The 251,688-nt window shown below is 50.5% G+C and overlaps 4 protein-coding genes across 16 annotated transcripts in view; all 4 read right to left on the bottom strand.

The window, feature by feature from the left end:
• Positions 1–24,422, bottom strand: part of TNRC6A (trinucleotide repeat containing adaptor 6A) — a 48,175-nt gene extending 23,753 nt beyond the window's left edge. For 3 of the 7 annotated variants that reach the window (XM_051631712.1, XM_051631710.1, XM_051631708.1), the window contains exons 1-6: positions 24,240–24,422; positions 23,700–23,747; positions 20,794–20,829; positions 13,275–13,365; positions 10,876–10,897; positions 2,504–2,839 (exon numbers count right to left, since the gene is read on the bottom strand). In XM_051631712.1, the coding sequence (XP_051487672.1) occupies positions 2,504–2,839; positions 10,876–10,897; positions 13,275–13,365; positions 20,794–20,829; positions 23,700–23,747; positions 24,240–24,244 (538 nt within the window). In that variant the 5' untranslated portion in view covers positions 24,245–24,422. Of the gene's footprint in view, positions 1–2,503; positions 2,840–10,875; positions 10,898–13,274; positions 13,366–20,793; positions 20,830–23,699; positions 23,792–24,239 lie in introns of those variants that run through there. The other 4 variants (XM_051631713.1, XM_051631709.1, XM_051631711.1 and 1 more) reach the window with 4 other exon arrangements.
• Positions 24,423–60,921: 36,499 nt separating this feature from the next.
• Positions 60,922–90,096, bottom strand: RBBP6 (RB binding protein 6, ubiquitin ligase). 6 transcript variants are annotated; one of them, XM_051631800.1, is made up of 18 exons: positions 89,499–90,096; positions 83,652–83,751; positions 81,741–81,779; positions 81,042–81,078; positions 76,383–76,427; positions 73,928–74,016; positions 73,716–73,812; positions 72,802–72,941; positions 71,754–71,926; positions 70,923–71,026; positions 70,133–70,494; positions 69,126–69,141; positions 68,967–69,045; positions 68,819–68,876; positions 67,332–67,694; positions 66,878–66,979; positions 63,708–65,453; positions 60,922–62,919 (listed from the first exon to the last, which is right to left on the bottom strand). In XM_051631800.1, exons 1-18 carry the CDS (start codon positions 89,662–89,664, stop codon positions 61,347–61,349), a joined length of 5,289 nt encoding a protein of 1,762 aa, XP_051487760.1. In that variant the 5' UTR covers positions 89,665–90,096; the 3' UTR covers positions 60,922–61,346. The 6 variants fall into 6 exon arrangements, with proteins under 6 accessions (XP_051487760.1, XP_051487758.1, XP_051487756.1 ...); XM_051631798.1 differs by having other exon boundaries at positions 69,126–69,144; XM_051631796.1 differs by having other exon boundaries at positions 69,126–69,222.
• A 19,829-nt stretch (positions 90,097–109,925) lies between these two features.
• Positions 109,926–134,359, bottom strand: CACNG3 (calcium voltage-gated channel auxiliary subunit gamma 3). The gene is made up of 4 exons (XM_051632208.1): positions 133,989–134,359; positions 113,992–114,075; positions 112,148–112,288; positions 109,926–111,018 (listed from the first exon to the last, which is right to left on the bottom strand). The coding sequence occupies exons 1-4, from the start codon at positions 134,197–134,199 to the stop codon at positions 110,507–110,509; spliced, it is 948 nt and encodes a 315-aa protein (XP_051488168.1). The 5' UTR covers positions 134,200–134,359; the 3' UTR covers positions 109,926–110,506.
• A 5,106-nt stretch (positions 134,360–139,465) lies between these two features.
• On the bottom strand, positions 139,466–239,854 carry PRKCB (protein kinase C beta). 2 transcript variants are annotated; one of them, XM_051632207.1, is made up of 17 exons: positions 239,611–239,852; positions 239,398–239,429; positions 197,375–197,457; positions 188,595–188,706; positions 187,333–187,461; positions 178,376–178,532; positions 177,857–177,991; positions 176,749–176,845; positions 173,022–173,168; positions 169,121–169,294; positions 166,351–166,442; positions 165,574–165,636; positions 164,435–164,573; positions 161,469–161,549; positions 161,104–161,211; positions 155,762–155,902; positions 139,466–143,041 (listed from the first exon to the last, which is right to left on the bottom strand). In XM_051632207.1, the coding sequence occupies exons 1-17, from the start codon at positions 239,778–239,780 to the stop codon at positions 142,889–142,891; spliced, it is 2,013 nt and encodes a 670-aa protein (XP_051488167.1). In that variant the 5' UTR covers positions 239,781–239,852; the 3' UTR covers positions 139,466–142,888. The 2 variants fall into 2 exon arrangements, with proteins under 2 accessions (XP_051488167.1, XP_051488166.1); XM_051632206.1 differs by lacking the exon at positions 139,466–143,041 and adding an exon at positions 146,416–147,790 and having other exon boundaries at positions 239,611–239,854.
• Between the last annotated feature and the right edge of the window lie 11,834 nt (positions 239,855–251,688).

Raw genomic sequence — 251,688 nt, forward strand, 5'->3', positions numbered from 1 at the left:
TTTGACAAAGCACCCACCAAGCAGCTATAACCCCACCCCGAGGTCTGTCAGGGAATGGCAGGTAAAACTGGAACCATTACCATACCAGCAGTTTTGACTGCAACATTTCAAGCTACAGTTTTTCTTTCAGCCCTAAAAAAATAGATCAATCCCAACATCCACTAAATAGTGCTTTGAAACAGCCAAGAACTTAAATCGTCAAAGATGTTCTGTTAACCCAATGGCCTCTATATGGATATTCTTCCAATAGGAAGGGATCTACAGTCAAACTTCCTAAGATTTCTCATTTCAGAGGTAACGAGTACCTAGAAGCTGCAGTTGGAGACAGAAAGAGGAACCAGGGAGAGTGAATGAATTAAGACAGAGAGGCTAACGATACCACTACTTCTTTTCAGATACCAAGGTGTCAAAAGACAGTAAGTCCATTAAGTCACTCTTGCAAGCTGCTGGGCTATTGCCACCTCCACATTACCCCACAGGCAATTCATCAGACCAGACTTTGAATCAGTTACAAAAATTCAGCGTGGAAAAATTATTTTCTTTCACATTCTCGTCTTAACTACATTTCTCAAAGAACATGACAACACACCCAAACTAGACATTACCCCCGGTTATTTGAGAGGAAGGAGATTTCTCAGGCATAGAGGTACTCGGGCCCCAAGCAAGGAGACCCTGGCTGCCCATCCCCACGTGTGGGCTCTGGCTGGGACATGGGAAGGCCATGAGCACAGCACACACTGGGCAGGGACTCAGCAGGATGCTACAGACAACACACACATTTTCTTCAAGACGGGAAAGGGATTTGGTCAAATTTTCTCACACCTAAAGGCTTCCAGAACCTTTTAGTTACCAACTGGACATATTGAGATATTATTCAAATAATTAACACATTATCCAAACCACAGAACTCCCAGGAAAGCAGCTGGCTCAGGCACTCAGGCCAGCCCCATGGCTGCACCGTGTGGGGCACCCCAACACCTCCAGCCGAGGGGTTCTCCAGCTACACCAGCCCAGTACCAGGAAGAATGAAGTAACAAATGGAAACCAAACTAGTTAAATATTGGGTGGGCATTCACAATCAGGAAATGAAGGGCAGTATCCTCAAAAAACCCTCTGGACACAGTGAGAAGGTTTAACAGGTTCTATAGACAGTAATACTTCTTAGATGAGTTTACACGTGGATTTTATCAAAATCACTACTTGCTGCCATCCAATTAGCCCAGCAGAGGATATAAGCTGGAGAAAAAGTTTCATCTTAGAAGCAAGTATATGAAATGTGACATCAAACCTGACTATAGACAGGAAGAAAATTATACAGGTGAAGTGAAAGATAGAACTGCTTAAAAATAGCTTCTTGGAATGGTAAAGAGTTCTATCAATATGTTACAAAATAATACTGGAAAGTAGTATCAGAAACACTCCTCATGGGGGATATGGATAAACTGCTTCCAATGCTTTGATTGTTTACTTTCATTTTAAATACTGCTTAATCAGAACAGCTCAAAATTTAAATAAAACTTGAAATATCAAGGCTATTTTCCAGAAACCTTCTCTGTAAAGTCTGTGCTGGGAGTCACATCCTTTGCTATGTAGCATACACTACTTTTGAGAAACACTAGGAATTCAGTAAAGTTTCAGAAGAAACTACCTGCAGTACATCATCACTATGTGCACATTAAAAAATATGTCCAACATATTGTTAGGATACACCAATACCAAACTCCTGTGAAAATCCAGATCCCTGCAAAGAAAGTTACTTTTTTCCAGCCAAAAATAGACTAAAAAAAAATTCCCTGAACTGCACGCTAGTACGTCCACTGAACAGCAAGTTATGCACATGTAACTGGTAAGTGTACTACTCTTAAAAAGACACTTGAAGAGAATGCATAACAAGCCAAAATAATACAGGATAATTACAATTAAATAGTAATAAAGGTAAAGGTCGATCCATTTTGTAAGACAACCAGGCTTCAGGTAAATTAACACAAAAACTCTGACCTAACAACAAAAATCAATTCTGATATTCTGAACAATCTGTACCCCAGCTGTAGCTCTAGACGGGAGGAAAAAAATATCTTGACATGCTGTTCAGAATGCTCTGGGAACTGCCCATCAGGCCCCTCCTTGAGAGACCAATATATCAAAACTGGATGCAAAAAACATGCTTCAGAGCATGACCATGCTTGGATCACTTGTAAGGATGAAGACTGGAAATTCAGAACACAGCAGTGGTCACACTGGCTCCACTATCTGTTCAAACAAGGTATGTCTACTGTAAACCACTGGCAGCAACGAGCAACTAAGATGTCTTAAGTTTCAGTATGAAACTTGCACAAAGATGGCTGAAACCATCCCATAATATTTAGCTACAACACATGAAAATATCTCATCACACTACAGCTTACATTTCAAGTTCAAATAATATTAGCTCAAGTATCTCACTGATAACTGGATTTAAACTATTGGATTTGAGTTAAAGGAAAAGAAGGTACATCCCCCTCACCTGGCTGTTTTTTGCTGCTGTTCGGCACTTCTCCGTCGGTCACTGGCTGGTTATTTGTGACAGTGCTGCCTCCTGACTGGCCGTTTAATACTTTAGGAGTAGATCCCAGGTTTGCAGCTATACCAGGTAACTGCTGACCTCGTTTCAGAAGCTGTTTCTGTTCCTGGTGTCGGAATCGTGGTGGTACTTCACGAGGAGGGTATCGAGGCAAGGTCTGCTGCTGCTGACTGTTGGCTGTGGCCCGCTTGGCATTATTATTAGTGCTGGTTACTGTGGAAGTGCCGTTAGAGGTGACAGGCTGAGGCTGGCTTACACTTGTCTTTGTTTGTTCTGGCACTACCCCCACCCCCAAAAAAAAGAAAGTTGGACAAAGTTATTCATCAGAACAGCAACTTAAAAAAATGAAGACTAAGTCAATATTCTTAGATGTGCTTATATATTCTGTAACTGCAGCATTTTTTCTGATCAAGTTGCGACTCGTTCCCCATTAAAAGCTCTATTACCCCGTCATCACACGGCTCGAGTGGCACAAACTTATCTCAGTTAAAGTATGCTACTACTAACATTCTTTCCATAGCTTTTTCTGACAATCAGCACTATGCCAGTTTACTTTGGCATTTGAACTTTATTAAAAAAATATTTAAGTACCAAAAAAGATATCTTACTCCAATGGGAAACGGAAGCGTTAGGCACAGAAAGCTGCGATGGTCTCGCACAAGGACATACAGAACACATCGTTTAGACTTGCCTGCTTTATCAGCCCTAACATCCAAAGGGGAACACATGGGCATGAACACACGGATGCCTGCAAGCCAGCCTGTTGCCAGCAGGAAAAGCTGATAGCACAGGAACGCTGTGCACAGCTGGGCAGGATGGTGCTGGCATTGATAAAATGCCAAATGCGCCAACTGCAACTCCACATTATCTCTTGGTTTTGCCAGCACGGCCACTTCAAGGCATGATGAAGGGCAAATAATTTGCAGAGGTCAACTGCGAATGAACACACCAAACTTGGATGTTGAATAAAGGAAAATCCACAACATCCTCAACCCAACACCACTGCAAATAGGACAAATGCCAAGGCAGTAGGAACAGGGGTGTCCAGGTGGAGGTAACTGGTCGGTGAACCAGGCTCAACAGAGAGTAAGGAATACTGAGAGCTGGTGCTGCTGCCATTCATGCCAACCATTGCAACAGGTCAGCTGTACTTCCAACCCCTTACACCACTAATATGCTAATGTACTTTTTACATTTCCTGGATGAGATATCCATAAAACGTGTTTACATTTACTGTGGAACTTGCCAGGATAACTCAAGACCCAATAGTGACCTCCCTCACCACTGACCTACCTAAGGGTTAAGTCACCATCTCTACTCAGAGCTCCACTACATGTAACTGGCAGTTCGAGAAGTTACTGAAAGGGGTTTAATATGTGCAGCATTCCTGCTGCTAACAGCAAGGGTACTGCTTGGTAGCACAACTCCCCTGGCAACAAACATCTGAAGAGGCTCCTACTGGCTTCAGGTCCCTGCTTCCTCAGCAACACAACCCTTCAGGTCTGGGCAGCCAACAGGGAAAAGGGACCAGGTGAAGGACTCACCAACACAATGTTTCACTGAGAGGGAAGAGTTCAGGATGCAGCTCCATGAAACTGCTTCAATGGCATGTCTATGGTGCTGACAGACCCTGGCAGAGAAGGGAACCTGTCTGCTGGGGATGAGGGAAACCGGGGCAGGCCCTGCTGCTGGGGACCAGCATGGCCTCTCACTCAGCTCCACCAGCTGAGGCAGTACCCCAGGACAAGTCAGGTTTTAGTTACTATATGCCTGCATTTATTTTCAAGAACAGTTTTTTGCACACTGGCAGCATCTAAACACATGACTTGTGGGTTAAGAGCAGCACCTTTACACCTCTTCCCTGCTGTGTGCCAGCTAACAATTCCCTGGCATGTCAGCAGCAGCAATACTGACATTACAAGACTCAAAATGTCATTTTCTGGGGCTTTACATTTTTGTTTTGTTTAGTTAAAAGACCATTTTATCATTCAGTTTCAGGAACACGTAATATAAACAAAAAAATGAAAACAAACTCCTCAAACTTTTGCTTCTAGAATCAGTTTAAAAACTCTCAATGCTACCTATAATGATAATTTTTTTTAATTTCTACTGTAATACACAGTTATGTATTTTTAAAAACACAAACATGAAGGCCTACAGAATAAAGCGCCACCTAAGAATCAGCAGCTGAGCTGTGTTTTAATGGAATATTATCTTGAGGCTCCTTAAGAAAAGTAGAAAAGGAGAGCTCCTTGTTCCACAGGTGGGCAGGGAGGCCTCTGGCAGTAGCTGGGGGGGGAGCAGAGCCCACCTCTGGCCACCCCCAGCTACCGAGCTCAACCAGAGCTCTATTTCACAGCTGACTGGAGAAGGACAGAACTAGGGAGAGGAACGGCCCAGACATAAGTCAATTTAATGGACAGAGCATGGGGAATAGAAGGTATTCAAAAGCTATTACAGAAATTGGCAAGTTGATAAAAAAAAATCACCCACGTCGTATCAGATTCCATCAACTGAAGATGTTACCCATGCTAAAAAAGGAGGTAACTCAGAGCAGACTCCTTGCACAATGTTTTGATGCATACAATGTGACAATAGATTATAATCAAAACTGAATTCCACAGAAAACAAAACTATTTCCGTTTATTCCTTTTCAAATTTCCTGGTTTAAAAAGAATTAAAATAACGGAAAATGACTCAGTCTTTGGGGGGATGTTTTAGCAAATCGCCAAGAATCAGTTAACAAATTAATGCCTAAGCACTTAGAACTGTTCTGTGGTCTAGGTACTGCAACAAGCTTTGAAATAAAAATTATCCACATACCACAATCTAAAAACTACTGCCCAAATCTTGACCTTCTGATTTATCAATATGCCTCCTGCTGCAACTGGTTCACACCAAATACTCTTTACAGTTTAAAGCTCAGTTCAGCCTACACCTAAGCTGTGCTGACAGTGATACACAGAACACAACCCTTCTTGCAGCCAGGGTGTCATTATCAAGCCACAAAGCAGTTGTTCAGCAATGGCACCACGCAGGGACACACACAGATCCTTCAGTCTGTTGCACCCTGTATTTAAGCTTTCTCTTTTTTTTACTGACAGCTGAAGTGGAAAGTACACCTCGCTAGAAGAGATCTTTAATCCAACACAGAACACTCCATAACATGGTCAACGAGATTCACTTTTCCTGCACTACTGCTTCCATCCACGTACGATTGCTACTCTCAGATCAGTACAAACATTTTTGTATGACACTTCATAAGACATCCAGAGCAGCAGTAGCATGCTTAGGGCAGCACTGCAAGGCAGCAACATTCATACTTTAATTTCCTAAATAAAGCTACTTAAAGACAAAGTGCATTTTATCACAGAATCCAATGGACTCACAGGCAATTGAATCACTTTCGACTATTAAAAAAGCCAACAAGTAAACAAGCTCCTCTCTGCCAGGCAAGCCCCTTAGCTATGACATGAACAAGGCTTCACAAACAGCTTAAGAAAATTATATTTCTCATATATTCTATGCATTCATTTCCATAGCAAATATGGAAAGTCCTTCTACTATGATCAGCAAACTAAATAGCAATCTACCAGATAATAGGCTAATCCTAAAGAACATACAGAGTTTACATTTGTATGCTAATTTCAAACTGAAATGAATCTGAAGTGCAACAGAATTTCCTTGCTTTTGCTTCCCTAAGTACCACAGAACAAGTTTTAAGCTATACAATTTACCCGGTCCAACACTTTTGGGTCCACAACTTCTCAGAAAACTAAATAACACATTAATATTCCAATATGGCTACTATAAATTCCAACGTCCCTTAATTATTATCTTAACATTTTAAATTGTTATAAAACAAGTTGCTTGCTTAATAGAAGTTTGTTCTGCACATCAGTATTTTATTTTGAATCATATTAAGGCAGAAAATTAATATTTACAGTCTTACAGTCTATCACAATTAATTTACTTGACTAGCACTAGCAAGTTTACAGAAACGAATATTAAAAATGACAGATTTTCATAAAAAACAAACCTGCTGAAAACCCACAAAGCAGGGGATGGTGAAGTTACAGTTTACAGAGAGATTCCAAAGAAAGGCGCTTCCAACTTGTGTTGCTTTCCCACTCTGCAGATTTCATTAGAAAATGGAGGAGAAGCATGGTGTCATTTTACTGCTCCAGGAGCTGCCTGCCAACTCCTCCTGGAGCAGGGGCCCAGGGACTTCAGCTCCCTCTCCAATAAAAAAATGGCAGCTGTTTGAATAACTTTAATGCAGATGGAAAACAGTTTCTCACTCGCACAAAATCAGCGTACAAAGATCAAATCGTCTACTAAACCACACAAAGAACAGCACCAAGCTGTCATGTAAATGTTTCTTCTTGCTGCTGCTGAAGCTGACCGCTTAAAAATGTATTGTGCTGCTCCCTGCCTGCGTGTCGTGCCCCAAAGAGTTGTCAGTGCTGGAATGCTGAAGGGCAAACAGAGGAAGTCTGGCTTTCAAGCTGACACACGTAAGATGTAGTGCTAGAATTTTCGTTGTGGAAAAATGGCCGCAGCTGTAAGCTCAGCTAGCTGATCTGGAAAATATCTAACTGTTTGCCAATTCATTAACCCCTGCAGGTCCACACAAAGGTAAGCTGTGTGCCATTCCTGGGCAACTTTCAGAGCCAGCACTTCTTGCTCTGCTCATTTTGGCAATTTGCTTTCAAGATTGAAAAGCTAACATAACAGTTTTTCCAATCAGGAAAAGCACAGTTAGGCAAGTGAAAAAAGAAACACAACAAAACACAGAAGAGTTAGTGTATTCACGCAGTTTTGCTTCGCAGAGAAGAAAACGAGTAAGAAGTTTCCAAGGTGGGAAATATGAGTCAAAGATTTCAATTCCACACCCAGCTATTTTTAAAGGCACTTTCCATTTCAGTGGTTGATTCAAAGTTTATTCTGTTCTACAATAAAAGTAGTACTTTGTGCCTCTACCTTCTTCGGAGCAAGGGGAATTCAGAACTGAAGACCGACAGATGTTTTCAGCTCTAGCTTGTGCAGTTTTGTAAAGCACAAAAGCACTGGGAACAACTGACACTGGCACCAACACCAACATCACTGTTCACATTTCATAAATTACGTCACAAGGGTTTTATGCACATACATTAGAGCATGTGCAAAAAGGTATTTCATCTCACAGTGAAGTCTCATTCTGCAGAACTGCGCCCCAATTACTGACATGAGCACATACAGAAGAGCTCAAACACTCTGAAATCACATTTACTTTGGAGCTTGGCTTGTCATTTCCTACTCATGGCCACTGCAGTTTGCAAAAGTCTGTTTTTAGGGGAAATTCAGGGTAAATGCATCGATTTGCCTGTCTTTAATAGAACTGACATTAAACACAGAAAAAGTATGTATTCTGCCAAGCTGGAAGGAATACCACAACAACTGACAATTCTCCAGTATTCTCAACAAATAAGGACTTGCAAATTATACTTTTATTTCCTAAAATACCTGGCACAAGAGCACTTGGAGGGCACTTGTCGAAGTACAAATACGCCAGCTGCTGCACAAAGAGAGAAACCTTCTACTTTGCAACTAAATAATTAATTCATCTCAAACTCCCATGAACTGCCTCTTCCCTTTTTTAACAAAACCAGATGTATAAAACTAGACAGGTTAGAATATCTGAAATCCACAGGAATGACACACATGCATTTTTAATGGCAATACTAGAGTATTAAAGTGTTACTTGTACCAGAAACACTTATATTAGCACCATCTTCACAATTTTCATTCCTGGTCCTGATCAGGAAAAGCAAATCAGCACTATTAGCCCCCTGAAAAGGCAGTCTTACAATTTCACACAGACACTGGTAGCTACTTCAGCAGAACAGCAGTTTCTACCGTAGCTCATACAACATTTTGGAGCCATCTGAACAACGCTTAAAAAGAAGAAATGACCTCTCTATACACTGTAACCTCCCTCACCACTTAACCAGCTACTTTTCTGAAAGAAGAAACATAATTCTGAATTATTTAGAGATCCTATACTCTTGTATTTTATCTTCAGCTCATGCACAGAATAAATTATTTAAGACATTAACGTGATGGAAACTTGGAAACTAATGAAACATTAATTTGCATCCTGAATACAAGCAGGCAAAACTGTTGAAACAATGAAAGAGCTATGTGCAACACAAGCAACAAATTTTGTTCCTGTGGCAAATGCTGCAACAAGTTGTGGATCTGAATCCCATGACTGTCCTTTAGAAGGTGCCAGCTGGCGTGTCTTTGACAACTCCCAATTCCTGCTAAACTTCCTGAAATATCATTTTAATAATAACGTAACACTGAAGCTGGAACGTTATGCTTCCATCAGTAAACATTAGGCCTCCAAGAAGAAAATAAAAAAATAAATTATAAAAATTGTAAGAAAAGTATTTACTCTGTCCTTCCAAAGCAAGGTATTTTCTTTCAGTTTGAAGAGTACCAGCAGGCAGCCCACTGAGCAGAACTACTGCTCCTGTCTTCATGCTTTTTTCAGCCTTTAGCCTTTGCAGCCTAGTCCCTGATGTGACACATGGATGCCAGTGCAGCATAAGGACGTAGGTCAAATGTTCATTCAAAATGGGTATTATTTACAGCAAAATGCTTTAGCATTCTCCTTCTTCACTATATTTTCAGATACATTTTATTATTTCAGATAAAACCATTTTCACAATTCTTTAAATCTGGTATATTGTCTTAGGAGCCTTACAGCAGGAATAGACAGAAGAAAACAAAAGCTTAGCCTGTACTTTAAATGCAATTCCATGCACTGCTTGAAAAAGGGTGCTTTAAAAAACAAGTGAGGAGTATTTATTAACTCTATTACTCTTCCAGCACTTTTGTGAAGTACCCAGTCCTGCACTGAAAGACAAACAGAACTCCCAACTGATTGCAGTGACCAGAGTTAGGCTGGGGAGGCCAGGGCCTCCTGTCAGTCCAGTGAGCCCCCTGGCCAGTTCTCTACACAGGCTGTCAGCTTCCATGGCAGGCATGGGCACAAAACCTCCTGCAGCCACCCGGCCCTGCAGCTCCCCCTGCCCCCACCCTGACCCTGTGTGCCCAACCCCAGCCTCTGGGGAGCACAGGGGAGAGACACCCCCCCAGGACACAGGGCCAGGCTGTGCCGCTCCCCCCGCACAGCATCACCACACACCAACACCTCAGCATCCAACTCACTCTACTATTTTTTTTCCACTGAAACACACACAGCAAAGTCCACACTGCACTAAATGGACACAAAGGTGTCCCCCAACACTGGCACTGCAGCCCTTGGCAGAAGAACTGGCACGTGTTTTCTGCAGAGAACCTGCCTCTCCCATCCCAACCACATGCCAACGAGGATGCTCCTTCCAACACACCCCTCAGCACTGGACACTTCCATTTGTTTCTCTGCCTCTTCTCAAGCACAGTATGTCCTCTACCATTTTACTACCTTCATGCCAGAACAGCATTTCAAACACGTTTTGATTCTTCCAAGAGTAATTGCATCTCTGCTAAGCAGGGCTTCTCAGCTCCAGCTTCTACCACTGCTCAAGTATTAAATTAAACCAAATGTTCCCAGAAAACAGGGATTCAGCAAGCACTCCACATGATAATTTATGCAATTATTATCCACTTCCCAACTAACAGGTCATGTGCTAGAATTAAGAAGAAAGTGAAAAGAATCTTTTTTTCCCCTTCATGGAAGCCAGCTGGAATGGAGATCTGCATAAACCCAGTCAGAGTACCTACAGTGTTCCCAGCCTGCCCCTGGACACTGGAATTACAGCTTTTAGACACCAACATCTCCATCACTTCGTCAGGATGAACCCTCCACAGGCAACAGTTAAAACCAGATGTGCCCATTACTCGTCTATCAAGAGTTCCCTACCCCAGCTGCACTTAAGAGTATTTGGAAATTAAATCTCAACAGATCCATTATGTGGATCTATCCAGACATGGTCATACCGGAAGTGCTGGAGTGTTTGTACACTTGTCAAACACGGGGAAAAAGGCAAATAGAGAAAAGAACCCAAGGCATTATGTATATGCCTGGTGCTGTGTGAGTAACTAAGAATGGAAAATAGGAAAAACAGAAGGCTCCAATCCCTGGAATAAACCCTAAGCCATTACTCTTCTAGTCTTCTGTGGTCACTGTTTGAAAAAAGTGCAACTGAAGTTTGAAGGATCCCATATTTCAGTTTGAGAAGATTGTTCAGGTGACCTGTTTGATTCAACATCTTTTAAAATGCAGAAATAATATACAGAATAGAAATAACTCTAAAGTAACTTACCTTTGATTTTTTGTTCAATGGCCTAGAACAAGAAAAAAGAAGTGTCAGCGATTTGTGCAGATAAGAGAAAACCCACATGTGCACCTGCCACTCCATAAAGTAACATTAGCTGTTGACTTTCCTCTTTTAAAAATGTTTTAAAGTTATTTAATTATCTACTTCAGAGGTGCCTCTTTAACCAACCCAGGCCTGTTATTCCTCATGCCTAGAAAGCTGTTTAAATGTTATAGAAGACAAAACTAATTTGAAAGATAGCTACATCAAACAGACTGAATTAAACTTGCAAATTAAGATGTTTGAAGTGAGTTAAAACTGTGCCTGGGAGCAAGGAACCTCCCTGACTTTTATTGCTGAATCCAGCAGGGCAAGAGGGAGGGACCTAGAAATTTAAAGGAAGTGAGAAAGTAAATTTAAAAGCTTTAAGCCTTTTATTTCCAAGATTCAAGTGGTTACACCTGTGATACAGCCAAGGTGAGAAATCCATCAGAATAAAAATTTATCACAGGATAAAAAAGGGGAGAGAAACATTTATTGTATGGAAACAGACCTTAATTGTGTGGTTTTAACCATAAAACAGTGAAGCTGACTTCATAAAGGACCTCTCAAAAGAAAAAATCAGTTCTTTGTAACTGAAACTTGAGTTTTCATAATCAGGACTTTTTAAATGCACTGTTGTCAAAGCAAGATTATATTAATTTTATATGGTCATTTTGGTTGCTGTATATAACCCAATTCAATTAGGATACTGCATATACTCATAGCATGCAATAAATCTGCAATAATGCTTAAGCTATGATTGTCTAGAATTCAAATCATGAGGAGAAGGAAAAAACTGTGTGTGAATGAAAGAAAAATGTATTGATTCACTGATTTGATGCACAACTTGGGTTCAGACATCAGCACTGTCAGGGCTGACTACTGAAACCTCACTAATGACTCTGCAGTGCTGTGGCCTCCCTTCCCTTCAGGAAATCAGGAGGATACGAACAGAAAACTTACACTGTCCAGCAGTTCAAAATGCAGCCTCTTGCACCTACGAAAGCCTGAGTGTTGGCTTTTCCGTTTTTTATTTATGGTCTTAGAGATTGCTAAAAATAGCTGAAGAGTGCAAAATCTCTTCTGAAGGAAATCCGTTCTGATGCACCAGCCACTGGAATTATGAAAGCACAAATCAAGCCAACAGCTTGTGGAGTATATTGCTCTGACTACCCGTGGCACCCTAAGAAATCACTGAAGAGAAAGGGCTGCAGGACAAGGCTACTTCCTGCAAAACTTTTATTTTTAGGCAATGGTCTGGTCACTTCCAAAAAAATATTCATGCTTTTATTTCTTCTACAAACTTCACTCTCAAACATGGCTCTTCAGACTCCTCAAAATAGTAAATTTTCAAGGAGTCAGCTAAGAATCACTCGTTTAGAAGACTCAAATTCTACATGTAAACAAATTTCTTTCCCATTACAATTTTTTACTAAAAAAATAATTCAAAGAGGAAAATTATAAATTTAAAATTGAGGTCCAAAAATTATTATGCAGCTTGGCTGTCAGCTACTGCCAAGAACCTCTCAGTCTGAAAGAAAAGCAAACACCTCTCTCCTCAGACCACTCCTCCAGCACTATTTCATTCAGCTTTGTTGCAAGATTAGACATACTTGATTTTGCACAGATGCACAATGAACACTTTTATTTAGGCCAGGAAACAAGAAGAGGTGACTACTGATTTTTTTTTAACTATATGTATCTAATATTAATTAGTGGAAAAAAGACAAACTGTTAAACAGGTTCACTTTGCTACTGCCAGTTAGCACACAAGCCTGAAATGGACATGTTTTTAAAAAGATTTACAAGCTCCTCTCACCCATAGGGTCAACATTTAGAATCAATGGCCATCACTAATATCTTGACAGGAAACAGGAATTCTCAAGTGTTGACAAGCATTTCTGATGTTTCCATCCCAGAACACCTCTGCTGCCAAGATTTTAATTTGTATCCACCTTCCCTAATGCAAATCATGTTATGACATGTATATTTCCATACTAAAGGGTAAGAAGATAATTGAAGTAAGGATACAGCTGGAAGACATTGTTTTAAAAAAAAACTGGTAGTTTTATTCTACTAATAAGTGTATTAACACTGAGGAAGTTTTCAAACTTGAAACCATTTCAGCTGACAATCAGGAAAAAGAATGGTCATCTCAGAAAAACATTTCACCTCTGAAAAAACTGCACACAAAGCCAATTCAGATGTCTGGTACCACTGAGTAACTGGCAGTACATTTAAAGCTTAAACCATTCAATTAACAAGAAAATACTTCTGAATGACAGAAGCTAAAGGAATCTTTAGTAGTGATGAAAGATAAGTACCCACTAGCACAGGGGTTTATTTTTTAATGTTCGCTCTACCTTTTTTTGAGCAGCTTCCTTCTTCTTCTTGTCTTCTTTTCTCTTTTTCCTTTCTTCCATCAACTGTTCTTCCTCTTCTTGCACTAAATCCCTGAACCACACAGTTTGTAATTAACTCTCCCAAAATACAATCTGTACACACTTAGATTCATTTTAGAACAATTATTTCACAATGACCCAAAAGGAACTGGGGAATTTTACTTCTAATTGGATAATATTTCTATAGGGACTATGAACTTCCACTGCAAGTCACAAGTGACAAAACTTTAAAGGCAGATGCAGTGTCAAGCTACAGGGAAGATTTTTTTTATTTCCAAAACTTCAATGAAGGCTTAGAAATTTCATTCAAGAAGCAGCACGAATTCAGGTATTATTTAACCTTTACCTGCTACTGTGAATTCTTATGCCCCTGAGCTCTCTCCCCACACCTCACCAGTGTCCCATACACTGTGCTCTGACCCAGTGTGACTGCACCCAGGCATTGGGTCCCCCCACAGCTACCTCACCGATCTCAAACACCACCCCTGCCAAGACACAACCAGCACCCACACATCTCCCTGCCTGAGCACTGAGCCAATTCAGCTGGCTGTGTATCTGCATGAGACAAAGGGCACTTGAACTACAGGAACATGAGCTGAAGGGCACGGTCAAGGCAGGGCTTTCGATAGCAGAGCAAATTCAGAGCACATTAAAGGAGTGACAGAAACGTAACTTGGCAAACATGGAAACAAAACCTGTTACATTAATTTAGGCTAAAACAGAAGGCTCAGCAAAACACCACTTTCCAGATTATGCTATATTATCTTTTAAAAAGAGACTTCAGTAAAGGCAGGCCAAAACAGAAAACATGGAGAGTATAAAAAGCAGGAAGAACTGAAGACATGCAAGCACACTTGCAAGCTATCAGGGCCAGCAGGAACTAATATCTCATACAAATTTAATGATAACAAAAATAAGTTTTTCTTTAAGGCCATGCTTGGAGAGATGACAATGAGAACTCAGCACAAACACGACGGACAGAAGAAACTGTGGTAACTGGCAGACAAAAAAGCATTTGGGCTTATGATGCAAAAAGCTCGTGACAATATGGAATGTGCAGCTGAAGATCCGTTAGCTGTTTCATACATGAGAATAAAAACAACTGCTCACAGAAAGAAGGACTCTGAAGTCTAGGAGGCAACAATACTGCTGAATATAAAAATTAAACAGTGGCCTCAGTTTGCTTTTGTTAGCACATTAAGAGGAGAGGGAGCCTACTGATATTCCGTTAGTTCAAAATTTGAGATCCAGAGAATAAAGTATTTCTGAGTACCAGAAAACCTACTTGAAAGCCTCTTCTTTGCTATTTCAGGGTCAAGAATGTTTCTCAGTTCAAAAGCTTGGAAGCAATTGGCCCACAAGCCCTGACCACAGTCAGGTGGACGAGATTAAAAAAATAGGTGGAAAATATTTTTCCAGACCTCTTTCAGAGTGTGTATCTAGGTCACACCACACACCCCTCTGATGTTCTGAATCCTGCCACCAGCTCCACCACACACCTACCCTCTCGCAGGGCAAACCACGTCCTCCTTCAGACAAGTCCTAATTTTTATGACACTTGGAATGGGATGTGGGAACAAATTCCATGCATCTTGAGTAAGTAAAGGAAGAAGACCCCAAATTTACTCTTTCAATAACCTTCAGATATTAGTGCAAGTCCTCTGAGTTAACGTTCTCTGTGTAACTGGGGCTCTCCCAAACCTGAACACACTTTCTGTGCCACCAACTGAAGTGACAAGAGGTGCCTGTGTTCTGAGCTGCTGTGCAGAGCTCTGGGCAGCACAACTGATCAGTCACACAGCTAGTCACTGCTGAAAAATTAAAAAAAGGCAAAAAAACAAACCCGAGAAACAACTGATGGAAGGGAATTTACACCCGTTGGTGACGAGTGCCCTTGTCTGGTGTCTACCTCTGAAGTTCAGCTTTGAATGTGAAAAGCCCTGTTTTCATCTTTATCATGCTTTCACATACTCAGCAAGGCAGAACAGGAGATAGTTTATTACACTGTAACTTTGAATGTATAAAAATCTCCTTTAAAAAAGTTACTCTCAAATGAGGGCAGGATGACACATGACTGCACATACTCACATTAACAAAAATAACATAACCTGGTTATACAAAACTTTGGTGGGGGGACAGGAGCTAACAATGTCAATCAGAGGCAGCCAATACAGGGTTTACTTCTGCCTAGAAACACTGGACTCCTTTTTCACCCCAAACTACCTACAAACCTCCAGTTTCATAAAAGAAAAGAAGCAATGCCAACAGAATACAGTAAAACACAAGACACTCCTGAAGTATTAAAACTTGCCTTACTTATATAGACATACAAATACTCTGTTAATTCTATTTTTAACACAGCTCAAGTCCCATTCAAAATGAGTGCAGGCATTGTGGTTTTAAAAATTTCTTTTTTTTTTTAATCTACATGCGATTCCCAGTTCCCAGTTGCCCAGTTCCACTGTGGCAAAGTCATATAACCTCCTTGCTTTTTAATTAGGCAAAACAGCATCTTAGGCACCTGCCTCTCACTGTAGGTGGTGCCACTGTAAGTAATACTATAGAGCAGCTCATCAGGTCTGTCTCTTATCCAGCAGCTTATCCTGTTTTGCATTCCAGATTATACTGCCATTCCCTTGGAAGAGGCGAGTCCCATATCACTGCTGCCCTTCTGAGTTCTACCTTTAAACTTTCAAACTAGTCTTCTGTCTCCTTCCAAGACTGTTCAGCAAGATGTTGGAAACTGTTCTCCTCCCAGTAGAGACCGTGCCATAATAACAGTACTTATAGTTAAATTTTGAAGTCTGTGGCCACTTGGTTATTATTAATACTAGTTTCAAAACCAATATTCCAATACTGAAAAATTTCAAGTATTATTAATATTAGTTTCAAACAAAAGGAGCTATGGTAGTAGATTCACCGAGATCCAAGAAAGGCAGTCCTATTCCCACTGTCCTCTTACATACACATAAATACTAATTCAGATTTGCCCATTAATTCATCACAGCCTAAAGGAGAACTCCTGAATTTCCATCTCTGACAGCTGAAAGCTCACGCTTCCTTTATTCTCTCTAACACATTAATATACGACCCTCTCAACAGACAGCAAAAGAGAGGATTTATGTATCAGATTCCAGTACCCATTAGAACATACAACAAACAAGCTTCATTTTTAGTGCTACTCCTTGAGAAACAGAAGTGTTAGGGAGTATTTCCCATTTATCATCTTAGACTTTAATAGCTACCTACTCCTGCTAAGTGCTCGGCACTCTTTGCCACTCTGCGTACAAACTACCCGTAGCTTCACGTTACTTTACAGCACAAAACAAGAAACAATGTGGGATCCCAGCCTCATAGACATGAGACAAAGCCAAAAAATGAACAACTTTTCCTGCTGGGCTTTTCCCTACATCTGGGCAGACTGACTCCATGGACCTCTTGTGGCACAGGTGCTGGTGGCAGCAGGCCTGGTCTGTCAGTGGCCAAACAAAAAGCAGTGACTGAGAGCTGTGATTCAGAACGTGAACATTTAACCAGACTTCTACTATTTCCCCTATCAGCCATCCAGCTTTCACTAAAACACACGTACAGGGAATTTCCTTTTCCTCCCATATAATTGGATTAGCTTGCTCAAGGTTAAATGGTCTTAGCAGAAATGCAAACCCTATTGTTCAATTTAGATCAACTGAAAATAAAATATCCACATCACAGAATTCACGTGAGACTGGAGCTAAGGCCTTCAGCTGAAATAGCTTAACTTGAAAGGTGCTTTATTTTCAAGTGAGACCAAATGAACATGGATCTTGATCTCAGGATACTGCATGTTTGATGACGCTGAGAATATATAAATAGAAGCTGCTATTATCTGCATAATTTTTAATAGACTGTCAGATACACCTTACCATTATTTACGTTAAATTGTTTGTCTCTATTTTTGTGTACCTCAACAGAACTCTTATTTATATAAGGGGAAACAAACCAAACAAACTACCAAAATTATTTACTCAATAAAGCCATTTAAATAAAAAACAAACAAACAACAAACAGCTAAAAAACCCTGTACTTTTTAATCTAGGACAGGTATCACTTGGGCAAGACAAAGTGCCCTGTGATTGTCTGATTTTTGATATGAAGTCTTTCACTTCGTTTACTATCACAATCAATGCCATTAAATGAAGTGCAGCTACGTTCTCACTCTTACAGTTAGCATTCATTACTGCCTCTGTCATGAGTTTTGATAGTGCTAATTTTATTTTTGTATGGCTTGATGTATTCGGCTTGTCAACTGGAAAAAAGCTGTAACACCCAAAACGTAAATGTTTCAGGTAGTATTTACATCAAATAATATCTTATTTATTACTTTAATTATTGAAAAAGTTCTATTAATCTGTAATTTCAAAAGCTCCAGCTTGGCATTGTAAAAATAACTGGGCTGAAATAGATGTATTTAACCCCCACTCTTATATTTCAGAAGAGGAGAATCAAGTACATCCATATTTTCCCTGGAAGACACACTGAGGATGCAATAATTACTGTTTGTGCAGCACGCTGTCTTTGCTGTTACAATACACAAATGGGAAACACGTTATGCCACAGCAAAATTACAATTCCAGTCACCTCACTGAGGAAATTATGGTTACAAGAAGAATTCTGACACAAATTAAGAGCTAGGACACAGCACTACGTTATTACGGTTTTGAGCTCAGTATTTATCCCTGAGTGGAAGTGTACACTACTTGCACACAGCAAATTTTACAGCAAAATAAAGCAGGTCACCCTTCACTGTTACAGCCAGCCCCTGGTGTCCACCAGGCCTGGGCTCCCTGCACCACAGAACTGTATCCCTCAGGTTGGCTCTGAGGGCCAGCACTGACAGCGACAAGTGCCCCTCCTCCAAGGGGCTGAATGCCACCAGAGGCACAGGGCCAGGTGTGCCAGGCAGACACATCCCCAGCCCCTCTCCAGCCCATGAGGTGACACTGCCCCACAAGATGGTGCTAGCACATTCTAAAGACACTGCTTCCAGCCCAGCAAATGCTTCCAGAAGCCTTGAGGCTGGGCAGGGATTCTCCCAGTGGCATGGCACGTCGGCCTTCCCTTGGAGCACTTCCCACAGTGCAGCCCGTGCTGGGGCCGTGGGCGTCCTTGCTTGGCCAGCCACGCTGAGCACCCTGAGCAACCAAGCACGCCATGGGTCCCAGCCACCCCGGGCAGGGGGGGCCTGGAGAAGGTGCTGGACAAAGCAGGCAGTTAAACACCAGCCAGCCTCTTACAACCTCCACATCACTAGCTGATGAAGAAAAGTTATTTATTTATCCATCTGTTTCCCAGAAGGACGTGCATCATTTAGCACCTGGACTGACAGCAGGGCGACACTGATCCCATGGCTGCTGCTGACCCCCAACCATCGACTTCTGCCTCTACTATTAATGGATTTTTACCTTCTACCCATTTACTACTTAAACATAAAAGTAAGAAATGGATTGTGAAACCACCCTACAATTTTCAGTGAAAAATATATAAAATAAATTTTGGGAAAAATAAACCTTTCCACCATCTGCTTTTCTTCTAGTTATAAATTAACTTGCAATGCTACAGGTGGAACACTGCCAGGTAACTACATTTAAGTATCTGGAATTGAAAGACCTTTTAACATTCTGCAGACAGAAACATATATGCACATACACCCTATGGATCCAACCCATGAGACTCTACGCAGTCACTCAAACATCCTGCTGAGACTTTACATTTTGGTATTTTTTCTGTATTCTGACCTACGAGCTCTGTAATCTTTAAATTTTTTTGAAAGTATGCAATTACATATAGGTGTCAATAAAAAAAAAAACCTCAGTTTCTATTAAAAAAGCTAGTTTTTCTACTAAAGTATCATTACACAAGAATCAATCATAAAATGTGTATTTTGATTAAAAATGGATCCTCTGATTCCTTTAATTACACTTCCCACAGAGTCCCATACCTCGCCAAAAAGAACACTCACCCTTCAAGTTTATGGGACAGAAACAAGTACTTAAGTTAACAAAAAGAAAAAACATCAAAAAAACAACTCCAAAAAAACCCACCAGTGCCTTAAATGGAAATTCTCTGGCAACTAAAACGACTCAGCATATTACACAGGAGCAAAAAAAGCCTCAGGCACCGATAACAAAACAAACCCACTTATTTACAGATGTCATGTGTGTGTTAATTCTTTCCAGCTATTAACCTATAGAAGACGTGCTGCCAAGCTAAAAATTGAAACAATTACTTCAGTGAATAATTAATTAGTAAACGTGTGTCAGCTACTTTCTTTTTTTGCTTTTAAATACCTCAGTCTTTAAATTATCACCCTCAGAGTGAAGTGAGAGAATTCTAGCTACCATGTCTACCACTACCAATCACTTGGAATACACTCATCTTTCCCATCATCCTAGTACAGATGCTTGAGGAACAGAACTATGTTCCAAAGTACAGGCACTATAAATATGCCATAGTTCTGGAATAATATTTATATTTGTTTTGCCCTGAAGTTTTGTCTGAGATGCTCACTGCCACACAAGCATACAAAAGACAAATCTCTCTCCCAAGAAGTTTATCATCTGAACACACAAGCCTTCAGTAGCTGCAATAAACAACCCCTATCTTCACTTAACAAATGGGGAAACAAAGAAAATAGATTAAACTGCTTCTCCCTAATCACGCTGGTCATGCAGGATATCTGTAACAGATGCACAAACTCAAAGGATTGCCAAGTCCAGCATCTTCACCAGCAGACTGCCCCTAGACTGCCTCAGTCCCACTACAGCAAAGTCAGGACTCACACTACTGCTCCTTGGGTTTGCTGCAAGACTAGAAAAACATAAGGTAAATGCAAGTTACCTTATCTGGATAACCTGACAATTACACACGACCTGAAAGTGTGTGTAGAGGAGAAAGGAATGCATAATTCTGCCTGTCTCTAAAGGTCTTGAAAACCATGAACAAAATGCTGCCACTTTGCAATAAACCCTTCCAGTTTGATAGCAGAAATCTTCCCATAATACGTTTATAAGGAACTGCCCCCACCCAAATCCAACAGAAAACCAAGTGCTGAAACACCAACAGAAGCGGCTCCATTTCTCAGTCTCCCTGTGTCTCTGTCATTGAGCCACTTCTTTTTTTTTTTCCTACAGCAAATAAGGTAAGTCTCGTGGAAATACAGTGCTTATCCTAACATGGAAGAGTAAAAAAATAATAATTAAATTGTATAGTGACTTAGTAGAACACATGGATGAAATCTAGAGGTAAATATGATTTTAGGCAAAAAAGTTTGCTCTTCAAAAACACAGACAGTCTGCAAGCAATGCAGATGAAATCTCTGGAGTAGAAGCACAGGTGAATGAAAGCAACGTGTGAGCCTTCCCTACAATGTGCATGCTCCTGAAGTGAGAGTCAAACTCCTGTGTTCCAAAAAAGCAATGACAAGCGTATTTTAGATATTTACCTTCTCTCAGTTCCACATAAATGAGGCAGGAAAGCCCTGTTCACCAAACAAAATTAAGAAGTTATTAAATCAGAAGAACTAAATGGTGATTTTTACTGCTCCTGATTTCAACCTAATTTGAGTCTGACATTTCTGCAGTTAGTCATGGGCAGGCTGACCAGGTGACATTTACTTCTGACATTATGCCACAATACAGGGTGCAATGGCTTCACTTGCATTACTGTCACAAATCAGGCACTACACTTGTTTTTGAGACCAGGAACACTTGCGCAGGAGTAAGCATAGGTGCATTTTGAAGAGCACACAGGTCAAATGAAGAGTCTTTTTAAAAAGGCCAAACAAGCCAAATTGTTAATCCTGAATTTAAAACAGTAACCACTCCACCTGGAAAAGCTGAAACATTTTTCCCATCACAAATCCACAGCCCAGGCCAATATTCACAGTAGGATATTTGCCACTCATCAATTTATAAGCCTAAACTCCAAAGGTGCCTTCAGATAGACATGAAACAATATCAATATCCCAGAGACTTTACAGTCTATTTATATACTGTGTGATTTTAGATTAGGGAAAACTGTAGCATAGATCTATTTGCCTTTCCCAGGAAAAGATATTTGCTCTTTTACAATTTGACTAGGTCACTGCAAATTTAATAAGACTGTAAATAATGACATTAGAGAAAGAGCGAGGGCTATCTGTTGAGTTCTACAACAGTAAAACAATTAATCAGGCATGGCACAGTTTTATCAGGCTATGTGCTCACATGATGAAAACTCCCTCACTAACACAAACCAGTTAAAATACATGTTTCTGAAAACAACTGGTATAATAATAGTAGAATCATAGAACAGTTTGGGTTGGAAGGGACCTTAAAGATTATCTAGTTACACTCCCCTGCATGGGCAGGGACACCTCCCAGTAGCCCAGGTTGCTCCAAGCCCCATCCAACCTGCCCTTCAACACTGCCAGGGATGGGGCAGCCACAGCTTCTCTGGGCAACCTGTTCCACTGTCTCACCACTCTCACATGAAAGAATTTCCTCCTCATGTCTCACCTAAATCTCCCCTCTTCCTGTTTTAATCCATTCCCCTTCATCCCATCCCTCCCTGCCCTTGTCCCAAGCCCCTCCCCAGCTTTCCTGGAGCCCCTTCAGGCACTGGAAGGTGCTCTCAGGTCTCCCTGGAGCCTTCTCTTCTCCAGGCTGAACACCCCAACTCTCCCAGCCTGTCTCCGGAGCAGAGCTGCTCCAGCCCTCCCATCATCTTTGTGGTCTCCTCTGGACATTCTCCATGAGGTCCACATCCTTCTTATGTTGGGGGCTCCAAAATTGGACACAATGCTCCAGGTGGGCTCACGACAGCCAAGTAAAGGGGGAGAAAGTTCACTCAAAAGCAGTTCTGAATCTTTTAAATGAACAGAACAGATACCTCTGTGTCAGAAAACAGAGACCCCCTCTGTATCAGAACCTCCTCAGTGCCCCTTGCTCTGTCCCCAGGCTCCAGCTCTACAGTTCACTTTCACTTCGTGTCACTCTCTGCCACGCCTGCCAGCGTGGCCAGAGGGCCATAAACGTGGGGAGATCTACTGACTTACTCGGACTTGCACCAGAATATTGCTTTGAACTTAGCACTCTGTCCACCTAAATGACATGGTTCTGGCACCAGGTCTGCACTGAGTCAGCACTTGCCACAGAATGACAAGGATTTAATTTTTCTTTTTTTTCCCCCAGCACTTTGGCACCTTTTGGGGACAGAGGTGTAATTTGAAAAAATTCTCATTCTCCAAAATAGGCCCATTTAAACAATGACCTTGACACTGGATTGAAAAGCAATATGCTCATCTGAAAAGATTCCATGTATTTCAACAGCAAAACGGGGAAAAAACTGTTTAACTGCTTAAGCATGTTACCAAAAAAAGGAAGACACACACACTGACACTGGGGGAAAGCCAAGCAGTTTTCACAGTATAATCATAAATCAACTTGGAAGTTAGAGCCTGATTAGGCATGGTAAATAAGAAAAAATGCAAGATACCAGAAACTCATATTCTATCAGTTACACCCAAGGTTTCTGCACATTTCAAACAGCTCTAGTAGAAGTCCACTTAAAAGTTTGCTACTAAAAGTCCCTTCAAGAAAGTAGGACAAAAGCTGAAAACAAGAATGGACACAACAGAAAGAGGCAGGTATTTGCTAGAAAAACACCAACCTAAAGATAAACAGTGTGGAAGGAATAACTTCTAAAACACAGAAGTGATGTGAGGTACTGGCACAGAATTCTCAACATCACTCTTAATTCTCTGCTCTTGAGCTAAGTAATGTAAAAAAGGAACCACCCATTCTACAAAATTCTCAAATAAAGCCCACACATGAGAGAGAAAATCACTGGCTTCAGCTCCTCTGGGAAAAAGTGGCAAAAACCTAATAGTTACATGGCAACATTAACATTTATTTGGGTTCAAAGCAAGCTCCATGCCAAAACCAACTATTTATTGCCTCCTAAAAATACTTGCCTGAACTGTACAGGAAAATCACAAACAAACCCTTCATTATTATTATTTTTTTTAATTTATTGTTTATTGTTAGGTACTACAGCCTAGGACAGAAAACTAAGTTATTTTTCCCTTCAAAGACCCACCCTACTAAAGAAACCCTATTATAGAACCTGATGTTGTTATTCTGCAAATGAAACCATGCTAAAAAGGTGTTTACACTACAGAATTAACTAAAATTGCAGAGATTCCTCTATGCAACAGAGCAGCACGTTTTCAAATTCAAGGTTGTTTTTTTTTTTTAATCCTTACAATTAACATGAGATTAAAGCTCCAGATAAAGCCCACAACGATTTCTTAGCCCAAGGCCAACTCTTGCTCTGAACTGTAAGAGGGAATTTAAATGAGTATCTTACCTGCTTAGTTTTCTTTCAACTTCTTTGGTAGCTTTAGCTTCCAATTCTCTGGAACAGAAAGCAGTGGTGGTTTCCATGTCAACAGGAATGCAGCACAAAGCAAAAGATCACGGGGGATGGTGGCCGGGGCCGAGCTCCGTGCGCGGCGCGGCGGGGGGAGAGCGGAGCCCGCCGAGGAGCCGCGGGGCTGTGTCCCCAGGCCAGGCCGGCCCCGAGCGCGGCCCCCGCCGCCATCCCCGCTGCGGCCCCAGCCCCGGCCCGCCCCGGCTGCCGGGCCGAACAATACCGAGCGCGGGAGGGCAAAGCTCAGCTCCGCCGCAAAGCACCGCCCGGGGCCAGCGCCGGGGCAGCCCCCCCGGGCACCGCTCCGCGGGGAGCCCGCCCGGCCCCCGCCGGGGCACCCCCGGCCCCCCCGCCCGGCAGGGCCGCCCCGGGGCTCCCCCGCCGCCCGCCCCTCCCCCGCCCGCGGCGGCCGGACCCCCTGGCGCCAGGGCTCGGCGCGCCCGCCCTCCCGCCGCCCCGCCCCGCCCCGCCCGCTACCTCATGTATGTAAAGTGCTCGGAGTCCGTCCCGGCGTGGCTGCGGCCCGGGCCCGGCGCTGGCGCGGCGGCTCTAGGCGGCCTGGGCCCGGCACTGCGGAGCGGGAGGGCCCGGCAGCTGCAGCTGCAGCACCGCCGCCATTTCCTGCCTCCCAGCCCTCCGCTCCGGCCCCGCCGCACAGGAAGGGGAACCCTGCCCGGGGCGGCACTTCCGGGGCGCCGCGCGCCCCGACATGGCGCCGCAGCAACCGCCCTAGCAACGCGGGGGGGCCGGGCGGCCGGCCTGGCGCGGGGGCCGAGCCGGGGGGGCCGAGCCGGAGGGGCCGAGCCGGACGGGCCGAGCCGGGGGGGGCCGAGCCGCCCCGCCAGGCCCCGGCAGCAGCCCCGGCCCCAGCCCCCTCCGCGGGCAGGGGGCTCCGGGCGGTGACGGGCGCCGGCCTTGCCCCGCGGGTGCTGTGACCGCCGGCCTGGCCACCGCGTCCGCACGGAGCGCGGCGCCGCCGCTCCTGCTCGTCCCGAAACACACGCAGTTCCAGGCGCTGCCCGTGAAGGATCCCGCAGGGAGGCCCGTGGCGTCCCGAGCGCGGCGGGACGGGCCGCGGGCACCACACGCGTTTGCACGTGGGGCGGCTGCTGCTGCTCCGCGCAGCTCTGCTCGGGACATCGGGGCGTCAGCGCCTGCTGGGACCGGCGGAAAAGAGGCGCTCATGTCTAAGGAGCCGTCCCAGAGGAAGACCGGCCCTTATCCCTCCACGGGCTTTATTAGGTTGAGGGAGGGAGCACCTGCAGACGGAGCTGTAGTGGGATTTGGGGGAACATAAAGCTTACTCTCAAAAGTGCACAGAGATATTCTCACTTCAAACACGTAAAATGAAGAGCAAATAATGTATGAGCCATGCTCTGTCTTACCGTGTTTCACTTTGTAAAAATATCCCAGAAATTAATTTAGAAAAGTCAAACCAGTCCAACGACTGACAGGGAATAGTGGGAAACAATTAAGAACAATAATGTAAAGAAAGAAAAAAGCTGAGAGCAGACAAAAATCCACAGTAAAATTTTCAAGTGTTATTATGGGCATCAATACAACACAGCAGCTTGCAGTGCTGCTTGTAAACTCCGGAGGTGGTTAAACATACCTGCCTTGGAAACAGTCTGGCTGATTTCTGCTTCCAGGATAAAACCTGAAAGGGGCAGGTGAGCCCTGTCAGCAAACAGGACAGCAGCAGGGAAGGGGCTCCTGCTTGGAGCCTGAGGAGGAGCCATGGGGATGCACCCTGCTTGTGGCTGCATCTCTGCAAGACAACCTCACAGACACTTCTTCACCCACCTGAGCTCTGGGTACCTGCTCCCTGGGGGGCAGGTGGGTTTGGTGCCCAGCAAAGCTGCCAGGGGGTGGCTCCTGCCGGTGCCACACGGCTGCTCTGCCAGGGAATGGCTGATACTGCATGTGCCTGCAGACTGCCCAGGAATTTGGTTTTCCCAACCCCTTTCCACCGTTCCTGTGAAATTAAGCACCACCCCGGCTGATGGGAGCTACTGAGCAAGTATTTTTGCTGGCATAGGGAAATCCTTGCCCCCTCTTTGCATCCAGCTTCCCCATTATCACGAACACCAGCCCAGTTTCTGTTGGCCTTTATTATTCTGATTAGTGCTAATGAAAAAACGATGCTGTTTTATTGACCTGTGAAATAAATGGAAGCCCTGGACAAAAGCACAGTTGTCTCTGGAAATCTGCTGCAGCATCAACTGCCTTTCTGCCAGCAGGAATGAAGTGTTTCTCAGCTGAAGAAGATCCTGCATTATTAAAGATGAGCAGTTGTGACAAGGCGATGTGTCCAGTAAGGACATGCTTGTCTTCCTCTTAGAGGGTCAGTGCACATCTGTAAAGTGATCGCATTATTTTTTATGTACTCAAAAGGATAATGACAATTGGAAACCAGTTTCTCAGCTTCTATTAACAACTGGGAGGTTAGTTTTGGCCTGGTTTGTTTTTCTTTGTGTGGGAAGGTTTGGACTGTCATGTCAGAGGGTGTAACTGAAAGCTGGTGTTCCCTGCTCAGCTCCTCTGGCTGGGGGGCTCAGCAGCCCTGTCCAGTCTGACACCAGCAGTGCTGCCATGTCTGCCCTCAGCTGGGGTGGCTGATAAAGCCATGATTACTCCTGCTGTGTCATTTTTTAACTGTCCTATGCCACTGCCAATAAAATTCACAGTCAAGGTCTGTGGCTTTCTCAGTTGTTTTGGACTGGTCTCTGGTTGTATTTGTGCACATGCTGCTGGTGTGGAGGCCACAGCAGCCACTGCTTCCATTCAGCCTTGTGAATACCCAGCTGGTCATTCACTGCCAGCAGAGCTGCTGCATTGACTAACCCCCTGCCACTTCTCCTCACATCTCTTCGCATCAACACCACGATCCCACCACTTTCACCCTCACAGGTAACACTTCCTTTCAGCTCCACAGGTCTGAACAACAAGGCAATCCCATTAGGTCCCCTCCAGCACATGTCCAGTGTCAACCATCCCCTCCTGTCTTTACCTTTAATACATATTTTGTTGACCATACGGTTATTTGGGGACCAAGGTCTGGGTCACCTTCTCTCCTGCTTGCTACATGTTTTTAGTTCATTCTTTGTCATTTTACTCTTGTGTTCACTGAAGCTTGGACCTCTGCACTTCTTTGCTAGGGTCCTAGTTTCTGATTCTGCCAGCAAAGGGACAACAAATAACACCTCTGCACTTGAAAAGAGGTAAGTATCCCCTGAGCTGGGGGCAGCTCGCAGCTGAAGGGCAGAGAAATCCTGAACACCCATCTAGGGAATGTCAGCACTTCTCTTCCTCGTGGGCTCACCTTGGGAGCCACCACCTTCCCAAGCAGGGAGGTGTGCCCTGGGTACCACAGACGGGAGGAATCTGGCTAATGATGCCAGCAATGCCTCCTCCACGGCCCATCCCTGCTCCCCTTAGGAAGGCCAAATGTTCTTCTGCACTGCAGCACAGCCATGGGCACCACCCAGCACCACCCAGGCTCACGCCCTGGGCACCTTCCACTGTGGTAGAAGATTACTCAGGAGATGTTTGCCTGCTGCAGACTTGCATCCATCCCACCTCCCGTTCCCCAGAGGGATGCAGGACCCTTCCCACCCCAGCCGGTGCCTCCCTGAGGTGCAGCTCCACATCCTGCCCGGGTTGGGTGGTGCTGGGCTGTGTCACACAGGGTCACAGCACCAGCCTGGCGTGCAGCCGAGTGCCTCCAAAGCATCACGGTCATACCTGAAATGGGAGATGATGGCAACAGCTACTCAAGGGCAAACGCCCTGCCCCGCAGCTGCCAAGGATGGATCTTTGCTGTTACACTTTCACCACTCTGCAAACATGCCCTTCTGGGCAGTGATCCCCAAATATCTTTTCCCAGCAGCCACCACTTGCACCCTGCCAGCCTGGCACACACACGGGTCCTCCCATCCTCCGTTCCCCATTAACTTTTTCATTAGGATTTTCATGTAATCAGAGCGAGAGAATAAACTGCAGGAGACAGAGAAATGCACCGACTAAAACCAGTTAAGAACGAGCTGGCACCATTTCAGCATTTCCCATCCCCTCCACCCTTCCCTTTATCTGCAGTTTGCTGTCAAGGCTCCACACAAAACGAGGTGGGGAGCAGACATGTTCGAGAAGACTTTCTGCTCCACATCTGGGGAAAAGACAGCACGGGGCTGTTTGTGAGGCAACAAGAGCAGAGCGGGCCTGGGGAGGTGGAGGAGCCACCCTCAGGAGCCCTTTGCCTCTTGTTCCATTCAGCATCATTACACGGAATGGAGACGCTGTCAGGAGCAAAACAGATTGTTTTCAAAATTGCACTTGACTTAAATAATCTAAACGAGCTGATGTGACACACAAGGGGAAACAGTCTCCTCGTTAACACAGAGGCTCTGTGTGTCACTCTGCGAGGAAGCTCCTTGTTCATTTAGATACTTTGATACTGGATGCATTTCTAGAGCTATTTAGAAACAGCTCAGCCGATGGCAAAAGGTGACAATTTGAAGGTACTGAACAGGCAGGGCTTGCTGGTAAAAACACTGCCTGCCCAGGAGTCCCTCAGTTAAGTCAACCAAACTGTTTATGTTAGTGAGGAACGTTTGGGCCTCTGTAGGGTCTGTAATTAGGAGGAAAAAAACCCACAAATGACAGAGCTGGAAGTTGATAACAGAGAGCACTCGGCTTCCTTTCCAAACAGACCTGGAAGACAACGAGAAAAATCATACACTGAGGCTGCTGCTGACACAGTCGGTGCCTGTTCCACAGGCTGCAGCAGCAAACGAGCGTCAGATCCGTGCTCAGGAGGAGAAAATTCCCTGCCTTGCCTCCGGGCTCCCAGCACCTTCCCAGCATTATCGCCGTCACACAGAGCGATCCGAGCAGGGGAGGGCAGGCACTTGGGGTTATTAAATGAGAATTTAATCCTACCCTTTCAATCAGCAAAAAAATATAAAAGAGAAAGGATTTCCCAGTGTTTTTTAAAGCTAGTCCGACTTGCTTTCCCTGATCTGTGTCTGGGAAGGCTGCCAACTGCAAAATGGGATCGCTGAGCCTGGATTTCACTCCGCATCCAGGCGGTTGTGCCCCCAGCCCCGCGCTGCAGCGGGGGCTGCAGCCCCTCGCCCGCCCTGCCCTGCCCTGCCCCCCGCGGGAACCCGCACGGGTGGGCTCCCTGTGTCCTACCCCGTTTGCCAGCTCCTCCCCTCAGCAGAGCTCAGGTGTTGGCGAGCACAGCTGGGTCCGAATGGCCCGTGGAGGCTGCTCAGAGTTTTCCCGGCTCCGGAGGGTCCCCTCAAACCGGCCCCAGCCCCCGTGCCCCCCGGGCACCCCCCGCTGCTGCCGCTGGCTCAGCCCGTCTGCCCGCGCCGATCCTGCCGGGTCCCGCCGCGCCGCGGGCTCTGTCACAGGCAGGGCTCTTGTTGGCTTGTTTCTAGGTTTGTGCTAAATAAAAAGACAGTTTCAGAAAGTCCTGGGGCGCTGTTCGGAGGGCCCACAGAGCTACAAACCCACCGTCCTTCCTCACCACCAGCAAGAAGACGTGGACGACGTGTGCAGGGAAAAGTGCCTCCCCCCTTCTCTGCTGCACCCCCAGCAGCTCTGAGCCTCCTGCCAGGGTTAATCCCGGTGGGTGAATTGACAGAGAGACACGAGCCAGTTCTCCAGAGACACCAACAGAGCCAGAGGAGGGAGGACAGGAGCGACAGGAGCTCCGGAGCAGCCCCCGACCCGGGGGACGCAGGAGGCTGCGCTGCCAGGGGCAGGACACGGGGCTGTGCCCACCACGGGCAGCTGTCCCCTCACCCCGGGGACACACACCCTGCCTGGGCAGCTGCTGCTCTTTGTGCATGTTTGTCCTGTCCTCCGTTGTGTTTCACAGGAATAAGCCTCTTCGTGATCAATGCTTATTGATTGTCTAACTCAACAATTGCCCCTTCTCAACACAGTACCAGATTAACAGAAGATTTCACCTATTTCTTTTGCAATTCTCTCTGACAATACCCCAAATTATTTCTGCTCTGCTATGGACTGTTTCTTTTTGTGCCAGCAATATTGTCTGATTTAGGCTTCAGAAAGCGATTAATCTGCTGAACTTCCTAATTACAGAGAGTTAAATGGGGCCAGGACACACATTATTGAGCAGCACCATAGACCACAGCATGAGCTCTGGCACTTGTTACCTCCTGGGACTCTCTCCAGGAGGGAAGTGTCCTCAGGCAAAGTCACCTCAGTGCTGCAGGGAGGCACATCCAGTGGCTGCATCTGCCATCACCTCTCTGTGCCACTCTGGAGTCCTGCAGTCCTGTTTCTCCCAGCTGGGCGTGGTCCTACTCAACAACAGTTCATACACACACAATGCACCTCAAGTGGTTAATGTTGGCCAAGGTCACAGCATGTACTGAAAAAAAAAAAAAAAAAAAAATCCCAAAATGTGACTTAAATGAAGAGTTACTATATAGCTTATTTTGTTGGCTATCTCATAAAATAACTTTCTCCAGTCACCTTTCCAAGCAAGAGAGATACAAATAAGTTGAAGCTTTAGGAAAAGTGACTTTAACCCTCAGGTCTGTGCAAAATCTAGACCCTGGTCCTACTGAACCGGGTTTGCTTCTTTCCATCTGCACAAACCCAGAGTGGCTTTTCCCACCTCTTGGTGACATTAGTTGAGGCTTAAGCACAGCAGCTGTTTTTGACCATCACATGAAAGGCAAGAGTTTTCATTGTGCTTTTGAATGCCAGCTCGTTCCTTGCCTGGTCAGAGAATTGAGCCCCCTGCTGTCCCGCCCCCTGCCTGGGAGGGAGCCAGGGGGATGGGACAGGGAGGACCAGCACACACCCTGCCCCTCAATCGTTTGTACATGGGGCTGGATGTTGTGCAGTTTCCTAAGCTGGGAGGTAGGAAACACATCCAGGCCGACACTGTGACTCCAGCAAAATGTATCACGGGAACTGTGATGCTACAGTGGTTTATATCTCACCATAATGGTGCAGTAAATTACTTAGAAGTCTGTCTGAGGTTTAGCAAGATGAAAGGTCTTTCCTGTGAGACCTCTGAGGCCAATAGCCTGGTGCCCACTTCCAGCTGCAGCGCTGCTCAGCACCAGCCAGGCTGCAGATGATGAGGCCCAAGGCTGAAAATACCCTGTCCCACCTGCTGCCCACCTTCCAGCAGCAGCTCAGCACAAGCTCTGGGCAGACACAGTGACCTGTTTCCCAGTAGCTGATCTAGCATTTTCATTTGCAATCAAGAAACTAAGCCCAAATGCTTGGCAGGTTTGAATATTGTACTTCATAGATCAGGCATATGCAAATCTCCTCACTCCCTCCTGGGCAGGAGAGATGTTTTGCTCCAGGCATCCAATGCATTAAAAAGCTGCTTCATGCCACTGATGTTGTGCACATCAGCTGAGCGCACAAGTTGTCTGGAGATTAGTTTTCAAAGAACACTGATTTAAAAGTCTTGATTATTTAAATGGCTCCTAAACACACCTGAAAATGTGGGTGTTTGGTATATCCACATATTACTCCAGGACAGCAGAGCTCCACAGCATAAAACAGACTCCAGAGCTGTTCTGTTAACAGAGGACAGAGGGGATGTCTGCTGCTCTGGACCAATCCTGACATCTCTGCCTTTTCAGTTTCCAGATGTGCATTAATCTAATTTATTCCACATCTGTGTTGACTTGACAAAAATTGCAGGGTCTGTCCCAAGTATTTAACTATTTTTTGTCTATTTTCATTTACCTCTCTTACAAAAGGCTTAACTTTTTCCACTTGGGCTCTTTTCAAGTAAGCTGCTCTTGTTTTTCCCTGGCAGCCCACGTGCAGTGCTTCAGCTGTGCCCAGTGCTCCTGGATACTCCTCTGGGTGCTCCCAGGGCTGGAATCCTTCCTCCTCCTCCTCCTGCTGGAGGATGAACTCCCCACAGCCACCATCATGGGACTGGCTGCTCAGCTCCTGCTGCCTTCCAAGGACACCCTTATCAGAGAACAGGCTGCTCTGGAGATATTTTGTTTCTGGACAAGGCTAAGATGTGTGGCTTCTGCTTCTGCCCGTAGCAAAGCCTTCCCTGTTCTCCAGTCATCCTCTCCTTTTTCCTCCTGCTTCACTTCCTGCTCTGAGGGCTCACAGGGAGGCCCTGGGGGACCTCAGCAATGACACACCAGTACCCTCTTCTGTGTCCCCCTTTGGTGTCCCCTCCTGGCTGCCTCTCTGCACCCTGTGCAAGGTCCTCCAAGGAACAGGTCGACCAGAGCCAAAGACCACATTGCCTAGAAACCAAGGTCTCCACTAAATCTGCATCAATGCACCAAATCACAGAATTACCTTGGTTGGAAAAGAAATTCAAGATCACAGAGTCCAACCGTGAACCTGAAAAGTCCTTAACTAAACCATATCCCTAAGTACTACGTCTATATGACTTCTAAATCTCTCCAGGGATGGCGACTCCACCACTGCCCTGGGCAGCCTGTTCCAACACCCAATAACCCTTTTGGTGAAGAAATTCTTCCTAACATCCCATCTAAACCTCCCCCATATGCATCTGCATAATTCTGCATGTATCTTTCCACACTTAAGCAGGTGTGTAACATCATGACTTGTTCTAAGCCTTGAACTCCCCTAGAAACAAGGATCCTGCAATGAGCGGATCACACCCTGCAGCAGGCTGGCTCCAGCCCTGCGTCCCTCGGCAGCGGCAGGAGGGAGGCAGCAGTTGGCTGGTGGCAGGATCCTGGCTCCTCTGTCACTCTCAGCAGCTTTTTTTCCCCTGCCCAGGGGCAGGACTCTCAGCTCCTGGGCTTTGCAGTTCAACAAATCCAGCTGCAGCTGAACCTCTTGGACAAGATGAGCTGAAAATGACGCGCCTGCCCGTGAAAGAACATTTCGGCTACGCCGAGGTAGTGGGAGCCAGAAAGAAAATGTCTCCCCCCCGCCTGCTCCTGCCTGCCCGGCACCCTCAGTGGGTGCAGCCCCGTTTTCGCCGGCCCGTAGCGGGGGGAGCTGCGGCTGCGGGGCCAGCCCCGAGCGGCGGCTGCTGCTGGGCTGGGGGAGGAGGAAAGCCAAGAAACAAAGTGTTCTCGCCCGGATCAAATCACATATACTTCTGACCAGCTATTTCTCCAATAAAACAAAGGCTGCTTTGAAATGGATGCCTGGCCTGGCTGGCTGCCAGCGCCGAGCAGGAGACAAAGGCTGGGAATACAAATGCGGCGCTGGAAGCGGCGAGCCAAGGATGCCTCTGCGGCTGGGAGAGCGCGTTGCCATGGAGACTCGGCGGCCAAACCGGGGAAGAGAGGGCCGGGACTGGGATGGACTGGGAGCCACCGGAGCCCAGCTGACCCCCCACAGCCGGTGGGACCCGGGGGCCAGGACCAGTGCTGGCTCCTCTTTGTGCCCCTGGCCAGGACCTGGGCTGTCCTGGTGGGTGAGGACAGAGAAGAGGCATCTCAGAAAACAGAAAGGTAGAAACTCAGAGGTTCTTGTACAGCAGCTGAGCATCAGGCTGGCCCCACAGGGTGCCCTCTCATGGCCCTTGTCTGCTCTGCATGGACCAAGGGACCAGGCAGGAGAGAAGGTTGAATTGCCTTTGAACAGATCAGTCATAAAAGATCAACAGCAGCTCTCACCTGGGCAGAGCAAAGCAGACTCTCAGCTTAGAGGAAAAGTGATTTCTCCAAACTCCATGCAGCTATCTGGGTGTAAAGCAGAGCAGGAAGGCTGCCACCTGCCCCCAGCAGGGGCTGTCCAAAGGAGAGAGCCTTGGGATGGGGAAGGGCAAGGGCAGGTCAGGCAGGAGCAGGACCATCCTCCAGGGAAGCCTGATCTTGAAATGCTAGACTGTGGGTGGAAAAGCTAAGGGAAACAGCAGGTGAGTCCTGAACCCCCTGAGGATTGTGACAAACTCTGAGTTTTATACATTCAGATAATGAGAAAGGCAGGTTTTAGTCTCTGCTGCAGCATGGGGTAGGTGTTTATTAGCTCTCTCCATTGCTCACAGCTGCACAAACACACCCTTTTTAGATACTCAGACACCACCAGAAGTGAAGAGGCAGCATCCTTATGGACTGCTCAGGGCAGAGCTTCCCAAGGGTAAGGGCTCATAAAGCAGAATGTGTGGGAAGGTGAGAGAGGGGGGAGAGCTCCTGTGCATCACCCAGGGCCAGACCCCCCTTTACTGGGGAGGACAGAATGGACCCTTTCACCAGTGATAACTTGGAAGTGAATTGGAAAAAAAACTCCTGTGCACTTCTCATAAATCCTGCAGCCCTCATCAGCTTCACAGAGCAAGGAAGGGAGCGGGAAACAAACCATCAGTTTTTAAGCAATGGGAGGCACTCAGGTGCTGCCATGAGGAGAGCTTTATAAATAGCTGGAAAGACAGATTAGACAGAACAGAGCACATTGTCAGCACACAACAAATAATAAACGAAGGATAAGAACCCCCGGGGAGGCACTTTTCTAATAAATGACATTTTGATCTATAGCTTTAACAACTCGTCCCAAGCCATCACGTACTGAATTAGGAAAAGGAAACCCGTTACCTGCCCTGTCAGTCCTGAAGAGGGTCAGGAAGGCATAAATACAGCTGCGTGGAAGGTAATGAAGACATTTACTGCACTTGCAGAGTGCCCATTCTACCAGAATTCCTTGTCAGCTTTACCTCTGATAAAAATCACCAGCTAGTTTGTTGTTTTCAAACCGAGGGGGAGCCGGCGCAGCCCGGACCCCGCTCCCCCTGCCTCTGCCACAGGGGCTGGAACAAGAGCAAAAGCAGCCAGAGCATCTTCACAGTTTAAGTGTAATTAACTCCTTCTGGCAGGTTGAAATCTCGAGGCAGGTGTTTCTCCATTTAAATCAAGTCCACGCTGGAGACCTGCTGAAAGGCACCGTGGCTTCCAGGGGGCTGTGATAACCCAGGGTGTGGTTGCAAGGGCTCCGAAGGCCAAAGAGCCCTGTCCCCACTCCATGGATTAGCAAACACCTTCTCCCAGCCCTCTCAATAGCAGCCTGTGATCAACCATCGCTGGGACTCATTTATTCATGTATAGCAACCAAAACTTGGTTTATCTTATTTTAATTAAAGCTAGAAAAGTCAGTAGCCTTCAATTTTTCTCATTGCTTTGCAGAGGGGAAAAAGAGGCAGGAGAAGAAAGTGACAGGATGGAAAGAAAGGCGTTTGAAATAAACATGTGCCGGGGCTGTTGGCTCTTTTCTTAAAAGAAATAATTATGCTTCAAAATCTCCTTCCCCTATTCAGAGGGCTGCCTGTTTCCACACTAATGCTATTTGCATGCGCCATCTCCTCCTACCCTTCAATAACATAAACCTGCATCATTTTTTATTCACTCAGTGTTCAGGTTCATTTACATATCATATATACATATATTTAACACTGAGTTCGCCTTTTTTTTTTTTTTTTAACCAGGAAATAGATTTCCCTTCTAACGTAACAGCAGCTCAGAACGGCTGGCTGGGAAGAGAACATTACTTACTTTTGTGGCAGTGAGACGCTCAGCCCCCGTTTGCTGGGAGGCAGGAGCCGGGCTCAAGGCGCAGGGCAGGGACGGGCAGGGATATGCAAGGAGGGAAAAGGACCTCGGGACCTGCCGCGGGCTGGGGGAGCGCTCCAGGCTTCCACTCAAGTATTTGCTGTGGTTTGACAGCTCTACCATTATTAATAGCTTGATGCAATTAACGTGATTGCTGTTAACGCTTCTTACTAATTGTCGGGTTTGTTGCGGGCGGGGTGGGGGGAGGTTGGGCCCTGCCCTGCGGGGCTGAGCATCTGCCCCCGAGAGCCCTCCTGGGCTGACCCGGCCCGGCTGCAGTCCCGGGGACTCGGGGGGGGCTTAGGCCGGTGCCTCTTGTCCCTGCACGGGCTGAGGGAGGCGAGGGCAGCTCAGGCGGGCCCTCAGGGGAGCCCAGCTGGAGCAGGTATGTGTGCCAACAGATCCGGGGTGGTGAGGAGGGGGCTCACCGACATGGGACCCCAAGAACCCAAAGGCTGAGCCTGGCAGGCAGCCCCGGAGTCAGGCATCTCCCCTGGGATCAGCCAGCTCTGACGTTTCCAAGCAGGCTCTGACTACCAGCCATGACCCCAGGAACGAGGGGAGGCAATGGGAGACAAACCCACCAGGCTCCTGCAGAAAACCAGGGAGCAAGTCCATATGGCAGTGCCAGCAGTGGGTGCCATGCCCAGAGCATGGTGGCATAGCTGAAAGCCCCTTTCTCTGTCCTGCCCAGGCTTTGCTTCCAGACCATCCTGGTCTGGCCAGGACAAGAACCACGAGCACCTTTGAGAGTGTGCCTGTGGTGCTCAGATAGAAAACCAAACACCTAGCAGTGATCTGTCCCTTAGGTGCAGCACATTGGGAGCAAAAGATGATGATTCACATAGGTAGGTGTAAGACCTATGGAAAATAAACAGTATTAAAGGCAATTTGAAAGATAAGACATGAATGAGAAAGGGATAAATCAAAGAGTTGGTCACAGAGAAGAGACTCAGATCCCCCTTCCTCATTTTCTACATTACTAGAAAAAACAGTGAACTGATATCAGACAAATGAGCCCTCTGGACCCAGTTTTTCAAGTTAATGAGCTCCCCTTGCAGCTCTTTCCCAGAATGGAGATTCCCAGCACCTACCCTTTGCTACTGCCTCTAATGAGCAGAGCCCTCATCTATCTCAATACCTGCAGCAGAGGTGGTTCCCGGCTGAAGCTCAGGATTTACACACTCCCCTTGGCATGAGCAGGGCAAGGGGGAGGGGTTGGGACGACCTTGCCCTCACCCAGCTGCACTGGCAGGGCTGGCTGCCGCCTCCCTGCCTCCCCCCAGGCTGGCAGCACCAACCTGCAGCTGAATCGGTGCGTTTGCCAGCTTCAAAATAATCTCTTGTTTCAGGAGGAAATTGCTTTTCCTGCCCCCAGGAGCCTCTTTGCTGTCTTCACTGGGAGATTTCAAATGGACTTCAGTGTATTACTAAGATTCTCCCATCCCAGTTGCCCTTTGCAAGCTGTGAGCTGAGTGAGGAGCTGGAGGTGCAGGACGGGGCTCCAGCACTCACCTCGCTCTCCTACTGTTCTGCTTAAATTAACAGGGATTATTTTTATTTTTTATTTTTTTTTAAATTGAAGACTAATTTTATCTTGGGAATAGATCATTAAATTACAGAATACTAACGCAAATTTACAGCATCTGGAGAGGAGGCAGGGAAAGGGACAGAGGGAGCATTTTTTTTGTTTGTTTTTGTTTTGTTTTTTCCCCCTTCTTTTTCCCGGCCCCGCTGGCAGTGGCCGCAGCCGGAGGGAGCGGAGCTGCCGTGTCTGAGCCCTGGAGCTGGGAGAGGAGATGGACACATCCCTGGGGGCTTGGAGGACGGGACCAGCAACCCTCAGCCCATGGAGAAACAACGGGGGATGGAGCTGCCACCCTGCAGACCCTGAGAAAGGCAGCAGTGGGGGACAAGACCCCTCCATCCTCTCGTGCCATCCTCATCCTCCCCTGCGGGACCTTTGCCTCCCCGGCCGCTGCTGCCTGCGCCGGGAGCTGCCTCGCCCCACGCTGCGCCCATCACCCTCCCCGGGCCTGCCCGGCAGGGGCCATCGTCCTGGCAACGGCGCTGGCTGGAGCTGCAGCGCATCACCGGGTTGCTGAGGAACAGCGGTTGCACTTGACTGCCGTATTTTTCCAGTCGAACTCAATTTCTTTGGAACGCTGAGGCTCAATAGATCTGGGCGTGTGGAAACGAGGAGCTGCGGTTCGGGGAGGGGAGGCTGGGGAGCGTTATGTCTGGGGGGCTTGGAGTGAGGAAATGCAGATTTCTTTATTGCTTTGATCATACATAATTCAAATATTCAAACTACTCTGGAATTCATTGAATTATACATGAATTGCACAGGCAGCATTTTTGTAACTCCTGAAAGGTATTAATATTTTCTTTCCCCTTCTCCGTTCAAAACCTTGTTTAACCTTGAGCATTTTTTATAGCTTTTAGAAATCCAAATCAGTGGCATCCCAAATCACCTTGAGAACAGCATCCACTCCAGCTGGGAGTACCACCGAATTAATGAGTGGTTTGGTGACCAGGGTTTGCCTTTGGCTGTAAGTTAAGGTACTTAATGTACAAAGAGCTACTTACAGAGTGTTCAGGGTCACTCTAGCACAGTGTGAAAGCCCCCCTGAGCTTTTCCTCCCCCAGAGTGCTCTAGCACCAGTCAGGGCTGCTCTCCGGGGTGCTCCCAACCCACTGTTGGGTTTGTTATAGGACACAAAGCTGGTGGATCTCTGGTCACACAGAGGCTGAGCCCCTGGCCCGCCAGTGAGGTCAGAGAGAAGACCCCAACCCAGAGGAGGTTCTCTCCTAGACAGTGACCCCAAAAGCAAACTCCCCTGGAGCCAGAGCTGGGTAAACACCTTCCCTCCCAGGCTGGGCTGCGAGCATGCCCTGTTGTTTCCATCAGACCCAACACCAAACCTCCCAGCAAGGATGCAGCCAGGCAGTGCCTCTGTGCCATGCAGGATCCTCGTTTCCAGGGAGAACATTTTCCAGCCCCGAGATCTCTGGGAAGCAAGCTAGAGCCTGGAAGAGAAGCAGGGATAGACACAGCTCCGTTTGCAGTCTCTCCCTAGTTAGCTCACTCTTCATTATCCTTCTCTACCCTTTTAATTTCTCTCTAAACTCAACCAGCTATTGCTGTTAAAACGGAAATAATTAATTGGAACAAAATTGCCACTGTAGGAGAAAAGAATGATTAAACCCATCCAGCGGACAATGGGACAATCATAGCCTAAGCATCTAATTACAGGGTTAGAGAGTGTGGATGCAGGGATAATAATGGAGCCTTTTGTAAACCGGGGCTGGATGAGCTGGGAGGAGGGGCTGCGCTTGACTTCACTCCAGGTTGGTGCATGATTCCTGGAGTAAAGATACAAACGCAAGAATTAGAGATCATTAGGGAGCGAATACCCACAAAGGTCTGCTGGAGAAACAAGAGCAGCGGGAAGCACAAACACCTCCGGGGACAGCTCTGCATCTGCTGAACGCATGGGAGCTGCTGAAGGTGTGAGCCACTGGGATGCCCGGGGAGATACATCTCTGAGACACTACTTTGTAGGAGGACAACTAATGGCTTGTTTAACTGAGGACATTACCAAAGCACATTGCACACATGTGTGCATACCTGTATCCCTGTACAGACGGTCTAAGTGCTACCACCAGGAGTCACCGCCAGGAGGTCCAGATGGAGCCCAGCAGCCCAGGAAGCCCACAGGGCCTGTACCAGAAGGCATGCTGTCCCCAAAACCCAGAGTGGCACAAACCCCCACAGTGGCACAGCTGGAGGGGTCCCATCCAGGGGAATGGGAGGAAGGGTTACCATGGGACTGCCATGGATTTATGGACAGGGAACAAACAGAGCGGCAAAAGAAGGGAGCAGGAATATCCGCCATACCTCTTAGGTGGTGGGATGCACGAGTCCTGGCTTGTGGGAACAGCCCAGCCCTGTGCTCCTTCCGACATCCTACGTTTTACAGCTCTGTGCTGAACCTGGTGCATGGCATCAGCTGAGGAGGGGAGGTCACCTCCTCCCATCCCAGCCACACCCTGGAGTGGTGGAAAGTTCAACAGCCACCTGGCTGGCCTGAAGCACATGCCACCAACCCACCAACAAACTCGAGATGGTCCAAGTGGCAGGAGACAGAAAGAAAAATCCTTTGTTTGAGGCTGCTGTGCCCTGCCAGGCTCCCCTGGGAGCTCAGTGACCAGTGTGCCACCCCACCTGCACCCCTTCCTGCCCTCCCCACTCACATCAAAACACATTTAGCAGCCAATCAGGGACCTGTGACTTCCCTTAATAAAGACATTTTTCATCTCCTCAGTCTCCATGAGAGCGAGTTTAAAGCGGTGTGAAATTGCAAACGGTCACGGTGGGCTAGTGGTGGAGGCTTCCCCAGGTATCCCAGCAAATGGAGCTCCAGCTGCCCAAAGCACATAAATCTTGACCAACTCTGAGTCACTTTGAGTAATAGTCCATTTTCTGATTTAATTTTGACTGTGACTGGAGCTTCTAAAGGAATTTTCAGCCATGGGCTTGTCTCAAGGGGTGGGGGGGGGCAATCCAAAGAACTAAGTGTAGAAAAAAGGAGGCTCCTCCCTGGCTCATGGCTGAACCCCTGGGGCAGGACTGGCTGAGGAAGGCTTCACTTCATGCTGAGCTCCCCAGTGCCTCCAGGCAGAGCTGGGGAGGGGACGGGGAATAATCTTCCCCACGACCCGAGCACCGTGCTGTGACACGGGTCAGGGCGCACACGTCCGCCCGAAGTCAGCCCAGGTCCCCCAGCCTTCTCGCAGGCTTCCCGCAGCCCCTGCCCGGTGCGGTGGCTGCAGCGTGGGGACCAGCGCTGGCAGCTTTCGGTGGCACCGGGCGAGCCCAGTACCCCGCAGCCACACGCGGGACGTGCTGCCCGCGGAGCAGCCCTTTCCTGGCCCGCAGAAACCGCCTGCACCGTCCGCGGGGCTCGGCCCGGCTCCGTGCGGGATCACACAGTTTTGCCAGAACAACAAACCCTGCCCCGGGGGCTTCGCTGCCCCCTTGAGCCCCGCGCGGGGCTGAGGAGCCGAGCCCGGCACCGGCTGAGCCGCGGCTGCCGCAGCCGGGCAGCGCCCCGGGACCCCCGCAGCCCCCGCGCCGGGACCCCGGGGCAGCCCCGGCAGCACGGAAGCCCGGCCCGGCCCAGCCGAGCAGCGCAGCCAGCCCGGGGCTCTGCCCACGGAGCCGGGGGGCCGAGCAGCCCCCTCCCAGAGGCTCCCAGAGGGGTCGGTGGGGCTCCAGAAGAGCCAGGACCAACCCTCTGCCAGTTCCTGCCAGCCCCACCAAAGGATAAACTTGATGGGAAAATTGCAACTCGAGATCTTGAAGCATCACTATGAGGGCAGGAAAATACCCTAACGTGACTGTGTGACTGCCACGGCTAAGGCACGTGAGAAAGCAAGGGAACAAACCCCCCCAGCCCCTCACAATCAAACTTGTGACAAAAAGAAAAAACAAACAGCTGGAGTAAAAGCAGTGCACACACAGCCCAGCAGCAACCACGTGGGAAGGAAAAGCAGCTGCCTTACTGTTCAAAGTCTTCTGGCACCAGAGGGTGGAAGGTCTCTTCGTGGCACTTAAAGGACAGTGACTTTTCTTTGACCTTTATGGAAACAAAAGACAGAAGAGGTGTCAGCTCTGCTGTGCTGCCCAGAGAGGCAGAACATGAGGCTCCAGCTGCCCCGGCCCCACGGGACGCCCGGCGCTTCCCACAGGTTTGGTGATGCTGGGCTGGGAAGCATGGCCTTCCCAGGTCCCGGTGGCACAGCAAGGGGCACTGCGGGCTGCCAGGGAGCCTGATGCCTGGATGCTGTGCAAACACACATGACAAGCTGGGGAGGCTGCTGCTTTTGTTAAAAATCTGGGTTTGTGTGAGTATTTTCACACCGCAGCAAATTTGCAAACGCTTCGTCCGCTCTTCACACTGTGCAAAATGGCAACAGCTCATCAGGACACCAGCATGTCACCTGGGACAGGTCGAAGCCACTTTACGATCCCAAGCCCTGCAGGTGCTGGAGGACAGCGGCATGGGAACACCCTCAGCACGGTTTAGATCCTGTACTTTGGGCTTGTAAAAGTAAAATAAAAAGGAGTTACAGGAATGACTTCACCGACATGCTTGTTAAGAAGTTCATTGAGTGCAGACGAGTCTCTGGGACTTACTCCAAGTGTAATTCACCATCACAGTGCTAAAGGTGAGGGCAGCATGATGCTGGGCTCTGAGCCAGCACAGGGAGTGGGATCCTGACTGCCCTGATTCCCACCAGGCCCCTCTGTCCCGTTCAGCATCTCTGTGCTCATCCTGCCAGCACCAAGGGTTCACCAGTCCCCAGGGGTGGAGGCTGCTGGCAGCCGAGCACATCCCAGGTGGAACAGCAGCCAGGACAGGCTGGCAGTGCCCATCCCCTCCTGGACCAACTGCCCAGTGCCCATGGCCAGGGCAGCTCCCTGGTCTCTCCCCTGCTGCCTCGTGACTCCCTGGCACACAAAGTGCAGTGTGTGGAATTGTATTTTCCCCCTGAATGCTCTGGAAGAGAAGGAACGAGACTGAGCCCAGGCTGTGGGTTTTGCTGCCTGCTCTGTGAGCCAGCCACCTCCATCCAAGAGCAAACACCCCAGCAGAACAGGCTTGCAACTACAATATATACAGCCTAATTAATCACATCACTCATGAAAATATATTGGTATAATTAATAACACAAGGCATCTATATTGGCCTCTGTGGCGCAGCAAATTATGAGGCAGTAATACTTGGATGTGTTGACCTGGGTTTCATACATAATCCATCAAACCGTTCCCACCAGATCGGGCCTCCAGAGACATGAAAAATGCAAAAATGATAATTAAACAAAAGCAAGATGGACAGCAATGGTGACACATCAATCATTCCCAATATTGCAGGGAAGGGATGGGACACCCTTATTTTGTCCAGCCCATTCTTATACTTTTCTCTGTGCAAGTTTTGGTATTTTAATAGGCCTGGAAGGGAATCTGTTGTGGTTCGTTATGTGTATGAGCAGATTATGGCTGGGTGAGGGAATGAATATTGCAGGAGCAGCAGGGCAGAGAGGCTACAGCTTCCCACAAGGATTCAGGGAATGGGCAGCACAAAGGGGCAGAGCAATCTTTAAAGCCAAAGGAGAGAGAGACCAGCTCAGGGAGAGAAGGGAAAGCAAGGTGCTGGGTTACAGGAAGAAGGAGCTGGACAGAGATATATCTGTGCAGCAGCTCAAGGTGCTCCCCAAGCGTGACCAGGAGAGGAGGAACCATGTGCCAAATTGCAGATGCTGTGCTGCAGAACACACCTGCTTCTGCCCTGAGTTCCCACCTGCAACCACAGCTTACCACAACAGGCTTCCAGAGCTGAATGCAGCTTCTTTGGAGAGGCCCTCAGACACATTTCATTGGCTTTATATTTCATTACTGTTATCAGTTCTTGAAAGACAAATGTGTGTTTTGAGGGAACCCTTTGATGAGGTTATTGGATAAGGTATGAAGGAGGTAACTGGCTGTGAAGTGAATCTGGATTTAGTATCCCATTGGTGAGATTATCTTTGGCAGTGCTAAGTAAAAAGTTTGCAGAAAATAGACAAAATATTTTCAATTAAAAAGGCAATTCTCCTGTCAAAATGAAACAAAAAATCATGACCTTGCTTAATTAAACTATGACAACACAGAGGTCTGCATTTGCTACATGGACAGCTAGTGCACAGTCCCCCAGAAGCTACACCTGGGTTTGGAAGGGCTCCCATCAAGGGTTCACCTACTAAATGAGTTTAATCATGTCTGTCCTTAGTCACCTTTGTTCAAGGCCTCATTTGGAGGCCATTTAAAGGGGATTACAGAAAATCTCCTCTCTTTGCTCCCTTACAATAGTGATTAACTCTCAGGACTCTCAAGGCTTTTCCATATTGATGGAAAGAAACAAAATGAACTCCCAACCACAGAACCCAGTGCCTCCACCATGAACCAGGACTCAAAGGCAGGGCTGAAGATCTGAGGCTCAGAGAAATGCCAGTGTGGTTACAATAAAGGACAGGGGGTGAGATCCCACTCCAGCCCTGCCTGGCCCCTGCATCCAGCCCTGACTCGTGTTCAGGGAGTGTTTGGACAGTGCCTGGCTGCCCCCTGAAAGGGCCACCACGGTGACACCCTCTTCCCTTAACTGCCTGCTCGGCCCTGGGCTGCCTGTTCGAGCAGCTCTGCCAGCGTGGGGCTGTGCATGCGTGGAACTCGCTCTTGCTGGAGAGCAGAAAAGAAGCAAACGTTTTAAAACGAACAAACAATAAACAGGAAGACATGCAGAAATACCTGACTGCAGGTACTCCAAAAGCCATCAAACACTGAATTACCCAGAGGAAAGCGTTCCACTGGAGATGCAAGTGGTGCTTTTCCAACAAGTGGGAAGTTCTGCAGAGGAATCCTTTCCCTGAGCAGGGACTCGGCTCCCCAGCGGCTCCCACGGGCGTGCCGGGCACTGAGCAGATACTTTCCTAACACAAACCAATTCCAAACAACGCATAGCCAAATGTTCAGAAGCAAACCAGGTACTCAGAAAGCCAGGACAGGGACACTCCGGGGCGTTTCAAAGAGGCCGTTGTGCTTCCCCGCCCCCGGCAGCACGTGTCGGTGTTTGCCGCTGCCCCCCCAGCCCGTGCCCGCCGCAACCGCTCCTGCCGTGCAGAGCCAGCCCGGTGCTGCCGGCAGCCCGGGGCTCTCCTTCCTCCTGCCTTCAACCAGCGAAATCCCGATGACACAACCCCCTTTCTAGCACTCTTTGCAGAGCCGCTGTCACCGCCCGTGCTTGTGCCCTCGCCCCCCGCCCAGCTCAGCGTGTGCCGACCCCCGCAGCAGCTGCCGGCCCTGCCTCCGGCCAGCGGGATGTGCGGGGCTGCCCGCGGCCCGGCGCGCAGGAGGGACCCTTCTCTGGAAAGCTCAACAGTCTTTAATGCAGCGTTTGGGTTAATTTGAAAGGTTACTCACCCGTCAGCGCGCGGGATCTCTCCGGGAGCGCTCCTGCAGCGAGTGCAGCAACCCTGCTGGGGAAGAGCTGGGCAGAGAAACCCTCTGATCGGAGCACACGGGCTCCTGCTTCCTTTGCCTGCACATGGGGAGCAGCATTCGGAGCATCCTGCTGTCCTGCAGCCAGACCCCACCGGGCTGGGAGAAAACACTCCTGGCCTTCATTGCCCTCCCAGGGAGGGACACTGACCTTGCCTCGGCTGGGCCCTGGTGGGAACCAGCGCGGGGGGCACGGCGCGGGGCAGGGCCGGCATGGTGGGGGGCTCGGGGACAGTGTCCTGGGCTGGTCCCAGGGTGCAGCTGCAGCAGCTCTGCCTGCACTAGCCCCTGCCCTCACACAGCCCCCTGCACCACTTGGCCAGGGCAGCAGCACCCACCCGGGCCGGCGCTCGAGCCGCTTCTCTGACTCGGGTGACGGCTCCGGTTGCGGATGCAGCAGCTACTGAGACAAGCCCTCGGTGCATTCGGTGTTAAATAACTAAGGTTAATTTGATTTGATGCACCACTTCATTACCATAAACAGCTCACAGTATGTCAGGCCTCTGTAATTACAGTTCCCTACAGCCAGCATCTTGTTCATTTTCTGTCATTGCTGGGGCTTCCCTGTGATCCCCTCACAGCAAGCACTTCTGCCAGAACTTCCCCAACAGTAATTAGGTGTCATTTATTCTGTAGCTGACAGTTACACTGATTTACAAAAACAGGGGTAAGGATACTGCATTTACTTTTCATTACCATCCCATTTGCCTCTGATGATTGGGATGAGGCTGCGTGTGCCCGAGGGCAGACAGGGGGGCTTTCATTTCCCCAAGCACTATGGTCCTGGGGACCATCCTGCCATCCCTTGCTGGTGGCCCAAGGACCCTTGGCCATGGGGCCCTTCCTCTCCTGGCTAATTTGGATGTGGGAGGGTGCTGCTGATCTGCCCTCCAAAACAGGGTGTTCCTTCCTTGTCTCAAACTTAATTACACCCTCATACTGGAGGTGGCTGCCATTGATTTTGTTTGACAAATTACTCTGGTGTCTTCCTCATTTGCAGCTCCCAAAGCCCAACCACACTGGCCCAGCCCGCAGCCAGAGCCAAGCAAATCCCACAGCACCAGGTGGTTAAACCACCACGAGCTGCAGCAGGTTCTGTTCAGCTCCCACCAACAGCACAGAAACATTTAAACAAAACCTGCCAGGACTCTGGGTAGAGGTGCAGATGCCAGGAGCTACCTGACCCCATGGTGGCAAAGGTCAGAAACCCTAATGAGAACTCAGCAGCCCTTCCCTGGGCAAGTAAAGCTACTCCCAGGGCCAGCACTGGAAGGTGCTACACAGCATGCAATGGGAATACCCAGTCAAGAAGAGGAACACCCAGTAAACGACAAGAACACCCATTATGCCACATGAGTACCCAATACACAAGCAGAAGACCCAGCAGATAAGAGGAGCAACCCAGGGGAGTCCTGTCCCCCATTCCCAGGCTGCAGGCCAGGTTCCAGCTGCCTGGGACAGCCAGTGGTGACCAAGGACCTGTGCCCAGTGGCCTGGCTGCAGCAGGGGGTCCTGTGAAGCAGCCCCCAGTCTGGCCACCCACCACAGCTGCCCTGCACTCTGCCCAGCCACGGGCTCCATCCTTCCCCATGGAGCTGCAGGGGAATGTTCTGTGGTGGGATGCTCCATGTGCAGCTCCCTGCTCACCGGGGAGAAAACACCAAGCTCACCTGGCACCAGGCTTGGTTGTCTTTTCTGGTGTTTTTAATTGAAATATCCACAGAGCTGAACTGATGGCGTTTCGCTGACTGTGGAATTAGCAGGGCACTAGACTGTAGCAATGTAAAATATATATTGTTAAAAGCCACTTAAGACTTTCTCTGGAAGGGTTTACTGAACCTTTGCACAAGAGCCCAAGGGACAGCCCTTTATTACCTCTGCGACCAGGTCAATTACTCTAGAACTGAGCAAATTATTTATAAGGTGGTCAGCCTATTAAAACATTAACACATCCATCACTTCGCTGCTGAGCTGGCTCCTGTCCTTATCGCACTGCACTGGGCTTGGGAATTTACTTGGATTTCATTTGGTTCAAAGCTATGTATACAACAACCAAAAAAACAGCCCACAGCTCTTACTTCCACAGAACTCAAGCCTAATTCCTCCAAACTAATTTAAACGATATTTCATTTTGCTTTTTGTCTTTGTTCCTGTTGCCTTGTTGCGTGGTCTAAACAAAGGCACAAATAGCAGCTCTTTAGTTTGCAGAGATACTTCAGCACATAAAAAAATCAAATTTAGCTGTTACCCTCAGAATCTCTACCTGCCCTTTAAGTGGAAGTGCTTGCAGTGGGAATGCATGGTGAACCAGCTGACTGCTCCTTTGAAAGTGATAAAGCAGCAAATCTTGAGAACAAACGGGCTGTTCCAGCTGTGGGCACCCAGTGGTTACCATGCAGCAAGGAGAGGCAGATAGTGCTTCTCAGAGAGAGGGGCATTATTCCTGTCAAGACTGAGAAAAGATGGAGAACATACAAGGGATAGGAATTAGTGTCTTAATCTACTGCGTTTACACTCTTCCCTTTTAAAAATGCCTTTTGGCTGGTCATTCTCCTGCAGCTGATATTTTATTGTCACCTCTTTTATGACATTTCCAGATACTTACTAAATCAAGACGGAGAGCTCTGCTGTTTGTTGGGGAACCAGGAGACCAGGTGGAGCAGATGGGGGTGTGGGAGATGAGAGGCTGTATCCTGTCACATCCTGGCTGGCCAGGAGTGGGTGCCCCAGCTCTGGGGGTCCTCTAATGGGACCATGGATGAGCTTCACCCTTGTGGGTTTAAGTCCATTCCTACAGCATGTGGCACTGCACCTCAGGAAGAAATGTATCTCTGGGTTTTAATCTGGCACAAGAGAATGCTGGACATAAATCTGTATGTGCAGAAGTGTGCAGAAAGCCCACAGAGAGCATTGCACACACTGTGCCCAGGCTGGGCTCTAGAAACTGGGGCCTTTCAGGACTGGGGCTGGAGTGAACAGTCGGCTGAGCTCTGCCTGTGCTGGGCACCAGCAATCCCCAGTGAGCCAGGCATCAGGTGCCTGCAGAGCTCTGCCCCTGGACACAGCTTGTCACATGTATTTCACAAGTGCTCAAGGTTTTTCTGTGCTGGGTCCTTCCAAGTCTGGGCTGTCCTGAGCAATAAAGCCTCAAGGAAACACCCACCCCAGGGCAGCCCTGTGAGCCCAGCCTCACTGGGGAGTGGGCACAACCCCATGGCAGCAGCAGGAGCCAAGTGCTGGAGAGCAAGAGCTGGACCCAGCAAGAGCAGCCTTTGCTGTGGTGGGATTCAGCTGCCTAGCAAGAGCCCTACACTCAAAAACCCTTTTAAATTAAAAAACATCTGAACACAATGTCACACATCCTCTCTACTTGCAGGGCCAGTGGCAGCAGCCCTGTAGCCCTCGCAGCAAGCACAGCCAGGGTTATTTCCCCAAACCTTCAGTTTGGAAGCTGGTCACACCCCCAGTACCAGCAGGCAGCGCCAGGGCCCGTGCAGCTGAAGGGAATCAATTTTCCTCATTACTTATCTCCTATCGTACCACAGGGGAACGTTCACATGAGCAGATTTTGATGGGAGCAGAATTGCTTGCCACTAAACTATTATGGAGCCAATTAAATGGAATAAAAATACAGGGTCTGAGCAAACTGCTATGGGGAGAGCTGGAGAAGTGAGCCAGGGGACAGAGCAGCAGGGCCCGGGTCACTTGTTTATTTCAGTGCTGCTCACGGGGACAGCTGCAAGCCAAAAAAAATCTGCACAGACAGCAGAGAAAAATTATTCTCAAGCAGCGGCGCCACAGCAGCCGCTTCCTCGCACTCGGATGGAAGAAGAGGGAGGCTGGGGAGAGCCAGCAAACGTAAGAAAGGGGCAGGGTGGACACTCGTGCCAAATAAATCTTGCAGAGCTCATTTCCCCAGATGGCAAATCCCAACTACAAACACAAGCCTGTATTTACCGAAGCCGCCGCCTCACATTCCAGGCGAGCACAAGGGAGCCGGCGCGGGACCCTGGGTGATTGGCAGCTGCATTCAGCAGCCCCCTGAAATCCCTTTTTTGTTGTTTCTGCAAGCATCTTTAAGGATGTCTCGGAAACATACGGCTTCCTTCAGCAGCACAAAGGGGCTCAGCATCGCCCAGGAATGCCGGGTATTAAACACGGGATCACGGCAGTGACGGTGGCACACCAGAACAGCAAGTCACATTCAGCGCCAGCTCAAAAGAGCTTTTGTAGATAATTAGTTAAAGAACAAACAAAATATAATAAAATTGTAACCTATGCTTAACAGTACGGCGGGTTTTGGAGAGCTGTGGTCTGTGCACCAGCTCAGCCCATCATCTGCCCAGCACCCAAGCCAGCTCATGACTCCTTCCTGTTTCCCTGTGGCAATGCACGGGGAACAAAAGCTGGTGCTGGGGCAGGGCAGGAATTCCTCAGCACCCCGCAGTGCCTGCAGGCAGCTGCCCCCGGCTGGGCAGGGCTGCAGCCACACCAGACACCCACACCCAGCCCTCCTTTCCCATCATCTCCAGGGAGATGGCAATGGACCTGCATCCTAATGGACCTGCATCCTAATGCTGGGCAGCCAGTATTGCCTGTGCATGCAGCTCCCTGTGGCCCCCTCCAGCTGGGGGCTGTGCTGGCACTGGTGCTCCAGTATTGTGGATTCAGTCCCCGATCCTGAACCAGTGGCCCCACCCCTGGCAGGACATGACCCAGGAGCACCGAGGCATTGATTGAGTGCTGAACTAAAACCAGTGTTGTCCGAGAGCCACCACTTCATGACCGGCAAAGGATCACCAGCGTGGCAAGCGCCCAGCACCAACCGCCCCTTTGACATGGGAGGAGGGAAGCAGCCCCCCTGAACCCACCCCACTCAGGACACAGCATGTTTTGAAAGCCAGCGTGGAGGCAGTGAAAGCTGGGGGGCCATGGGGCACCTTTGTGGAGCATCGCCAGGGAGGCGGCGGGACACGCCAGGCGGGAGGACGGAGATGCCGGCACGTGGTGGCGAGACCACGCACACCCCGACACAGGACCCTGCCCCACACAGGACCCCCGGCCACCACTGCCACCGAGCGAGGCTGCAGGGGGTGCCCCGCACGCTAATGAGCGGTGCCACCAGAGCCCCACCAATTAACTGCTGGAAGTCTCTGCTCACTCAGCCAGGGCCGCGGTGCCAGGCCGGCCCGCAGCGCTTCGCCGCACACAGATCCCCACGGCCACTGCTCTCCGGGCGGCAGGTACAGCTCAGCCACACAGGGCAGGTGAAGGCAGCAGGCAGACCTGCTTATATTTTTGTATCTACATTTTCTTTTTCTTTTAGCATTTTGGGTCACACGCTGTTGCCAGCGTCGGCTGCACCGTCACGTGCCGGGGTCAGGCCCCACGTGACGAGCAAACCTGATGAGATGCCACTACAACCCATTTCGCCTCCACCCTAAAAAAAACTTAGTTGTAAAAAACCCCCATTTATAACACGCTAATGAAATAATTTCTGAAGTAGGCTTCTAACCTTTAGAACCAAATAATTTTGGCGGGGGGCTGGGAGGGGGCGGGAGAGCGAGAGATGGGAACAAAATGCCAAGACTTCGGTGAATATTTAATGCACCCGTGGCGCTCCCCGCCAGCTCCCGCGCCGGGCGTAGCGCCAGCCCCATTTGCATCCTCGCCTTTGTTAATAATGAAATCGATGCCTCCGTTGCTGTTCGGCGCTCGTGGCCCTGCCAGGCTGGGGTCTGTCACAGGGGATGCGGAGGCAGCGTCGCCCACCCAGCGCTCACCGTCCCTGCCCGGGCAAAGCCCAGGGCTGGTCCCACAGCCCAGCGGCACCGGGTGCTCCCCACCCTTCCACCCCTGCAGAAACCATAAAATATACACATCTATATAAAAATGCATATATATATATACTTATATATATATAAAAGTATATTTTTTCTAGACAGAATTCGCAGCTGGAAGCTTCAGAAAGCTTGTTCCAGCCATATTAAGTGCAGAATTCTGCATTATTTGAATTTTTCTTCATTTCAAGCAGAAAGGAACAAGGCACCTACATTTCTGCAATTCCAGAAACTAACACCCTGGACTGACCAGAGCTGCTTCAGCACCTGTGGGACCAGAGGGGGCTGCCCATGTGATGGCAACAGTTGTGACATCCCTGTCACAGAGGGGCAGAACTCAGGGACCACGACAGTCCAGGGCCAGACCCAGCACAGGGGAACGGGGAATTTGGTGAAAGGACCCGGCTACAAACCAGCCACAGCCTGCTGGCACCCACAGCTGAAATGAGATCTATTTCTGCAGGTGCACAGAAACACAAGTCAGATCCATAAATGAGGAAACCTTGGCCCTGCAGGGAGGATTTGGGCACAGCCCCCAGCGTGTGCCGGCGGGGACACTGCGGCTGCCACGGCATGGCCGGGATGCTGGTCCCTGGAAGCTCTCCTTAATTCACAATTAGTTTAACTAATTGGGCAACAGCTCCAGAGTAATTCACTTGATTCCCCCAAACCATTAATTATTCTGCATTCAGGACAAACATGTGCTGCAGTTTGCTGGCAGCTTCATTGGCTTTCCTGGCACACAGCAGCCGCTGGAAGCAGGAGCTTGCGGCTGTGCCGGGCTCTAAAGAGCCAGGGGGAGGGAGCACCCGATTGGCCACACACTGCAGGAAAGGGGGAAAAAAAAGAAAAATCCAAATCCAATTTGATTTCATATTGAATCAGCTGCATGTGTAGCACAGAACTGGTGGTTCCTGTGCTGGGTGGCTGCAGCTCCTGCTCCTGGCACAGGAACGCCGGCTGTGCCAGCACCTCCCTGAGCATGAGGAGCTGGTCCCTCCTTCCCATTGGTGGGATGATGGTTGATTTGGCGTGTGCCACTGCCATGCCTGGCACCTGCTGCTGGTCCCTGGGCATCACGAGGGCTTTGGGCTGGTGCAAGAGGCATCGGCTCAGCTGATGCAGAGGGGATCAACGACGGCACTGTCCTGCTCCATTAGGGCCAAAAGGGTTGGAAAAGCCCCAGGATCGAGCAATCTGCAGCTCCTGGCACCCATGGGCCAGTTTGGTGGTGCAAACTGTCAGCCTTGGGACCTGGCAGCAGGGCAAGAGGCTGTCACCCTTCATCCAGTGGTGGGACCCTCCCTGAGATACTGGTGTCACTGAATGGGTGACCTGAGGCCATGGCTCCCAACTCAGAGGAGCTTGCTCAGGGTCAGGCTGTTCCTATCCCCATACTGTCACCTCCCTGCCTAGCTCCAGCCACCAGTGCACGGAGAAAACTCAGCCCTGGTGTGCAGCCTTCGCCTGGGCAGCCGTGCTGGCCCTGGGCTGCACCCTCTGCCCTGCCCCAGCTGCTCTGCCAGCTGCGCAGAGCCAGACAGCACCGGGACACCCACTCTGCAGGCAGCCAAGGGCAGGGCAGGCAGCGGGGCAGGCAGGGGTGATGCCTGCCCAGCCCTGCCCGCACGCGGTGGGCAGCTCTCCGGCAGCACCATTCCCAAAAGGCGAAGGTGGCAGGGCAGAGATGATGGCAGGACGCGGCAGAGCAGGGCAGGGCGGGCACGCGGTGGCAGGGGCAGGTGGGGATGTGTCACCTACCTGCTCTGCTGGCTGGAGGGGAGGAGCGCGGCGCGGGGGGGATCCCGCCTGCTCGGCCGGCGCTGCCCCCGCAGGAGCCAACCCGGGCGGCCGCGGGCACCGGCTCATCCGAGGCGGCGAATGGGAGCAGCCGGCTGAGCACCCGGCATTTTCAGGAGCTTTTCTTCCCTCTTGGCAGAGACGAAGGAGCGCCCGGGCTTCATCTGTCACTCCAGAGCAGCCACTCCGAGCGGTAGGCGCCGTGTTATGTCCTTGAGACACAGACCGATGCCATCTGGGCAAAATGCCACGAGATCCCTGGAGACCGGGGAGGATCGCGCTGCCTCCCACAGCCGCGCCATCCACAGGCATTAACTGCTTTGTGGCTGGGGCCACGGGGGGTGTGTGAGGGCACAGCTGGGGGGAAGCCAGGGTGCTAAGGTCCCACGGGCATCCCTCCAGTGAGGACAGCGGCAGGACACGGAGCACTGATGCTCCTCGAGGCTATGGGATGCAGATGCTTGGAGGGCTCCATCGCTGCCGGCAGGGCTGGTGGATGCTGTGCCCTGGGGGCTTCCTGGTTCTCCCCCTGGTCGACCAGGCACACAGGACTGCTCGAGCCCCTCTTCCCCATGGGCAGTGGCCACAGGACCACCATGGAGGGGAAGTCATCCAGGGGAGATGTGCACCAGTCATGTGGTCACAGGGGAACCTACACCCCAAAGCCTCCTCTTGGTAGCTCACTGGCTGGTGAGAGCACATGTTTGACCTGGCCAGAACCTGGCAAGGTGAGACAAATATTTTCTGTCCAACGCCACACATTTTCGGGTGTCTGTGCCACGGGAGGGCACCTTTGCTTCCAGCATCTCAGGCTGGGGATGGGCTGGGGTCACACCCGAGCTGGCTGCAGCCAGCACAGGGCACCAGGCCAAACCACTGCACCCTGCCAATCCAGGCCCTAGGAGAAACAGCAATGCTGATGGAAGGGATTTTACCAGATCTCCCTAAACTAGAAGTGTTTAGAAGCCAAACAGTTCTGCACTTACTCTCAGGAATGGCACTTGAGGCAGGAGGTTTCCTTTCTCTTGCTCACCACCTTAGGTCCCAACATGACTTGCTCAGACAGAGACAGAGGTAGGAGCGTGTTGCAGGGACGGGGACACACACCCTCCAGGCACCTGGGGGCTGCTGGGGGACCAGGTGGCACCAGCACAGAGATGCTGGGCACAGAGTCTCCCCTCTCCTGTCCCATGCTCCCCCTGCCCCGGGGCAGGGCCCCCTCCCTTTGCCCTGGACACAGGGAGGATTTGCTGCAGCCTGGGGAAGAACCCCTGCATACAATTAACACCTACATCCAGTTAATTACTGGTAACAATGTATTTCTCTGTCCGATACAGGCTTCTAGCAAAGGTTTTGCTGAGGACAGCAAAGCAAAATGCTTTGTTTCCATTAGTTTTTTTAAACCAAAACAGCCTAATTTGTCTTAACATGACACCAAAAGCCAGAGAAACGTTCCTCAGCTCCAGCCTGTGCTCACTAACAATATCTTTGCAGTCACATACCAAGGAGATTCAATTATCTGGCAGAACATGTCCCAAAGGCATTTAGATAATTGCAAACATAAGTACGAAATCTGCCGCTAATTATTAAAGAAATACCAAATAAGGAGACCAAATGATAGAAAAGTCATGTTACTGGGTGCAAAAACCATTCACACATGCTGGAAGGGACGCTGCTGTCCCAGGGACTTGTCTCTGCCCTGCTGGGAAAGCCCAAACGCTGCAGAGCTGGGGAAAGGCAGCGCCCAGCCCCTCAGCCAGCAGCAGGGCGCAGGGGGACTGTGGGGGCCAGGGGGCTGCGAGGGGCAGCAACACTTACTGCCAGAGGGCAAGTCAGGCCACTCTCTTCCTGCACAAAACCAGCTGAGCTGAGCAAACAGTAAAAATGATCTGAGGAGCAACATGGGGGGAGATGGGACAGGGGTCCCCAGCACCACAGTCTGAAACACATCTTTGGGTGAACCCCCACTCCAGGCAGCCCCAGCAAAGAGATCTTCCACTCACTGAGCATCATGGCAGGGTTTATCTCCACTTACACTTCAGTTTACTTTGTATTTCCTTTATAACCACATGCTCAAGATTTTGTGAAGCAAGAGCTCCCGAGGGAAGACACAGACCTGGGAGCCCAGCACAGGTGCTGCCTCCCTCCCCTTCCCAGTCTCCTTCTGCACGGGGGAATGTGGAGGCAAGCCCCGTGTTCCTGGTACTTGTGCTGACACCTCAGCCACTGCCCCATAATAACAGCAGTTACACTGAATATAGGTCACAAATGGACTTTGTTGAATATTCAGCAGCTTGAGTCAGAAAACAGGCACAAATTGATGGGTTTTCCTATCTCCTCCTGAATTAGCTGCAGATTTCCTTCCCACACACCAGCAGCAATAGCAGAAGCACATGGGACCCTCATCAGACAGCATAAAAACATACAGCAGAGCTTCAGCATGTCCCACCAGGGGTGATCCTGCCTGGGGAGGGAAACACGGAATCACAGAATTGTCACAGTTGGTAAAGACCTCTAAGATCACCACCTCCAACCATCAACCCCCACGCCCCCCAAAACCAAACCAAACCAAACCAAACAAGCCCACTAGGGCATTTGGAAGCAGCTCAAAGGTCCCATTTCACCCTTTCCACGAGGAGAGCCATCCTGGAGCACAGAGCTGTGCTCCTAGCTGGGGAAGGAGCAGGAGCACAAGCAAGGATGCTCCACGTGCCACTGAGCTGAGGGGCTTGGAAGGACGCCCATGTTTGAGGGCTCCTAAAGGGAAAGCAGCTTCTCTGTGACAGCACTTTGGCAAAACCAGTGCTATTTAAATACAACAGTTACTTCAGTCAAAGTAAATAATAATTAAGTAAACCCAATTAAAATTAGCAGCTCTCCAAAATATTCTCAGAAGTGTCTGAGTGTTTGCTGCTCTCTGGGGGAGCACAAGCTGGTTTTGGAGCTGAAGGACTCAGTGCCCAGGGGATGTGGCCAGTGACTGCCAAGCACTGGGGCTGTGACAGGGTGCATAGGTGGGGCTGGGAGCTGCAGGGGGCCTGGATGGGACAGGCCTGGATGGGATGGGCTGGGGGTGCCTCTGCGTCTCCCCACCTCCGGGTTGCTGCTGGTCAGCCTGACCCAGCTCCCAAGCACAGTTTGCTCCTGATCTTCAGGGTCAAGGTCACAAACTGTTAGCACAGGCAGCTGAGCAGCTCTGGGGGCACAGCCCCCCCAGCACCCTGTTCCAGGGACCCCCAGCCCAAGAGGTCCTCCTCCAGCCCTTACCCTGGGAGGAACCTGAACCCATCCACAGACAGACCCATGGGTTTCCACCTCTGGGGGAGCTCAGGGCTGTGGGGCAGGGGATGCTGCAGGAGCAGGCAGGGCCAGGAGGCACCTGGTGCCCAGCAGGATGTGTGTCAAACTGAACATAATTTTATCTCCATAGTGACTGTTTTTCCACCGTGTCCTCATTTCCACACTGTCTAAGGAAACTGTTTAAGAAGCAACACTGTTCTCTGCAACACTGCTCCATTTGCTCAGGCACCCTTTTATCAAAAAGGCTCTCTTCCTTCATCAGCATAATAATGTTAGAGAAAATTAAATCAAGCTCTTTCTGAAAATACCCTTACAAAGCCCAGGCATGCTGGAGAGGTGCCAAGGTGCTTCCTGAGCTGCACTGGGCTCAGGGCTGGGGGCAGAAAGCCTCTGCCTTTTTGGTGTCTGCTCTGGTTCTCAGCCGGCAGGACACTGCTGGGGGCTGCTGGGGTGGCAGGGGGGGATGCCAGGGACACCTGCAGGCAGCTCCACATTCCTGTGCAGACATCCCGATGCGTCTGTGCTGATGGCAACGCCGGAAAGAACAAAACCAAAAGCGCGCCCTGCAGCAGAGCCAAGGACACGGGGCAGGGCTGGCTCGTGCAGCTGGGGCCACCGGGGCCACCAGGGGCAGGGCCGAGCCCCCAGCAGCAGCCAGACCCCTCGCACCCCTGCAAAGGCAGATCCTGTTCAACCCTTGCCTTTACCAATGCACAGCCAGCGAGCACCACAAAGAATTGTTTGCAGCTGTCATTAGCTGAAAACAAGGCAAATCTGCATATGCTTAATCTTAATTAGGCAGCCCTGGCAAGGAGCCCTCGCTCGTTGCTACCAAACAACCATTTTGCTCACAAAAGGGTGACAAAAGCCCAGCCATGAGCACACACACACAAATCATGGATGGAAAAACCTTCTGCAAAAGCCTTGCCCCGCCCCATCCCACAGAGGGTGATGGGGTAGGGGACAGGTCAGAGCTGCCCCTTTGGCCCCCCCAGCCCAGATAGGATGCACGATAGCAGAGCTGGTATAAACTAAAGCTGAGGAATTTCACTACCAAATGCATCACTGATATTCAGCTCTCATTTGCCTCTTGCAGGAGTGGGAGCTGAGGGACCTTCGGGAGGCATTTCCTTGAAGGGGACTTGTGGGGGACCCTCCTGGGCAGGCTCTTCTGCAGTGCAGTTATGGGGTCAGGGCTGTGAACCTGTGAGTGAAGCCCTCGGTGCCTGGGGAAGGACATGGGGACACAGGCTCAGCCATGAGCACATTCGGCCCCTTGTGCCTGGGGGTGACACCAGCCCCAGCCATGGTGGGTCTGGAAAGGTGCTGTTGTCCTGCATGGGCCATGGACCTGAGACCATCTGCAAGGTCTTGTGGTTCACCTGGTCCCTGCCCAGCAGCACCACACACCTGCCCAGGCCAGGCACTGCCAGCTCACGTGTGGCACACACCGAGCCAGGGAGGAGTGAAGCCCTCTGAGCCCACGTGCAAAGTGCCACCCTGAGCTGGTGCCCCACACCCACGAGCTCTTACCTGGGCACTGGCAGCCCAGTGAACTGAGGCCCCAGCAGCACCCTGGGAAGGGAGATGCTCACCCACAGAAGCAGCGAGCCCTCCAGGGGGACTGAAGACATTGGCACATGGCACCTGGGTAAAAAGATGTAAAGTCAGACCAGGAATTGGAATCACTTTTGCTGCAAAGAAATACCACACTGATGGGAAACAAAGATGATGCCCCAGAGCAGCCCTGGGGAGGATCTCCCCCAGACCCACAGGAGGGATCAAGCACCTCCACCCCCCAGTGCTAGTTTGCCTCTCCGGTCCCTGCCTGTGGGAAGGGGGTGCTGGTGTCCCCTTGAGGCAGCCAGGTTGGAGCAAACCAGTTCTCCACTGGTTTGTCTGGGTTTGGTTTTGCACTGGGGAAGACTGAAGACTGCTGGAGAAGTGGCGTAACACCAGGGGTGGGCTGCAGATAAAGGCTTGGAGATCCACCAAATACTGGGCACAAAAAGCTCAACGGGGTAGAGTTTGGACAAAAGCAAGTTGGTTATTTTATGAGCTGGTGCCTCCAGAGAAGCGCCTGCTCTGGCTTTGCTGTGCTGGAGTTGATGCTTTATCATTTTACAGCACATTCTGTGCAGAGGGGAATTACAATAAGGCTGGGAATCGTCAAAACATTTCACTTTTAATTGAAATTGACTCCTAGATTATACATTAGGGAGGCTAAATGAAAGACATCACACCCAAGCAAACTCCTCTCCCTGCTGGCTTTGGGCAAACAGCAAACGTGCCAGCTCACCAGGCAGCACCGCCGGGCGCAGACGACACGACACAACCTCCTGAACAGCTTCACTTCAGCAAAAAGCACAGAGGTTTGAGTGCCTAAAGCAGAAACCTCCCGGTGCTTTAAATAACTATAATTAACATATTCAACACGAGCAGTGTCAAAAGCCAAGAAGCGTCGGGTAACGAGGGGCCCACAGCTCCCCCTCTTTGGCATCCAGAGAGAGAGAAATCCATCTGCAGACATTTAAAACATTAAATATATTTTGGAAGAGACAACGGCTGCTGTAAGATTTGATGCTGCCCTCATGTGCAATCTGTTTTCTAGCTAGGGAGGAGGAGATGAAGGTAAGTGCAGGTTGAGGTGCAAGGGCAGGTTGCGGGGGCAGCAGCCTGGCGGCAAGGACTGCGGCTGCACCGAGATAAGAGGTGTTATCTTCAGAAAGGGTCTCCTAACAGATTATATTTACCAATAATTTGAGCACACCTATGGGTGTTTCAGGCAGAGGATGGTCTGGACAATAGGAATAGATACAGGAAATAGAAAATAAGATGTAAAATTTATAACTGGAAGCAAGGAGTGCGTCCGTTCTGAAGCTACGGGCTCATGTGGATTCAGCACCTGCCCCTCTCAGAGCAGTGTGGGAATGGGAAAGTCTGAGCTGTTTCTCCTGCTGTTAATGTATTTGATTCTCTGATATGATCACAACACATTTAATCAATATTGTTTCTGAAAATTATGTTGGGAAAAAAAAAATTGAAACCTAGCTCAGCAATATTTTTTCCAGGTCTGTAAAAATAATGTGAAGCCCTGGCTTAGATTCCAGTTGAAATGTAAATTGCAACAATAATCCTAACTGAATCGTTTGCAAAGCAAGGCTTACATAAAAATAAGGATCTTCCACACATGCTCCACAAGGAGCACTCAGGGGCTGCCCCTGCCCAGGCAGATTAGAGCAGCATTCACAAAGCTGTGGAGGTTTCTGTTGTTCCTTCACAGAGGAATCCTGCAACCCCATGAATTGCTCACACAATGCAAACACATGGCTCTAAATGGGGCTAAATAACTTAGAAATTAATCAGGAAATGCAAAAAGATCGAAAATTTCCCAAACACAGAACTGTTTGCAATTTTTAGCTTGGGTTCAAAACCACTACCTTGTTCCAGGGAGTTTTCCAGCTCCAGGGCCTGACTGCAGGGAACTTCAGCAGAGCATTTCATTTGTGAGCGTGGGTAGAGCTGCTCCAGCAGGGTGGGTCAGGGCTGTGGCTGGCCTCTGGCTGGACAGGCCACATCAGTGGGCCATGAGCAGTGTGACAGGGTGGCCCTGTGGATTTTGCACCCCCACTTCCTCCACAGGGCCTGTGAGGCCCCAGAAACAAGCCATGGTGGAGGGGTCAAGGCTGCCATGTCCCCACCAGCCCCTCCGTTAGGGGCTGGGACAAGAGCTTTGCCCCAGGATCACCCTTCTTCATGGCCCCATGTGCTCCATTGCCTTGGTGCCAGCCCAGACGTCCTGGGAGCTGGTGCCCTCCCATCTGGAGCCCAGCTTCCCTGTACAAGCCCTGGATTCATAATCCTGGAACTAGAGAGGTAAATCTGTCCTCTGACTGGTCAGGGGCTTTTTTTTTCAATGAGTTATTACTCATCAATCCCAGGCAGGAGTCCAGCTCCACTCCTCTGCATGAGCACTGACCCCACAGCTGGCACAGCCCCAGGAGCTCCCACCCACCTAGCGCTGCTCCCTTTCTAATTAGGGAGCTTCCTTCCCTGGCCATGCCCTCCCCCAGTACCTCACCCAGTATCTCCCTGCCCAGAGGGACTCCTGAAAGCTCCAAACCTTGATTAGCTCTTCCTTTTAATTAGTCTCATTCAGAGGTGTTGCCTTCTTCAACCTTGGGCTGCCTTTGATTCCTTCTCCTGACCTGTTAACGCAGGGGCAGCTGCTGCCTCCCCCTGTGACGGGCTGGTGCCCACCAGGAGGTGACCCTGCCCCAGGGACCATGAGCCATCACACCCCTGAGCTGCCTCCTCACCAGCCCCACATCCTGCTCCACCCAGCTCTGCACATGGAATGGCTTGACAAGCACTAGATCCCTGCAGGAGCCGTGCTGAGTGGATGGCTAAGCTCACAATACGGTTATTTTAAATTAAAATTCTTACTGCAGAACCCAGTTCCAGGGCAACGATGCAAAAGGCAAATCTCAGCTGATCCCATGACAATATGAACCCCAGCTTCTAAAACATGAGCTCCTCAGCCTGCCAGGCAAGAGTACCAGAACAATCTGGAAACAGCTCCTTCAGAAGCTGAGCCTCCTGCTGGGCACCAGTTCAGCCAGGAACTGGAAAAGAAAGCTCAGTAACAAAGGCAGCCTTGGCTGATCCCAGGCTGCATCGGGAATTGACCTCCACCTCCCTCCCTCCACAAACACCATTTGATGGAAGATGGATTAGCTGCACTCCAGGTGTCTTCAGCTCAATACACCTGGAAAAAAGTAATGGTAAGGAATGTGCAGAATAAACTGAACTCACAGGAGACTGACACAGCATCAGCAATGCTGCTGTAGTGCTCGCAAGAAGTTTAACTGAGCACTAAGACAGGCTAAGACTACAGCTTTTCCAGCACAAGGTCATATAAAAATACACAATTTTGCCTCACCACCACGGGCACAGACCATGTAGAGCTGAACAACAGCCATCAATGCCACCTTTAAAAATAAATAAACTTCCTCTTCTGCCAAACCAATCTGCTGACCCAACATTTAATGGAAGGGTCAGTTCTCCATCATGTGGTACCACCAGATGAAAATACTAACAATAAAGGTTCTATTTAAAAAACACAAACATCTTGGAGACCAGCATCGGTGAGAGAAAACGTAGATTACAGGGCCCCTTAAAGTAGATGTGTAAATGTTTGCTGGCAACCACAACAGCTTTCTAAACAATCCAGAACAACATTGAAATGTGACAGCTTACTAAGCAACATTTTAAAACAGTTAGTAGCAGCTGTTAATAGTGGCTGTATTTTGGGGCCATATGCTACCTTTTACAATATAAAAACAAGTCCCCTTGGCACACAAACAAAACACACCTCTTGCCAGCACGTCCCCACACTGCATCCATTTAGAAGACTTAAAAGTCCTACCAGCCTTTTCAAAACCAAACCCATTGAGATGCTGTTTTTCACACACTGGCTACCAGCAAGCCTTTCCAGGTAGCTTTTGTCCACCACCCCTCTTTTTCTGCTGATGTTATCACTGGAAATCTCATCACATTGGTTAGTTTACTGAAAACTTTTTTATTGTAATCAAAAAGTGACATAACAGGGCTGTAATGTATTCTGCAAATCATTCTGCTGATATTTTATAACTGATACCAGCTCCTTTTGCCAGGCAATTAAAAAAAATCCAAATGTGAAAACTTTCACAGTACAGTAAACTCCACCCAAACTAATTCATGGTGGTTAAAAATAAGATGCCCCAGCAAAACCTTTCATGTTACATGGTCACAACTCACAATTCTGTACAAAATGTTCACTTTTATAAAGCTCTGATGTAAAAATCAAATAACCAAGCAGCAATATTTTAAGTGCAGCACAGGGTCTTTCATGTCATTATTTACAACGCTTGAAATTCGTTTACATTTTAACAAAATTTAATACAGATGACTTAGGAATTAAGTCATTTTTTTATCATCTGTCATTCTATGTAGGGACAGATTTCACTTTTTGGTCATCTTTCTCTTTATCTTTGCTCTTCTTCGACTTTTTCTTCTTGTGTTTGTGTTTTTGGCTCTTTTCCAATTCTGTCTCGTTTCCCGCGTGTTTCTTATGCTTCTTGTGTTTCTTATGCTTCTTGTGCTTCTTCTTCTCCTTTTTCTTTTTCTTTTTCTTGCTGTCTTGACTCTCTCCTGAGCTGGCACTGCTGCTGTGGCTGCGAGTCTGGCTCTCCGAGGGGCTCTGGCTGCGGCTGCGGCTAACGCTGGGGCTGCTTTGGCTCTGGCTTCTGCTCGCTTCAGGCTGCTCAGCTGCAGCAGGTGCTGCTGGTTCCTCTTTCACCTTATCAACAACAGCCTTTTCTTTCACTTCCTTTGGATTTTTTCCTGCAGCTTCCTCATCTTTTGCAGATACATTACTCTCACTGTCACTTTCATTGTAGTCTGGTACAAAGGCAGCCTCATCAGTCTCTCGCGTGAGATCAGAGGAGAGCCGTGAGGAGCTGCTCACCTGAGGTTTAGGCTTGACGAGGCTTTTATCGTTCTGCCCCGTCACATTCTCCTTCTCAGCTTTTACCTCTGGTGATTCTTGTTTCACAGGTGGTTTATTAACAGCTGGCTCTTTCTCTTTATTGACCTTTACTTCTGGTACAGGCTTCTCTTTCTCTTTTCCTGGGTTTTTCTCTGGAGGTTTGTGTTCCTCCACCGCCCACTTGGCCTCATGAGCAGCTTTGTGCTCAGCCGGCTTGCGCTCCCGCGAGGGGCTGTGGCTGCTCCTCTTGGCATCTCCAGCGCCCTTCTTGGGCAGCTCCGCTCGCTCCTCCCTTGGCTTGCTCTTCTGGACTGATGTGGATTCTCTGGGTCGAGAAGGGGACTCTTTCCTCCTGGCTAATTCGCTCTTTTCATCTCTGCGCTTGGAACTAGAATGATCTCTGCTGCCATCATGGTCAGATTTTTTCTCTCTGTTTGGAGTAAAGTCTTTAGCAGTGGATCCACGGCCAGTGTCATGTTTCTCTGAAGATCTGCTGTCTTTGGAAGACTGAGAAATGTTTTTTCCATTTCCTTGCTCAGTTGCACGTTCTGAGTGGTCTTTTTCTGGCTGAACACTGTTCTTTCTCTTCTCAGAAGTGTCCTTGTCTGACAAAGAATGATCCCGGTCTTTGGTTTTTCCTTTTTCATTTGACATAGAACTTTTTGAACTTTTAGTGTCATGCTGGGAGCTTTCATAACTTGCCTCTTTTGTCATTTTCTGTGTTTTCTCCAAAGGCTCTGTCTCTTTTTCATTGTGTTTTATGGGGTTCGGTGGCTTAGCACTCACATTTTTTATAACACTGGCAGGTTTTCCTATGTTTGTGGGCACCTGGGTAGATTTAATGTCTTCCTCTTCAGACTCAAAGTCATCTTTATCCCACTTTGACTGAGGGACCTGGATCATAATAATGACATCTTCAGCAGGGGCTGTATTATCGTTATTATACTCCTCCATGGTCTTAATGACAGTCCGCTTTGTATCTGGCTTTTCTTCAGTCTTTCTAATGGGGCTTCCTCCAGTAGAGCTGGTGCTAAAGAGAAAAATGGGTACATTAATAACACCGCCAACCTTCCTATCATTCTAGAACATGGCTTTTGTTTCAACTCTAAACCTTCAGCATTTTTCAAAAGATGTTCAATTAAGGGAACAGACAAGAGAAAGGATGAATCCACAAGCTAAGATCATGAGCAATCAATTCATTTAGTATCTTGCTACTATACATTTAATTAACAAAGACACAAGATTATCAGATGGGTGACTGTCTGATCTGGTAATTCCTTCATGTCCTATTTCTACCAACGGCAGATAAATTAGACACATGTTCTTCATTTCACAGGTAAGCAAGCTATTATGGAGAGGCATATACAACCAAAGCTTTATCTAGTGTGGTTCTTTAGAAAAATATGTCTTAAAAACTTTTTTTAAATATCAAGACACCACCCTAAGTCTCCAGCCATGTCTTAAATGCTTTGAGTCCTGCTTCTATAGACACTGAAATGGAAGCAGTAACTTGTCACACATGTCACACAACAGAATATAGAAGAGAGAATAAATAAATGAGCAAGAAGAGGGGGCAAAAAAAGTCCCTAGAGTCACACACCTCAGCAATGAATTAACCTTATCAGCTTTCTGTGCCGGACAGACTGCTTGTTTTCTCTAACAAAACTTGATTTTGATCCAAGTACAGTTTAACAGGAAAGATCACAGATCATTCACTCATTTAGCACAGATTAGCTGTTGCTTTCATCATAGAGAATTTTATGGGTTCTTTTGAGAGAGAGGATGAAAGCAAGAATATGAAAAGAAATGATGAGGTACCTGGTATAATCTACAAGAGTTGAACTAGATCCATCGGCTGCTGCTACTTTTCTTCTCGCTTTTCCCTTTGCTTTTTCTTGTTTAACTTTGCTACTGCTTGGCTCAGGTTTCTCAACAGGTTCTTTTGCAGGTGGCACATTTTCTCCACTCACAATCTTTTTCCCAGTTTCTCGGTTGAGTTTAATCTTTTTTGCAGGGTTGTTAAGAAAACCAGCTTTATCCTTCTCTGGTGTTCTCTCTCCTTTTTCCCCATCAGGTTCAGTCTTCCCCTTTGGCGATGGTTTTGATTCAGCAGTTTCTGGTTTAGAGGCCTTTGTGGCAGTGGCTTCATGTTCTTTGTCAACCTTTTCATCTGCTTTTCTTTTTCTTTTTTCAGGCTTTGCATCAGGTTTGCCTTTTTCAGCAGGTTTTTTAGCCTTGTCCTCTTTGTTGGAGGGCTTCTCTGACTTGGTTTCTTTTGGATGGTCTTTCTTTGCCTTTTCCTCCTTGGTTGGTCTAGTTTCTGGGTGATCTTTTGTTGCTTTTGGGTGAACTTTCCGTGGGGTACCAAGAGCCTTCTCATCCTTCTGAGAGGAAGATATTTTAACACTCTCTGTCTTTGGCAACTCCTCCTTCACTTTTTTCACAGGAGGTTCTGCTCGAGGAGATTTTTCTCGATCAGTTTCTGCCTTCTCTTGGGAAGCTTTTGCTGGTTTTGCTGTACTATCTTTCTTGGGGGGAACGGCCACTTCAACTTTCCGCTTTGTCTTGTCAGCTTTTGCTTTTGGCTTCTCCTTCTCTTTTTTCTCCTTTTCTGACACTGGTTTGAAAGCAATAGAATCTGCTTCCATTGGCTCGTCTCTCACAGGGGTGGCATCATCTCTGCTTGGTAGCATGAACAAAGAGTCTGTTTTAACATCTTCTGCTGCACCTGGTTCTCTTGGTTTTCTTGCACCTTCTAGCAACTCTGCACTGGGAAATCCTTCGTTCTCATCCCCTTTTCTTCTCTTCCGGTGTTTTTTGTGTTTATTGCCTTTTCCATCGCCCAGTGGATTTTCCACCTCCTTCTCTTTTGATTTTGTAGGATCCTTGATGGCATGGCTCTCTCTTCCAGAAGGTTTTTCAGGGTAATTTCCAGCTATGTTACGATTTCTGTGGCTCTGCCCACCAGGATAATCCTCCCTGCGTCCCCGAGCATACGGTGAATTTTCTCGTCGGGTCCCAGGTGGACCAAACCTATCTGGGGAAAAGTTCTCTCTTGTTACTGGAGGCCGAGGCTGAGCACCAACAGCGTAGCCTTTGTAGAACTTCTCGTACCATTCCCTGTAGTTCCTCTCCCATTCTCTGTATCTCTCCTTTTCAAAGGGATCTCTGAAGTCAACAGATCTGCCGTAATAAGCTTTCATGTCGTACGGTGGAACTTCTCTGAACCTGTTAAAATATTCCCTTTCCGCCTCCCCCTGGGGTACAGTCCGTTTAGTGGGAGACTGGCCTCTGAAGACTGGCGACCGTGACCGGGAGTGGTACCTTCGGTAGGGGGGTGATCTCGACCTTGACCGGTGATAACCATGAGACCGTGACCTAGAGCGGTAGTTGCGGCTCTTCCCTTTGCCTCTTCTGGGATAGGGCGGCGACCGCGAGTAGGAGCGGGAGTGGGAGCGGCTAAAGGAGCGGGAGTAGGAGCGAGAGCGGGAAGAACCTGATCGTGACTTGGAGTAGGTGTAGGAGCTTCTGGAGTAGGACGACGCGCTATAGGGAGACTTGGACCTTAAAACACAAACACAACATACAAAAAATATATAAATGAAGTTAATTCAAAACAGCCACTCTCCCCAATTTTTTCCTCCCAAATTTATTTGTTTTTTGCTTTTTTTTTTTTTCCATCTGCTTATGTCAAAGCTTCTGTCAGCTGCTGACATAGCTACTGCAAACTGAAGAACTCCATAACATGTACAAGTTTCTGCTTACAAGACAGACCAGCTGCTGCTTTGTTAGTTCAAATACATACAGGAAGAGTAAGTCTATTTCCACTCACTTCTATCACATGAGCTACCGCAGCTACTGACTGATTTCAGGTGGTGTATACTGGCCTCTACTGGTACCCGAACATGGACATTTTCCACTACTCCACAACTACTACATGCAGTGCAAATCGTTTTTGTTGCAGTAGGACGCAAAAAGAACAAGTCTCAATGGCTACAGAGCAGCACCAGACAGCAAGAAAACATGATTCAGCCTGAAGACAGTAAAGCTCAGTTTCAAAATGCCAGCGTTGTCTACTTCACTACTTACTTATTTGGAGACTTGTACAGGACACAAAATCCCTGTACTGCAATCTTACATACAGGACTATTGAATCAACACTTGTAGCCTGACATCCTGCATTGCACACACCTCTAGCTCTCAGCAAGGGGAGTGACCACACTGCAAGAAAAAGCTTATCTACACACTTCTAAACTCACTTCTATGAGTCAATGACATTACTCCAGGAAAGATGCTACAGCATTAGTAACACAGAGCTATTCAGATTCCTGCCTCAGTGATTCTTTTTTATATAAAGCATCAGCTAGAGTTTTTTTCTTCGCAAGTCTGTCTTCTATTATCTTTTAGATAACAATTTCACTTTTTTCTGTATATGTTCATTAGCATCACTCCTCCTCTCAAAGTCCTTCACCAATGTAAAATTTCATTACAAGTTTGATCATTTAATTCCTAAGAAAAAATTAACAATATCAACAAAATACTAGTGAAAGCCACCGGTTTGCAGTCCAGGATAAAAATATCTTTATGTATCCACATGAGATACACAACAGAGGGAATGAGGACAATTTCTCTTCCATATCTCCTCCAAAGTGCTTTGAGGCAATGGCTACAGTCAGAATAGGGATGCAGAAAATCCAGCAACTAAGCCTGTTCGGTTCCTGGCCTCCTCAGGGCTGTCAGGAGGTGAGGGATGTCACTGCAGAGACACTTCAGTAACAGAGACACCTGCTACTTAACAACTGCTGCAAACTGTAACTATCAGTCAACCGTAATCTCTGCCACATTTAAGCTAGTGACCTACATATGACACTGCTATCACTGCTAATCCCTGGAATCATCCAATCCATCTAACAATAGAGGTGGAGTGGAACTCCTCCTGATTCCTCTAGACAATCTGCTTCTCCGTTACGGACACGTAAAGCAGTTACCTGGAAAACGAACGCCTACGCTCCTTTTGAATCTTTTTATATTCCATCAATTCCTTAGCAAAATCATTTGTAAACTCATCAAGTTTGGACTTTTTCTTTTCCCTGTTAAAATAAGTTTGACCTTTATTACAATTATAGTTTGACCTTTATTACAAAAAGACATCAAGAAACAAACATGGCCAATATGAGAAAATGTATACTGCATGCAAATGGTGAACATCCTATTTTAGCAAAAACAATTAAGAATTCCTACAAGCTCTAGGTAAAGTTTTAGAATTACATTTGTCTTGTTTTAGCTTTGCACGTTTACCATCCGCAACGAAAAACTACATTGGAAAAAAAACACTATGTCATTTTTGCTTATGTCAGATGCACTTTAGCGTCACCGCAGCCCGATGCGCCACCGAAACACAAACATCAACACCACCACAACTGCTCCCAGCCAAATACTTACTCCTCTTTCAGTCTCCGCTGCTCTCTGTAAAACTCCTCCCTAGATAAGGGAGGTGCTTGTGTCGTTGGGATGGTATTTGAATGAGCCGCTGGTACTGCTGCTGGTACCCAAGCTGATGACATGTTTGCAGGAGCTGGGGGGTATCCTGGAGGGGGGACAGGGTACCCAGCAGATGGAGGCTGACCAGGTGGAAACTGAGGAGGAAACTGTGGTGGTGGTACCCCCGGAGGAAGAGGAAGTGCGTGGGGTGGTGGAGGATACAGGGGAGGTGGAGGCACAGGCACAAAGACTGGTGCTGAGGCTGGTAGTGTTGGGGCCTGAGTCCTTTGGGCACGATCACTATGTGGGCGTCCTCGATTTGAGCTAATAAAGAAACCCAAAAACAGGTGTCACTGTTTGTCATGCCCTGCCTGGATTTTAAAGAGGAAAGCGAATGAAGCAGGGCCACAGTGAGGATTGCTTTTGTTCTCAGCTCACTTTTCTCTCTGCTTTTTGTTCATTTGAGACTACTCCCATTTCTTGATCCTCCTACTTGCCCTCCACATCCTCACCCCCAGCAGTTCCCTCAGTCTTCTCTCCTTCTATTGGTGGCTCTGGATGGAGGCTGCCCGTGCTTAAGAGACTCCCACCTTCCATGTGCCAAGTGCTCACTGCTTCTCTGCCCCTTCCTGACACTTCCACCCTGCAAAGTGCAGCAGATACTGGCCAACCCTCCTCTAGAGCTTCCTTTCACTTCTCCCACATACACCTCCTATGCTGCTGCCTTATGATGATGTCTTTGGCCTGGTCTTGTTCCTAAATTGTTATTTTCTTGCTTACTGAGTTTGAGATTTTAGATAATCTGGGGTCTGGATCCTGGTTTTTGTTTTGATTAAGATTTTAGAAACACAATGTACCCTTACAATCTATAACAAACATATACAAAAGGAAGAATTAACTTGGCACGGCAGTATTAGGTAAGCCAGGCTCCTCTCTCTGCAATGGAGAGAAAGCAGCCTGGCTGAGATAACTCAATTGCAGAAACTGAAGTTGACATAAAGTAACAGCGTTGACTTTTCCAATCACTTGCTGAATCAGTATCAACTAAGATGTTAAAACAAGTATGTTGAAGGCTGATTTCTATTAGGAAATAAATTTCTTCAGCCCTACTCAGCCAGTAATCAAAAGGGTGGCTTCCCATCTGATCTTTTAATTATATTTAATTTCATATGTAAATTATCGTTTCCTCAAAAAGTGTTAATTTTTTCCAGAGTCCTCTATTCAGTTATGTACTGGAGTTTTATTTTAAATAATCTTATCGCAAGCACAGATGTCCCTTTTAAAACTAATTCAAATTGAGCCATTTAAATACTCATTATCACTTGTATTCTCTACAACTATCTATACATTCTTATTTCATTAGAAATCAGCTCTTACATACGTTATGTGTTACAGCCTTATTTTACAGGTTACAATCAGTAATATAGAGAGTTTCTGAGAACACTTACAGTTCCCAGCCTGGTCTGCCTCCTGCTGAGCGAATGGCACCAGCTCTCATTGGGTGACCTTGTGGAGTGGGGAGAGGAAAAAAAAATGACACATTCAGTTGATCTAAAGGTAATTTTTTAGAAGAAATTCTAAGTTGTAGTTACTTACCAGTTGTGGGTATTGATTGTCCTTGAGGGCCCAGAAGACTCGGTAATGCTGGTTGTCTCAGTACAGGTACCTGATAGCCCTTGGGAATAAATGCAAACAGTTAGAAAATATGCTCTGCTAAAACACAGCAATTGTTGCCTATATTGAAATAAAACTTACCTTCTCTTCCAACAAACTGCTGATCGACAGAGGGGAAGATTTAGACAGTTCAGCAGCAGAAACCAGAGCAGCGGGAGGTAAAAGAGTATCAGCATCACTACAATGAAAAACCACACTTTTACATTACAAACACTGCTTTTAAGTACTACTTGGAATATGAAGGCCCAGGTAGGAAAAGACTGACTACTGTAAATGGAACAAAAATACTAAAAATAGTTTTCATGAGATTGGCAAAAGTGAAGTCAGCCAATCCCAAGTGAAGCACTGCTGAGCAGTCAGTCTGGCCTGGCACTGCCACAGGCAGCTAGCTGCACATCAATGGGTTAGAACATACAACCCACAAAACGAATCTCAGTTTTGGAAGATTCAAGAGCTGATCAAAGGACAGGAGCCCAAAGCAACAGCACAGATTTGTAATGTAATTTCATGTGTCTTAACTGGGTTGCAAACTTCAGACTTTCATGTTTGTAAATACTTCAAACTTACTGTTTTTCTACATTTATTATGTGTCACTGACAACACTGTACTACTGAGGATGACACTAACTTTCCTAATATTGATGATAGAAACGCTGTAGAACAAAGTAATGTGAAAACACCAGGACAGTTTTGCCAACACTGATGCTTTTACACTTTTCACGAAAGTATTTCCTCAGCACTAAAGAGAAATTAACGCACTCAAGATGGTCTGACATAACTAAACGGTTACTTTAGGAATTGCCAGGCACTTAAAATCCTGGAAAAAAAAGTTCCTCTTTCAGGGTAAAGCTGTGCTGAATGACTGATAGAGGAACCAAACAAGAAACACTTCTGAGGAAATTCCTGCATGAGACACACATCCAGCTTATCAAAGTGTCCCCATTCCAAGTAAGAACAAAAACCAGAACTTCTGAAATTATCTGGAACTGTCACTAATGAGACATAAATTGCTAGCTCAGAAGCTCAAGAAGAATCTAACTTCAGCATTTGGTGTCTCCTATATTCATGCTGATCTACAGATCCACTTACCGAAAAGGTCCATCTGGCTTTTCACCACGCAAAGACAGGGACACTGCTGGAGGGAGATCAGAGACAATGACAGAAGACGGATTTACTGGCAGCCCAGGTGACGGACCAGGGCCCAAGGATGACAAAGCAGCAGAACGAGAGGCCAGAGAAGCTAATGGGATCATTATTGGATCCTGCTGCCTGGAAATGGCTGGCCGGAGCAGAGGCTGGAGGTTGCGTGTGATGGTTTGTCTCATGAGGGGTGGTGGAGGTGGAGGTGGAGGTGGTGGTGGCGGCTGCTGCTGCTGCTGCTGCTGTTGCTGCTGAACCTGCTTACGTAGCCTTTTTGTGTAGCCAGTTTCATTTTTGAAGTTGTTCACAGCCTAGAGGAAAAAAAAATTAGAAAAAGGTAATATGAAACTTCACTAGATCCACAAAGAAAAGCCTCCACAGAGCAAAATTACTTGTGCATTCCTGTAAATACTAATACTCCTAAAATAAATCAACATATAGATATGAACACATCACATTAAACATTTAAACAAATAATTGGTAACTCAAGCATTTAAAGTACTTCAGTGTTAAGACCAAATCTGAAAGTGAGGCAATCATATTAAACAAAAGCAGGACCTGATTTTGCTGGACTGTCTTTAAGTTGCAAAGCTTTTGTAAGAACAGATAATGTATTTGAAAGTAAATTTAACCTTCTGCAACTTAGCCCTGCTTAAGGAGATGTAAATTAGTATTTTCTTCCCTTTCAGCTTTTTACAAATAGACTTTTCTTACAAATAGTTTATGTAAGTCATGTTACCTGACGTAGGAACTTGTTGGCAATTAATGCATCTGGAGAAACATCTGTCTGATGACAAGTTGGGCAGGTATGCTCTTCAGACTCCAGCAAGGCTGTTCTAATACCTGTGAATAATTAGAATAGTTCAAATAGTTTTCAGCCAAACTAGGTAACTGTTCTGTGTTCTAATCAATTAAAAAACATGTATATGATTGATGGGTAAGTATGGTCTTGAATGGAGAGCAGGAAGCTATAAAAGTTTGTTAAATGTAAAAACAGCAAGTAACTATCCAGCGGTGCTACTTCAGCATTGTAACATTTAAACGTGAGGAGTGGGCTGTGTTTTGATGTTTCCACTGGTCTTTTTTCTTCTATCTAGCACAGAGACAGGTCACCAATCTCAAGGTTAATGAATAAAACATCTCAAAAAACCATCAGCCGTTCTGAAGATTTTAACCAGCTCCCCTGTGAAGAAGAATGTGGATTAAATGCCTACCTGTCTGTGGCTGACCACAGACGTCACCAGAGCTGGATACGTATTGCTGTATGAGAGAAAGGGCTGTGGACCAACTAAATGAATTTAATATCTAATATCCTCAGCACCTGCACAATTCTGCATTTTTCTCATACTCATCCTTCTGCACGTAAAGAGGATTTAACAAGATATGTAAGAAAGGAAAAAAGCTTTCTTCCTTTTTGCATTTTCCTTAACATGAGAAGAGTAACTTATTATTCAAGATACATTTGAGTATTAAAGAGAAGGGTTACAAAGCAATGCTGTTGTCCTCTGTTTCTGCATTCAGAAGATCAGATTTGACATTCTGAATTAACAAACATGCGACCAACACTTACATTCATCACAGTAACTGTTTCCACAGCACGGAATGACAACTGCATCAGTCATTATATCTTTACAAATCAGACATAACAACTCATCTGGAATAGGATCATCTTCTTCAGAGGAGGAGGATGGCTCCTCAGGTAAGAAGGGAGGTTTTTCCTTCTTTCCTATAGCATAAGCTTCCCTGGAGGGGAGTGGGGAAGGAAAAAGAAAAAAGTTAAAGATGCATAAAGGAAAACATTTCCAAGGTTTGGATTTTATTAAAGGAAGAAAATAGATGGAATTCTTCTCACTTCACATTAGCATTCTAAAATGTAGGCATTTAAACAACTTTTATACAGTCACACCACCAGAAGGAGGGGGAACAATTTTCCTTCGGCAAAATTATCCCATTCACTGGATCAACTAAGAAATTAGCTCAGACGAGATAAAAAAAATAAAATTGAAAGGTAGAAATCAGGTGAAATTAATCCCACCTCTCCTTTGCCAGAGGGTAAATGTAAATTGAAGGCTCAGGATAAAATTAGTCTTCAAGTAATTACATTTTGTAAATGAAAGTAGTCTATGTAACAGCTTCTACAAGAGAAGATGCATGGCAGAAATACAGAAGAGCCAGCAAGTGCCTTTCAAAACAGCTGCTGTTCTCAGCACACAGTATTTTCTTAGTCTACAGCAAAAGGAAAACTTCAATCTGCTTCACACATGAGATTCGATAGAAGTCAGAGGGGGAGGAAATCTCAGTCCAACAGCTATTTGTTACATTTTGAAAGAAGTCTTTGAAATCTAAAACACAAGCAAAATGAGCTTTCAAAGAGAAAGACTCCAATTTCAAACACTATTAAAACGTTTTGAAGCAGATTCTCAGCATACCACAAGTTTAATCAACTTCCAAGTGGCACAAGGGGTAGGACCATCCTATTTTAATGTTAGAAAGCATCACAGACTTTAAGGTTAAGATACAGTGACAGTTCTTCCTCCCCTGTAACTGCAGATGCTGGCCAGCCTGGCTGTGTTGCCACTGATGTTCCCCCTGGTCAATGTGACTGGCTCTGCACTTACGCGTCAATAGTTGGTATCGCGTATTTCCCCGTGTTGGTCAGCATCGCACCCTTGGTGTTGGGATCCTTCACCTCCATCATGAAACTCCTTGGAATTCCCGTGCTCTTTTTAATTCTGGGAACAGACTCAAAATTTTTGTCCTGTTAAGAAAAGAAATACAGACATATCTCATCCTGAGACCCACACTTAGTATTTCCATGATTATTTTAAGCAGCAAAGGCCTCTCCTTCTGCCCAGTGGTCAGGGTTGCCGAAATACTTCTTTCCCTGAATAAATATAGCCAGGCTGTTTCAAAGGCTTGAGCACTTTCTAGAACTCAGCCAACAACCTTTGGCTTAACTTCAGGTTCCTTATGGCTGAAACTTCCCTCAGCTCACCATCCACTTGGAGGACACAAACCCGCTCCTCCTCCAAGGCACAATTCAGAGCTTATTTGGTGCTTTCCATCAGTCCCTGAGGACTTGTATTCACCATCAGTATATGGAGACTGAACTCACACCTCATACACAGACACCCAGTGACAATGTGCAACAGCATAGATACTCCAGCAGAGACTTGTGTCATTGAACAGGCAAATATTTAAAAGATGGGGGTTAACAGAAACAATGTTTTATACAAAATACGAAAACCTGTGGACTGTCATTAAAAAGGGTTAAAAGCAGAGAAAATTTGCCAATAATACTGAAATATATCTGAACACATAGGAAAACTCACAGAGAAACATCTATAAGCATATTTAATGTCTCTGACCTAGAAAAAAAAATACTTTAATTCCAGGTTTCCCTTGAATTTTGAAACGTTCTGCAACATATATCATAAAACTTTTGTATTTCACCCAAAGAGAAATAATTCATAATATGAATATTCATGTGTTTGTTACAAAAAACCTAACACCAGAAACCCCCCCATCTTACCCCATTTGTTGGGCAGTTCTTTATATAGTGGCCAGGTTTTCCACAACGAAAGCAGGTGTATGAGGGAGGAGGTGGGCCCAAGGGTTTCTTCATGTAACTGCAAGTTTTTAAGGAAAAAAAAAGTGTGCATGGGTCTCTCTTGCTAAAACAAACAATCTCTACATTTTTTTCTGTAATCTTCAAAGAACAGATTTTAAATTATCAACACTTACTTGATTGGATCATATTCATGGCCAGACTGTGTCATCATAGCTTTTATTTTATCTTCTTCGGAAGCATTGGCTTCAGCCAGATTGGCAGTCTGTTTAACAGGTAATTATTTGACACACACATTAGAAACACATTTAAGCACACACAGCCAAAGACAACACCACTCATCCAATCCTGTAAAGAGCAGCACAACGCTAGCTGAGTGCATGAAAACAGCTGCTTATATAAAATAAGTTTGTCCTGAAGATGTTCTGGGGAGTCCTTATGCCATTACATGATGTTTATGTGCCTGTCAACCTACTTGAGAAGAGCATTCTTGGGCACTCAAACCTTAGGCTCTGTTTGTACCTTACATAAAGACTTGTGTAACCAATCCAATTTTCTTTCAAGTGGACAGAAGCTACGTGTAGAAAAAATTACAATATCCAGTATTTTAAAACTGATTCAACTCCAGACTATTTGAAGGAGAAGACAGCCACTCTGCTTTTAATTGAGAAAGATGTATGTGAGTATCATTATTTACACTTTGCAGCATTAAAAGGACACACAACTTAAGAGCTGGGGCAGCTGGTTTTGCTTGCTGAAATACAGCTTCTGCCACAGAAGCTCTGAAAGGAATCAAGCTTTTTATAACCCCTCAGCAAGAGAAGAGATTCTTCTCAGCAACCGTTTGACCATCATGTGCTGTAGGCAGTCCAAACTGCATCTCCACCAAACTTCTTCATTTTAAGTGATTTAACTACAGTGAGAAAATTAACAGTATTTTCCAGTTGACTGTGTCCTTTTAACATACAAATTGCAACATAAACCTTATGCAGAACTAATCTTCAAATTATTGAAGCCAGCTGATTTTTTTAAAGTAGCATTTGTTAAAATATTTTTATTACACACTAGTCCAGATACAAGCAGGGTCTAAGGGAGTGACTGTACATTATTTGGACCTTCAAGCACCTATCATTCAGATCAAACACTCATTTTTGTTTTTATATGCATTCATTCACAAAAGCAACCAACTAGTTTCAACATTTTATTAAATGGTTGTTTCATATACAGTTTTTTCTTAACAGCAACATAATCCGGATCACCATCTATGAAATAATTTCCATGAACATTTACAGAAAACTTTACAGATACTTGACTAATTTGTTTGAACCCAAACGGTTTACAAAACACATCCAAAAACCACGAAACATTAGTAGGAATAGACCAAAATTCAAATATGGCATTTAATACATAGTAATAAACCAGAAAACTGTTAACACATTGCCTCCATGCTAAGCCAGCCTGCACTAAAGAGGTTAGAGTACGTCACAGTTTTGAGCTGCTTTATGTTATGATGTTCCTGCATTTTCTGAAATACTTCAGTTTTCTTGAAAGGTTCAATGTTTACACCACTTGGACAGTTTTCACATGTTAAGAGTAAAACTTCACATCAATTACAGAACCAAGGACATGTTTAGGGACAGCACTAATGGAGACCAATTTCTTTTTGTGGCTACCTTCCAAACTTTTTTTTCTAATTTTTATTTTCCAAATGTACACTATTTAATTTCTGCAGTGAGAGAGGGAAGAAGTTTTCAGTGGGAATATTTCTCTTTCTAGAAAATAAACTCCAGCCTTTATTTTCAGAAGAAAGAAAGAACTAGCTACTCTGCATTGTGTCCTGCTTTCTCTCATCTTTCTAATTTTAAAGCCTAGGAATTTCACTGGCTGGCACTGTGCCCTTCCACAAAGTGCAATCACTAGTGCTTTCCCAGACAAAGTTACACATGGTCGAGCAAAAAATGCAAGCAGTTCCATAGCAAAACATGGCATTACAACAGTTTCAGAAGGTCACAGCTGCTAATATGCCACACAAACACATTGGTATATTCCTATGAACAATTAGGTACATTTACACAATTTACAGTCTGTGTTCAAACAAATTAGGCTGTGTTATCCACTGCATATATACTACAATTTATGAAACTGTGCAGCATTCAAGGAGTGGATCTGTAACTATAATGACTAGAAACTCAAAAATAGCCATGCAATTGTCCACGGTACAGAAACGCTTCTATTTTGGCTGTTGCGCCCCCCTGAAATGTCCGTAACTTACAGCCAATTAAATTCTTCTGTAAAAACTGTTAGTTTCCAACGCAAAAATTAACAAAACGTATGAAAAACGGTAAAGAGCTTCTGAAGTGCTTCTTCTTTGTGTCTTGAAGATGAGTAACACTGCAACATTATGTTGAGGCTGATAAGGTACTCCCCTTCTATCTTCCCAAACTGGGAACTACTCTTTACAGGATAGTATCCAAATATACACACTTTTGAAGTCAAAATGAATACTTTAAATTATTAAAAATTTAAGTTTTGTTCAAATTACAACAGTTATTCAGCTATAGATCACAGTATAAGATTTAAAAATACGAAGTAAAGAGTTTTAAAAAATATTTGACAAGAATATATATATACCTTAGTAAGCTGGGCCAGAGAAATAGATGCAGAAGAGTCATCAATCTGTTCACAAAAAATTAAACACATATTCAAGTTCTACAATCAAAACATAGCAATAGTTAACCTCTACTGTAGTCTGAAAGTCTGCACTATATGCTCAGAGTGTCACTGAAAGAGGCATTTTCAACCTCATGTAATTTGTATTTGATCAAAACAGTGACAGCTTAAGAGAGCCTATGGGGTTAATGAGAAGAGACTAATATAATCAAACCTGCTTGATATCAACTTATTGCTCCAGAGTAGCTCAGAGGAACCCCTGTCAAATGCTCACAACTCTTCAAAAGCTGAAGGGGCAAGGAAGCTTTCAACATTCGGCTAACAGAGAATTTCAGAAATACATATTTATTTGAGAGGGAAGCATCACAACAGGAAACTGATCTACAAACTACACTGAAAGTAAATCAGTTAATGCCTCATCTTTTATAAATGCAGATGGTTTTGCTTTTATGAACACAGTATTTGCCTGTTAAAATAAAGCACAGGCATATCAGAACTCTGACCCGCCTGTCACTAAGTTTAGAAATGCCAACTTGCCATATCCCACAAAAACCAAATGAAAACACCAATGCAAAACATCAGCCACAAAGTAACTTCCTCTAGGAAAAACAAACAAACAAACAACCTGCTTAAGTTATTGGAATAAAGGTGTTTACCATGACAGAGCAGCCTACAAAAGTTGAGAAAACTCATTTCTTGTATTTCATTAGCCTACAGGCCATACTATAGAAACTAGCAAAATTTGGGAAGTGTGAGAACTTAATATTTTCCTTGCTATCAGACCAATTTTGATGATGATGAAAACATGGATTCAGAATACATCTCTTAACTTTTTTCTCCATTGCAACCACCCTCCCAGCTACCTACTGAACACCTCACAAGAATGAAGTCCTCAGGCCCCAGTTAGCAATGCACTACGGGGTTCACTGAAAACTTGTACTCAAGGTGCAGCTTTTCCATAAGTAAAAAGAGTAACTCTTGTTCCTTTTCCAGTACATGGAATTATACTATGTGCAGGCAGCAGTAAATTTTACACCATTAAAACATTTTCAGAAAGACATTCGAATCACTTCTTATGTCTTAAGTTGCTCAAAAATGTAGCATAAAACTTCCCAATGCAAACGGAACAGCTCTCTCTTCAAGAGGTCACTCAATTGACCAGAAGAGATATTAAAACCATTCCCTGGAGAAAGCTCCTGTCCTTTATTACCTAACATAGTGAAAGAACTCAAGGGAGCAGTTTTAGCAGACTCTGGGGGGAAAAAATACCTGCAGAAGAGGATTCTTCACTCCAGTTAATCATTCTTTCCCTATATATTTTGGAAAGCACATACAACATTACTGTATTACTAAGAAGTTATTGAAAATGTGCCTTTGGAGAGGAACACCTAGATCTGGAAAAATAGATCTTCTTTCCATTGAAAGTCTTACCACAAGATTCAACTTTCCTTGTTTTCAGAACACTTTGAAACCTAGTTCTGTTAAAAAGCAAACCTGATCCAAGGGTTTTGAAGCTTCATGCTCCACATGCCACCTTGCTTTACATGTGGAAAAACAGGCCTGTGTTCGCTCTTGGCAGGCACAACCACGACTGCTCTGTGGTTTTTCAGAAGCAAACAAAGAATCAGGAAAGCTCTCTACTGGAGTCTAGCATTAAACAGTTCAGTACTGACCAGTAACTGAAACATAACAGTTCATAAACTATTAATTAGTTCTCGTATTTTTTTAGGAAGCAGTTATTACATGGCTTGCAGGCAACAGCCTAATTTCTTGAAGGAGATGAGAGCACTCCTTTCTAGTGAAGTTATCAAAAGCAGCAGATAACTAATGTACTGTTTTAGTACAACTGCCATCTTCCAATGATCCTTGTGTCTTTTTGTTTCCTTTAAATTTCTACTTAAGTATTTCCTGTCAGGCCCTAAAATCAATCACATAGGAACAATGTCTGCATGAAACTTGTATACAACCCTAAGATAATGGTGCAGAAGAATGAAAAGAAAAGCCACCAACCCCCGCCCGAAAACTACAATTGACAGTCAATGAATTAACTCCCATTTCATGCAGAAGACTAAACAGAAATGAACATCAAGTGGGAAGGAGGAGAGAAAATAGGACAAAAAGGCTAATCTTACTGCTTAGTGCTACATTTAAATTACAGTGGTTTCCTAAACCCCCCAATATCTTGGCTAAACTAAAAATCCAGCCAAGAAGGCCAACAGTTATGCTTGATGGTGCTAAAACAATGGGCATGACTGCATTTCTGCAGCCTTGAAGGAAGGACAAATCCCAACTAGAGATCCTTCTGTGTCACTGATGTAGTATCATTTAACAGAAAGGAACCACTTCCTTTGCTTTGGCTGTCTTAAGAACAGGACAGCAGGACAAATTTGGAAGCGAGGAATGACAATTAACCTAAAAGCAAGACAATGAGAAGTATTCAAAATACAGTATTTTGTGCATCCTCTAAAGAGTAAATAAGTAATTTTAAGTTTGCTGTTGTATTCTCCAACAACAGTTAGATAGCCTTCCAGTGAATTATTCCTACCTCACTAAGATCCAGGCTCTGCTTTGAAATACATAGAGAACTACAAATATTAAGAAAACAAAATAACCCTCCCCCCCCCTTTAGATTGAGACTTGAGCTATTAAGAACAAAGCTCAAAGTGTCTCCAACACCATCAGCACCTGAGGCTGCAGTGCTTTCACAGTGAGATGGGACCTGTAGAGCCAGGCAAGGCTTCCACCCTCCCTATGCTACCCACAACCCAGACCAGGCACAGGCAGAGCAAACTATGCTTTTGCTTTGCCTTTCATTTACTGTAACTAGTTCTATCTAACACTAAGTCTTCCATCCCATTCCAGGATTTTTCCTTTTATTCTTTTTAGACATCTATGTTAGCTCATAGTAAGATGCTACTTAGAAATGTAATACAGACATGCCAGGGAACACACGAGGCTAAAAGAATGTTAACTTTATTTATGAACATGTGACTTGTGTTTATACACATGCTAGTAAACAAAAATAACTGTTTTCAAGAAATAAAAACCCATCTGAATTAGGTCAAATACTATAAACGTGGTTTACAGCAATGCATTACATTAACTACTCGGGTCACTGGGCCAGTTAAACTAACTCCAACTCCCAACGAGAGGCAATGATGTCCAAAAAGGAATTTGAACCAATCAGTGATAAAATTAACGGATGTCAGATTCAGACTTGGTGGTTTTAGACCTACACATAGAAGTTTTCAATTTTAAGCTGACGGCAGACCATTCCATGGGAACCAGAGGCTGCATTCTTCATAGAACACAGACCCAGAGTTCTTGAATTTCTAGATTAAGTTATCCTAACAGCTTATTAAGTGATCACATCCAATGATCCAGGGTTAGTGTAATGCCTCACACCAGTCTACTGAAGAAAAAGCAGTTATACTTAAAATAAAGATGAAAAATAAAAAACACCAAATAGTAACTTTTATACCGTAAGGACTATTTGAAATGCGCAGTTACATAGAGCATTCAACCCAAGTGGCAAATCAAAACCTGAAGAAAAATGCTGTCCCTTTTCCAAACGTCAGTTCAAAGTGGTGGTATACTAAAGAAAGGCTGAACCTTTGGGAAACTCAAGCAGCATCCAACCCTGAAGTTACCCAGATCCAAAAATGTACTGCAGGCAGAAGAAAAATAAGTGTTTTACCCACAAATGCACCAGGCTCTACTAACCTTGTGCCAAAATTTGTATACTGGGTTTTACGTGTTTTTCATTTGCAGACAAACTATTAAACTAAACTGCTTCAGCAGATAAAGTGGGAAGATCAAATGCAGAACTTTAGAATACCACTTTGTGTAGCAACGACAGTTAAAAGTCACAGCAATCTACTAAAAACATTTATGTACTCAGAGGGGCCGAAACAGTATCACTTCAATTATACAGTTTTTGGAACAAATACCCAAGTATTTAAGGACGTGGAAAGGAGTCATTTAGCTGCACAGAACAGTCCTCAAAACACACGGGATATGTTGGTTTTGGTATTTGTTTGAACCCCAAGTCAAAAGCAAGAAACAGTACCAAGTTTAACAACAGTGGTTTCTCAGTGGTTTTTGATAACATTTTCAAAAACCACTAGGCAAAAAAAAGTATTTAAAAACAAAAGCTAAGTGATACAATGTGAAAATGGCAAAAAATACACTCCAAACAATTTTTATTGCAAGAAACAAAAAGCACACAACAACCTATACAAACATACATATCACTAGCTATAGACAGACAGATGTAGAACATGGCACCATGTTCAATTGTGCAAACCTTGAACCTACGTGATCTAAAAATGATCATACATTATCTGTACAACACGAAGTCATACAGGAAATACTCTAGCATATTCAATATGAAATACAATGCATTACTAGGCACAAATACCGATATTCACATTAGAACTGTGCAAAGGATGCCATTAATTAGTTTTTACTATGCTGAATCAAATACATTGTATTTACAACATATACTATATTTTAATGGAAAATATATTAAGTTAATGATTGGAAAATTAATAAAAGGCTACATCGTTTAGAATTAAGTGCAGTGTGTAGAAAAAAGTGTGAGATTGTGTTTTTACATACTGCTTTGGATGTTCCACTCACTGGCTCAGTTCGACTTCTAGAAGGAGAAATAAAGGTGATCAGAATTTAAAATAAAGCACGTGTACCCAACATAATGCAGCGAAAACAGATGATAAACCCTCAACATCAAAACACAGTGATCTGGTAGTTTAGCAAACGCAGAGTTCTATCCACATACATAAACTGTTCTCTCTTGGTACATTCAATGCAACTGAAAAAACCCCAAAATCACTTTTCTACTTTGTCACAAATTACTCTTAAGACTTACAGATATAGAACACAACAGTGCAAAAGGAAGTCCTCGGGTATTTTGTCTCTTGTATGTAAGTATCAAAATAGTAAGTCTGTACTACCATTTTCTGATCTTTAACAATCAACCACCTAAGTATGAAGGCAGCTTAAGCCAAGCTGTATGACTTTAGTATTACAAATAGGTACCAGACACAGCACCTTAATTTCTAAGGAAGAACAGTGATAGTCTAGACACTTTGAAGTGCAAGTTTATTTAAGTGAAAAAAAATCACTTATCGGACAGAAGTACAACATAAAAATGTCAGCAGCACAGTCTTTAGAATGGTGTTTCTTTGTGGAAGCCCAAGCACTGTGTTCAGACATCTACTATATTTGGGCATGAAAGTGCCAAAATACTGAATGTGTTACATATGCTATATTGACTAAAAATAGTAGTAGAAATGTCACCTGAAAGCAGTTTCTAGGGTTTTGTGCGATTTAGGAGTCCTGTGACAAAAAAAAAGGTCTTAATTGCCAGAATTTGCTTTAAGATAATCTTGAAAATGCTACAGTATTTTAGGAAATATTTTTTACATTTGAAAACTTGCTGAGATTCCACATACTCATTGATCTGTATCTGCATGCTGCTCCTCATGAATCAGACATGCCACCACTGATATAGTTAACAAACAATTCACACATCATCCAAAGTGTCCCATAAGCAGAGGCAATTCAAGAGCTGCTATGGAATTCACTTACAAAGAAAAACGCTTCTTCTTCCTGCCACTGCTAGAGCAATACCAGGCACACAATTACAGCCCCACACCTCCTGAAGATGAGGATGTACAAGGAAATACCTTAGATTACCACATAATGGCTTCTTCATACAACTACCTTGATGAACACACTACAAGGCAGGCAATGCCTTTCTGAAGTCCTCTCCATCATTAACCCATACACTCATCACTCCCAAACATTAAACACTCTGCCAGTTATTTCTGCAATGTTTCCAGCTGAAGGAATAGAAAGCTGATCTGCCTGCTTTGTTTTCACGTTAGAACTGCAGTGCTTTCCTTATCCACACATATAGGTAGGTATTCATTGATCTTTGATGCCAGCACCATGTATCCTCTCACTTTAGGGCAGCATTACAATAGCAGGAGAGGGGCCATCCAACTAGAAACAGAGGATATGCTGACCAGACAGCATGAAGCAAATATATTTAAATTAACCCTCAAAAAGGGCCATGTTTATAAGCACAACACTGTGGTATCCAGAATTACTAGACAGTGCTTGAAAGCCCTGCAACAAGTACTGCAGTCACATGGCCAAAATTTACATGCAGAGCCACCTAAATTCAGCTCTTCTTGCTTCCAAATGCTTCATGGGTACCAGGATGCTGATGTACTGTTTGTTCGAGACACACCATAACTCAGCTGTGTATTTATTGAGAACTAGCATTAGAAAGACACGGCAAAACCACCAGTCAGTAATACCTGATAACTGTGGTAGAGAAGCATATCTTTAAGAAGGCTGGAAAACATGGCTATTTAAATAATGCTAATGCAGCTGATACAGAACTAGTCTGTATGAATAAATAAATTATGGCAATAATCCTATAGTCAGGATTGCATCTGAACAGCTGTAACTTAAATCAACAACCTGATGCTCAATCAAATTAAAACCTGGAGCAGAGGTATCAGCTTTGGGTAAAAACAGAAAAATAACCAGTAACATTAGATAATGTGCTAAACTGCTTAATCAGTTTCCAGATTGGAAAGGATTAACTGCTCCTTCATCGTACTCTCACAAAAGGCAATATACTTTATACGCTTGTCAAGTTCTCTTGCCTGAAACAGACATTATCTTTAACAAACTAACAAGAATCAGTTACGAAACTTCTTGTCTGCATGGTTGACCAGCTGGCAGCCTTTATGCAAAATCCCCAAATTTGGGCTGTAAAAATACCTGCCATATCCTGCCCCCTCTACCCCAAATGCAAGAAATAACCAGACACTGAAAACCAGACTCTCCTGAGATGAGAACATTTACACTACAAAGTGTATCTGTCTTTACAGACACATGGAATCTCTCCACACAGAGGACACAGAATCTACAACTTGGGTCTCAAAAATCAACTCCAAGAAAAACCCAACAAAATAACTTTAAAGTTACCACTGCTGGAGTTTTAACCCCCTGTCCCAAGCAGCCTAAATATTTAAGTTTATCTTGGGACAAAACCATAAAATCTACCCCATTACAACAAAAATTAACAGCAGCTTCAGACAGAATCTGAATGCCTCTGCAAACTAGCAACAATAAAAAAAGTTATCACACTGAGACCCCTCAGGAAAAATGCAATGCTTTATGGGTACTTACATAACATATGTTTTGCTGGTAGCTTTAACTCCCCCAATAGGTATCCTCCTGACAATTACCGACGAGTTCTTCGGAATCAGGGCACTGTCATCTGTGTATTCTGAAAACAACATAAATACAGAAAAAAATAAGTCAATTCATAATAATGCTTTTTAATATGTAATTACATAGAACTTAAGATAATGCCTTTGCAGATCGTGTGTGTATATATATGTATTATATGTAACACTACACTTTTCTCAACACACTAATGGTGCATTTCAAGAAATCTTCAAGTTTGAAAATCAAATGCAAACAACAAAATCTTTCTTTTTTAAAAAAATTTGAATGCCAATAACAATATGGTCTCAAAGGTCACTAAAGAAGGGTCTGCTAATGCATGAGGTTCTTTCCTAATCAAGCTGAATTGCTTTTGCTTGTTAGGCTACAAAGCTAATAGAGAAAAACAAACCACAGCCAAATCTCCCCTGCACAAACCAGATTCTGAAGTCTGCCCAGCAAGGCCTGCAACACAACAGGCACTTGGCTACAGACTGAAAACTCTGACATGGCTTTCAGAGCTGTTAACACCATTCACCAAGGCTGCTGGTGCTCAGGGCTGGCAGGACACAGCAGAGAGCCTGCTGCCATCTCTGCCTATTGCTGGAGCTTAATCCCTCAAGAACCATGCTGCTCAGTGCCTTACGTTTACATGGAAACGAAACTGGCAGTGGTACAATCTGGATCACAGAAACTGTGGGTGTTTTCTGAGTTTGTTTTCATAAGTAGGGCAGAATTGGCTCAAACTAAAGTGGTAGCTCCTCTCTTAAGCTAATCATCTCGTTTGAATTAACCAAAGGGCAATGAATTATTTCCATCACTTTTCCACACAGAAGAGAGAATCAAAATTACCTCTGAAGAAATCCTTGAAAAGCTTTTTGAAAGCCATGCGTGCCTGAAGCTGCCCCTGGTTTGCCTTGGCTTACACACCATCAGAGCAGGGAAGCTATCTCACCTTTTATATAAGGCCCAAACAAAAAAAAAACAACACACCTACCTGAGACACTTAGACTGAGTAAGCTTAAAATGCAAAGATCTCTCCATGAGAACCTGTTTGGTTTTTTTTTTGCATTGTGCTTTCACAAGCTGGATATTACTAAATATTTTAAAGCACTATTAGCAGCCATTCCCTGTAATCTACCTACTGCTTTAAATATTAAAAGCCATTACCTTTGCAGACCAAAACAGAACGATGATGTGAAAACCAAAGATAGTGTGTATCTAGTCAAGCTCCACCAGGGTGGTTTTGCCCAGTGAACACACACAAAATACCACTATTTCACTATTTAAGCTCCATTTTTCAGTATATTATTGCTACATCTCTTAGATCAAAACACACCTACCAGAAGACATAGTTTCAACCATGAAATTAAAATTTTACTTCTATTACCAAATTACAAAATGCCTTTTCAGAAAACTGAGGAATCATTTAGCTGAAACTAACTCCTGATCTTCTCAGAGAACTGAACAGCAAGCCTCCTCTGGACTTTAGAGTAGCTTCAAGGTGTCAGAGAAACAATGAAAACAAACTTTAACGGAAGTGGTATCACAGAAATCAATCCCTAGAGCTCTCTTCTCACAACAAAAATCTAACCTTTTTACACAGCCATCTTTCCAGAAAGGCCTGGGTTGGATTTGAGGGAGAAGTACTGAGGTGCAGGCAAACACTAGGTGATCAGGGCAGCTGTAGTTCTATAAGCCCAAAGCAGCTGTTTCTACCTGCCTGATAGACAGCATATTGAGATGTGGTGCTGAGTGACATGGCTGAGTGGTGGACTTGGGAGTGCTGGATTAATGGTTGGACTCAATGAGTTTAAAGGTCTTTTCCAACCAAAACAATTCTATTCTATCTGGTCCAGATCACAAATCACTGGACTGAGACCTCAAGAGATACAGAATGAGCAACAGCGGATCCAGAGGAAGGCAGCAGTTTGTTCTGCCTGTGCCAAACTGAGGATTGGGGTAGTTCTGCAGAAGATGACAAGTGGCAACACCTTTCCTAGAACCAGACTGCATTTACAAGGCCAGCAACCAATGCATTTATTCATGAGTTCTGCAAGCCTGCAGAGGTCAGTTTGAACATGCACAACACATGTATGAAGCTCTTTTAGTATCTTGTGACAGCTCACTGAGCATTAGAAGAGAAGCATTAACACCTGACCAGCCCCTGCTTTTGTGTATACGTGTACAGACAGATGCTTGTTTTCAGCTGGCTTGTGAAGCGCACAGTGAAGAGAGCTCCAGCCACCTTAAAAGTCAAATCAGTACACATTTAAATCAGTCAGCTGAAAAATAACAATAGCTTGGTGAAGTAAAGGCTTTATTTGTGTAGGAACTTATCAGGGCACCTATTTGTACTTGGTACTTGAAGCATCCCACTAGCTCGGTCACCATGTCAGAGAATTTGTGGAATAGTGTTTACCTACAGCAGGGCACACTGCTGAGCTAGTTCAGCCCTGTCGAGTTACTGATATTTACATGTATCGGATGCCAGCTTAGACTGAGCTCTCAGACCAAACGGGATCTCTCAGCAGGAACCTGTTCCTCATGGTCAGCAGAGACCTGGCAGCTACCAGGATCTGCAAAACAATGTCACTGTCTCATCCCATGACTGTGCATCTGCACAGTGAGCAGTGCCATGATGCTCATGAAGGCGACTTTTCACATTTGTCCAAAGAGAGCTCCAATAGAAACACTCAAAAAAGCTGGAGGTAACAACAATGTTGATTGCTCCTCCCTTAGAGCACAGAACTATTTATGGCCAGTGATGGACAGAAAGCAGCTACTCAGCTTTTAGCAAATCTAACCTGTGATTAAAACAATTATTGCATTAGCTCAGAAAGCTTGCAAAAGCAAAGGAAGACATTATATTAAAGTCAAGAGCAGAAGAGACATAACAGCCTAAAACTTGCTGCATCTATCCTACAATAAAATAGTGTGCTTGGAAGAGTCAAGAGGAAATATTTCAAGAAATTAACAGGGACAATTTAAGCAAAAGATACTCTGACTGCTGCCTCACACTGATTTTGGAACCTTAGACAACTGCAATAGTGCTCACAGCCTTCTTCATGAAAAAAAGTCCAAAAAGCTCAGGTCAGGCCCTGAAGTTTATATTGCTTCATAGTTAATGCACAATTTTAGGCTCCCATGTTAAAATAACATGTAACTCTGAAAACCTGCTAGTTCTAATGATTTGTCACGTTATAAACAAGTTTCTCAAAAGTGTTCCTACTTTATGGACTGCTTTAATCCACCATTTTGAGTCTGACAGCACTGCAAGAACATCTTAGCACCATCTAGAGAAGCATTTTCACCCAGATAACAACAGTACACTAGCTCATCAGACCACAAGCCATCAGAAGGCAAGTCTGTATGGAACTACAAAAACAAGCCTCTCTTAGGCTGAGATACCTTGCTAACCGTCTGTTATGCTGCTGGGGCAAGAATCTGCAGAGTAACTCTGAAGAACACATCTTCCCCTAGTACTTAAAAATACACTTTCTCATTAAGTTATTTTTGTTTTTAAACTCTGTTCTAGCCAACACCGCTGGCACACTGTGACAAATCAATCACCTGTGTAGCTGGCACTGGAAGCACTGCCTTGAAACATATTAAGAGTCTGGAATATGATTTCTGGATTATCAGATTCCACCAAAATTGGTGACTCCTGGTCTAGTTTATTCCTTTATCTTCTGAAGGTGAGCTTAAGCATCTACATTTGATTAATAGAAACTGAAATTCGTGGTTGTGCGTAAGAGCAAAAATTTGGCACAGATATATATTGCACCACAATGTATTCTCTGCCTTGCTCTGAAAGCCACTGGGGGATTTTCACACTTGCGTATGGAAAACACCTTTACAAAAACTTCAGTAAGCATCTGTGCCACTAATACAATACTTTATACTCATTTTACTAAGGACAAAGTGCAACACAACCTGCCTAAAGGAGAATCTTGTTGCTGCTGAACCAGAGTGATGCTCTTTGAAAGATGATTCCTTCTTAAACTTCAGCTTTAGGCAACACGACAACTAAGAACCTAGAGAGGCAGATGCTTTTTCTTCACTGGACACTGTGCAGGAAACCAAAGCAACGCACTCTACAACACACTAGAACTAACTGTTAGCATAACACTCACCAGGGTATTGTATTTATGAGTGTATTTTTTCTTCTAAAAACTTTGCTTCTGTTCCTCACCTGCTACGACAGAATCCATGTGTTTGGCCTATTTCAAAACATTTTTTCTTCTGGTGATAACAACTGTGCTCCATTGCAGTTTATAACCACCCAACAATCTGGTTTTAAGGCTCAGTTTTACACAGACCCAACTAGGACAGGAGTGATGCCAGCCAGCTGCCAGCACTTGTGAAGCCAAAAGCACATGTGCAGCTGAAGATCAAATTTAGACTATTCAGCAGCAAAGCCCCTACAGCAAATTAAACATCTTTTCATTAACTTTTGGTATTTTTTTTCAATACTACTAAAAAAAAGCAAGTATTCTAAAATGTATCTGCCCCTCAACATGTCAAGCAATTGAATGGCATAGCTTAGACCCCTAACATTGCACTGGGAAGTCTCTTCACAAACATCCTTCTAAAAATAGCTTTAATATCTGTGGACAAACAGGGAGCTTTAGACCCAACCACTTTCAAGGTGAGGGCTGAAGCTCCATTTAATGCAGTGCACATATTCTTCTGCTTAAGTTGTAACACATGAAACAGGAAGACGAAAAAAACCCCACTAGTACCCATTTTAAAGAAAAGACTGTTCTAAGTGTGTCACAGAACCACAGGAAAAAAAACAATGTTTAAGAAATGAAAACACTTCACAATTCATGTCTGAGAAGTCAGGTGCCATAGTCTTTAATTCCATTCAAACTTATCAAGATGGCAGATTACCAAACTGAAACATCACACTAAGAAATACAAAACCATTATTGTCTGAGAATCAACCAGTTATTAGATTTAAGAGAACTTACCAGTTCTCTAAGAACATTTATTTCATATATTCACCATACATGCCATGAAACTTCATTACTGACATAACTGAGACACAGCACCATGAAAAAAAAAAAAAAGGTGCGAAATGAATGATAAAATGATGCTCAACAGCATCAGAATGACAGTATCTTTGGTGTATAAGTTACATTAACAAGAAATTCCAAACTATAATTTAAATACAGAGAACAGTCATGTGCAGGATGGCTTTAAAGGGTCTGCACAAAAATGTTGCTAGTGAGCAGTTTCTGCAACGGGCACAAAACCAGTTTCCAATGAATGGGGTAAAGTTAGGAGACAAAATTAAGTCACCAAAGCCACTTTTTTTTTTCATTGAATTAGCTATCTGTTCTATTTCTACCACTTTCAGCTTTTTCCAACAGATTTAAAAGAAATCTGGCAAGCTTGTTATTGTAAGATATCCTCCCATATTTCCCTATCGTTTTACCTAGAATTTCAGGAAACCTACACTTTTGTATGCACTGTATGTCGCACATCAACTCCGAATTCTTCTCCATCTAGCTCCACGACTAGAACACAGATCCATCAGAACAGCCACTGCAGAAGAGCAGCTCTGCGAGGCCCCCCACACCAGTCATAGCTACCGACCACAGACGAACCGCATTATCGCCTCCCACCACGCTTAATCCCCGGCGTCGCTTGCCCCCTCGGTCCCCCCGTACGCCGAGATGGGCCCGGGGCTGACTCACGCTACATGGGGACAAGCCACAAAGGGCAGGCCGCGCTGGGGCGGTCTGCGAGGCCGCCAGCCCGGGCGCTCCCCCGAGCCCCGCGCCCGCCGCCCCCACGCACCTTCTTTGGTCTGGGCGTTGGTGATCTGCAGGTCGCAGTCGGCCGCCTTCAGCTTCTCCCGGCCCATGATCTGTCGCTTTAAGTCGCACAGGGAGATGTGGAGGCCGTCGAAGGTGACCGTATCATAGTTGAGCTTGGAGGAGAACTTGTAGTGGACGCACGACATGGTCGGGCCCAGGCGGTGCCTGCTCCGCGACGGCGTCAGCGGCGGCCTCCGCGCCGGGCAGGGCCCGCAGCGGCGCGGGGAAGGGCCCGCCGAGGGGCCGAGCACGCAGCGCGGGCTGAGCTCGAGCGGGCGGCGCTCAGAGGCCGCGGCGCTCCGCCATGGGCAGGCCCCGCGGCCTCAGGCAGAGTCGGCTGGCGGAGGCCTCAGGGCTCCATCGCTGCCAGGCCCCGGCCCCCGCCCCCGCAACGACTCCGGCCCGCGGCCCTCAACGCTCCAACGGGGCCGCGGCGGCGCCCGCCCGGCTCCTCCTCGCAGCCCGGACGGACGGGGAGAGGCCCCGCGGCCCGGCTCGGCCTCCGCTGCCGCCGCACACGGCGCCGGCCCCGCCGCTCGCGATGGCCGCCCCCGCCCCAGCGCCGCGCCGAGGGGTTTCCCGGCCGCCAACCGCACGGGCCAGCGCGAGCGCCGCACTGCGCAGGCGCAGCGGCACACCGCGCCCGCGCCCCACGTGACCCTGCGCATTACGGCAAACGGCCCGTGTCACGTGGGCACGGCGGCCCCGCCCAGCTGTGCCAACCGCGCGCGCCCTCTGGCGGAGAGTCCCGCATCACCCGGGGTCCTGCTGCCCCGCATCACCCGGGGTCCTGCTGCCCCGCACCGCCCGGGGTCCTGCTGCCCCGCATCACCCGGGGTGTCCCTGCTACCCCGCATCACCCGGGGTCCCTGCTGCCCCGCACTGCCCGGGGTGTCCCTGCTGCCCCGCACCGCCCGGGGTCCCTGCTGCCCCGCATCACCCGGGGTGTCCCTGCTGCCCCGCACCGCCCGGGGTCCCTGCTGCCCCGCACTGCCCGGGCTGTCCCTGCTGCCCCGCACCGCCCGGGGTCCCTGCTGCCCCGCACTGCCCGGGCTGTCCCTGCTGCCCCGCATCACCCGGGGTCCCTGCTGCCCCGCACCGCCCGGGCTGTCCCTGCTGCCCCGCATCACCCGCTGTCCCTGCTGCCCCGCACCGCCCGGGGTGTCCCTGCTGCCCCGCACCGCCCGGGCTGTCCCTGCTGCCCCGCATCACCCGCTGTCCCTGCTGCCCCGCACCGCCCGGGGTGTCCCTGCTGCCCCGCACCGCCCGGGCTGTCCCTGCTGCCCCGCATCACCCGCTGTCCCTGCTGCTCCGCACCGCCCGGGGTGTCCCTGCGGCTGCTGCCCCCCGCGTTACCCCCCGGCTGTCCCCACCGGTGCCAGCGGGTTTGCCGCGCCGCGAGCCGGGCACAGAAGCGAGTGACAGCCCCGTCGGTGCCTGCAGCCCAACACACCCCGGGGAAACACGAGGGGCTGGGTCTCCAGAGCGGTCACAACGACCGGGAGCCGATTGCAGGCGGACTGGGTATTTTGTCACTGTCAAAGGGAAGGATAGTTGGTCCGGACTAGAGATGAGAAAGAAATTAGTGAGAACAGGGAAGAGAACTTGGGGAGCGGGAATAAGGAAATTAAATGCTGGGTGTCGACAGCAAAATAAACCACATGAGGACAGAAAAATAATTACCATCTTTTAGCTTTCATTTTGCAGGCAATGACTGAAACTTAAAATATCTATTAATGTTGCATTATGCAGATTATTGCTTTTTAGTAAAGGAGCTATTTGTTACTGCCACAATTGTATGATGCACACTTTCTTTTCAGTCATCTAAGTTTTTTAGAAGATCAGGTAATTCATACAATGTAAGTTTCTGTATTAATCCTAATTTTTCCTTTACCAGTTACTTACCTACTAATACACTTCAGGCAATTACACAATTAAAATTAGTCACCTTATTGTGAATTTCAAATTCTTTTTAATGTCACGATGGCCCCCCCAATTGTTTCACAGTATGTACTGGTTGCACGTTCAGCCCATTCATTCTCATTTACAGAAGACAATCTTTCCCTTTAAAGATATTTCTTTTCTAGTCTTCTGGCTGCAAGTCTGCACGGAGAAACCTCCTGGCTGGCAGCTGGTGCAGTGCTACCGGGACAAATCCGTCCAAAGACCAGCACACTTCTAAAGAAAATATAGTGAAGACTAACAGGCTTGGTAAAAACAAACAAACAAACAAACAAACAAACAAACAAACCCAACACTTCTCAGCAGAAGTTTTAGGCTGAGAAACCTCTGGTGTCTGAACCCAGCAGTTAACATGGAGGGATTTCATCCACTCGGGGGAATAAGGAGCTGCGTGGGCAACGGGCTGTCAGGTGGGGGGGGGGGTCTCCAAACTACACAGGCTCTGCAGAAAACAGTTTGTCTCCTTTAGGGAGGGGGGAGGAGATTGTCTTCGGTTTAACTCTCAGCAATTAGAGGACATCAGCATGCCCAGATGTCCGTGTTTTAAGCAGCTTCCACACCAGCCCGGGCTGTGCCCGCGACCACCGCCCGGCCCCGGCCCCCCGGGGCTGCGGCTGCTGCTGGCAGGCAGAGGACACCCGGGCTGGGACCGACCTCCCTTCTCCATAAACCTCAGAGCAAACGTGTCTCAGCAGCGTTTGTGCCAGCTCAGCACATCGTGTCCTGTCCTAAAGCGGTGGCAATGACTCCTGGAGCCTCAGGACCTGCGCACAGCCAGGGGACAAGCTATCCCGGGTGGCCTTCACCCCTCCCAGCCCTTCACAGCCCTGCCCAAGGTGAATGCCCTTCCAGGGTTCAGCAGAATCTGCTGGGTTGCTCCCTCAAGCATTTCATCCCAAGTGTCCTGGCCTGGCAGTGACCTGCAGCTTGAGCTGTGGAGCTGGTGCTGCTCACGTGGACTGAACAGGACCAAGGATGCTCCGGAGCAGCCACGCTGCAAGACTGGGGGGAGTAGCCTTTGCCAGGAGGGTGGTGAGAGCAGCTAAAGCTGCCAGTCTGCACCCAGAGGAGGATGTGTGACCAGACCCTGACTCTGGGAATACTGCCCTGTCTGTACTAATACAAATTTGACTTCCACGAAAGGCTTGATCTACCTGTTAAACGACGCTTGCCACACTCAACAGAAATGCTCACCAGCAATTAGCTTGCTGTTGCAGCATATAAGGAAGTACTCTCAATTACCCATATTCATTACTTTAAAAACCAAATCAGGAACCTCCTAGGGAGGCAAGGAAATACCCCTTGGCTTCCTGAGACCTGGGTTGGGTTCTGAAAGTTTTTCAAAAAAGAAGAGCAGGTTAAGGCTTGGTGTTTGCTGCACACCTGCTGGCATCAAGACTATTTGTGTAGCTTTGAGTTACTTCTGTAACTGTTAACTCTTTTGCTTCCAAATGCATTCAGCAGTCAATTGTTCTCCAAGTTCTGCAAAACAACCTAAAATGTAAGTTACCCCAGTTTTGACGCCACTATTTTAGGTCATACTCATATATTAGTTAAAAAAACAGCAATAAAAAGAAACTATTTGCTTTAAAATGTAGTTTCAGTACTTCACCATGACAGATTGTTAGGAGCTGTGTAGGGAACTTTAATTCATTTACCACTTTATTGATTCAGAAGCAGCTTATTTCCATACAGCTCTGCTGTGCTGGACTGGACACTTTGTGCTGGGAGAAGCTGCCTGTGCTGCTTTCATTCTGAAATTCGGGGGGCTGCCTGAGACAGAATTGCTCCTGAATGTTTGCAAAGTACCTGCTGAACAACTGAAAGGTACAAAAGAAAAGAAAAAAACCCTAAAAACCAGAAAGGACAAATTATTTCTAATAGCTCCACCCTAACAGCAGGTTGGCACAGGGGGCAGGTATGGATCTGCTCTTCAGCAGCAAAGACTTCCTTTTTTCCTTTTCCTTTCCTATTCCCTTTCCCTTTCCTTTCCAGACTTTACCTGGGAGCTCTGTGCAAGAGAAGAGGACCTGGCACTGCCACAAGCACCCAGGAGCCATCCAAGAGCCCAGATCACTGCCCCAGAGCTGCTGGCCCACCTGGCCAGTTTTGCTGGAATATCCACATTGCTCCATAAGTCACAGCTCCACAGCCCAGTGTCAGCAGTCCAGCTTCTGAGGAGGCACAGCTGCTCTGAGCAAGCCATGGTTAAAGCTAAGCTTTAATTAAGAATGACAAAGTCATTAATACACTTAAAAACCCAAACCAAAGTGAACACCAAAACTCCAATTCTTGTCTGCTCCTGCTCTCTTTTCCTGCCCTCCTCCACGCTCCATCTATGTACCTCAAACACACCATTCCTCACCACCACATCACATCAGCTTATTATCATTGATAAATTGTTACATTTTGAGCAAAATGATAAAATCTTGGAGCCTAGAGGGTGGTAAATGAAGGCATCTAATTAAACAAGAGTAATACCATGCAAACGTCTGCACTTCTGCACTGCTGAGTGAAGAAAGGACCCAGAGTACCAGCATCTGCACACAGCCTTTAGGCACATTAGAGTAGAATCATCCTGGTTGGAAGGGACCTTGAAGATCATCAAGTCCAACCATAACCTAAATCCCCCTACCACAATTTAATTTACCAGTTCAGTGCTTAAATCATATCACTAAGCACTATATCTACATTTCTTTTAAATACTTCCAGGGATGGTGACTCCACCACCTCCCTGGGCAGCCTGTATCTTTACCACTGTAAACAGAAGGAACTTTATCAGATGGAGACCTAAGCTAACCAGAACACATCCTCTTGTTTTTAATACATCTCCTGTGCCATTGTTCTGATTCAGGACTGAAAAATGGTGTGAAATGTGCCGGTCTGAGAGCCCTGCTGGGGAACTGGGAATCCTGTAGTTTTTCTCAGAACAATACAGAATAATTATGGAATGAAGTAGAATTCTCCTTTTCTGTGTCTTGCCAACATCACTAATTGAACCCTACTGCTGAGAGAGTGAAGAAGGAGCTGGCTGTGACACTTGTAACTATGCCTGGGAAATGACCACAAGCTCCTTTTACCTCACAGCTGCCCAGCAGCTGGCCCAGCCTGGCCACTGTCTACTGGTTTGAGCTCAGAGTAGTTAGCCAGATGTGGGACCTGGTTTTGCTAAAGCTCCTGGGAGCCTTCTCATCCACCAGGACCTGCCTGCCCTGCCCCAAGCTGCCCAGTTACTTTTTGATTAAAAAAAATCCATGACAGCTGCAGGACAATCCCTTACAGATTGAGATCCGTCTGACTCATTGGTAACTGCCAGGGCTGCACCAGCAGCCAGCAGGTGTGTCAGCAGAGCAGGAGCCCCTCACCCAGCCCAGCATGGAGCCCCTCACCCGGCTGCCAGTGCTGGGATGATGGATCAGCCTCCTCCATCACCACACTCCCATTGCTCTGCTGATCTATGGCCTCTGGGGTGGCACTGGCTGGGACAAATGGGCTCGGGGGCCCAAGTAAGGTGATATTTATTATTTTAAATGCTAATAAATATTGCAAATATGTGTGAGGAAGTGTTCTGCAATTTATAAAGTTGAGGAACTGCAATTTATGTTCTGCAATTTATGAAGTGAAAGGGAGAAGAAATAATTAACATGCAAAGGAGAGGAACCTAATGATCCTAAGTTACTGAACAGCAGTTTGATTTCACAGGGCCATCTTTGCTCTTTTTGGCAATGCCTCATGTATTTCCCAAGATTCACGAGAGATTTAACTCTCCACAGAGATCTGGAACTGTTCATGCTGATCACCAAAAATGCTCAGATGTTTTGGGATCACTTGTCCCTACAACTCCTTTGCAATGGAGCATGTGAATGAAAAAGTGCAAATCCTCTGCTGAAATGTGGCCTCCCAGGCAGAGGGGAAGAGCAGATGCCCAGTTCTGCTCACATGGGCAGCCCCCACTCAAGACCCCTCTGCAACAGAAGCTGGTACTGGAGCACATGGGTGCTACCAAAACAGCCAGGAAAGCATCATCATGGGCCAGGCCTCTTCCTGACTGACCTGCTTATTGGGATTGTTACATGTTTGTGCTTTTCATCTGTAAATTGCTCCTCAAACATTAATTAAGCCTTGAAGTGCAGCAGAAGACAGGAAAGTCCAGAACTGCTGAGAGGCACGGCTGTAAGATGACAGAGCCAGGCAGCTTCAGAGGGTTCCCAGCTCTGCCTCATGCCTCCCTCAGCCTGTCAACTGGGGCATCCTTGGTCAGGAATTCACACAGATCTCTGAATGTATGACCCTTTGTACTGCAGAAAAGAAAACTGACCTTATCAACTAGTCAGAAGTAAGATGAGAGCCAATTCCTCAGCAGGGGCTTGTCACTACCACAAAGTGAGTCAAGAGAGGTATCACAGGACAAACAATTCTTCCCAAAGTGGACAGTACTGTAGAGTAAAAGTGACGTTTTCTGTAATAATCAGAGCTAATTTACCCAAGAAGTCACAAAAGCCAAATAAAGAACTTCCTCATTAAGTTTCCCCCTAGCCCACCCGCCCTGGGCCCCCTGCTGCTCACTGAAAGCACACAAGACTCTCAGTCCCAGCACCATGCACCCCACGATGGAGCCTGTCCTGTTGGGAAGCTTAAAGCAAGATCTAGAAGTCTTCACTTCCCTGGGAGTGTTGAAGGGCAGGTGGGATGGGACTTGGAGCAACCTGGGCTGCTGGAAGGTGGCTCTGCCCAGGCAGGGGGGTTGGAACTCGGGACTTTCAGATCCTTTCCAAAGCAAATGTTTCTATGATTCTATGAGGTTTTCCTTTGATCTTAACCCAAAACAATGCCATGAGATGAACCTGCCTCTGGATCTGGCAGCAAAGCAGAGGGCTCAGTCTGAAGGCAGCACAGCAGCACTGCTGCTGAGGCCAGCAGAGCTCAGCCCACCCAACAGCTCGTTGCACCCCGAATTGCAGGTGCAAAGGGATCACACTGCTGTCAGGGAACTCTCTCCTTCCTCCAGGGAATCTACAGGGTCTGGGGAGACATCAGATTGTTAATCTCACCATCACCCACACTGCTCAGCTCCCCCTCTGAATCCCATCCCTGCTCTCAAGTGGAGAGCACCAGGGGTGACCTTGCTGCTTAATGAATTATTCTGCTCAGTGAAAGAAAAGACAGAAACTAACTCGCCGTTGCCACCTCGTGCGAGAAGGAGCCCGATGCCTCTCAGCAAGAGCAGCAGCATGGAACGGCTCCAGGCAGAAGCACAGGAAGTTGAATGCTGGACCTTCAGGCTCCTCCAGGTGAGCAGGACAGACCTGTTGTGTTCAGGTGGTGACTCAGGACTCTCCATTTCAGTCAAAGGTTCCAGGCTGCCCTGATGCTGGGAACAGGGACAGGCGAAGGTGGTGGCAGTTCAACAGCAATTATGAAGTAATGGAAAAAACCCCTCAGTTCAGAGCCTGCACTCACGAGCAGGGCTTTTGCACGGGCAGGGTCACCTCCCCACCCAGCTGAGATCACAGGCGGAGTCACTGGAGGAAGGATGGAGCTGTCTCCCACCATGCTGGCGCTCAGCACCAGCTGGGCTGGCACTCCTGCCTGTGCTGGGGCACGTGGCAGCTCTCCCCATCACCTCATTTCTGCTGCCATCGCAGCAGTCCCGGGCAACTGACCAGAGCCAAGCTTGCAGAGTACCTGGCATGTCCTGGGGGAGACTGTGTCCGCCCAGCTCCTGCTGCTGCCAGGGGCCTGGCTGGCAGGAGGGGAGCAGGGCAGCGTCACCGAGGGCAGCCTGGTGCTACCCGAGCAGATAAACGTACTCCAGATGCTGCTCGGCAAAGCGCCGTCAGGAGGCTCCAGAGCCAGGCGGGCCCTGGGGCACACGAAGCGGAGCCCCCGGTCCCCGCGGGCCGCCCGGTCCCCGCCTGCCGCTAGAGGTCACGGCAGCACCGGGAGAGGCGGCGGCCCCGGGGCCGGGCGGGGGAGCGTGGGTTCACGGGGCTGCGGGCTCGCCAGGGACTCGGGGGAGCAGCATCCAGCAAAGCGCCGTTCCCAGCGGCAGAAGCCCCCAGGCTCCGGGTGGGACTCTGTTGCTGGGTGACCCGCGGGAATTCTGCTTCCCGGAGCGCCGCGTCCCTCCTCAGGCTCCTGCGGGGCCCGGGCGGTGCGGCGGGGCCAGCGCTGCTCCCTGCGAGCGGCTGCGGGGCGGTCACTGCTGGGCAGGGGGCTGCTGCCTGCCAGGGGTGGCTGCTCCTGTTAGGAGGGCAGGAAACCGTCCCTCGGAAACACGCAGTCACATCCAGCAGTAAAACCAACGCTGGTTAGTGCACAGGGCAGCCCCACGCGTGGCCGTGCCCAGTGCCCTCGTTCAGCGTGTAGGGACCACGAGTCCCACGAGCACGGGGCAGCCCTGGCTCTGCTGCGGCCTCGGAGTCCTCTGCACGCAGAGCAACCCAGGGTTCCACAGCTAAATCCAGCCACAATCCGCCCACCAGGGACCCTGCAGCTTCTGCCCTGGTACCACCACGCTCCTCTTGGGCTCTGCAGTGGGAGCACAAACAGTGGATCCCCTCCAGTGCTCATCAGCCCCTCCTGCTCCCGAGACCTCATCTCAAACCTTTCTTGGCTCCCCTCACCTCTGCCCTCTGTTAAGCCTCTTGGCCACATCCACCCACACACATCAAAGCAACACCAGCTTTCCTCCAAGTTCCTAGGTTCATAATACATTTTAAATCAGAGTTAATTAGAGGGATCAAAGGCCTCTTCTCTCTATCCTCTCAAGCCCTCCTTTCCCAGCCCTGGCTGACAGTGCACAGCAGCTATCACAAGACACAGACACCAAGTCACAGGAGATGGAGAGCCAAAATGGAGCATGTTTCTTCTGCAAACTCCCTGCTTGGCTGCACTAATCACCCAGGAGACAGTGCTGAGTTTGTGGAACTGGCTGGTGATGGGGCTGTGGTGGTTGACTTTATCCCTTGGATGCTGCTTTTGAGTCATTTTAGCTCTGAGTCACCAGCAGCTGTTAATCCTGTAGTGCTCACAGCCCCATCCAGCTCTTTCTGCACAGGTCCTGCTGCCTCTGCACTTGCACTTCAGAACAGGGATCAAATGTGTGAGTTGAGGTCATGTGGGAGCACTCCAGGACATGCTGCTATGTCACTTGTGTCACCTTGTGGAGTCAGAGCTCCTGGCTGCTCCTGGCCCCTCCTGTCCTGTGTGCTGGGGGGCTTCTTCCCCCCAGAACTGCTGCCTGTGTGAGCTGACCCTGTGGGTGATCCCTGCCTGTCTCTGCCCCCTCAGGCCTCAAGGCTCCTCTCCCCCCCAAACCCAGAACCCCACCACATGGACCCACGAGCCTCCTCTGCAACCCCTCAGCAAGGACGAGCTGAAGCCAAGCAGTATTTGTATCTTTCATTTTAAAACCTTCTACACATCCTTTAGTAAACTGTTCCCAGATTAATTTCACCCTTTGTTAAAATGCACACCTTAATTCCAGCTTAAATCTGTCTCAGCTGAACAACTTGTTAGACCATCCATTATCAACAATTTCCACAAACAGGGAAAGCAGAGACCACGATCAAGTGATTTATTCACCCCCACTTTGAGAGGACACACTGGCTCACCTCTTTCATCTCTTGCTGTGGCAAACATTCAGACCTCGAGCAGGTCTCATAGCTCCTGCCAGGACTCTGCAGTTTCCTGACACCTTGTTGGGAGCACAGACACCCGCACTGGTTGCAGAATGTTACTGGTCATGCTGGTGCTGCACAGAGATTACAAGCTCCCTGTGGATTCGCTAGGAATCACACCGGCTGCAGCTCCCTCTAGGATCACATGCAGCTGATTCCTGCCCTGTGCCCTAGAGCCCTTCACAGAGCCACAGCTTCCCAGGACATGATCCCTGAACTCAGCCCCTCTCCTGGCCCCCACACCCTCCCCTGCACAGCCCACCCGGCGAGGCAGCCCCTGCCTTGCACCCCACTTGGGTGTAGGGAACACGGACCCCTGGGAAATGCTCTTTGGTTCCCTCTTTAAATTTGTTTTCTTTTTGGTACCTGCAGTTACAGGTGAAGCCTCTGCTGGTTCCAGGAGAAGCAGTTCACTTTCCAACCTTGCCTGAGACCCAGTGGTAGGAGAAAAGGCTAAAGGCTACATCCTCTGCTGCAGGGAGGCATATCTGAGCACAGGACCCTGCCCACCTGTGCTCCCCTCAGCCCCTGCCCCTGGCAGCAGGATCAGCAGCCAGTGACACTGCTCTGCCCATCCCCAGCCTTTCCCACAAGGCTGGAGGCTGGAAAATCCTTTGCTGAGGCTGCCCTGCAACAGGCTCCTGGGAGCTCAGCTGGGCTGCATTGGCCTCACCCATTTCTCAGGGATGGTTTTCTCCTATGTCACTCTCTGCAATCCAGGGAGGGGAAGCCACATTTGTATGCAGAGTTAAAGAGCCACAGGGCAATTAAATCGAATCCTAATTATTGTCTATCACATATTAGCAATGTCTACCATGCTGATATTAGTTGCTAACAAGACGATAAGACATACAAGGCAGTCGTGATGGAGCAAGTGTTTGCTTGCTTGGGAGCAATATCTGGAAGCAAGAGCGTCTGGAGTAGGATACAGAAATTGCTGCTGACAGGGATATCTGGGAGCTATTGCCTGGCCTAGGAGCACCAGAGTTTGGCATAAACTTTCAGCCTTCCTAGGACTGGAGCTCAAAGCAGGCTGAGATTTCCAGTTCTCAGGCTTGAGTTCCTCAAGAAACAGGAACATTTGTAAGGTCATGCTGTGAGCAACTACAGCCTGGTTATGTTGGAGTTGTGCACAGGCTTTGCTGCCTGTCCCAGGGTGTTTGAGTGTCTCTTGTTGCATTTATGGTAAGTTCTGTCAAAGAAGCCAATGCCTGGCTGGTTCCCAGGCTGCAGCTCCCTATGCCTTGTCCAGAGCCACTCTCACAAGCTGACACAGAGATGTTTCTCCAGACAGTGACAGGGAGGTGGCAGGATGGACATGGAGCAGGAGACAAAGCTCTTTGTCTCAGTGCCATCATGCCTGTCACTTGTTGTAATGACCTTCCGCTCTGCCAGGCTGGTATCACAACTAAACTGCCTCTGGTGGCCGTGGGATGGGCCAGGATGTCCAGCTTCCTGAGCACTGGGGCTGCTGTTCTGGTCCAGCAGGGTCGCTTCCAAGCTCGGCACAGATGCTCTGCCAGGTGCTGGGCTGCCAGAAAGTGGGGAAGAAGAAGAACTGTTTCCTGCACCCTGCCACAGCCAGTGTGTTGAACACCTGACATCAGATGGGGAAACCAAGCAGATCAAAGCTGAGGCAGCTGGAACAGCCTCTGTGGATAAATGCATCACTTTGGAGAGTCACTCCAGGACAAAATGAGCCCAGGCAGCTGTGAAATCCACCCAAACAAGTCTTGAAAGGGCCTGTGGGAACAGGGAGCTGTTGACTTTGCAAGGACACCTTCCTGAGGAGATGGGCTTGGCAGCTGCTCAGTGCCCTGGGCAGCAGGCAGCCCTGGGGCTGGGGGAAGAGGGAGGGCATGGGAGGAAGAAGGGCAGGGGCTCCTCCGATCAGCCTCCCAGGACCTGCATTTCCACTTCACTCAGCCCAGGCCCCTCCTGCCCGAGCTGTAAGAGGCTGCCTGGAGGAGCTGCCTCCAGCAAGCCCTGTTCACCTGCAACAATGATGATTTAATATCAGTTTCCTTTCAATGAGACAATTTTGTCCCTGGGGTTATTTATCTGTCTATTGAAAAAAAAAAAAAAAGCAAAAAAGCCCCGTGTGAATCAGAGAGTCTGCACTACAAACCCGTGATAAATTACATTTGTACATATGCTAAATGACATTTACCAATAAATTTATGCAGATTTTTCCTATAATCCTTCTCCCCCATCAAAAGTAGTAATACTTTCTCTAATGCAAATGCACTGCTAGAGCCTCACCACATCAGACAGGACCTGTGCTGAATTGTTAAGAATTCTAAATGATAATCTTCATTGTGCTCACGAATAATCATTCCCTCAGATGACTGTTTAACCATGCTGTGGAAGAGCCTGACTGCTCACGCCTGAGTCTCCTCCAAGGTGCGACTGCTCCAGCTGCCCAGGTCCATCAACTCTGACCAACCCTGCAATCAGATTTCAAGCTCATTTCCCTCCTTGCTTCGTGTGTTACTCGTGTAGCATAAGATGCGACGGGCTCTGCCACGCGTGGCGCAGGAGCCGGGCAGCGCGCTCCCTGCTGCGGCAGAGCCTGCACACACCTGTCCCTCCAGCCAGCCGTGGCTGCAGCCCCCACACCAAAACCTTCCCTCACAAACCTCATCCAGTCTGGGAGGCTCCATGCAGGCCTCATCATGGGATCACTCATTAATTACAAATGGGAGGGTCCAACACCTGGCTCAAACCATAACCATGGCGTGTGTCCGTGTCCTTGACCTAAACTTCTGACTTTTTCTGAAGCTCCAGCAGCTCCTTCCTCAGCTTCATGTGTTCATCAGTTGGGTTACAAGGAAAGGCTTCTGCCTCTGGTCTCTTCTCAGAGCTGCTTTTCTGGAGAGGGCAGGAGAAAGCAGGTGGGAAGTTTGGGGACCTGGACAAGGTCTGGAGGCTTGGTGACATCTCAGACATCCAGGGCGAAAGCAATGGTCAGCAGGTCAGACAGCCCAGAGATGTCCATGAACTTGCAGGATGCCACACTGCAGGTGTAAAGCCCTTTGTCACTCCTTATCAGGAGGGTTTATATTTGTAATAATTGACAAAAATTATTACGTCTTGAGCAGTGATGATCTAAGCCAATGACCAGCCTGCCACTTTGTGGCTCGGCAGGAAAAGCTGTATTGCAAGGCTTTGGCTCTTGTGGTGTTTAGCACTTGTGTTCCCAGAGCACTCCTGCCCTGGGAAGTGGGATGGGCATCCAGAGGGCCTCAGTCAAGCCCAGGCAAGGGGCAGCACAAAGTCTTCTGCTGCCCAAATCAGCAGTGGGGAGCTGAGGGCAGCAGTGTTCCCACCACTGCAGCTGCAGGAGGGGATGCTGAAGGACCTGGCTGGGTCATGGCAGCAGTGCCTGCTGCACCCCAGGGGACACAGAGTGGCCACAGCCTGGTCAGAGGGCACTTGCTTCCTCTTTCCTTCCTATGCTAAGAAAAACTGCCCTAAAGGCATCTTCGGAAGCCCAGCAGCCTGGGCTGCAGAGCAAACCCGCTGCTCCAAGTCTGTTCCCATTTGTAGCAGAACTGTGACTTCTGCCTTCCTTGATGTCTAAAAGGACCACACCTTATAAAATGCATTTCAGCCTGCCTTTTAGGATGTTTAACCAGTGCCAAAGGTGATCCTGCATTCCCAGGCAGAGTGCACTGAGAGGCTGAGTTTGGGCTGTGAGACACTTGAAGACCTCTCAATAGCAAGGCAAGAAGTTCTCACAGGGTTGCTATGATCAGGGAGGTTAAAAGGCACTTGAACCCTGAGGTGAGCCTCTGGGATGCACTCTGAGAGTGATTTATAGCTTCTCCACTCACCCCGAGCCAGCCTGTATCCCTTCTTCTGCTTCTAGTTATTTTTCTTCTTATCACTGTGCAAGAAATCTGAAGAGGATTTAAAATCCAGACTCCTGCTCCAAACTTTCCTGCTGCAGGGCGAACCACAAAGGACTGGTGGGCTTAAGGGCTGTGATTTTACAACTTGCCAAATCAGGAGATGTTTCCATGTTACCTGTTCTGCAAGATAAGGTCCTACCTGCCATTATTGGAGGAAAAATAAACTCGGAAATGTGCAAAAACCCCAGGAGTGATACCTAACCCCAAATCCCTGGGGCTGCCAGGTGCTGGGACCGAGACTGGAGCTTTGCAGCTGGAGTGGGACAGGTTGGGGCTGTTCCGGTGATGAGGACAGGGGATGTCACCAGAGTTGTGACAAAAACAGGGGACGTGACCCGGGCCAGAGCCACGGCCACACAGGACAGGAGGAAGGTGCTGCCTTTGCAGCCCTGCCCAGGCAGGAAGGGCTCCGGCAGCAATACAAAGTAATTAACTGGCTACACGTTGGTGACAAGGGGAGGGCAATGAGACTAATTAGGAACAAAACCTACCTGCTTTGAGTTCCAGGCTGCCATTAAAAAAGAAAAGGTTAAAAAAAAAAATTAGCCTGATGTTTTAAATATTTGCTGTTTACTTGGACGTTAGAGAACACTCGTTAGCCTTCTCAGTTATTTTTGCTGCTTTACTGCCTGGTTAATTGGCTCGAAATTCTCTGAGAAGATATCGGGTGTACTTAAGGAGTCTCTGAAAAGCCCGGCTCGGCTCCCCGGGGGAGCAGCTGCCTCATCCGTCCCGGGGGGCGATGCTGCTGTTCCCTGTGCCCGGCGACCTCTCGGATTTCATGGGCTGAAGGGAATCCTTCACCTGCTGCCCAGCGCTTGCTCCCCCGTCCGCAGGCAGCCCCAGCCCCCGCCCCGCCCCGCCGGCAGCTGCCCCGGACCCTCCCGGGCCGCCCCCTCGGGCCACCCCGGCTCCTCACCCCGGCGGCTGCCTCGTCCTGCGAACAGGCTGTGAGGCTGGGAACTGCCCGCCAGCGAGTCTATGTATTATTTCTTCAGAATGTATACAGGAGCATCGGGATCTCCTGCCAAGTTTCGTTACTACACGGGGTCTGTTTTTAAGGCTGAGCGGGGCTGCCGGGCTGGCCCGTCGCTGCTGGCCCGCCCGTTCCCCCGTGCTGGCAGCAGGTGCCCGCCGGGCGTGCAAGGACCTGCAGGGCTTGCACACCGAGCAGCGGCCCGGGCAGCACCCAAGTGTTGTGCTCCCTCAGGGAATGGGTCACAGGCACCCACACCCCCAGCCTTGACAAGGAGCACGTGAGGCTTTAAAGGCTCATTGGAGAATTTACTGTTGCTTTTAACTGGTGGAAATGGTTGAGCCTAATTACAGAGCTCCGAGGGAATTATCGCAAGCCTGTTCGCCGGGCAGGGATGGCTGGAGTCACCGGGACACAGCCAGGGATTACAGGATAAAAACCACTTTCACGTTTAAAACTGATGCCCTCGATATGGAAGAAGAACATTTCCAGGTTGCAGTTGGTGCTGCAGTGTGGGAAGGGCTCTGCTCCTCCGTCCTGCAGGGGTTGCCCCGTGCACAGGGGGCTGGGAGCACAGAGCCTTGTTTGCCTTTACCCCAACCTGCAGAGCCCACAGGCGCCCGGATCTGGGGCAGGAAACCAGCCGAGTGCTCCCATCTCTGCTCAGAAGGCAGTGGGATGCCTTTTTTCCGCCGTGCTTTCTTTCCCCCCCCCCCGGCCCCCTCGCTTTTCTTTCTTCAAATCTTCCTTTGAAAACAGAACTTCCTGCAGTTTGAAATGGACAATCAGGCTGCTCTGGCAGCTGCAGCCCCAGAGCTTCAGCTCTTGGCAGGAGGATCAGAACTACAAAACTATTTCTTTGAGGCAAATTATGCATTCATCTAGCTCATTTGAAACAAAATATGATTTGCAATTTTACTTTCCATAATGAGCTCCTGCTATTATACCGTTTCTATAATGGCTGGTTTCATTGGAACAGATTGTTGGTGCACATGGTTTACAAAACATTTTCAATGCAAGCCCCGTTTTTTCTTATTTTAAATAGCAACAGCTGCTAAGCATGATAATTATTGTATTTTATCAAAATAAACTTACCGAGTTGCTTCTTAATGCTAGCCATTGCATTTTTCCAATGGACCTACAGATTATTAAAGAAGCTGAAACTTTAGTTCTCCAAACAGAGTGGCAGCACAGGCGTGGATGTGGCACCTGAAGGATCAGGGCAGGCAGGAGCCAAGTGCTCCCCTGGGAATGGCACAGCCTTCACTGCCTGGTCCCCATGTGCCTCTGCTGTCCCCTGCTCTGCACTAACGGGCCAGCAGGACAGGACCTCCCCTGCAGACTGCAGACACAGGACCTGCCACCCCTGCCAGGGCTTTCCAGCACTGTCCCCATGCTGGCTTTGCCCCACCTCACCAGGTGCTTGGTCCCACATCCCAGCCCACTGCTAACTCTTGTCCTTGATGTGTCCACCAAGCAGCAGCCACTGCCACCTCTCCCATTGCAGCCAACAGTGCCAGCACAGGCATCTGTCATCACAGGAGGTGGCACCTTGTCACCTTTTGCTGTAGACCTGTGCCGCACATCCCCTGCAAATGGCCAGCTCCATACCCACACCTGCTGAGGCTGCTCAGGTCCAGATCCACCACCACAGGGCTCCAGATCCTCAGGTTCCTTCTAGAGATGTTACATCCCCTGGGGAATTTGTCCCCAGGGCAGAGGGGGACGTGCCCACTCATCCCTCAGCAGGTGGGTCTCCAGGCAAGGGGACACACGGGGCTGGTGGTGGCTGCCTGTGCAGGGTCTGGCTCTCCCACGTGCAGCAGCCGTCACCGCCCCAGCCAAGCATGGCACAGGAGACAGCCAATGCTGGGAGAGTGGTGGGAATGCTAATGAGGCTGGAAGGAATGAGAGGCACTAAGGAAACCAAAGAGGATGGAAAGAAAGTTGTTTAATAGCAGACCCACAACCCACTGCAAATGGGTAAGGAGAGAGCAGAAAGGTGCCCCCTGGGGAGGAGGTTCCTGTGAGCCAGGACACCAAGTCTTCCACGTACTTCAGTTACTGGTAAATTGGATCCTCCTTTCATTTAGGCACAATCTGTGCAAATCAGATCATCTCTACTATATATAATGCAAATTTCTGTCCTTCCTCACTCCTACAGTTCAGTCTGTGGCTATGAGAACTAGCAAGAATTAATTCCTAATTGCACTTACCTGCATCACTTGTTCCCACGGCATTCCCCGGGTATCCCTCAGGAAGCACCAGGGGAGTTCTCCCACCTCCAGGGCAGCTCTAGAGATGCAGCCCCCATCCCCTGCCCTCTAGAACACCCCCCAGCTCCCAATGACCTTCCCTAAAGCGACTCAGGTTTTTCTCCTCCAGTGACTGGAGCGAGGTTAATGACAGAGGGACCAGAGTTTATTAGCAAAGAGACTTTACTGTGCAGGCAGGTGAAGTCCTATTTGTTGAAAATTTTCTGGGAAACTTTAAAGAGGTGGGTTAGTGGCTGTGGTCAGCCAAAGATTTATGAGTGCACAGACACTCATGGAGAACAATAATGATGCTGGAGAAGCTATTCCAGCCCCTGAATGATAGGCTGCCCTTTAAAGCATCTCAGCATTTGGATTTAGATGACATATAGTAACGGCACCACAGAAGCCATTACTGTCCATCAAGTAAATAATAAACATGTGATATAAATTGCTTGGACTTACCCAGGCTTTCAGGAGCTATTGCAAACTGTAAAACTACCCCAACAAATCAAAGCAGGAAAGGGCAAAGGACAAAGTCAAGAAAGGAGCAGCCAAAGAAGCAGCTGCTCTGCAGGAGCTCAGAGCTTCCGTTGCAGCAAACTAGGGTGAAGTTTGTCCATTTATCCTGAGGTAGGCTTGGTCCTGGGGAAAAAAGGATGAAAAAGAAAAGCTACCTGCTGCAGCCATGACCAAGCTGACATCTCCCCTCTGCACTCTTTGTGGAAGTGCCAGCATCTGCAGGCAGTTGGACGTTGGGCTTCTGCCTGTTACAGCACCAACACAGGCACTAAAACTGTGGCACCTGGACCCTTCACTGCTACCCTGGGCTGTGCTGCCCACGATGGAGGTGGCTACAGACACCAGAATACAGATCTGTGCCCTGCCTGGCCCTCGCTCGTGGGCCAGTGTGGGATGGCACGGCTGGTGTTGGGAATGGCACCGGGAGCCACGTGGTGACAGTGGCTCTCATACTGTTTATTGAGGTCTACCAGAAAGAAAACAAGGTAATGGGGCATTTGCTGACTCAATTCCTTGAATTTAAACAAATCTTTTTAATCTTCCTCTCCGAAGGATTAGAAAGGTCAGGAAATAGGCAGAATGTGCACTTTCAGGTATTGAAATTAAACTTGTTAAGAAATCCATATTGATTTGCACTTCTCTGAAAAATATTGAAGCCTCCAGATTTAGCCTGGGTATTGATTTTCTCTTCCAGGGGAAAGACATTGGCATGAAGGAAAGATATTATACGTGGCAGTAAACACCTTCAATCACTGCCCACCCGCTCTCCCTCCACAGACCAGTCCCAGCCCTGCAACATGAGGGGTTCAGGCTGCAGCTGCCCTGGGGTCACGGGGCTGCCAGGCCCCAGCCTCTGCTGCCCCCACAAAACTGCCTCAGGGGAGGTTCAGACTGGAGACAAGGAAGCGTTTCTGTACTGGAGGGTGGGGAGGTGGTGGGTGCCCTAAGCCTGGCAGATTTGAAGAGGCATTTGGATAATGCCTTTAACTTCTGGTCAGCCCTGAAGTGGATAGGCAGTGGGACTAGGTGACCACTGTAGATATAATTAATTTCTATTCTTTCTATTCAGTCTGCACAGGCAGCCCAGCTCCAAAGGCCCCATGGCTGCAGCAGCTCTGTGGGTTTTCTCCCCACTCCCCTGCCCAGCACCAGAGCTGCTTCCCAGCACCATTCCTGCAAGGAGCTGGCTGCAGGAGTGAGACCAGTTATGAAGGCTGGAATCAAAGGGCAGTGGGTCTAATGGAGCAGTGGCAGGAGTTACACTGCCTTAAAACAAACAATCCAAGGTCATAAATTCAGTCTCAATTAAGAGCAAACCGTCTGGTGTCCGGCTCCCTGGTACCTGCCTGCCTTGTGGCACCCAGCACGGCGCCAGCACACAGCCTGGGGCACCTCCTGCTTCTTTTCAATTACTTAGGGGATAACTTGGTTAACTTCAGAAAATCAATCCTCTCTTTGAAATGAGGGAAAATCCTTTCCCAACTAATCTCCTGCCTCACTGGCCCTCAAGAAAAACACTGGTACCACAAATTGCCCCAAATGTGGCTTTAATGACACCCCAAGGCACTAAGTGTCCCACATGTGCACAGGACGTGTCAGAGCAGCATCTGGCCCCTGACAAAGGATGCTTCAGTTTGCTGCCACAATGGCAAGAAAGGTATCATGAGGGCATTGGAGATTCAACTCTGAAAAAAAATTTACATCTTTCTTTTAAGCCACAAAGTGTGTGTGTGTGTATAAAATCTAGAGGTTGGTGATGCTCTGGGCAGTGTTGGAGCAGCTAGAGCAAAGCTCCTACCATGACACCACAACCCCCCCAGAGCAAGGCTCCTGCCCATGGCACCATAACCCTGCCAGGGTGGGCACAGCTGCAGCCAACACTGCCAGCACGGTGGGATGGTAAAGGAAGGTCTGAGTGTGGCTTTCACCATCAGAGGCTCTAATGAGCTGCTTAAAAGTGCTGCTCCTTGGGCATCCATCCCGGCAGCCAGCCCATCAGAGTTCCACCTCCAAGCATCTCTCCTTCCCCTCAGCCTGGCTGGGAACTGCTGGTCCCATGCCAGGATCCCACTGCTCGGGCAGAGCGGAGGGTGGGGGGCTCTGGCTGAGCCCACAGCCCTCCCTGGCAAGATTGTAGGGATTTAATTTCAGATCAAGTCAGAGCTCTGGGGTGCGTTGCCACGTAACTCAAGCAAACCCCATGTCTGCTCAGAGGTGGTTCTGGCAGGACCCAGGCCCTAGGGAAAGGGGCAGTGGGAGGGAGCAGGGCAGGAGCTGGCACCCACACGCCAGGGAAGACTGAACAGTTTGCCCTGTACTTGACACTGCTGGTCCTTTTGCCACTTTGCTTTTAAATACTTCCCCAAGATCAGAGTGCTACACTGCCTCCACAATTTTTAATACATGCAATCAGCAATTAAGAGGCCTAATTAGCATCTGAATTGGTCTTCCCATGCAAACTCCCTTTGCAATAGTAGCAAATAAATGGAAAGAGAGATGAAGAGCCTGGATACAGCTGAAGGCAGCCCTGGCAGAAGGGACTGGCCAAGGGCAGCCATGCACACCCACCTCACCCCCTGCACCCCTCAGGGTAGGGGAGCAGGGTCAGGGCCATGGGGGGCTGCTCCTCCAGATCCCCTGCAGCCAGGGAGCTCCAACCTTGGCACCCTGCAGCAGAGGTCAAAGCTGCCATCAAACTCCAGTGGGACAGGGCCTGCAGCAGGCTCAGTGCCACCTCCTCAGCCAAGTCACCTCCTTAGCAAACTGGATGATTTTATTGTTATTTTCTCACTGCTCTCCCAGCATTACAGAATCACACACCACCCGCACGCAGCCCGCGGCCTGGCCACCAGCCCAGCTTCAGAACCACCAGCTCAAGCATTGCCTCCTTGGTTGTGCCCAGTGATTTGTGACTGGGCGTGCATTAATTTTAGGGAATTAATTAATTTTCTTGCAACGTTAGAGGTTAATTAAACACTGGCTAACTGGTACCAGTCATTGGAGGAATTCTGCTCCCGAGTCCTTTCATGGCCTGAATGCACCAAAGGAAGAAAAAAGGAAAGGAAGAAGGAAAGAAAGAAGCCCTTTCAAGACCACAGAAAATTGCAAAAGGATGTTTCTTCCAACCTGACATGACAAAATTGAATTCCAAGCTATTTAATGCATGCACGAAATGCCACGGAGAAACCCAGCCCGAGCACTCCATCCACCACAAGAGGGAAAGGGGGTTGGTAACACCAGCACTGGCTATGGCCCCAACTCAGCGCTTCAAACGCCAGATTTCCAGGCAATTTCGCTTAAATGTAACTACCAGGTTAAGGATTCTCACAGACAGGGCTATGGCCAGCACTTCCATGGGACATACAGCTACGGGAACACTGTGGTTATGATCAACATTAATGATGGAGACCTCGAGAAGCCACCGTCAGGCGGTGATGGAAGCCCCGCTCAGTCCACAGGGCACCATGGCCAGGGTCCCATCCCGGAGCAGCCCCCAGCCATGCCAAGGGTCCCGATCCCACTGTGGGCCCTGGCCTGACCAGTGGCATTTTGGGGGTGACAAACCAGCCTCACGGGTAGGGGCACCGGGAGCCATCTGGCTTTGTCTATAAAAATGGGATTTCACGGGTTACACCGTCACGAGGATGATGTCATGCAGCCCCCAACACACCCCTGCCCCCTCAGACCGGCGTGGTTCGTCTGTTGGCCGGGTTGTTGTGCAAAGACTCCTTGAACTCTTTGGGGATGGAGTTATGGACCTGTAAAAAACCGTGGTCCCGCTCCGAGTTGAGCAGCGTCCCCATGGTGACCTTGGAGGGATCCCTGGAGAGGGTGAACATGGAGATGTCGGTGGAGGGGATGGTGCTGAACCCCTTGCTGACGGGCGACAGGTCCCGGGAGCGGGGCTCGGTGGAGCGGGAGCTGGACCGCCGGCGGAAGCGGTACCTGTACGGGGGGAGGCGGGTGAAGGCCGATCTCTTCAGCAGCTCTGAGTGGGACTTGGCACGGATCTGACGGTGCTTCTCGATGTACATGTGCACGGCAATCACCCCCACCATCTCGGCAATGATGAAGGACAAGGCTCCGAAGTAGAAGGACCAGCCGTAGGAGTAGCTCTTCTTGGAGTCGCTCTGCCCCGGGTCCCCCGCGTTGGCCGAGATGTAGACTATAATCCCGATGATGTTGCTGAGACCTGCAGGGGAGGAGAGGGAGAGGAAGAGGGGCTCACTTGGGCAGCAGGAGAGGGACAGGGAACAGCAGCACCCCAGTCCCCTCCTAGCATGAGGGGCTAGGCCCTTCTGCCACCAAGACCCATGGAGAGAGTGCCAGGGGCCACGGCTGCATCCCCACGGAGCACCAACCTACCCACCAGCACCAAACCCCTCACAGACCCCAGCTGCTGTCCCAGCACACAACTACACCCACACGCTCCCAGTTCATGTCTATTGAAAAGGCAGGAAAGATTTTGTTCAGAAAAGGGACATTTCTAGAGCTGGTTTTGCTTTGTTGAGCAGCTCACTAAGCAACCAACTGCAGAAGCCCAGCCAGGGGCCAAGGCCAGAGCAGGGATCAATAGGGATCCCTCTGGCATGAATCCCTGCTTGCCGCAGCCCTGGGAGCACAGGGAAGTGGGAATGGCTCAAACTATTTTCATTTCTGGTGGAGCCTGGAGGCTTTATTGAGAATCTGGGCTGGTTTTGCACTACCAGCAGCTCCACGGGGCTGGGGAGCAGCTGATGTATTCCTGGGTTTACTTAATGAATCGATTATGTTCTTTCTGTTGTTTTCTCATCTGCACCAGCAGCTCCTGCCAGCCAAAGGAGGAAGAGCAATTTGTCTCTTTGTGGGTAGAAGGAAAAAAAAAAAAAAAAAAAAAGCACCCTACAAAATGGAGCAGCTCCTTGAGACAAAGACATTGTCATACGACAATCAGTGGAAGTGCTGGGCAACAGTGCTCAGAGAAGTAAGTAATCCAGGGGGAACGGCCTCAAGAGCGATTTTCCTTGCAGGGCTGTGGCAGCCCCTCTGCCTGCTTCCCAGTCCTCCCTGGCCCCACAGCCCACTGCTCGGCAGTGACGCAGGGCAGAGCCCCCAAAACCTGCCTGAGGTGAACACTAAACATGCTGCCTACTACACTGACCACTTGCCAGAAACCTCTCCTGGCTTTTTGCTGCAATGAGGATTTTTCCACCAGGTCAGGACAGCTCCCAAACCCCAGAATCCCTGTGTGCCCAGAAGGAACCACAACCCATCTCCAGCTCCCCAGTGTCCTCCCCACCAGGAGATCCACCCTGCTCCCAGCCCCGCCAGGCAGCTCCTACCTGCAGAGACGAAGAAGATGCCGGCACTGAGGATGACGTTGTGTTTGCTCTTGTAGAACTCACTGGCTGCCACGCACAGGCCCCCGAAGAAGAGCAGCCCCACGCTGAGGATGGGGAAGATGCTGGATGCTCTCACTGCACCTGCAGGACAGGGAGGGGAGAGGGTGAGCCCCCAGCATCACTGCTGCTGCTGGGGCTGCCAGCACCTCCCCACAACAGGAGGGAGTGCTGCCCTGAAGGGTGCAGGAGACCCAGCACAGGTCCCTCTTCATCCTCTGCCTATCCCTGAGCTGCTCTGCTCCAAGTTTGCCCTGCAGCCCAGCATCAGCCCTGCAAACCCTGAGATTCAGGGTCACAAAACCAGCTTAAACCCTGAATCTCTTATTTTTTTCCTGCTAGGCTATTTCAAGGAATTCTTTCCTGCAGCCTCACCACACAGGCAGCACCACTAATTTGCCTTCCCATTACCAACTACACCACCCTGGGTTTAAGCTAGGGGCGAGGCTCTGGAGCCTGGGGACTGCAGATCCCCACACCCCACCAGGCTGGCAGGGAGTGATGCTGCAACCCTGAGGGTCAGGAACCCATCCCTCAGGTCCCTAAGCTATCCCGCCTGCTTCACGAGTCAGGAGTTACAAACTAACACAGCCAAAATTCAACAAAAAGTTGTTTTCTGACGTAGGGAAGGAAGATCACCAAAATGGACAGAAAGCCCAAGACCCCAAGGCCAGCAGGTGTGATGCTGTTACCCTGGCTGGGCTCCAGCCACACAGGGATTAGCTCTGCAGGGCCCATCTCTGCACGCTCAGGAGTCACTGGTCCAATGATACACAAAGAAGGGGCTTTTCTATATGGTCTATCAGAAGTTCAGCTTCTAAAACAAGAGTGAGGAGTAATAAATGCCACGAATCACTACCTGCTGCACTGAAAATACTCTGTGCCTGGGTTTGGGCTCTCATCCCTCTATCAGGGCCTTTACTGAAAGCATGGAAATACAGCAAAACCCCATTAAAATGCCATTTTGGGGGCTTTAAAATAGACTTTTTATTTAAAGTGTGGGAGGGGGTGGGAGAATAACTTAAATGCTAATCTATTAAAATTGCAAACAGATTCCATTAAACACTATTTATGAAGTGCTCATTGTGTTCATTGAAAATCCATGATGAAATCCATGTGAAAAATAACCACTAAGATGCAAGAAGCACTGAGCAAGGTTAATAGCACCTCACTCCATCCAAACAGCAGGGGCAGTTGCAGAGGTCACCACACCTGGATGGATGTCCTGATCCAACAAGAGGCAGCCCATGGTCAACAGGTTGTCCAGGGAAGCTGTGGCTGCCCCGTCCTTGGAAGTGTTAAAGGGCAGGTTGGATGGGGCTTGGAACAACCTGGTCTGGTGGGAGGTGTCCCTGCCCATAGCAGGGGGAGTGGGACCAGATGATCTTCAAGGTCCCTGCCAACCCAAACCCGTCTGGGATTCTATAACAGAGAGACTGGCTCCAAACCAGCACCCCCGTGGTTCCACACCAGGGACCTGTGGGGTCCTGGTCACCAGCCACCCTTGTGGCATGACGAGCTGCACAGCAGCTGCTGGGACCAGCCACAGGGACAGCAAGTGCCAAAAGCACCATTAATGCTGCTCCTGTGGCCTGATGGGGCCAAGGAACCCGGGGGTCACTACTGCTGATTGGGGACCCTGGGGGCTGTGATCCACCAGCCTCCTGCCAGCAGTGGGGGGGATCTGCTGGATGAAGAACAGGGGGATGGAGAGGGGGTGCCAGCACAGTGTGGGGTTCCCCGGGGAGCGTGTGCAGCTCCAACGTGCTCCAGGAAAGCAAACTCACGGAGGAGATACTCGGCTGTGTCTTGCTCGTAATCTGCATCCTCGGGGAAGTGATCGATTTTCTTGCAGACTCCTCGGAAGGTTCCTGGGGAGACACAAGCCAGGAAAACCTCAGACCCCTCTGTGCTGGCAGGAGTGCTGCCAGACATGCTGCTGGAAATGCTGCTCGGAGCAGCACCCAGAAGCTGCTTGGGCACAGGGCTGCCAGTGACCCCACACACTGCCTGTGGTCCCTGGGGATGGTCTCCAGCTGCTCCTGCATCCTCCAAGCACCGCCGGTCCCCTCTGGTGGGGCTGCACAACTGTATCCCAAACTAAGCACGGCCACACACGAGCACCCAGTGCCATGGCTGAGCATGGCAGCTGAGTCTGGCATGGGCAGGAGTGTCACCTACCCGAGGGTCCTGCCATCCCACTTTTCCCTCCTGCTTGTGGGTCTCCTCACCACTTGGGAGCGGTGCTGAGCAGCTCCAACACCGTGGGCACTGGCAAGGCTGCCTGGCAGGCCTGGGGAAGGAGGCAAATGCTCTGGCAGCTGCTGGCCTCCCACCTAGCATTTTGGGGAAAAAAAGGCTCTTTTTTTCCCCCTGTGGCCTTCCCCCCCAACTCCTGCCTCCAAAGCAAAACAAACACATTTAGACTTTAAACGCCCGCCTGTTTGCTTCGGATTTCTCCTGGCTGCCCTTTCAGGCTCAGCTCTCTCCGTGCCAGAGCCCTGCAACTGTGCCACGAGAGGGAAGAGCCAAGGACGAGGCAGGGGCTGTAAAGGGGACTCAGTTACACGTTGCCAGACGTGGATGTGGAGTGAGGCAGCACAGCTGTGTCCGTGGAAGGGGAAATTTATGGCACAGCCTGGGGAAGGGTCTGGCTGTGAACAGGCTCTCACATCTCCTGCTCATCCATCCAACAACCCCAGCAGCCTGGTCCATGTGCCACTACAGTACAGGCAAAGAGAATAAAAAAATATCCTGGCTCTGCCCAGTTGCATTTATGGATTTGTAGTGATGGATGCAGCCTGTCACCTCCTGTGGATGCTGCGGGTCTGCTCCTCCTGGCAGCACACGGAGCCACCAAGCACCTCCTGCCACGGCATGGGATGGGAACACCTCTGACTGCAGGATCCTCCAAAGCCAGCAGCAAACCCCAATGCAACAGTATGCACAGTGCTTCCAGTGTTGTCCTTGATGTTACACATGGGGAAACTGAGGCACAGAGTGGGACTCCTGTGGAGTGGCAAGGGGCAGGGTGAGGTGGCAGGAGTTCCTGCAGCGCCTCCCTGTGGGAAGGGCAGCCCCTCACAACACCAGTGCTGGAGAACGTTGGCTCTCTTCCCTCTCCCAAGGGACCAAAAAGGATGTGTCACCAGGGGACAGGGCTCAAGGCTGGAGAAGCCAACCCGTGGGGTGTCCCGCATGCTGCCAGCCTGTGCTCTGGCTACAGGCTTGGGGGAGCTGAGCATCGTGACAGGCATCAATTAGAGCCTGGAGATGAAGCTCTGGAGGTGGCAAGCTGTCATGCAAGCAGGAGACACCGCATCTGAGGGAGCACCGCCTGCTCCCGTTGCTTTGGGAACTGCGGGTGAAGGGGAGGCTGAGAACGGCTGCCACAAGCAGGGATGGGGAGGCAGCAGGCCCGGTGGGGACAGCAGCTGCACAGCACAGCCCCCTCCTCCTCCACTCAGCTTTCAGGTTTGCACCCACATCTCTGAGCTTTACCCTGCACGTGCCAGCAGGGCTCTGCCCCCCCTTATTTTCCCCTGTGCTCTCCAGGCATCAGGCATGTGCTGAAAGAGCAGGACACTGCCAACCCCCAGCACCCTAAAACACCCAAAATGCCCTGACAGATCCCAAAGGACTCAGAACTGGATGCACTCAGCTCCCTGGACCTGTCCAGCCTCTCACTGTGTGGGGCTGTCACTGCTGGGGGTCTCCATCTCCAGCCAGTCTCCAATTGCCTCGGTCCTTGTGCTGCCTCAGAGCCTCCAGACCTGCTCTGGTGGGACAGACCTGCCCTCCTCAGTGTGTAGTCCCTGCAGAGCTGCTGTCAGCACAGGCCACCCACCGCCTGCAGGACTTGGCACCGTGGCAGAGCAGGAACATCTCCCTCCTCCTGCTTCAGGGAGGGTCACGGGGCCAGTGTTCATCATCCGACCAGCAAGAGGAAACTTTCCCTTGGCACCAGGTGGGAATGGAGTTTAGAGGCTGAGTCAGACCATAAGCACAGCATGCAAACGAGAATACTAATTTTCTTGGATTAGATCTCTTTGAAGATCTCAGAGGCTCCTTGTGCTGTTGAGCCCCCACCAAAACCCATGGCTGGCACCCCTCTGCCCCGAGCAGAACCCTGGGACCTTGCTTCTGTTGTACACAGATGAATCTGCGTCTGTGAGGGATGAGGGCAAGTCTTGGAGCAGGAGGCACCTGCAAGCTCAGAGGATGCCAACACCCCAAAAAATAAAAATCAACTGACTCTCAGGGCAGGAGCAGAGCCTTTGCTCAGCATTGCTGCTGCAGGACCCAGCATCATCTCCCTCCTGCTGCCCGTGGCAGAGGGAAATGCTGGGCAGCCCAAACGGCAGGACCGAGCCAGGAGCAGCCCCGGCCGAGCACCCGGAGGGGAAGGCACGGCAGCACCGCGCATATTCACAGGTTACTCCGCTGCTGCAGGGGCACAGGGGCCCTGCAGGCAGAAGGGCTCCAGCTGCCCAGTGCCAGGGGACAAGGACAACCTGCACACGCCCCGGTGGGGCCAGGGGCTGCACGGCGGCACAGCCGGGGCTCACCGCGCTGCTCGTTTGTAGGTGGCTTAGCAAAATCCACCCCCCCGCCCAAGTCAAAGGCAGCCCCAGCCCGAGGGAGACAGGCAGGGCAGCACCACCGCCTCCCCAGCCCCACTACCCAGCTCTACCACATCTATTTCACACTCTGACATTTATTTTGGCTCCTTTACTCCCTCTGTTCATTAACCGATGCTTGTCGCCATGGCGACCACTGAGTCACCCGACACACAACTTCCCAGGCTCCAAACAAATACCATAACAAGGCTTAAATCACAAAGAGCCCCCCCTGACCTCCAAAACACTCCCTGGGGATGGAGAGCCCTGCCTGAGGAGCCACAGCTGAAGAGGGCTGTGGGGAAGGAGAGGGCTCCTGGCTCTGGCTGGGGCTCATGCTCCCAGCAGCCTGGTGCCCAGAGCCTGCACAGCACATCCTGAGCCCCCATCCCTGTCCCCTGCTGCTGGCAGGTACAACTCTGGGCTTCTCCCTCCTGGCTTTACCACTGGGCCCTGCTAAAGGCACTGTTACAACATCACAGGCATAACGGAAGCAGGTTTTGTGCTCACTCCAGAGCCTCCCTCTCCTGCCCACGTTTCCTGGGGCTAGGGGCAGAGGCGGTGCTGATCACCTGCCCCGTGCCACCCCAGGCCACGGCTGTGAGATCCAGGGACGTCCCCATCCCCATGGCTGCCACAGTCTGGCTCCTCTCCTTGTCAGGAGGAAGGGCAGAGCTCCTGCCAGGCTGCTAGGGGACACTGGCTTGGGTGCCCCCCAGCCCGCGGGTGCCAGGAGTCCCAGCACCAGCAGCACCACACAGGCAGCGTGCGCTGCCGCTCTGGTCAATCTGGGTAATTTTCTCTCCCTGTTAGTGTGAATCCCAATTAGCCAACTTAACTTAGTGCTATACTTCCCTACCCAGAGCCCAGCACAGCTCTTCCCCAAAGGAGCATCCTCAGTGCTCACCCGCAGCTGACGCTGCTGCCAGGAGCAGGGAGCTCAGGGACAGCGACAGGGCAGCAGGAAGCCTGTGCCGTGCCCTGGGAAGAGAGGCACAGCCTCTGAAGTCCAGCAAGTCACCAATAGATCAGAAACATCAAACAGCGTAAGTCCAACCGGGAAGCTGAACCATGCCCTCCGCTGAGGACATCACAGCTGGGCAGGACAAACATGTCCTTCAAACACTGCCCATGCAGCACAGCACCTGCCAGGCTGGGCTACACCTCCACTGTGGAGCTGAGCATTGATTCTCTCCCAGCCCTCCCACGGCTGCAGCCCCTGCACCTTCCACATCAACCACAGAGCCACCCTGGTGCAGAGGAGTGGCTGGAGGAGCCCAACCAGGAGCTAAGCCATTGGAACCCCACAGTAAGCCTCTCCCAGGCCCTCCTGCCTTGGCTGGGGCAGGGTTAGCAGGGGTGAGCCCAGCTCTGCCATCAGTTTGGTGCCACCTGCCTCCTTGTCCTTCACAGCTGCCACAAACCCTTGGCTGGCAGCAGAGCAGCATCCATCTGTGCTCTGCACTATTCCAGCAAGCTTTGGTTCAAGCTCCCAGTGTAATGGTCCCACTTTAATCCAGGGGTACCCCAAGCATTCCCAGGCACACAGGGAAGCCCTCTCCAGTTGGCAAACTATCCCAGGAATTTTCCACATGTGAGCACTGAGTGTGGCAACAGGATCACCAGCCTGCAGGGTGTCCCTGCCCGCTGGGTGCAGCCAACCCTGCCTCTCAGGTAACATTGGATTGAACGTGGAAGAGGAGAACACGTACAGCACATTTTGCATTCACTGGTCTAGTAAAGGCATCCCCTCCCTCCTGTGGGGCTGGTTTTCATTTCTTGCTCTACTTCATCTTTTGATCCTTCCCCTCCCCACCAGCTCAGAGCACCACGAGCTGCACGTTAGATAAGGAGAGGAACATCAGGCCCTGCCTGGCCCTGTCCCCGGGCAGCCCCACAGGGACAACACCTCGTTCCACCAGCCTTCTGTCGCTGCTGCGTTAGGTCATTTATATTTTGATGTACAGACTCTGCACTGCACTTATTGGAGAATGCAAAGGCAATTAATTGATTTCATCTCAGGTCTTTTTCCTCTCAAAGCCCTTTTCCCCAGGGAGGGCTGGCAGGGGAGGGGGGATTGTGAGGGAAGTACGAGTCTCGTGATGGTGAAAATACAGCGAAGAGTATCAATCCTAACCCAGAGAGCCAGAAGACTAAAGAGCTCTGGTTATGGCTTTAAAATCTAATTTCTTTTCATCCAGTGGAACAGTTTTCCAGGGACTATTCTGGTTGTTAGTGCTCAGTGAGCAAACTAAGAGCCAGGCTGGGGAAGATGAGCTAACTCTGTTCCTAAATGAGAACAAAATCCCCCTCTCCCCTTGTTGGTTGGCTCAGCCAGGAGAAGTCCTGGGGCAAGGTCACATCTCAGCCCTCAGCTGTCTGCACCTTCCAATAAATTCAAGTGAGTTATCTTCTCAGTTGTGGTTTACAGTAATGGCCTTCCTACAGATACCTCATCACACCAAAGCTGTTTGGAGGAAGTGGTTGGGTAATTATGGTTTAAGTTCTCTGAAAATTATTATTTGTTGGAGAATCAGAGGTCCAAGCTCAGCTGCAAGTGCTGGGGCAGGAGCCTGCAGCACATCCTCAGGCTCTGCACTCCCTTGAGGAACAAGAGCAAGGTACCTAAATATCTCCAAGGAATTAAAACTTCAGGGCTCATCTTTTTTTACCTCCCACCCACCTCCCAGATGCTTGGAGAGATGCAAAGAAATTAATGCTTATTCCTTCCCTTCCCCAGCTTCATGCTCTGCAAGGAATCCTGAGGCTCTTTGCACTAGATCCCTGCTGTGGGACTGCAAAGCTTCAGGGTCACAGGTCCACAGGAGATGCAGCCACCACCTGGAGACCAGCAGCCACCACATGGGGCTCAGTCCAGCACTGACACTGAGCAGCTCTGTCCTGTGTCCCCAGGAAGAGCTGCTGGGGTCCCCTCACCCCCAGCATCTTGCCCACCTCCCACACCTCAAAACCTCTGACACAGCCTGGTTTCAAAGACAACACGAGCAGCTCAGAACCACTCCAGGGAAGGCCATTGGGGATGGCTATGGCCACCCCAGCCCCACGGCATGGAGCGACCCGGCTGGAAGAGCTGCTCCAGCTGAGGATGCTGCTCAGTGTGGCAGCCTCGGGAAGGAGCTGCTCCTTCCCAAAGCAGGGGAAATCTCGGGTGATTGGTCAGATGAGTGACCTGTCCTCACCATCAAATCACTTCTGGGACTCCCCAGCCCAAAACCTGTCCCACTTTACACACACACACCTGTCTGCTCAAACTCCACTGGAGAGCAGCTACATTAAGGCAAATCCTGTGCCTCGGTTTAAGCCCCCCTGCTCCATGTTCCTCTCTCTATCCCAGCTCTCTCCAAGTCAGGATGGATGTTGGGCTCCCCACTGCCAGCTAGTGAGATGAAACCTCCTCCCCAGCTCCAAGTTCCCCCCCCAGCACATCCCAACGCCACGGCAGCCCCACCCCAGCTCCAGCTCTCCTTCACACCCTCTCCCCCTCTCTGCGGCGGTGGTTTGTGTCTGAGCAGAGTCACCTACACAGATATGCCTTTTCTGAAGGATTTTTTTTCCTGTTGTAGAAAAAATAAAACCCAACCAGTGGAAAAAACCCAAGTCAAGTGACAGGAGGCAGCAGGGAGGAGGCGGCAGTGGCGGGCCCCGGGTGCCGGTGCGGCGGGACGGCGCAGCCAGCGCTCAGCCGGGCTGCACAGAGCGGGGCAGGAGCCCAGCCCCCGTGCAGCACAGAGCCCGGGGGGCTTGGGGTGCAGTGCCCAGCTTCATGCTGCTGGGCTGGGCATCCCCACGGGGGCACACCAGGGCAGCCGTGGGCACAGCCAGGGGGACCGGGAGCTTCTGCCAGTTTTAGCCCCTGAGACGCCGGCGATCGGCAGCGGCGCAGAGACCTGGCTCCCTCAGCAGCGCTGGAAGGGAAGAGGGAGAAAAAAAAATAATAAAGAAATCTACATTTTGACAGTGACTCATCATCTTCCATTCTGGAATCTGTGGGGTTGTTGCAACCTACACAAGGCAGTTCAGAAAAGCAAAACAATTCTGAATAATAGAGGAGGAAAAAAGTTTGAAAATGATGGGTAATTTCTAGCACCGCTTCAAGGGTTTAGCTTTGCTTTTCTCATTATAAAAGTGATCAGGCAATGCAGGGGAGCTGCCTCCCAGGGTCTATTCCTGCACTCCCCTGGGTTTCCTTCCTCCTTCCATATTGGTGGAGCTCATGAATGGGAAATGCCCTATCACAAACCTGGCTGTCAGGAAGTTGCTGGGCTTTTCTGGCTGGCCAGGATAGGGTAGGAAGGCAGAGGGAGCTGCAGCCAGCGTGGGAGCCCAGGGTGGCCAACACACTGCTGTCCCCTCCATGGCAGCCACACAATGGGCAGCCAGCCACTGACATCAGGAACCTTTGGATCAGGCTGGGGAGGAGAGCACTCATCAGCATGTCTAAGGAAATCGTCTCATGTTTTATCTTCAACAGTGAATAAACATTGATTTTTATTTTAAAAGGTAATTGACATTCCTATGATAGCAAAATGAGTGCTGGAGCAGCCAAAAGCAGTGTAAATAAGCCCTGTGCTAGAAATTAATGAGCTTCACTGATTGAGTTTATCCATTTAAATTAATGCAATTCTAGCAATTAAAAAAAATCTTTTGTCTGTTTTCCTGCTTAGAAACATTGATGGCAGGAGATGGGGCAGGAGTAGGAGCCCTAGCTCCAGCCAAGCAGCTCCATGCCCGAGAGGCTGGGACCTCTCCCTGTGCAGATGCAGCCAGGACAGGATCCCACTCTCCTTCCTTCAACGAACATTTTAGGTTCACTTGGGTTAACAGATGAGCTTCTGGGCAGGGTTTGCTTCCAACCTCCTCTGTGGCTGTCAGTGATGGGGGCAGCCAGCTCAGCCCCAGGAGGTTCCTGGGTCACAAAGCATTTTACCAACAGGATGTGGGGAGAGTGGGGCTGCCCCCATCTCCCAGACACCCACTCCATGGCAGTCAGGGATGTGTTTGAGAGTAAAGATTACTGCTTTTTATGCCTTCAGTAAGCTGTCCTTCATGATAATTTCTGCCTGCCTTACAATGTCTCCTCATTTAACTTGTCAATATTCATGCCCTTTCTCTTACTTGAACACAACTTCCATGCATCCAACAATGTCTTTTTTCCCCCCTCTGCTCTTTCACAGTCATGGCTTTTTTAATTTTCTTTGCTCCTGGTGTCCCTCTAGCCTGGCTCCATCATGTCTGCAACCATCGTACCCCATCAACACACTCTGGTCACTGAATAACCTTGGCTAAATCAAGACTTGTGTCCCTTGCTGCTTGGCTCCTCCAAACAGCACCACTCGCAGTGCCTACAGCTCCCATGGCTGTCACACCTCAGGGCATCCTGCAGCCTCTGGGATAACCGAGCACAATCCATCCTCTGCCCCCGTGGCCATCCCAGCACAGCACTGGGTCTCGTGTCACAAACCTGCAGACACCTGCACAGCACCAGGAGGGGAAGAGCAAAACTCATCCCAAAAGCAAGAGCTGCACTTCCTTCAGCTGCCTGGGCATCCCAGGCAGGAGCTGGGATCACGAACAGAAGGATCAGGACTGATCTGTTTGTCAGGGGGAGTTTGACTCACACAGTATTTCTGAGCTCTACAGAGATCCAGGTGAAAATTGATGGAAAAAACCTGCCCAGAAGGGATCAGGTGGGCAAAAACAAGGGTCAAAAGTGTAAAAACCTGGGATCCCCTCGTTGAAGAAGTTGCCAGTAATTCAGACAAAGATAATCCCGGACTGGTTTGCGTTGGAAGGGACGTTACATATCACCCAGTTTCAACTCCTCTGCCATGGGCAGGGACACCTCCCACTAGACCAGGCTGCTCCAAACCCCATCCAACCTGGCCTTGAACACTTCCAGGGATGGGGCAGCCACAACCCTGGATACAAGGTGCTCTGGTGTCTACTTCAAAGCCTGAGCTCTGCCAGAGGCTGGATCCTACCAGAGGCTGCTTAAGCACCTATTTAGAATAAGCAGGAAAGCTGCAGTATGATGGGAAGCTGGAGGTTTCACTTCACCAGTATTAAAACGTCCTCTGAATATCTAAAAACCCGTAAATGACAATTTCATAGCTCTGAAGCACGGCCTCTCATGCAGGGCAGTGCTATTTTAGACTCTGTGTTGACAGCTGAAGGGGAATGGATCACAGAATTAAAAACTAGTTGCTGCTCAAGTCCAAGCAATCATCACTTGATTACACTTCTTATGGGCAAACAGAGGCAAGTCCAAGGCACCAGCACACATTCTTTGTGCTCTGGAAGGTAAATCCACAGAGCAGAAAACAATTATAAGCCAAAACAGTTAGAAGAATGGATTTAAGCAGAAAAGCATGACTGTGAAGAGAGAATTATTTGAGTAGCTTACCCCAAAACTCCCAACAGTGACAGGAGTTTGCATCAGTTTAAAAACTGCCTGGCTAACATGTAAACAGCCATAAAAATAAAACCATGCCCAACGAAAAGAAGAAAGAAGATATTCATAACTGAATATAAATCAGCAATCAGAAATTGTAGAGCACTGATAAAGGACACAAACAAACAGTGGAAAAACCATCAAAACATCTTTCCCCAGTGCATTAGGATGAACAACAAGAACAGAAAGGAGCAATGCTATCGCCTGCTTCCAAACACAACCGGCAGCAGCATTAGTCACAGGACCCAGAAATGTTAAATAACTGTTATTACAACTGCGACATTTCACATTCAGCATCTTCTCATCCAGAGCTGAGACGCGCTGAAGGAGCCGGCGGAGCCACGAGCAGCGCTGCCGAGCGCCCGGGAGGGGCTGCCGCGCCAGGGGGACACGGAACAGGCCACGGACACAGAGTTATGAGGCCGCCAGTCACCACATTTGCTTTGGTGTCACCGAGGGCAGAGCGTGGGAGCGCCGGGAGCTCAGGGCCGGCCCGGGAGGTGAGCGGGGACAAGGGACGTGCTGGCCCAGAGAGCTGACCCGGCAGCCGGGAACAACAGCAGCGAAGTTTTAGTCACTGTTTCAAAGTGAAGTAACTGCTCAGATTGGTTACAAATACCAGGGCCCATTTTCCAAGGGCATTGCTAACAAAACCAGGGAGGGTTCAGAGCAGAGCGCGCAGCAAGGAGCCCGAGGGCCGGCGAGCCAACCCCCCGTGCCCCGCGCAGCCCGAGCTCGCCCTGCGCTGCCGAAGCCCAACTGCACTGGGGGCTGCAAAAAGCAAACCGTGTTCCAAAGAAGCCCCACGGTGCAGAATATCAAGGCTAAAAATATGTAAATTGCCACGGAAAGCGCTGTCAGAGCTTCAGCAAGCCTAGCAAGTTGCCAAAAGGCAATTTCAAATTTCTGAGCTTGCTGCGTGAGGCATTAAAAAGGTCACTATTTCTGAAATAAGGATCTTTACAAATAAACACATTTGCTGAGGACTCAGTGAGTCACATCAGAGCACAGCACAGAGCATTTCCACCCTAATGCTTTTGACAGGCCACGAGCAGGGCGATCTTTTCATGTTTACAGTTCATCAATAGTTTTTACAGCTGCACAGTCAATCTTTAAAGCACACTTAGCCTGGGAGGAGGCTGGGAAGGCTGTTTTCCTTGCAAAAGTGATATGAAGGTTTTTTTCTTCCTCTTTTATAGCATTGATTTGAAGGTAAGTACTTGAACTTCAAAAACAGGATTGCCATTCAAGCACCTACCTCACATATATATATATATAAATTTGTCTCATCTTGCTAACGATATAAATATTTGAAGTTCTCAGCTGATGTGCTAAAAGGGACTCAATCCATCAAAGCCTGTTTATTCCAGGCAATTCAGTGGACATCAAGATGCATGTTTGCTGGGGTACAAAGAAGGGAAGAGAGGCCCAGGGAGCCCCTTGCAGTGCCCCAAATGGGGAAAGAGATACTCAAGAGCAGCACCACAGTTTCACTCGTGGCTTTTCTTGGGAGAACAAGAAGGGACTATCCCATCCCCTGAGCATTAGGTGAGGACATTGCTGGTGAACAAGTGAGTGACACCAATCTTGCCTTCCCACTCCAGGAAACAGAAGATGCCAACCTACGCCCTGGTAAGCTTTCCAGAAATTCAGAGCAACTTCCACAGCACTTGCTTGGCCCCGCTGCCTTTGGAGGACTTTGGCATTGGAAGCACCTCCCTGCTGCTGGATGGGCCGTGTGCTGCCAGCCCAGGTGTGGGTAGGATGATGCATTCCATCCATAATCCATGATTTGGGGATATCACAGCACTAAGAGACCCCAACACACTGCAACCAGTTTTCCCAGGCCCATGAAACACTCTCCCATCCAGGGGCAGCAGCTGGGATTTCTCTCTGTCAGGCGCTCCCTTTCCTGCCCAGCTCCAGCACCACCAGATCAGCGTTTGGATAACCTCAGGGCAGACACCAGGACAGTGCTGCCAGCTGCTGCTCACACCATTACCTAGGCCAGAAACCAGCCTTATCATCCCCCAGCTTCCCACATCTGACTCAAAGCACAGAACACTTTCCTAGTGTATCCCTGGAGCTCCGAACCAAGCCCAGCTCCCACTCAGCTCTGCCCTTCCAGGAGGCAGCAGCAGCCAAATGGAGACATGAAGAGAGAAGATATGGAACATGTACAAGAGCCCAAAATGGATGTGCAAGCAGAGAGCTACACAGCTTATGCCAGTGCTTCCCATCTCCTCCCTAGTTTGCATTTAAGCACCCAGAGGAGCTCATCCTGCTGCTGCTGAGGCCAGGCACTGTTTTGGCATGGGCTCACAGACAGCAGGGTCCCATGGCAGAGCATGAGGAGCTCGAGGGGTTGTGCCTGCCAGGGACAGGAGATTCCCCTCCCCGGACAGGTGGTGACACACCTGCCAGCACGGGCTGCCTGTGCTGCCCTGGCTCTGCCTCCCCTCACACCTACCTGGGGCTGTTCCCACCAGTCTGTTCCTCAGGCTCAGCAGCCACAGCTCTGTCCCCAGCACGGCCCAGACTATCCCACACGTTCCTGCAGGCGATCAGAGCCCCTTTTACTGGCTCTGCCCAGGTGCTGCCTGGCAGCTCCTCCCGGGCCATCAGCACCCTGGGCGCACACCTGCCCCTCTGGGGGTGAGGAGGGCTGCAGGGTGGGGCAGCCCCAGGTGTGTGGGGTTACCAACATTCCATAGAATCATCTCATTGTTTTGGTGGGAAAAGCCCTTTCAGATCACCAAATCCAAACAGATCTCACATCCAGGCTGCAGCTTTCCTAGGAAAGGCAAGGTCCTTCTTGTCCTCCCGTTGGAGGGAAGGCTGAAGTCTAATGCACAGAACACACCTCCACCCTTGGCTGAAGCCTGCTAAGGGATGCCAAGAAATTCTCCAGGCATGGGGAGAAGGAGCCTGGGGAGCTGTGAGAGGCTTCCAAACCTTCTGCCATCCGAGGACCCCCTACCCTGCTGCCTGCCTAGGTCCCCATTCCCTGGATCCCCGTTCCCCATTGCCTGGCCCACCCCGCGGCGGGGCCGGGCGGCTGCTGCAGCAGCGGGAGGCTGGCGGGGCCGAGCGGGGCTGCCACGGCAAATGGAGGAGCTGGCAGGGACGCTGCACAGCCTGGCAGGAGCCACCGCCCGGGCTGGCGGCGACGGCAGCGCCGCAGCTGCTGCAGGGGCAGGGAAAGTCGGCGTGAGGTGGCATCTCCCTCAGGGAGGGACACGGACCTTTCCCGGCGGACAAGCAGCCGCGGGTCGGGAGGCAGCCCAGGGGGAAGGCAGCCCCGGGCTCTCCCGGCCCCTGCAGTTGCTCGTGGGATGACGTTGTATGATGCAATGATGGTGCTGCTGCATCACAGCACTCTGAGAGCTGCAGGAACAAGTCTTGAACAGCCTGGCGAGCATCAAGCAGCCTGTTCCCAGGGTCTGGTCAGGAGGGAGCTCAGCCAGGACAGAAGGGCTGTCCCAAGGTCCAGGGCTGGTTGTGTAGGACCCAGCACAAGCCAACACTGATTTTTTAAGTGAAAACCAGGAACTCTGATTTTAGTCACCTGGTGACCTCTTTGGGGATCACTTTCCCTCCCCTTGTGATTCCTGTGATTAAAAGCAATGGTACAATTTAGAGACAACTACCAAATCATCAATGAAACTGTGAAAGTGACCGTTCATGAAGCACAAACACAAATGTCACCCTCGAATGCCACCTTCTGTCACTGCTTTCCAATCTCCAAGTCCCACAGTTCTCTTGCCAAAGCCAACACCCCACAGGCTCCCAGTGGCCCCCAGAAAAGCTGATGGGGTCACACAGTCCCCTCTGCCCCCTGCCCTGGGGCTCCTGTCCCAGCCCAATTCCCCTTCAGTACAAACCACTGAGCAAAAATCAAATGCATGAAGCCCCTGGTGAGGGAGGTGGGAAGGCAGGAGAAGGGCTGCTCCTGCTCCCACACCTGCCCAGTGCCTTCCCTTACTGTTTCTTTATGACTGTGTTCATCTCTGTATGATACAACACAACAATAACCTGACGTAGGAATGGCCAAGTCATCCTCTGCAGTCTGACAGCACCAGGTTTGTCAATAGATTGTGGTGTCAGAAGATAAGAAACAGGCAATATCTGAGAAATCATCACAGCATCACCTGTCCAGCAGCCACAGCCATTGCTCCTGCCTCTGCCATGATGACTATGAAAACCTTGATATTTTGAAGCCTGTCAAATGCAGCCACTCACCCGGTGTGCAGGTGATCTTTGCAAGGGTTGGGGAGACAAGCAAAGCCCAGATGTCCCACCACACGATTCCAAAGGGATAAAATCCTGCTTTGGGCAAGCACGCTGCATGGTCCAGGTTGGCTGTGCCAGTGGCCAGGAAAGGGTCTACACCCTGTGGACCAGCAATAACAGCACTGGGTGCCTTGCCAGGAGCTGTGTAAGAGATGAACACTAATGAATCCACCCAACCCTGCATTGTAAAATGCAAAACCACTTGTGCAGAGAGAAGAGAGGTGATTTACCAAAGGCCCTGTAACTCTCGGTGGCAGAGCCAAGCACCTCTCCCTGCTCCCTGGCAGCTCTCAGCAAACCTCATCCACTGGCACCTCCCTGACAGCCCACACCAGCACCCACCCCCCTGCGGATGGGGAAGAGAAGGATCCAGCATCAATCCATGGGGCATCCTCCCCCAAACCACAGCCATGCTGCCAGCCTCAGCACCAGGGCCTGCAGCCTTCGTTAGCCCTCCCTAATTATTTACAGCCATAATGGAGATAGTGACCTTGCATGGGAAAAAAACCACTTGAGCCTCATTCAGATTCAGCCTTCCACCTCTATTGAACAGCGACGGCTCCTGAGATGACAGGCTCTGCACCACGCCTATGCAGCAGTGAAATGCCTGTTTCTGAGCTGTTCCCAGCACACGTTGTTCTCCTCACGTGCTGCTCACAGGAGCTGTGGGCACTTGCTCTCTACACCACCCCACAGGATGGCATTTGTGTCCAGATAAATGCTGCAGCATCCCGGGAGAGTAAACCCTGCCCCCCCCTGCTCACAGCAGAGCTGGTGGCAGCCAGCTGAAGCACAGCTCATCTCCGGACACCTTCCCAGCAGCAGGGATATTCCTCCTGCCTGGATGTGCAGCCCCTGGCTGGCAGTGGCCAGGGCCAACCTCTGTCCAGAAGGATTTTCATGCCTCTTGGCATTTGGCCACACCACAGGAATGTGGGTCTGGAGCAGACCAGGGTCCAGCCAGCCTAATAATTTCCATCACTATTGGAGGACAGTGATTAATGCTTATTCGATCCATCCTCCACCAAGCCGAGGTTCAGGGATTTCCCAAGTCAGAGGTTACACCTGGGCATGGCAGGTGACACCCTGCAGAGCCCCCTGCTTGAGGCATCGGTTTGATCCTGTTCTGACCTCCCCTCAGTGCTGTCCTGGTGCAGAGGCCTCTCAGGGGGTTGGGGAGGAAAGGTGCTGTTACATCTCCAACATGGTAATCACATCAGACAGTAAATGTTCCCTCTTCATCTTCACCCATCATCTCAGATGCCTCCACTGTCTGCTTTCCATCACACAAGTTAACCAGATGCCTCCTCACTCTCACATGAAGAGCAAATGATGCACCCCCTGCCCCCCCTGGCTCAGCCCCCCAGACCTCCCACACTGTCAGAGACCTGTCCTGCCTCCCCCTTGACCACCCCCAGTCCACACTGATGGTTCCCATCTGCACAGTCCCTCTCCACATGGCTGTCACCCAAGGGCTCTCCTTGCCAAGGGATGGGAACTGGCAAACGTCCCCAGGACAGAGTGGTGGCAGCAGCGTGGTGACACGGGGGTGGGGGCCATGCTGGGGCTGCAGCAGCTCCTGCCAGGGAGGTCAGCGTGGCTGCACACGGAGACACCAGCACTGGCAGCACCGCGGCGCTGGCCGGGAGCGCGGTGGAGAAGTGTCCAGTGGCAAGACGGGCTGCTGATGAGGATCTATTACAGACACCACCAGACAGGGGAACAGGACGAGCAGCTCCTTAAATACTGACTGATAATGAGTAGTGAGAAAAAGTGCTCTATCATGGATGATTGCAATCTCAGGGACATTTGCTTGGCGCTTTTAAAAATTAAAGATAATAACTTTCTAACAGAAACAATATTGCTGTCACCTTGGGGAAATTCTCTGCTTGGCCTCACTCAGAAGGACTGAGAGGAGCTGAGAGCTGGTAGCTGTCCAGGGGCAGCTGCTTCCAGCCCGATTTAACGCCTTCAGTGCAAGTCTGCTCAGCAGAGCCTAAAGCAACCACTGTCAAAAGCAACTGGTGGGAAAATGCAATGGCAGAAGCAGGATTGCTGCGGAGGAGCAAGGACAGAGCACTTCCCTGGCACCCCGGGGGAGGAATAGAAGATTGCAATTAAAACAATTAAAAATCAAGGCTTTTGATATTGGAAATAGCAGTTAGGACATGCATGTGTCTGATAAGAGAAGAGGAGAGAATTTAATGGGATCAGTTAAAGCAAATCTGCAACCAAAAGGTCTAAGCAAAACCAGGTGGGATTCTTCAGGCATGTCAGAAGAAAGGAGCTTTGCTGCTGAGGTAAATCACTGCTGGATCATGACAGTGCAGCTGTCAGTCATGAAGCAGAAGTGACACAATTATTTATTAATCAGATACTTCTGTTCTTGGAGACAAACAGGTCCTGTATTCCACCTGGACTTGGGGAGGATGCAAACCAGCAACTATTAAATGTAAACATGCAACTGTTAGAACTGTTAGAGAAACACCTCCCAAGAGAGACCAGAGAATAGGCTGAGAACTTTTCTGAAGATCTATAATGGATTTTTATACATCTTGGCATTCTGTTGAATTTCTAGAAGCCAGGAAAAGCTGGGTCAGTGTTTAGCCAGCCTGTGCCAGGAGTGATGAGCAGTGGTGGGAACTAGGGAGAAACCAGGGATATGATGAATGACAAAAAGCCCTGTGGGAAAAAAAAAAAGAGTTATCCAACTTCATAAATTTTTCTTGATATGGTTACAAATTCAGTTGATAAAGGAAATCAGTAACATAATATATTTAGAGTTCCAAGGGGTATTTGATTTAGCTCTCCAGACAAAGGAGAAGACCAGTATTAGGCAGAGTCAACAGTGCTTTTTTAACAGAACTGGAAGGTGGATTGCAGAGGTTGTACCTGGTGTTCCAGTGGGATACTTCTATACAGAATCTCCTGTTACTGGGATGGTGTTGAACTATAACAATGTCCTAAGGAAAACATGAAGTAATTGTGGGTAAAAGAGGCAAACAGCAGAGATTTTTTTCATGTTTAAAGGAAGTTTGAGGGGTTTACTTCCCTTCCCAGTGCAAGAGCTGGCCTAGGGACATGGCAGATTCACCCTCAGCTGAAGCCTCCAGGACTGATCATCTCTCTAGAATGCACCAGGAGCCAAGCAGAAATGGGAGGTCAGGTGTAGAAATGGCCCAGCAGAGTCCTGCACGATGCAGGGGTCAGGCCACAATAGCAGGTTTTAATCTAGACAGGATCTCCCTCAGAAGAAAACAGAGCAAAGCTCTCCAGGTTTGGTAGGGAGGAATTGCCAGGTTGCCAAAGGCTTCATGGCGGCTGCTGCGGGGGACACCAGAGGGGATCCCCAGAGGGAGGCAGGCAGAGTGATGCTCACAGTCCTCCAGAAACAATGGAGCACTTAGTTCTGGTGAGGGAAATTAAGGAGTAAAGGAAAAGTACCACATCGCCTTATAATGTGATATTTCAAGCAGCCTTGGCCAAATCCTCCTGCTACTTCTGCCTGTTTCAGCTCCGTCAGTCCCAATCTATACTACGCAGCAGGGGGACGAGGAGGCTCCCTGCCTCTAATGATGCTGAATTTAATTAAGTTCACTGAAAACTAAAGTTCTTTTACTTGCCTAAAAACAACAGAAGCCTCAGCAGCTATTTCTCAATTTCAGCTTTCTCCCTGAAGTGCCACGCATTTCCCTCTATATTAACAAGGAAATCACAGAGGAAAACAACTGATGAGAAACAGCCACGGGGGACACGCATGGACAAACGCTGGTCACGTTCCAGCGGGAGTACCAGAAGATACCTCCTAAGCATTCTCATGTGGTAAAAGTGACAAGTAGAATCCAAACGCCGCAATTTCAAACAGGGGCTATCCCAGCCCAGCAGCCTGGGAACGCCTGCCTGGGCTCCAGAAATTGAGTCAACCGCTAATTTCTGTTTTCCAGCGTGGGTGTCTCTACCTAGGGTCTGCGGCGGCTTCATTCAAGATTTATCCGCTCTCCGACGGGCGCTCCCGCGGTGCTCAGCCCTACGCAGGCGCGGTGCCTGCGCCACGGCGGCTGGAGGAGCATCTGCGGCTGAGCGAGCACCCGGCGCCCGCCTCGGGCATCTTAATCACCTGCCACGCACACCCGGCCAGGCCAGCGACCGGAGCTCGCCGCTTAATTCCCCTCTTGTTACACATTATAAACCCCGTTAGCGGCAGAAAGTTCAGGGCCAAAGCCCTTCCCCAGCGGCAGAAGCATCGCTCAGGGCTAAAAGCATCTTCTGCACCACGGGAGAGCCGGCCCCCTCGACTGACCGTGTCCATCCCCGCTGCAGGATGATGAAGTTCCCGCTGCAGGATGATGAAGTGCTAACCTTTGTCTGTTTTTCAAGCCAGATACAACGCGTGCACAGAAATTAGAGACAGAGTGAGGAATCTGACAGGACCTGCTGCGTGTAACAGTCCTGGGGGCAGGGGCTCAGACCAGCTGAGGGAAGCTCAGCCCCTTGCTGCAGCACTGTCCTTCCCCAGCTGGAACGTGCCTGAGCTCAGCACAGCACGGCTGGGGGGAAGTTTTCCCTTCCCAGCATCGCAGCAGCAGCTAACAGCCTGTGAGACTCCAGCACATTTCTCCAGCTAAATTCAGGAGAGTGATGAGCAGCACCTCCACGTCCCCCAGCACTGCCATGTCCCACCAGCACCACTGCAGCCCCACATGCTCACCCCGAGCACTGGCTGGGACCCCCCGTGCCTGGCTGCCCACCCCCAGCCCCCACTTCCCACCTGTGCTCTCACACACACGAGGGACGACGGAGCCCGTGCCCAGCGCAAGGCCTCGATTGTGCCACGGCCCGAGTGGCACCAGTGCAGCACTGTGAGCCACCCAGCTCCCACCCCAGCAGCTGTGGAAGCACCAGCCCAGGGGGAGAACATGCACCAGTGGGTGAAGAGCCCCTGTTGCTCCCAGTGTGTGTGATTCAGCCCTGAGCTCTAGCATGGCGCCGTTAACTCCTTTCCTCAATGTGCGTGCCCAGGAGACCAGGGCCTCACCAGCTCCTTCCCGAGCAGTGATTTATCGCAGTGAGGGGAACATAAAACATTCACTGAAACAAAAATACAGTCAGCAAACCCAAGAATTTTGGTAATCACTCATGCCTCCAGTGATCCCATCTTTCAGAGCCCTGGCTGCTGCCTCCTCGGCTCCCTTGGCCCAAGAAGGGAGACAGATTACCCCAAATTATTTATTATGGAATTATAGCATGATCCAAACCCTTCTTGAATTGGTAAGAAAGCTCTGACTGACTTCACTGGGTTTAGGACCAAGCACCAGGAGCAGACAGGGCATTTCTGCATCTGTGGCCATGACTCACCGAGAACTTTCCAATGTGTAGGGAGCAGCGTGGCCACCGTGGCTCACTTATCCCACTGTCAGAAGCATTGCTCCAGGGCTGGGGGAGCCTGACATCCCTGGGGTCTTGCAGGACAGTGGGGCAGGTCTCCCCCCAAGCACACAGGACACCAACTGCTGCTGCTACTTATAAAAGTTATGGTCCAGTGTGGTTCCATCTGCCATTTTTTAGTGCGCAGGTACCAGCGCCTGACTCCATTCAAGCTCGCATTTAAACACAGCCTGTTGTTGCTCATATAAATCTCAACCAGTAGCTTTGGGTCAAAATTGCCCCCGAAGTGTGGCCTGCACAGCAGGAGGGCAGCAGCTGCCGTGGCCTCTCCAGCCGGGCACTGCTGCAGGAGAGAAGCACCGGGGCGAAGCAGTGAGGCTGGGCAGGAGAGAGCTCAGCCATGGGCAGCCCAGCCCGGCCGCGGGGCACAGACCCCCGAGGGACAAAGAAGGGACAGGCTGGCACTGGTGGAGGGGTTCGGCTATAAAAACGTCGGGTTTCCAGGTGACAGGGACGCTGTGTCTGCGGGGCCTCGGAGAGGAGGAGGGACTGGGGGGCTCTGCTCGCCGAGCACTTCACATTAAAACAGCCCCTGGGGCCGGGAGAGGGACCTGTGGCCTCTCAGCCACCGCGTTCCCGGCAGTGGGCACGGCGCTGCCGGATGGACGCTCAACGCGGCTGCCCACGGACCGCGCCGGTCCCCGGGCACGGGGGGGATCCCAGCACCCCGCGGCCGCCCCCGGGGCCTGGCTCCACCCGGACCCCGCGTCCTGCGAGCAGGAGCCACCCGCCAAGTTTCCCCCTCGCCCGCGTTCCCGGGGATGAGGGCGGCAGCCGGGAGAACCCGGCCGGAGAGATGCTCCGCTCTCCGGCCGCCGGTGCCGGGGCTCGCCGGGGGCCCGGCGCTGGGGTTGGGGGTCCCAGGGTGTCCCTGCCCTCCCCCGAACTTTTGGGCAGGGTCTCCCCAGGGCTCGGGAGGGTGGGCGACGGGTCGCCCCGCCGGGACTGTCGGTACCTTCCAGGCAGCACGTCCTCCAGAGCCCCGAGTGGGTCATCACCTCCTCGTTCTTGCGGCTCGTGTCGTTGTCGTTCGTGGACTTAGTCCTGCACACGCCGCGCGAGTAGAGCCAGTAATCGGTGCCCACGGCGATGGTCATCAGGCTGAAGGCTGCGAAGGCTCCCACCGTGGTGATGAGCATCTGGACGCCTCTGTCACACATCCTCATGCTGCTTCATCCTACGGCGGCGGCTCGCAGGGGAAGGGCCGGCGCCGCCGCCCGGCGCTGCGCTCCGCGCCCGGCGCCTCATGCCCCCGCGGCCCGCGGCGAGCCGGGCTCCCGCGGCGGGGCTGCGCGGGGTCGCCCACCCCCCGGGCGCCCGGCCGGCATGGCCCGAGCGGCGGAGCGGGGCGCGGGGCGCGGAGCGGCTCCGCCGTGCGCCCGCGGCGGGAGCGCGGAGCCTCTCCCGGCGCCTCCCCCGCGCAGCCCGGCCAAGGCAGCGGCGGGGGGCGGCGGGGGCGGGGGGCAGCGGGGGGCGGGCCGCCGGGAAACCGCCCCTCGACCGGCCGGCGGCGGGGGCACCGCCCGGGGATGGGTACCGGGACGGGGAGGGGGCGGGGAGACCATCTTTGGGGGCCGGCACCGGGGAGGGGACTGGACCCGGTGGGGGCTGAGGACCCGGAGGGCGAGCCCGCCCCGGGATGCCGAAAGGGACGGCCCTGGGGAGCGGGAGGGGAAGGGGACCGTGACTGCTAAGGGGGACCAGGACCGGGGGGTGGACTCCCAACCCAGGGTGCTGGGACCGGCTCTGGGCGGGGGAGCCGATCCCGGGGTACTGACAGGTAACCCAGCCCCTGGTCCGGGCAGCTCGGTTTCCCACTCCTCCCTCCCCCGATCCCGACCGTGGAGATATTGCCCCGGTATCGGCCGCCGGGCACCGCCCCAGCCCAGGGCACCCGCAGAGCCCGGGGGGCTCAGCCCCAGCGGCACGGGGGGATGCCCGGCACCTGCCCAGCCTGAGCCAAGTGCTGCGAGACCGAAGCCAAGGCCGGGGCCAGCAGGCAGCCGCTGCACTTTGGCGTATTTTCCACACCATGCTCCCGAAGTGCTTGCCACCCGTTAAAACCCTCATTCTTTCCCTCTCTGCGCCTCTCTGCTGTCTCCTCATCGCTCTCAAGTATTTTTGCAGCCAGTTGGATAAGCTTATGACTCATGCGACCTTTCAAATAAGCCCAATAATATACCCACCTCTTAAATTAATAGTCTTTTAAGGGCCATGGGCGAGCCAGGAAAGCATATGATTTACCTGGTAGCATGTGCTTCCACAGTTCTCATTTGTATGCACTCACATGTAAACGCTAGTTATTTACTTCCAAAATGCAAGCAGCAAATTACGATGCCTACAAAAAAATCGGGTACTGAGAAATTAAGAAGTGTGAAAATTAAGTAGCTTCCTCAACCTTAAATCACCCTCTCTGTGCACACTCACTAGGCGGGCAGGCAGACTGCAGGGCCCGGCGTTTCCCCCCCCGACCGCTCCGCACGCAGCGCCCGCTGCACCGTGGATCCCCCGGGTCATTCCCCTGCTTCATTCCAGGCTCTTTGCCTCGTTTTCTGCCGCGGTGCTGAGCTGAGCCTGGAGGCAGGGGCAGCCTGCCCAGGTTCTCCCACCTGCACAGCACCAATTCCTGCTTTTCCAGTGATTCCACCTGGAGACCTGCGGTGCTCAGCACTCGCTGATGAGGGTGAGGATGGAGTCTCAGGGACTATGGTCAGAAGCATCCAGCCAAGCCAAATCACAAGGCTTTTTCCCTTCAAAAGGCTTCCTTTCAAGAGCGGTTATAGGTGGCCAGTTGGTGTGACTGGTGTTGGCAGCGGCACACGACAGGCACAGGTCACACCTTGGTGTCACAGGCTGGACACCAGGGTGAGCCCCGCACAGGGCTGCACCAGGATGCTTTTCTTGAGGGATCTGGTGGGTACCTCACGGGCACAGACCCGGTGCTGCCCTGGGACAGCTGCCTCAGCTGTGGGGTCAGGCTCCCCAGCCCTGCCACCCCCGGCTCCCAGCGCCTGCCAGCGGCGCCCTGCCCGGCCCCCGCCCTGGGGGGAGGCAGCAAAGAGATCTCACACCTACAGGGAAGGGGCTGCAAATTGCGTTGAGTGGGGGATTTTGCAGCCTTAATTGTGTTATTTTAACATAGTGTGTGTAGGTGTGTGCAGAGTGCACATGTACCGTTTCCTTGGCTTTTAACAAAGCAAGCTCAAACCAAATCAAAGTCCATGTGGGATCGTGTTGGCCCTTCTAGGGGTTGGTGGCACCTCTCGACAAACCCTGCACCCTTCTTAAGTGTTACAGGACTGAGTCTGAAGCTCTGCCAAGAGCAGCTGCCCCAGAGGACATGCAAGGGGTTCACAGAGCTTGGCAGCCAAGAAGAATTTGGGGACCTTGCCATGGCACTGTGCAGCTCAGACTCTGCAGAGCAGCAGGCTCTGGTGATGACAGCTCAGTGCCCAACCCCACGCAGATTGGGCTGCTCCAGCCCTGTCACCCCTTGCTGTTCACTGCCTTACCCATCACCATCTACCTGCTCACAGATCTGGGCCTTTCCAAGGTCAGCAAAGTGGAAACAAATACCAGAATCCAGTTTATGCTGCAAAGATCACACAACTTGTGCAAAAAACATCTGTCCCTGCAGGCAAAAATGTCCTAAACCGAGATCTGTTAGGCTTTGTCCTTTCAAATCCAGGGATGAAAGCTCTGCTGCATTTAAATTGGCAAAGTGACAGAAAGGAAGTAGTCAGAAATAATCCCTAGCTGGATTAGGTTTTTTTCCTTGAAGGAACAGGGACTCTGAGACAAGGCGAGTTTAGGTCATTAGGAACGCAGTGAGATGCTGAGCTCCAGCCTTGCCTGGTCCTCCATATCCCTGCTCCTGGGAGCTGCAAGGGGATAAGGACTCCAGAGCCTCCAGCACATGTTCATCCTTCCCCACTCCTACGGGGGGACTATTTATATCTGTACACACTCAGGCAGTGCTGGTTGCAATCCACTGGCTCCAACAGGACTCCAGTGGTGAGGCTGGTGTGGCCTGCAGTGATGTGCCACTGAGTTCAGGGAGGTTCTCCTAGATGTGACATGAGTGAGCAATTCCACACATGCCACCAGCCCAAGTTTGTGTGGCACAAGTTGGCTCACTCAGTGTGAGCTTGTGTGGTTGCCTACCAGCTCTGCAGCTCCTCACTGGACTTCTGGCAGTCTAGGAGCAATAAAAACAGCAGGGGAAAGAAACAAGAATCCATTTGTGTCCAGCCTCTTTACACTGGGAAGATGTGCAGGGAGTGCAGGAGAGGCCATGCAGAGGCCAGCATGCAGCCCCTCCGGACCCCCAGTGGGTGGGCTCCAGCCACCAGGCTCTGCCCTGGCTGCTGCTTCCCCTGCAGCCACAGCCCCTCCCCACCTCTGCACTCTTTTTTTTTCCTCCATACCTTGGGCAGACAAAACAAGTCCAGGAGAGGGAAAGGAGATGACAGGGGACAGCAAACATCATGCCAGTGCCACAGGGTTCCCCCAGCTCTGAGGATACAGGCCAGTTCAGCAGCTCCCCATCTCAGCAGCCATGCTGGGGACATCCCAGTCCCAATACCAGTGAGAAGATGAGGGGATCCCTTCTCCTAGGTCAAAGACCAGCCTCTACATAGAGCATTTTGGCATGGGACAGGAGGGAAAGAAGGAAGAGTATCAAAGGGATTCTATAAGGCAGGGGTACCACAGAAGTAATAAAAGAACAAATAGCAGGAGATTAAAAGATACTTTGTAATCCACGTCCTGGGGGACCATGCTGAGCCACCATAAAAGGTTTGCTGCTGCTCCGACCCACCACAATTTAATTGATTTGATTTAAATCCTTTGAAGAAGAAGTGGATAACAAATAATGAGGCAAACAGGATTGTAATGCAAATAAAAGAGATGAAAGATGGCTTCAGGGAGATGGCTCTGAAGGTCAGAGCCTAATGCAAAGCTGCTCTGGTCACTCTTTCCAACATTAATGAGCCTGTGTTCCTCCCGATGCCTTTGATGGATGGAAGGACAGCTCGGGAGGCAAATGCAGTGCTGATGTGTGGCCTTCTCCTCGCTCCAAGTGGATCATCCCTGTGCAGCACTGGGGAGGATTTTACCTGGCATCCTGTAGGGACTCGGGTTTTTGCTGCCCCTGTTACACTGGGTAAGCAGACTTCTTAATCGGGTTTTTCCAGGTACTCCGATGGAGACTCTTAACTTCAGCATTAATTAACTACACTATCAAAAGCTGAGTCATTTGTCACAATGGTTTTGTCATTAGCTCCCATAATTAAGGAAAGTGTCACAAAACCAAACGTTTCATTTACACAAGCCAGCATAACTGGAGCTCAGCAGCATTTCCGATGGGCTGGGAATGTCAGCAGAGCTGGGGTGGGGCTCAACCAGCCGCCCCAAAGCCCTGCACTGGGGCTGTGAGACACCTTCTGGGTACAGCCCTGCAGCCCACCCTGCTCCGTGTCCAGGGGCTGGGGGGACAGCAGAGAGGGTGGCCAGGAGAGGTGCCGGGGGTACATGGGCCGTGATGGGGCCAGTCAAGCCCTGCAGTTTTCATACCCCCACATGCATTGGGGTGGTCCCTATGGCCCCCATCCACCCCAGGTAGGAGAGAGGAGGACATCTCCTTACTGAAGGCTGAAGTCCCCAAAGGAGAAGGAAACACCCTTCCTCACATGCTCTCACAAGGGCACACCCTGAAAAAGCAAATTTCCTCGATGGAAAAAAGCAGGTCTGTGCTGTGCAAGTGAGCAGGAAAGCTGCAGAATGTCAGGAGCAGTTTGCAGCCTCAGCAGCATGTACAGATGCTGGGGGATTCACAGATCCTCAACTGTCCTGCCCTCTGACCCCCAGAGCCTGCTGCCCCCAGAGCCTGCTGCCCCCAGACCCTCACTGCCATGGCAATGCCTGCAGAGGTTTGACTCAGCAGCCCCCAGCCCAGCCAGCTCACCTCACCTCCACAGCCATGCATGAGCTAGGAATCAGTGGTCATGGGGTGCTAGGAAGAGCACCTGCAATATTGTTAACTCATCTTAATTAGCAAGTCACCAAAGATATAAACAACCTGCACCTTACACAGCCCCCCCCCACCCCCCCCATTGGTCTATATATATCTTTAAGTGTCTCCAGCCCAGGGCTGTGTCCAGGCAGGCTCCATTTGCTAATACTCTCTAGCTGTGCAAATATGCATCTTTTTTTATACAGCAAATGTGCAACACCCCAGTATTTGCTGCTGTAGCTCAGCAGTGCCCCTCTGGGCAACCACACAGGTGGCCACCAGAGCCAGGTGCCAATGGCCAGGGACCCTGTGCATGCCCAGCCCCCCAGCTCTGCCCCCACACACTCCCAGAGTGTCGCTGGCAAAGGAAGTCAAGCTCTCAGGGTTTCTTTAAAATTATATATATATTTTTTTTTTTTTTTTCATACATGCAGCAAATAGAATAAAGAGTATATGTCCATCTAGAAGGAGGTTTTTATGAGAATCTTTTGACAACACATAGCAGGTAGTCTAGGATGTAGAAAAGTCATCAAATACTTGCAGGTGAAATCAAATTCACAAACACAAACTGTTTAACAATAAACATTTTCATTTCCCCCCTTTGTTTTAATTGCCTCTTTGAACCTGATCAGAAATAAACAGCTTGGATGACACGTCTACGTATGGAGCAAGGTGCTTGTTGCTTCTTCTGCTCTTGCAGACCCAGTGGCTCACCTGCTTCTGCAAAAGCAGAGAAGCTGCAGCACTTGTTGGCAGGAATCAGTTCCACCCTCCAGACGTGAGCGCGGCCCTTCGAACGGCTACATCCCCACACTCTGCACTAGAAATGATGCTAGCTCTGTGCTTGTTAGAGCTCCTGGGATCCACACACACCACAGCACGTCTGCTGCTCAGAGTGCTCGCTCATCGTCCCATCTTTTGAGACTACCTAGATGGGTTGGCTGCTAGGCAAAACTGCATGGATTAAATGGATCAATAACTCCTCTGGTGATGGCTCTCTTATCAAGAGAAGGCTGCTCAGATGTCCAGCCAGAAGAGACAGCAGCAGGTCCCCATTGCCAGGGGTGAATGCCATGGCACAGGGCAGTGCCCACACTCTGCCTGGGGAGTAGGGATGTTCAGGAGCCTGGGCACAGACTCACCCTGAACTGCTGAATGGGACTGACTGTATCCAGCAGAGCCCCAAGCAGCTGTGGGACAGCAGAGTTGAAGCAGATTAAGGTTCCCAATCCCCCCTTGCTAGCCTCTAGCCTTACAGCCTCAGCAGAATCTTGCAGACCACCAGGATCAGGGAATCCACACAATCACGGAGTGGTTTGGGTTCAAGGACACGCTTCTGCCTCGCCTGCTGCTCGCTCCCACTGCCCCCTTGTCCCCTGGCACTGCTCTGCTGTACACCCAGGTACTGTTTCGCCAGGCTTTCTCCATGCATCAGAGCACCCAGGGGCTGGATCCTCTCTGCATCTTCCTGGAGCTCTGCCTTCCCCATCCAATAGTGAAGATTAAATCATCACATTACAGCAAACAGTGAGTCAACCACTGTCACTCTGCCCTTCCTTGCAAGAGTTGGTACAAATCACCATGTCTGTGCAGGGCCAGGTGCATCCCATTTCACATTTCTCTACAGAAGAAACAGGTCATCTGGAAATAAACATGAAGTAAGAGTTTGGCAAGTAGCACAATGGACAACATCAGAAATACTCAAGGTACGAGCCCTGCAAGCAGGACTGAGCCTTTGCTAAGCTCTCCCTGGAGCTTGGATCTCAACCTTGCAGATCCTGAAGATGCCACCCAAGCTCTGGGGCTGCCGGCTCGCCCGGTGGTTCCGCAGCGCCTGCTCCATGTGGAAGTGTCACCCCAACATACACAAAGTCCCAAACAGGAACAACATCATCCCCCCCTCCCCACAGCCCCTGTGCCCGGCCACAGCCCCGGGTGCCCTCAGCACGGGGAACCTCACAGCAGCATCCTGGAGAGACCCGGGGAGCAGCTTCAGGGCTGAAAATATGGAAATTAAAAACATTCATCACTGAAGTAATACTAGTTCTGCAGCAACGGGTTTGGAAGTTACAGTAATGTACATGCTCTGAACATCAACTGTGGTCTGCAGAGGATGGCGAGACGTCTTCTGAAACATGTGCTGGAGTTACAAGAACCCTCACAAAAACCAGCCCCTGTGCGAGGCTGCCCTGGGCTTCGTCTGATGCAGTGTCTCATAAACCCTCTCCTCAATCTGGCACAATTTGCAGTTTTTCTGGGTTTTGTTGGGTTTCCCCCAGCCTGGGTCAGTACCCAGGCCATGGCCTCCTGGCTCACATCCCCCCGCAATGGAAAAATCAGGGTGAGGACACTGGCCACCCACTCCAGGCAGGTGGGACATCAGCTTTAGCTTCTAGCAGCCTTTTTTTTCCTCAATGAATCATTACAAGAAGAAAATAATTTCAAAAGGTAGAGCTTGATGTTTATAAAAGATCTACAAACCAGAATTTTCTTTATAGGATTCCTGGTGATCCATAAAATCCCACCCCCCTTTTCCCCTGGTAGCCATGGAGCAATGGGTATTTACAGCAGAACCAGGAGTGGGGCGGAAAAACACACACACAGGGGTTTGTTGCAAACCAGCCAAACTGGTGTGTGCTGAGAAAGGAATCCCAGCCTCTGGCTCTGAGGATGCTCAGGCTCGGGGCTCATCCTACTGCAAACCCAGGGGTGAGACAGAGTTGGCACCTGGCTGCCCTGCCCTCCCCTGCCTGCCCCTGTCCTCCTGGCACGGCTCTGCCTCACTAACAGCTGCTGGAATTGCCTCTTCTGATTCCATGCTTTTTGAAATGATGCCAAAGGTCCTGGGTTGCTGGATATAACCCCCAGGAATTTTGGTTGAAACCAGGTAAATTGAGATGCCTGTGACATTCATAGGGTTTGAGCCTTGAAGATAATAGCAGAGGGTGTAAAGTAGAAAAGTTACCGTTATAAATAGCCCTCAGTGCAGCCCGTTCATAGCGGGCATATTTCCAGTTGGTAAATTGTAAACCGAGAATATAAATGTGTTTTGTTTTGGTAGAATATTAATATCCTTTACAGAGCTGTTAAATTTCGACAGTGCCTGTGAAAAAACAGGAGAAAGATTTATGAGAGTGCTGACAGAGTGTATCAAAACTGCAAACTGTTCCAGATGTTTTTAAAAAAAAATAAAATCCCACCTTTCCCTTAGAAAAAGATTTGCTCTGGTTTACAAGAACTGGCATGGAATTGGTTTGGAGTCCTGATGCCCGAGTGCAGGAAAGGCCTAATGGCAAGGGGCAGGCTGGTGGGGCAGGGGTGGCTTGGGAGAGCTGGGCTGACAGTATGTACAATGCCTTTAAAAATAGATGTCTATAAGCAGACTTTTCCACACTGATCAAATGTACCCATGTCTTGAACAAAAGGCTCCTCTAAGACAAGCTCACAGTCATCGCAAGCTTCAGCACAACGGTTTAAGATATCAACCATGCTTAGCATTCAACAGACACGATTTGAGAGTAGCTAGGGTCACTGGGATCTCAGCATCCGGTTTCAAAAATTACAAAGACTGTAGCAATTTGGTATAATTCTGTTTTAAAACTCTATTAGTCACCACCAACTATAGCTCCTAGAAGTATTACTGACCATTAACTCAGACCCCAGACATCTCCAGCTAGGGAAACCAAGCCAGCGAGTGACACAGACATAGAAAGGCCTCCTAAAAGAAGCGGTCGGCGTGTTTCGCGTGAGGGATGTGTCTGCTACTCCCGGAAGACTAGTGTGGTATGTACAGGGCGTCTGGAGCGTCGGGCTGCGAGGAGAGGGCGGCGGCTGCGCCGCCACTACACGTTAATGACAAACTCGGGGTTAGTGTAGGAGAATCCAGCAAACTCGTTCTGGTCCAAGTTCATGATGAAGAGTTTGTCTGTGGGCGTGAGCTCCACTGGCTGCCGGGTGAACTCTTTGTCGAAGTTGGAAGTGTCTCGTTTGTCCTTCTGTTGAAGGGAAAGCACAGAGTTAAATGTGGGTCATGGGGGAGCACAAGCCAGCCAGCCAGCAAAAGGGGCAGCACCAGCTGCGTGGCTGGGAGGGCTCTGCTGTCCCCAGGGGAGTTCTGCTGTCCCCAGGGGAGTTCTGCCGTCCCCGGGGCTCCGTGCCCAGCACTCAAGATCTCCACACCAGCTCTGGAAGCCGCTGCTGATGACTACAAACCCAGCCAGGTTGTGGGACCCCCTGCACAATAGAAGCAACCACCCACCAAGGCAAAAACACAAGATCACCAGTTTAGCACCTTGAAACAGACAACCAGACAGGAAAGGGAGATAGAGGGAGCACGGGGTGCTGGGGAGGGCTGCGGCACTGCCAGGCAGAGCATCCCTCCTCTCCTGGCTGCTGCAAGAGAGAGCAACCAAGCATGCAAAACCATCACTGCAAACAGTCGTCACACACGAGGAAAGAGCCTGGAGGAAGCAACATGCCTCAAAAGGGAAGTAAACAGTCAATAAGATTTCAAAATTTTTACAAAATAATCAGCTCTAAGAGCTCCTTTTGCTTTAAGCTTGATTTTTTAAAATTATGCTATGATATGGTATTGACCAACGTGGTGTTTTATTGATGTGAGGATGTGATTTGCTCCAGGGTTGCATATAGAATATATACAGTAGTTCAAACCTTTAAAGAATGAAAATTCCACATATGCAACCTTTTATAATTTTAATTGCATAACAACAACTTTGCAGCTACATCCAAGCCAAACAAGGAGAAAAAAAGAAGAAAGTTATTGTCCTGATTATCACAGGTAACCTGCTCCAAGCCCCACAGAGCCCTTGAGTTCCAAGAAGCTGGAGCACAGCCATTCCCAGCCCTACCCCACCATTTCCAACTACCCAAAAAGACTGTGCCCCAGAGGGGGGAAGTGTGGAAGAACCACAGGGTCCACCCCAGGGCCAGACAAGCCTCTTGGCAGAGTATGGCATTTTTTCCACCACTTTCTGTGGTGTCACTGGGAGGAGCAGCCTCCCCTGTGTCCCAGCTGGAGATGACCTTCCACTGATGTGACCCTGTCATACATGGTGCCCTGCAGAAACCTGCAGAATGGTCTTTTTAGAGATTCTGCCTTTGAATCAAGACCCCATGGTACCAGGAGCTGTGCCTGGGCTCTGCTACAGCCCTGGGGGGTATCTGCTGGGTCCCCTGCCAACTGTGCCATCACCATGCACAGTTGGGACCATGGGGGGGCTGGTCTGTGCCCCTCCCCTGCTCCTACCCTCCCTGCACCCAGCAGCACCTTTGGTCCTGCCAGCTGCCCCTGCCCAGGGATGTTGGGCAGAGCCAGTGGCACCTTCACACCTTGGAGTGTGGCTGGAATGCGACCAAGAGCCAGGTCAGTCCTGTCCTCCTGTCCCCCTGTCCCCCCAGGTGGGAGCACGCCACGGTGTAGCTGGATCTGGGGATGAGCCCCAGTGCCAGTGGTGGACCAGGAGCTCCACTTGCTGCAGGAAGGATCCTGTTGGGATCGCTTCAGCCCTGGGAGAGAAGACCAGAGGGAAAGAGGCGAGGACAACTGAGAGGAAATGAGGCAGAAAGAAAAATGGGTCTGGAGCTCAAGGAGTGAGAGAAAGGCGGTAGAAGAGCCAGGATGTGGCTTTGACCTGCTGGTGCCTGAGGTCCCAGCCTGTCCCCAAGCTGGGTCTTTGCTTTCAGACAAGTGACACTCAGGAGATGGCACAGTCCCTGCAGGGCTCCTTCCCCAGCACAGAGAAGAAAGAAGAGGCAGATTTGGGGGCACAGAGCAGGAGTGGGGAAGCAACCGACTTCAGATGCAGAGTTCTGCAGACAAAGGGTGAAGCAGTTGAAAGGCAAGTGTGAGCCCACCTCGATGGATGGCAGCGCGTCCCCGGGGACGGGCGGAGGAGCTGCCCTTCGCTGACAGAGGCCGTTTTGACGAGCTTGCACAAGGCTCTTCTGCAGCCCCAGCATGGGCAGAAGGAAGGAACCAATGCTGGCACCAGGCTCCTGCCCTGCTCCCAAAGGGATGCGGAGCCAACTAAATGGTTCCCAAAGGCCACATCCACCAAACAGCGTCCTACTGAGCCAGGAGTTTCTCCAGAGCAGGAATGTTGCGGCGTGCTGCAAAGAGGAATGAAACGCCCACATTTTCTGCTGGTGTAAATTACCACCACAGTTCCCAGCCCTTTGGAGTGGCCTCTGCAGATGGCACCAGAGACGACAAGTGCTCAGCCTGGTCAGCAAAACCTCCTGCTGCTTTTCAGCTGCAGAAAGCTCTGGCAAAAGCTGTAATGTGCCTGGAGGGGCTCAGGAAAGCCCACCCACCCCCGCACAGTGTCCTTCAGCAGCTCCCCCCTCTGGGGCTGAGCAGAAGAAGGCAGCACTGGGGGGGCTCCAGGTGGAGTGTGGCCAAGGGGGGTTTGTTGATTCCTTACCTTGAATTTTGTCTGAAATTTGTGGCAATTTGGCCTCTGTCAAAGATGACGAATAGCCTGGGAGCAGGCAGGGAACGTGGACCTGGTAAACAGAGAGAGGGGAAGGCAGAGGCAATTCAAGGCTAAATATTTCTCCAGCAAAAAGCTAATGGAGTCTGGGAGGTGACGAGGGCCAGGGGCGGGAAGTCTGGACAGAGCAGAAATTGTCCCAGGACAGCCACCACCCCATGGCACAGCTCTGCTACGGGCGCTGGGCGCAGCCGGTGCCTTTCAGGTCAGGCCTGCAGGGTTCAGGGCCGCAGCGATTCAGCAGAAACGATTTCCAAGCAGAGAAGGGAGATTCTGCACGCACTCAGGAGGGAGGTTAATAGGCACGTGTAATCCCTCTGTAGCTGAAACGGGGGATGGCTTTCAGCAATCCTCCAGCGGGAGCGAGCGGGCAGGGCGCTGAGTCACCGGCACACGCGGCGTCTTCCCTCCGCAGCCTCCAGAGACGGGAAGCGCATCCCGCAGTCCTCTCCGTGCAGGATGCTTGAGGAGATCCCCAAGCAGTGGAGCTCTGCTCGTCTCGGAACACCGCCCTGACACCCTGAACTGTCCATCCTCCAAGGGACAGGGGAGAGAAGCTCCTTTCCTCATCCACCCTGGAGCAGCACAGGCTGATGCAGAGATACCCTGGTGTTTGCTCCCTGCTGGGAAGATGGTTCCAGCTGCTTCCACACTGGAAGGTCCTGTTACCTCGGTCTGGGGACAAATGCTGCAGAGGATGAAGAGGCCACGGCTACATCATGGTGTGGGCTGTCGCCTGCACTGCTGCCTGCTTGCTCTCCTGGACAGCTCCAAGCTGGTGCAGCCCCAACTCTCAGCACTCCTGGCACCTCTGAGCCCAGAGCTGTAGAAACTCATTATTGCCAAACACATGCAGGTTTCTTTTGACATTATTTCTCACTTTTTATTTTATAATCAGTATTGGGAAAAAATAAAATAAAATTGGCACATTACAACTTAAAAGCAGACACAGTGACAGCCCACGAACATCGGCAGAATAGTATAAAAGAAGCTGCATGATTGTTATTGTTTTGAGAGAATTTCATTCTTCCTGATTTGTTTTCTTTGATGCCAGAAACAAAACTTAGGCCATTTAAATATCTAGTGGCATTTTTTTAAAGTAGGATTATTAGTTGAAACAAATTTCTTTACAAGCTTCATATCAGAATTCACAATACTGTTCAAAGTTAAATAGCATCCCGTTTGTGTTAATACCATTATTTGACACATTTAAAGCGCAGGTAACAAACTCCATCAGCTGCTTTGGCATTTGAAAAAGAAAGAAAGGTTTTGCTAGGAGAACCGATGTTGCGTGGTATTTACTAGGGTGACCATGGATTCAAAAGCACCTGCAACAGCACTGTCAAATTTCCCATTTACAGCTGGATATGTTTCTTTTGATTTACAAAACGCTGCTTAGAAACTGCACAATCAGGAGAAATCTTTGCAAACAGATCTGGCTTCCGCAGCCGCTTCTCCCCCAGCGCAGAGAACCGTGCCTGCCCACAGCCACGTAGGCAGGAGTCCACTGTGGGAAGGGCTCCTTTAGTGGCATCTCTGGGCAGGACAGAGCTGAGAAGGAGCCAGAATTGGCATCTCAGCTCTCTGGAGCAACTGCTCAGCTTTGGGGGAGCCGTGTGGCTCAGCCTGCGGCCCCCGCTCTGCGGGTGCCAGCTTAGCCCCGGGCAAGGCTGTGTGAGAAACATTGACTTGCCAGCAAGAGGGCTAAATATTAAAATTTTGTGATCATATTAAAAGACTAAGAAGAGAGAAGAGTGAGAATCGAAGCACATGCTGAAGAGATTTCTCCTGATTGTCAAGGCTCACACCTCTCCACTTGCTCTCTGTCAGCCAACAAAGAGTTTTCATTTTCTCCAAATAAAGTGTCGTAACATTGGCAGCACTTAGTGCCCATCACCCCATCCTTCAGGCAGGCCCCAAATAATGTGAAGACACTTCTGTCTTTAAAATATGGTCACTCTAGTAGTTGGACTAAAGAAAAACCATGAATGCAAGTTTTGCAATGGACAATGTCACCACCACAGCAGTTGAGACTGCATGACAGAGATGCTGGAGTGAGATCTACACAGCTACTTAGCTCTTGGCTTCAAGATTAAAAAACTCAGAGTTAACAAAGGAAAATCCTTCAAATTCTGACTGGTCAATGTTCCTGATGACTTCCTGGTCAGGAGGTGTTAAGACGGGTGGATGGCGAGTGAAAAACCGGTCGAAGTTTTCAGCATTGCGGCCACACTATGAGAGGGGAAGAAAAGAACGGCTGGTGGGTGGGGGGAGAAGCAGGGGCTGCAGCCACAGCCCCCGTCCCAGCCTCACCACCCAGCCAGTGGCAGAAAAGAAAAAGGTGCAAACCACACGTGAGCTGTGTCAGTCGCAAGGCAATGATGTCCCCTCATGGCACAGCCCGGACTGGCCCAACCCTCTGGCTGCGCCGTGGCAAGTAACTGCAGGGAGGGATGAGATGGGAGTGCAATTACTTGCTGTCGCTCCCTGCCTGCACCCTTTGCCTTCTCTCTGGCTACACCACACACACGGTGCCTTCTTCTGGAAGACGCTACCCACTCAGCCATCCCTCCATCCCTGGGAGCACGGCATTTTTTGCCACGCCTGGACTGCTCAGAAGCTTCTCACCTTCTGCAGAGCTCTCCTGAAGTGCTGCTAGCCAGGTGCCTAATGCAGGCAGCTGTGCCTGGGAATTTACAGGGCTGCTCCATCCCTTCCTGACATGACCATCAGACCCTGATGGTCCAGTCCACACTGGTGTTGGGGGTGCTGCTCAGCCAAGGCAGGTGGGAACTGGGGTACCAGGATGCTCCTGGCCACCAGTTTCTGGCCATGTGGCAGCTGGGCTCTCCACAGGACATCCCTGCAGCTTTCCACTGCAGCTGGGCCAGGCTGGCTATCCCCAAAACCCTGCTCCCAGCAGAGTGCTTCCCTTTTGCCCCTGAAGGCAGCTAAGGACAACCCCTGTGCTCAGAGGCAGAGCTCTCTGCAGCCAGCAAAGCCAGATGAGAGAAGAAACCAAAAGCTCTGGGGCCTGGGTGAGCACCAGCCTGGCTGGAAAGCACCTGGCCCTGGCCGGAGCAGGTCAGCATCCATCACTGCCCGGGACAGGAGCCCTGGGCAGCAGTGGAGGATCTGGCTGTGCTGCAGCCTCTGCAGCCAGCAGGGAGCTCAGGAGCAGAGAGACCAGCCAAATGCCTTATTTAATTTTCCTAGCAATCAAAACAAGGGTCCTGTAACTTCCTGTGCTGCAAGTCATGATTTAATATCATAATAACAGCAGCAGCTAATAACAGGTGGATACTGGGGCACTGCAGCAGCTACAAATTGTGCTCAATTACTGTCTATCACACATGTCATGTCCCGATGAACTGCACAGAAGGACTCTGCTCTAACAGCTGGTGATCTCTGCCTCCTCTTGGAGCCATCACACAACTGGGGCTCTCCTGGCTCTCTGAAGAGATGCTGAAGCCAGCACCTCTCTGTCCCTCAGCCCTCTCCTACTTTCCCACAGAGAACATATACTTCAAGTGCTGGGACAATTTTTCCTGGTGTTTAATTTGCTAAGGAAACAGATTTACATTTTTAATGAATGTCAGACTGAATAAAATATTTTAAACAAATACATGTAAATGTCAACATTTCCCAGTTCCTTCCTCTGCCACAGAGGTTTCAGGGGTAACAACATGACCATCCATCAGCCTCCGACAGCACCTTCCTTTGGCAGCTCTTCTATGTTCCTGTAGCACCAAGACAGACACTTATACCCCACACTCCAACAAAAGCTCCATGGGCACTATGTGAGTGGATTTAACTCCAGCTGCACTCTGAACACCAGCCTGTGCAGCCCCTGAGCCCATCTTTCCACACCACCGCACCTCTCCTGTTTTGTAAGGCCATGTCATAACCTACAGCCCATTTCTAGTCTGGATTTGTCAAGCTTCTGCTCCCAAATGCATCCATGAGCTTCACACGGTTCCTCACTCAGCACTCAAACCTCCTCAGAGACCTCAGGGGTGGCTTTTCCCTCCTGCATCTGCTCTGGGCTGCCGTGGTCAACACAACTCCTGCTCCTGGCCCCACAGCTGAGCCCAGGCAACCTCCAGAGCAGATGCTGCTCTTGGTGGGGTGGGTTGCAACGTGGTTAACTCTTTTTCAAATATTTAGATACAAAAAATGAGTTGATGCCACCCAGGGAAAGAGTTAGGGGGGAAGAGAAAAAAAAAAAAAAAAAGCAACAGAAACCCCCCTAAAGCAAACATGCAAACACAGTGTGAACCAGTGAACCAGGAGGGTCCTGAAGATGAGGGCTTCTCAAAATGAGCCTGAGAAGCCTCTTCATGCAGCCTGTGAAGAGCATCGTGCTGCTGCAGCAGACCCAGCCCCAGCTGCCCCCAACCACCTCCCACCCTGGTGCTGGTGACCTCATGCTCCTCCTGGAATTTCTGTTTGAAAGCTCTCATTTCAAGCACAGAGACCCAAATGGAAAATGGCCTCTCCAAGGAAAGGATAAGGGTCCCAGCACCAGAAAACACAAGAGCCCAGGTCAAATCAACACGATGGAGGATGAAGGCACAAGCCCAGTGAGCAGGCAGCCACACAGCTCCTTGGCTACTCTGTTAAAAGCCCAACTTCTTGTACCTCCTGCTGCACGGCCCCATTCCCAGGCAATCCTCTGTATCTTTTCTTCTCTTCAAGCATCTTATTCCCAAGTGCAGTGGATGGCAGCACATTATCTGGGCTGTGCCCAGCTCTGGGGCAGGTGGCTCTTGGCATGACGTGAAGAACTGGCCAAACATGGACCTTCTGGTCACCTTCCCCTTCCAGCTGCTCCAGCTGTAACTGTGCTGCTCACCTGCAGCTCATGCCTGGTCTCAGCCGCTGTCTCTGCTGAGGCTGGGAGCAGTTGGGAAGCACCATCCCAGCCATGACTTGGGCCAGAGGAGGGGCCAGCCCAGCCCCCAGACCCCTGGGGCTGCTCAGACTGGGCACAACATCAGCAGAGTCCTTGAAGGAAGGCAGATATCCCTGTCCAGAGCAGCAGGACAGCAGGGAGGCTCAGAGATGTCCTGACAAACAGCGAGGTTATCTCCAGATGAGCTGATAATTCCCACCAAAAGGAATTCCAAAAAGAGCTGCCACAGCTCCAGTTGGTTTGGGCAGAGCTGGTGGCTGCTCCAGAGCATGCAAACCAGTACAGCTTTAGAGTCTTGCCAAGTATGTTTCAGGTGTTTGACAAATCAGCATCGGCCAAACGCCTTCCTGAAATCCATCGGATAAACATCAAAATAGAAAAGAAATTCCCAGAAATGGAGTTCCACAAAGCCTGGAAGCTAAAGTCATGAAACAAAGAGAGAGGGGCTTTTCTGGGCCATGTTGTCACTCATCTTCCCCTTCGGTGCTGAGACAAAACAATCTATGAGGAAGATTACCAGGCAAGTCTGCGGGGCATGAGGTTATCGGTGCCGCAGCGCAGGGCTTACCTGCTCCTCAGCTGCTCACCTGCAGACTCTATCAGCTCCCAATCCACAGGGGAAGCTCTGAAGATATACCTGTCATTGCCTATTAGCTTCATGAGCCCTCAGTGGAGACACGCAAGGCAGCTCATGTGAAGGGTCTGACAGCACTGGATGCCTTTTTGCTATAAAGAAATGTGCTGTCTTCAAAAAAGATAATTCAAACAAAAGCAACCCCATCATAAACATTTCAAAACTAATCCGTGTGAAACACTTCCAGTTGTTGGGAGAGAAAGTACAAATAGGTTTTTAATATGTATATTGGCAAGGAATAATTTTCACCATAATGCAATAAGGCAGGAATATGTGGATAGAACATTTTAAAAATTGCATCTACCCACAGTATTTCATACCCAGCTTTGGGAAGTTGGCAGACTTTCTGTTCAGATCGGGGGAACATGGTGGATTTTGTTCCAGTGGCCAAGGCCCAACTGCTGGAGCTCCAGACACAAGGTCTGGCCCACGTGGGGATCAGAGAGAGCAGGAAGGGTCCATGCTGCTCTGGACTGCCCACATTTGTTATCTGCAGGAGCATCATCTTTAATGCTTCTGAAATTAAGTTCCTCTTTAAAGGACAGGAGACATGCTGTATGAATTTTTACATTTATCTAAAATTTATCTATCCACGTTGTGAAAAATCTGCCTCATTTTGGTACTATATTAATGTACAGACTCTGCTCCATCCTGAAAGAAGAAAGGAGGAGGGTGGGAATTTATCTTACATAAATCCCCAACGTGTCCTCTCTAATATTTATAGCCAGCACAGAATGTTTTTTTTTTCAAGCTGCAGAAATAAAACTGTCAGCTTAGAAGATAGCCTTTTTATTTTATCAGTTTCCAGCTTGATTTCCAGCAGAGACAAAAGGCATAATAAAATATTTTCCATTGATCCCTGAGATGCAGTCAAAGATCACAAGAAGCCAAGGACAGCTGCTGTGCTGCGGCAAAGCCCTGGCCCCAGCACCAAGGAGAAGTGGGGAGCTGGGAACATTCTCCATTTCCTAGTTCTTTTGGCCCAAACCCGTGGTACAGCCACAACCCCTTGGGCAAGTCTGACCTTCCTGGTGCTGCTCAGGGTCAGAACCTGGCTCCTTGCCACCCGAGGGAGCAGAGCTCTCACACTTTTGGCAACAAATGCACTGTCTTTAGGGGAGTTTGGCTGGCAGGATGACCCTGGGGCCATGCCAAGGGCCCTTCACACTGGTTGGGGGAATGATGGTGCTTTTTGTTCATAACTGTCTGGCTCTTGATCCCAGAGCCCAGCTTGGGATGCTCCAGCCTTCATCCTTGCTGCAGGCAAAGGCTGGCAGCGTTTGCTGCAAGGGTTTTCTGAAGCAGGACCCTGGCTTTCACCTTTCTCCTGTGAACAAAGCCAAGTTTCTGCCCAATATACTGAAAGCATTGGCTGAATAATCAGAGGGGAATCTCAGACAACGTCTTTACAGGACCCTGAGGCTACCAGAGAAAATCCTTACTTGACTACAAGAGGAGATGTTTAACCTTAACACACGCGGCCGCCTCCCCACGGCACGCTCCTGCCCGCTGCTGGCCTCCTCAATCCTTAAATCTCATCTAATTAGGAAATTACTCATGCAAACATCCAAACTCACCTCGTAAAGACTGAAAATAAGGCTACAAAAATGCACACGCAGAGGAACCGGAGCTTTTTTATGAAGCCAGGTCTATAAATGGCATTTCAATGTTCATTAATTCAAAACAGTAAGAGGAAAATTAATTTATGCAATTAAAATTATTAGATTAAAAGCAATTTTATTAAACCACTGTCCTGTTGTGAGCAAGCCTGTGCTCTGCCGCGTGGTTTCAATGCTTTTCAAAATGAGGAGACTTTTCAAATCACCAGGCTTTATGTAGAGTAAAGGAGTCATTAGATACCAAAAACAATAATTATCTCAATGAGAGACAGAGAAAGCAGGCAAGTGTAAATACACCCCCCGGGGTAAACGCAGACCCACAAAAGGAATTGTTATGCACAAGCCAAAGCACGGAGCAGCCAAGCACAGCCCCATGTCAAACCCGAGGAGTTTCTGCACACCAAAGACAGCCCAGACCCTGATCTGTCTTGTTGCTGTCTCACTGATAAAGGTTAATCAAGCACAAAGCAACACATAAGCTCTTGGGAATGTATTTCCAGCTCTGGGTGTGTAGCACCCGAGACAGACATGGCTGAAGTGTCCATTTTCCTGCAGGGTACAATGATGCCGGTTCCTGGGGAGCCCTTCCTGGCAGCAGCTGCTGGGAAGGCAGGGAGAGTTCTCACTCCCTGCCTGCAGAGTGGTTACAAAACCACAGAGATGTGGCCAGAAATGGATGGGTGCTACAGAAGAGAACAACAGCACAGCTGCTTGTGCAGAGGCCAGCAGGAGCTGCCCCCCGGGGAGGGGAGCAGGGGCAGGATGGGAGGGGTCCCCCCAGCTGCTGGGGAGCAGGACCACCACAGCACCCACAGGAGCAGGGTTTTGTGCCTGAGCAGTGAGCAAATGTGGATTATCCACACCTTCTGATAAGCAGAATTTGTGGACATGAAGCTAAAGATGATTGGGGCTCTGCTCAGCCCTGACCTGTGCTTCGGGGGCTCAGGCAGGAGGCCGGGCTGGAGCATGGGAAGGTCATGGGCATCTCTGGGCAGGCACCAAACCCACATCTATGTGTTATTCTGTATTTTGAAACTTTGGCTTGCAGATAATCAGAGAATAACAGAATGGGTTGGAAGGGACTTCTGAAGGTCATCTAGTCCAACCCCCCTGCAGCAAGCAGGGACATCTTCCACTAGACCAGACTGCATCCAACTTGGCCTTGAATGTTTCCGGGGGCATCCACCACGTCTCTGGGCAACCTGGGCCAATGTCTCACCACCCTCAGCATTAAAAATTTCTTCCTTATATCTGGTCTAAATCTACCCTCTTTTATAGAATCACAGAATAATCTCTTTAGAGACAGAATGATCACAGACAATGTCTGTAACCTTATCTCTATAGAAGCTATTTTTTTTGTTTGTTTGTTTTTAAATTAAAAACCCCAAAGCTTAAGGTAAAGACCTGGGCCCAAATTCCTGCTCCAGCAAGCACTCCAGCCCTGTGTGCATGGCTGCAGGGGGAAGCTATAAGCAATGTCTTTCCTGATGACCCAGCCCAGCACACGGTGAAGGTGCCCAGAGCTGGATTTCCATTTCTGTGCTGCTCTGATGTGCACTCGCAGCTGGCAGGAGAGGAGCAGCCTTTTCCAGCACAGATGCACTGCTGCTGAAATATCAGCTATCAGCAGGCACCTGAGTTGCCTTAATCCCACCTAAATCCTAAATCTCCTGTGCCCACCTTCTACTAATCTTCCAGTTTTATCAAATGGAGAATGTTCCCCAGTGCCAGCCATCAGGAGAGACGCGACAGACGGCCGCTTGCTGTCCCCTCCTGAGGTCTGGCATCACGAGGATTTTCAACATTTCAACAACGAAACAACATTTAAAAAGCAGGACAAAAAAAGTGCATTTTTAAAACATAAGACCAGCAAGAAGCACTTTTGACATAATTCAGTTGTTTCTGACCGTAAAACAGCAAACCACAAGCCAAGGCACAGAGCACCACGGGGGTCTGCTCAAGAAGAAAGTGCAGAGCAGGGACACAGCAACAGCTCCATCAGTGAGTGAACACCCAGGTGGGAACAGCTGGAGTTATGGATTGAGGAGAGATGGGCTCTGGCAGAGCCAGTCCCATCCTAGCCCACCCATGCCCAGAGCTCTCAGCCCACCCATGTCTCTCAGCACCCTCAACAAAAAGGTCTGATCAACCCTACGCCAACAGCTCCTGGTGTGCACAAACAGCCCCAAAGTCTCTTGCGCTGTTATACTTGGACATCAAGGTTAACACCTTCCCAGTAACGCCCTTCCTACACGGTCTCATGGCTTGAGGAAACCATTCCTTCCAAGGGGAAGGAAACCAGGCAGCAATTCCCATCTCTGTTACTGCATCATCCCCTGCTCACCAGCAACCTGGGTCCCACATTTCTGAGACCCATGGGAAAACAGGGCAAATCATTCATACTTGATCAGTCAAGGAAGGAGCAGGAGGAGGGAAAAGGCTGCTAGAGCAGAGAGGCATTTAGAGGGAGGAGAGCTACAGGAGCCAGCACCCTGCACCAGAGGGACTCCTGCTCCGTGTTTTCCCTGTAAGCAGAGTTTTTCCAAGCCTTCCACTGCTTCACCTTGGAAAGAAACTGTGGAGTGCAACAAAGCTCCAGTGCCCCTTGGAACAGACCGTGGTGCTGAGCTAGGGGTTGAGAGAAAGCTTAGTTTAAAAAAAAAAAACAAACACAAAAGAACCCAAAACAAAACCTAACAAAAACAAGAGAGGTGTTTAGCTTAAGAAAACGGGAGGAAAAAACCCAACAAACCCGTGGGATAACAGATAGACAACAAGGCAACACAGTAACTCTCTGAGCTAAATGTGGTGGTTCTACCCTTGCGAGTCAGAGCGGGACAAGGTGGCCGAGAGGTCTTCCCAGCAGCGTCTGACCCGGCCACGTCTGAGGAGCAGATTTGGAAGCAGAGAGTGAAATGGCTCCTCCAGGCCGAAGGCAGGGCTGGCAGCAACCGCACGTGTGGGGGAGAGACGCTGCAAGAGGGACCTGGTGCATGGGGGAGCAGGAGGGACACGGCTCGGGCAGCCACACTTACAGCCTTTGGCTTGAAGGGAGGTTGGATCTCCTTGCGCTCCAGCTTGTCCCAGTCGATGTAGCGGAAGAAGGCGTGTTCCTTGATGTCCCGCTCCCCCTCTGGGCCGCAGCCCAGGCGCTTGGCAGGGTGCTTGGTCATCAGCTTGGGGAGAGGAAGAGAAGAGACAGTCACTCACAGAATCTCCAGCTGCTTCCCAAAGCGCCCACTCTGAGGAGTCCCCAAGGGTGCTGTGATGCCTGGCTGGGACATCAACCCGCAGCAGTGCCTGACTCCATCAGGGGATCCTGTCTCCTCTCCTGGTGTTTGATGCCCAAAGCAGAGGAGAGAGGGAGAAGCTTGAGCATCTCCAGGGACAGGGAAGGCTGACAACAACCACAGAATAAGCACATTGCAAGTACAGGAGCCTTGGGTGGGATGAGCACATCCCCTTTTCCTCTGGGAACAAAATTGGGTCACCAAGACACAGCACCAGGGTGGTGGCAGAGCTCCCACCCTGGCACAGCTCACCAGCCAGCTGCAATGGGGGCAGCAGGACACCTGGTGAGCTGCTCAGCAGCCCCTTTGCTTGGGAGCAAACTTCTCAGCAGCTGCGTAATTCATTTTTAAAGACCACTGCCCAATCAAGGTGAACAACCTGCCCTCAAAAACTTTCATTTGCCTTAGAAGCTGAACCCCTGCTTCTCTGGAGCTGCAGCAGCATGGACAGGAGGCACATTTCTAATGAAAGAGCCAAATTAGAGAAAAGAGTGCAATCAGTTAATTTATGCTCTTTATCATCTCAGCTTCTCCTCTTCAGTATCTCAGTAACAAAAGTGAAAAGGGCCAGGGGAATAAAGGGCTGCACAAACATTAATATCCCAGGGGCATTGTTTGAGCTGTGTTTAGAGATCAGATGGGGATTCCTGAGATTTTTAAGAAGCTGATAAGCACGGAGAATATGAGCCAAACACCTGCAACAAAAGGCTGACTTTATTAAAAGCAGGGCAGTTAAACCTGAGCCCAGAGCTGTGCAGAGGTTGCAGTGAGCCTGGCTCTGTGTCCTGGGGCTGTGGGCCTGCAAGAGCTGCTCCCCATGGGCTAGAGAGGCAGGTCACGGGGGTGCCTGGTGGGTTCAGCTGAACAAGAGGATCTCTGCTTCTCCTTGGCAGGCTCAGGATAGCATCCTGACAATTCAATCAGGTCCCATTTAGCTGTACTAAAGCAGGAGAATAAAAAGCATCCTGTGACTCAACAAGATTTTCCTAAAGCAAGTCCCGACAGCAGTCCCAGAGCCTGGAATGTGCTAATAAACTGATCTAGTATTTGGCTGTCGCCTCAAGGAGCTTAGCTTGCTTCCAGCAAACACAAAAGCAAATCTGCTCGTGGGTCTTTCTGTTAAGTGCTGATCCTGAGCACATGGACACCTCTCCAGCTCTAAACGCCAGAGATCATGGGGCAAGGAGGGCGAGCCGGGCTGTGTCGGCAGGACCTGTGCCTCCTTCAGCATAAAGGCTCATGGATGCCTGTGCATAAAATCCACCCATGAAAGCTCTGGATGCTGCAGCTGGACAGATGTGTGGTCCCTCATCTGCAGAGGTGGTGTTAGCAGGGCCTGGGCTGCAGCCCCAGAGGCCCCGAAGGTCAGCAGTGTGGGTGGGCAGGCACTTGCTGCATCCCGCTCCGCTTCCCGGCCTCGCTCCCTCCCGGGGGTGAGCAAAGCTGCTGGGGCTGCAACAGGGCTGAGGCTCCCTCTGAGCAGACCCTCCCCTGTGGGTCCCTGCTCTCCTCCCAACACCCACTGAACACACACTGTCCTGCTGCCACCTCACACCTTCCACGTCCAGTCCCTGAGGAGCTTCTCCAGCCAGAGCCCAGGTTCTTCCCTGCTGCTTTGTGCTGGTTCACACCCCCTGCCCCCTCACTGAGTGCCGTGGGTAAACCCCAGCTTCCTTTGAATCATAGAACTATTCAGGTTGGAAAAGCCCCTTGGGGTCACCGAGTCCAACCCTCATCCCTGCTCTACAAAGTTCTCCCCTAAACCATCTCCACCAACACCACATCCAAACGACCCCTAAACACCTCCAGGGATGGTGACTCCACCACCTCCCTGGGCAGCCTGTTCCAGTGTCTAACCACTACTTCTGTGAAAATTTTTTTCCTAGTGTGCAGTCTAAACTTGCCCTGTTGCAGCTTGAAGCCATTCCCTCTTGTTCCATCACTAATTACCTGTGAGAAGAGACCAGCACCAACCTCTCTACAATGACCTTTCAGGTAGTTGTAGAGACTGATGAGGTCTTCCATCAGCCTCCTCTTCCCCAAACACTCCCAGAACATTTCCTGTGTTCCTTTGAGGAACACAGACACCAAACTCAGAGCAGCTCAGCCTATTCATGAATCATGAGAGATTTTCTACTTCATGTACCTGCCTGTGAAGCTGAACAGAGCTTGTACCACAGGGCAGTTACTCAGTACTTTCAATACATGCAGCCAGACATTATATTTTCTTGTTTTTCTATTGTGCTTTTATGCATGTGAGCATGAAGGCACCATCTGTTATTGACATATAGGGCCCCATAAACATGCAGATTGATTCTTCTGGCTTACACAGGATAATAATTTAGCTTTGTTTGTATTAAACAGGAACAAGGTGATTTAATCCCCACACTAACACAGTGAAAACCCTTCAGGTTTCTGCAGGTAAGCAAGGATGCTTTACACCACATCACCTGTAATGGTGTGTCTGATGTTTGAAGTCCAAATCTGGACTCACCATCCTGGCTCCATCCCAGCCCCAGCCTGGTGTTCCAGGTGGAGCCAGAGGCAGGAAACCCCTCAGCACTCACCACCCATGGCCCCAAAACCTTCCCCCCTCCCAGGCACCCCTTTTCCCACCCACTCTCCAGGGCCTGGGGGGCTGTGGTGCAGCGACGATCTGCTCTTCTCAGGCAGCATCATCAGTGCAAACACCACTCGTGATACCTGGAAAAGCTACTGTGGAAAATTTGCCATTTAATGCCTTTTCTACCAGGCTGAGATGGAGGAGGGAGCTCATATTTGGAGGCAATCTGCTCACCTGGAAAGGGCTGCTTTGCTCCAGGACAGTCAAGCCCCTCCAGATGGGATGGGAAGTGGCTGGTGGCTGGTGCCAGTGCCCGTGTGCTCACACACACTGCTCCACGGCTCTGCCACGGGAGCCTGGCTCCTGAGGAGCACAGCAGAGCTCCAGAGAGCAAAGCCAAGCTACCTGCACCACGGAGAGAGCAGCTCCGACATCTGCCTTCAGACAAAAATCCCGAGCTGACAGCAGAGGAGGGAAATGCTCCGTTTGATCTGCTAATTGATGCTGACTGGCGAGTCAAGGAGCTGTGTTCTGTTAACTCTCCAGTTTGCTTCCCAGCCAGCTTTCTCTGATTAACGCTTGTTTCTTGGCTTAAGCCAATACAAGGCTTTCAGGATCAAATGCTTCTCATCTCGGGGCTGTGCAGCCGTGACTGGCACCCGCAGGCCAGGGAGAAACTGCGTGGGAGCAGCAGAACCGCTCTGGAGAGCGTGGCGGTGAAATTCAAACCCCTCACATCTGGGAGCAGAGGCTCCTCCAAGGGCTTGTTCTCTGGACTGAGTTTGTGCCCCCTGGGAAGACCCACATGAACCAAGGCAGGCAGCAGGGCTGTGGTGCCCCCACGAGACATTTCTCACTGTATTCCTGGGGAAAACATAAATACTTTGTTTCCAGCTCACTGACAGTTCTGAAATACCGCAGGGATGTTTAATTAAACTTTCTGCTGTGGCAGTTTGGTGGCAGCAAAGAATGTCACGCGTTTTTGTGCACTTCCCTGAAACACCAGTTGTACAAAGGCAACCACCACTTCACTGCAAAAAAAACCAGACGTGGATTTATCAAGAACCAAGCCCTCCCTGCGTGGCTAAATGTCCTCCCATGCATCCTCACATTTCCAAAAGTGAGAAAAGCCATCACAGCTACACCCAGCAGACGTTTCAGTCACGGTCCCTTCTCGTCTATTTCCAGCATTCACATTTTGACTGATGCAGCAGCAAACAGCGCCAGCACTGAGCTGTGTCCCTGTCCCTGCCTCCGCTCCCTCACAAGCGCTGGGGGATAACCATGTTCAGCACCACCAAGCATCTTCCCCCCCTCCTGCCCAGCCAGAAACACAGAGGACTTTCCCCTTTTGTCCCAATGAAAACAACAAGAGGAATGAGAGGATGAGAAGGTTGTGGAAATTCCCCCTTCCATTGCCTGTGTGTTTCTGAAGCAAGGACTCCATTTCACCATGTTCTGCTTCTTTCAGTGCCACGTGGCCCAGGGAGCATCCCCTCCCTGTGCTGGCAGGAACACCAGCAGCATCTCTTTCCCATGGGACATGGGAATACTCCTCTTTAACACCAGCTCTGAATCCTGGCAAGGCTGGGAAGAGGCTTTGAAATGCCGCCGTGGGAGCGCTGAGCGCAAGATGTGTCATTTGTAGATAGAAACACTATTTTGAGATACAGAACATTTAGATATTTTAAATATTAACTATTAAAAGCAAACAGTTTTAAGTTCCTACACAAACACATATTTATAGCACTGTTTGACACTGGGGGGCTGAGAGGAGGCTCAGCCCCAAGCAATAACCATATTGCCTGCCTTTATCCACCACAACCCAAATGAATTCAGAATGCATTTGAGTCTTGCCCAGCCCACTGAGAGCTCAGGACACTGGGCAGTGTCGAGCTTCACAGCAAATTATCATAATGCAAATCCTGCCCTGACTGGAGAGAAACACAAACCAGCACTGGATTCAGCTGTCCCCGAGGGGCGACTCATCAGAGCACTATGGAAACCTCTGCAGGCTGAAGGCCTTGTGCCTGATCTTAGGAAAATTATTTAGAAATCACATTTATTTTTTCTAGGCATCCTTCTTTTCAGGCAAAGATACATAAACCTCCCCAGTCATAACATAGTGGGAGGAGGGTCTCTGAGCAGATGCCCTCAGGTCCCACATCCCAGCCAATGCTTCTGTCACCTCCTGACCCTCACCTGACCAAAGACCAGCCACCTCCCAACTCTCACCTGTGCTCCTGGGCAGTGCAGTGTGAGGGAGTGTGAGGCAGAGGAAGGGTTGAGACATTATTTCTAGTTGGTTTGAGTACATATATGTGAAGTAGCACAAGTTGTGGTTCTAGCAGCAGAGAGCAGCAGAGCAGGACTGGGCTTTCTCAGATGCCCCTCGCACAGGGAGTGCCTGCAGGGATCAGGGTGAGGGGGGCAAAGAGAAGCTGGGCCCCATGTGTGCAGTGCCAGAGATGCATGGACAACACAGCCACCTCTCCCCCTCCCAGATGGGATGGGCAGCTCTTACCCCTTTGCAGATTGCCACGGCCTCCTTAGACATGGACTTGGGGTAGGCTACGTTGTGCTCCATGATGGATTGGAAGAGCTCGTCTTCATCTTCCCCCTCAAAGGGAGCCTGGAGCAAAGCAAACGGAGGTTCAGTGGCATTCCTGGCTCTTGGCACTTCCCTTTGCTGCTGGGATCCTCAGGCACTGAACCAGCCCTGCACTGACTCGAGCCTCAGGATCCCAGTCCCTGGAGATGCATCCACGGCTTCATCTCCAGTGCTGAGGAGCTGCCCCCGCTGTGCAGCCACAGAACGAATCTCACCTCAGCACATGCTCACAGGGGAATTTAACACAATCCCACAGGAATAAATTAAAATTCAATTACCTGACCAGCTAACATTTCATAGAGCAGGACTCCAAATGCCCACCAATCCACGGACTTCCCATAGGGCTGATACGCAATTATCTGGAAACAAACAGCAGGATTACAGTCCTGTTTTTAACCTGTTGGCACCATGCAAACTCATTTCAAGCTGTAGTTGGGTCAAAAGGATGAGGTTATTTACTGAGACACCAGTTCCTGAATGGTGGGAAACTGCAATTGTAAACTGAACACAACAGGCAAAAGGCTCAGTACTTTTAAAAAATCAGCAGCCCTCAAATGTGCACTAAGTATTAGAAAAGAACCCAGAATATTGACTGTGATTTGACACAGATTCACTCTAATTTAGACAAGACTTTGGCATATTTGTTGTGCTCTTGCAGTCTTGTCCCATCCAGGTGTGTTGGAGCATGAGCACCAGCTGTGCTTCCTTACCCAGATGCTCCTTGGGATTTTTCTCCCTGCTGGCTTCAGAGCAGTAGGTCTGAACAGCCAAGGCAGAGCTTGTCCCTCTGTGCCCTTCAGCACAGACCCACAGCACACGGGCAGTCTAAACCCTCTGCACTCCAGTTTGATTTCCAGGATTTATTGCAGAACATCCCTCACAAAATAACCTGATACACGACGGCCCTGACCTGAGCAGTGTGGCTGGTTTGGAGTCAGGATGTAACCTGGGGGTTGTTTTGCTCCCACAGGCACCTCACACTCTGCTGTGGCTGCTGGGTGGTGCTGCTGGGCACCATGTCAGCACTGGGGCTTTGACAGGCCTTGGGCTCTGCCATCTGTTACTGCACACACAACTATGCAATCTATTCATCCTGATTATGGAATTCTATTCTGCAAAGATTCCTATACTTGAGTGCAAATGCAAATGGTGTGCTAATCACTGGAGAAGGCACACAGCCTCCCTGCCCCTGGGGTCTGCTCCTGCCCCTGCTCCCAGCACAGCTCCAGCCCCGGGCACTGCCTGCCACCTCCAGAGTCCTTGTGCTCAGCTGCCCCATCCCTGCAAAAGGCCCCCCCAGTGTGCAATGGGATGCAAGCTGGAGGCACATCAAGATGCAGCTCAGCTGCATGAGCAGAGACAAGTTTCATCCTGCAAAAGCATCAGCACTGAGCCATGACAGAGAACAAGGCCAACACTGATCTCCTCTTCTGTCCTGCTCCTGGTCCAGCCGTGTCCAAACACAACCCTGACAGTGTCTTGTGGTCAGGCCTGACCCCTTCCACTGAGATCAAACATCGAGTTTCAGCTCTAAAGTTCCTTGACCAAGTGCACTTGAATTTCCTCCCACTTCTTCGTAAGATGATTTATGAGTGCTCTGGGAAATTTAGGTGTGAACTGTTCACACCATAAAGGCCTTTAAAAGAAAATAGTACTCAGAAGAAATCCTTGTAGAAAAGCTGTCTCTGTGAATTGAAGTCACGGACTGCACGTCAGGGAAGGTCAAAACACAGTGGCTGAAGAACAGGTTTTGTTCAGAGGCAATGACACACGTGGGGCCATTTGCACTCAGTGGCTGTCACCTCGGCAGGCAGAGCTGTACCTTGGAACAGAAAAAGCCCTTAAAATGGGTCAAGCAAATCGCAGGACTTGTTTACCCTGAAGACACATTGGTTTGAGAACACAGCAGCTTCCTGGTGAGGGAGGCACAGTCCAGCAGAAGGGCCCTGAAGCAGAGACCCCTGCTGGGAGCCCGTCTGGAACCCCCCAGCCCCACACACCCCCTCGGCTGGGTACCAAGTCGGGATGTTTGTAGCCACTCTTTTGAGACCCACTGCTAGCAGGCTTCAGTGCCATTCCTGGGTAGTGATTTGCATCCTAGTTTCCCATTTTCTCTTTTTCTTTTGGAACAACAACAACAACAACAAATTAAAAAGAAAATAGAGCAAGGAAAAGAAAATAAGAATTTAAGTGATAATGCTCAGGCAAATACCAAAAGAACTGGTCATCTGTCCTCCTTTGAAAGAGTATTAATCATACACAGCAACTGAGCTCTGTACCAACAGAACACCAATATTCATCTTGATAGAATGAGGATGTGTAATACACATTGGAATGAGTAATTAAAAACCTCTCTGGCTGCAGCAAAACACAATGTAATTTAGCACACAAGCACATCTAACCATGTCCTAGCAAAGAGAACCTCTTTCTCTAAAATATTTAAACAAATAAATATTAATCTCATCGCTGAAAATTCAGAAGAGTGAGAAGATTTTAGAGGAATACTTTCATGCTAAAGGAATAGGCCTTTGGGAATAATTACGTACCTGAATTTCACAAGTCTGACATTAAATTGCACCCATCTAGCACTTCATGTAAGTGTCATATATGACTCTATCACATAAGCAATAACCAAAGGCAAAGCAATTTTGGAGTGATGTAGAGCTGTAGATAGGGAGCCTCTCCTCACCAGGCACCCCGCCCTGCACTGCAAGCAGCAAGCTGGAGAGATCTAAAGCTTTCCACTTCACATGGAAATATTACCCACTGCTAATTCATTTTTCTCCACTGGTCATGTTGTGCTGGAAGTGGCTGTCACAGCAGCGAGGGGCAAAGCTAAGCTCCTGGGCTCATCTTTTCCAGGAGCAAGGAAATGTTTGAGGAGCAGCCCTGGGTGGGCTGGAGGGTGCCAAGGACAGGACAGGCATGGGAATGCCAGCGGCACAGAGGTGGGAAAAACTCCCAGGGAAAAAAAAAACACTGCAGGGAGACCAGCAAGGAGGATTTTCTGCACTTGAGGCAGAAGCAGGGCACACAGCCAGGGAGGTAGACCCAGCATTGCTGTGCCCTTAAAGGCAGCTGAAGCCTTTGGAGGACGGGCAGTGCTGAAGGGATGAACCTTCCAGGCTGACAGTGAATCCACTGGTGTCCTGTTTGCCTCAGAACGCTGCTCAAAGCAAGGTCATCCCATCAGGCCTGCTGCTGAAATACACCCGGAGCATCCTCAGCCCCTCGGCAGCCCTACCTCAGGTGCAATGTAGTCAGGAGTGCCACAGAAGGTCTTGGTGGTCACCCCATCCCAGATGTTCTCCTTGCACATGCCGAAGTCTGCGATCTTTATGTGCCCCTCGCTATCCAGCATCACGTTGTCCAGCTTCAGGTCTCTACAGAAAGAAAGCAAAACCACACGTGAAGTTACCCAGCAGACACATGTTTCCTGACTCCAGGGACTCTCTGGAGAGCGGGCTCTGGCTTTGTCTCACAGCCAGGCTCTTCACAGGATGTTTGGGGAAACAAATAACACGAAGTCAGAGGTCGGTCAGGATGAAGTGGTTAGCTCACTTTTAACCCACCTTGCTGGACAAATCACTTTTAGCTGTACATCAGAAAACACTCTGCTCGAGCAAGGACACAGATTTAACGGATAAATTTTTGTGCCTGTGCAAATCCAAGTGTACTTCAATGTCCCCAGCAATGAAGAAGCACCGACCCAGCACAGGCTCCTGCATCACCTAAGCTACGATCCCCATGGAAATACAAATGAACCATGACTCTGATCCTCATCCACAGGTAACAGCATCTGGCGCTCATTGGGATGCTCCGCTCTACCTGGGGCTCTGGGGACACTCCTGAGCAGGGAAGAGCAGCGGGACACTCATTCAAGTGCTGAAGCAACAGCCTCAGAGCCTGGTCCAGCGGGTGGCAGTGGCTGGATGCTGGGATCATGTTGTGAATGGAAAAGAAGTGCTTGTGTCTGAACCAGAAGCGACAGACTCGCTCTGCTGATCCTGGGATGAGCTGCCCAGAAGCACTCTGGTGTTAGTGGTGAGAAGACAGTGCCCTGCAGCAAAACACGTGGCTCAGAACTGGTCCATGCTGCCAAGGAGCATTTGTGTCATGTGGAGAGAAACACATGAAACAGAGGTGAGAGAGGAACCACAGCTGCTTTCTTAGAAAATGAGGACAAAGACAAGAGCCTTCTCCAAACCCAGCAACACTATGGGGCTCCCTGTGGGGTGTGTGTCCAAGGGGCAGCAGCAGAGACCCCAGCCTGTCCCCACAGGGCAGAGCCACAGTGACCTGCTGAGCATCACACTGTCACACTGCTCCACATGGGGCTGGGGCTCCTGGGGGACACAGGGAAGGAGGAACTCGCTCACCTACCGATAAATGATGCCTTTGCTCTGCAGGAAGAAGAGGCCAATGGCTATTTCTGCTGCATAGAATCTGAAACAGAAGGTTTAAAAGGAAGACAGATAATTAAAGGAGATGAATCAAAATGGAAACCTTTCAAATCCAGTCACACCAAAGGAAACGCTCTGGGCTTACATGACCACAGGAAAAAGACAGCCACAGCATAACCGTACCAGACAGGGATCACAGGAGCATGACACAACCCACCCTGTGCCCGGGCAGGGATGTGATGGGGTCTCTGTGGGCTGGCAGGGGCTGTCACTGCTCGTTACCCAAATTCTCGTTAAGCGAGAGCTGGGATGTGTGGCTGTTGGTTCCTGTGTGCCTGAAACATGGTCTGAGAATTATCTGCCACCTCGGGGAGGCCGAGGAGATAACACGCAGCACCACCGCTTCCCTTGAAGAACATTCTGGGTCTCACAGGACTTGGCCAGAATGCAAAACATCAGGTCAGACCCACTCATGCTCAGTCTCCCAGGAAGCCTCCAAACCTCCCAGCCTGGTGCTTTTTTATTTACCTACCAACAAGAGCAATGTACCCCAAGGATGAGCTGGAGGCACCAGCATCCTCAGCACCAGGCAGAGACTCCTCCCACATCTTCCATTTCCTGCTGGTGTGCCTTTCCCCTCCCTTTCTGCCCAGGGCTTGCACCACAAAAGCTTGTGGCTTGGACTCTATTTCCAGCTGTATGACACGGGTATCAAATATCTACCCTGAAAGTGCCAAACGAGGGCTGCTGAACTTACACAGCATGTGGCTCTTTAAACCTCCCAACCTGCTGGATCTGGTACATTAAGTCCCCACCATTCACGTATTCCATCACAAAATACAAGCGATCCTAAAGAGAAAAAGAGCAGACTTATTAGAACAGGGAATCTGCAGGGATCAGAAATAAGGACCAGGGCGACCAGCAGCTCCAGTCTGTATTCTCTGGGGCAATACATTTACCATCATTACCCTCCCCAAGGGGCGCAGGTGGAGCTCCTACTCACATGTCCATATGAACACATATGCCCATATTCATATGTCCATACAACAGACGTACCAGGTTGTGCAACACTGCCAAAACTACCAACCTAAATCATTGCAGGACATTTCCCTGGGAGGGAGAAGCAACTGCTCTGAACCACCAGAGTGGGACACAACCTGCATCTGAGTGGGTTTTCCCTACCAGCAAACACCTGTGCTCTGACCTCTGCATGTGCCAGTTATGGATGAGAACAGCAAAGGGAGCTATAAAACCAGGCTTAAGACACTCTTCTTACAATGAGCAACTTCCTACAGCCTTCAAAAACCAGCCATGGGGTCTTGATGTGCAGAAGCCCCCCAGCCCTGGACCACCCAAGGGAAGACACGGAGGCTGGAGCACTGCCAGAGCTGCCAGCTCACAATATTTCCCATTCTTCATTTCCTCCTTAAACAAATCTTGCCATCCTTTTAAGGCAGTTAGGAGAAGGAGCCCCTAAGGTATGCACATGTGAGCATCACCTTAATAAGGGCTACGGAGGGGTAATCAGCTCCTCCACCCCAGTGGTGCACAGCACACCCTGACAACAGGCTGGCCTCAAAAGGGATCAATTCCAGTACCTTTGGGCAATCAGGCTCCATAAAAGATGTGGCAGGGATGGGATAGAGGAGAGATTTTGGCTTATCAGATGACTGGGAATTTCGGAGCATTCCCCTCTGTAAATGCCTGCCTCTGCCAAGGCATCCCTCCAGCTGGGCAGCAGGGCCTGGGGCAGGCAATGTCACCTTCAGCAGTCACTGCCACGCTGGCCACCCTGTGACAGTGGCAGGAAAGCACAGCAACACTGTGCTGGTTTGCAGCTGCTGCCTAAATATATTGATCAGCTTCAAGAAGGAAGAATATTAAAAAGATGGTCTCTTGAAACAGCCAGCTGAGCTCTAAAAGTAGGATTTGAGCTTTCCTCATTTGGGTGGAGAAGAGAACGCTGGTGCTTCACAGAAAAAAAATCCTGAATAAAGGCAGCAGATGGCTGGCCAGCCTCCAGGCTGGGAGAGGGATGGGGATGCAGAGCTGTCCTGGCTCTTCTCTATGGCAGGAAGAGATGGAGTCTGTCCAAGCCTGGAGCATCCCAACTCACTGAGCACAGCAAGGTACAGATCTGTAAATACCCCCTGTGGAGACTGGCATGGGGCTGGTAAAACATCTCCACTTCCTTGGGCAGCTAAGGGGCTCCTTACAGTGCTCCTCTACTAACGCACCCTTGCTGGGTCCTCCTCCTGCCTGGCTCCCCACCACCAACCAGAGAACAAAAGTCCAAGCTAGGACAGAGGCCAAGTCCCCTGTCCACCCATTCTGGATCATGTTCCAGTGCTGCTGCTGTGCCCTTCACTGCTGAGCCCCAGTGGGACAGGAGATCATCAGTGAAGGCACAGCTCACCCGGGGACACCCAGTAACACCAAGCTCACCCCCCTGCCAGAAGCCCAGCCTCTGACCAAGGACCTCTTTGGTGCAGAGCACCCCAAGATCCACCAGCTGGAGTAGTGCAGGGCCTCTTGTCCTTCAGTCCCAGGCAGGAGCTCCCTTCTTGCTCATCCTCACGTTCTCCACAAACCGCAGATTTTGGGCTTTGCTCTGTCCCTCCAGTCACTGAACCAGCAGCCCCACCTGAGCACGGTGCTCTGGACTGTGCTCCCAGGAGTCCAAGTGCTTTGTGCCAGCATTTGATAATACACCGTGCTATACATTTTAATTACATTACAAATACGATTACTATTAAGCTACTATAGGTCTGCCAGGAATAATCCTGCGCTGACTCACTTCAGATGCCGGAGAGATGCCGTGTGGAATAGCTTCTCCTGCCACATTTTGATTACTGTGCTGCAAAGCCAGTCCACAGGCTTTAAATACACTGAATGTTTGGTAAATGAAATTTCTGGGATAATATTAAAATGTAATCCTCCTGGATAGCATTGTCGTCCTTCTAAAGGACTCTGCTGATTCCCTCTCCCCACTCCCGCTGACACGTACCTGGACATTTTCATGCAGAGGTTGCTGGATGCTGGGGCAGAGATTGCTTTAAAGGCCCCATCCCACTCCCCCAACTCCCTCTCCCTATTTTGATTTGTACAAACTGAATTTCCTGTGGTTTGTATTAGGTTTCACCCTCAGGTTTTTGATCACAAGGATGAATCCTGAGAAAAAGCGCAGCACTTTGCTGTCAAATCCTAAGGGACATGATGGGCCAGGGGGCACCGAGGGGCTGGGAAATGACGTCCAAGGCCAACAACAGCTCCCTGGTGAAAAACCTCAGGGCTGTAGGTATTGTATGTGACCACCTCCAGTTTCACACACACACGGTCTGGTCATGGAGGCACTTGTGCAAGCAAATGGGACAAGTTGTGAGGATGCCAAGGGCAAAAACAGGGCTGCTTTATTTTTAAGTGTTTATCCAGAAAATAAATGTGAATAAAAGCCAAAATATGTTTTAGAGAAGCTAAAATAGGTGACCAGGGCACCCTGCAGCCCTCCAAAGGGCACCAGCACTTACCATTGTCTGGAAGCAGGAGTGGAGCTGGGTCAGGAACGGAGGCTTCCCAGAGAGGGCCAGGACACGTTTCTCAACCATGGTGCATTCTACATCATCGTCCTGGATAACCACATCCTTCTTCAAGATCTTGACAGCATAGAGCTCGTCCGTGCCCTTCCTCTCTGCCAGCATCACCTGCACGAGGGAGACACAGCAGGATAAAGGAAAACAGGGATCTGCAATGCTTCTAGCTTGGCATGGGCAAAAGTTAAAAATAACAGCTTGCTTATAGTCCTGTGGTTCCCCTGTAACTCTGAAAAGATATTCAGATACCACATGACACAGAAAGCTACCAGTGGTATTATCAAAATTATTTAGGAACCCAAAGTCTAACAAGTAACAGATCTACTTCCTCACCACCTCATCATCTTGAGGAACCCAGTCCAAGGCTGATGTCTGAGCCACCAAAGAATCCATCCAACCTCCCATTTGAAACCAGTGTCACACATCTGCGGATTATTTATTACAAGGATTGGAATGTGCTGCTGCTGGTGGTGCCCACTTCCCTCATTAATCCCACCAGCCTCAGTGAGGATCCCTGAACCGTTCCACCACGCTCCACCAGCGCAAGCTCTTCAGGCTGCTGGCAAAATAAACAGGCTGAAACCACGCTTTGCCTCCCATTTTCCCTCCTCGCACTCTCTCATCACTTTACATCCGAGCACTCAGTGGAAATAAATTGCTTTCCATTTGAAAGAGTCTGCAGAAATCCTCCAGTCACATCAGGAGCAGGAGTTCGGATGGTTTGAAAATAAATTACGAGAAGTCAACATCAATAGGGTGGAACTGAAATGCACTTCAGACTCCAGCAGACTGGCAGAGGAAACACAAGCAGGTCTCACAGAAGACTTCTGAGACACGAAGGGCAGCAGAATTAACCCTCCTGTCAGCCCCAGGCAGATGACATGGGGCTGGAACTCCCCACTGCAATGTGCTCGGCTGCCCCTAAAGCCCCGAGCCCCCTGGGGCAGAGCCTGGACCAGGGCCCAGCAGCCCCTTGAAGGGCTGGGGACAGGGCAGAGTGGTGTGCCAGCCGTGGGGCAGCAAGGCAGAGGACACAGCCTGAGGACAAGGGCAGGGATGGCACTTTTGACCATGGGTGGCTGTGGCTGGTCCCTGTGCTGGGCTGCAGTGCTGGACAGCCTGGCTGTCCCTGACACTCTGCTGGTCGGGATGAGCTGGGAAAGGCACCAGACCCCTCAGTGCTGAGTGGTGTGGAGATCCACTGACACTGACAATTTCATCAGCAGGGCCTGGGCTTCAGCAAAAGCCAGTAAAGAAAAAGATTGTGACCCTCTGCACACACAGAGATTCAGCCCTGGGCACGTGCCCAGTAGCTCGGTAAGGCCTGACCAGAGGGGGCACAACATGCATGGTGCTGGAGGAGGGAGTGGGCACCCAAACCTCCCCGTGTGCCCAGGAGCCTCTGCACAACTCGGCAAGTCTGAGACCACATTTCTGCTCCAGTGCTCCACACTACCAGCCCTTCTGCCACGTTTCACACCCAGAGCATTTTACAGCTTGAAGATTATCATAGGACATGGAAATGGGCTCCCACTGCACTCTCATCCAGAGCTGCAGAGGCAAAAGAATCAGCCCTGCTTGGAAAAACAGCATAAAACCCCCAGAAAAGACTGGCAGCTTGATAGCACAGCAGAGTGATCAGCTGCAAAAATACAAGCAAGCCACATAATTTCACTTCCCTCTATTTATATTACAGAGAAGCACACCCAGGGTGGGCTGTGCCAAGTGCTGCCTGCTCCAGCCAGGAACGTCTCCCTCCCCTGCCAGCCCAGCCCTGGCTCTGGTGCAGCTCCCGGGGCTCCCATGTACCCAGACCAGGGTGGGTGGCAGCAGGGGAGCCCAGGAGACCCGAAAGCACCAAGGAGGACCAAGGGTGACCCTGTGTCCTGGGGCTGGACATGCTGAGCTGGGATCACACACACCCAAGTCCCTGCCCCTGAGCTATTTCCCAAACCAGAGCCCTTCTCCATCCCTCTGTGAGGACCTCCAGCTGCCAGCTCACTCTGGAAAGTAAACGGCATAATTCTGTTTATTTACATTTTTTTTTTTCTCATAAAAAAGCCAATATTTAACTTGATTTATTCCTGTAATATCGAGTATTTCTTTGGGAATGCTCCAGCATAACTGGAGATATCCTGACGCTGAATGTAGAGAAAGCAAGTTCATTAAACTGCATCGAGGTACCGATCCTGGACAGCTGGAGTGGTGGAGAGAGAAAAATCCTTAGCAGCAAACCTGAGCTACTGGTGCCAAAGGGTTAATGAGATTCACTGAAACATGGACCAGCAGCAGGGCTGGGTGGAGGAGGCTGCAGCCCAGGCCAAGCAGGCAGTGCCAGCCCTGGAGAGGGACATCGCTGCCACCAACACAACCGGCGGCTCCGCACGCCAAGGGCAGGACCCACCCCCACAACACAGATCCACGCTCCTCTGCTCCTCCGAGACACGTGGCACCTCAGGCATGGCACAGATCCACGCTCCTCTGTCCCTCTGAAACACCCAGCACCCCCGAGCCAGCACAGACTGGGCAGGCCCATCGCGGTGTTCCCGCGCCGCGGGACGTTGGCGAGAGGGGCTGTGGCAAGACACAGGCACACGTGAGGGTGAGGCTGCATCGCACCAGAGAAACCAACGTGCTGTTTTAATAAGCCCTAATTAGCATATTTATAACATTCTGTTCCAGGGAACAGTTTCTGTCACACATTCCCTTATATAAGCCGTGATGCCGACTGAAGAGTTTGCTAATGTTTCTCAAATTAAAAGAAAGAAGGGGGGGGGCGAAAACCACAACTACACTGGTTCCAGATGCCAGGCACAGACTTCAGAAGGGATTAATTAGCTGTTGGGAGGGAGAGAAAAGGGAGCAAAATCAATGTGGAGTCCAGGATGTGTATATGTGAGTGAGTGAGAGCATCTCAGGCTGTCCTGCTCCCCTGAGCTGCCAACCCCCAGCAAAAAGGGAAACCACCAAGCACTGGGCAGCCCCCTCCCCACAGCACCACTGCCAGGGCACCACAGGCTGATGCCAGGGACCAGCAGGGACTCCCTGTTCTCCTCCTGTCCAGATGTTTCAGTGGATCTCTAAGCTCTTCACCTCCAGAAAGGAAGTAAACATCCATTCCCAGAGAGGCTGGGACCTCCCCGAGCTCAAACACCAGCGACAAAAGGCTGGAGGAGGGACAAGGGACCAGCTGGGAGAGGTGGGTTTGCCCCTTGGCTCAGCAGGTGACGGGTGAGCACCTCTTTCATGGCATCCCCTGCTTGCCTCTGCCACTGACCTGAGAGCTGTGCCTGAAAGCAGAGCAATAGTCCCTGCAATTAAGGCAATTCATTAATCAGACTGGCATCAAGCCATCACCAAAAGCAGCAACACCCAGAGCAGCCCAACCTCCTGCCTGAGAAGCCACCTGAGGACTGGCATTTCCAATGGAAATCATGACAAAGATGGCAAGACCCCAAGAAAATGAAGGCTCCAGGTCACATAATTACTAGAAGAATGAAATTCTGTTACCACTCATGTCTGGAAAGTTAATTAAAATGCTCATGTATATTTGTAATTATTAGAGGGAAAAAAGGCCAAATAAAAGAAGAGCTTTAAAGACACATCCTGCTTCCTAAAAATGTGTCTGATTTTTGTGACACCTCAGGTCTTCACCACTGTGACACAGCAGTCCCACAGTCCCCAGGGGAAACAACAAACTGGGCTCCCATTACCGTGACACCAGTGCTCCCAGCAGGGCAAGGACAGGTCATGCTGGAGTGGCCATGTGGCCACAGCTCAGAGATGCCAGGAACATGGGTGTTAAACACAAAGTGCACAGGGACATGGAGTACCAGACCTTCCCAAAGCTTCCTTTTCCCAACACCATCAGGAAATTGAAATCCGAAAGTTTCATTCGATCTCTGCTCCCGTTGTTGTCGAATTTGGAAATGGCATTTGTTGTCTTCTCATCTGCAGCCTTGGACCCGGTTCCAATCTTGGCTCTCTGCAAAGATGGAGAGGGAATAGGGGGAAAAGAGAAAAATTTCCTGAGAACAGTGTGGAGAAAGGTGAGTATAAAACCAGGGAGTGCTCCTGAAATCCCTGCTCTTTTCCAGGTCAAACCCTACCTTGGAATCTTCTCCACAAGCATGACAGGGACAGCACCAAGGAGGGCAATGGGGACATTACGAGCCTCAACACATAGCACTGCTTGGCTGGTTCCTAGTTGATCCCTGTGAGAGCAACTGGGAACCACATCTGCCCATGACCCCTGTCCCCACAGCCAGTGGGACAGGGCAGCCAGCACTGAGTCATCCCAAGTATAGGACAGAGCCTTAAACAAGCTTATTTTTCCTGCAAGCTGGCACCTGTCACACCTCACCAGAAAAGGATGGCTGAACATAATTAAGGTAAAACACAGGACTTTTCATCCAGCTTCACCTTGGTCACTATCTGATACCGGAGGGAATCCCACTCCTGTGCAGGTTCAGGCTGCGTGTAGGAAGCTGCAGAACCAGCCCCGTGTGCTCCTCCTGCCTCCCCCAGCCCTTGCCAGCTGCTGCAACCACAATTGCTCATTAAGGAGCCTCACAAACCCCCCCATTTTAAAACACAATCTCGGCACCTCCTCCTTGGTCCAGGAGCTCTCTAATGTGCTGAACCACCGTTGGCAAAATCTATCTCACAATTTATTCCATTTTATTTTTTAGAAATATGCGACAGTGTAAGTGCACTGAGCTCAGTCTAGCATGAAATTCCATTAACCCGATTCCAGCAGTTCAATTTGCCTGCTGCTTGCAGCTCCTCCAGATAGGAGCCTCACAAGTAATCTCCAAACCTTTGCTGCTGCTAATTGGTTCTTGCAAGGTTCTCTGTGCTGCAGAATTCTCCATTCAAGGTCACCTGCAGCACCTACAAACAGCTGAAAAACTCCTGCACTGAACACTAAAGGAGTGGTGCCTGCATTTGGTGCTCTCCCCACCATGAGGAGCTCCACCAGCCACCCTGTGGCACACCAAGGGTGAAACAACAGCCGCACCACACTGCTCAGTGTAGCAACCTTCCAAATCCTACTCAAGTAAAAAACAAGATCATCTCCAGTTGAAGAGTGCCTCAGGCACTCAACACTTGACCCTTTGCCATCCGTGAAGCAAAAGCCTTTAGCTGAAAGCTGCTCACTGAACTTGGCCAAAGAGGGATCCAAAGGCAGACAGCTGAACCAGAGCAGCCTCCAGGAAGCAGCTTTATGTTGTGCAACTGCCTTCAGCAGTCCTCACCCCTTGTATCTCAAAGCCATCTTCAAAAGAAACATGTACTTATCAGCAGACAAAATAGTCATATTCTGTGAAAGCCTCTCAAATACTCCATCACAGCTGAAAAACAATCCTGTCAGATCAGATTTAACACTAAATTAACCTCTGTGAAAACGAGCTGTAATAAAACTCCAGGGCAATGTTGGGCTTCCATGACATGTCACCCCAGAGCACATCTCTGCACTTCAGATGAGCCCACGTCCTGCCCACCTGCAGCCCGGCAGCACCAGGGCTGGCCACGGGACTAAACCTTTCCATCCTGAGCAGAGCGGAAAAGAGCAACATGAGGAGGGGGGAAGGAAGAGGATTTTCCTTTGCTCCATCCCAGCAGGCACCCAGGTGAGCACCTGGCACCCAAAGGTGACTCCAGGTCCCTCCTGCTGCCTGCAGCTGCTCCTGAGCCTGTGTCTGGAGAGGGGCTGCTTCAGCCACCACCAGGCTTGCACTTGACCTGAATCTGCAGCATCACAGGGTGTTCACAGAAGACAAGAGAACATACACACACACACCACCATTTCCCTGATAGAACGGGCTCAGCATGAGGCTTGCCCAGGAAGGGGGAAAGTCTTTCCAGAAAAGAGCCTGAAAATAAGAGGGAGATGTCAGGATCATCACCCTGAGTGAAGTGTCTTGTTTTTGCTATCCAGTGTCTCCACCGTGTCTCTGGGTACAAAAGGCTTTTAGGCTGTTTTTATTACACTCCTAACAATCAAACAATCTTGAGACCTCTTCAAAGTTTACAACTGGAGCATGCCAAATACTGCTCACTACTTTTTTTTTTTTTTTAAAAAAAAAAAAGCACTTGACCTTTGTTACCCAGCTCCATTTGTCATAGTTAATTTACTACATCTGAATGTCTGCAACAGCTGCTGACGTTCACATCTGTCAGGCTGTCCCAGCACGTGGCTGATAAGGGCTGAGGATGGGCAGGAGATGCAGTGCAGGGCTTCACTCTGGGCTTTTGTCTCAGGACACTTTCTTGTCAGGCCCAGAAGGTGCCCGAGGTGCACAGGAGGCTAGAGCAGGGGATGGCACCAGGGGCCCCTGGAAGGGGCTTTGCTCCAGCCAGCAGCTCTGCCAGCATCCCTGTGTCTCCTCAGCATCGCCCAGGCTGGCACCTCAGCTCCTTCAGCACGGGCACAATTCAGCTGCACTCAAAGCACAAACCTGTCACACACGTCTTGACTTTGTTGTATTGATTTGTGCTGCTGAGGAACAGGCAGGATCAAGCAGCACTAATGCAGATGGACAGGAGGGTTCTTTCTAGTCCTCATCATGTGAAACACCATGACAGCACCCCTGGCTGCTCCATCTCCACCAGGCTCCATGGCTCAGCTGGCCAGGGAACCATGTGAAACTGAGAAAGAAAGGAGAAACAGGAACCAACTCTCCAGATGCACCAGTATGGTTCATGTCTCCAGGGGTACCAGGTTCACTCTCAGGGCTCTGGGAAGATGTCAGCTCTACTGAAAGATGGCAAAGACCTATTAAATCATTCTGGCAAGATCTTTCATGGCTTATTGACTAGCAAATACACATTCCTGCTTGAAGCCTGTTGGGGAGCTGGGCCCAAATCTTTCAGAGCCTGGCACAGAGATCTCAGCAGCTTCAGTTCACCTCTCTGCAGATCCTTGGTGACACCACCACATGCTGTGCCACCTTACATGCCATCTAAGGGCTAAGAAAGGGTTTCTTTCTGAGATTAGCTCCAAATCCAATTATACTAATATCTCAATTGATCTTAATTAATTCTATTAATTCATACCCAGCAGCATGACAGAAAACACAGACGAATAAATCCTATTATATGGCACCTCAGAATGTGGGTAGAACTGCTGTCCCAGTAATGTGCTGGCACCAGGAGCACACTTACACCAGGCCATCCTGGGACAGCCAGGACCTTTGTCCCTCCTTCATCAGAAAATAGTGCCGAAAATACATTAAATGAAGTATCTCCTTTTTTATCTACACTATACTCATTTTGGCAAACACAAATTGTGATTATGCAGCCCTAACAGAAAGACAAAGGGGGTATGAAGCAAGGCAATGGAAAGGGGGATGATTGCTCTGCTTTCTTTGCAGCAAGAAATAACTTCCTAAAAATAATGGGCTTTCAGACTCCTCCCTGGGTGGGGAGAGGGAGGAGTGATGGGCTGTACCCTGCTCCACACTCCCTGTGCTGCCAGGGAAAGAGCTAGTGGGGAAAGCCTTTCCCAAGGGCATGCTGGGCAGCAAGCAGAACCCCCGAGACCCCAGGAAAAATCCTTTCACCTCAAATTTCTGCCTCAGTTCCTCGTTTCCTTCTTCTCCCTCAGGAGGCACCGGGACGTTGAAATACTCCCCTTCCTCCTGGCTCAGCAGCTTAAACCTGGAGGGACACAGTAAGAATGTCAGGTGAGGGTAGCAGGCAGGACATGGGGACAGCAGGTGCTGCCCAGCCCTCCCGCTAATTCCTCCTGCTCTTTGCTTTAAGCGAGCCCTGTGCAGCCTCCACGTGGAGCTGCCAGGGTTGGGAGCGTTTGCTCAACTGACAAAATGCAAATGAAGAGCTTGCAGGGCTTGGTTTCCACCAGACACAATATCTATTCCCAATTACTACACTTCACACAGAAAGGTAACACAGCTCCCAGGCACCCATGGCTGGGGAACAAAAAAAAGGAAAAAAAAAAGAAAAAGGAAAGAAAAAAGGAAATTGGGCAGCACGTGTCCTGCTGGGGGAGACAAAATGGAAATGAAGAGACCATTCAGTGGGGTGTTACAGACCCACCATGCAAACCCTCCCTGGGGTAAGGAGGGGTGGTAATTGCCCACTTGGGTGTGTTCCCCCGGTGTGGAGCCCTGCCCCTCAGGCTGTGTGGCTGTCCCTGCCACGAGTGGCAGCACAAAGTGTGTCCCCAGCCCAGCCTGGCTCCCCTGCATGCCTGACAAAGCCACACTGCCTCCTCAGTATGGAAGCTAACAGAATCCAAACGGAAAATGCTGGAAAATGCTTGTCCTGGCAGGCGATGCTGTCTCCTCCTGAAGCCTCTGCAGGGAAGGCCTGCGGGAGCACCAGGAATGCTGGGCAGAGCAGCCTGGGCTGCGTGTGTCTGTGGCAGGGAAAAGTCCCGGAGCACTGAGCAACCCTGCAAGGGGCAGGAGGACACAGGGGAGGTGAGGCAAGGCCAGCCCTGTCCCCAGGGACACCCCACAGCCCCACAGGGCACCATTCCCACCCATCAGAGAGGTGGAGCAGAACCTTACAGGGAGCCAGGCTGACTGGGGGCCCTTGAGCAGGGGGATGCTGGCAAAGAGCAACGGCTGCCACGCCTTCCATCGCACACAAAAGGACCAGGACACACAGTGCACACAGCATTTTTTAAATAATTGCAACTCTCACCATCCATCGACTCCTGACTTCTGCAGCTCAGAAATCCCAAAGGACAAGGAGCCCATGAAGTCATTCCTGCTGGTCAGGTCCCAGTCCCAAATCTCCACTGACAACCGCCTGTCTTTGTCTGCCTCTTTCAGTTGGCTGGGAGAGAGGAAGAAAAAAGGGAAGGTTTTATTCTGGAAGCTCTGCTACACCACCACGCCCCTCCACACTCTGTAAGAACATGGATGCAAAACGAAGGGAAGGTCTCCAACGACCACTCAGCTCTCTTATATTTAATTTCCCAACCACATCCATTTCAAAGGGAGGACAGAGAGTCCCTGCCCTCAAACACTCAGCTGTGACCAGGGGTCAGGGCAGAGGTTTGAGCATTTCTAAGTCACACTTGCAGGACTGAAAATAATTATTTCTCAGTTCAGTCAGCTTATTGTCTCTGAATAATTAAGTCAGACCAAATAAAATCACACTAATTCTTGGGGGTGAGAAAAATAAGTTTCCAAGTTTAAACATTTTTCTTTTACTTACAATTTAAATGTCTCGTTCCACTCAGGATTCAGGGAGCACTTGATAGTTTTGGTCTTCTGTTTGCTTTCATTTTTGGGGTCAGGGATTAATTTAAGCTTCACGTAGGGATCTGACAAGCCATTCGGATCCATAGGAACTAGGTTTTTAGCATCTCTTACTGGGGAAGAGGAACAGGAATAAAATCAGTTTTCAGATTATAAAAATACCCAACAATTGACAACTTCCCTGTGTGCCAAGAGTAAGTGTGAAAGGAGTGATTAAAACCAGAATTAAAACTGAATACATGCAGACATGGACATTACACGAGGAAAGACAAACACTTACCAGTGCAAAGCAAATACAGCTCTAAGGGACCAGGAATGCTGAAGGATCGACTCCAGAGATTATTTTCACTTCCTGATAGGATGATTGGCTGTTTGCTCTCAGTTTTAAACAGTTTAAAGCTGCTTTCTTTCCTCCTGCACCTTGGTAAGCAAAACTGTGCTGATCTGCATCTTTCTGTTGGGAGCAGCAGGAGCACAGAGATGGTGCTTCCCAGGGAGAGCAGGAATAGCCCCAGAACAGCCACAAACAGGGAACAGTAGAGCCAGAAAGCATCAGCACAAGGGCTGAACTCTCCTCTGGGTCCCCTTGGGACCAGGGGAGGCCACCAGGAACCATGCAGGCCCAGCAGCATCACCCCAGCTCCAGGAGCTGAAGCATCTCCTGGGGGAGCAGGAGCCCAACAAAGAGCAGGAGAGGGGAGAATTAATCTGTGTGTGACCTCGACTTCTTGTAATTGGATGCAGCTTTGACAAATGAAATACAATCAGGGTGATCTCAATCTCTTTCCCTAGATTAAGTCAAAGAGGGTTTGTCTTCTGGGAGAAGGGTCTTATCTGCCCTCAGCCTGAGCAAAGGTATCAGAGATAAAGTCCGATGGGACATGATGCAGCACAGCCATAACCAGGGGAAAAGTTGCTTGCAAGGAAGTCCAGAGCAGAAACTCCCCTTCGTGGCATGTTGGGAACAGGGAACACAGTGCTGCCTGAAATCCCCTCAGATCACACCAGCACCTCTGCTGTGAGGTTCATTGGGGTGCAGTTTCACCCCTGTATCCTAATCCTGAGGAGGAGAGGAGGGTCAGCAGGAGGCACAGGCAGGAACTCTCAGCAGAGCCAGGGCTGGGGAGGGCACAGAGCCCCCAGGTGTGGCACCTGCTCTGCAACAAACCCAGCGCTCAGGAACACACCCCCCCCGGGGCCCAGCTCAGCAGCCCATGTCGTGCCTCCTTCCACCTGTAACCACTTGCCATGATACCAGCAGCATCAGTTCTTTTCTATAATGTCCTGACAACTGCCTTCATGTGCCATTTAACAAATGAATAATTCTTTAGAAGAAGTTTGGACATAAATACCAGCTCTGCACCTCAGAGGAGGCACAGGAGTTATTCTGTGGCTTCATTTGGACTCTCCGTCCAAATCTTCTGCAGAAAGGTTTGTACCATCCAGGCAGAAAGGCTTGCAATCTGCTGCAGGGAATCTTTAAGTAATGAGTTTAATTTCCAAGGCCCCTGCCAAGGCTCTGAGCTGGCACAGCTGGAACACCTTCCTCTCCCTCGCCCCATATCAGAGGAGAGGACGAAGTATTTTTTCATTGCCCTTATAAGCTTTTATCTGTGCCTTTTTGATGGGGAAAAAACCAATCTTTATAACCACATTCTTGATTTAGAAAACAGAAAAGTGCATTAGAAAGAAGTCCCCCCAACACTTCTTCCCCCCACCCCCCGAGGGCAGCACCCACAGCGTGAGCAGCAGAAGGAACCCCGGGGCTGGAAGGAGCTGCTGGCTCTTGGGACTCAGACCAGACCATGTCCCCTCAGAGGGACAAGATACAGAATTATGTCACGCTGGCTCAACGCTCTGACTTTTCATGTTTCACCGTCCAAAAGGCCAGTGTAACATCCTCTGGGGACAAATGAAGAAGCCTTCATCATTTCTCAGGCCATTGTTCACTTCTTTAAGGAACAGGAAAAATAATTCCTGACCCTCACGGTCAATCAGTTTATGCCCTGAAGCATGAGATTTGATTACCTCATGTTATTATCTCAGCAGGCAGACCTAAAAATTTCATTAATGGGAATAATCTTATCTATTCATTTAAAAAAACAAAATGCTTCTGCTCGACCTTAAGCAACTTCCTGACTTTTCAAGCAGAAATCAACACTTAAGTGAAAGAAAAATAAAGACCTCCAGAAGTGGAGCAGTGATAAGCTCATGTTGGGAAAAAAGTGCTCCTCTCCAACCTTTTACAGCATTTCTTTGACAGTTAAATTTCATGTGAAATAGTTTTACATCTGTCATATTCTGACAATTTTGTGCATCATTAAGAAGTAGTAGCATCATTATTAATAGTGATGAATAAGAATATTACAAACCCGTTTAAAGCATCTGGTTTTAAATCACTACAGCTGAGGAGCTGCCCTTGTTCAGGGTGGGGTCAGGATGAGGTGATGATGCTCAGGGGGATTTCTTGAAGGAAAAGCCCCCCCTGCCTCCGGCACTGCCAGGAGCTGCAGTGCTGGCCTGGGGACACTGCTCCACTGACATGGGAATGAGATGTCACCCGCTCTGCCTTGCAGGGCCAGGGCAGGTAGAACTGGTTGAATGATATTTCAATAATTTCCCCTGCAAAATTTGCAGTAGTTTCCAAATAAATTATTCAGACAACACCTTTTAATGAGTCAATGAATTCTGTGAATTACTCGCCCAGCTGCAACTGCAGGAGCAGGCTTAGGAAGGGACACTTCTTTCAGACACCCCCATCTCCAATGGACAACATGGGGAGAAAAACGACTCTAATGAACGTCCAAAGCAGGAAGGAGCACAGCCCTTGCAGGCAACTTGTTCTGGCCATGGAGGTCATGGCCAGAAGCTGCAAGGTCCTTCCTCCAGCTCCAGCAGGAGCTCTGCCCTGGGGACCTGGGCCAGGCAGCTCCAGAGCAGCCAAATGTGGCAGGATCAGGGAGGGAAGCAATGCCTGGGGAGGACTCTGCAGGTCGCCACCAGCAAAGCCTCCCTGGAGACTACCTCACCACCAGTCCCACCACCACCCAGCATGGCCCTGCTCAGCTCTGCTGCCAGCCAAGGGGGTGGCAGGCACCGGGGATGGTTTCTGACCCTCTGCTCCCAGGACTGTGTTTCACCTGGGGTAAAACCAGCCCTGCAGCAGGCAAAGGGTGCTGGTGCCCCATCAACAGTGCCCAGGGAAGGCAGATCACAGCCCCAGGAGGTCTGCTCCCCTCCTCCCACCCTGCCCCCCTACCCCACAAAGCCTCACACCCAGGGGTGCAGGAGGGGCCACGTGGAAGGGCTGCAGCTGCCCCATCACCTGCCTGGGGACACATGTCTGTTTGTGGCTGGTTCCCAGCTTTCCATGGGAAGGTTAGATCCATATGCTGGATAAATAAAGACCAGAAAGTTTTTTGCTAAATATGCAGTGCCATATGGGGGCTCACTTTTATGTTAAAGAAAAAAGCCTACAATAAATCCCACTCCTACCCGCTCTCCAAGACAGCTTACGCTGGCTGCCAAATCCTTTACCTTCATCTCCGAGCAAGCAGGGCCATAATTCTGCTTCCCAGTGCCCACCATAGGGAACAACCCTTCAGAAAGCCCTGCTCCCTGAAAGGAGAGGTTGGAGCTCAACCACCTCAGCCCAGCCCCATCACCTCTCCTCAGCCTTGGCTGGTGGCAGTTCCCATCTCGCACCTCTTGGACAGGTGTGGAGAGGGGAAGGCTCCTGGGCTGACCTGCAGCACTTCATCTTCCTCCCTTCAGCAGCTCACACCATCCCCAGCCTGCAGCAGCCACATTCCAGCACTCGGATTAACACGCTCGTGCGTTACAACATTTAATTAATGCTCTGCAGAAGAATATATTTGCACACACTTATAACAAGAGAAAAGGCACAGGACTCATTATGGCTGCATCTTCCTGGGCTGGTGATTATTAATCAACACACCTCCAGTTCGTTTATCTAATCACAGTATAATTGGTTTCAGTTTTGGTCAATGTTTTACTTCATCAGCTCAGTAAACAGCAAGGCTCTGGTCCTGGCAGCCTCTGCCAATGCTGCTGGCACAAGAGGGGCACCAGCTGCACCCTGAGCTGCTGCCACGTCCCCAGGGGCCCTAGTGGGGACCTTGCCTCCATAAGGGCCACCAGGGACATCAGGATATTACTGAGACTCCCAAGAGAGAGGAGGGAACCCAACAGCATCCCCGTGCTCCAGAAGCCCTTGCGTAAGGACAGGATGCAGGCCCAAGTCAATCTATGCTGAATATTCCCCACCTCCCACACACACCCCGGAACTCTCAGCATCACCCGTGGGTGGTTTTTCTGCACTTCAGTCCCTGCAGACCACTGGTTCCCTAAGATAAACAGCAAACAGCCTGATGCCCAGCTCAGGGCAAGGAACTCCCACTGGGACATGCTGGCACATGACAGGACATGCAAACATGCACCAGGTTTTACAGATCCTGAGCCCCTTTGGGGAGGAGAAGCTGAGCCCATGGCAGCCCCGTTTGCTGGCTCCAGAGCATGCTCCCAGGAGCCAGTCCCCGTGCCCAGCACTGATTGCAAGGATGCTTTATCATTATTTAAAACAACAGCCTCAGCAAGCAGAGCTGCTGCCACAACCAGCCATTCCCAGCCAGCTAGGTGGGGTTTTCCAGCCTCATGCACTCACTCCCTGGGTCCAGTCTGTTCAGTGCTTTTAACTCCAGCCAACCCAGATGCACTGAAACATTAGACACCTAAACACATTTCTTCTGCTACTCAAATCCATCCTGGCCCTCAGAAACATCCTGTATTTTGGAAACCACCTTTGGCTGGTGGAGCTGCAAGCCCTGTCCCCAGCGCAGAGCTGGGGGACACATTCTCCACAGCTTCACAGAGCTGATGGCACAAAAGTGCCATTTATTTGTCCACAAATAAAGCCACACATTTTTAATCACTGGGAGCCCCAATGAATCCCAGCGCTTCAGCAGCCTCCCAGCAGCAGCAACAGCAAAGCAGGGCTCTGACTGCAGCCACCAGGCTGCACCCATCGTATAATGACGTTCAATGAACAGCATGAAAGGAGCTGCAACAGAGCTGCCCTCTCAACGTAAAGGACTCATTAACAGCACAGGCGGGCAGCTAATGAGGAAGGGCAGCTCCGCAGGCTCCTGTTGCTGCTCAGAGCACAGCCCTGCAGACGTGCAAAGCTGTAACCCCAGTCCTGGGTGTCTCCAGTTCATCCCCCCGCCCTGCTCAGCCTCCCAGGGCTGCACCAGGGCTGGTCCCCACTGCCGAGCCTCTCCCTACCCCCCGAGCAGGCATCAGGCAGGGACAACGCTGCTGGCTAATTCAGTGACACACAGCAGATAGAAGAGAACTTCACTGAGAGCCAACCAGGGCTGTCCTGGGCACATTCTGGGGATTTCAAGAAATCTGGGGGCTTGGCTACTGAATTCCAATCCCCTGCCCTCACTGCCCGAAGCCTCACCCAACCCCGAGGAACTGGTACAGATGCTCTGAGGTTCACTCTGGCTCTTCAGAACTCAGAATGCGTTCAAAATACTGAAATTTGGATCTTTCTAATGTTATTATTGTAATTTCTACAGTTTTTGTCTCTGGCAGACCGTGCTGGGGGCAGGACCACGCTGTGCCAGGCGCTGTACAACAGCCAAGCACAATCTCAGCCCCAGCTGAAGGGAAGCACAGGCTCGCTCCGCCCGGCCGGCCCTGGGGCTGCCCCGCCCGGCGCCGGGGCACAGCCCGGGGACACCGCACGGCAGAGACAGTCACAGCGAGTCCTTCGGGAGGAAAAGGTTCGCTTCACCAAGGGGGAAAAAAAAAAAAAAAGAAAAAGAAAAAAAAATTAAAATATCAGAGAGAGAAAAGAAAAACACGCGGCCGAAAAGCATATGGCAAATCCCTGCCGAATTTGTCAAGTCGATGAAAAAATAAAAAGCTTCGGGTTCCTCGCCTGCATCGGCCGTGCCCGTGCTGCCACCTGCAGGCACCTCGTCCTGCCAAACCCTGCCTGCCCCTCCCAGCCGCCCAGCTCTTGGGGACCTTCCACAGCGACGCTCTTTGCCGTGGGAAAGCCTACTGAACTTCCCGGGCAAGGTTGCTCCACACCTGGTGCGATGGAGAGAAGATCTTGCCCCAACACCAGAACCTGCACCGGGTGATCCATCACCCACCCGCCCACCCACCGCTGCGCTGTCGCTCCCGTCCTTGACAGAAATCCACCCCCTGCCCGCCCCAAACCGAAATTTCTGCAGAAAACCGGTAAAGGGCATTTTCCACCAGAAATCTGTTCCGGCAGAAGCCTGCCTGCCAGCTCAGCCTCCCCGTGGAGCCACCCTCCAAACATGTCCCCAGGGGCCATCCGGGGGCGTGGGGGGGCAGCCAAGGCAGGTCCTGCAGAAGAGACACTGGTGGCTTTTTTGGCACAGCCCCCCCAGGCTGTGGCCACGTCTAGAGACCCCCCCGTGCAGCCCCTGCTGCTCACACCCAGACCCCCTGGCCATGCCTTCCCCAGCAAGCCCTGGCCACAACTCCAGGGCCAATTTTTCAGCCTCTGGCCTCTCCCTGCCAGGTTTTATAGCCTGGTGATACAAACCCAGTCACTATTGCAGGGCTTTTGCCTTTTTTGAAGAAAATGCTCACTGGGGGAGGGGGAATCTGTGTCCCCCTGACACGGAGCCAAAGCCAGTGATGGTGTCAGGAACGGCAGCAGGATGCAGCTCCTGCACCTCTGTGGGTCCCAGCAGACATTTCCAACCTTCCCTCCAAGTTCCGGGGTGAAAAATCCCAAGCCCCTCACGTGCCAGGGGGCCTGGGGAAGGCAGAGCTCCCCCTCAGCAGCCTGCACAGTCTCTCCTCTCTCCAAGCGCTCCCACTCCTTCCTCGGCGATGCGGCAGAGCCAGGGAGCACAGTACGTTTCCCTGCCTTTCTGGAAAAGCCAACAGATGATATGTTTTCACCAACACCTCCATAAAGGGCCAGAAATAAATCAGTCTTTCAAACCCAGCTGAAGAAAAGAAAATCCAGCTGCACAAAAAGAAAGAGGCCCGGGGGAGTTTCTCCCCTGCCTTTGGAGCCATGGGAACAGGGCTCTGGAGCCACGGGAGGGTGAGCTCTGCTTCCCACCAGCCTCCAATGGGAGCCTGGTAGCAGTCCCACCTTGTCCCTGCAGGGAAGGCACCTGAGAAGCAGGACTTGTGAAAGGCCATGTGATTTGTTGAAGCTCTTCTTCAAGGACAAATAAAACCAAAAAATAAACATTTCTGATGGCTCTCTAGGTCAGAAAGGATTCTGGCTCTTCTCCATACTCCCGGATCACACCTGAGCATTTCCTTATGAAGAAGAACTCTTATGGGTTCCTTATGTGGTCACTCATGCCAGTGCGTGCCCACCCTTGGGCAACTCCACAAGGGAGCTGCTGTGCCCAGCATGGACCAACACTCCCCTGGGTCTCCCATTGCCCTGAGGGACCAGCTCAGGCCACCCCCTGCATCTCGCTGCCAGCCCAGCGACTCCATGGGATGCTGGAAGTCAGACTCCTCCAGGAGAAGCCAGCCAAAGCTGGTGGGATGATGGAGAAGGATCTGGTGCTTGTTACCAGTGTCACCAGCCTGGCACCCCCCCACCCACTCCACGGCAGCAGGCCCTGGCAGCGTGGGCTGGTTGGTGGCATTTCACACCCCACGGTCTTAACTCCTCCTGTGAACAACCGGCAGCAGCTCAGCAGCCCCCTGCGGAGATCGGAACCACCCAGAGCTGCCAGTGACCCAGAGTGGGCAGAAATCTCCTTCCCTGGCTCAGCACCAGCCTCCACCTCCGTGAGACAGACCCCAGCTCTTCCGAAGGTGCCTGCCTTGCCTTGGGAGCTCTTCCTACCTCCCACCCCCGCCAGCACCTGCAGCACCAGCAGCTGTCACTGGCACCCGACGGGGAGTCACATCTCCTGCCTGATCTCTCCACGCAGGGGACAAGAGGCTCGACAAGAATACAGCTTGTCTCATGAGATGCTTGCAGCTCATGGGGAAGCAATCTTTTCTGGGCACTCAAAAGCCTGCCCTGAGAGGATGACACCATGTTCCAGCCGTCCATCAGGGCTAGGAATCATGGGCCAGTTTGGGTTGGAAGGGACTTTAAAGATCATTCAGTTCTAACCCCCCTGCATGGGCAGGGACACCTCCCACCAGCCCAGGCTGCTCCAAGCCCCATCCAACCTGCCCTTCAACACTGCCAGGGATGGGGCAGCCACAGCTTCTCTGGCAACCTAAGAAACAGGAGGGAAAGGTAAAGAATTATGACCTTTCCTCACAGCAGTGCAGAGGGGGTGATGTGCTTCAGGTCCCCTGTGCTCCCACACCAGAGGGCCAGCCTGCTCCAGCAGCCCCTGAGCACCCAAGGCAGCACACGCCTTGGACAGAGGGGGAGGCTGTAGAGCCTCCAAATTGGTGGAAGAAGGTTGCAGAGCTCTAGTCAGATAAGAGGACCACTCGAGATTCCCACCAAGACCCTTAAGGGCCCAGGTACCCCTAAGGGCATGGAAGGAACAGCAGGAAGTGGACGTTCATCACACGGACAGCACAAGACAAACAACAGACTTCTCCACATGGCACAGATCAACAGAGGGACCTTCTGCTGCCTTCCCAGGATGCTGAAATTTGACAAGGTTTGAAGAGTAGTTTGAAAAATCTGTAACTGGAAAAGCTATTTTAGCCCCCGAGGCCCCAGCTGGCGCTTGCCCAGGGAAGGACTCACAGCCACACCTGGCCTTGCCCGGTGCCTGCTCCAGACCAGGGGGCACCGGGCACCAGACCTGCTGTGGCTGGCACGGTGCACATGCTGCACCAGGGAGCAACCGAGCGACTCCCTGAGCAGGGGCTGTGCCTGGGTGGCAGGTCACCTACCAACGACGGTGAGCACGTCCTTCTCGATGTCAGCTCGGATGTAGATCCGCCCCCGGCGCTCCGTGTGGTCCGTCCCGCACAGGCTGGGGACGTTCATCACGCAGCGCTTGTGCACGTTCATCATGCAGGCTGCGGGGAGGAAAGGGACACTCAGCACTTGGGTCAGCCCTGCTCACGGGGTGCTCAGAGGGGATGGAGGAAGAACTTATCCTCCTTTTAAATGTTTGTGAGGGATTCTGGGATAAACAGGTAGCAAACGGGATGTCATGGGCAGCCAGAGACTCCAGCAGAGCCCTGCTGGGACACAGGGACCCGCCACCAGCAGCTCTGGGTCCTGCCCACAGAGACCACAGGAATTTCAGCCCTTACTCTAATGACTTGAGTTCTGCTGATTTATCAAACTTCTCTCCCACCACACCCGTGGGGCTGGGTAATCAGCTGAATCCACCAGGAGCTGATAAAGGGCAATCAAAATTACTCGTGTATGCATGCACATAGATATCTGGATAAAAATGTATACATGTAAAAAATATAAATACATATATTAAAGAGTGTATTTTAAAGAAATTCATTTTAACTTGGTAACATTTTGAAGGTGATAATGAATACGCTGTTCCCACGACAGTCAGCAAGCTCCTCTATTTATGAGCAGGGCAGCACATGGCGAGCAGCAGAGCCTGCTGCTCCCCGCAGGCGTCAGCGCCCAACCAGACGCTGGGTATTCACAGGCCTCTGAAACAGGAACGTACCAGATTAACTGTGACAATAGCTCAGCTCTCTCTCCAGCCTCTCCCTCCTCCTTTATCCCCCATTTTCTCCTCCCTGTACAATAATTCTTCAGTTACTCCTGTGCCTGAGGCTTGTGCAGACCCAAGCCTGCTGGGGAGGCTGTGTCACCGCAGCAGCCGCTGCCACGGCCACCGGGTGTCACTCGGAGCTGGCGCTGGAGAGAACAGAGACCTGGAGAGGATGATGCTGCAGGGGGTGTGGGGAGGGATGCTGCAGGAGGGATGTGGGGGATGCTGGCAGGATTATCCCCCAGCTGGATGCCTTTCCTTTCCCTCTCCCTGCAGCAGTTACAGGAGCCTCCCAGGAGAGGTAAGAAGGTACCCACTCGTGCCCAGCCCCTCGGGTGCCAGCAGTGGTAGCAGAGGGGACAGGCTTTCTGCCACAGCTCAGGTGGGCTGGGAGCCCCTGCCCAGGACCTCGGGATGCCAGAGCCCCTCTATTGCTGAAACTGCAGCCACCAGTTAGACACTTACTGTCGCATTTCATCCCCTGGTGAATGAGCCCGTACAGCAACGACCCGCAGTGGTCACAGAAGGTGGGGCTGGAGTACGTGTGGATTTTAAATTTGTGTTTGCTCCGGGGATCCTAGGAGGAAAATAAAAGATAAAGATTATAAACTTGCATCAAAGATTGGCAGGGCACCACCGCTCTCCGCATTCCACATGCCAGCTGGCTCCAGAGCTGCTGGGAATGGGCTCCACTCAACCACCACCAACCGATGTGGACCTTTTCCAACACTCACCAAGATCCAGCTTTATTACTCTTTATATGTGTTGCCATAACAATGAAAACAAAATGCATTGGCTTGTCTGGGGATGTATTGTTTTTAAATAACTTGGTCTTAGCATTAGAAAACACCAGGTGAAATTGGTACATAAGAACCAACATAAGGGCTGGACACCACTCAAATTCCATGCCAACCCAGTGGGGTCAAGCAGAAAAACCACCCATGATTTCCATCTATTTTAAGACTACCAGGTAAACATCTTTGTGCTGTGGTGCCAGCCCCTCCCCAGCACGCTCCTAGGGAATCAACCTGCTTAGGGTAGACTAATATTTTGAGCTTTCTTAAAGCCAACAGCAGACTTGTCTGCAGGAGCAGAGCATCCCAGACCAGGAGAGCCTGGTTTATCCCAGACACCACTTGCAGCCTCACAAACAGGGCTCCTGGACTCCAGCATGGAGCCAAATGAATTCAAATGAGAATCAATTTCCCACCAGGGAGATAGGTCCAACCACCAGAACAAATGATTGATGTTAGACTGGAGATTTGTTATTTCTTGGTATCTTCCATGCAAGACAAGACAATTCTGGAAGCCTTGATCAAACCTGGGTTATTCAGCCCAATGCAGAGCAACTTTAAGACAACACAAAGTCATGCATTAGGTGGGACTAAGCAACAGAATTTATCTGCTCACCCCAGAGCAGCATTGCTTTCAGTTACTAGACAGACTGGAGAAGCTGGGGCAGCAAACACTGAGCCCCAGCAGCAGCCTGCTCCTCCCTGCCCATCCTGGGAGCTGGAGAAACCCCAGAGGGGCAGAGATGTCACCACTGGGACCACAGGCACACCCAGGCTGAGGCTGGGGTGGGCTGAGCTGTTCCTGCACACAGAGCCTGGAGCAGCGTGGCTTTGAGAAGGAGGGTGCTGGGGACGCTGCCCGGGGGCTCAGCACCAGCATCCACACAGGCAAGGGGGGATTATGGCAAGTGGCAGCCAGCTTCATTTCATCTCAGGTTAATTGCTTAAGGGTTAGGGATGAGGCACAGCTCCTGGCTTGGTCATTTGAGCTGACTGGCTTTTTTAATGGACTGGAACGGTGCCCAGGAGTTAGGAAAGACACCTTTTCAGGGCACTGTGAGCCAAGTAAATAAATAAAGAGCGGAGTCAGAACTGAGCTGTAACATAGCCACCAATACGTTACCTTCATCTGAAATTAATTTTCCTGCTGCTATTGCCCTGAAGCTTTGGGTTGCATTAATCACTGATGTTGTACACTCTTTCACAGCAGCACTGATAACCTGAGTGATACCAGAAAGGTGGACAAGTAATGGAGCTCCATTTAATTAGATCTGTTAAGTGCAAGGGATTAGATACATGCTTCAGCACATTTATTGTACTTGAAACTGAAAATCTCTCACATCTAACCCTGAGAAAACCACTTCCAGAATCAGAGTGCAACGCTCTTCTGCCCAGGAGTTCCTGTGTCAGCTGCATCACTGGAACTGTCTTCTCCCTTTGATTAACTGACTTCTGCTCCCAAAAAGCCAGTTCATCAAGTGACCCTGAGCATCTGAACCATGCGCCCTGCAGAGCCCCCTGCACAGCACACACAGCCCTGCTGCAGAGGAAGGCACCAGAGGTGCTTGGGCACCTCCAGCACTGCTGACCCTGCACTGCAGCAGGACGAGAGGGTGGCAGGGGGACACGGGGGCAGCTCAAGCCATGTGCCAGTCCAGCCCCCGTGTGTGACACCGGGAGGAATCGCCCCCAAGCGCTCCCAATTCTGTGCTTTCCTCTAGAAAGAGATATTCCTGTTCAGGCATATGAAAGCTTTAGTCATTCATAAAAAAAAACAAGCTTCAAGCAAAATGAGACAGTTTCCACTTCATGCAAAGGATTTTTAAATTCCCACTGGAACCCAGAGCTAAAAAAGCTGGAGGTAGAAAGCAAAGTGTTCACTGAGCAGCAAGGGCCCTTCCTGGCACAGAACTGCCACAGGTGCTCAGACTGCTCCCTTGGCCTCCCAACCCTGCCAGCAAGGAGCCTCCACAGCCCTCACAGGGAATCCCAGGCTTCACCCTCTGCTCCCAGCTCCAAGGGGCTCTTTTGGAGACCCTGAACCAACCAGCCAGAGCCCAAAGGGTGCCAGGGTGCCAGAGGCAGCCGAGCACTGGGAAAGCAGAGCCGCTCTGCTGGCGCCCACTTCAGCTTGACCGGTGCTTTAGAAGGTGCCAGAATCTGGAAATTCTGGATATCCTTTTCGAACAAGGGCGAAGCTATTTAACAAGGAGACTATTTTTGTACCACAGAGACAGGGATGACAAGATCACTGTGTATGCAGATGCTGAGACATTTAAATCAAGAATGGTTAAAAAGGAATTTGCTAAGAAAAGGAAAAGCGGTCGCTCCTCCTCCCTCCTGCCAGCGCTGAGCAGCCCTGAGGAACAGGCCTGCAAAGGCTTTCTTTGGAGCTGAACTGAGAAAGGCCATTAGCAGTGTTTTACCGCTCTGAGAGGGTCTGACCTTTCTAATCAGCAGTGCTGCAGATCTGTCATCCTCCGAGCAGAGGGATGGATGCCTGAGGATGTGAGCCCAGATGAGGGAATGAAAACCTGAGCCAGGGATGGAGAGGAGCAGCTGTTGACTTTGACCTAGTACCCTGCAAGTACAGACCCATCAGTGGGGTGGCCACCTTCTGTGTCCCAACAGCAGGTTCCTGGTCTGAAACGAGCCAGTGCAATATTGTATCCCTGCCTTAATATTGTATCCCTGCCTTGCAGAGCAAACCTCGAAGCCCCTGGCTGCCCCAGAACACCCCCCCATGTCTAGTTGCTCCCACCTGAGCTGTCTCCTGCTGTCCCACGGTGGGCACAGGTGGCTGGGTGTGCACCTTGTGGCTCTTCACCTCTCTCACCTCTGCTTCTCTCCCAGGAACACGAGACATTATATTCACGAGTGAGCAATCAACTCGTGGCCTTCGAGGCACTTGGATCTCTGCCCGTTCCAGCTCTGCAATGCCTCTGCCTTTCTCCAGGGTCACACCCCACCGGGCTGGCTGGATGTTCCCACGGATGATGCAGGCTTCCCACTGAGCCCTGATGGAGATGCTGGTACAGGAACCACCACCGCTCACCCCTCGTCACCCCCCAGGTGCAGGCAGGCAGCTGCTGGCACGGTCAGGGTGACGATGTAGGGGAACCCAGCTGCTCCTTCGCAGCAGGCTCTCGGGGTGGCACCGCGCAGGGACTGGGCACAGCAGCGGGCACAGCCCAGGCTGGCAAGCGAGGCCGTTCTGCTTCAGCTGTTTCTCCTGCAAAGTCACGTCCTGGCAAGGGCAGCACTGCTCTGTCATTCCGAGTTGCAAACGCTGCGCTGGAGCCATCTGGGCTTTGATTCTGCACTAAATTCATCTCTTCCTGGCTCGGAGGGGACACTGGCATCGCCTCTCCTGGGGCAGGGAGGTGGGAGCAGAGAAAGACCAGACCCTTCCTCAAGCCCAGCCATCTAAGCCATAAAACATTCTAAAAACACATCCAGCTCTCTCAGGTTCATCTCTAAAAGAAGTCACACACCAAGGGCACTTGGGTTTCTCCTGCTGTCCCCAGCTGCCACCACCCCGCACAGGGCTCGTCCTTCAGCGCCCGCACACCCCGGGCAGCCCAGATGGCACCGATGGCTGCTGCTATTTTAATCCTTGGTACTGTCAAAATTTCCTAGATTCTACAGAACAGCCACAGAGGTTTGATTCAGATTACACACCCCTGCCCTCCACACCTCACTGCAGAGAGAGCTTTGCATTATCTCTTCCAAAGAAGAATTAACACAGTTCATGTGAAGCGACTATTTTAAAGTGAATTTCACAGCAATTTAAGCAGCGTGTAGCAGAGCAAACACAGCAACAGCTCACTGTCTGCACCTAGTGAAATCCAGGCAGTGCACCTAAAACACCTCACACTTTATTCCCACATTTCCCCTGGGGAAAGTCCCCCCCCAGTACACAGGGAACAGTTCACAGCGGAGGGACCAGAGTGGCCTGACACTAAGTCTAAAGGTGACACTGTGGCTCCCTCCAGGGACATCCTGGCCTGTTCAGAGCTGGGTCAGGGCCTGAGTGAAAGCTCCAGACAGCATCATCACACTCCAGTTTGTGTTACCAGACCAAGGGGAGATGGTGGGGAAAGATGAACTGAAGACAACAGTGGCCACCAACCATTAAAACAGGCCAGACACTGCTGCACCAGTAAGTGATACCAAAGCCATTCTTGTATCATGACAGCACCACAGCCACAGAGCTCAGCCAGTGCAGCGCCGAGGGCAGGGCAGGCAGCAGGGGGAGGGCAGCAGGGGGAGGGCAGCAGGGGGAGGGCAGCAGGGGGAGGGCAGCAGGGGGAGGGCAGCAGGGGGAGGGCAGCAGGGGGAGGGCAGCAGGGGGAGGGCAGCAGGGGGAGGGCAGCAGGGGGAGGGCAGCAGGGGGAGGGCAGCAGGGGGAGGGCAGCAGCCCCCAAGCTTGGCCAGCAGCCCACCGAGAGCTACCGCGGCTGCAGGCACCAGCGTTGTCACTTGTGCTGCTGCTGTGTCGAACGTGGCTGCAGATAAACCCTGCCCTTGACAGTTCCCAGCAAGTTCATACATTTTTATTGACAAGAGATCTCATCTGCTCGTCACACAACTGCAGAGGGATATGGATGACAGTTATTCTTCTCTTGCTGCTGCCCACACCACACAAAACACACTCTTTTACCAAGCAGCAAAAAAAGGACAAACTCAGCTTTTTTCCCTGAGCAGCATGAGCATCTCATAGGATCCCACACTGGTCTGGGTTGGAGGGACCCTAAAGTTCCAACCTTCTGCATGGGCAGGGACACCGCCCACTAGACATGGTTGCTCCAAGCCCCATCCAGCCTGCCCTTCAACACTTCCAGGGATGGGGCAGCAACAGCTTCTCTGGGCAACGTGGACCAGGGTCTCACCGCCCTCACAGCAAAGGATTTCTTCCTAAGGTCTCATCTGCATCTACCCTTTTTCAGCTTGAAACTGTTCCCCCTTGTTCTATTGCTAAATACCCTTGTAAAAAGTCCCTCCTCAGCTTTCCCATCGGCCCCTGAACAACATCTTTAGAAACCTCATCATCATTTAGAAACGCTTGTTATCTTTCAGGTATCTTGAGAGTCATTTCATTACAGCACAAGCTCCCCAGGAGAGCTGGCCTCCCCCAGCGCTTTCCCCGCACTCTGCACCCTCCAGGTTGCTCAAAACAGCATTGAGACCCTCAAAACACCACTTGCCTGCAGGATGCTCTGTTTCTAGCCCCACCAGGGTGCCACCTGGGTGGGCACAGGCTACACCCCCACCCCACAGCCCTCCTGGTATCCATGAACCCAGCTCAGACCCAACCATCCCCTCCAATCCCCCTGTTAGCCAAAGGCTGCAATGGAAACTGGCGTTTCCAGACACACACACACCAAGCAAACAAGAGAAGAGATTTCAATTACAGGACTGAGGACATGTGCAGGCTGGCAGGAGAAAGAGCCAGGCTCCAGCAGAGCCAGGGAAGCACCAGAAGGTGCTGGGAGGGAGCACGGCAGATACATCTTCATCCCACGGGAACTCTCTCTGGCTGCCTGTGCCAGCGGGAGCGACGTGTGCCCTCACGAGGGGCAGATGGCACACCACGAGAGCTGGAGAAGTTAATTAGCAAGACAGCAGAAAGCAGCAAGTTGCAGCAAGGCTGTGAAGATCCGCTTGTGCACCAGACCTGGGGCAGCCCAGGGATATTCTACTCTCTAAGGCAAGTCCTGGGCAAGGGGGTGGTTGGCATCTTCAGGAAGGCAGCTGCACATCTCACCTCCACCCTTGGCAGGCAGAGCCTGGTAATAATCCCAGGATGCCCTATCCTGGGCAAAGGGAGCACCCAGCAGTGGAGATCCCTTCCCACGGGAGGAGATCCCAGAAAGGAGAAATTCAAAGGAGCTGCTAATTTCCAGGTAGTACAAATGGCACCTTCACTTGTTCCACTGCTGCTGATACCTCATTGCTAATTGTTGCCAGTCCCAAATGCTCTAGAGAAGAAATCAAGCTCAGGGAAGCAGATTGACCCTCTCTGCATCCTGTTACATGTGTCAGCCTGGGATCTGGATGCTGTGCACAAAGGGATAACGACCATGCACTGATGCTGTGAAGACAGCTCTGACTCAATGACACCTCTAGGACCCACCCCCTGTGGAGTGTCTTGTCCTCGGAGAGTGGCAACAACACGTCATCAGTACATCACTCAACTCTGGAGCTTTTTGAGAAAGGAGGAGCCCAAGACAAAGATGAAATGATTCTGCCTCCAGCAAATAGAGCGTGGAAAGAGCAAAGGCGCCGTGGTGGCAGCGCCACAGACCCTCTCCTAGCACTGAAAATGGTGGAACAACTAAATCCAAAGTGAAAATGAAGCTACACTGGCCTGGTGCCTTCCTAGAGCAACTGATATTTATTAATGCATCCTGATTAGCTGACCTTTAACAGGATAATGCAAAGAAGGTCATTTTAACAATTATTTTGTCTACAATTTAAATAATTTTGCATTCTACTAATAGCTCTGACTATAATTAGGTTTGCCAACTGCATTACATGACACGTGCCTGACTCGAGCTCCCAAAGACTTTGCCATATGTCAGAGAACTTCAGCTTGACCCGGTGTGCTTGGTCTGACTCCTGTGAAGAGCAGAGCACTGGGGGGTCAGAGCTGCCAAGGAGACACAGCAGAGTCCCTCAGTGGCCCTGCTGGGTCAGGGCTGGCCACCCTCTCCAGAACAACTCACTGGTTTTCACTTGGAGGACGCAGGGCAGAGACCACAGCCTGGCAGCATGCTGATGGGGATAGAAGTGAACTGTAACAAGGGCACTGCCCTCAGCCACCAGGGCTGTATGACACGTGCTGTCCCCAGCAGGGCCACTGCCCAGAACACAGACCCACCATCACATCTTCAGCCATCAAAACAATCACCCCTGCTATGACTGAAGGGTGATCCAGCGTGACAGCAGCCCCGGTGTTTGCAGTTCCAGCATTTACAGCTACAGCATTTACAGCTACAGCTTCATTCTCTACTGCAAGAAGCAATTAATTTTTTGTTTTAACTTGGAGGCCCTATCACTGCAGTGTAATTAGTCCTCCTCTCCTAGACGGAAAATTCCTATTCAGTCAGCTTGGCAAGGTTAAACACTCTCTCTCTCTCTCTCTTCAAGGAGGTTCAAACACAACCAGATCAAACAGAAAACTGCTCCAAAGCAGGACTAGTCAGTGGTAACAGAGAGAGATGCTGACATTTCACTGCTCTCTGGTTATTCTGTTATGCTCCAGAAGGTGTAAGACGTCAGCCTCCCTCAGGGTTATCAGCTTGATACAGGCACCCCACAAAGCACTTTGGCACATACTTAACTTTAAACAGAAGAGTTTTGTTTAAGAAACTGGTGTTACTCAGGCACTTAGAATTAAGCATCCCTGTATGCCACCAGCACTCTACAGCATGCTAATGTTTTTCTCCTTGAGTCTCAAGTAACTGTGAAGGACCACAAGATACAGGTATCAAGGAGCAAAGTAGAAATTTTTTTTCTTTTATTATATTTCTCCCCCCTGGGCTCCATGACCCACAAAGCAGAGCAGCTCTGGGGATGCAGGCCAGCAGCTGGCTGGTGTTGGAAGCTGCAGGCCAGGCTGGGCTCTGGCTGGAGCCACAGCACCAGACCTGCAGATGCCCAGCGTGGGGTGAGCAGCTCACTGCTCCAACCTCTGCCCTCACCAGCTCTGCAAAACCACCTGGCCCACTGGAACAGTGAGCACACTGCAAGGCTCAAATAAACACAGTCAATTAAACTCGTTCTTTCTGCCAGATTTCATTGGATATTTATGTTTGTGAAAGGAAAGACAGTTACCAGATTGATGCAGCGACTGAAAAAATGCACAGCTCCAATGGCTACACACCAGATGCCTCCAGCCTCTGCCATAATTACAGGTCGCTCTGGATCCACTCCATTGTTATGAGCAACAACAGAGGAAAACTCAAGCTCTGCATCAGTTTGAGATGAAGGCCCTGTCCTTGGCTCGCTCCTGCAGCAGCCACCCTGCCACCCCCCTCCTGCATGTTGATTAACCCCAGGGCTAAAACCTGGGTTCAGGTGCCAGAGACTTGAAATGTCATTTTACCAATGGGGAAACTGAGGCTGTGACTCAAGGGACAAAAGAGAGGTGGGGCCAGGCTGCAGATTTGTCCTCAAATGGGAGCATCTCTGCATTCCTGCACGTTCCCCCCGCACTGCTGAGAGCACATTGAGGGGGATTTGAAAGTGGTTTAAGAGCCTCAAAGATATAGGAGAGCCCACACAACTACGAATAACAACCCATTAGAAAAGCCTGTGAAATAACAGCCCAGAAGTGTCATCAGTCAAGAAAGCTGGAGAAACAACACCAGCAAATCGCTGTGGCACAGAGGGACCCACAAAGCCCCACGCTGTGCCTTGGCTGGAGGTGCTGGAGCAGGTACTTACATCAGAGGCCGGGCCTTTGTCAGCGCCGGGGCAGGAGAAGGTGACGAACTCATGGCACCGCTTGTGCACGACGAAGCAGCAAACTGCAAAGAGAAGACAGCAACAGTGTCAGGGCACCTCGAGGGACTGGCACCATGTGAGCCCAGAGCCTAGAAAATAAAAAAGCTGCTACATCTGATTGATGGGAAAACTTTCTTTTTCTTTAAGTAAACCCGTGGCAGATTTTTAAACCCTACTGAACACTGTCAGCTGGACCAGGTGCTTCAGCAAAACTGAGCAGAAGTGGAATGTTGAGTGAAGGTCAAAGGAGGGCTGGGAACCCTTCTACTGGCTTTGAGCTCACTGCACTCGCTATGCACGCTCTGAGGTCACTGCTGTGTATAAAAAGGAGAATCTGGCACTGGTGGGTATCTGAGCTGGAAAGTGCATGTGTCCAAAAATGGAAGATTGTACCAATGGGAACAGGTGGGCAATTTTCCTCCCACAGCTCTGCTTTTCCTCAGCATCTCTACAGCCTCCACTTGCCAGACCAGAAGACACATACATCTTCCTCTTCTCACGCACGTTGATGACAAAGTCATCCTCCTGGGAACAGCACAGGGAAATTAATCCCAACGTGCCATCACCCAGACGTTCAAGCATAAGAATCCAGCACTAAACACACCTCCTTGAAACCACCAAATCCTTTCAGCACATGCAAATCTGAAGCTGCCAGCAGTATTTCTGCAGTCTGTGCAAAGTGCTGGACTTATAGGCTAACTTTTTCCTTAAATGCCAAATAAGCACCTTATGTTCAGTGACAGATGTTAAAAAGGCCACTGGGCCCTGCAGATAACTTCAGCTGACAGCCCAGGTCCTTCTCTGAGGGTCTCAGCCCACTTCACCCTGCAGCTGGAGGTGGCACCACTGCCTTGGAAAACAATTGTCCCAGTTCCTAGGAACTGAGGCACCATCTCGCACCCCATGTCAGTGACTCCTGGGTGCCAGCCCCTCCAGGACCAACCGTGTCCCATCCCCACATCTGCACCGTGCCCCATCCCGAGGGTTGGGACCTCAGCTCCAAGGCACCACCATCCATGAAGTGAGCCCAGGCAGGAAGGGAGCAAAGGGAACAAGTGCTGATTTTGGGAAGAAAGCAAAGCTGTGCCAAGACTGCCTTTGTCTGGGAGACCTTGGGCACCAAGCTCAGCCTTGTCCCAGGGGTATCTTGTTTGCCACAGCCTTTTCCCAGAAGCTGCAGTTACACCAAATGAAGAAGCATCTGGCAGAGGTGATGCTGTCTGCCGGGTTCTGAGGAACTGAGCACATAAAACAAACTGAGCAGCACGGAAATGAAGCAGGTTGCAATCACATCACTATTGGAAACTTTTCCTAAGGAACAAGGAAAGTGACATTCACCATTAAAATCCCAATCCCCTTACAGTACCCTGCCAGATACAGCTTTAGACCCATGTTCCTTTTCACATTTTTAATTGTGAAAAACACAAACCCAGAAGGTTTGAGAATCACAACAGCTGCCAAGAGCTCTCTCCTTTCAGGACCTCTCACTTGCTCTTCTGGTTCTAACAAATAAATATACTGAAAACATTGTTCACTGTTTCTGTCATTTGTATGCAGAGACAGAAGCATCTGGGAAGCAGGAAGGAAGAAATTAGAACTCTATTAGCAAAGATTTGTCCTGAAGTGTGTGTATAAACTCAATAAGACTCTGGGTGTGCTGGAGGCTGCGCAGTGATGCCAACATGTAGGCTGTGGTGCGAGGTTCCCAGCGGGGCTGGAATGATTTCAGTCCAACAGAAGAAACAAGATTGCTACCAGGCTGAACTTCCCAATGCCATTCATCCATACCATATAAAAAGGCTGTTGGATGCAAACCTGACTCTGAAGAGTAGGCACAGACAGCCAAGCAGGTCCTTTGGTGCTGCCCCAGCTCCTTAAGAAGCTTTTGCACTTTGGGGATAGTGATACTTGTTCCTGCTTCGGGAGAATAACCTTTCTACCATTGGGGTAACAGGATCTGGAGAAGGGACAAAGCAGAAGCTGTCCACGCTGGTCTCTCCAGCAGTGAGGGCTTACCCACAGGTGACACCTGGTCACAGGAGATCACCTTGTCCTGCCTCTGGTGGTGCTGGCAGCAGCTGCCCTCCCACCCCTTGCCCAGCACGGAGCATCCCGATGGCTCTGCCCACCCCAGACCCTCACTCTGCCTGGACGTGTCCGGGGCTGCCAGGGCACACAGGCTGGGCTCTGTCCCCAGGGCTGGGGGAACCACGGTATCACCGGTGCCTCCCGAAGGGCTCGACAGCCACGCAGGAGCCAACTGCCCTGACAGGGATTAAAAAAGGTTCGTTTCCATCCCTTGCGGCAGCAGCTCCAGCACCCTGGCGGTTCCTGCCTGCGCTCCCCTGGCACACACCTCCCCGGGGCAGGGCGGGCCAGGCTCCCCTCGGGCTTCACTGCACGGAAAACGGGAAACCCGACCTCTCTCGTTTTGCTCTCCCTTCGGTTTCAAAAGCAACGCCCCTGGATCCCTGTGCCGGGCAGACAGGACGGCCCCGCTCTGCCAGCGCAGCCCCAGCAGCGCCTGCCCAATGCCTTGGATTTAAACATCTAAAAATAATTTTTAAAAATCTAAGTCTTCAGTTCTGCTGCGCACGAGAAGAATCCGCAGTGGGTTCCCATGCTCTGCTCCTGACGCTTTTAACGCGTCAGGCAGCAAACAGGCGAAGCAAAAAGGGAATTTGAGAAGTGAGGAGGGAAAGGAGAGGGCAGAGCCCGGGGACGGATGCTCTGCGGGGGCGGGAGGGTGCGTGGGGCAAGCGATCCCACGCGTGTCCCGCACCAGCCGGGACCAGCTGCTCGTTCTCGCCTCTCCAGACACCCAGAGCAGAACACGTGCACTTCACATTTCCACTCATGTAAACAGAAGAGCTGAAATACCCATTTCTAGTGACAAAAAAGACCAGAAAACCAAGGTCCAAGAAGCTCAAACCCATCCCAGATTTTTCTTGCAGCCTCTCCCCTCTGTTCTTTTAAGGTTTCACTGAATTGCTTCATTATTAAAGATGGCATTAAACATATACACACAGGTTACACCTCCTGCCCTTTGAGGAGGGGCCTAAAGAACACACTAGAAATGCAGCATTTCCTCTTCAAGTGGCAAAATAACTGCCTTGTGTTCAAAACATTCACGTTACAGTTCAATTAGGAAAATTATCTCAGAGTCCCTGCAAGTCACCTTTGTGGCAACTGTACACTTAGCAAGAATAGCAGGTTCTCCAGCAATCCCTGTTGATACTGACTGTAAGGACAGTCCCTTGGAGGATGGTGAAGTGTAGCACTTCCTCACGCATCCACAGCAAACGAGAGACTCTGCTGATGGCTGCAGTGTGGGCTTTGCCTCCAACACCCCAAAGGAAGATCTGCCAGCCCTGGAGGGATCCAGCTCAAACATTTCATGGGTGATTAGTCAATCCACGCAAAAGGGCCAGTAGCATTAACTGGGTAGGGGAGCTTAGGCCAGTAATCCTGCCTTAACTCCTCAGCATGCATCCTGCCCAACAGATGCCAGAAGACTTGACAGATCTCTCCTCCTGTGACTAATCCAGAGCATTACGCTGGGAAGGGATGGCTGGTGCCCACCTGCCCAGTGCCAGGACAGGTGCTGCCATCCCACTCCTGCTCCCAGCACCCTTCAGCATTTTAAGGCTTGTCTTTGTCAGTTTAGAAACTACAGTACGTGCAGCAGCTTTCCCACGTTGCTAATTAGACAGTTGATTTGTAAATCTTATTATGTGGATAATAAAGTTACCAAATCCCACCGGTGAGCTACAAACGTCCTGACTCATTTGTATATGACAAAAATGAAACATTAACCTTTACCATATGTTACTGCATAATGCAAGAATGTTTACTGGCCCTAAATTCTTCTGTAGACCTATCTCCATGGCATCTGGGGACACATTTCTGTCTTGGGGGAAACGTAGGACACAAAACCCTACAAAAGACATGAGGCAAAGCCCTGGAGCTCAGAATGGACATTTTTGAGAGCAGCCCCAGCACAGCTTCACAGGGCTGGAGCACCTGCACCAAAGCATCAGAGCAAGATCACCCATCTCCATTCCCTGTAATCCTGATACAGTTAGGGAAGGAATGCTGATTTTTGGAGCTAAGAAATCATAATAGCAACAAGGAAACAGTATTTTCAAACTCTGGGAACTAGCCTTGTTTTGAAGGATGGAAAGATAGAAAACGCTAACAGTGCTGCTTAAAACAATTAAATATATATATTTATATATACACTTAAAGGCTTCTTAGCATAAGCCACTGCTCAAAAATCCTTGCAAAAAGCCATCAAGTAGTTTCCCAAACTGATCACAGAACCTGTCAACCAGAAAAAACCTCATCAAAATGTGTTCCAAGTGCATGAACATTGCAGAGCACGTGTCCAGCTGCACCTCCAGCACAGGAAGGAACCTCCTGAGGAAGCAAGGGCTGCTCATCCATCAGTTCCAGGCTGCTGACAGCCAGCCAAGCCAGGCTGCTGAGCACAGGGAGACAGGCCAGCAAATCAAAGCTTTATTCAACAGCCTGTAGTTGGGAGCAGTTATGTTTGCATGTTTGGGAACACCACTGCAAATTACTGCAGCAGACAGAAGTCCCTGGTAAGGCCTCAGCCATGGCAGGAGGGACAAACCCAGCACTGGGCTGCACTGCTGAGCATGGAAATACTGCTGCAAGGAGCTGGGTGGAAGGTTCCCAATTGCTGAAGACTTTGGTCATCCCAGACCCATAGTTGGTGACCAAGATGAGCAAGCTGCTCTAGTTGAAGATGTCCCTGCTCACTGCAGTGAAGTTGGACTGGGTGTCCTTTAGAGGTGCCTTCCAACTCAGACCACTCTGTGACTCTGAGCTGCAGGCTCAGTGCTGATCTTGGAGGTGACATTCCTCCAGCCCTACCAGAATTTCCTTGCAGCTTGTCACTATGGTACTATGGTATAGCCAGTTCTGTGGGAATGGAGTGTCCCCTCATTCCTCTGATGCTACCAGAAAAAGCCTCTTTGTTGGAAGGGACAGGAAGAGATGCTGCAGCATGACAGGGACAGAATTTATGTCCCTTGAAGGTGGCCAGGGCAGGCTGGGTGTTGCAGCCCTGGTCAGAGGGATGTCCCCATTCACCCTGGGCTCTTGGGGGCAGTGGAGGAGCCTGGTCCCCCTTTACTTCTGCTTGCAGAAGCAGTCCCAGCCCCCAAGGCTGAAGTCCACCCATGTGAGGCGCTCCCATGGCTGACAGCCCCAGGGCTCTGCTGCTCTCCCAGGCAGCAGCTGGGGAGGAGCAGGAGCAGCCCTGGCCATCCTGCCATCAAACCTTTGTCCCATCAGGTTTCCTTGCAGCAGACACAGCCTGTTTGCTGCACATCACCCAGCACGTGCACCCCACTTCTCCTTCAGAGTATTTCATTTTCTTCTGTTTACAAAATGTAAGCAAACACCAAAGAGCTGGCAGCTCACCTCACATGCTCTGTCTCCATTCAGATGCTCTCCCCAAAGCAGACAGTTGGGCAGTTTGCCCAAAGATACAACAACGCTGAAAGATTTGCTCTTAGAATACAAAATGCTTCCCGGTTCAGTGGCTTCTGCCCAGGAAATGCCTTTTATCAAAGCTTTAAAGCTCCTTATACAGGCATCAAGCTACATGGGGAGCCAGCCCAGTGTGAGCACAGGTATTCCCAGGAATATGAAAGCCCAGGAAAGTCTCAGAACTGACGTTTTGTTTGCAGACTCCAAGTGTCTGAGACTGCCCAGTCCATCCTGAACAGCAGTACAGCAGCAGCAGAGCCAAGCACTGGAGCTGTCTCTCTGACAGAGTCATGTTTGTCCAACACAGCAGCCAGTCCTGTGGGTCCTTTAGAGCCCTGATTTTCCAGCGTACTTGGACCTTGCTCCGGATCAGACTTTTGGGATGCCAGAAGCACCGTCTAGAGGGAAAAACTGCCTTGCCCCATGCCCCAGCCACGCTGTGTAGATCCATTCCCTGTAAGGAGCTGGACAACTGCAAAGGGTTGCCAACCACTAACAGATGGCAGAGGGTTGGCAATGGCCTCATGCCACCCAAAGCACCATGTCCACAAAGCCCAGGAAAGCAAGGACAGCCCCAAAGCTGCCTCCAAGCCACCACAACCCCAACATAAGCTCTCAGCCATCTGCATGGGGCCCTGGCATCAGCCCACAGCTGAGGGCTTAGAAATGCCAGGAGAGCAAAAAGCCACATCGGGCCTGGCAAGCAGAGCAGGGCTGGCTCGAGATGAGAAATCCTTCCCCAACCCCTGCACGCTATCAGCTTGGAGCCTGCCACATGAGATCTGATTAGCCTCATCTCCCACATGAAACATCGTTAGCTGGCAGGAAGGTATCCAGCCCTCCTCACAAACCCAGACGCTGTGACAAATGACTTCCTGCAGGAATGAACCCTGCCTGGCAGCTCCCCGCTGCAGAAAGCGGCGCTGCCTTCCATTTCATCTCCATTTGTTGCTCTAATTTCATTGCATGAACTCCTTGTCCTGATGTTCTGAAGAAGGGGCTAATAAATTTTTCCCCAAGTCCTTCAATAAATGAATCATTCAGGGAAGTCACCTCTAATGCCTCCCTCAAGTACATCCCTTCCCAGAACACACGTTCCTGCTGCAGGGAAGCCCTTTGTCCACCTCCATGGGGCAGGGGAGAGGGCTGGAGGCACCAAGAACCCTCTCAGATATGGTACATCAAAGGAAGCAGACAGATGGAGAGTTAACAGAGCCAGGAGAAGGATCAAACAAGATTCATCTAAAAATCAAACCCAGGGAGGAGCTAAAACCACCCCAGGGAGCTGAGATTTAGCAGATGGTTCTAATATCACGAAGCTCGAAGATTATTTCGAGCATTTCTCAGTGTGTAGCTGCTCCCTTATGACCTGTGGAAATTCTCACTTGGATAACGTTTCCACTTCCTAAAAACAAATTCAGGAAAGAGCTTGGAATTTGGACTATCAAAACTGAGGAAAACAAAATTACAAAAAAACAAAATAATAAAGATTTTAAGAGGAGCTTTGTGTTGATCCACCTACACTGGGCAAACCCTCAGGATCGGATGCATTAGCCCAGCTTTGCCTTAATGCACCAGAGCCAGCAGTTGCCCAAAATTTTCCATTCCTACATCAAAAAATAGGACCCTCTACATCAAACAGAGTCAGTGAAGCATGGTAATCATAAAATAATGGGAAAGAAGATTTCCAGGAGGGGAAGTCCTAAATTTCTGACAGTGCTTTACAGCTTTTAATCACAGCACATAGAGAGGAGCTAAAATTTGTACTCTTTGGATTTAATCCCCAGCTTTAGTTAAAACATTTCTGGAGTTCTTAAAATGCAACAAATATCTTAAGCTTCCATCAGACCTCACTGGTCTCAGAGAGACACTAAAAGCAACCAAGTTCTGGGGTTTTTGGGCTGCAGTTCTTCTCTACAGAAACCTATCAAGAAACTGCTCAGGCAACTGGGATGGTGGGAGATGATAGGGGTTGTGGTGAGTCCAGGCTGATGCTCTGGCTCTGCATGTGTTGGCTTGCTCGTTGGGCCTCAGAATGAAACAAGAGACACCAAATCCTGCCCTAGGTCCATGTCAGCACACCAACCCCAAGGAACAAAAGCAACTTTCATCCCTTGAAAGAAGTCAGGCTTGTGCCCGTGGCTGGAGTTGTGCTGACCTGCACCACAGCATCCCAGGATGTGCAGAACGGTTATTGGAGGGGACAGGGGCAGAGGGAGAGACACTGCTGATTCAATAAAAAAATAAAGAGGGGTGCAGGAAGTAGGGAGTGCAAGAAGCATTTCTCTATGGTTTGGGTTTCATACAGAAAAGGAGAGCTGCTTTTCTTAAGGAAAAGTGTGAAAAGAAAAAGTGAGCTAGACAGCAGGCTTCTGTTCTGTGAGGTCTCACCAGCCTTATTTCTCTAGGAGACTCTGATTGCCTGAACAGCTACAAAGATTTTCAATCCAAGAGAATGATTTTTGTTCAGCCCAGTTAATTCTGCTTTAACGGCACAAAGAAATTTTCATTACAGACTTGGCGAGGCCCAGGCTCACAAAGAAAGCTGTCATTCAGCACCAGGAAGAGAAAACTGCAATTCCTGCTATTTCTGAAGTAAAAGCAGAAGGATGTATATGTTTTTAAAGCTATACAATCTTCCAGCCATTATAAAAACTATTGGCACTGTCCATTCTGCTCTCTGGCAGCAGTTCCCAAGGCAGGGATCATGTAACACCCCACAACACAGGCAGGGCTTTTGCCCTGTTCCCCATCCCAGGCTGGGCTCTGGGAAGGGATGGAGCATGGACACAAACACGCGCAGGCTCAGGGCTCCCCGAGCCATTCCCAACAGAGCAGCCCGGGCCCATGCTGTTTCCCCTCTTTGCAGGGAGGATTCTCCTGCTCCTCCATCCCCTCATGGCCCTTTCCCAGCACCATGGGAAGGGCTGAGCCCTCCCAGCAAGGAGCTCAGCCACAGGGATTACACCCCTGAAGATCAGGAATCCTCTCTTTTGTGCAAATCCCTGTTAGGAAAGAGCGGATGGAAACATCCACATTTAGGTTCCTCGCCTGCCTGCACAGCTCCGGGCTTTTTGCTCCCATTCACCCTATAGGGAGAGCTCCTGGTTCTCCAAGAAAAACGACGCTTTGTTTTTTGGGAGGGGAAGAGGAGCAATGTTATCTTGGAAATAGGCTGTGTCTGAGGAGACCCAGGATCCTGCAGAAGAAGCCCCTCTCAGAGCTGGCTCCCAAAGCCCGCTGCGCTGGCCGGCAGCACCCGTCGCTCTGTCTGTCCGAGACACAGAGACATTAATTTTACATCAGAGCCCGGTCCCGGCTGAGAGAGCATCAGCTCAGACTTTAAATACTTCATCAGCATTTCTCCCCTACCAAGCTGTAACAGAGATTCACTTTCAGACTGAATAATTTAGCCCCGTGCACACTCCCAGCCAGCACCAGCGGCACCGCGGCTGTGCCAGGGGGGCTGGCAGGAGCTGCACAGCCAGAGCCTGCGACAGCTCAGGGACAAGGTGCTCCCAGCAGCTGCCCAGGGCAGCAATGCCCAAAGGCAGGCAGGAGCCCAGGCAGTGCTACCCTGGCTTCACCCCAACCCCAGCTCCTCCCAGAATTACAAGTTTGTCCCCGTGTTACTGATGCCTCAGGACAGGGAGGTGCTGAGTTTTGTGGGCAGGATCAGGGCTGCTCCTCGAGCTGGGTATTTTGGGAGGCTCCTGCAGACACTGTGGTCTCCTCCTCCCCTCTGTCCTCTGTCAGCCCATGGATAACCGAGCCTTCCAGCTTGTGCTGTCTCCATGGTCTGGTGCCCATCAGCATTTCCACACCAGCTCCCACGCGTGGCTCGGCACGGCAGCCCCTGCCCGCCCCACTTCCCGGAGCAGGCTGGCTGGGATGCAGAGCCTGATGCCCACAGAAGCTGCGGTGGAGAAAGGCTACTCTGCTCTTCACTTGTGAAAGAGACATCTTGAATATTCTCTTTTTTTTTTTTTTTTTAAAGGGGTTAAATATTTTGAGCCCAGCCATGCACTTCTAGTAGGATTTGAGCACATACGAACAAAACATTCAAAAAAGTCTGCAGCTTTTGTATGAAATACCAGTAATGAATTGACAATATCCTCTGCATGACAATGGATGTATTGAAACCAGGCAGGGTGAGGAACATCAATCATCCACAGCAGTTGAATAGGTGTGGGCAGGGACAATAACAGCATTAGAGCTCAGACCCAGGAAAGATCTTCATTTCTCCCACTGCATGTGCCAGAGAACCACCTAAAGCCACATCCAGTCTGCCAGGGATGGGGTGGGGGACTGCAAGGGACAGGGGCTGCCCAGGCCAAGGCTGCTGCTCCAGGCAGTAGGGCAAGTGATGCTGCTGCCCCAGCTTCTGCTCCTCTTGCTGGCACAGGGTTCCCTGGACATGGCACAGGATGGTTCCCTCCACCCAGGACAGGGCCAAAGCCCAGCTCCTGCTTTCTCTATTAATTGCTTGGGCCAAAAAAAAAAATAATCTGGGGAACAGTGAGCCAAGCATGCCAGAAGCCTTGCTCTTCCCTGACATCCTGAAGAAAACCCTGTGGGAACCCTCCTGGCTCCCCAAAGCATGCCTGTGCCCTGATGGTGCAGGCAGGGATGGTGGCACAGGCACACAGCCCCATCCCACCACAAAGCACAGGTTCACCTGCAGGGACCTTTCTGGAAGGGCCATTTGCAGGAGCAGAATTGCACTGCGGGTGGCCAGGCAGAGCACCCAGACCCCACTCCCCAAACCCAGGGACGTGGCTGGGGCCATCAGAGACTTTCAAAGCAACAAGAACAAAGCTGCCAATGTGTTTCTCTGCTGGAATTGCAGACACCTCTCCTCTCTGCCAGGTGTTGTTGCCCAGACCTTTGCACAGACGTGGGGGAACAGCACCAGCCATGACACTGCCCACACGTGTCCCTGAGCAAGCAGGAGGGAACCATGTGAGTGCCTCCTCTTTCAATACAGCCAAGCAACCCAGAGCAGTAACACCAACAGGTCATTTTTCAAGTTGGAATTTGTTTCTCTCCATGTTAACATCCCCACTAACCTGTTCCTTACAAGCCCAAATTACCAGCCTAACAATAGATCTTGACAGAGAAGTTTGTCACAGCTTCCTGGGCTGGAGCAGGATGGCCTCAGCTCCCAGATCATGGAGCTATCCTGCAATGGTGGAGGCAAGCAACTTCCCTGGGCATCACAGGTGCCAGAGGAAAAGCACCCAAGTGCCGGCCACATCTTCTCAAGATGCAGGACTGATGGCCAAACTCAGCTTCTACCTTAGACAAGTGGCACAGGGAGCACCAGGGAAGCTGCTCCAGCTCCCTCTGACCTGGTCCTTTTGCAAGGGTACAGGGTATGGGTCCCCAGAGACATCCCTGGGAACAACCCTGGTGCCTGCAGCCAGCTCCGTTCACATACCTACACAACAGGTTCAGGACCTGTCCCAGCCTCCCAGCAACACCTTCAGCATCTCCACCAGTGAGATATTTTCACCAGGAAAATGAGCATTCTGTGATTAACCAAGGCCCCGAGGGACCAGACTAAGCAAGTCTTGGCAATTAGTTCTGGATTTCTTCTGAAGGCACTGGAAGACAGTGGAAAGCTGCAGCAGTCCCTGGAGGATGAGCAGAGTCCTCCCAAAACCCTGCACCAGTTACAGAACTCACTGTCACCCGCTCCTCAGTGTGTGACTGTGATGTGTTAAGTTACAGATGGTCTCAATTGAAAGTGCTTGTATGGAAAGGAGGCTTGGAAAAAAAAACCCGTACATGACAAGAAAGAGAAGATCATTAAAAACTTGGCAGCCTACTTTAACTCTGGTGACCTGGTAATTTAATATGGTAATTGAAACTCTGGGTCAGTCTCCTAGGAGGAGGTAGAAATATGGAAAGGTATCCTGGCAGGATCAGTCCTGCCCAGAGAACAAGCCAAACGTGAAGAAGTGGGCAGCCCCCAGAGCAGATAACCACCAACATCCCAGTTACTTCACAGAGCCCGAGGAGATGGCTGCTGGTTTGCTTTAAAGACATTTGCTTCTGTAACAGTGTATTAATCCTATCTGGGGAAGATAAAAGCCCAGTCCCTAAAGTGCTAATAATGTAACTCAGTCACAGCTGAATTTTGTCACTTACTTCCAAGACACAGAAGGGAACTTCACTGCCATTTTCTTCCTCACATCTCCCCCCCTTAAATTTTAATATTCTGAACATTGTCTCCTTTCCAAAACCAGAAGCTAGGGTAATTATTAATCAGTAATGCTCAGACAACACTACCTTCACTTCCAAATAAGCCCAGAGCCTTCAGGGACACCAGGCTGGCAAAGGATCACAGCACATCATCACCACCTCTGCTGCCACCCACCCCCAGCTATGCCCGGGGTCATTTTTCAATCCCTGCATTTGTCCTCAGGGCTGGTCTGTGTGTCCCTGCCCCAGCAGCACCCGAGCAGGCTCCCCCGGGCAGCACCTTTGCCAGCCTGGTCTGACCCAGCCCGGGCGGCCCCAGCAACGCTCCCACAGACAGGACTGGACTTTAGTGACAGATTCTGTCACTGAAACGCTGCAGACCCAGGACTGGCCTGTTGGGAGCACCCGGGCTTCAGACTGCACGAAGCAGACCTAGAGACTCCCTCAACGGTGGGAGGGAGATGGGGAGGGGCTCTGGAAGTTCCCTAAGTGAACTTCAGCAGGATCTGCAGGGGCAGCTGCTGCTCAGAGCCCCATGAAGCCAGCTGCACAGATCTATTTCAGGAACTTTCTGGTTTTATCCACCTGAAAGAGCTGGTGTCACACAAGCCTTGGTGGTGCACCAGAAGCCACGGGTGAGCAACCACGTGGGTGGCTCCAGCCTGGGAACAGGGACACCTCACTAAGGGAAGCAGGTTAAGGAGCCTTATCTACAAACAACAGGAGTTCAAGCATTTCCCTGTACAAATCATGGTCTCAGGATGCAGGTGTGTGTCTTCCTCCTGAACCTGCAGCACAATGAAACCCAGAGATGGAACTCAAAGCAAAGTGAGAATTTTACTGTGCTGAAAAGTCTCCAGCCAAAAGGCTTCATAATTCTGACACCCAAATGAAGTTTCCACAGCACTGCAGACCCAGAGGGACACTGAGCTGCTTTTTGTTCCTGTAGATGACAGCAAGAGGAATTGATGCTGAGCACACAGAGAAGATAAAGCACTTGTTTCCTCTCGATAGCCTGGGCAGGGCTCAGAGCTCAGCCCGTACACACTGGGAAATTTCTCCAGTACCCTTGGCCAGAAGCATCATTTATTTTTTCGTTCCTTCCCAGTCACCCCCCAGGACACCTGGGAGCTCTTGTCCTACCTCCAGACACCAGGTGAGGCGAGGGCTGGAGTTTAAAACCAGCCCTAGAGATGTAAAGGTTTTAAGGTCTTTGACAAAGACAGCATCAAGAGCAGACCATGAACATAAAGCTACTGCAAAGCCTCAGAGGCATTTCTGTGCCGCTAGACGACAGCCTGTAATCTTGTTCTCCCCGTGTTTCTAAAAACCAGGCTTTAAATAAGCCAGCTTAATCTAAATTTCGGGAGATTTGTAAAGTGACTCTACTCAGAACAACAGTGACCGCGGCAACTCGCACTGAAGTTGCTGCACCAGCTGTTTGCTTTTCAGGAAGTTCAGGGAAAAAACCAAATAAACAGCAACATTGTTTTTCGGGGACTGATACAAAGAGTAATGACTTCCCTGCTGCTGCCGCAGGCTAATTTTGAATGAGCGGCTTCTTGGGAGATTTCGCTCTCTGCAAAGCGATGTTTGAAGGGTTTCCTGAACACCCGGAAAGGTAACAGATCCATTACAGCGCAACTGAAAGCAGCAGTTAGGCAGGGTCCTCGGAAGGGGAAGCTCCCTTCACAGGCTTAATTCAATGTTGCAAACGCCCTGTGCAATCGAGCCACAGAGCCGGGTTTCCAGCAGCCCCGCGCTGCCCGCTCCCTGCTCTGCTGCCTCCCCAGCAGCCCAGCATCTCCCCGAGCAGCCCAGTGCCCTCCAGCACCAGCCCCTGGCAGAGGGCAGGGACCCGTGGCCCCAGTCTACCCTGGCAGCACCATTAAACACAGCCACAAAGAGCTCCTCCTGACATTAACATCCCTCCCGTGCACGTGATCTATCAAAAAAGCTCCCGGGAAATGTTCAAGACAACCTCAAGACACTTTTCAGTTTCTCTCTGGCCTCTCTCCCCTGCAGACTGTTGCATGCCATGGTCTGCCCCAGGGTGCAAGCCAGCAGCACGCTGCCGGGGTGTGGGATCTGCTGCTCTCCAGCCCGCTGGACTTTATCTTGTTATTTCAACCACTTCCTCCTGGAGCGCACTGGCAGAAAGCAGGCTCGTCTTCAACAGCTCTGGAGCTGGGTTTCCTTCAGTTTTTTACTCTCCTGGGGTAATCATGTGTCTCAAACCTCTGCTGCTGATGGCAAAGGGGAGGTTCAGAGGAGGGACCACAGGGTTCTCAGCAGCACTGACCTCCCACACCATTCTGCACAGGCAGCTCCCACAGAAGGGCCTCCCCAGAGAGCCACCAGCAGCTCTTGCCCCCAACCACAGCATCTTCAAATGCTTCAAACAAGTGCCCATCACCAGGTAGGGGCAGCTACAGGAGCCATTTGGTGCCCAGTAAGAAAGCAGCAGCCCAGGGCTTTGCACCATGGCAAAGAGGGGAGAAAGACTGGCAGGCCCCTGCCAGGAGGGGACTACACAGTGACAGCGTGCTCACTGTGGTGACACAGGGACTCAACCTGCTGAGGCAGCTCTCTGCAGATGCACCAGACCAAAGCCAGGTTGCAGGTGGCCAACCCAAACCTGGGAGATGTGTCCCCAGGTGTGGCAGCAGCCAGGTTTTTGGCTCATAAAGGAGAGCACAGAGCCCTGTGCAGCTCCAGTGACTGATCAATTAGCAATTACCTCATTAAGGATAACGAGCCACCTGCAGTGAGCAAGCAAAAGCCACATAGTGCAATAGGAGGACACAGCAAGGAAAGAGCCAAAGCCCAGTTCTGAGCCTCAGTTCCCTTTGCTCTGAGCCCCATTTCCCCCTCGCCTGCTGTCAGGCCCCACTGCTCCCCTCTGCAGACACTGCTAATTTGATGAGTTTAATTCTCCGAGGCCGTTTTTAATCCTGATCTTGTGCTGCAGGAAGGCAGGGAAAGTCAACCTCCCCACAATGGATGCTGGACAAGATGGATTCCCATAAAACAGGAAAAGAGACCTTCCCGATCCCTTGCTGAAGTTGCAGACTCTCCCCTTTCCCCACAGCACTTTGAGCCCCACTTCATATCATGTAATGAAGAAACCCCCATGGGGTTTGTCCTGGGATGGCTGATTTCCTTAAAGCACCGCTGACAATAAAACCTTTTCTCCCACCAGGAGGTAAAAGGAAAGCTGGGCAGGCAAAAAAAACCCAAACAAACAACAAACCACAACAAAAACAGTTTTAGTGAGCAAAGGGTGAGAGTGCAGCAGCTCCAGCTGTGCCAGGGACAGAAAGTCTTTTGCCACCCAGGAGGATGCTCAGCTCTGGGGCTCTTCTTGGTACTGCTCCTGCTCATCCTGCCAGGGAGGCAAATCCCAGAGGAGCACAAGCAGAGGGACCCTGGCAGGGGCACAGGGTTCGCACTGACAGCAAGTCCCACCAGGGTACCAGGGTATGTGTGCAGAGAGCAGCCCAGCTGGGGGCCCAGGCTTTCCCTGGCTCACCTTGGCCACAGCCAGGAGCTGCAGGCTCCCTTCTGGGGACAGGCTCACACACAGAAACCCCCCATGCCCACCCTCACAAGACCAGCACTGCCGGGCTGCAGCCCCCGCATGCCACAGCCACTGCTGGGAGAGCATGGAGATTACACCAGGGTTTGTTGTTCTTCCTTCCCTTGAAAACAGGCCATTATCTCATGACAGTCTGGAGCACTGCGTGTTATTATACACCAACATTACTGCCTTGAAGACATTCAAAGGGCTGCAGCTGGCAAGATCTCTGGTGCACTTGGCACTCCTTTTGATGCTATACAGATAAGATATTAAATAACATTTCCAACATGTAGATGTGCTGTGTCTGCTCGCTCCTCTCCAGCCAAAGCCACTCAGAACAAGGTTTGCATTGATGCTGCGAGACAAGCAGTGCACAGGAGTCACCTTGCTGTGGAAGGGAGCAAGGCAGCTCGGTCCTGGGGATCCTTCTATCCCTGCTCCAGCTTTTCCCAAGGGAAAGTCTAGGATTCAGCACCAGGTAGGATGCTCTCAGGAACCCGTTTGACATGATGGCCATGGAGAACCAGCAGTGCAGAGGGCCACCAGCACAAACAAAATCAGCAGAGAAAGCCAAAATCAGATGCTACTTGCAGCATTATATTAAGGGAAGTGTCTTAAAACATATTGGAGGAAAGAAGTCAGCCCTGCTTAGTAGATTTTTGGTGTCTGGGTTTGTTTGTTTTTTTTTAAAGCAATTATTATTTAGGAGAATTTTGCTTTAGCTTCAAGTGGCTGGTGTGCTTGGCTTCTGCTCCACTAACAAAACTTCATCAAGCCATGAATTAAATTTGTTCTTCTTGGGCAACAGTCCTGTACAATTGCATGCTACTGTGCTCAATTAAAACAATATCTGGGCTGGCAGCTTCCAGAGGAGGAGAAGAGAAAGAGTCATTTTATTTACATGGAGCTCTGCAAAAAGCTTTCTTGGCTCACTTTCCACAACCCCGTCCCTGCTGGCCAATATTACTTTATTAATGTTTACGATATGGCCTACTTTTTAGTGCAACTCTGTCCCAGTGAAAGAATCCATTTGCATTTTTAATGAAATTTGGATAAGCAATTTAGCCAATCCCCCAGCACACCGGCCTCCGCATCCCTCACTCAGCCCTCCAGCAGCCTTGGCTCCCGGCAGGGCTGGTGTTTGGCAGAACAGCCTCCTGGCCAAGGGCTCTTGTTTTACATTGAGCTCGTGGTGCTGCACCTGGCCCAGCACCTGCCCCACCCTCAGCACAGGGAACACAGGCCGTTGCCAGCTAGCCCGGAGGCAGCTTCACATTCAGTGCATTTTAATAAAACAATGAAGGGAAGAGCACCCTACAAGAGGTACTGAATGGAGCAATAAAAATCTTTAAGCTCGCCTGAAATTTCTCCCAGCTGTTATACACTACTTTATAGACATGAAACACAGCAAATGTCAGGAATACCAGGCTGAATTTTGCTTGTGCATCTCCAGCAGATCTCTCCACTTCACACTGGCTTCTTCTGCTTTCCCTTTGCTTCGCAGGATAAAAAGAGAGAAACCTCTCTGCCAAGCCATGAGCTGCCTGCAGAGCTGGGGGGAGAAGGAGCAGAAGGTTCTAGTAACCCAAGAACTGAGGTACCAGCTTGCAGAGCAGCAGCAGCCCCAGCCTGACAGACAGACAACTCCTCCACCACCCTACAGAGACCTGCCATGCCTGCCTTGGGTTGGGTTTTTGGAATAAAAACCCCGTCTTGGCAGAACAGCAATGCTCACCCTTCAGCTGTGACAAACTGACATGTTCCAGGGCCAGGCCACCTCACCAGGGCAGGAACATGAGCTGCAGCAACTCCATGCCAAATCCCACCCCTCCTCCAGGCACTCTCCCCTTGAGACATCTGAAATTTCCCCTTCTCCTTGCAGGAGAGTTGGGTGCAGCATCACTGCAGCATCACCCCTACCAAGCCAGCTCAGCCATCCTGCAACACCTGCAGAGCCCAGGGAGTCACAGAAATGACCCAGAACTGCTCTGTACAGCAGCCTCTTGGACACCCTTGCAGGAAGAATAATGTTCCTGTGAGCATAAATGCTGCCCAGAATTGTTGGTGCCAAAGGAGGAGGCAGATACACAGAGCCTTGTCACTGGTCAGGCTGGGAACTGGTGGGCAGAGACTGGTTTGGGGGGGGGGGGGTTAATCAGAGGGAGATGCTGCAGGTGGCCCTGCAGTGCGGGATGCTCCCCCACTGTGCTGCCTTCAGAGCTCCTTGTAAAGCCACCCAAGTGCTACTGCAAACACAAACCTGTGTCTGTTTGGAGAGTTTGGGGTAAGAAAACCCCAAGAGGTGCCTTTCCAACCAGACCCCTTCATGCTGCCCTTCCAGCCTTTTCCTCACACCTGCACCACACTACCCTGCTCCACCACCCTGGGGGTTCCCACCAGCCCCCCTGCTCCCCAGCACCCCGCAGGACCAGGCTCAGCACTGCCCTGGCCCCTGTCCTGCCAAGTCAGCTGCATCCCAGATTCTGCCTCATTTGAAGCCAGCAGCTGCCTGGGGGTGGCTTTCCATTCCTGAACGCATGGCACCCCCTCCTCAGCACATGATGGAGTCATAAATATTTGGAAAGGTTTGTTGTTTTTATAGAAACAGTAACACCACATGGCAGAGGCTCGGGTGAAGAGCCTGCTCCTCGCTGCAAAGCTCTGCAAGTCCACAGCATTGCTCCAGCCCTGGGAAGGACCTGGTGCCCCCAGCCACCCTCACCAGTACCCAAAGCTGTGGGAGGTGCCAGGAACAGGACCCTGTTCATCCCCCCAAGCTGTGGAGGCTTCTGGATCTCCCAGCCCCACTGGAGATTTCCTGGAGGGTGGCATGGGAGCACAGCTCCCATCAGTTCTCCCTGCTCCTTCTTCCCAGCCCTGCCCTCACCACCAGCGCCCTGTAACGTGAGAAACCTCACACCCACCTTGCCATGGCAGGGTGCATCTCCTGGCTGCTCCCGTCTCCAAAGGCTGGGCAGCCTGTCAGACTGTGAGAGACCCCAGAGCCCCCTGCATGCAGCTTTTCAACCTACAGTAAATATGGTTCCTCCATAAAATACAGCATATCACACTGTCTATTTATCTTGGGATTTATGGAGACTGGAGCTGCAGGAGAGGAAGCAGGTTCAGCCCAGGACAGCAAACTCATTTTCCAGCCGCCCCCAGGGAAGCATTTCTCTGCCCTCCAGACTCCAGGAACGCACACCCACAAAAAGGTGTTTCCCAAAAAAGTTCATCCGTTTTACACCCTGCCAGGATTCTAATTTGCTGCAGTTGTGGTTCTCAAATAGAGCATATTTAGATGGTTGAATCCCCTTTTTATTGCATGTTTTCCTGCATTGCATCATTGCTCCTCCTTCAGCAGCTCCAGGATCTTCCTCCCCTTCCAGCCCCACCGGGGCACTGCTGCTCGGCCTGCGTCAGCCCCTTCCAACTTCAGTACCATTCATAATAATTACATTATAATTCTACTTCATTACAACATTATTCTGGATGGCAAAGGCTGAAGCCAGCACATTCATATTGCTAACAGCATTATCTCTCCTCCTGCAGCCTGAGTGCCTGGGGAGTGGCAGAAGCTGTGAGCTTCTCCTGTGCCAGGGCCCAGCTCCTTGACCTGCTGCATCTCCACCCTGGTGACCTGTGGGGATGGGTGGCTTTGTCCTTGCTGAGCAAGCAGCTATTTCCACCCATCAGCTCACTGCAGGCTCCTAACTTCCACTGCAGATGGGTGCTCTCCTGCCACAATCCCCACGTTGCACAAGCATCTGCAAGCTGGCAGCCCCTGCCTGCAGCTCCATAACACATTTAACCACCCACCAATCCCCCGGTAGACTGGGTATGTCTTTAGAGAGCTACAGGCTCACACAACCACCCAACAGCACCCAGAAGTAAAAAGGAGGCGACTAAAACAAGGCTTTGATGCTGTCTGAGCCTTTTCTCCTCCAAGGTTGGTGTTCCCATGCCCACAGCCCCCGTTCCAGCCCTCCCGGCTGCTACAGCCCCCGCTGCTCTCCAGCTGCCTTCCCACCTCACATCCCTGGATGTACTGCAAGGAAAACATCAACATGCAGTGGCTGTCATTTCAGAGAAGCTCTTGGCTTCTCTGAGCAAGGATCTGATTTCCATGACCACCTCAAAAAGCCACGGCCACCAACAGGGGGTTCAGAAAGGCAGAGAGGGTGAGCAAGCTCCCAGAAGCAGAACAAAACCACTTTGCACCAAAGGTTAATTCCCCTTACTGTATTATTCCTCTAAAGTAACAGTGCCTGCTCACGTGTGCCAAGCCCAGGAACAGGCCAGGTTATTTTCTGTTGGGCTGATATAACTGAGGAACAATTCCTCTGGAGTTGCCTGCTCTGTTACAAGACCAGGATTTGGCCTACATAACACCCCATTACTCCTTGAGCAGGCTGCTGAAGTCTGGACATTCTTGTTAAAAAAGAAATTTCTGGACAATATTTGTTGAACTCCCCAAAGGTAAAGGAATTGCTAGAGTTTCCATCAGCACCTCCATCCTGCCAATTACAGGGCTTGCTCAAGCCCTCCCCTTCTGTACCTGCCACCAGTGCACCTTACAAAGCCAGCATTCCCAGTTCTTGCTGTTTTAAAGAAAAATATCCCAAAGATCAACTGATGCAACACTGCAAGCCAAAATATTCTCTATGGCAACCTGAAAGGTCTTGATTATCCATGCAGGTGGCACAGCAAGGGGCCCCGAGGCACAGGCAGCTTGTAAACTTTGCTTTTGATAGTAGTATTGAGGGGGAAAAGTCATCTCATGCAACCCCTTGAGAGTTCAGGCAGCTCTTTCATTAGCAAAGATATTCTTGAGCTCCCACCTGAAAGGCCATTGTATTCCCAACTTCAAATCCATCCCAATGTCTTAACTAGCAGGGAGCGAGGAGGAGGAGAAGGCACTGAATGAGGTTTCTAACCCATGAATGCCCGTTCCCGTAGCAACGGCAGCGCCTGCGCTGGCCGGGATGCCGGGATGCAGGGATGCAGGAATGCAGGGATGCAGGGATGCCGGGATGCGGATCTGCCCTGAGATCCCGTCCCCGGGAGCCCCGCGCAGCCGGAGCTGCCCCCGGGGCCGGGGGAGCTGCAGAAGTCCCCAAGGAAAAGCACAGCCCGGTCCCGCGGGAGTCTCAGCGCACAAAGGAGCTCGTTTCTCCAGCCGTGCTCTGGTGGCTCGGAATGAAGAGAGCAGCTGGTGGCAGCTGCGGGGAGGGGAAACTGTTTAACCACCCCTGAACCGGTAATTTTCTTCAGGGAAAAAGCATCCAGGTGGGCACACCAGAATCCAGAATTACCAGCATATGAACATCTCTCCTTTGGGGAATTAGCAACTCTCCAGTGAATTCCTGAGCAGCTGGCAAGGCAGTGCTTGGGCATCATTATTTCTTCAAAGCCCTGAAAAAACCCAGTCTTCATCTTCAGCAGAACCAGACTCAAGTCAACCTCCAGGTGAAATTCACAGCTCTTCAGTCTCAGCACTCCTCTCAGAATTAGGGATTCATTTTTGAATGAGCTCAATACTGAGAGTGACCCAGCACCATCACACAGCAATACTGAAAAAACCCCAACAAATACGCTCCCCCTGCACTCACACTTTCCAAGACTGACACACAAACACAATTCTGGCTAATTTCTCTCTCAGACATATAGAGGAGATCTGGAAAAACCACTAAAAAGCTTCTAACAGCATTAAGAATGAAGAGCTCAGCTGCCAGCACATCAAGTGCTTTAGGGGTTCACAGCAGCACCCACACAGCACATCAGAGGCTTCTGCACACCAGAGGACAGGCTGCTGGACATGCAGCCTGGGCAAGAGCTTGCCAGCATTTTAGCAAGAGCTCCTCAAATGTGGTCACAGGGTTTCACCTCCACACAGAGGTGAGCCAGAGCTGCACCAGCCACCAGGGACACTGGAGTGGTGGTGCCACCAGCACCAGGCTGGGCCTTGCCCACACCAAAGCAAGTGACGTCCCAACATCCTGCTGGAGTTGTCTGCAGAGGACACCCCAACTGCCATTAGTGATCTGATGTTGAAGAACTCTGCAGCTGCCCCTTCCACAGCACCCCTGTTCCTTGCAAACACTTTCCATGCAGTTGTGGACAGAGCTCCTTGAGGAAGATTCAAACTTTGTGCCACAGAACTGGATTTGGGCAGGTCTGCAAAGGCCCAGGAGCACTGTTGTGCTGTGCTACCTGCAGCTCTGCAAAGACAAGGCACCTCAGGAGACATCACCTGTGCCCATCAGCCCAGCAAACTGGACAGGAAAGACACAGCAGAATTCCAGAGCTCCAGGCAGGTCAGCCAATGCTGGCTTTGAAAGGACTGACCCAGCTCCTGCACAGCACCACATTGATACCAGCACGACCTTCAGCTCCCTGGACAGAGGTGCTCCTCGTGCAGGAGCACTTGTGCATGGTGAGCTGTGCCCATGGAAACCCTGGCTCCATGCTACCCAGCTCGGGGATCTGACAAACCTCAGCACTGGCAGAGTGCACCCAGGTTTGCCTGCTGGCATGCAGCTTTGTTAAATATGGGTTCCCACCTCAGAGCCCAGCCTTAGGGCTGCAAAACAAGAGGATTTCTGCAACCCTGGACCATGCACAGCCCCCCCCACAGACCAGGGCAGCTCTTCCCGCACACCCCCACACCTACCAGAAAAATCTCCTGCAAATTTTATTACCAGTTTCTAGTAGCAAGTCTGGAGCAGGATTTCTTAAAGAAAAAAAAAAAACAACAAACCCACACAAAAAACTCGAAAGAGCCAGCAGTGATCAAAGCTGCCATCGCCGTGGGGGCTGCTGCAGGAACTTCCCCTTGGGGCAGCATTTTGACCTTCCTGGTCTCAAAGGGGCTCACCACAAACTAGCGCTGCAGAAGCTCTAGAAAAGCAACTTCTCCCACAGAGCATGAACAGTTCTCTCCTCCTCAACGCTTGAAGCTTCAGCTGCAACAACAGATTTTTGTTTGCGAAGTGCAGCCTGAGGGAGCAGGGACACGGGTGGCAGCCCCGGCTGGGTGGAGGGACCCGAGCCCTGCTGCTGCACCATCCTGCTGCTCATCCCATGGGAACAGTCCCGAGGGATTCCCTCCCCCGCTCAGGAGGTTTTTCTACACCCCTTGCATCCTCCACCGTATCAAAAGGCAAATGGATCCCTCTCACATCAAAGGAAAGACAGAGCGAGTCAAAACAGAGCAGGATGCTTTTAAATGGACCGATTGCGGGGAGGGTCCCAGGGGAGCTGCTGGAGATGACAGAACCAGGCAGTGTCCCCAGGGACACAGCTCAACACAGCTCTTTGCTCGCTCGAGTACAGAAGTGGGAGAGCAATTAGGGGGAACAGCAACGAGCTTCTCCCCCTTCCAGCCTTCCCACTCCTGCTGCAGTGCCAGAGAGGAGCCCCCACTGCAGCAGGGCCCCCCGTGGCCCCAGCAGCGAGCCCTGACCCCCCACACCAACCCCAGTCTGGGGGGACTGGCCCCTTTGAGCACCACGAGAAACACCAGCCAAAGACCTCATGAGGCTGCAGAAGGGCTGGGGATGGAGCTGCTGCCTGGTCTCCTCCATGGCTGGAGATGCCAACAGAAAAGCAGCAAAGCATCTCTCCAGCCCTGGCTGCCAGCTGGTGGTCAGCATCACCATCAACATCGTTTTTAAACTGAGCAAGTGTAGAGCAACGAGGGAAGGCCATGGAGCAGCAGGAGGAGGTGGCAGAGGAGTGTGGGCAGGGGGAGGTGTGAGCTCCTGAGGCTGCTCCTGGGGCACCAGCCACCACCAGGCCCTTAGGGAGCCTTACAGTCCTGGCTTACAAATTCCTGACCCGCTCTCACAGGAAGCTTCACCACAACAGGCTTGGTCTAATTTGGCCCTGATGCTTCAGTTCAGGAAGCAAAGGTGGTGAATCCCACGGAACCGACGGGGAGGATCCAGGAGATCAGTGCTCCAGCACAGAAGGAAGAGGAGACAGCTGCAAGTCAGAAACTACACATGGCAGCAAGGAGATGCTGAGCATGGCACAGAGGTCCTCTGCAAAGGGAAAGATCCTGACAGCTTCCAGGGGAATATCTAGGGGCTTTGAACCTCAGCCAGTCAACAGAGGGTGATCACACAGAGGACTTCCAGGAGCAAGAGCAGGGAGCAGCTGGGCACGAGGTGTCCAGGCTCCACTGTGCTCACTGACTGCAGCCATCTGTCACCTCACCTGCCACCACCAGCACAGCCACTACCCCTGCTCCCAAAAACTGCTCCTGGGAGCAAGGATGAGCAGGACCCTGCACAGGACACACTGTCACCCCATGGCATTAGTGCTCGAGTTCTGCCAAGCAATGAAGCAAGACAAGTTCAAGCTGGTTAGTGAGAACCTCCAGGCTTCAGAAATAGCTTTGGGGAAGCGATACCACAGATAATGCTTCAGGGCACAGATGGGGACTTCTAAGGGTGCAGGGCCTGGCACTGCTCTGCTGCAGTGACTTCCTGCTCTCCCACGGGCACCAGCAGGACTGCAGCCCCAGGACTGGCAGCACCCAGGCTGAGAGGCAGCTCAGCTCCCAGAGCCCCCACTGGGACCAGGGGAAACCCAGAGCAAGCTGAGCACTGCACTTCTGGACTGGATGTAGACTGGAGGAGGCCTTTTCCCCACTGCTTTGCCAGCCTGAGGAGCAGATGGCTGCTGTTGATGGGTCTCCTTCACCTCCAGCACGGTCCTGCCTACCCTCTGCCCCAAAACCCAAGCCTACAGGAACAACATGGGCACTGCCATCTTCCCTGGTTTTAGTTTATGTTCTTCTGCCTTGATATGAAGTCATGCGTTGAAGTTATCAGAGAGCTGGAAGTGAGTCAGCACAGTAAACCACAGCCTCAGAATGTAACTAATTAAAACTATTCACTCAAGCCAGCGTGTTCCACCACACTCAAGACCCCTAAACAAAGCCAACTGCATCAGTGGGATGCAGCACACAACCTTGGTATATTGGCTCCTGTCTTCTGCAGCAGATTGTGCAAGGAGCGAGTCGCACAGCAAAGCAAGAGTCAGGGCTTTGTTACCCAGGGACCACATTCCTCAACTGAGATCAGATTAGTTTTGAGAGCTTTACTTTAGCTTTGGAGACTGCAGAAGTCCTGCTCCAGTTGAAGGAACACCTGAAGCCATCACCAGCCCACCAAGGGGTGGAGGGCAGAAAGCAGTATTTGGACAAGACTGAACAAACAGTGACTTGGACACAGCAAGTCAAACCAGGAACAGAAATGAGGTGTAACCCATCCCCAGCCTGTGCAGATGAGCCAGGAGGAGCAGGTCACCTCAGACCTTTCTGCCTTCAATGTATTTATTCTCCCACTCTCCTTCCTAGAGGAAGGAGTATAATGGCTCACTGAGACCAAGAGACCCCAGGGTCACACAGGCAGATGACAGCAGAGCAGGGATCTGAGGCCACAGCATTTCCCAGCACCAGAAGCAATGTCTAAGCCAGCTCTGCTCCATCTCCCAGCCACCTGGGATGACCAAAGGGCATTGCAGGTGCTATGGGAATGCCACACAAATAGGTGCTGGGTCATCCAGCTGCAGAGCAATACTCACAGGGACAGGTCTCAGGGGCTAGGAAGAGGGAATTCTTTTAAGTGTGGGGGGGGCATCCCATGTACACAGCTGCTGGCAGGAGCAGGGCTGCCTCAGTCCTCCCCCCGCAGACACATACCCCCTGGAGACCACCCCCACCATGAACATTACATGAGGGTGGAGAAGGCACCTTCCATACACCCACTGACGTCCACGCAGGCTGCTGGGCTGGTCGGGTGCCTCCTTACACACCAAATACACCCGTTACAGAGCAGGGGAGCAAGGCAGAGCAAAAGCATTTTAATCACCAGCTTACAGAAATAAAAAGCATTTAGTTAAGGACCTCCCTGCTGCAGAGAACATTTCCTTTATGCAATTGAGATGGAGTATGAGAGCATGAAACCGGATCCACTGAGCACAATGAAGATGCAGCAGGCAAGGAGGGCAGTGAAGCCTGGGACAGCAGCAGTAGGAGCTGAAACCAGCCAGGCACACATGGAACTTGGCAATGAAACAGAGGTGCCCAGTGCTCTGCCCCACCACTTGTCTCCCTCCCAGCCAAGATAAAGCAAAGATCCAAGACTGTATAATGATCTATTATTTAATAAAGACAAGCATGCAATAAGACCTGAGTCTTGGTAACAAACTTCAACAGAAAATAACTAACCATCCAGCTATGAGTGCTGCAAGAATAACATCAGACAATTAAACAGCCCTTCTAAAAATAGACCACCTGACCTGCTACCACTTCTGACTATCAACCCAGCTTTCCCTGCAGAGAAGCTGCTAAAGTTGAGTCAAACCTTAAAATACTCCCTCAAAATAGTAGCTCTCACATCTGAAGCAGTGCTGTGTCTGTAAGTGATCCACCCCTTCCTCAATTTAGATCACTCAGAAACCTTCACAGAAAGAAAAAATCACTACGTGTCAAGGCAGAAGCAGAGGGAGACAGATATTGATTGTGGTAACAACAGAAGCTGTAGGAAAGGTTGCAAATAAATGAGGCTGCAGCCAGCTGGGGATCCACAGCTAGAGGCACCCACGCCTCAGGAGATGGGGAAGGAGGTGGCAGCACCCAGGCACCAACACACAACTAGTGTTGAGCTCCAGTTGCCCATCAGAAGGTTGGGTAAGAAATGACGAGATTGAAGACTTCAACTTTTGTCTGTTGGTGCTTCCCATGACTCACTGTCAGACCCCAGCACCGAGGCACACAGCCACCCTGCAGCGCAGCACGGGCTCACTGCTCGTGCTGGCACACTGTGGGGCTGCTGGGTAAGACAACACCAGAGAGGCTGGATGTTACCCCATGCCCCAGCTTGCCACCCAACACAGCTGAATCAGCCACATAAGTGCAAACAAACTACCAAAAAACGACCATTTCACAAACTTAACATCCAAACACTTGAAACGACTGGTTTGATTCTTCGTTTAAGTCTTTAGGTTTGTTGGCTTTGGTTTTTGTTTATTTTGTTTTCAAATACTGCTCTTAAACCTACAGGGTGAAGACTGAAAGTGAAAACTCATGTTCTCCATCTGATTCTGAGTGTACCCCTGTGGGGAGCAGCTGAGGACAAGTCTCCAGGTCCCCACTGCACAAGAACAAGCTGCACACCAGAGGATGCCCCGGAGCACCAGGCCATGGTTCACCACAGGGTTCTGCTCAGCTCTTGGCACACCAGTACCACCAGGGCAGAGGGAGCATGGTCCCTGTCACCAGTACTCTCCACTTTTGGGTGTGATAAGTGAGCATTTTGCTGGTGCATCCTGTGGTCAAAGCTCTGGTGTTGCTCTCCTGCTGGCACCCGGGGAGACAAGCACAGTGATGCTGCTTTTCCTGGTGTCAGCAGCCCCAGGACACAACCAAAGGACTTGAATGCTGCTCATGAGGGCTGGGGGGGGACAGGGGTGACCCCTTGTCCAGACAGATCAGATTAGGAATGCCCCAGTTCTGCAGAGACTCTTTAGCAGCTCCTCCATGGCTACTCCACAACACTCAGATCCCATTTTTCACTGCTAATAATTTCCCTTCCTCTGCTGGTGAGAGAAAGTCATTTACAGGAAATTATGGTTTCCGTGTTACTTCAGCCCTACTTATGAAACCTCTGCCTGGACCAGGGAGCTCTAAGGTGCACCCAAGGAAGTGATCCATGTCAATAAAACTGTCCTGCCAGAATGTGCCACCTCCTGTCCAGCTCAGCAGCACTGGGACTGGCAGTTGCCAAAGGACGGGCAGTGCTACGGCAGCATGGGGGACAGGCAGCATCCTGAGCTGCTCCTCCAAACAGGGACATCATCATGTCCTTTCTTCCCCTTCTGAAAACAGCTCTAAGGAACTGTGGGATTTTACTGACAGCACAGTCAAGCTGCACTCCTCAGGAGGGGAGACATGATGAGAACAGCACCCTGGCACCCCGCACTGGTTGAGGAGCCCCAGTTCAGCCACGCAGAGCCCAGAGGCTCTGGCCAACTTTCTCTGTCATTGACTGCAAAGCAAGCACGTGGGTTTTAGTGGACTCCAGCTTCAGATCCAGCTGTCCTTGCAGAGCACCAGCCCCTCCACAGGCTGCCCTGCTTGCTCCCACCCCGAGCTCAACCCCCAGCACCTGCTGCAGGGAGGGCTGCAAGCTGCACGCCCCACACAAACCTTAGCAGCTTCAATAACAACGGAATAGTGGGGGGGTTTTTTAGGACAGGCTATCACTTTCCTCAGCTGTTTCAGCACAGGTTGCTGCAGTCTGCTGTTGGGCATGAGCACTGCTCCCCAGATCAGCAGCATCCAACCTGGGGCTCTGCTCCCACCAAGGCCAGTAGCCACACCAAGCCACCAGCCTTCCCAGTGAAGCTGCTCGTTTAGGTGCAATGGCTTGGCAGCCCACATACAGCAGGGCCTGGACAGCAAATAAAAGCTGAACAGGACAAGAGCTGAATGTGCAATAACCCTATCAGAGGAGAACAGCTGCCCAGACAGACAGCCACCTCCAGAAGGCCACTGCAGAGCAATTAGGAGCCCAATGGTCTCCACAGTGGTGGAAGGACGAGACACAAGTTCTTCATTAGGCAACCATCAGCCCTTGCTTGTTAGAAGAAAAGCACATCAAACACGATTGCCAAATAAACAAGAATTCAAATGCAAGCAGCAGGGATCCCTTTACAGACATCTTTATTACCAAAAAAGAAGAGGCAGTTACACAGCAACTGCCCAAGTGCTTCCAGCACCACTCATGAGAGCTTCCACCTGTCAGGTCCCTGCCCTAGAAATTTTATGAATAAAAGCACCAAAACCCCTGTTTGACCCTAACTCTTCTGAAAGTTCAGTTTTGGCCTTGTCATAAGTGGACAAGTAATAAAAGCGCCTAAAAAATACTGGGATCTGCTACCAGCAAGGAGATCACAGTCCTGAGAGTGACCAGCTCAAAGCACATGCCCCACAGGGCCAAGACACACACACCTCAGGTCTGGCAGAACCCACCAGCATTTTTGTTTGCTGTCATCCTTAAAGTCAAAAGCTTTAGCACCCTGTACAAGTCAGCAGTGAACTGACAGCTGTTATTTTCAGAGTCTCCATATGGACCCACTGCAGCATCTTGCAGCTCTAATTTAGGGCACAGACTGACTTGGAGTGGATGGCTCTTCCCACCTCCCCGTCCCTTGAACAACGAAGCCTTTCCCAGCTGGTGCTGCAACAGCTCTGGACCCTTCTTGTCCTGCTTGTCAAATGCAAGTGGCTGCAGGAAGAAAACATGATGCCGGGGGGGAACTGGGTTCTGCTCCTGCAGTCACCTACACCAGCCAGTGTGTGTGGGGACACCATCCCCCCTGCACTGCTCCCCACACTAACCAGTCAGCCCCACCATCCAACTGGGCCCACGGTGTTTTCCCAAGCATCCCAGCACGGGGTGAGGGCAGCACAGCTGGGCAGCCCTTGCTTCCCCCTTCAGAAGCCACCGCATGGGCCACGTTATTCTGAACCCTCTCAAGTGCTGACATACCACTGCTTCCTCACATGATTTTCCTCTTGCTTTTTAAAGAAGTACTCGTTTCACTCTGACATGGTGGAAGAAAAACTACAGCCAAGCCAGCAGCAACAAGGGAGGAACTTGAAGCAGAGCCTGAAGCACCCAGGCACCCGATTCAGGAGTAAGATAAGCTGCTGTGCCCCACAGCCAGGGAGGGGCCCCCAGTGCTGCCAGCTAGCCCAGTCCTGGGGCTGCCCAGGGCAGGGGGACAGCAAGAAAAGCCTGGCTGCCTTCAAATCACCACAGGCTAGAAAAGTCAGGAACAGCAAAATGATCAAAATTGTGAAGTGCTTGCACACGGGGAATGAGAGAGCGGTTGCAGCCCCCTCATCTGGAAGTGGGCAGATGATGGAGGACACCTACAAAATCCTGGCTGGCATTGCAGGGGTGAGGAGCAGCTCTCCTCTGCCCCTTCCAGGAGCAGAGCCAGAGGCTGTCAAAGGAAGGCAGGGACAGCAAGGCCAAGAGCGAATGTGAGGAAGGGGTTGCTGAGGCTGTGGGAGGGCTGGGAGCTCCTTGCCAGGGGGTTACCCCTGCAGCAGTCACCACGCCACCAAAGCACCCACTGAATGGTGCAAAGGCTGCTTTGGGGGCTCTGGAGTGGAGCCTCTGAAAGGCAGTTTGCAGGTAACAGCTGTATTCAGTATTCCTTTACAAGAAACCCAGCCTTATAATTTCTGCAATTAGAAAGGGAGTTCTTCTACCGTGATCTAAAATAGAAGTTTTTGTCACAAATTACTGGCTTTCACTCCCCTCGTACCTGAGCTTAAACTGAAACTTAAATGGAAATTTAGAGGAGAATGAGAAAGTGAGTCAGTCTGCCCTTCCCAGCAGCCATTTATTTTCCTCCTGGACTCAGTTAACAGTAACACCAGAGAAATTAAGTTTCTTCTGAATTTACCAAGTGCAGGAGGGGCAGGTGGGTTTGGGAGGTATCTCCACCCTGCCACGGACCATCAGCAGCACTGGGGTTGGCACCACACAGTGATGCTGTGCCTCAGCTTCTGTTCCCATCCAGGCAGGAAGGGCTCCATGTCCCACCCACACAAGACCTGTCCCCTCCATCCCTCCCAATGACAAGGAGGGGCAGGCAGTGTATTAGGCTAAAATCCACATAAAAGATAAGCCTCTTGGGCCAAACTCGAGCCAGGTGAGGTGGAAAGGAACTTTGTCATCTGAAGTGTTGTCATCATCTCTTGGGCAATACAGATGCAGAGTCTCTGGAGCAACAGCCAGGCCACATCTACAGAGGTTTGCTCTCCTTTTGTCGTGGCAATGCTCAGCATCACCTTTGCAAGCCAACAACACAGGCAGAAACAAAAAAGTTTCCAGAAGATATTTCAAAGCACCTTATTTTCAGCGAGCAGCAGAGCTGAGATTCAGAGAATGTGCTGCAGAGCTTCCTACCCTGGAAACATCTCCTGAGTATTCAGGTCAATAGAGAAACTGCTGTTAGAGGGGAAAAAAATCCTTTTAGGTATATAATAAGGGAGAATTTAATTCTGCTCCAAGGTTGAGAGGAGCCAGTCATTTGTCACACAGTATTTGATGACAGTACTTGTCCACAACCCAGACAAGCATTTGCTTCCCTTGGAGCAGAGAACAGCGAACAAAGGAATTCAAACTCCAAACTGCTTGGCACCGAGACACATATTCATACATTTTCAGAAAAGGATGGAATTTGAACTATAGCTTGAAGTTATTTTAGAAATATCCTCTACGAGGGTTTAGTGCTCAACCAAAATGCAAATCACCATCATGGTTTCCTAAGCAAATGAGCTATTGTTACTTTTTTTCCAGTCCAGCAGCATCCAGCTCTGAAGATCTAATAGCAGCCCTACTGAGCAGCTGCTAATTAAAGCCTTTCCTCCTGCCAAACCCCCAGATTCAGAGTCTCTAAATGACCCAGTAAGTGAGACTTTTTCCACCTCAGGAGCCCTAGGAGACTCGAGGTCAGCAGCTCTGCTCTCACCAGTGCTGAGGCTGCACATCTTCTGTGCCCTTCCCACTGACGGTGCTGAGGTCGGAGGGGACCCGGACCGAGACCCGGCTCCTCTCCCTGCTGTTCCCACCTGCCTGGTGCAGGATCAGGGGTTCAAAGACATCTCTCCAACCAGCACCACTACTCCAGACACCCCCTCCAAGCTGACTGGCATCCTTCAGCCACCCTGCACATGCTGGAATGGAGCAGCTCCAGGCGCCTGGAGAGACCTGGAGGACAAAGAGAAGGCCCAGGAGACTCGAGGGCAAAGCAAGAGCTTCACTGTCTCAGGACAAGTTCTCCACCAGCCAGCTTCTCCAACTGGGAGGAGATGGCATCAAGGAGATGACACGATGGTAGAAGGCTTCTGGGACAGAGATGTGCCAGTGTTCAAAAAACACAGCTGGCAGGATGAGCTGCCAGGCCACGAGCACCTAGATACAGATATCCAAGGCAGGGAAAACCCTCAGAAGCAAACTTCAAAATCAGCTTCTCTGCTGCCATGAAGGTCACTTTGTTTTACCCAGGAGAATAACTCGCTGCTGTTACAGACCTACAATCCTCATTTCCAGAAGACTCTGGCCCTGAGGCACCTCTCCATCAAAGGGAAATGCATAAGACAAATTTGGAAGTTAATGGACTGAGCTATTGGAGACAGTCCTTAGACACATGATCGCACAAATGTGGATTAGTTCAGCTTTACAGCCACTCCTGGGCAGCAAGCTGAAAGCAGCAGAATCTCTGGGGGTTGGCTGGAGGTAGGACAGGCAATAGGGGGTCCTGCTCAGCCTTCTCACCCCTCACATGCAAGGATGTTCCCTCTTGCCCCCTCCAACACCTCCAGAAACTCCACCCGCTGACAATTACAGCAATGGTGTGAAAGGACACTTTGCTCTGATCAGTCCCCCCCAAAAGAGTTATTCCAGCAACCTCTTCAGAAACCAAGCAAACACGGAGAATTTTAGTCTCTCTCTTAAAGGCTGTTTTCCCAAAGCAGCCCTTAACGCAACAAAAACCAAACCCTGTGACAAAACTCATCTCCATCATGACACATGGCAAAGGTTGCTCCACAGAAAAAAAAAAATGGTGTCAAGCTCTGGAGAGTCTATAAATAACCATTTGGGGGATTATTTCAAGCTGTGCATAAATCTGCCATCAGCACAGGAAAGGTGACAAGGCATTGACTGATCCCCAGGGATGGTGGCTGCAGGGAGAGACAGGGACCACGTTGCTGCCCCAGCTGCACCTTCTGCTGCTGGGAGGAAGGGGCATCTGTCCCTGAGCACGGGGACACAGTCACACTGTTTTCATTGCTTTGGCAATCTTTCACCTTTTGGCTACTCCAGGTGAATGGCAGGTTAGGGAGTATTTCCAAGTATTTTTTCCTGAAGCACAAGTGTTTAGTGTAATGAATGCAAAGAAAGAAAAAAAACCCTAAACATCAATTACTCAGCCTCTCGGGGTAGGCACAATATTAACGATCTTGACAAGTCCCATCATTTTGCTTACAAGGCAAGTGTTACCAGTCCCTGCCAAGTAAAACGTGGCGATGCAGGGATCTCTGAGTCAGCCTCTCCCCAAACCATTGCACTGATAAAGGCACCAGATCTGGAGACACAGTAAATAATGAGTTTGCACTGCGTCAGGAGCTAATCCACTCCGTGATGCAAATTATATTCATGGCCCTCCTCCCCCTCACTCCAGCTTCTTACTGATATTATAAAACAATCTTTGTCCTGACTCCTGACTTCATAGCTATGTCAGAGCACAGTTGCATTAAAGCCATTCAGGAGAGCCAAGGCAACTTTCCCTCCTCTTCACCAACCTCACTCTCTCATTCTTCTGCTATAATGGGAAAACATGAAAATGCATTTGTTCATGTGCTGAGTGTCAACTATTAAATGTGCTTGCTGTTCAGCCCATCAGAATAAAAGTATTTAGCTGTTCCCTCCAAAGGTGAAGCTATTACTGTTGCATCATTTCACATGGCAACAGAAGATGGGGAGGATCCACCAGCATGATCAGCTCAAATGCACCAGCGTCACAGCATGAGGAAGAGGAGGAGCAACTGAAGGTTGAGATTTAGGCATTAGAATTTTTTTTAGCATCCCTGCTGCTGACTCAATACCAAATGTAGGAAGATCAGACCAGAACGATGGGAGACTGAGGTTTCTGAACGTGACCCCCAGCCGAGAGCGGAGGCAGAGCCACCCTGACCAGCCACTGTCACCACGGCCCCCAAAGCACATGCACTCCCTGCCTGAGCCCAGCTGCTCCCAAGACTTCCCTGCAGAGCCACTAATAATTCCCCCAATTGCCCAACCACCCCAAAAACCATTCACCTGTTTTCTCCCTCTTGGAGCTGGAAAGATTCTCTTGCTCAGAAGACGCTCTGAGCAGTCAGCACTCCTCCTCAAGAGGAGGAAAGCTCACTGTAGACTGATTCTCTGGCAAAACACAGATTTAAGTGGATGCAAAAGAGCCAATTAAGGGGAGTTGCACTGCAGTGAGGTTCCTGTTAGCATGTCCAGCAACTTGTATGCATGGGAGCCTATTAATACCATGTCTTTTGGCAGGCACTGCCTGTCCAGCTAGGATTAGCAGTGAGTATATTCTGCTTGTCATATTTAAACAAGATGAATAAATCTGGCACAAAAGCAAGACCTAATATGGAAGCAAATTATTCAAACCAAGATGTAACTCAACTGCATTAGATCCTCAGCAACCAATGCACATCAGCTGGGGCAGCAGGATTTGTGCTCCTGTGCTCCAGCAGTGAAATTCTGAAAACAAGAGGCTCATGAGGCTACAGGTGTTCACCCCCAGCACTTGCTGATTCAAGTCACATGCTACAACTGTTTGTTTTTCTCACCTGATGGGAAGAGTAGGACAGCTCAAGACAGCTGAGAAGTCAGCCCAGATCCCTCAAAAGCAAACATCTTGAGTGGAGCTGCAGTCATACCTCAGGTCAACTAGGAGTGCTGGCCAGCCAACAGCCAGCTCCTGGCTGCAGCCGGGAGCATCCCCTGGGCAGACACTGCTCAGACAGCTCAGGTGTGCTGGGGAAACAGAGAGGGGAGGATCCACATCTTCATCTGAACAGCTCTGACCTGCACCCAAGCACAGAGCAACAGTGGCCACGGCCCAGGTCTGCCCAGCTTTGGGCAGCTTTCAGAACAAGAGGTGCTCAATAAGCCAGAGAAAGGAATTGGCTTCCAGTAACTTCTTCACAGGAAGAGGAGAACGAGTCCTGTTCCAGTTCACACGGGTGTTCAAGGGCAGAGGGCACAGCTGCAGGGAACTGTCCTAAGGCCACCTCTGCACTGGGGACCAGTGTGTGGCCAGCACAGCTGGGCTGAACCACAGCAGCAGCTCTGCTTGCCAGGGCCACTGCCAGAGTGGAGCTGTCACAGCTCCTGAGGTGCCTTTCCCTTCACAGGGAACCAGGATCAGCTGTCAGAGGCAAGGGCTGACTTACTGCATGAAGTGGGACCCTTGAGGACTTGTCAGGCTTCTTCCCATATCAACGAACAGTTAAATAATCCTGAACTTGGGAAAAAAAAAAAAAAAAAGGACTGCTGCTTGCAAGTTACTGTTTTAATTATACAGAACTCAGGTGGCCTGCTCACAAGGAGAGTATTTTTATTTTTTCTAATTTTTTCCAGTGGAGTCTGGTCTAAGAACAGGACTGATAAATCACTTGCAGCCTATTTTGAGATGATCAGGACAGAGAGCACAGTGGTGCTAACAGAGAACAGCCATGGCCATGCCCTTCTCCTGGAGGCACAGCCCCACCAGCACCGCACAGCACCATGTATTCCCCCAGTGCTGCACAGCACCCTGCACCCCCAAGGTTTCTGCTCACCCCCCTTCTCACCAGCTACACACACCTATTTCTGCTCGTGGCAGCCGGGAACGCTGCCTTCCCAGCAGGAGCTCCAGCCAGCACTGCGACTGCTGGGAATTGCTTCTGCTTAACAGGAAGCATTCAGCTGCTCCTGAGCACCACACAACTGGAGCTTTCTTCTCATCTCCTCCACCCCTCCTGTGGCTTTTGTGGAAAAACTGACTTCTTGGTGATGGCTGCTCCAGGCTGGCAGGACAGGGCCAGCTGAGGCCACATCTGTCCCAGTGAGAGCTCTTTCTGCACTGGATCAATAGCCCTTGTGCTTGGGAAACACACCCTAAAAAAGCTCTGGAGAGGTTTTCACCTTCATCCATCGAGTCCCTGTCTGGAGGACTACAGCGTTTACTGCATCCACTTTACATCTCTGCCAGCACCACCACCTCTCCTGGCCAAGGCACAGCGGTCACCGACACTGACCCAGCTCTGGCTGCATCGTGGCACCAGCTCAGAGCAAGGAGGCAGCAGCTCAGAGCTGTCCTTCCCTGGAGGAAGGGAAACTCCAGGGACAGCCCTCGTTTCCAGACACCCTCACCCCAGATCTCTGTTTAGGCACAAGGTCCCAGCACAGTTCCTCACTCCAGGGAGTCCTCGCAGGGCTCCTGCTCCAAGCAGGGCCGTGGCTCTGGCTCCAGTAAGAATTTCTGCTAAAACTCGAGGCACGGGGCAGTGCCAGCCCATGGGATGAACAAGCCCTCTGCAGCACTGGTTTCCTATAGCATCATTTGACAAGGCCAGAGGGTCTGTGGAGCACCATGGACTCTCTTCTCCCCTTACCCAGCTCTCCAGGACCGTGAACAAACCCTTGCCAGCACAGCAAATTGTGTTTGTGCCAGCAACACACAAGGCAGCTCAAGAAGATGGCAATGGGAACCCAAGGCTGCATCCAGGATCCCTGCACCAGGACTACTGCTTTTCTGGGTTTGCTCCATTGCCCTTTCCAAAGGGCTTGCTCTCAGCAAGCTGTAGCCCTTGACAATGAAGAGGAATATGCTGGCCAGAAGACCCACAGTTACCCTTCTCCTACAGGAAGCTTGTTACTCACCTTTTTTAAATGGCTCTAATTTATGGACTTTCAAAGTAATGATTCATGAAGCCAGAGGAGTTAATTAAACAGCACTGCAAACACCCTCCACCACTGCTGCCCTCCACACTGCAGCCTTACCACCACATGCACCAAAAGGTGACCAGCCCACAGCTGGACTCTGGCAGGTCCAGAGCTCTGTTTGTGTTTATGCACAGCACTAATCCTCTGCACAGCTGGCTTCAGCAGGAAAAATCCACCCAAACACTTCTCAGGGGCCAAATCCCATCCCACCCACCATTACCAGCATCCCTTGCCACTACCACATACGTCTGATTCAGACCAGGGGACAGCACTTTAACATTCCCTTTCTGGCTGTACACTTCATAACAATGTGTTCCAAGCAGTTCAGCCCTGACTAAAGTATGGGCACAGCTGGAAATCAGTTTCTTAGTCACTGTGACCACGCAACTTATTTGCTGATATATCTGAGTGGGGACTGGATGGCATTGACCAGTCTCAAACATTTTTAGATTTCTGCCTTTTCCAACACAGAAGAACGAGGAGCTGTGCTGGCTGGTGGGGAGGGCAGCAGCACACCAGAAGGGCTTGTGCACCTCCTCAAGCTTGAGTTTCTAGACAAAACCCCACCAGTTAACAGAATTCATGCTGAGCTTTCAGAGAAGATTCAACTCTACCTCCTGTTCTCCACCAGATATCAAACCCTCAAGGTCTTGCTCTGTTTTGCAGCCCCACCATCTTCTGCTGGCACTGAGACAGGTGAGCATCCACCCACAAGTGGGAGTGCAAGGACACCCTGCACAGCCTTCCTAGAGCATGTGTGCTGCAGGAGCTTGTAGGATCACACACACGTGAGCTAGCAGACATGCAGAAATGCCAGCACTGTTTGCGGAGAAGTCTCCTTAGAGACAGCCCAGGCATTAAACTCCTCTGGAAGACTCAATACCTGGAGAATAATCATGGCAGAGGCTCATATACCAGGCTGGTTTAAACCCTGCAGTGGTGTCACAGCTGACAGACACCAGGCAGACCCTGCCACCCCCAAGGCACCCAACCCCCCCGCCCCCAGCTTCCTATTGCCAACACTGGGCAGGGACAGACACCCCAGGAAGGAAACGGACCCCCTCGTTATCAAAGTCTAATATCATTTTAGGATGACTTCTATCTCAGGAGATAAGAAAAATCTACCGTGCTGCTGCAAAGGGGGAGTGAAAAGAGAAACCACTTCCACTGAGAAACTCAAGTGAAGGGTTCTGGGCTGTAAGGAGACACTAACGGGGCTGAACATCTCAAGTGATCCCTGCTGAACCCGATCACCACAGACCCCTGCAGATTTCCTTCCAAAACAGATCTCCTTCCCCAGCCACTCCTCTGAGCCCCAGCTCTCCAGCGCAGGAAGAGCAGCCCCAGGGGAAGCCGCTCAGGATCCCGGCTTTAAAACTGGTCTTGGCAGGAGACTTGATCCTTCAACCAAAATGTGCAGGGACACTTCTTCCCATCCTCCCTCTCAGCTCTGCTTCTGTGTGCAGCTCTGCAGAGCCACAGCCCGTCTGTGCAGGATCATGGACCAGCCCCACTTCCCTTTGCCATTTCTACCTGCCTCAAGGCTGCCCCATTGGCTGCAGAACCTGGCTCCTGCTGCCTGAGGCTCCACATCTCCAGCATGGAGAATTGTATTACCACTGCAAGGCGCCCAAAAACCCCTCCAAAATTATGTTTCCAATTTCTGCAGCATTATATAATTAGCATCGTTTGTGCTGCAAAAGTAATTGCAGTAACATTTTTAATTAGTCTATTTGAACACTAACATTTCTCCAGTGTGCATAATATGTTGACACGAAATTACGGGGTTTGAGGCAACTCTGAATGATTGGAGTTTGTTTTGCTTTTGTTTCTCCCTTGCTTAATACACCCAACAAATGCACACACTGGGTGCCTGCATGGAGTTAATGGCGACAAACAAAAACCTGTCGCAGCAGCAGGAGCTGCAGTGAAGACCAGAGCAGCTCTGGGTTTCGCTTCCGTCTGGAGGGCAGCAAAGAGGTGGGGGAAGGAAGGGTGGGTTTTGAAGGCAGATAGCGAGAGAGAAACACTCGCTTGAAAGGTAAGGCCTGGTTGACATTTTCCAGCTGCTTAGTTTTGGTATCAGAGGTTGAATTGTGAAAACACAGAACGAGAGCACTGGATTTGCAGGGAAGAAAACCTGGAAGAAGGAATTGTATTTGGTATGAAGTTTGGAAAGAGATTAAATCCGAAGACTCTCTTTGCTTGAGTCATAACCAGGGAGAAGAAGTAAACATTTTCTCCATTAAAGTTACTGTGTGAAATCTAAGCATCCTGTACTAAATTATTCCTTTCTTTCCCTTTTCCTCTTAAGGCATCAAGGTTCTTCTTTCCAAGATCTTCTCTACTTGCTCTAAACACATGAAAGCAGTAACAGATGCAGGTTATTTATTGCTTCTCAGTGAGAAGCACGTTACACAGCTCCTCACCTCTGCATGAGCAGCTCTTCCCAAGTTCCCAAGGTGAAAGCCCAGCCCATCCACTGCGATGGGGCAGGTTAAGCAAACCCAGCTTGGAGAAGTGTTCCCTCACCAAACCTCCCGTGCAGCCAGTACCCTGACCCACAGAGGGACTGAGAGCTGCTTGGACAACAGGAGAAAGACATCCCAAGGATGGCAAAGAGGGAACACATGCAGAAATGGTGAAGGAAAAGCTGCCAGTTCCCAGAAGCGGCACATTCTGAAAACGAGACCAAGAATTTCACTCTCGACAGCTCTCAAACCAGTTCCCTTTCCTTTACCATCCTCAAAGAAACTCCTTAAGTCAGGAGAACCGAAACGAGATGGCAAAGCTGTAACTTAGCCACGTGTGGCTCCTCACCAAGACAGCCTGAGGATAACGAGATGCTGCTCTCCCTCCTCATGAATTCCCTGGCAATGGTATCGGACAGATGGATCTTGAAAGCTGGGAAGGGGAGAACACACGCCCCCCCCTCTGTTATTGATGAGTTCCCACGAGAGCCAGCATACCTTCCAGCTACAGAAGATCGTTATAACAGGGTCAGCAAGCCCCCCTGTACTGCCCCGCAGCCAGCACAAACAGAGCTGTCCCTGGAAGAGCTCGTCTTCCTGGCAGCTCCAGGCATATCCACAGCACTCCTGTCTCCCAACACCCACAACGTATTGATGGTTTTCTTTAACCTGCAAAAACCGGCCCCGGGGCTGCCTGCACAGCCCCCCTGCTGCCGGGCAGGGATGCTTCTGGCTCTGAAGAGAGTCGTTAGCCCAGGAAGTCTGAAGATGTACACAAGGGTAAAAAGGAGATTGTATACGAGGATAAGAAGCAGATTAGCAAGCAATTAAGCGGCATTTGTGGTATCCATTAGTATTTCAAGATACAAAGAGCAGTTTCTGCTAACTTCCTGCCAAAAGTCACAAGTAATGAGCTAATTAACAATCTAATTATTGCAAATGCCCTAGAAAGAAATCAGGGCACAGGTGAAAACCTACTTAAAGCAAGCACAGTGGGAAACAGCTCAGAAAGAGACCAGCATGAGCCTTAGCTACAATTCCACCCATCCTCAGTGAACAACAGGATAAAGTAGTTGGGGAAGTTGTTAAAGTTGAATTAAAGCTGCATTCAGTAAAGGGAGAGGAAAATACTACAATCAAAGCTTACTGCACAAGCCCCGTAGGGCTGAGGAAGAAAAAAACCCACACACTAAACAGAAGCTACCCCTGAGGTTTTTTGCTTCCATTTAAACACGACTCATTTCCAGAGTTCCATGGTGCTGCAGCACAAGGTGGGGGGCACAGAGCCACAGCCTCCAGCTTCCTGCCACAGGAGCAGGACCCAGCACAGCCACAGCTCCAGCACAACAGCCTGACCAGCACCAGGGGCAGGTGCAGGGTGTGGTGCCAGCCCCGGCCCCCTGGGACCCCAGGCGAGCTGTGATTTCAAAGCAGGTGACAGGTGGTAGCAACTTGTAGCTTGTGCTTGACTTTCCAGCCTGGCACCTTTCTGCGGGAGTCCCAATGTGCCTTCTCTCGCGGGGCACAGAGGGCAGGACGCTCTGGCTGCCACGGGGATCACACCCTGGGCTGCCCCACTAACGGGACCAGTTTCACCAGGGACCTTGGAACCTCGCAGAAGGGGATGTATGCAAAAACCCACAGAATATCACTGAGTTTAGGAAGGTATTTTGGGTGAAGATTGGTCTGCTGCACATACTGCAGCCTGCAAGATTCCCTATGACAACACAGCAATGCGGTCCTCCGTCTGTAATACCAGAATAACCTGGAAAGTGGTTTCTTAAGGGATGTTACAGACCTTTGGAGCTGTCACCAAGCACAGAGACCTACTGGCAACCCCAGTGGTGTCACTGCAGCCCCCCAGAGGCTTCTGCTCTAAGAATCACAGGGCAGGTCTACACTTCTTAACATCTATTAGTTGACCAAGGCTCTCCCCATTCAGAGACCAATCACTAGGAATTAGCAAGTCTGATAACACCTGCAGATGCCGTTTACTGACCTCACGCTGAAGACTAATTCAGCACTGGTGAAATCATTTAAGGATAAATCTTGAAGCAAGTGGAGAATTATAGGTTTGGGCAATAGTTCCTAACAGCTGCAAGAGAGACTTGAAAGAGCTGAAATTATCCAATACTGAGTGCTACAGGTAGGAGCTGAGCAACACACTAGAAATGATACAGGGAGGAAGAAAAACCATGCCCTGCCAGCAGATGATCCCTGCTAGCCTTTTCCAGCACACTTCAAACTCCAGGGGCATCGTGTTTGCACAACCAGGCCTGGCATGGTGCTGCCTGCACCATAAAGAAATGTGGAGAATTAACAGCTGGGTAAAGCTGGGGAGCCTGACAGCAGGGGACAGAAGCTGCACAAAACTCCTCTGAGTAATGTCACTTAACTGCCCATGTGTGAAACCTCAGGTACCAGGGGAAGCTGTGACCTTGAGTAACACCACTAGGACACCTTTTACTCTCCACAGCTGCTTTCCTCTGCTTGTCGACACCAGGCCAGGCCCTCAGGCGGGGGGTTGGGAGGCGGCAGGGGGACGCTTTTTGTATTTTAAGGTTATACTCCCAAGGCATATGTTGAGGATGAGTAGCAACACCATTCAGATGGGTTTAGATTGCTTTAGATTGCTAGACTTACACCGTTGGTAGCGTGGCTGCAGAGATGCTCCAGAGGGCAGCCAGGACAAAGCCCTCCTGCCGGCAGCCCCCCCAGGGCCGGACCCAGCGCCGCAGCTCCGGGTCTGATTCTGTGCTCACCGTAACCCCGGGGGCTGCCTTCTGCTTCAGGCACAAATCGAGACTGAAAGACGAGCTGGTTTCGAGACATTAGAGCTACACATCGGTTTCATTTTCATGCAAAATACCTCAACTTGGGATTCCACCTGCCAAAATAAAACTTTGCCTCAAATATTCACAAGAGCAAAATTCCACTGCCAGCAGCTGCAAGCACCGACCCGGTTTGAATCGCAAGCCCAGAGCTGAACGGCGGGCAGGAGCGACCCACAGCAGCGCCACAGGACGAGCCGGGCTGCCCGCGAGCGTGTGCGACCTGAGCTGGGCGAGCGAGAGAGCACCAAGCAACCCGAGAATTCACCCTCATTTCCTGAGGGGACATCAGAAATCCCTGAAGAGCCCCTCCAGAACCCCAGCATTACCCGAACAAAGAATCCTGGCTGTAGGAGCCCAGAAGCTACAGCATTTATTTTGCTCTAAAGCCTCATTATTCCTCAGCACCACAACCGAGCCCTTCAGGTCCCCCCAGCCCGCACGGCTGCGGCGCCGGACCCAGGCAGCGCGCAGCGTTCCCGCTCCAGCACGTTCCCATGTTAGGCACGTTAAAAACAATAAACTTCCCTCTGCCTTTTTCGGGGAGGATTTATCTCGGGTACCGAAACCCGACCGGCTTAAAAGCACCGGCCAGTTGCTGGTCTGATTAAGGAAAAAAAAAAATGACTAAGCTGCTTCAGCGGGTTGGGCACGGCGGCTCCCGGGGGGCTGCTGCCCGCCTGCCCCCGCAGGGCTGCTTCCGGGGCCGGTCCCGGGGATGGGCACGGTGCCCGCTTCCCCCCCGAGCCCCCCGCGGCGCAACACTCACCTTGACACTGGAAGCCCTGCTTGCCGAAGCCCCTGCGGAGAGAGAGGCGGTGTGAGACCGGCACCGCAACCGCCCTGCCGCGGGAGCGATGGGCACCCGGGGAGAGCTGCGGGCTGAGGGGAACCGGGCCGGGAAGGGGTCCCACCGGGCTGGGTGCTGGGGGGTCCCGGGGGGTAGGGGTGCCGGGAGCGGGGGTGCCGGGGGGTCCCTCACCAGATGAAGTCGGTGCAGTGGCTGCAGAAGGTGGGCTGCTTGAAGAAGCGAGCCGTGAACTTGTGGTTCTTCACCTCGTGCACGTTCTTCTGCCGCAGGGCTCCCTTGCGGGCGAAGCGCACCGGGCCCTCCTCGCCCTCTGGGCCCGGTGCCGCCGGCGGCTCGGCCATGCTCCGGGCAGGCTGCCGGCCGCCGGCTCGGCTCGGTTCGGCTGGGCCCGGTTCGGCTCGCTGGGCCCGGCTGGGCAGGGCCCGGTCCGTCCGCTATAGCCGGGGCTCGGCGGCGCGCGGCACCGCTGGCTGCAGCTGGCGGGAGGAACGGACACACACCCGGCCCCGCCCCGCCCCCTCATCTGCATATACAGACCCTCCCCGCCCCCTCGTCTGCATACCAAGCTCCACCCTCCCCACCGCTCCCTGCAGGATAACCCCGCCCCCTTGTTTTGCATGCTAATTTGCATAGCGGTGGGGGGACGGGGCGCAGGGGGCGGTGCCTGGAGAGGCCCCGCCCACGCAGCTCATTTTCATACAGCACCTGCATCCCTGCGCGGATGCTGCCCCGGCCCCGCGGGGGAAGCGGCAGGGAGGGCAGCAGCAGGGGAGGCCTCCTCCCCCGGGCCAGACACCATCCCCTGCCATCGCAGGGCAGGGAGGATGAGCAGGAGCTCTTGGGAGCAGGATCATTAACAGTAATGATCGTAATCATAATGGTTAAAAAAAAACCAACCCCCAGGGAAATCCTGTCTTCGCCTGTGCTGCACAGGAAGTGCCCGCTGCAGGCCTGGCAGTGAAGAAGACAGTTTTTCCCAAACTCCCTCAGGAGTCTGAGGCTTCCCAAAGTCACGGCCAGAGTTATTTTGCTCTGCTCTGGTTTTCTGCATCACACCAGGAGCTGTAAGTTTAGAGGGGATCCAGGCTGGGGCTCCAGCACAGCCACCAGCAGCCCAGGCAGGGCCACCCTCCTGGAGACAGGGCAGGGCTCACACCCAAGCACAAGGGTGCCCAGCCTACCAGCTCAGACGGCCTCTCAGAATGTTTTTTTTTTAACTCACAGTTCAAATAATGACCTTCTTTTACCCAACTCGCTGTAAATGCTGGAACCGACTAGCAGGGAGGAGTCTGCAAACCACATTTGCCGTAATTTTTCTTGCTGCCTGCACTCAGGGACACTGAGAGCCAGATCTGTCAGCCTCCTCCTCAGTGTCCTGCTCCACTATCCAGGTCTCCCCATGCCAGCCTAGTGCTGCATCGTGCCTGCTCTGGGAGCTGAGGCAATGAAAATCAAAACATTAGACTCTAATTGTAAGATAATAATGAAAATATTTATGTGGTCAACAAGATATTATAAATTCTCATTTGTGGGATTTAGCTCTGACTCTGCAGCCATGTGAGCATTCTCCTTTTGTGGCCTGAGACCATCCCTACTCTGCTGCCATCCAGCCCTCCATCCCACAAGCTCTCTGCCTGAAGAATGCCCCACAAGCTCTATGGAATTAAACGCCCAGGAGAGTTACCAGAAATAGGCCCAGAACTGTGAGTACACTGCTGCTTTCGAAGGTTCATTACAGTAATAAAACGTAGCTGACCTGTCGTGCTGACGTCGTCCTGCCCTCAGCAGACAGGCTGGGTACTAACCCTGGCACCATGGAAATTTGATGCTGAGAAGGAGTAATAAATGGCAGGCATCCCTCCTCCTCGTGCTGCACTGATGTCCTGAGGAAATGAAGGGAACCTTCCGGAGGCCTCTGCAGCTGCCAGGGAGAGCGGGGGCTGAGTGGGGGGTTTTTCTCCCAGCCTTCGTGCCAGCCTGTGCTGCGGGGGCACCTTCTGCCTCGGGGTGAGACCCCGTGCACTGCTGGTTTGCACATAGAAATCTACGCAACAGAAATAACTCCTTCTGTGTGCAAAGGAATGAGAGCGATAATGAAAATAATAACAGGTCATTTTGATTCCTTTCCTGTGTACTTTCACAAGGGAAAGCAACACATTACCCTAAGTGCAGGCTGCACTTCACATTTAGCCATGCAAGGCTGAATTCTTCTCATTTTAATTGTAAACTCAGGGCTCTGCTTGTTTTTTCTTTGTTGTTCTTTTACTGTATGTTCCCGCTTTTCAAATGCAGCCTCCATAGCTGCTGCATATGAAACCCAGTAACAGCAGAAACCACTGAGAATATGTCTTTAATTTTCCCCTATAAGTATTGATAATCATGTTGGAATTCATGCGCAAGCTTTTTCCACTCTGCTGGGCCAAGCCGCACAAAAGCCAGGTACAGATCCTGCTCGTGGGAGCTTGTTTTCTTTTTTCCTTATTTTACCATTTTCATTATTTACCACACTCCGAGTCACATCACATTAAAGGTAGAATTTGCAAGACCACGCTCATTTTCATGGGAGCTGGGTACCCAGATCCCCCCGGCACTCTGAAATGTCAGGCTGAACATCCCACCAGCTCCTTCCTCTGAGGGAACCGTGATATTTACTAAGGCGAGTGAAGTCCCCCCAGGTGTGATGAGAGACTGAGACACAAACAGTTCCTCATCAGCACTCTCAGGGGAGCACAGCACATGGAGCAGAGGAAAACTACCCCAAATCATTCCTCTTCCCGTAAAAGTGCAGGCTCTGTATCACATTTTCCCTCTTTTGGCTCCTGGTCACCAAACCCCAGGCAGTGACAGGAGCAAAGGGGCTCTGCTCTCCCTGCCTGCAGCCGTGACACCCAGACTCCTTTCCCCTCGGGCTCTGCCACAGGGAGCAGCCCTTGGCCACCGGAGACAACGGGTGCAGGAGCAGGCTCCCACAGAGACGTGATTCACATCCTGAGGAAGGGACCTCATCCTCCCACCTGGCAACCAAGGAGCTGCTCCTTGGAAGGGAAAGCGCCGAGTGCTGCTGCTTGCACTGGGAGAAGTGTGAGCAGCAGAGCCTGGCGCGGGGCCGGGCTGGCGGGAGGCAGGTGACACAGGTTCCAACAAAAACCCTCAGCCACAACTGAGGGGCTGCAGTGGTTCAGGTCAGAGACCCGCTGCAGTGACACAGCCCCCCGGGCTGCACAAAGACCCTCTGCAACGTGCGGCCGGGGCTGGCTCTGCCCTGGGGGGAGGAGAGGCAGCCCCAGAGCCAGCAAAGAGGCAGCATCCCAAAAACCAAGGTAAATTCTCCCAGTTTCCTCATGCAGCTCAGCCTCCACGTGTGCAGGAGCCCCTCACACTGCCGGGATGTGTGCAGGAGCTGCCGGCCAGAGCAGCAGATCATGTGGGAGTGCAGGAGAGCTCCTGGCAAGCACACTGCAGCATTGATGGAGGGATGCTGCTCCCTTGGTGCCCACGTTGGCTTTCTCTAAAGGACTCAAAGAAGCTGATGAACAGATTTTTGTCTTTTTTTTTTTTTTTTTCTTTTTCAGAATTTGTTTCTTAAGGACCTAAATCTACCACAGGAAACAGGTGGAGGAAGAGTCAAACTAATTAAATATAAAGGTGTCTCAGCAGCAGTCAGCAGCCTCTGCCTCTGATCGTGGATGCTGGCTCTGTCCCCCAGCCTGTCAGGAGGGCTCAGGCAGGGGTGGGGGACCCTGGAGTAGGGACAAGGGGTTCTGGGGCAGGGATCTGCTGTGCCCTTCCTGAGGTTGCAGCCAAATGGCAATTGCTCTGCAAGCACTGGCTCCTGGGCTCTGCACCTCCCCAAGCCTTCTGGCAGCTCCTCTGGGTCCAGGAGATACAAGTAAAGATTTAAAACCTTTCAACCAGAATGTTCTTGCCATAAAAGGGCAAATGCCACCCCCCACCCCTGTCTTCTTTCTCTGGGGGAAAGCCCTGGCTCCACCAGGCACCCACTGGGAGTGTGACTCTGTTCTGGACACGTGGGGACACCGAGGATGAGGGCAGCCCCCCTCCCCAGCCCAGCAGGGTGACTTCATCTGCGCTGGTTTTTCCCTTTCTGTTTTCACAGGTTTTGCATGTTTCATGTCCTCTGTGCAGAGAGGCCAGAGCAAAGGAGGGAGAAGCTGTGTTAATGTGAGGAGAGACCCAGCTATCCACCCACTGGTGCAAGAGCACCTTTGGCACCAGCTGCTGTGTGAAAACACAGCAGTCCCACCGAGAGCACCTGAGCCCTACAGAAACCCTCAGCAGCAGCTGCTGATGAGGAGAGTGATGGGGCAGCACAGTGGCATTTGGGCTGCCAGGGATGCTGTGGGCTCCAGCTGGTCACCATCCCACAGAGCATCTCTACTTAGCCAGGGGAGGTTTTAAGTGCAGAGAGAAGAAACACTCATGTGTCCTGGGCAGAGAGGAGGAAACCTGGGTGAAGAAAGCAAAAAAATGTTATCCCTAATGGGCCCCAGAGCACAGGTTATTCAGCTGGCAGAGAGCTGGCACATGCAGGCACTCCACTCAGCTGCTCTGGGGCAGGAGGGCAGGAGCAAGTGAAGTGGCTGGGATAAAAAACAGTTAAACAGGTTTTCAGCCTCCACAGGTCCATTGCCTGGGGCAGAGCAGGCAGGAGAACACCTCTCCATCACATCAGAGAACACAGCTTCCTGCAGAAGCTGAGCTGGTGTCTGTTTCCAGGCTCTCTACCCTGTGCCCCTTTGCACCCAGGAACAGGAGGATGGGCTGGGGGTGCCATGCCCAATGGGAGCTGCCAGGCTGTGAGGGCAGCAGGGCAGAGCCAGAGGAACAGCAGATCCCTGGCTCAGTGTGCAGACCTGCAGCACCTGGTGTTCAGGCCCTGCACAAAAACATTGCTATTTTTCAAGCCCACCAAAGTTTCTCCCCTCCCTCCTCAAGGCAAAGCACACTGCAGGCAAATAAATGAAAGCAGGAGCTTGTGTCTTTGGCTGCCCCACCAGGAAACACCCTCACCCTCTCCAGCAAGGGGCACAGGCACCAAACCTGCCAAAAAACTGCAGGGACAGAGTGCTCCAAACCTGCCTGCACAGAAAGCACAGTCACACATCGGGGGCTGCGACGCTCGGCACAGCACAAACATGGTTTGGCTATTTAAATATTTCATATTCCTGTCTGCTGGCTTTCAGAGAGGACAAATTAATTCTGTTTCATGTACCCAGAAATGGCCCACATCAAACTGCCTTCTTGCACAGTTGGTTAAACAAAGTTAGTGGTAAAATCCTTGGAGTTTTGCTGCTTGTTTCCAAAAGTGTTTGATCAATAAGCGGCTTTCATGTCCCACGACTCTAAGGTAAGAAGTGGTCATTACTTCTTGCTATTGATCCAAACCAGTGGAGGTTTCCCTGTACCTTCCAAGCTGGGTTAGTGCACAGGCTGCAGCACCTGCCTCCTCTGGCACAAAAAATAACTCCGCTTGTGCCAAGGCAAACTCCAGCTGCCATCCCCCAGGAAGCAGCTTTCTCTGCAGCACTGCTCCTCGTAAGAGATGGCTGGGTTTGTGTACATGGTTCATCATACTGCTCAGAGAAATCATCTGATCATGAAAGAGCTCCACTTAAATAACAATGAGGCTCAGTTATAGGCAGGGCTGATTTGGAGCACAATGATTTCTTCATTAAGCTTTGCCTCAGTGGGTTCTCTCCCAGCTGAGCCATTCCTCTCTTCCCATATAGCTGCTGTTTCAGACCCAGCAAACTCTGGGCCCACAGAGCCCCATGGAGGCCTTGCTATGGACCAGGGATGCCCTGGAGCCTGTTCATGAATGCTGACACCTGAGTACCTTACATCCTAGGAAACAGAAATCCTCAGATGGATGTGGCTTTGGCCTTTGTCCACTCCCAGTGTGTCCTGACATGGCTGCTGTGATGCCCCAAGCAGGTGAATCCCTTCACACAGGTGCTTCCCATAAAATCGTTTGGTTCTTCCCTGTTTGTTTGCTCCAGGTGAGCTTAGGTCTCATTTGGCTTCCAGGAGTGAAGCATCATGCTCAGGCTCTGCTCCCTTTCTCATAGCAGCTCCACTCCTGGGCCACCATCTCTCCAGCTGGTCCAGTAATTTCCCAGCAAAACCAAGCCTGGGATAAAGCACAGATCTCCCATTAGTGCAGGGGGGGTAGAGGACCCTGGCTGAGCCCATCCCAGGGGACACAGCCCCCTCTCAGCTGACAGCAGCTGGGCTCTGTACCCTGACACACAGGTTTGTGTTTCCAGAACATCTTGGTAGGCTGTGGCAGCCATGGTCAGCCCCCAAGGAGAGAGGTGATCCTGGGAGCCTGTCCACAGCTTTGCCACAAACATTGCTGCCATCTGCACTGGTGGCATCACCTCTCTGCAACTGGGTTACTCCTCTCCAGCCAGCTCCTTCCAGCAGCACCACGATGGGAGCAGGAGCTCCTGGTTAGGATGGCTTTGGGGCTGCAGCCAAGCTGGATGGCTCTGCGTGGAGCACTTTGGGACCTCACACTGCCTCTCAGACCACAAACAGTTAGTGTCAGACAAAGCTGGGAAGGAAAAGCATTTTTAAAAATTGATTTTGAAAATGGAGAACTTGCCTGTTGATCAATTTCCAGAACAGTTTGAAAGTGTTTCATCAAAAAAATCTGAAAAAAAAAAAAAGAAAAATCCTCCAGAAAGACTTGCTGCTTTACTAATTTAGAAATTAAAATCATTTCTGAATGGAAAACATTTGCATGAGGTTTTCACTCTTCTGACTAAATGGCTTGTTATGAGTGTTGGAGAGCATTGCCTCAGCTGCTGTTGGGTTCCCAAGGGCATCCCCCGGGAGTGCCTTGGAGAAATGCAGTGCTGGCAGTGCCGGGCTGCGCGGGTGTCCCCCTGGCTGCCAGGGTCCTGCTCCAGCAGCCCACACCACCAGCGCAGGGAAGGGGAGGGAGCTCAGCGCTGGCCGAGTGGGATTTCTCTGCTGTAGATCACAGCAGGGTGTTTTATTCCATGAGCTGCCAGGTTTATTTATCCCTCCCTCACGCTTGCTCATCTGTGTTTGTTAGCCAGATCGTACCGGTTGCCATCTGGAGGAAGCTGTAAATTGTTTTCTGGCTCTTCCCGACCGACCGCGGCTCCTCCAGCTCCTTCCTGCCCCGCTGGCGGGGAGCCCCGCAGGGCAGCACCCGGCCGCACAGCCGGGGGCACCCAACAGCGCGGAAGGGGAGATTTTAACTCGTTTCTGCCTGCGGATGCCAGGCCATGGCCCATCCACCCGCTGCACCAGCCGGGAGCGGATGAAGCGTTTCCAGGTGAAAATGATGACGCCTGGCAGAGCGCGCTCCCGTGTGCGGGGACACGGCAGCCAGGGCCGCGCTCCGCCCGCAGCCCCGGGGCCAGCCGCTCTCCCCCGCTCTGCCTCTGTGTTTCCCTTCCCAACCTTTCCGTGAAATCCAGACATTTCTGCACCCCCGGGGCCTGAGGACCACCCGGGAACTGTCACCTGGACTTTCCCAGGGATGCTCCCTGCTCCAGGGCTGCCTGCTCCTGGAACAAGGGAAAGGTGAAGTCCTCAGCAGCCCAGCTCCACCTGGACCACGTCCACCGGGTCCTGTGAGCTCCTTTATAACCGAACATTTGACATTTTAAGGGCCATCCGGCCATTTCCTTCCCTCCCATTCATTCGAGGTGGAGTCTCCTCCCCCAACACGACTTGCTGGACTCTCACCAGGCACCTGAACATAATTAAATCCCGCTGTTTTTTTCCCAATGTCCTTGGAAGCTTTCCGACTACCCCAGTTCTGCTGCATCCCAGCATCCGCACCCCCGCGGGGTGCCCTGCCTGCTCCCCCAGCCCCGCTGCCTGCGCGGCTGCTCTCGGGATTAATAACGATCAAACGGGGAAAGCGCTGACACTGATCAGCGCGGGAGGAGGGTGGGCAGCGCGGGGCGGCCGGGGGCCCCTCTGACCCCGGCCCTGCTGCTGCTTTGCGGGGGAGAGCGGTCGCAGGGGAATCCTCCCTTCCAGAGACCCCCTGCCGTGGGTCACCCCTCCCGGGAAGCCCCCCCGGGACCACCCCCGCCGTGTCCGGGGCGCCCCGAGCAGCCGCGGGTTCTCTCCGCATCCCCCGGCAGCTCCGCCCGCCGCGGGATGTCACCGTTCCCACGGCAACCGGAGCGCTGCGGAAAAAAAAAGAGGATGAAAAGGGGAAATGAGCGGAGGAAGCGGGGGGGGTGGAGGGGAAGGGCAGCGGGGGGATGGGGGGTGGTACCCAGAGGCCGCCCTCAGGGACCGTCCCCAGGCCGGGGGATGCTCCCCGGTGCGTGGTCCGCAGTGGGAACTCGGCACGGTCCCCGCGCAGCCCCGCCCTGCCCAGGGGGCTCTGCAGGCTGGCCCTGAGGGAAGGGGGACTCCCGGGACCCCCAAACCTGCAGCATCGCCGCTGCTGGGGCTGGTGACAGCCACCTCCCCGGGTACTGGCACAGCCATATCAAACGCTCAGACACCAAAAATGAGGGTTAGGGCCCCTCTGCCCCTCTGTGACTGCAGTTTGAGAGATTTTCTCCATGTCTCCATTTTTTTCTTAAACCAAGGCCAAGAGTCCCAAACCACTGCAGGAGCCCAGGACCGGGAGCTTGGCAATGACATCAGGGGATGGGCAGAAAAGCTGGCAGAGCCAGGGGCAGCTCCTGGCTGGTGGCAACAACAGCCAGGACAGACAGAGCCAGGAGAAACCTGGATACGTGAAAGGCATTGCCATAGAATCACAGAAACCCAGGCTGGTTTGGGTTGGAAGGGTCCTGAAAGATCATCCAGTCCCACCCCTTGCATGGGCAGGGGCACCTTCCACCAGACCAGGTTTCTCCAAACCCATCAATCTGCCCTTGAACACTTCCAGGGATGGGGCAGCCACAGCTTCTCTGGGCAACCTGGGCCAGTGTCTCACCACCACCACAGCATCCTCACTTTTTGCTGCTCAGCATCTTCTGTGCAACCTTCACGTGTCCCCTTTTTGCAGGGGGAGAGCTGCTCGAGCCCCCTGGGTGGTCCCCTCCCACGCAGGCCTGGGCAGTTGGGCTGGGACCCCTGTGCAGGGACCACTGCCCCACCTCCCCCAGGTGCTGTGAGGCTGGGAACACCCTTTGCCATCACTTAGAGTGAAGCTGCAAAGAAGCAGAGGAAGCCCTGTCACCACCAAGGTGCCAATTACTCTTTCATTAGCAGCCAGAGTATTTCTTTATCAGCCCTATGCTTCTCAGCACAATGTTGATCATTTCGATTGAGCATTTGTTTTAATTTCCCAAATGAGGAAGCAATCTTGTAAATATTGTGCAGTAATTAAAATGGCTATTTATTGTGCAGCATTCTGGCTGCTGCCAGCACAGAACCCGATTAGCATTCCCCTTCCACCCAGCCTCTGCTCCAGCCTGTCCTGATGCTCCAACGAGCTCCTTCACCCGCTCGCTTGGGTGCTGGCACAGCTGGGGAGGAGCAGCCAAACACCTCCACACCTGCAGGTCCTGCTGCCTTGATTCCTTGCTGCGAAAAACAAGCAGAGGTTTGATATCCTCCAAAAGCTGAGGAACACAGCAAAGAGTGAGGAGAACTCTTGTTTCTGAAACAAAACCCACTCCTCAGGGTCTCACTGGCAGCATCAGGATCAGCTGCTAAGGGCAAATCTCTGTGTCAGGGACAGTGGAATCACATGGGGCTGGAGGAAAAGGGAATGCCCTGGGACATGGACACCTATGCCAGCTTTGAGCCCAGTTTGGGGGGTTTCCTGCCCACTCCCTCCCTGACTGGGGGAACAGCACCTGCTCAAAGGCTCGTGGTGGTCCTGCAGGGCAGGGACAGGTGCTCCTGACCAGCCCCATCCCCACCGTAAGGCAGAAAGGTGTACATCCAGAGAAGAGTCTTGGTGAGGGAGCCCACAGCAGCTCCTCCCCATGCTGGGGACATGCCATGGGGTGGAGGGTCCCCTGTGGCCAAGGGAGTGGGACCACAGGCTGCTCACCCCCCTTCCATCCCTGTCTCTCACACCCAGCCTCACAGCGAGGGCTGGGGGGGTACGTGTTTGAACCTGGACCTCTGCTCTCATCACATTTGCATGAGCACAAATTACTTGCCTGAGGTTGCCTTATGTGGTTTCTGTTTATCGATTCCTCTCCACAGACATTAAAACCAGCAAAAGCTGAAAAAAAAAATATTACTTGGAAAGAAACATCTACCAAATGAATTTTAAACCCCTTCAAAATGTAAATCTTTCCAGCTCAAGTGATGCCGGGTAAAGAAACACTTTGGTGCCAGGGGAAGCAGGGCTGGATGTGGCCATGTGTGCAGTGAGGAGGTGCAGCCCCTGCTACTGTAAGTGGCTCAGGCTCCCCCTGCCAGCCAGGGGAGTGGGGCTGGGGGTTCCGAGCCCCCCTCCCCACTGTATCGCCTGGGCTCCCTCCCCGGAGGGAGCCAGCTCCTCTTGGGCTGCACATGACAGTGACAAGCAGTTAGAGATCCGGAAAATGAGGAGCAGACGGCGAAGCAGGGGGTGGGAAGCAGAGGGCCAAGCCCCTCTCCCCCGTGTCCCTCCCGCCAGCCTCCAGGGCCTCTCCTGCTCTGCCGTGGGGACCAGGTCTGGGACTGCTTGGTCAGGTCCCCAAAGCTGAGCTGGGGATGACTCCGCCTGCCCCCTATGAAACACCCCCAGGTCTCTGGCCGCTGTCCCTGGAAGCCACCGGAGCTCTGCATGCAGTGGTGATGCTCTTTAGTGCTCTTTGCATATATGCTAATTAGCAGGAAGGCTGCTTTGGCATTTGTGCCTTGCTCTCAGGGCTGGTGCAGCACTTGGGGGTGGCACGGCGGTGAGGGGCTGTGGCGCGGTGGCAGGAGATGTGGCACGGTGGTGAGGGACATGGCGCAGTGGCAAGGGATGCCGCCCAGCCTCAGGGCACATCCCCCAGTCCCAAAGGCACCATCCAAGTCCCGGAGGGCACGAGCCTGTGCTGCCTGGACCCCGCTGGTGGCAGGGCTGTAAGAGCTTCCCCAGCACACGCGTAGCCTCCCCCTCCCGTCACTGCCGCCGCGCTCCCCGTCTCCCACAGGCAGATTCCAGCTCACGAGCCGTGCCGGCTCCAGGCGTCCCCACCCGCCTCCACTGTCCCCCGCGCCCCCCTTGCTGCTGCCCACGCAGCCACCGGGAAGCCCTGACCCGCAGGGAGCACCCATGGGAGCCCCCCCTGGCACCCGGGGGACAAGCAGGGGGCTCTGAGGGCTCGCACAGGGACCGCGCGGCTCGCAGCCGGGATTATCCATCCCCTCCTGCAGCCTGTGGTCCCCTGCCCCCGGACTGTCGCTGCTCTGGAGCTGAGCTCAGGGGCACTCGGGCACCACCACAGCCGTGGCCACCGGGTTTTCCCCTGGCATGGGCAGGGGGGTTGTGCAGGCTGGGCAGGGCCCCCCCTCGAATCGTGGCCACAAGCCCAGGCTCCTCAGCTGCTGGACATGGGTCACCAACGGCCAGCCCGGCTCCGTGTCCGTCCCTCGGGGCTTGGGCAGGAGCCTCTCACCTCCAGCAAGCCCGTGGCTGCTCCTGCAGGTGGGCTGGCACCGGCAGCCAGGGGCAGCAGCTCAGCTGTGCTCCCCAGTCAATGTTTAACTAGAGTTTGTCCAGAGTGGAAGAACCACAGCGCGAGAGCTGGAGGGGCTCGGGCAGAGATAGGGACAAACATCTTGCTGATGCTGTTCCCAAGGCAGACCCTGATTTTTTCCTGTGTCCCCATAGTGCTGGCACCAACCACGGCCGAATGTGCCTGGGTGAGCACATGCACCATGTCTGCAGAGCCCTCGGGGGCTCTTACGGACCAGGCAGGGCCCTGAGCTCACCCCCTCTGGCCTTTGCATCACATCAGAGTGTGATTTTCTGTGTCTGTGCCAGCCCCAAGCCACAGCAACTGCCAAATGGCAGTTCCATCCCAATGGATGCAAAGACCTTGGTTGTCCAGGGAAGCTGCAGGTGCCTCAGTCCCTGGCAGTGTTGAAGGGCAGGTTGGATGGGGCTTGGAGCAAGCTGGGCTGGTGGGAGGTGTCCCTGCCCGTGCAGGGGGGGTTGGAATGAGATGGTCTTTAAGGTCCCTTCCAACCCAAACCAGTCTAGGATAAAACACCAGGCAGTGTCCCAGCCCTGCATCAGATCCACGTGCTGACAAAAACATGGTGCAGACCCATGGCCAGGCCTGA

Source organism: Apus apus, chromosome 14 (assembly GCF_020740795.1).
Source record: "Apus apus isolate bApuApu2 chromosome 14, bApuApu2.pri.cur, whole genome shotgun sequence".
NCBI lineage: Eukaryota > Metazoa > Chordata > Aves > Apodiformes > Apodidae > Apus > Apus apus.

Bases quoted from the DNA above. Each gene is read 5' to 3' on its own strand.
- CACNG3 (XM_051632208.1), bottom strand. From the start codon at position 134,199: ATGAGGATGTGTGACAGAGGCGTCCAGATGCTCATCACCACGGTGGGA. The intron at 114,076-133,988 runs GTACCGACAGTC...GTGTCTCCCCAG, and splicing joins GAGGACGTGCTGCCTGGAAG to GAACCTTCCGAGGAGTCTGC. The intron at 112,289-113,991 runs GTGAGTTTGCTT...CCTGTCCTGCAG, and splicing joins CACAGCCGAGTATCTCCTCC to GTGCAGTGAGAGCATCCAGC.
- PRKCB (XM_051632206.1), bottom strand. From the start codon at position 239,780: ATGGCCGAGCCGCCGGCGGCACCGGGCCCAGAGGGCGAGGAGGGCCCG. The intron at 197,458-239,397 runs GTGAGTGTTGCG...TTCTCTTTGCAG, and splicing joins GCAGGGCTTCCAGTGTCAAG to TTTGCTGCTTCGTCGTGCAC. The intron at 176,846-177,856 runs GTGAGAGTTGCA...GTGTCCCTCCAG, and splicing joins AAGTCAGGAGTCGATGGATG to GTTTAAGCTGCTGAGCCAGG.
- RBBP6 (XM_051631796.1), bottom strand. From the start codon at position 89,664: ATGTCGTGCGTCCACTACAAGTTCTCCTCCAAGCTCAACTATGATACG. The intron at 66,980-67,331 runs GTAAGTATTTGG...TTATTTTAACAG, and splicing joins CAGCGGAGACTGAAAGAGGA to GGAAAAGAAAAAGTCCAAAC. The intron at 62,920-63,707 runs GTACCTCATCAT...TTTTCTCTTTAG, and splicing joins ACTCTTGTAGATTATACCAG to CACCAGCTCTACTGGAGGAA.